Source organism: Dromaius novaehollandiae, chromosome 25 (assembly GCF_036370855.1).
Source record: "Dromaius novaehollandiae isolate bDroNov1 chromosome 25, bDroNov1.hap1, whole genome shotgun sequence".
Lineage (NCBI taxonomy): Eukaryota > Metazoa > Chordata > Aves > Casuariiformes > Dromaiidae > Dromaius > Dromaius novaehollandiae.
In genome coordinates, this window is record NC_088122.1 from 5,573,823 (window position 1) to 5,815,219 (window position 241,397).

The 241,397-nt window shown below is 52.8% G+C and overlaps 4 protein-coding genes across 5 annotated transcripts; 3 read left to right on the top strand and 1 right to left on the bottom strand.

The window, feature by feature from the left end:
• Positions 1-934: 934 nt before the first annotated feature.
• LINGO3 (leucine rich repeat and Ig domain containing 3) lies at positions 935-43,674 on the bottom strand. 2 transcript variants are annotated; one of them, XM_064497264.1, is made up of 3 exons: positions 43,424-43,673; positions 29,041-29,144; positions 935-6,152 (listed from the first exon to the last, which is right to left on the bottom strand). In XM_064497264.1, the coding sequence occupies exon 3, from the start codon at positions 6,116-6,118 to the stop codon at positions 4,301-4,303; it is 1,818 nt and encodes a 605-aa protein (XP_064353334.1). In that variant the 5' UTR covers positions 6,119-6,152; positions 29,041-29,144; positions 43,424-43,673; the 3' UTR covers positions 935-4,300. The 2 variants fall into 2 exon arrangements, with proteins under 2 accessions (XP_064353334.1, XP_064353335.1); XM_064497265.1 differs by lacking the exon at positions 29,041-29,144 and having other exon boundaries at positions 43,424-43,674.
• Positions 43,675-103,052: 59,378 nt separating this feature from the next.
• On the top strand, positions 103,053-161,520 carry LOC112978874 (mucin-19-like). The gene is made up of 5 exons (XM_064497214.1): positions 103,053-103,128; positions 115,939-116,388; positions 122,956-145,842; positions 147,570-148,095; positions 161,466-161,520. Exons 2-5 carry the CDS (start codon positions 116,109-116,111, stop codon positions 161,518-161,520), a joined length of 23,748 nt encoding a protein of 7,915 aa, XP_064353284.1. The 5' UTR covers positions 103,053-103,128; positions 115,939-116,108.
• An 11,927-nt stretch (positions 161,521-173,447) lies between these two features.
• On the top strand, positions 173,448-219,984 carry MUC16 (mucin 16, cell surface associated). The gene is made up of 133 exons (XM_064497259.1): positions 173,448-173,750; positions 174,742-174,884; positions 174,997-175,064; positions 175,456-175,628; positions 175,940-175,966; positions 176,129-176,265; positions 176,398-176,465; positions 176,553-176,725; positions 176,840-176,866; positions 177,082-177,224; positions 177,337-177,404; positions 177,796-177,968; positions 178,280-178,306; positions 178,469-178,605; positions 178,738-178,805; positions 178,893-179,065; positions 179,180-179,206; positions 179,422-179,564; positions 179,677-179,744; positions 180,136-180,308; positions 180,620-180,646; positions 180,809-180,945; positions 181,078-181,145; positions 181,233-181,405; positions 181,520-181,546; positions 181,762-181,904; positions 182,017-182,084; positions 182,476-182,648; positions 182,960-182,986; positions 183,149-183,285; positions 183,418-183,485; positions 183,573-183,745; positions 183,860-183,886; positions 184,102-184,244; positions 184,357-184,424; positions 184,816-184,988; positions 185,300-185,326; positions 185,491-185,627; positions 185,760-185,827; positions 185,915-186,087; positions 186,202-186,228; positions 186,444-186,586; positions 186,699-186,766; positions 187,158-187,330; positions 187,642-187,668; positions 187,831-187,967; positions 188,100-188,167; positions 188,255-188,427; positions 188,542-188,568; positions 188,784-188,926; positions 189,039-189,106; positions 189,498-189,670; positions 189,982-190,008; positions 190,171-190,307; positions 190,440-190,507; positions 190,595-190,767; positions 190,882-190,908; positions 191,124-191,266; positions 191,379-191,446; positions 191,838-192,010; positions 192,322-192,348; positions 192,511-192,647; positions 192,780-192,847; positions 192,935-193,107; positions 193,221-193,247; positions 193,463-193,605; positions 193,718-193,785; positions 194,177-194,349; positions 194,661-194,687; positions 194,850-194,986; positions 195,119-195,186; positions 195,274-195,446; positions 195,561-195,587; positions 195,803-195,945; positions 196,058-196,125; positions 196,517-196,689; positions 196,804-196,830; positions 197,046-197,188; positions 197,301-197,368; positions 197,760-197,932; positions 198,046-198,072; positions 198,288-198,430; positions 198,543-198,610; positions 199,002-199,174; positions 199,288-199,314; positions 199,530-199,672; positions 199,785-199,852; positions 200,244-200,416; positions 200,728-200,754; positions 200,917-201,053; positions 201,186-201,253; positions 201,341-201,513; positions 201,628-201,654; positions 201,870-202,012; positions 202,125-202,192; positions 202,583-202,755; positions 202,869-202,895; positions 203,111-203,253; positions 203,366-203,433; positions 203,825-203,997; positions 204,111-204,137; positions 204,353-204,495; positions 204,608-204,675; positions 205,072-205,244; positions 205,704-205,730; positions 205,984-206,126; positions 206,209-206,276; positions 206,662-206,834; positions 207,371-207,397; positions 208,187-208,326; positions 208,415-208,482; positions 208,975-209,147; positions 209,784-209,810; positions 210,056-210,201; positions 210,307-210,374; positions 210,575-210,747; positions 211,031-211,057; positions 211,330-211,478; positions 211,577-211,644; positions 211,952-212,124; positions 212,660-212,686; positions 212,865-213,007; positions 213,126-213,193; positions 213,556-213,728; positions 214,036-214,193; positions 214,783-214,850; positions 215,530-215,684; positions 216,246-216,409; positions 216,508-216,572; positions 217,222-217,397; positions 217,492-217,530; positions 218,316-218,395; positions 219,322-219,984. The coding sequence occupies exons 1-133, from the start codon at positions 173,477-173,479 to the stop codon at positions 219,418-219,420; spliced, it is 13,938 nt and encodes a 4,645-aa protein (XP_064353329.1). The 5' UTR covers positions 173,448-173,476; the 3' UTR covers positions 219,421-219,984.
• A 5,251-nt stretch (positions 219,985-225,235) lies between these two features.
• Positions 225,236-226,447, top strand: ACTL9 (actin like 9). Its single transcript, XM_026110850.2, has one exon. It carries the CDS (start codon positions 225,236-225,238, stop codon positions 226,445-226,447), a length of 1,212 nt encoding a protein of 403 aa, XP_025966635.2.
• The last annotated feature ends 14,950 nt before the right edge of the window (positions 226,448-241,397 follow it).

Below are 241,397 nucleotides of genomic sequence, written 5' to 3' on the forward strand. Positions count from 1 at the left end.
GCACACCCACACGAGTGGGTTAATCCTGCTTGACCTCCCTCTTCTTCCTCCGCCAGCAGGAAGGTGCAGATTAAGGGCATAAACACTCCCTTAATAATTAATAATACATTAAGAGTGGGGGCATTTTGGTAACACATGCGCATTAATCATTTATTCATGATTCATACGCATTTCTGCGCCCTCTGCAAGTTGTTTTAGCAGCGCTTACGCAGTGTTTTACAGGGCTGGCAGTGGCGTTTGCTGGGCAATCGATGGCAAAGCCAAAGCCACCTAGTAACACTCCCTCCGGGGCCGTAATCCTGCCCTTTAGCTCTTCTCCAGGTCTCCCACCGATGTAAAAACCTGAATGTGGGATGTTATAGTTACCCACTGCTTCTTATTAGTTCTCATTAGTTGCCAGCCATCACTGCTATGTAGTCAGGAGATTTATTTACGGTTTGTTTGTCCATGGACATTTGGCTAAATCAAGCTCATTAATTTTTAATTAAGGCGGCTGCTTAGACGTCATGAAACCCCTATTTTCCATCGTGTAGATGCTCTTTGCTTCCCGCAGCTAAAATCCCGTCCAGATTCGCTGCCTCCCCAGAGCGGTGCAGCCCCCCAACCCTGCGAGCTGCTCCCGTCTCCGGCCCCGTGCACGGTGCTGTACATAAATAGGTAAAAATCCCCGGGGGACCCGGCTGCTCTGCACCCGGCTGCAGCAAGGCCAGATCCTGTGCGCGGAGCAAGGGGGACCTGGCAGCCTGGTTTGCACGGGGCAGCGGAGGGATGGAGCTGGCCTGGGACCGGCTTTTCTGGCTCCTTCCCGGCTTCGTGGCCAGGCACGTGCAGCATCGCCGTCACTCCTCTCTGCAGCCTTTCTCCATCGATCCTGGCTTTTCTTATCCCGCGCATGCGAGGAAGAAGAAGGAAATAAAACAACAACCCATGAGAGTCCTGTTTTTTTTCTTTTTTTTTCCCGCAAATATATTTCACATGCTCGTTACATAGAAAACTGTGCAAGTTCTGTACTGCCGAAACCCTTCCTCTGCCAGGAGCAGGCGTCTCCCCGCCGCCAGCTTTCCCTGCCCGGACCCCCTCCCCACGCCCCCCACCCCGGTTAAAAAAACCAAAACGAAACCCAGACACCGAACGAGGACGCGGGAACTGTACGGGTGACACCAGGGGACTCCGGCCACGACACGGCATGCACGGCTCGGGGACCGGGGTGTGGGGGGGTAGGGGGTGCCTGGCATGCGAGGGGACTGCGGGCTGATGGCAGCGGAGGATGGATAGGGAAAGACATGGGAAATCGCCTCGGCGGCTCCCGGAGCCACGGCAGCCCGAGCTGAAATCGCGGGAGCGGGACAGGAGCAGCCTCCCTAGCAAAACAGGTCAAAAGATGAGGTTTGAACACTGAGCCCAGGGCGCTGGTGGCTCCCGTGGGCTCCTTCGTCCCGCTCCTGCCAGGGGTCAAGTCCAGTTTGGGGCTCAAACCCAGCGTTGTGCCCATGGGGCTTATGTCAGGGGCTGGGACGGGAGCAGGACAGGGTGCAGCAAGATATGGGGTGCAACGTGAGCAGCCGCCGTGGCTCATGTCCCTCCTGAGATGCTCGTGTCCCGTCCAGCAAAGTTGACGGGCGAATCCCTGCCTGGCCATTCGGTGCCACCATGGTCTGTGCCAGCCACCGTGGAGGGTGCAGGAGGGGCAAACGGGTGCCAGTGCCCCGGGCTGCCAGCCCACAGGCAAGCACAGCACCAGGCCTGGCCTGTCGGGCTGCTCGGGCAGCGACGGGCTTCCCGTCCCACCAAATGCCCATCTAGGCTCTTGGCTTCCAGCATGGGCAGCTCTGCACCTTCTCCCAACCATAAAAATTTGCCCCTGTGCTGCAGGCAGGGATAAATGACCCACCGGGGTGAAGGACCACTGCGGATGCCTGGACCTTGCGCGCACAGTCGCATCCTGGCTCTCCTTTCCCCAAAGCACAGGCAAAGCGGAGCACCCTGAGCACCACGAGGTCGCCCTCAGCAGCCGGGCCACCCCGGGGTGCGCGGGGGAGCCTCAGCACCCCTTCCCGGGAGCCACCCTCCTTCCCCCCCAGCGCTCTGCAAGCGCCAGACCTCGGCTTAGCCTCGCCACCCCCTCTCCAAAGCCAGGCGGGCCGCCCAGGCGCTGGATAGCTTCAGCGCCGAGGAAATAAAAATAAGCAGGGATTTGCACACCGGAGCAAAAGGAGGCCCAGAAAGGGGCCGCGAAGCCCCCGAGCCGGCCCTGCAGCGTGACCTGGCTCCTCTCCTCAAGCCCTAGCTCAGGGGCTGCAGCCTGGCTGGGGACAGTCCCCACGGCAGGAGCCACTGGACGCGGGCACTTTCACCGTGCCCCGGAGTGGAGGGCAACAAAAAAAGGGCCGAGAGGCAGAAGTGGCCCATGCCGGAGCGACGGGACCTGCCAGCGGCAGCGTTTTGCAAAAATGCCACCCCGAGGTGGCCGAGACCAGGCAAAGAGGCCCCCTGGGCCGGGCCCAGCTGGAGGGCTGCCGGCTGCCCACCGCCCTTGGGTGCCCCCCAAAGAAAAGCCCTCTCCCAAACGGGGGGGTTTGGTCTGACATGGGCAGGGGCCCCCCTGAAATTCAAGCCAGCAGCTGCTTCATCTGAGTGCAGGGGAGCGCTGCGCTACTGCAGCATGGGTGAGGGCGAGCACGGTGCACGCACATGCACGCTGTGCACACACACACGCACACACACACACACACACGCACACACGCACACACGCACACACGCACGGCAGCAGCGCCAGCATTGCGGATGCAGACAGCGGTCACCGGCACAGCAAGCGCTGTCCAGGGAGCCTCCTCCTGCCTTTGCTCCATGGCTGCGTTGCTTTTGCCACCGGTTCCAGAGCTGTTTATTGCAACCCCTTTTTTCCCCCTCTTCTTTCTTGCATTGCACTGCCTCCCCCGCCAACCGTGAGATGACCCAGGGCGCTCTCTCCCACCGCCGACGACCTTGCAAAGTGAAGAAAACGGCCTGCCTAGCCCCAAAGCTGCCCCTGCCTTTCGCACCCGGCTCAGCACTCACACGCGCTCACCTAATTTGCCCACGCAGCTGCCTTAGGGACAGATGCCAACAGCATAACCTGGGACCGCAGAGCTGAAACGCAGCTGCAGCCCCCTAAATGGGATGCCTGGGAATCCCAGGCCCCAATTTCAGGAACTGTGGACAGAGCAGCAGGAACGACCCCAGACCAGCTCACTCGCAGTGCCACCGTCCCCCTCGTGAGGTTCCTGGGGAGATGCTGCTCTCCAGGCTGGGCTTGGGGTGCTGGCTCAGCCCCCACCATCCCGCACCGCCATGGGCCAAGCTTTCCGGGAGCTGCCCTTGCTCCCCACTGGCCATCCCAGGTGGGTCACACCTGGAGAACAGCTGTGCAGACGCAACGATGGGACCTTCTATGGGGCTGCTCCTCCTAACGGTGGTGGCCACAACTGATGCCTCGTTTTCCCTTTATTTTTTTTTTGCCCAGTGTTGGCACAGCCTAGGTGAGACTGCTGGGATGGGTTATTATTGCTTTTGCAGGAGCATCCCTGGGCACCCAGGTTTGCAGATGCCACTTATTAAATCTGCCAAGAAGCTTTCAAGGCCTTGGGGGGGTCCGGCTTTGCTGAGGGGGGGTCGGGAGAGCTGAGGTACCTGTGTTGGAGCAGCCTCCCCCAACGACCCAGTCCTGCATTGCACCGGAAGACTTTTCTCTTGGAAATTCATTATAAAAATTTTTGGAGGAGGAAAGAAAAAAAGAATCATAAACAACCATCATGAAATTTTCTGGAGTCTCTCTCTCTCAAAAAAAAAAGGAGGGAAAGAGGAAAAAAGGAAGCAGGTTTTTTCCAGGCCCAAACGCTCTTCACCTCATCGCTTAAGAAATGCATAGTTGATACGCAAGAACGTTAGCTACATTGGGGCCCCCTCCCCCTGCAAGCCCTTGAGCTGTGACCACCTCCAAGCTATTTTTGCCCTGTGGGAGGGCAGCCCGGGGTTTTGGCAGGGCGTCCCTGACCCCGAGGTATGTGCAGTGCAGTTCTTGCTCGGTCCCGTCTGTGAGGAGCCTTCGACACGTCTCCCAGCTGCTGCAGGGCCCTTGTGGTGAGCCTCAGCGAACATCCCAGCAGAGCTAGGGCCTGCTGAGAGCCCGCCGGCGGGGACAAGGATGTCACTGGAAAACAAAGAATGGATGCTCCAAAGCCAATCCTGCCCACCCCAGCCCCGGCCCGCGTTGGGCACGTTTGGGGACAGGCAGCAGAGAATGGTTCTCCTTGGGAAAGGCTCAGATCATCTTCATGTTGAACTTCCTGGCTCCTCCTTGGCCCGTGGTGGTGGTGGGGCCATCCACCTTACGGAAGGAGTACTCCACGGAGAAGTTGTTCTTGTGCTGCCCCCGGCCCCGGCTCCACACGAAGAGGAGCAGGAAGCAGAAGAGCACCACCCCGAGGAAGGTGATGCAGCCCATGGCTGTGGAGACCAAGATGGTCTTGAGGTCCAGTGTAAACTTCAAGAAGACTTGTGTGTCGTTGTGGTAGGTGTCGTTGAACTCGCTGAGGTATAAAGTCCGGTTTGCATACAGGGCGCCGTCGGCCGGGTGCCCTTTGACCGTCAGGGTGGCAAAGTAGGTGTCGTTGCCCCCTGCGTTGCTGGCGATGCAAATGTACGTGCCGCTGTCTTGGACCTGGGCGAATCGGATCTCCAGCGTGCCCCCCGGCAGCACGATCGCCCGCCCTGTGCTTCTGGTGGTGATCATGCGGTGCTGGGGGGAGACCCACACGATGGAGGGGTCCGGCTCCCCGTCCGCCCGGCAGAGGAAGGAGACGGACTGTCCTTCCCGGGCCGTGATGTGTTGCAGCTTCCGGTCCCTTATTTTGGGCTTTTGGCATGTGAAGTACTCAAAGAGTATGGAGTCCGGGAAGTCGCGCAGGGCATTGCCCTGTATCTCGGGGGGCGAGGAGCACATGGGCTGCTGCCCGTCGAAGTTGAGGGTCTTCCGTCGCTGCAGGATCCAGAGGAGGCGGCAGTCACAAGCCAGGGGGTTCTTGTCCACGCGCAGCGTCTCCAGTGTGTTGACGGAGTGGAAGGTGCTCTCCTCCAGCGTGGAGAGGAAGTTGCTGGAGAGGTTGAGGAGCCGAATTTGTCTCAGGCCGGAGAAAGCCTGTGGCTCCACGGAGACCAAGAGAGCACCCACAATGTGGAGCTCCTGCAGCCGGATTAGGTCTTTAAAGGAGCCCTTCAACACAGTGCTAATGGGATTGTAGGACAAGTTCAGGTACCTGAGGTACACCAGGTTCCTCAAGGCAGCTGTGGGCACGGCTGTGATATTGGTGTAGGTGATGGAGAGCGAGGTGAGGTTCAGACCCTGGAAGCTGGTGGGAGGGACGTCTTCCAGCAGTGGCCAGTTGTCGATCTCCAGCTGCAGGAGGTTGTAGAGCTTCTTGAAGTTCTGGTCCTCCAGCGCGGAGATGCTGAGGTGCCGGAGCCGGAGCACCTCCAGGTTCTGGAGGTAGGACAGTGACTCTGCCGAGATGGAGGTCAGGTTGCATTTCTCGATGGTCAGCTGCTCCAGGCCGAGCAGCCCGGAGAAGGCCCGCTGGGAGATGTACACCAAGTCGTTATCGCCGACCTCCAGGCTCTTCAGGTTTCGCAGGTCCTGGAACATGTAGTCCAGCAGGATGACAATTTTGTTCTCGCTAATGTCCAGGAGGGTGAGGTTGGTCAGCTTGGTGAAGACCCCTGGGGGGATCAGCTTGAGCTGGTTCCCTCGCAGCCTCAGGGTCTGCAGGTTGAACAGGTTGCTGAAGGCGCCCGGCTCCACATTGGTGATGATGTTCTCGCTGAAATCAAGCTCCTCCAGCAAGGGGTATGGGGAGAGGTCACCTGGGTTCAGGCAGCGGATACGGTTCTTGTTGAGCTCCAAGATCTTGGTCTCGGTGGGGATGCCCTCGGGGATGGAGGTGAGCCGCTTGCGATGGCACACCACGGACTTGATCTGAGGAGCGCACTCACAGCGGGCTGGGCAGGCTGCGACCGAGGCAGTTCTCAGGAGGATCAGGTGAAGGACCAGGACTGGGAGCCAACATGTCATTGTGTAGTGCATGGTCTTATGGGCTCACGAACATTCTCCCGTGCACCTGGAAGGGAGAGAGATGCGGTGTTAGCAAATGGGCTAAAGAAGCCTCACAACCAGCACGTACCACTTTGAAAACAGGGAAACTGAGGCAGAAGCAAGGGCAGAGATTTGGAAGCAGATACAAGGCTGGAGACCCACATCTCAGCCTCTGCCCCCCAACTCACAGCAGCTCTGCCGCCACTGATGGTGCCAATTCCTCCAGGAAAGTGCTGTTCTCACAGAGCTAAACCAGGCCCGTACTCAGCTAAGCAGCGCGATCTGTGCGCTAGCTGATGAGGCGTCTCCAGAGCTTGTGGATGGAGGTGGCTGCATCTGTGACATTTGTGGTGGGTGGAAGGCAGAGTTTGCACATACGCATGTGGAAGCATAGGAGACCACGAGCATGAAGGGGTGCATGTTCATGAGAGCATCCTGGGATAACAGGGGACCCAAACTGCCTCATATTGCTGCACAAGCAAAAATGGTATTAGCATCTCCCCCCGCCTCCCCGAGACCTGAGGGCAGCTTAGGAGCAAAGAGAAGCAGCCTGAGACCCTGCAAACTTGTGATACAGCCTAGACACCACATCCTCCTTTGCACCCTGTGGTGGCCACAAGGGCGTCTCGGCTGGTGGCACAAATCCCTCCCTGCTGTGGTCCTATGGCCTTTCCTCCAGGCACAGTCTGTCCTCCTGACACAGTGTCCTGCAGGACGAGGGACGCTCCCAGCCGCACGTACGGGGTGGTCCTCCCAGCCCCAGCAGCTTGGAGCCACCCTTGGCAGAGCGGAGATTAAGAAGCCTGCAGACTGCAGACACAATCTTCGTAGATTACGGATTAATACCGACCTTCTGAATCATAACGCACCATCCTCATGGCTCAGCAACTGCTGCCCTCATTTTGGAGGGATTAGCACTTTCCCACCGGTTTCCCTTTCCTCTGCTTTCCCCTTCCCCACTCTCTTTTCCCTTCTTCCCCCAACCTGCCCAGCACCCCAAAGCCCTGTTGGGAGCCGTGGTGCGCTGCCTTCCCCTGCAAACCCTCTGACCGTAACTCAGTGCGTCCGACGGTGGCCAGGCAGAGCCGAGCTTCTCTGGAGTGTGCTGGGCAATGGTGGTCCTGCCGTGAGAGCCTCTCTCCTGCCCATCTCCCTGCCACCAGGGACATGCCACATGTGGTCAAGGCTGGCAGGTCTGGCACTGCCCAAGGGCTAGTGTTTCCCTTATTTTGCAAGAGGGGAAACTGAGGCACAAAGAGGGAGGTAGCTGTCTTCACCTCTGCAGGGTGATGGTGTGTCTGGGGCTGGTGAGGTTTTGCTGCTACCTGGGGGTTACTGAGAGCAGAGCCAGACCCGCAGCTGGCCTTAACTATGTATTTTGGATATGGAACAAGCTTGGCAGGTCTCAGCCCAGCTCTGAGAGGTGAAAGAACCATACAGAAAATACCCCAAAACACCTGAATGAATGAGCGCCCTCCGTCCCTTTTCCAAGAATGGCCTAGGCACAGATTTGAAGAGGTATTTAGGGAACCCAGATGCTTCTGGGGAACCACTCCTTACTTGCCTTTTTCTACAGGTCTGGCACTGTGAAACCTTTGAGCTCTCAGCCCGTCTCCCACTAGTCCCACGCGTCCACCTGCCCTGGACAAAGCAATCCTGGCCACGTCTGTGCCCATTCCCGAGACTCCTGGTTCCAGCTGTCCGGAAGCTGGGAGATGACGCCGCGGGAGCAGGACTTGGGGTCAGGAAGCCTCATTTTTTTTCACGCCGCTCACTAATGCCATCGGTTTAGGCTGGGGTCGAGCTTTCATATAATCCTAAGAGCTTCAGCAGCTCTTGCTTTGGCCCCCGACAGAAACATAGCTCCTCATTGCCTTTCTCGCAGTGTTTTCATCCCAGGGCTGCACCTCTGGGCAGAGCTGTTTCTCCACGGTTTTCCTTCCCCTCCTGCCATTCCCGCAGGGGAGAGCCAGCATGGGCCCCTCCAGCCCCCTCCTTCCCGCAGCAACATGGATTTTAACAAGAAGAGAAAATGGCAGGGCATGAATCAATGATTATATGAATCAGAGGATGGTAATGAGAACCGAAAATGCCATGCCGGGAGTGGGATTTGCTGACCCTGCGGAGAATGTCCCAAGGACTGCAAACGGCAGGAGCACCCGCTCCGGACCCCAAGGACAGCGCTGCGGGAGCAGAGGTTGGGGCAGCCCTGAAATGACCCCGAGGCCATAGGAAGATGGGGATGCTCCTGCGGCCACGTACGGGGGACAGACGGTGCAAAGGGCTCGGGTCTGGGTATGGTCCTCACCCCCTTCACTGACGTGGCCGGGGCGCGATGCTGCCGTTCCCACTGCCTCATCCAGTGCTGGAAAAGGGTCTCCATCCATCACTGGACCAACCTAACCCACCACGGAGTCACCGCCTCCTCCCTGTCACTGGGATTTACCCGCTTTGCACCTCCTCGCTAATGTGTCTCTTTGTCTATGATGTGCCTTATCGGCGTGAGGCTACAGCTCGCTTCCTATCCACCGCCTATCTGCAATATTTATCTACGGGCCTCTCTGCTCCTCCTGCTCTCGCTGCACCAGTGCTGCCTCTCGCAGCAGAGCCCGTCTGTCTCCCGGACATCTCCATTCCCACAGCCTTGGACCTCGGCCCGGGGCACCTCGGAGCGGCAGCAGCCAAAGGACAGCAGCTCCTCGGCTCGGCATGAGCTACCAGGGATTTAACCTCTTCCCTGCTGCCTTTAATCGCATCAAGCGGCTCTCGGGCGGATCGTGAGCGATGCTGGAGCCCGGCCGCCCCCGGAGAGGTCGGCGGGACGCAGCTAGCTGGCTCCGGCTTCCAGTCCTGGTGAAAGCTGGTATCTCGGGTGATTGCAGGTGATATTTTTAGAATGAAAGGGAGGTTGGAAAAAAAAACCCTGCTTGTTGCCTTTTCTACCGGTGTAGATTTTTTTTAAGGCAATTTAAAGCAGTTTTATAGACAGCTTTATCAAAAGTGACATGAAACTAGCTGCTGACACCTTCCATTTACTAACTCTTTCCCTCTGCCTGCCTTCTCTATTATTCACATTTTCAATAACCAGTCCAACACTGGTGCCGTTCTTTCCTATTAAAAGCTGCTGCAGAATCCAGCGGGGGAGAAAAGAGAGGCCAGACTCACTCAGCACAACGGGAGGGACAATTTCTGATTTCTCGTGCAGTTGCTACAAAAACCCCCTCTCTGCCTGGCTCTCCTTGGGTGGGTGGAGTTGGTGCTCCTGCGCCCGGCATTGCTGCCCAGAGCAAAGGCTTGAACGGGGAGAGCAGCAACCACCTCCCGCGAGGCAGTGGGGAGCCCAGCACGCAGGTGGGGAAGCTGGTCCCATCGCCCACAGCACTGGGAAGAACTGGTGTGCAATACTGGTGAGAGAGCTGAGCTCGCGCCAGCCCTTGTGAAATCCGAATTGTGTCCCCGGGGCAGTTTTGCCTCTCAGTTCAGGAATTTTTTGGCCAAGCCTGTGTGTGAAGAGCCCTCCAGCGTGGTCTCCCAAGTGTCCTCTGCCCCTTCTTCTCCCTCTGGGCTTGTGCAGCTCCCGAAACGCAGTCGTGTCCAAGCCCAACATGACGCGGGGCATCAATCACCTGCCAGGCAGGCAGCACGGATGGAGCCAGGATGTCACGACGTCCGTGGGCACCGTAACTCATGCCAGGATTGCCTGGGTTTCTCGTGTTTGAGCCCACCACGGTGCCGCCACGTGTTTTTGCTCCCCACGCTGCATGTTACCCTCCCTCTGACCCCATCCAAGTGCAGAGGCAATCTCCGAAAGCTTAAAAGGCAGCATTTAAAGAGGCTTTGCACACAGAGGGAGAGAGAAGGAGCTGCTGCTCCTCAGATCTCTTCACTACCAGGTGCTATACGAGAGAGACTGCAGCTTTCGGCGGGGAGCTGTCGGGGACCGGTGCCGTCTCCCAGCCCTGGGTCCCCTCCCGGGCAGGCAGCACGCTCCCATCCTGCCCCTTCGCTAGCGAAGACGCGGAGAACGGCTGCATGGGGAGTGGAGGGCCAGTGCCTCTCCCAAACCCTGAGCTGGCTTTCTTCGCTCGGCACTTCTTGGCGCTCCCCGCGCTCCCCTGGCCAAGCTCCAGAGAAGGTAATTACATCCCGCTCCTGGAGTCATCCTGCGCCATTTGGCCGGCGAGCTCCCCGGACGCCTGGCGAAGGCCCTGGCTCTTCATCCCCTCTGCTGAAACGCTGCAGAGCAGCTCCAGGAGCGACTGTGCTCCTCCCAGGCAGAGCATCTCTAAAACCCCTCGCACGTCTGCCTCCTCCCTGCGGGCTCCTCGCTTGGACGTGCTCATCTGCCACACGGTCGGCAGACATGTGACAGACGCTTGGCGAACGCTCGGGCAATGCCGTCTCCTGCTTAGGGGCGAGCCAGCTCGCACAGCCACCCAGCGCTCCCAGCCCTTCCTATTCCCCGGGCACTCAGCAGCCATTACACTAATTACCTTCATTAAGCCAAGCACAGACTCCTGCTCCTGCCTCCTCCTGCTAAGCGGCATTGTGAGGCTCCCAGGGAGCGTCAGGATGAGTGATGGAGACCCCAAAACCCTCCAGGCTGATGAGCCCAGAGCCACCTTCCAGGCCCTCGCTGTGCCTCCAGATGCGAGTGGCCAGGAGGGAGGGAGTAAGGGTGCTGGGCACCCTTGGGTGGGCATAACCATGGCCAGACAGGCAGCAGTGATCTTCCAAACTGCTCTGTGCCCAGTAGCTTCCCAATAGCTCTGAACTGGCCCCCAGCGCCGGGGCACGTGGCAGAGCTGCTCTGGGTGGTGACACCACGCAGCTCGCGGGAGCCCAAGGAGAGCTGCGCAGGAGCATCTGTCACAGTCCAGGGCCCTGGAGAGCCCAAAATGAGTGACAGAGCAGTGAGTCCAGCAGAGCACATGTCGGTGGCTGGCTCTGTCCTTGGCAGGCAGCACGCCAGCTTTATCTGGGCCCTTTCCTGAACTCCTGAGCCTTGGAGAAACATCTCCAGCAGATGCGTGGACAACAGTGTTCATTAGGGATACAAAAGCCCCGTTACCTTCCTTCTCCCACTGCACTTGGATCCAGGAGGCAGGACACCCTACGACATCCAAGCCGAGACTCAGCAGCACCCGGCTCTGCTGCGGCAGGCAGTGCAGGCTAGGAGGGCTCTGCACGTGCTCCCCTGCCTTTCTAGAGCAACCTTTCTACAGCTGGGGAAACTGAGTCCACGGTGCGCACACTCACACCTCCACTCATGGGACGCGATGCCTCGGACAAACCCCCGAGCTCCAGCACCTCTGAGCCAGCACCCAGCACTCAGCACCCAGCACCCAGCACCCACCCCGCCGGTTCCCCGGTGCTCAGACGCCTACCGGCACCTCAGTCAGGACGTTACACTCTCTCCTCCCAACGGGGCTGGCTGATAAAGGGAATGTCCTCAGTGGGGTGCAGGTGCGGGGACATGTACAGCCCTCTTTGTGCATGCGTTGCAGGGAAGGATGCAGTCTTGGTGGTTAACTTCCAGCCCCGATCCTATTATCCAAGCTGAGCAATTCTCTGGCAATAAACCCACTGCTCAGTGCAATTTAGGAGCCACAGGAGATTATCTTTTAAAGACTTTTTTTTTGTGTCTTAATTCTGCCACATTTCCCTTTCTCTTTAAATGAATCAAACAGAGGAGGGAAAGCATCATGATTTTTCACACAGCTGCAGGCAGCAAGGAAAGGATTAGTAGTGAGGCTGGATGTTGAAGCAGGTTTCCCTGCCAGGGGCCCATCGGCTGGGATTGGAGAACCCATTGCTGCTGCTACGATGCACCGCTGGTAGGTGACATTTTTGCAGCAGCAGGTTCCCGGGTCTTTCTGATGCCACAGTGGGACACCCAGTTGGGACCGGAGCAATGGAAACAGCCTCGTGTAGCTCTTCCTCTCTGCTCTCCGACCGTACAACCGCTGCGCATGCGGCACTCCAACACCGCTGGCGTAGGACTGCTCAGGATGACTCACTGCACCCGACGGGATGCTTTGCTGCATGTCCGATGACACGTGCTGCCCCGTGGGCCCCACACGGTGCCCAGGCACCGGAGAGGGGACGGGGCCGTGGATGACTCGGGTCTGGAGCTGCTTTTCCTAGATGCTGTCTCACGGGAGCCTGCTCTCAACCATGTCAAGAGCCATTTTAAGATTGGCTTTGCCTCACTGCCAGCCTTAGGAACTCGAGACAGCTTTACAGCTATGCACTTCCAACTTAAATTCATCTACTCAGTTTAAAAGGCTCTTCTCCTTTCCTAATAGTCACCAATGCGCTTATAAATGAGCTCTTTCCGCCTTCACTGAGCTGCACGGGAAGGATGCATGCAGACACCGAGATAAGAACCAGCAATCCTAGAAACAGCCTGTGCTTAAATGCGGGGGCCAGACACTGCTGCCCACCCCAGGCTGGTGATCTGGGGGCAACCCTGGTCTGCAAAGCCTGGACGTGCCCTGCACCCACTGGACCCGACCCTGGATGGGGCAGCGATTAGCGTGCCGGCTATATGTTGATTCCTCTGTCGCGTTCATAATGAATGAGCCCTCCGTAACCGTACTCCACTTTTGGTTACTACTTTGGCCACCTGATCCTCTAAACAAAGGTATGAACGTGCCTGGGTTATTTTACCCGGTCAAAGGCAGCAGGGCGAGTGAGAGCTGAAGCTCCTGCACTGTCGTTCCCCCTTCAAAAACCGGAGCAGAGGACCTAGCCAGGCACTGCAGCCCGTGCTGCCCTGAAGCCCTGTCCCACGAGTGCCTGGGAGAGCAGGGCACTGCCCCGATGGTCTCACCAAAGCCCATGGCAGGTGATTACTGCCTGGGCACCCATCTTGCCTGTTCAGACGAGGACATCCAGAAGCGGCATGGTAACATCTGGGCTATTTCCCCAGGGCTATTTCCAGCTGCAGAGACGCCAGGTCCCTTAACCCTGAAGTGGCGACTTGGGGCTCTAAGCAGATACCATCTGGCACGAGCAGATCCAAGTGGAGGAGAGCAGCGTGATTTATTTATAGCTCATTACTCTGATATTATGGCATTCTCCAGGGCTTGCCTGGTCTCTGGGGAGCAATGCCAATTAAGACTCTACTTGAAGGCCTAGATAGAGGCTCTTCTTTGCATTTAATTTATTTTTAAAAATAACATGCCCGCTGCACACAGGGATGAGGAATCGAGCCAGGAAACTCCAAGGCTCAGGGTTTCTAGCACAGCGCAGACATGGCCCCACTGCACACTGGAGGCCACAGGGAAGGGCAGGGACCTGCATTTGGCCATTTAACTTCTGCACCCTAAGGACACCTGAAGGTCCACCTCGGAGAGCAGTCCCACTCCCTTTCAAGCCATGACACGTTGCCATTAACTCCATTTTGTCCCAGCCACCAACAGCACGATATTTCCTGAGACGCACAGGTTAGCATGCAGGAGAAACCGTTGCTCTCATATTTCCTGACTCCCAAATGCTCAGTTACCTTAACAGCCAGCCAGCCAGTTCTGCAGGTGGGTTTTTGCTCCCTCACACCACCACTTTAAATAAAAAAGGGTGGCAAGGTTTCCCCCACTTTAAATGACTGATACTTCAGTGGCAAACACTCAGCACTCCCAGCTCCTCCAAGAGCTGCTCCTCCTCAACTTTGATTTCTCTCCTTTTCTGAATACAGGGCAGAAAATAAGCCAAGTTTGACATTTCTAGGTTCTCCTTTTTTGACATTATGCAAGTACAAACACTTCAGTCAAAGCAATGTCTCGTTTTATTCTTCCATCTACTTGGAGAATTCAAAACAGTCCTGCTTAGACTTTCTTTAAAAAACCCACACCTCTTTGGTTTAAAACAAAGCACATGTTATTTCTCCTTCTCAGGAATCTGCTTCAGGAAGTTAGGAGCACCCAAAGAGGAGGTTATGTGCTCTAAACCAAGGCAGGTGATACAGCAAGCTGCTAAAGCTTTCCCAGGGATACCATGTTTAGCAGCACCCATAATGGGCGATAGGTCCTTGTGTAACGGAGGGACCCCAGAGGAGGACTGAGAAATCCTCATGTAGGAAGGGAGCAAACAGGGGGCCAGAAAGCAACGCTTAGACCACCAGGTGCTTTGGAAAGGCTCATCTCCGAAACACTGACGCTACAGAGGAGAATAACGGGGTGACAATATAAACACCCCGATGAACAGATGATACGGAGGTGGCAGTGCCATCTTGGCAGTGACAACACTTTCCAAACTTAGCAAGGGACAGGAAAAGGCACTTACAGGGTTCACGTGAACGCCCACCTCAACCGAGAGCCAAACACTCCTGAAAACACCCTGTACACCCTCCCCAGGCAGGTGATGAGACGCCCATTTACGGCTGTCAGGCTCAGAGTCCTCAGCAAGCCCCTCTCCTGGTTGAGAGACATCCCAGCTGCCTCACCACAGCTGCCCTCGCTTTGTGGTTGCTATTCCCAGCCTGTGCCAGTTTTCTATGCCAGCTCATTTACAGATAAGCCAGCAATATAAATGCCGCGCTGCCACCCCAGCAGCAGCTGTACAGATGGCAGCCTCTTCCGTGCACGTCCTGGGGTTGTGATGAACACCCTGGTACAATACTATCACCCCAAACAAGAATTCGCAATCATCCTCAGTGCTGTGTTTTTGGCTGGGTTTCTGAGACGGATGGAGAGGCCGAGTAAAATGAGTCATTCCCTGCCTAAGTGACGAGGGGAAGGATATTTCCCCTGGCTGTGGCCTGTTTATAGCTTGCCGAGAATGTTAATGGGAGAGTGCCGGACTCATCTGTCAGCACAAGCTCTACACGTTCCCCAGTCCCAGAGTATCAACTAGACGAGATCTTGATTAACAAGAATGTGAATATGGTTGCATTAAGCAGGCTTGATGGCTCATCTGGGACTCAAACCATTCACAGCTGTTGGCACAGGCTTTGAGTGGAGGATGGGTGTGCTGAACACAAACGCCAAGAATACCCGCATCCACGTGCCAGGCTGAGACCTGACTCCGACCTCTGCTTCCCAGGTTGGGCACTGCACACCAAACTTTGCCCAGGTCTCCGAGCAAGCCCTTAGCCAAACCTCCAAGGGACAGAGCAGCTTGGTACCAGAAAGTCAGCCAAGATCACCAGCCCTGTGCCAAAGCTCCAGTCCAGAATTTGGCTCCTTTCTGCTTCTCCTCCCAACCCACAAGGACAGATGCTACAAAAAGAGCATCTTGGATCTGAGGTCATCAATCAACGGGGGGTCCGAACACTTAAGGACTGATGGTTGCTGCTTGTTTTAGACAGCAGAAAGCAAAGGCTGGTGTCTCGCGTGGCGTGCTGTCTGCAGCGCTTCCCATAGCTCAGCTGTAATATGCTCGGGGCTGGGATGTGCCCTGAATGTCTACTTTCCGCACGCACAGAAGCACACTGGGGCTTGCTTGGAAACTCTCCTACCCGGCCTTCATTGCCTCATTTGCCTCAGCTAATCCCTCTGTTTGCCCCCAGGCTGGAGGGGACCAGAGGGGCCCTTCATGTTCCCATTTCCATCTGTTGTGGTAAAGGCTTCGGTAGAGGCACAATCTGTATGTAAATACGGCCTTTTTGGGGACCTGCTGTGGGCTGGAACATGCTCAGGCTGCACATCGCCAAAAAGCTCCACTTCAAAGGTTTCCATCCCAAAGCCAAAAGGTTTCTTCAGCCAGTTCATCTGGTCCCATTTCCCCAAGGACAGCAATTTGCTGGGATGCCTGCGGGGGAATCGCATGGGTTGTTCTGGTGCTGCTGTAACCGTTTGCTCTGCACACGGGCTGAGATGGGATCTGGCCATGTGAAGAGGTGATGATTAGGTTGTGCGCTGGGATCTCTGCATGTAGGGACTGGTAGCACTGAGTTTTTAAAAGCCGACCAGCCTCTCCCTTTGGTAGGGTAACATTACCTCTCTTCATCTCTCCCAAATACATTGGCCAAGCCCTTATCTCCCCTTCCCTGCCCAATTTTGCTTTACTCCCTTCTCTGTAGAAGAAGAGAGTTTTGCCTTAGCTGCTATGGAGTGAGGAGGGATTATTCATAATTTAGTTGGTGTTTATGCCCTTTCGGACCTTGCAAGGATGGGACCTAGCAGCTTCGAAAGCCCACAGCAAGCAGGTCCTTCCCTAGCATCCTGGCGGCGTTGCTAGCTGAGGAAAGCACGAGGCATCGTGCTCCTGAAGGTCTCCGGAGGCCTGCGGGAAGCCTCCTTTGGCCCTCAGTTCTCTGTTTTGAGAGATCAGGAATGGTCTTGGCTGCTCCTGCAGACATGGAGACGCCTGCGGTCTCTGCCATCGCTCCGCACTTCCCTGAATCCCTCTGCGCTTCGTCCCCTCACCTGCCCCTGCTCCTTCTGTGTTTCTCATCGTGTTCACGTTGCAAGTTGTCCGGGGCAGGTGGCCTCGCTTGGAAAGAAAGTCATAAACTTGGTGTGAGATGCACCATGAACAACTGCTCAATAATTCACAACGCGACAAAGCACAGGAGCAAAGTACAACCCGCACAACGTAACCCCAGCGCCGCTGGGCAGCCCCATGGCCCCAGCCACGTCCTTCCCTCCCTGCAAAAACCCCCCGCGCCCTCAACGAAGCCAAGCAACGAGGAGCAAGACCAAAAGACCCCGAATATAATTTTGGGGATGCAAAGGGAGAAAAGCTGGCGTCTCTGGGAAGTCTCCCCCTTGCTCAGCTCTTGCTACCGCTGGCAGGGGCCGGCAGGATTAAACCCCCCAGCACCGGCAGGTGCCCCTGGGCCCGTGGGGGGCTTCAGGCCATTTTTCTGAGCTGAACAAGCAAATTTCCGAGCCCAAACGTGAAGCCGGGGATTTGAATTGTTTTTTTTCCCCCAGCTGATGCCACAAATGGTTTTGTTTGCTGCCTCTCGTCCCTTCGGAGTCGCGGCGGAGCATTAATTATCACAGAGATTGCCCAGTGCCAACGGCTTTGCTGGGAATATTAAAGCGAGGACCGAAGGTGACCTGTGCCATTTGGCGGCTCAGGGCTTTCTCCTGCCACCACCCAGAAATAAACCGGTGGCTCCTGATGCTGTATTTAAGCCTGTTGGCTCGACTCCAAGAAAAACAAGGGGTTTGGGGCCATACTGAGCTCGGAAAAGCCCCACGAGCGAGGTGGGTGGTGGGGGCACCATGGGGCCGCAGAGCCCCCATCGCCCCCAGACGCCACCGAGCTCTGCCCAAGCAAAATGCCTCCTTTCTCACGCACGTTTCTCCCTGAAGACAGGGAAAAGGGGAGCAGGGGGAGGCGAAGGGAAGGCGAGAGGCGCCGTGCGGAAATGGCAGACCGGGCCGGGCCATGGCCGAGCTGCCGCGTTGCCTAGAGGCCGGTGGGGCCGGGGGCTGCAGGCCAGACCTGTGGGGCGGCAGGGACCGGCTGTGGGGACAGGCCTGTGGGGGCCGTGGGGCCAAGCCTGGGCGGCTGGGGCTGTGGGGCCTGGTGTTGTGGGACTGCAGGGGCCAGGGCTGTGGGGCCATGGGGCCAGGCCTGCAGGGCTGTGGGGCTGCAGGGGCCAGGGCTGTGGGGCCATGGGGCCTGGGGTTGTGGGGCCAAGGGAGCCAGGACAACGGGGTTGTGGCTGGGGGACTGCAGGGGCCAGGGCTGTGGGGCTGCAGGGGCCAGGGCTGTGGGGCCATGGGGCCAGGCCTGCAGGGCTGTGGGGCTGCAGGGGCCAGGGCTGTGGGGCCATGGGGCCAGGCCTGCAGTGCTGTGGGGCTGCAGGGGCCAGGGCTGTGGGGCCATGGGGCCAGGCCTGCAGTGCTGTGGGGCTGCACGGGCCAGGGCTGTGGGGCCATGGGGCCTGGGGTTGTGGGGCCAAGGGAGCCAGGACAACGGGGTTGTGGCTGTGGGGCTGCAGGGGCCAGGGCTGTGGGGCCATGGGGCCAGGGCTGTGGGGCCGTGGGGCCAGGCCTGCAGGGCTGTGGGGCTGCAGGGGCCAGGGCTGTGGGGCCATGGGGCCTGGGGTTGTGGGGCCACGGGAGCCAGGACAACAGGGTTGTGGCTGGGGGACTGCAGGGGCCAGGGCTGTGGGGCTGCAGGGGCCAGGGCTGTGGGGCCATGGGGCCTGGGGTTGTGGGGCCAAGGGAGCCAGGACAACGGGGTTGTGGCTGGGGGACTGCAGGGGCCAGGGCTGTGGGGCCATGGGGCCAGGCCTGCAGGGCTGTGGGGCTGCAGGGGCCAGTGCTGTGGGGCCATGGGGCCTGGGGTTGTGGGGCCACGGGAGCCAGGACAACGGGGTTGTGGCTGTGGGGCTGCAGGGGCCAGGGCTGTGGGGCCAGGGCTGCGGGGCTGTGGGGCTGCAGGGGCCAGGCCTGCTGGGTTTTGGGGGCTGTAGGGCCCGTCCACGTCCTTAGCCACCCGGCTCTGCCCTTGGCCGTGCGGAGACACGGCAGCGCTGCACACTACGGGGAGCCCCCGGGCTCCAGGCCCACCTGCAACCAGCCCAGAGGCTCTTCTTCGGAAGGGGCTCAGATAAAACACTGCAAACTGCAACATGCTGGGAGTTCTCCCCCGGCGACGTGTTTCTGTCCTGCGGTTTGAAGTCTTCGCTGCAGGTTCCCTTTAGAGGGGTGAATGGCGAAGGCTAAAGCGTGCCCGCAGGCTCTGATAAAGCAGATGTTAGGCAGGAGGCTTCACCACACCAAGGTATTAGCGTGAATGCGACCGATTCCAGGTCAGGGGAGCACCTCCGCTTCCGCGAAGTGAATGGGATTAGCAAATCCAGGGAGGGAAGCACGTGGGAGATGCCGGGGACTGGAGCAGGACTGATGCAGCCCTGCCCAGATGGACAGCGGGGACGGATGCGTCCCCAGGCACCCGCACACCGCGGGCCCAACCGCAGCGGAGCGCAGCTGAGCTGCCGGCAGTGTAGGGCAGCTCCCGACAGCTCACCACGATCGTGAGACCAACTGAACCGCACAGCCCTGGGGAAGCCTGATCGTGGGGGGCATCCTGGCTCCAATAATCAGCACAATCGCTAACGAGGGAGAGGGCAACTAATGCCCAGTACTCGGCACAGCGGCAGAGGTAAAGGGATCCTTGAGATGTGCAGGCTTACAAGGCGGCTGATGATATTGGGTGTCTTTTTTCCAGACCACCTCACAGGGAAAGGACTCACCTAAAGGCCTGTTTCTACCTGGGCCCTGTGCCGAATTGCTCCTCTCGTCTCACAGCAAGCTCAAGGGGGAAGAGAGCATGCAGAGAGCAATTTAAGAGCCTGCCAGCATCCCCCAGATCTCCATTAATAAGGCAGCAGAGACAAGCCAGAAGGAGCCAAGGCAAAACAACCTCCAGTACATTTATCTCCTGCCCCCAAACTCCCCCTTTATTCAAGGGCATCAGAGGAGCAGCCTGCCTGCCAGAGAAATACTTGTACGCGACAAGCATACGACTTCCCAAGAGCCCAGGGTTAAACTGGTGGGGGAAAAAGCACTGGGGTAGATGAACAGCTCAGCTCTGAGGTGGGGCGCTGAAGGGGGCAACGACATGAGCCTCCCCCAGCTCCACAAGTGCCACCGGGAAGCCCAGAGGCAATATATGCATGCCACGTTGCACCTCTTTCCGCTCCATACCTGGCCAGGCATGACTTCTTCTCTGCTCCTGGCCAGGGCTGAGCGTGGAGCAGAGCCACACGTTCAAAGAGGCGCTGGCATGAGTCCACAGCTCTGTACCCAAGGGGAAGACGCACGTGGGGAAGGATTAACGAGGCACCTCATGTTCCTACTGAAGTTCTCTGTGCCCAGATTAAACCTGCTGCGAGAGAGGAACACGGCACGCTTTGATAGAGGGATTAGACGGTTTTGCTGCTGCTCCTGGGAGCGCCTCTTCTGAGCCGCTTTGTTGTGTGGTGCCGAGGCTCCGGCGCGAAAGGCAGCGGGTAACCCTACACCTCCTGCAAACCTCTGCTCCCTTTCTCTGCTACCACAAAGAGCTCTGCTCTCTGCTTTCTGGGTTGCCAGCTCCTTGCTGTGGAAGGGTTTAAACTCAGACTGGACTTTGGTGTAGGCGCAGGGGAGCAGGATGCTGGGGAAACGTCCTGCTTCCCCCCACCCACTCCTGTAGTCTCCCCATTCCTATTAGATTCCCAAGTCCAGCTCCTTCTTCCTTCCTCACCACCGCAGCAGAGGGGGCCCTGCTTTGCACATAGCCATTAGCACCCCGAAAACAGGCCTCAGCTTTGCAGGGACGCTAAAGTTTGCAACTGCCTCATGCACCGCACTGCACGGCATGTCAGTCCGCAACCTGCTGCAGCGTCCCAAGGAAGCCCTGGATCTGGCCCAAGGTCTCAGCCTGCCTTCAAGCCTCTGCTCCAAACCCCTCACAGCCTTTCCCACCCTATGGAGAAGGAGTTTCGTCTTCCCAAGGACCCCGCAAATACCTCTCCACCAACTGTAATACTACCTTCACGGCCAGAAACCAAACCAGTCCCAAACTTGACCCCATCCCACACAACAGCTCCCTGTGGGGAGGAAAGGCAGAGATGGTACCAGCACCGCTCTGAAGTATGTTAGCAACACCATCTCACTGCACGCGTGTAGCACAAGATCCTCGAGCACGGTGTGTACGGACTGCACCAGATAAACTCCAGCCATAGCTTTCCAGCAGTCAGCGGCACCTTACTCGCTTCTAAAGGGAGCCTCTGCTTCTCTCCCCTGTTTTACCCTATGTCCTATCTAACGCCAGCGTAACACTGATAATTCACACCAACATCCACCCCCCCCCCCACAGCACAGATAGCCTAACACAAATTCACAGAACTTTTTTTTTTAATAAGACACTGTATCGTAGCACTAGAAAAAATGTTAATTTTCCATGCACTTTCTACATGTCTTCATGCACTGTCTACAGTTAAGTGCTCGAGGAAGCCATGTGCAGCCTCCTAACACTGATGACAGACCGAGGTAGGAGACAACATGCCCAGCTATGGACAATAACCTATGCTGAGTGTTAAACTGAGCCTCCCAGCCCTCCTGCAGCCTCTAGCTTTGGGCATGGTGTTTGCAGATGTTCGCTGCTGCCCTGTCTAAATGCACCTCATTCTCACCACATACACGAGGCCACCTCTCCTGCTCCGACTACCTGACATCTTCCCTTTCTTCGCTATGTGACTGGCAGAGCTCCGAGTAGGAACAGATTTCTCCACCTGATTAGGGCAGCAGAAACAATACACTTTATGCTGGGGAGTGGAGGAGATTAAATCAGAGCTGAGACATAAACAAAGAGACAGAAAACTCAGAGGGTCAAAGGAGGCCAGTGATTTTCCCTGTGTGTCACTCCGACGAGACTATAGTGATCAGGCAATTAGCAAACCAAGCATGAGAATAATCCAGCTGAAGCAGAGAGAGGGAGAGGACAGGGGGTGGAAAGAAAGAAAATCAATCACCAAACCTAATGGAGAATTATCTAACAGAGAATTATTCCTAATCCCATCAGAGTCTGGCTGGGAAACAAATTCTCCTGTCTCTGCCACTCTCTGTGCATCCAGAAATTGTTTTTTCTAGGTCATTTCATTTGCAGGCTGTGTTTGCCTGCACAATGAAAAGAGAGCTTGGGCAGGTGGGATGCTGAAGGGAAAGGCTGAAAGAGCAAAAGGGGAAAACCAAAGCAGAGAGGCACAAATGGCCACGACGGGCTAAAGGGGTAGCCTCAAGGGCTGCGTGCCCCTGCCTTCCTCGTCAGGGAGGCCATGGCTGCTGCTCGACAGACGGCCTTGCACGTGCTGACAGCCGTGTGCCCAAACGTGAGAGGCCCCGGGGAGGAGGGAGCATGCTGGAGCAGAAGAGGCAGCCTGTGGGCTGGAGGAGCCCTTCTGGCCAGGCCCCGGAGTCCTTCCCATCCGTGTCTCTTGATGTGCATCAGTCACGTGGCACCTACACGTCCACGTGTTTTGAGTGCCTGCAAAAAACGGCTCTGCCCCAGCACTGCTGCCGTACGCAACTTGGTGACCCAGAGCTGACTTGTAGAGGGGAGACCTGAGATGTGCACCCTTTCGAGGGGCTCTTTCAGATCTTTCTTCACGCAGGGATTTGCCCACCTGTGCTGCATGTGAAGAGAGCCAGAGGCTCCTGCCTTGAGCTCCTGGATTCTCCTCTGGACTTGCCCAGTGGAGGCACCACCTCGGTTTCTGCAGAAGCCAAACAGAGCTAACATCACTGCCTACCTTCACAAGGAAATTTCTGCTAACATATCCGATAAGAGCATATGAAGACTTTCATGATTCTTGGAGGAAAATCATTACATAGGTGTACAGCATCTGAGGACAACGCGACTGCTGTGGCAGTAGGGTCAGATGGCTTCATACCTCCTTCAGCTACACTGTACCTACAGCTCCTGTCTTCCCTGACACTTCTTCCTTCTCCTTTCTCACTTCTCTCTGCCATCTCATCTGGCTGGGAGATTCATTTGGGCAAAAGCTCCCATAAGATTTAAAAGAGCTGCTGACCTCATCTGACTACCTTCCCTCTCCTGCTTTCCTTCACCCTCCCAGGCCAGGACCACCTGGCAGCCCTTACAGCAAACTCCAAAGCATTTCTTAATCCCTCCTCAGTGGCAGTCATCAAAGGTCTCAGACAAGCTCTGTATTACAGGTTCTCCTAAACACCTGCTGCACATCATCAGCAAGTGCTCCAACAATTCGGTTCACACATGCACCAGCCTGTTCCTAAAAGGCTGCAGATCAGCTGAAGGGCCTGGTGAATGCCCCCAAAATGGAGTTGTGGCTGGAGTTTACCAGGACACCTGGCAGGTGAACACCCCAGCCGTGATTACATGCTTCTTCTCAACATGAGAAACAGCTCAGCAGCACATCGGTGGCTGGCAGAGAACTTATGTTCTGGATACCCTCACTTAACATGTGAGACTTGCCTGTCCCAAACTAACGGGATCACAACCCACTTAAAACTGCTCAAATGAGGCACATTTTATTGACAACTTAAAGAAACAGGGAGAGAAAGCATGAAATCAGAGATGATTGTATGAGGAGACATGCTCCTCCTGGGTCACTGCAAAAAATGCCCTTAAGCATGACTTAAAGAGACTCTTTAAAAAACATGAAAACCTTATATAGTAGTGAGTTATTTTGGTGACTGACAGCTGCAGCATCTTATGACTCTCTCTCTGGTCAACAGCCCGAGGTCAAGGGGCCAGCCAAGACGATGCTAGAGCAGCAAGATTGCACAAGCCTTCAACGGCGCCAGGTTTCACACTTTCTGCCTAGCAAAATCCATGACCGATGTCCTCAACAGCCACGACCACACAGGACACTCCACTTCCCTTTCACGTGGACACTCCCAGCCCTCACAACTCCTGAGAAAACCCAGAAATGAGGATTCCCTAGTAAGCTAAGACACCAGGAGGCAACTCAAAAGAAATCACTGCTTATTTTTAGAGACAACCTCATGATTCTTGAGCACGGGGACGAGGCAATACTGCGCAGGCAGCCACAGATTGGCTGCAGTCTGCTTTTCTTCTTGATAGACATTATGTCTGAATCTCTATCTCCACAAGATGCTCCCATGAGAGAAGACATTTAGATACGACCACAACTTACAACATTTCAAAAAGGTCAACACATGTACTAAAGAATGAAGCACAGAACCTATCGATGGCCAACAGGGACTTTGGGGAGGTGGTTAATATTCCGTGAGCATCTTTATTTCTTTACGAAGGTGAATAACTCCTCTAAAATGACTGCTGGGGAACGGGGAGCAGAAAAGGTGGGGTGCTATACTTGGATTTCAACTCAGGCAGTTAGACTAAACCACCTTTTTCTCCAGCCAGAACTGAATCTGAACTATTATTGTGAAATGTTTGCTGAGAACAAACCTGACCTGAATCTGAACAATTTCAGTAACTGCTGGACCACACTGGAACTATGGTATTGCTGACTTTGACTCCCTGCCTTCAACCGGGCCCAAAAAGGTCTTGTTGCAAGCAAGCTATTCTGCTAGCATGTATCAGAAAACATTCAAGTTGAATTTGATTTTAGGCAGTAGAAGTTTTAATTGCACAATCAGGGTTCAAAATTTTCTTTTTGCAAATACACAGAAGATTAAAAGATGCAGCTGGATCCCACAGCCAAAGCCAACCAAAATGATGCCCACACTGGCCTTGGCAGAGCAGAAAGCAAAGGCACTCACCTTGAGATAGTCTCCCAGATGCACAGCCAAAGCTTAGTTTTTGGGGAGTCCCAGCAACGCTCTGCAGTACAGTGAGAACTTTTAATTCCTGAAGGCACATTACCATCTCAGGCTGGAGATTGTATGATGGGGCTCTTCCTGGATAGTTTGCCAAAAAATTATACCCCTTAGCTTTCTCTCACAGGTACTGTCTGCTGGCCATGCCCCCCCTTGTCATTGTGGTATCCTTGTCCATGAGCACCTATTAAGTTGGAAGAAGAAACCAAATGCTGTGAAGATCCAGGAATGAGTTCAGAGGGCAGCCAGAGTCTAGGAGACTCCATCTGTAAAACTTCCACCTTCCTTCTCTTCCACCAATTTGCAAATTACAGCCTCAATAGCTCTGCGATTCTCCCAGCTGTACCTCCTGCTGCCCCATCTGCACTGAATTAGGGCCCCATGGTTTGGCCATGCTCAGATTTCTCCCCTCCTCACACTGCCGCAGCCCTACTGCCCTTATATAGCGCAATCCGGCCGAGGACCAGGAGCGGGGACAGGGAATCCGACCCCCCCAGGAAACATCCTCCTGGCATCTGTCGTTTTTCACAGCCCCCCTCCACAACGTTGCTGAGAGATTTACAAAACACAAACCCATAACAGCCCTGGCAAGTGCAGACACGGCGGTCAGGCATGCACATATCCTGGCTACGAGCATCGCGTCTCGGAAAATAGGGATACGCTCCTGGCTCTAGCTCCTGCCCCCACAGAGACACAAATAAAGATCAGTAAATCAAAGAGGTGAAATATGCTCCTTCTGTAGCTGCTTCCCTTCCCTGTCTTCTTGAAAGTGAGGTCTCTTTACTCGCTTGTCACTTATCTCCCTCCCATCATCAGGTAGGGGTCAAAGATAGCTTTGATTGGAACTGATTCTCTTCTCCAAACGGCTCAGGCCTCCTCTTGCTCTCCCTCTCCATTTTGGGCCCACGCATTAGTATCTCAGCTCCGTTCAGCCTCCTAAGCAAGGCTCCTGCCAGCCACCCTAGGCCACTTCTGCGTGGAGGGAATTGCTCCCATGACGGGAAACTGCTGCAGATGGTCCCTGATGGGGCACCTACCAAAGCCGGGCACCTACCAAACACTGCTGCGCCCGGGGAGATGCCCCGGCTTTCCCCAGCGCGCCGTGCTTGGCCAGAGCCGCGTGGAATGGGATGGATGGAACACAGCAGACCCTGGCGAAGCAGGACATCCCCAGGCTGCCCCATCCCCGGCCGACCGCAGCCCGTGCTGGGACACCCCCCATGCTTGGAGCATCTATTTCCCACAGAAACATTGCCCGAAACAGCACCCAGCTTCAAATAGCAGGGTGAACATGCCACATTGTCACACACTTGCCTGGAGAGGGGTCTCTGCGCTTTCGCTCCTATCACCCGGGGAGCGCGCTGCAGGCAGCTTCATAATAAATGAAATACAGGAGCAGGATGATTAATAATCATAACAGAAAAGCATACGCTGTAATTATCCACCTTTCAGAAAGCTGATTAATGACACTAATCGGGGGCGTGCAGAGCACTCGGTCTAGCACACAAATTCACTCTCGCCTTCCTGGTCTGAAGCAGGCAGGCCCTGGGTTCATCCTGGCAGGAGAAACGAGAGCCAGGCCTGGGTCTGGCCAGCAGCATCCAGACAACTCCCTCCCTGTGACTTTGGCTGTGGATTTTTCAGCAGCCTGAGTAGAAGCTGCTTCCCCACAGGCTTTGCCCCAGCAAATGACCTCCTTTGTCCACCTGGTCCAGCATTTCACCCCTAGTTAGGTCAGGTCATCCTCCTTAGTTCATTAAACTCAGCATCTCAACGCGTTTGATGCCTCTAATCTAGCTGCCTGCACTGGATCCTTGATGGCAAAGTCTACTGCTAATTCCTTATCTGAAGCACCATGGCCCTGTGGTGCAAGGTGCTCTGCAAACTGAGGACAGCAAGGCAGTCCTTGCAGCGGATCTGGCCTCCCCAGAGGCTTAAATGACAGCAGCTTCCAAGCTTGACCCTAAGGAAGGACCCTGCTCTGCTTGGACCTCGGCTGCTGGAAGCGGAGGGTGCAAGGGCGAGGAGGGAGTGGGAGGTGAGAGGGAGGGGGACCCGCAGCGCTGGCAGAAGGTCAGCAAAAAGGCAGCCTCCTGCTTCTCGCACGCTGCTGACAGCCAGACACTGCTGAGGCACCTGGTCAGGAGGGAGACGCATCATCTGAAGGGTTTAATTTGACCAGACGGCTGGATTTGTGGGTAGGATGAACAGACTGACAGGCCAGACTGACAGACAGATGTCTGTTCTGAGGACAGCTCAAGAGAGGTAGCCGTGGATGGGAAACAGCCCTGTCCCAGCAGGACCGCTCTGCTTTCTGCAGGCTAACAAGCTTGCAGCTCTGAGACCAAACCTCTTGGAGAAGAGGGACGTAGAGGGGCGAATGCCAGAGGTCTGACACCTCCAGTCTCCTGGAAAAACCTGCCCCGAGCAGTAATCCCAGGTGAGGGGTGAGTGGAGTGACAGCCTTCCTGAGACGGCCTTCTCTACGCCTTTCAGCTCCACTCAGCATCAATCCAGGGTTGAATGCATTTTTAAGGCCTGTCTACAGCTGTTGCATCTAAAATTTTATTGCCATCCCAATTACGATCATGGGAGTAGCCAGCAAAGAAAGCGAAATGCCATTACAGGGTGAAATAGTGCTTGACATTGCATTATATGCCCTTGTCCTGCCAGGCAGGAGTGACACCAAACCACCTCTGCTTTAATGAGTCACTGAGAGGGGAGGGGGACGGGAGATGTCTGTGCAGCACTGAGTGCTACGGGGAGCAGATCCTCATCCAGGCAGCAAAACCTCGGCAAGGCACCTGCCAGCATCCCCAAACCTGCATCCATGTCTAAGGGAACTGAGAAGAAAGCAGTGGAAGATGTAAAATGGCAGGATCCGGAGCTGCATTCAGCCGTGCTCCGAGCGTGTCGGCTCCCCAGCCCATTCCCAGCGCACGGAAGCTGCTCAGGTTTCAGCCTCGCAGCCCCTGTGGGACCTCAGCTGCGCCAAACCGATGTTTCCTCAGGACTGGAAACTTCAGCGCGGAGTAATATTTGGAGCGAGACACGCTGGCATCAGGCACCAGATCTACGGCTTCGGGGCATCAGCTGCGGCTATGGGATCAGGAGAGCAACTCCCTTCCCATATGCTCACTTTTGGGGACGTGGCAACAGCAAGAGATTTCTCGGTCGTTAATGTGGAATAAACCTCGCGGTCCCAGACTTAGTAGTCCTGAGCACTTAAAGCTGCAAAGAGGGGAGCGGGGAGGGGGAGAGGAGGCTCCCACAAGGCAGAAATCTCCATGACGAGGAGTCAGAGCTGGATTTGGGAGGGGACGGAGGAAGGGTAGAGCCTGGGTGAGCCGGGATGCTCAGGGCTGCAGAACGAGCATGGTTGGTAGCCAGATTACGGCTCTCCAAGCCCGTTGCCTGTGTCTACAGCAGCGCCCAAGGCTGGGCAGGCTTGTTCGCCTCGTTCTGCAGCCGGGGCACTTGCATCCCAGACCCTTCGCAGAGTATCAGCTGCTGCCGGATGCAGCACCCGGGTGTAAACACTCAACACAAGGCTGCAGGTTGTCACCTTGCTCCCAGCGGCTGCGTGCCAGGAGCTGTGCTGAGCCGGGACCCTGTCCCTCGCTGGGCTCGGGCAGGGCTCTGCCCCGTGCAACTGTATCATTTAACTCCCTGGCCTGGCATCTTGACAGCACAGAAAGGGCAAAGCCTCCAGAGCCCTGCCTGCACTCCTGCCCTTTCCCGGGACTACGTGGGCTGAGCTGCCGGACTCCCAAATGCCCGTCCGCCTCTGCGAAACCTGTTCGCGCAGCTCAGCTCCAGCCGGAGTCTCGCCACTCTTCGGAGCGATCCCTCCTCTGAAGCTGCCTGCACGTCCTTTGGGGGTCATTAAAGCTGGGCTCCCTGAACCTGGCTGTGCAGCCACCTCAAAGCGATCACCAGAGCTGAACGTCTGTAACAACCCCGAGCTTAGCACCGAATTGTCCCTCCAGTTACTTCTTGCTCAATTTGGGGACGTGGAAACGGCAGGAGATTTCTCGGCCGTTATGTGGGATAAACCTCACGGCCCCAGACTTAGCGGTACTGAGCGCTTAAAGCTGCAAAGAGGAGGGCGGGGGGAGAGGAGGCAGCTAATGCCACAAAACAGAGATGGTAATGAGCTGGAAATGAGCTGGATTTCAAGCATCCCAGCATCAAAGGCTCCTGAGATGCCGGGTTTCACCCCAGCGGGTTAGAGGACCAAACGCAGAACTTGCACTGATCCTGAACCGAGAGGTTTTTCGCATATGGCTCTTTTTGACTTCCCTGCTTGAGGGGAGCTGGAGAGGTAGCTGCCTCCCTGCTTCTTGATCCCGGCCTGCCCTGAGTGCTGCCCTCCTCTCGGAGACGACCAGCGCGGCAGCCGAAGGGGCAGGTTTACCGCTGTGCCCGCAGACGCTCTCCCTTCTTCCTGCTCTGCAGGACAGGGCATGGACGCACAGGACTTCTTCTACCAAACGGTGCCCAAACTCTCCCCTGTGCTCATCCCCCGTGTCCCCTGCGCCCCTCCGCCGGGCTTCACCGCCAGCAAGGAGGCTTGGTTCACCCCCTCCGGCTCCTGCAAAGCCACCCGACGCGGGCAGGAGGAGGGCAAGCCCCTGCCTTGGCTCCTCGCTCCCAGCCCCGGCGAGCACTCACCGTTCTGCAGGACCGGCTCCGCGTTGGCATTTGGCTCTGCTGTGGCATTCAAGGCTGGGGAGGTTTAAATGGCAAAGCGTCCGGCACAGCCAGCCACGGCTCCTCTGGACAAAACAGCACAAGGAGAAGACTGTAAATTACCTTTACAGACCACAGGGTCCAGCACAGATCCTGAAAAAACGCCCCTGAGCCCAAGGTCACGGCGCACAGTCGCAGACAGGCGACCGCCCAGCGAGAGGAAGCGGCCTAAGCCTCGCTCCAGCCTGATGTGTGATCCGAACGCTGTGAGTCTCCTAATTATATAGCGCTTTGCACCCTGAAGGATCCTCTTACACAGAGGACAAGCGCCTGAGCCCAGCACCAAAGGCAGCTAGCCCTGGGGTGGAGCGAGGGAGCGTGCAGCAACGCTGGCCGGGAATCCCGTGCAGGGATTTCAGCAGGACATGGCACCTGCACGGCAGATGCCTCCTGACAGCTTCTCAGGAGCCCTCTCACTCGGGGGTTTGCCTCAGCCGGCGTTTGGATTCCATCTAGACTTTGCAAACAAAAATGCTGTTGGCTCAACTGCCCCCCCTCATCCCACATCCCTGCCAAAGGGACCCAGTAGGCATTTCTGGGGATTCGGGAGAAGCATTTCCAACCTGGATGGCAGACACAAAGGCTGCAGGACATGAATGTTCAAGCGAATGTGTTTGCTGCAGCTTTGCTAAAGCGTTTTGAACTCTGGATCAGACTAAAGCTTAATTTGCTTGCAACAAAGAGAGAGGGAATTTTAATTGCTCCTTTTTTTTTTGGCTGGGGAATCCAGCTCATGCTGGTGAATAGATCATAAATGGTCCCAGACCCTAAGGTCCTGTTTAGGCTACACCTGCACAGAGATATTACAGATCAGGAGCTGCTCTGACCGTTCATGTGGTGAACTGCAGCTGAGGAAGTTGCAACCTTGCTCCAATGTGCAGGGCTGGAGGCGCCTGCGCTTGGGTGCCGAACCATCTCTCTCCTCTGTATCTGCCCCATCCCATCTGCCACAGGCTGCCCAAGGGCAGGAGCAACCGGGAAGGTTAATTCCCTGCTAAGAGAAGGCTTGAGGAGCCTTAGCCAAAGAAGCTTTCCCCAGGGATTTGCAGAAGAATGACAGAGAAATGAAGACCCAGCTCCGGAGCGGCAGTCAGACCCAGGAGCACGTGGTTCAAACCCCGTTAGCACTACTGGGAGACATCCCCGCTGAGCGTGGGGAGCCAAGACCTGGACCCCAGTACGGCGGCATCTTCCTGCATAGGCAATGCGTCCTCCCGCAGCTGCCCTGGCCTCTCCCAGGAGCCCTGGCTCCATCAGGACACCACGTAAGGAAGGGCAAGAGGTCACCTTCAGGGGTCCATCCAGTCCCTGAAGAAACGACCGAGTCCTCAGTGCTCCAGCCAACCTAGCATCGCTCCAGAAGGTCATCACTACCCACAGAGCAAAAGACGGAGGGTTTCCTCTAAATTCAGGCTGGCTTACGCTCAGCACGAGCGCTAAGGCAGAAAGCGATGACCAGAGCCCAGCTGCAGGGACAGGAGTCCCTGGCTACGCCTTCCTGCGTGCTTACACCTCGCAAGGTCTCCCCTCTCCCAGTCACCCCTTTTCAGGGGCTTCACACACTTTTCCCTGCTGGGGCTTGTGCTCCCGCACGGGGATTTGCGACGTGGGAGCTCTTTAGGTCAAGGTCAGCGGATGCCAGCTCCTGCGGTGCCAGGAGCTCCTGCACAGCTGGGAGCTGGGTGAAGGCAACTGGTTTCCGCCCCCGGCGCAAGGTACCGCAGCACAGCCTGGTTGTTCCCACCGCCTGCCTCCGTGTCACAGCTCCGCTACCCACCTGAAAACTGTCTCTCGCACATCTCATTCAAGCGCTTTCTCCCGAAACAAAGAGCCGGAGGTGGCAGCCGGTCCGCACCCCCTAATCAGCGCTGCCGCAGGCTGCAATATTCTCTGGGAGTCGTGACACCCACCTGCTCCCCGCCGCGGGCTGGGGACCTGCTCCCTTGCCAAAACCACGCGGCCCGGGGCGGAAAATCACTGGGGCAGGGCAGGGAGTCCGAGGTGGCACTTCCCGACCACGGGCTAAAGGATGCTGGCAAGGCAAAGTGGCCACGCTGCTGTCTTAAACGATCCCCGCAGAGCTACCCAGGACAAACCTGGCTCAGACGGCGAGTGCCACAGGCTGAGATACCACTTGCAAATAATCCCAGCTCACTTCTTGCACCAGAAGACCTTCTTCTCGCATGCCTGACTGTTCCCTGGGAGGGCGAACACCCGTGTTTTCCAGCCGTCCCTCTGCTGTAACACCACAATATTGCCACTTACTCACTCAACAGCTTACTGCATCCCCCCCCAGGGTTAGCTTTTGGCAGTCAATGGCATGGACACACAGGAAAAAAATTAAGCTTGTGCTTTGCTGAATAGGGCCTTCTTCTCCCTAGCAGGCATACACTCTAACGGAGATGAGCTAGCAAAAAAAAAAAAAAAAGGAACAGCATTGAAATTTCCCCTTGTTCAGCAATAATGGCAAATAAAACCTTCTGCCATGGACTTGCCAAAGTTGGCTGTCCGAGGAGCAGGCGGTGGCACTAGGAATCAAGACCCTGAGTCCTCCTCCCCTGCGTGAGGAGTGCTCTGCTGCTCTCCAAGCAGTGCTGGGACAGCTGGGGCACTGGCAGCAATGGGAAATTAGAGGCAGGGAGCATTTCTGAGCCTCCACCGTGGCACGGGTAGAAACATTAAAAAAATCCAGTGTAGATCCCACCCAAAATCTCAGCTAACTTAGAGCGGTAAAACGTAAAGGGGCTTCAGCTCAGCAGCAGCCAAATGCAGAACGCTGCAGCACGGGAAGCTGACACATGAACATGCCTGCAAATGATTCATAACAGTAAATTCAAAAGAAGACCCAGTACTTAAAATAAAGGCACCAGCTATGTGAAGCAACCCCTGCTTGGAGGCAGATGACCCAGAAACACCCTGGCCTGCCCTCGCTGTGCGCTCAGCGCCTGTGTGTAGGAAATGGAGTTTGCAATGCTAATAGCAACTACAATATGATGCAATACAGCAAGGATTTTGCCTAGAGAATTAAGCCAGTGTATGTAATTCGCGGGATTATAGCCTTTACAGTGTTGATGCATAAATACCTGTTTCAGCTAAACACTGCTGGTCGCTGCAAAACAGGTGGAGCTTCGGTAATGCCTAAATAATGTGATAATTGGGAGGGAAGATGTCTTTGTTTTGCATTGTCGCAATGTGTGCGGTACATCTCACACTCCGGTGTCTTTGTGCTGTGTAGCAGGAAGGCAGAGGTGGGGGAGGCATCTGCCGAAAACCTTCAGAGGCATTTCCACGCGAAAGTTGAGTCCAACTGCGACAGAGCAGCTCAGCTTGCTCTCCGCAAAAGCCAGGGCTCAGTCTACTGGGGATGGATAATGCAAAACGTGATATGAATCCCAGCAAGCTGGATGTGCCCATATATTCATTATAGTCCTGCTGAGACCAAATTGCAGTAAACTCAACAATTATCAAAAGCTACTCTACTCCCTGCTCTTACCAGCCCTCTATGCTCTCCTTGCAGACTGTAAATTCTTCCATGCAATGACTTTGCCACCAGATCCGTCTGCAGCGAGCTGGCCATGCCGTTGCGGGGCTAGCATTGCATTTATGTTCACTTTACGGCGAACACCCGGTGCTGGCACATTAAACTTCTGCAATTGCTGTTTGAACCTATCATTCCCATACGTCTGAATGATTAGGGTCTCAACTGATGTTCTTGGCATTTATTTTTGGTAACTCTTACGTCACTTAGCAACCTCAATTTCAGGTTACTTAAGTTTTTTTGTCTGTGGAGGCACTGTAATTTCAACTACCTGCGCAATGGGACCTATGAGCATGCTAATAAAGTGGATTAAAAATGTCTTTTGGTTCCCATGTACCAAACTCTGAAATCTCTTCCTGACACTCCTTGTTTTTGTAATATCGGAGCACATTTCACTGCCTAGCCTTTATGCTCTTTAAACTTCCATTTTAACTCTTTTCTTAAGCAATTTGCCCAAGGCCATGCAGATCACTGGTGGAAGAACAGGGAATTGAATCTCCTCTCTCTGGCTAATGCTTGGATCAGCCTTTCTGTCGAGAAGGCTGATCTGCAAATTCTGAGCCTGGGATCATCTTAAAGAAGAAATTATGCAGCCTATCTCAAAGCCAAAGGACAAAAAGGACTCAGTTGTCTTTTGAAAACAACAGAGATATTTTTGCCTTTTGGAAGACCAGACCATGATGTCCCGGTCTACGATATTGCCTTGCAATTTCCTCCTATTGCTGGGTTGAGGTCTTCTTGGGAAGAAATATCTCTTGGGACATGCATACAGCATCAGCCAGAGCCTGGAGACAAGCAAGACAGCAAATCTGCAGCTAATGCCCCAAGGTAACAAGCCCACAGCTCTCTGGCACTCCAGGAGTCTCATCACACCATGCAGACGCTGCTGCTTGCACCTGGACGACAAACCAAATCGCTCCCAGCAGCAAAACCCCACTGCTAAAACACGAGGACCCACTAGTTGCCACCAGCGTGGCCCTGAGACCAACCTTTAACTGCTTTCATTGCATCGACTGTGCAGCAGCAGCACCGTGTCCCCACGATCTGGGATAAAGTAGCTTGCAGCAGTAAGCCAGAGACTTTTGCTCGTTAGTGTAATAACTGTCAACCTTTCTAGCTGGCCAGGCTTCTGACTGACCTTTTAGCTGTGGAAACATGAACAACCAAAATTACTCAATAACATGAAGGGGATGTTACGGGCTGTTCATCTGAGCAGCTTCAGCACGTTCACAGACCAATACACTGCAGATGTGCTGGAGGCATCAGCCACGGCCATCGAAGATAGGGAAAGATGTCCCGCGACACCCAGGACCATTGGCAGAGTTGGCCAATGACACATGTCAAAGAGCCACAACTTGTCCCTCAAGTGCACCAAAGTGTGGACAGGTCTGGCTGGCCCGTCTCCCAAAAAGCCATGGCAAGCAGCTGCCTACGAGCAAGCGAGCATCATTCGGTACCCGAGAGATGAGCTCCAAAATGTTTTGCTGCCACCCTCCCTTCCCACGCTGGGCAGAGTAGACATCTCACCAGGCTCCTAATCCCCCTCCTAGGCAAGGAATACCTCTTCTTCCTCGCGAGTAACTTCGCAGCAATGTATCTCTCTGCCTTGTTTAACATGTGCCCCCAAAATTATCTCATCTGATTAACACAACAGCCTGCCTGACATAAGGACCTGCACGGAGCACGCTGCCTTTCCCCAGAAGCAGGGATGAGACCAAAGGCTACATCTCAGTGTCAGTCGTGTGCACGAGTACACGGATTAATGAAAGCAGAATTTTTTTCCCCTCCATTTGTCACACTTAGTTAATACTCTGGCTTATGGAAAAAGGTCACAATTTAGATCTCGTTTATGTCACTTCATCTTCGGCTTGCAATTGCAGGGTCCTGCTCATTTTCCACCCCTAATTAGGGCTCAATTACAGTGGCCCTACTCCACCCCTCACTGCTGCTCCTCACCGGGGTTTGTAGGTTATGGGCCAAAGTTGCCTCCTGGAGAAAAACTCGGTGCCAAAGTTGGGTGATTTCGGCAGCTCCAAATCCTGAGCCTGCTATGAGGACACTCCTTCAAGCTGAACCCCTAGGGAAATGAGCATGTGTCCTCCATCACTCCAGAGCAGATCTGCAGAGCTGGGAAAGGATAAGAGTTGGAGGTACTGGGAGTGCAACCTCGCCTTGGTCTCCATCTTGGAGATGCGCCTTAGACAGCTGACCTGAGATGAGCCTGTTTCCTCTGGCAGCACGAAGGGAGCCAGATGGACTTTCCTTCAAATGAGATTTAAATGGAAAAATACAAAATAGCTCATTCTGGCTCTATCGGAGAGTTGGTGCCCAGCTGCCCAGAGCCCTGGGAAAAATCAAGACTTGGTGACCCTTTGGTAGAAGAGGACATAACAGCCAAACATGCTCGCAGCTTGCTCCTCTTGTCGCACCACGGCACCAATGCAAAGCTGGGCTTGCGCGTGCTGGCGTGGGCAATGTGGAGGCAACACATCCCCGAGGTTTCACACGGGGGAGCATCGCTCAGCACGCTGGTCTGGGTGCTCATCACGGTGGTCCGGGTGCAGAGCCAGGATCCAGGACCGGCTTTCCCGTCCCTGGCTCCAGCACGCGCACAAGGTAACGGCTCTGGGCAGGGAATTCAATACCGCTCACTTCCCTCCTGCTCCCATTCTCCCACCAAGGGGAAACAAAAACACTCACCTAATTTGAGCTATTACTGTATATACAAAATAGAGTCACCGCGGAGGCTCAGCTGATTGAGCTGGTGATTGGGTTTCTGGGCCAGAGCTGTTTTAATTATTCTGCTCACCCTATCGCTGTAGGCCTTTACTCCACAAATGTCTGTTATTTACTGACCCTGCGAGGGGCATCGTGAGGATTAAGCCAAACGTTCATAAAGCCTTTTGAAGATGGAAAGTGCAGGATAAAGGCTGGAGGGCTGGCAGACGGCAGGAAAGGGAAGCAAGAAACTGAAGTCATTAAGGATTATATTCTGTGCTTGAATAATCAGGCTCAGAGGTGGTCAAAAAGCTCTGGAAACACAAGCCCAGGACACTTTGATGCATGGGACTCCTTCCCTGCTCCCCAAATCCGTGCCCCCGGCAGAGCCGACACTGGGCACCCACTTGTCCTGTTCCCTGCGGGGTCCCGGACCCGGCGGCAGCACTCGCCGGTGCTTCCCTGGCCCCGACCCGGCTCCTCTCGCCGGGCACCGCTGCCTGCTCCTGCCACCGCATCCATGCCCAGCCTGCGCCTCGCACGCTGCTCCCAATCCAGTTGGACCCCATATGATTTAGCGCCCTGGGCTGATTCTCCATCTCGCGGCAGGAAAGCCTTTTTTTCAGTGTAGTTCATTTTACAATAATCCTGGGCTGCCCTTGGGCTCCGTTTTACAGCCAAGCAGCCTCTTTTTACAGGCTTCCACAGGCTAAGATTAGTTGGCCTAGCAGTTTGCAGACTATCAATCTCCTCTCTAAATTATTTTAGCCCACAAATTTACTCTCGTATCTGCCCAGCTGTATTTTATGCTGTCAGGCAGGTCTCGCTCTGCCCAGATGCGGAGGGCGTTTTGGCTTTTGAACTCTACGGGCTGCAAAGATGACTATAAACCATCTGCGGCCGCAGCAGTGGAAGCGCAGCTTCCCGTGAGCCCTGGCGGCGTGAGCACCAGATGCCACCGACACGGGGTGAGAAGATGCACAGCCCTACAGCCGAACGGCAGCAACGCTACCAAAACAGCATCAAAAAACCCAATGGGGAATGAAAGCGAGACTTTTTTCATCATCATCATCAAAAAAAGGAACTTTTCTGGCGACGCTGAGGACTGAAGACAAGTTGGAGGTCACGTCCATCCCTGCAAGGTCCCTGGGACAGCAGGGTCCTGGCGCTGCACCCAGCAGGGTCGCCGATACCTGCCTTCCGCATTGCCGTGCCTTCACTGAAACACCCCGGTAAATACAGCGTCCCTCTCTACTTTCTGTCCTGGGCTTGGGGCTGTTGAACGGCACCTGCGTCTCGGTGCCTGGAGCAGTGCTTGGGCTCAAACTCGCCCGCCGTACCTGGACAGAGCCAGGACGAGAGGGACGATATTTGTTTCTGATGTTCTTACATTAAGAACATGCCCTTGCTATGACTTAAATATTTTCCCTCCTCCTTTCCAAGAACCTCCTTTATTTCTACCCGTCTCCCTCTAGGAACCGGATCTGGGAGAAACAATGAATTTTTAATAGAAGTGGGGATGGGAAGAAGACGACCCTCAGGCAAAGATGGAAAGCAGTGGTCTATTAAAAAAATCCATTGCCGTGAAAGCACATATTAGGGAAAAACAAACCTCCAAGATCTGACTCGCAGGCCTGGTGCTGCCAGTGCGGTGGGAATGAAGCACCTGCCCGTGCCCAGCACTGTCAGGACGAGCACGAGGGACCACGCAAAAGCCGGGCAGGGAAAGTGAAGATGCCACAGATGACACAGTAGTAACCAAGGGCAAAGAAAAAAGGAGAGCCCATAAAGCAGCGATATTGCCCCAAGGTGGCCCTCTGGGAGATGCCTCCTCCGGAGCTCAGCAAACAGGGAACCCCGGGAGCCCCGGGCTCGTGTCCCTCCCGAGCCCCTGCCCCACGGAGAGGGACGCGGGGGGACACCGGGGACAAGGACGTCACCTCCTCTGCACGCCCAGCCCTTCTGGCCCCGGCCTCCAGATCACATGGCTGAACCTAAATATAGTCGCCGGTCTCCTTTCCTTGTAGACGCAACCGGTGCTCCGGGTGAAAGTCCTTTCCCATGAACTCACTGTTGCTTAATAAAGCGTAAACCCTCCGAGACCTTGATACGGGGCTCTGTCATTTGAATTCTCGGCAACACTTGTCCCTCTCCGCTACGGTACGCAGCCGCTGCTATTTTGGCTGACGCAGCGGGATCCGAACGAGGAGCTTCGGTGCTGCGAGTCTGAGCCGTTAAGATCAACCTAAGCTAAAGAGCCAGGATGCGACCGCAAAAACGCCTGGGTTGGGAAGGGTCCCTTGGCGGCTGCAGCGGGGCATGAAAAATTCAGAGGGAGAGACGGATAAAAGAAATTAAAGAACCAGACAGTGCGGCAAAGGAGCAAAGGGATGAAAACCCAGCCTCCCCTGCAGTCTGGCAGATCCTAAGCGGTGAGAAACCCTTTGAACCCAAACAGCAAGGCAGCGCCCCGGCCTCGGCTGACGAGGGAGGCCAGGACGGCCGAAGCGGGGAGGCGGGCGCCTCGACCGAGCTGGGTGCAAGCTTGGTGCTGCACAGACGTGACGGCAGCACCGTCGCGCTGAAGGACGCAGCTAAGACCCTGTGTATTTACTTTTAATTCATCCGGGGGGAAGCTGTTTCTCTCGGGCTGCCCTGGAGCCAGGATAAAGCCAAGTTCTCCCCAGCGCATGTTTATCTGCAGCTGGAGGCTCGGCTGCGGCGCGGGCAGCCCGTTCTCGGCAGTGTGCGCAGGCACCGGTGGCCGCCGGGCAGCTCGGGGCCCCGGGTGACCCCGGCCCCATGCCAGCATCACCCAAGGGAGAGCGTCCCAGCCGGGAGATGGGTCAGGCCGGCTCACAGGCCTGTGCCAGGAGGCGGCCCGGCTGCCGGAGGTCACGGACGTTAGCAGGCTGAGCGTTTTCTGCACTGCAAGTGTATCCTATTTGAAGGCATTGGGGTGAGTTAGTTGCTTTTTCCTCAGTTTTGCCATTTTCTGATAAGGCCAGGGAGGAACAGCCACTCGCGGAGTGCTCTGCTCCCCGGCGAGAGATGCCATTTCCCAGCTCATGCACAGAAACCTGCTCTGACACCGAAATCGCCCCAAGCCCCACGGTCTGCTCTGCACTGCCAAAATCCTGCAGCTCGCGCTGGCACTGGGATGCCCCGGGGCCAGCACAGGGGTCCGACTAGCGTCCCAGAGGGTCGTGGCTTAAAGCTAAGTGATCAAATAAAGGGGAAAGCAGTGCACGCCGTTGCTGTTGGTATCAGTGACCACTGCCAACAGCCCAGAACAGACAGAGCGATGCTTCGGTCCAGCCTCCATCTCTCCTGCACCCCCGGTCCCCCGTCCCGCATCCACACCTTGCAGAACAGCCCGCAACCAAACAGGTCGCATGCATAAGACAAGCACCTTCCCCCTAAACACCCCGATGCCATTCACCACCCCGGAGCTGGACGCCAAAGCACCTCTCCTGCACCGTGGCCACCGTGAATCCCTCGTGCGTCTGCTGGGTGCTCACTTGGAGACGCCATCGCGGCCTCCGCCACGAGCTGGGACACCTTGCCAGCTGGCCAGGAGCGCGCCCGACGCATTGCAATCTGCATGGGGCCGTTGCGGGCGCGCTGGCAGCCCCAGGAGCCAATCGTCGCCGAAGCATTTGCTTTGTCTTTCAAGGTAAACCCGACATAAACACTCCCGAAATAGCCTCTCGTAAAAGTCAACCGATAACTCCCGAAGTCAAATCAATGTTCCTACCGTGGCTGGCGAGCCAGAGCGGCTCTCGTCATCTTTTCCAAATGCTCTCGTGGGTTTTAGTGCTTTACTTCATCTCTTCTCAAATCTCTGCTCTGAACATTTCTGCCCTCGCCTGTTCGTCTTGGTGTTTTTCCAGGACTCACACAACAGCCCTTCAGACTCAGGCAGCACCTCTGTACCGGGGCTGGCTGCGACACGCCGTGCTTTGACAACACCTTCATCCCGGCGCCTCCGAGCACGCCGCGCTACAGCCCCAGCGTGGGCACGGCAAAGGTGTCGCATGCCCCCTGCTCCCTTTTAAGAAATCCGATCCTCACTTTAGTCGGAGAGAAAGCTGAAAACTAGAAATGCAGCAAGACTGTAGCTGTCTGCAAGAGCGTGTGGATCTAGCGAGTGAAGTCTTCAGAGTATATCCATTTCAGAGAGGGAAACTGAGGCACGGTATGCACATTGCTTTTTTTTATAGTCACCCAGTGAGTCAATGCACAGCAGGGGACAAACTCGAGGATGGCCTCGCTTGAGCCCCTCTGCCCCTTAACTCAGAAGTGACGCGGGATTTGGCACGCTGCGGGTTGCTGCCGGCAACCACTGCCACGGGTGGGCTACCCCCGTGAGTCCTCGAGCACCACGGCGAGCTGCCGCACAGAAAACCATGCTGAAAGATTCACAGTTCAAGGCGTCTGGGCTGGTAGGCAAAGTCCTCCAAAACACGGGCCCCCAGCTAAGCCAGACTTAACGTTTCACTTACACCCACGACCTCCCGCAGCAGCTTCAGTCCCCCAGAGCGACACAACTGTGAACAATTTGGGGAACGCAGGAGGAAAACCAGCAGCTTTCACCCGCTCTTCCCCACCGCTGGGCTGCAACTGCCCCAGCGCGGCAGCGTCGCCGGCAGCAAAACTTGCTCAGCTTCCCGCGACTCGGGCATCCGGCGGTCCGACCTCGTGCCGCGTTGAGCGTGTGACGTTGCAAAGCACTGAAGAGTTGTGACACGTGGGAATTGCAGCTGCCTGTGCAAAGCGCAACCCACGCACATGCTCCGTGTTTCAGGAATACAACCCCAGCCCTCGCTCCCTGCCCCAGGGACGCAAAGGCAGCAGCGACACGGAAGGGCCCGGCAAACACAGCTCCTCCGCGATGGTCTGCTCGTTCTGCCCAGCATCTGCCTACTCCAAGCTTCGGTTTCCCGTGACATGAGCCTTTGCCGAACGCGCCAGGCCAGCGCGGAGAACAGGCCACCGGCTCCTTGGCCTCATGGAGGAAGCTCCGGGCAAAACACAGCAAAATGCACAAGTTGGAAAGGCTGCATCGATTCCAGTGGCATCAACTTCAAGCCTTTAAATGACAAGCGCAAATACCTCCAGGCGCCCCTGCCCTTCCGTACAATCAGCCTCCAAATTAAACGTGCGATTCAGGCCCGTAACGTTGCTCGGAGGGGAAACTGCTGTGATTAGTTTAGGGCCTCAGAGCAACAGATACATATCTTAGAGTGCAAGATTAACATAGCTGATACAAGCAGACATTGCTGAGCGGAGTTCGAGGTGTAAGAGAAGAGAAAAGCCCAGGGCCCTGCTAGTTTCAGCCAGGGAGCGGCACAAGCGCTTCACCCGGCAAGGGCTGCTCACGCTCAGCAGCCGCCTCGGCTCGCCTGACCGCGCCGGGTCTGAGCCCCTTTCTCTCCCTGTTCTCAACAGGGCAGGAAAAAAGCAAAACCAGCTGATGTTTGAACCAAGGAATAGCTCTTGCTTGAAGCTGCTTTGCCTCCTGCTTCCCTCAGCCAGCAGGGAAGATGTTTGCTCCCGACTCTCAAGTTGTTTCGCGTGTTTTGCAGGCTAGGCGCTTCTGTTTGGGCGAGCGTGCCTTCCCCCGAGCTCAGCTCAGCCGAGGACAGGAGGCTTCGGGAAAGGCTGCACACATACAAACGGGATTTTTGCAAGCCCCTGAAAACCATGAAAAATGCTGGTGGCTCCGGAGCCACCTCTGCCCACTGCATCTGGAGCCCAAACTCACGCGTCTCCTCCCGTGGCAAGAGGCAGCACCTCTCCTCCCTCCCCTCGCAGTTTAACGAGCGCCACAGAAATGCCAATGCTAAACAGATTAGCTCAAATGAGACCAGATCGATCACTAGCTGGCAAACTGGCAGCTCCCCATAGGATCTTTTTCGAGTCACATTTAAAGGACATACTCCGCGTTTCTCACGCGGGTGCAATTCTTCCGGGGGGCTGGATGCAGGCGGTCGATCCCTAGTTTCCAGCCCGCAGCGCAAGGGATGATGATGAAGCAGAGGCGAAGGGCAGAGCGTCGGGGTGCAGAGCCCCGAGCCACCGCCTTGCCCCCAGGGCAGGCAGAGCACAGCCGCCCCTCGGCATCTCTCCCCGGGGGGTTACAGGGCTTTGAGCAGGGAAAAGGGCTCAGCCCACACCCAGATGGGGCAGGGAGCAAAGGTTTTTGTGCACATTATGCATTTTTCAGGCCCGCAACAGATTCTGGTCCCTGGCTTTGAAGACGCACATGAAAACATTGCACCGAGCAGCCACTCGGCTTGCTGGGAGCCGCTGTACAATTCCTTTTATTTTCCCCCCTTTTTTTTTAAATTCCTTGTGATTTTTTGGAGGGAGATGTCCATATGAGCTTTCTCTTTCTGCATACGGCTCTTTGCAACGCTTTCTCCCCTGCGGTGGGACCGGAGCTGGGTAAGCCAGCGGCTGCTCTGGCGGATGGCTCCAAGCGGGACGGTCTCTCCTGCCAGCCCGGCGGCCCGTCCCCAGCGCAGGAGCGACCAGGATGCCGGAGGCAGGGACAGAAAAACGCCACGTTCGCAGCTGAGACCGAGCCACGAAAATAAACAGCAAGTGGGACCTCTGAAAGGCCGGAGCTGCCGAGCTGCAGCTTGCCGGGGGCAATCCAGCTCCCCCCACCCGCTGTCCCACATCCAACCTCTCCGGTGGCCACAGGCAGCGGAGGGGCTGCTCTTCACCTCCAAGACAAGAGCTTGTGCTTTGGGCACTGCCGGTTTGAGGGTCCAAACTCCACCGCGTACAAGCACTTGCCAGCATCTACCAATGAGCCTTTCTCCCTCTCTGCTCCCTGCCACACACCATTTGGCTGTCAATACATTTTGCATGTGCTTCTGTTATCCTCTCTCTTCCTGTTTGCTCTTTTTTCCTTCCCCCAAACCATCTCGGAATAAAACAGGGCATGAACGTAAAGAGCAGCTGCTCTTCTGCAATAGCTCCCTTGCGTGAACGCTCGGGGAATTAGAGCACCTTTTGTCAGGTTTTAGCTCAATCCACTCTGCAAGTGGATTAAGAAACTGGCACAAAAGTACGCTGAATCTGGAGTAGGAAGAGGCAGGCTGCTATTCTGGAACTGTGATAGGAGTCGCGTATGCTGCGATTGCTGCCTGCTCCATTTCCCCGTGAAGCTCAACCCCAGTAACACTTGCATTTAAATCAACCCCAGGATTTTTGACAGAAGAATCCACCTAGCCTTAAAATCAGTGTGTGTGTGTGGGGGGGGGGCAGGCAGGGCCCTGGGGCAGCAAAGAGCGAGACCCTCCAGGACCCGGGGGAAAAAGCAGGACCGATATAAGATGTGGAAGACCCTTCCCCACACCTGGAGGTGCTCAGACCCGCTCAGGTCTGCCGGGGGGAGGCTACGCGGGGCTGCAAGAGCCATCAGCCAGCTCTCACGACGGGGGGAGACTGCAGGTACCAGACACTCCCGAACGGCGTGGACGAGGGCAGAGGCAAGCAGCGGAAGATGGAGCAAGGCACATCCAGCCCCAAGGCGCCCAATCGTACCAACGTGCGCAGCTCACGGTACATTTGAACCGAGAGCATTTAAGCCATCCCTCCGATAGCACGGAGCGCAGCAGAGCTGCCCGCGGCTGCCCGAGCCCCCAGCCCGGCCTGAGCCGCTCTCCCCGGGGCTGCGGGTGGCGGAGGGGCCTTGCAGCCGCCGCAGGTGGGCACCGGGCGGGCAGAGCCCCGGGGAGCCGGCGGGGACCCGCAGGGGCAGGCGGCGGGGGTCGGGCCGGGCTCCGCGAGGGGAGGCGCAGGACGCCCCGAGGGGCGGTGAGGGGCTCCGGGCTCCGCGGCGGCCCCCGGCCACGTGTGCGCGCCCCGGGCGCCCCGCCGGGCTCTGCCGCTGCCGCTGCCGGCGCGGCTCGGTCGGAGCCGGTGCAGCGCGGCTCGGCTCGGCGCGGCACAGCCCGGCCCGGCCCGGCCCGGCCCGCTCGGGCGCGGCTCCCCGGCCCCCCGCGGCTCCCTTCCCCGGGACCCCGCACTCACCGCTCCGCTCCGGCTCCGCGGCTCCCCATGGCGGCGGCGGCGGCGGCTCCGGCTCCGGCCGGACCCCGGCGCGTCCCCGGGGGCGGCGCGGCGGCGGCGCTCAGCGCCTCTCCCCGCTGCCCGCCGCCGCTCGCCCTGCGCCAGCGGAGCGGCGGATGGGAGCCGCCCCCCGCGCCATCCCCGCGGCCCCCGCCGGGCCACGGGGGAGGGAAGGGGAAGGGGAAGGGGAAGGTCTGCGGGAGCCCCGGGCTGGGCTGCTGGCGGAGAGGGGACGGAGCCCGCAGCGAAATGCAGGCAGAGGGCGGGGGGTCCCCTCCTCTCCCCCTCCTCTCCCCTCCCCTCGGGGCACGGCAAAGCGGGGTGCAGGGGGAGCGGCGTGTTTGGGGGAGAGGAACCTGGTGCGAGCAGGGTGAGGTGCCCCCCACCCCATGCCACCCTTCCTGGGCTCCTCGAACCCCATGGCAGCCTGCCTGGATGCCCCCCAAATTTCAGCTTGCCTGGGCCCCCCACCGCACCAATCCGCCTGGGTGCCCAGGGCCAGGGTCCCGGCGCCCACCCAGCTGGGAGCTGCCCTGGGCCCCCCCTGCATCAGATGCTTCCTTTGCCGAGGTGATCAAGCACCAACTGTTCCCCCCCCCCAGTCCAAGAGGGAACCGGGGGCCAGCGGCGGCGTGGCAGAAAGGGCATCGCAGCAGGAGCATCTGCCCTCTGTGAGGAACGAGTGCAGCCCCCGGTGCAGCCAGGCCTGGTGGCCACGTCCCCGCAGTGGACTGTGCCGTCCCTCTGCAGAGGTGCCAAGCTCTGGAGCCGGCGTAGCTTGGCCAGGAAGATGCCCACCTCCCAGGCTAATAACGCCCGTACTGGGGGTGGGGGACCAGGGATGCAGGAATGATGGAGGCTGGACCAAAACCTCACCATGGCCTGCATCACACGTGGGAATGGTGCTCACCAGTTGGCCATTGGGAGCTTCCCCTAGCCCCTGTCCCCTAAGCCTCCCACAAATGGGGATTATTTGGTTAATTAGGCTTTGAGGGTGAGAGACACCAACTCTCTCATCAGGGCTGATCTCCTTCCCCCACAGGACTGTTTGTTGCTCCTCTGTATTCACTGGTGCTTTGGGCCAGGCTGGCTTTAGCCTTGCCGGCTCCCAGGCTTCCCTCCGGAGCTCGCTGGGAGAACATGGGCTGCCAGAGCAAAGCGTCCTTTACTGTTGATCTGCTGCGTTACAGCTGATGATAATCACCTGAGTGCTTAAATCACATTTTCTGGATCTTCCAGGGGTTTCAAGCTGAGTCTGGCAGCACATCCTCTATTTTTCAGGTGGGGAAACTGAGGGATAGGCAGCAATCCTCCAGCAGCAATATGGAGTGGGCACAGCCCTCAATCCCAGGCTTATTTAGTGTCATGGGCTCTCTTATTACATATTCTTGCTTGAATTTGCTCTTTTTGTGCAGGATCCTGCCAGGAGAAATGCCAAACTATTCTCCCATCTCAGATGCCTTATTATTTCTAGTTGCAACTTCCATCCTTCTTCCCTTGCTGCAGCCCAGCGCTTTTGCTGATGGAGATTTCTGTCTGCCTCCTACTGTTCATTTGCTCTGGGACGTGGATTTATATATCCATTGCAGACACAAGCATCACAGACTTTTCCTATCCCCAGCCTCATCCCCGGATCTGCAGTGAAAAATCAGGAGATTTACGTGTGGGTGAAGGAATTTTATTGTTATTCTAAACAATAACAATATATATGCTTAATAAAAGAGGAGAAATCAGCATGAGAAATGTAACTGTTTTATTTGGAGTTGTGTTTTTAAGAGGCCTGCACAGGCTGGGGGGAAGGGAACCCCAGAGCGCATTTCATTTCAAATCCCCAGGATGAAAAGGTGATTCTGGCTAATTTGAACCTAGTCATTAAGCCACCATTTCAAAAACAGAGTCAATTAAGCAGCATCCCCCCCCACCCTCACTCCGCAGGCCTGGACTGTTATTAATCAAGGGACAGGGGGAATTGCTTCAGCTATATGGTTTGCACTCGCATTGCTGGGAGCCAAGTGCTGATCTGATTTTGTCTGATGGAAGAGGCTTTTATGCCTCCTGGATTGGGCAAGAGACGCAAGTCCTGGACTTGCTGCTTAGTCCCAGGGGCCTCCTGGTGCCCCTTCCCTGCCCCCTCACCACCCCAAGCACACCGGAGATATCAGCCTCTTGCCAGGAGAGCAAGTTATATGTATCTCACCACATCCCCTTAATGCTGCTACTCTTACTTTACTTTTGGGGAAACTGAGGCACAGCAACACCATTTGCCCAGGATGAGGGAAAAGGCAGTTTGTGCCTAGAGCCCACGGTTTGGATCCATGGCTCTCAACCTGGGTACATCCTGGGTGAAGGCACCCAGCCTCCCATTTGCTTTGATGCTCCTTTAGCCTTGCTTTGGTCCTTAATAAAGGGACAGGACCAATATTCAAGGAAAAACAAGCCAGGCTGGGGTTTGCAGCGAACAACCAGCTCTGGTTTGCAGAGCCTGGATCCCCCCAGCATGGGTGATGGGAACAGCATAGCTGCTTCACCCTCAACATCAGAGAAGCACGTGATGCAGGGTCCCCAAGTCTTGCTCTCCAGTTAGTTCAAACTGGCTTGGATAGGAGCACTGCTCAAGGGACCTTAAATACAGATTAAATAGAGCTGTGGCACAGGGACACTGTGGGGGCAGCTCTGCCAGTCACTCCGGGCAGGGGAGACCAAGCCAGGAAACAGGCAGCAGACGCAGCTAATACTGCTGAGGAGGGTGAACTTGAAGCCCCAATGGATGGGTGGGGAGCTCAGAAACAGTCGCCATAAAAAACTGCAAGAGATGGAGAAAAAGCAAAAGGGGACATAAATCTGTGGTTGGTGAGAGGCAAGAGCAGCCAGGAAGCCAGCAAGGTGGCCGAGGACGGTAAATCGATGCAGGCAGGAGCTGGCAATGTGAAATGGCAGCAGCTTTGGCCCGAGCACTTAGGGGCATAGTGCCAGGAGATTGCGGGGGGAGGACAGGCCCTGCCAAAGGTCCCCATGTCGTCTTGCACCCGCTGCTTGCCCAGCTTTGGAACCAGGACTGCAGCAGGGCCACCTAGGTCCCAGCCTGTCCTGTTGGCACATCTGCCCTGCAAAGCCACCTGGCAAGGACTCGTGGTCTTGGTGGGCCCTTGCTCTGGTCATTGCTCCAGTCTCTGCCCCCCCCAAACCTTCTCATAGCATACCAGAGGGACCATTTCCCTCAGAGGGCCATGCAGCATGGTCCCAGCTCGTGCCTGTAGGAAAGACCACAGGGAAAAAGCCCTGCAGCCGCAGGAGTCAAAGGGCATGCGGGGCTGTTTGCACACATTGGTTTGGGGCACAAGGGATGGTCTCTCCATTTTGGAGGTGCTGCTCCCAAGCGAGCTATTGCTGGGAGCATCTTGACAACTTTTACTGCTTTTCTGGGTCATTTTTGCACAGACTCAGCAAAATAATAAAATAAAAATCACAGCTGCTCTGGCACACACTCAAAATTCTGAAATCCTGAAGAGCTTTTGGCTGAAACACACCAAGGAAAAAAAAAAAAAAAAAAAGCAGTAATGAGAGCAGCAACTTCCCCTTTGCCCCCACTTCATCCTCCCATTGAAGAGCAGAGGAGCTTTCCACCACGAGGCTGGGGTACCTCCTCCCACAGCAGAGCACCAGGAGCAAAGGCCTTTCCCTGCTGCCGATAACCCCCTGCCAGCTCAGATGCAGCAGGGTCTGATGAGAGGTAGCGATTCCTGCCCCCCCCCCCAAGTAAGGATGCAGCAGTGGGAGCCATGTGATGACTACAGACGCTCGGTCATTAATTTTGACTAATGAAAAGCTGAAATAACTTGTAGAAGCTGCCAACCGAATGGTTCCTGATCCACAAGACAAATGCAAAAGGAGCCAGTATTTGCCAGCCTGCAGAAATTGGGCAATTTTGAGAGCCTGTTGCACGCCCTTTGGGTGCTGGGAAAAGGAAGGCTGGAGATGCTGTAAGGGCTCCGGGGATGCAAGAGAACCCGTTCTTGCTTGGTGGGACACCATCCCCCAGGCACAGCTGGAGAGCAGCCCAGATGCCCCCAGTACCGGCCCCAAACCAACACAGAGCACAGCCAGTCCAATCACAGGCCACCAGCCACAGAGACTTGGTTATAGGGACATCCCCAGGACTCGTCCCCCTTGGGATAGACACGGCCCGAGCCAAGTCCTGCCCTGGGACAGGCCACAGTGCCTCCCCCCTGGGCACCCAAATGCTTGGGGGGGGGGGGGGAAGGGAATGGAAAGGGGGTTATTCCCCCACCTCATATTTCTGCTGCTTGGGAGTGTTTTGCAGGGACCCAAATTTGAGTGGAGAGTGACACCGCATGGCCAGAGGCAGCAAGGCCCTGGGTGCCCAGGGGACTCCAGGGCATGGTTGTCTTCTCCGGCTGGAAGCGCAGGTTGTCTTCTCTTCCAGCTCCATCAGCAGGGTCTCCACCGAGAGCGATGGCTGCCTCTCCCCACACAATCGGTTGGTCTGGGGGAGGGAGAGGGGCAGGCAGGAGAAACATAGGCAAGAAATAGAGGCCCTCCAGCCCTGGTGGGGCAGAGGGTCCAGGCTGGCAAGGTGAGCAGGGGACCAGAGGCTGCTGCCCATGGATCCAGAGCAGAAGCGACAGAGGACAACAGCACAAGAGGAAGAGCAGGGTTTTGGGAGAAGCATTGCCTGACGTGACACCAGCTTCGGCCAAGTCTCAATTGCTCTTACATTAGGCTATTATTTAACTTGCCTCGGCCAGGCCTTGGAGAAAGAGGCTCCTGGGTGTCACGAGGATTTGGCCACTGTTAACGTGCACCCCACATGTGCACCCTGCGCAGGACCCTGCAGCAGGTTCAGACCAAGACGGTTTTGGAGAGGCAGCAGATTCACATGCCTGCGGCAGGGGCAGGAGCTGGAGGATCTCACCACACCTGGGGATTTGGGGAGCACAGGACAGGAACAACCCCGTTTCTACAAAATTGCAAGCAGCATGCGTGACCTTCTCCACAGGGAGCCAGAGTTGTTCCCCCACTTCAAAGCCTGTTTCCTCCAGCTCCCTCTGCCCTGATCCTGTTGTTTCTGTATCTGTGTTTTTGATCTGCTGCAGAACATGAACCCCAGAGAGAAGACCTCTCACCCTTGTGTTTACCTACAAAGCACCGGACATATGTACCTGCTATGCAAACACAGCCTGAGCCGATGACTAATCCCTAGTTACTTTTAATAAATATTTGGTAACTAAAATAAAAGTTTCTGCAGCCAAGCACCTGCTGTTCTGAGCTGTCTCCATCAGAAACACAAGTCAGGCCAAAGGAAACCATCCACGACTGTCAGGGCTTTGAGGGACAGCAAAGAGGAGATGGCAAAGCCCAGTGCCTGGTTGTCCATTGCCCCTCGCAAACCCCAAATGAGCCCTTTTGCTGACAGGAGAACTTGGACACAGATCCCAGTGTCTCCTTGTGCTCCTAAAGATGATTCCAGCTGGTTGGGAAAATGCACCTGCTCCAGTCCTTCCCCCAGCTCTGTGTAACCCCATCCCCTCTCCTGAGCACTGGTCCTGGTGGTAGTCTCCTGCTCTGAGCAGCTTTAAGGTAGCCAAAGAGATGTCCAAAATAACCCCACACTGCTGCTGTGTTTATGGCCGAGGGCTGCACAGAGCCACCAGCATCCTACTCCCACCTTCGTGTGTGCTCAGCTGCCACTTCCTGGCTTAATTCAGGTGATTAACCACAGCCCCACAGGCCAGAGGCTCCAGGACCAGACCATCCCCAGCCTGGGCAGGGACAGCACCGCTGAAACCAGCACAACTGCTTCCATGGAGCACCCTGCTCCCTGCCCAGGGAGGGTGGCCTCGCTCACCAGCACCCTCAGCACACGCACCTCAGTTGGAGGGGAAGGGACCTCTCCCCAAGCCAGCAGTTGCCAGTCCTCCCCTAGGACCTGTAACCAGCTCCCAGGCCATAATCCTCCCACTCTCCCCATCCTTCCTTGCCTTACCAGGACTTTCTTTGCATGTAAATAAATCTCACCCACTGCAGTACCTCAAGTTAGGGTGGATTTTTCCAGCTCTTACCCCAACATAGCACCAGAAGAGGACAAGCAGATGCCTAAGCCTAGAAGCCCCAGCACATCCCCTGCAGCATATCTCCCTGCTCCAGGGAGCCCTGGACCCATTGGAGACCTTCACCCCCCAGACCTTGTCCTCCCAGCTGCCCTGCAGCCTCTTGGCTGCAGCTTTCAGCCCCCAGACCCACACACCCAGCTTTGCAGCCCCTCACCCTCTGCTACATCCCCCTGCACTCACCTCCTGGAGCTGCCTGCTGCCCTCCTGCCCCTTTGCCAGCTGCAGCCCTTGGGCCCCTGATTTATACAGCTCTGCAGCTGGGGCCGGCACTGGCCAGCTCCTTCCGGGCCCATTTTCACATTCACAGCTGAGGGTTTCTGTTTGTGACACTAATATTTTCCTGGAAAGTGCTCCAGGTACCAGTATAAATTAGTAGGGAAAAAATCACTGCAAAGGGATGTTCCCCTGTCTCTCCTTCTCACTATGATCCTCAGCTCCAAAGAGAGTTTTCCCTGCTGCCAAGCCTGGCCCAGCTATGTGGGATTTGCAGAACTGCCCCACATCAACGAGTGTCCCCAGACCGTCAACAGGGCTTGGAGCAGCCTGGCAGAGCTGGGGTGGTGTGGTGAAACAGAGAGGTCCACAAGGTTGGGCCCCTGGAGCTCGTGTGGCCAGGAAGCCCTGGAAGTGTCCCTGCTGCAGGGGACCCGCAGGCAGGGCATCCTTCCCGGCTTGCTGGAGCGGGGCTCTGCCCCACGCCGAGGCGCTGGGAGCCACGTGCCCGCCTGCTCTTCTCCCCTCTCCGGGCGCCCCTCCAAGCCAGCGTTTGCATTTCATTTCCTCTCTTTTCTAAACAGCGCTGCTCCCAGAAAGCGCGTGAGTGCATGAGGGGTAATCCACCGAAACGGCAAAGCTGGAGAGATGCGGGGCTGAGCCAGGCACCACTGGCCGCTTACAGGGCGCTGCTGAGAGATCGGGGTGTACGGCGAGACAGCCGTGCTGCCTCGGCGGAGGATGCCACGCGCAGAGCGAGGGCAGCAAGCCAGACGCAGCCGCCTCCAATGCTTCCCCCATGCCGGCCTGACTCTGCCAACAACCCCAAATCCCCCATTTCTATAGCAGCTATGTGCTCGGAGGCTTCCCAAGGGCTGGGCACTCGCCGAAGTCACCGCGGGGCAGACTGCGGTCACCCTCGGGCAGTATGCGGCTGCGGAGAGCTGGAGCCTGCAGACCCCGGGCACCGCTGCATCCTCTGCAGGGACCAAGCTTCAAGCTCAGCTTGGCAGTGCTGGCCTGGATTTTGGGGGGCTCCCCAGACCCTTGGCAGGGGTCTGTCGAACTGGTTCCTTACTTCACACCCAGAGTGAAAAAACAGTGCAAGTCCCTTCCCCAGGCGTTGGCCTTGGCTTTTTAACCACAGCCCCAACAACACCTCCCACATCACAGTGCCTGTTAGCAGCACACACAAGCCCCAGGTCTCACTGCCATCATTTTGTGGCCAGAGAAACTGAGGCAAGCAGAGGAGCAGTAGTTCATCTGGGACTTGCGAAAGGATTAAGAGATAGAAATCTCTTTTTTTGCCCTACCCACTAGGCAATCCTGCCTCCATGATGCTCTATCCGCCAGGCCAGGCAGCCCAGCCGGCTCCGCTTGAGCTGGCCGGTGATGCAATGGGAGCTGGCAGAGCCAGCTCGTGCACCGGGGGCCTCCGCACCGTGCAGGCAGCCAGGCACGCAGACGTGTGGGTTCTCCCATCGGAGCTGACAGATGCTGCGTTTGCTAAAGGAGCAAAGTCGTCAGTTGCCCACACAGCTATTTTCTTCCTCTTCCTCATCCTGGGTCAGTGCCCTGCGCGATGCCGCGATGACGCGGTGCCTTCCCAGCCCTCGGGACGTTGCACACCGGCGTGCAGCCTCCCGCTGCTGTCTGCCCCGGAGAGGACTGCCCAGACCCTGGGGCAGGAGCAGAAGCAGCACCGTAGGGCTGAGAGCATCCGACCACACACTGCCAGTATTAGCACGCTAGCCCTGCTTGTCCACTGTGACTCCCAGGATTGACCAAGCACTGTTATCTTCGCTCAGGGCTGGGGAAACTGAGGCACAGAGCATTCAGTGCAGGGTACAACCCTGGGAGAGGGACACACGCAATAATCAAGTGCTCATAAGGAACCTGATTTGAGTCACTGCCCCCACAAGCAGCCCTGAGGGTGCCGGATGCTGAGGTGAGCATGGTCCAGCCTAGCTCTGTGCCAGAAGCTAATGAGATGTGGGGGAGCTTATGGTCCTTGGTGCTGGCCAAATGGCTTAGGACGGGCTCAGTGAGGAGTTTTTCTTTCCGGCCTCTTTGGATCCATCTATCCTTCCGTGTCCATGCAGGGGTCACACCTGCTGAAGGCCCTAACCCCATGGGGTGTGCATGGCCTCCACTTTGGTCCATGCTGTCACTCCAGGTTGGTGTGAATCAGCCTGGTCTCTGCTCATGAGAAAGTGCAGGCGTGGGCTGCAGCAGCCGGGAACCAACCCCAATGTGAATCCTGGCAGCACAGGTGTCACCACAAAACTAGCAAAACTGGACTACACATGGGTTGGGATGTGCTGGGGCACCATTTTGTGCAGTGTGGCCATCTTGATGCAGAGATGGGCAGGAGGAAGGACGATCAAGCAAGGCCTGTACAGCAAAATTTTACACGGTGCCGACTGTTTCATCCTCCTGTGTTCTTTGCATGGCAGAGGCACCTGTAGCCGGATCTTAGCACCTGAACAGGAAAGACCCAAGGTCACCTATCCATTACCCAAAGGAGTGCAGGCAGTTTCACGCTGGAGCAGCGCCCAGCTGGATCCAAATCCTCCCTTGCAATCAGAGAGCTGGGGGCGGCTGCTCTGCTGCCTGGTAGCTCTCTCCCCATTAGGAAATTGCTCCTGATGAAATTCAGCCCACATTTCCCTTCACTCAGCTGCGTCAGGCTCCTGCGAAATGTGCTCCCCGCCCCCGGCTCACTCGCTCTCCCTCCACGCACGAGTCCTGCCTGCGTTTATCTGAGCATGGCATCAAATCCCCCCCAGCAGCTCCAAGCTCATTTTCATATATCATCAATGCTTTGCAGGCGATTGCGACTGCAGTCACCGAAGTGCCGCGGACGGCAAATGTGCCGTTTGCACCTGCTAGTCAGAAATCCGCCCAGGTGCCTTCTCTGCTGCATGCCCCAGGGACACTAGTGGCTGTCTTCACACTTAATGCAAATAAACTGTGTTCTCACCTCTGTAAGGCTTTTGCAGAAGCTCTCTGGCAGATAGAGCAGCTGTGACATTCGACCTTGATTGGGCTTAAAGGCGAAAGGCCTGTTGGGGCTCCAAGTGCATCAGAGCAAACTGTCTTGAGCTGGAGAGGGAGAGCTTGGCTCCCCAAGAGCCTCGGGGAGGGTGATGGGATGGGGTGCAGCTGTGTGGGTGGCTTTTGGGAGCTAGCAGCAAAGGGGGCAGTCGTGGCCATGGATGGAGGATGATCTCTGAGGAGGTGGATCCAATGGCCAATGAGTGTTTTATGTCCTAATATAGAATATGAGTGAGTTATAATGCCAGATGAACAGCCTCAGCTCATCAACTCAAGCCGTAGCCATGCCTGCTCCCAGCTCTGGGAGTTGCTGATTCCCCATTACGGAGAAGACATATCCTGGGGCCAGAGGCAGGTCTGCTGCACACAAGTCACGGCAATCTCATCCCCAGGCAGTCTACACAGAAGTGCATGGGTGCATCATATAACGCTGTGGCAATAAGAGCCCAGAGCTGTGTCCATCTCCTCTACATGGGATGGCCCTGGCCCCATTCTCATACAAGAATGCTGAATGTATTCTTAACCAGTTCCTGCGTCTGCTGAACCCACCTAGCAATGGGGTGCTGTCAACAACTGCAGGTACAAGGGATCTCCCCTCCCAGGCCCTGGGAGGAAGATGTCTGCGAATGCCACAAGTGAGGAGATGTGCTCCTCCTGCATTTCTGATGACTCCCTATCAATTATGCAGCATTTCTGATACATCTCCCAATCTCTTGGGATAAAAGTTGTACTTTGAGGTAAATCACTTAGGAACACATCCCCAGCCACTGCTATATATACATATTTTTACTTTATTTGAAAGGAACCAGCTTAAAGTATCAAAATCCATGGAGGAAATATTACTCCTGAGCTTGCGAAGAGACTTGCACAGAGTGCTGGAGGCAGCCGCAGTGCGAGGGGAGGAGGAGGGCCTGCAGCTGCTAACATCTCACATGGCTGGGAGCACGTGTGTTGCAGCAAGCAGTGTTGGGGGCTACAGCCCCCTTTCCACTCCCCATACCGTGCTGCACTGAATACAAGCTAATGCACAGAGCCTGAAGGACCAGCATGGCCAAACAGCTCCTGGGGCTTTGCTAAGACTCAATATGGGACTTGGCTGCTCTTCTGGGACTGCCTGGCCTTGGATAAAGTTCAAGCAGAGCACCACACATTGGCCACAGCAGGCTGAGACCCCTGTCTTGGATTTGGTGACCTCTTAATTTCCATTTTGGCAGCTACCAAAGGGCTCTCAGCTGCCTCTGTGTCTCTGCTAGTCCGACAATAGCCAGCAGATGACAATGGTGTATAACACACTTCTTTGATCCTTTTCTTATCGGAGGCTTTCAAGGTTTTATTCATTTTGTAGCTGCCCTGTCTCTACTCGTTCAGGCTACCCATTGGAAAGTGCCCTTTTAAGTAAAGTTTAATGGTTCAAGGCTACACAGAGGAAAGGTGCCAATGCCTGACAATTTTCTTCATCTTCCCTGTCCCCATGGATACCGCGTCCAGAGTACAAAATCAAATGGCAAGGGAAGAAACTCCCCAAATCCTGTCTCTTACTGCCCCATTAATTTCAGCACATAGGATCCTGCATTCTTTGGCTGTCTAACTCCTTTCATTCCACATCCTCAGAGTGGGATGGGAGCTGTTATGACAAAAGACAAGACAAATTATGCTCACATGCAATGATGGTAGATCTGATTCACAAGCCAGGTGGGTCTATGTGCTCTAATTTGGGATGAAACATAACTGACAACTTCTTTAGTAATGACGAAGATTTAGAAAACTTCAACTTTTCTTTAAAAATGCATTATTTCTTATCAGTTTAGTGCATTTGTCATGCCCACCTAGGGGCTTCACTTCATCTGCAGGAAGAAAGAGCTTTCATGGTTAGGAAATAGATTTTAAACATGAAATGGTTTAACAAGAAGGGGTTTTAAATTTGCCAGAAAGGTCATCCACATGTCTGTGCGTTGGTTTCCGGGAGTGTCAGCCAATGCCGGTTGGAAGATGGCATATGAGACGCCAGCCTCCCTGCTGGGGAGCCCAGCTGTTTCGAGTCTCTTCTGGCCCGTGTGCGAAATTTTGCTCTTTCTCTGTCTCCCATCTCCAGAGGCCCTGGAGCATGGGTGGGCGCAGAGGGCTTTGGCAGTGAGTGACTTTCTGACATAACCACCAGATGAAGCAGAGGTGAGAGCGAGCAAAGCACAGCCAAGCTCGGGCCATCTCCGCAGTGCTCTCCATGCTGTCCAGACCCCCCAGGGAGGTTTCAGACAGGTTTTCTGCAGATGGCAGACATCAGGGCAGGCCTGAACTTTATTTTTTGTTCCCAACTGTCCCTGCTTGTCCAGAGCTCAGAAGGAGCTAATGTTCTCCCGAATGTGCAGGAAAGAGGAGTCCTTCCTCCCAGTACTCCCTGGATCTTGCAACACCAGAAAGATTCATCGAATGGGCCATGGAGGGTGGGAGCCCGGACACAGAGAGGAGCCCTGGGGTGAAAACTGGCTCCAAGGTTTGAAGCTACTTTTCAAGCTTGATACTGAGGGAACTGGCTTTGCTGCTTAAGGGTTGTCTGCAGCCAGACAGGTAATTACAGCTTAGCTGTCAGCCTTACTGAGACGCAAATGCCTTGGAGGCTGGAGGAGAAAGGCTTTCCTTTTGCTTTCGATAACTCAGCTGTGGGCTTCGCACAATCCCGGCCTGGTGTCCTGGACCGCAGGGGGCTCCAAGGAGAGCAAAGAGGAGCCCTGGGACGGTGGCTAGGACCCCAGGCCCGGAGAGCAGGGGGTAGGCTGCAGGCTGGGCTGGGGGAGCCTCTGAGGAGCATCAGCACTGAAGGTGAGATCTCAAGCTGTGCCGCAACACGGTGCCTGGCGCCGGGCCAGCATTATTAGTCTCTCACTTTCGTAGGCAACAAATCCACCCACGTACTGAATCGAAGGAAAAACTGTTTGAAAACAAGGCCTCTACCTGGCAAACGGATCCAGATAAATTCATTACCCAGCGCCTCCCTATCAAATGCGTCTCTCTGCAAGGCGCCCATCTCCAGGCTGCACAGGCTACAACTGCACAACTGAATGCACAGCCCAGCTCTCGCCCGTACACCTCACCCCACTCCCCACCGCAAAACTGGGTGTCCACATCCAGCCTGCCCTTTGGGGACGGTCCCAGGCCCTTCCCCAGGACCTGCCTGCGCAGTGCTAGTCGGTGTGAGCCAAAGCTATGCTGGGAGCATGCTGCTGATTTAATGATTGAAGGCCTGGCTTAATTACCAGCACAGAAATGGGCGAGAAGGCAGCTCCTCCTAGTGAGGGCTGGGAAAAATCCCAGCCCAGAGTGCGGCAGAGCCAGGGGCTCAGAGCTCACCATCCACGGAGGAGGCTGTGGAGGTACCAGGCCCCCCCGAAAGGTGGGTCTCAGCTCTGCCCGCTGCAATTCTGGCAAAGAGCATCCTCACCCCCACCTTCATCTCCTCCCCACGGGAAACTGGGGCCAGTCCTGCAGCCTTCACACTGGGAGCCCTTCTCCAGCCTGGCCTAAGGGCATCTCCCCATGCACTGTCACCAGAGCGGAGCGTCGGGAGGAGCTGAGGCAGCTGGGTCCTGCTGTGCCCAAAGGAACACAGGTCCACCAGGGCCGTTCCCACCATCCTTCCCTGCCCCTCATTCCAACGACAGCCCTCTGCACCTCGCACCAGCACACTTAATATGCGAGAGGGAGTCAAGATCACTGTGCCCTGCCTAACGCAATGAATTATTAATCCAACATTGTACAGGTTGGACTGTTAAATCTTCTTCAGGCCCTGATGGAGGAACCAGCCCAAGACAGAGTGATCTGGGTTGAGAGTCATCCAACCTGTCTGGGAGTGCTGCGTCCTTCCTCTGCTCTGCCACTGAGTCATGGGGAATTTAAGGTTGCTTTCAGGTTCCCTGTGCAGCAGGGTAAAGCATGTACCTGTTTGGGGACGTGTGGTCAGGATTCGCCTCCCAGTGACTGCGTGGTGATTGCGCATCTCAGGGCAGCAGACTCCACTGAAGATCCTGGTATCCGCAGACCCACACTCAGGATATCTGTCTGCTGGAGCCAGCTGTGTGGCAAGGTTTTGTGGTACATAGCAGCGACATCATCAAATGCCAAACCTTGAGGTCTTCCAGGCATGCGCTGTGGCTCCTGGGAAGAGCAGCCATGGTCAGGTGGTGGTGCTGGGCCAGATGGTGCCTGCTCCCCGTTGTAGAGCCTGTCCCATCATCCGGGTTCTGCTCAGCCCCATCTCTTCAGCTCCCCTTTTCGACACTGCCTTGCTCAGCTTGGCCAGGTGTCTCTGGCACACCCGAAAGACACAAACACTGTGCAGTAAGTACCACTGCAGGGAAGAGAAGGTGCTTTGCAGGGAACATACTGGCACCTGGGAGCTCGGGAACTGCAGCATCCGGGTGCCCCTGCATGGAGCTGACGGCACGTGGGCACAGCTCCCAGCTCCCAGCCTGGGAGCCGTATGGGGCAGACAGAACAAGTTCTGGTACAAACACCGGGTTGCATAGAGTCATTCAGAAAGGCAGAGTTTGGCTCCTTCCTAGCAATGCTCTCCTCTCCGCAAAGCCCCAAAGGCAACTCCCCTGGGGCAGACAGTGCCTCAGTCTAGTACCCAGCCTTGGGTGCACCTTGAGCGCATTTTCCAACACTATGTGATCAAATATCCTGCAAAGGAAGGGAGGAGGACCAGGTAGCTCGAGGCAGCGGTCTCCTGTGCTGTAGTGGAGGCCTCAAGCTCAGCGTGGCTCTGTCCACCTCTCCGTTTGAGTGACAGCTCTGGCCACCTCTCCACCCCCAGCTCAGCTCTCGCTCTACCGTCACTCCGTGTTCGTGTCCCCAGCAGCACGAGGCTGTTTGCAGGCAACCTCTGTCAACTGACAGCCGCCCCAATTCCATGGCCAAGCCAGCCTCGTTTACAGAGGGATAATTAGGGCTCCAGGCAAAGGGAAACTATTGCCGACTTTTGCATTTTCCTGAGCCATCATCTCTGTTAGTGTTTTCTAAGTAGGTTAGCTAAATGTGGCAGGATCTTTAGCAGGGCAGCTGATGCCCAGCTCACCAGGCTGCTAGGAGGCAATAAGGGAGGCGGTGGAGTTTTACTAGGCTATGGGAATTGGATGGGTCAAAACATCCGCTCAGAAAGTCCCAGGCATAGATTCGCTGATGCTGGAGCTGCGTGACTCAGTGGTCAGGAGATGGCTGGAGGCACCCACAGGTTCCTCCTGGCCCTGGCAATGGGATGAGATGCAGCAGTGCCTGCGGGACTGGGCACCGTGCCCACTCTGGGGGCTCTGTGAAGGGACCTACTTCATGGAGAACAGCATCTCCCTGCATGGAGGAACTGAACAACAGTGAGACAAGGGCTGAAGGCTCAATCCAGGCACTATCTGAGCAATTTGCCAGTGGTCCACATGCAACTGAAGGACCTGTAAGTTTTTCCAGTTAAAGCAGAATTTCAGAATGACCGAATCAAATAGGAAATTCATCAAATAAACAATTTTGGCTGAAAAATACTGGGGGGGGGGTAAAAACATTGAAAAGTTGGCATTTGCTACAGAAATGCTCCTTTTGGACCACATTTTTCCCTTGTTTTAATTCTGCCATTAATCAGAAACTCGCTGCTTCCTCAGATTCATCCATGAGTTGATCCTCTTAACAGTTTTTATTCTAATCGGGTTTCGGAAACCTCAAGACCCCTCCTGAATTTCATGAGTCTCGGGGACAAATCCACCTTGCCATTGGTGGTGCTGGGCCAGATGGTGCCTGCTCCCCTTTGCAGAGCTTGTCCCATCATCTGGGCCCTGCTCAGCCCCATCTCTTCAGCTCCCCTTTTCGACACTGCCTTGCTCATCTTGACCAGAAGTCTCTGGCACACCTTTGTGCCTGCTGTCTTCCCATAATGAGTTTTACACAAACTTCATCCAGCCAAGCCCCTACACTTGCTGAAAGCCCCCAAACATATTTTGTCAGTGAGAAGGAGAGGAAGAGGGTGGGAAGAATCAAAAGAAGAGGTGCTTTGTAGTTGTTAAAGCAAACACATGAGGAGCATTGTCTGATTGCTTTCCTCATCTGACAAAAACTACTAAAGCTTTATTAAATTTCAGGAATAACAATAATGCATCAAAGTGCTGCCATTATTAATCCTTGGTAATTGTTTCTATAATTAAAATACCCATTGTATCTTGTCTCTCTATATGATTTATCAGATAGGGAGCACCCTTGCATGAATGATGCATGGCTGTTGGGAAGACATCTGCCTCATGCCCGTTGATGCATGGCATTGAGAAGCGCGTGGAGGCTGCCTTCAGTGCCAGCCTTTCCTCCACCAGCCACATCCCCTGTGCACACCTCATGGTGTTCACCCTGGGATGAAATTCCCCTTTCAAAGACCCCCCCCCCCCCCCTTCGCTGCCTGGACACCTAAGGAATGTCAAAGACAACCAGGAACCAGACTATTTTGATGCTCTGTGCAAAGCTCTTGGCTTCTGATCCACATGTGAGCTACAGCCAAGGACAAAACTAATTCATGAGCAAGAACAGCAAGAAAGAAGCCACATAGAAGCCACATGCTTCTCTGAACATGTAAGAAGGCTGGGTTTAATCTCAGAAGATTGAGCTCCTGCCTCAGATGCTACCTGCTTTAAAACCTTAAAACAGGACTAGATATGACCCAAGGCAGGAACAACTATTCTTTGCTGACCAATGGAGATAAACTAGCTGGTCTTTAAATTCCCTTTCCATGCTACAGACCACAGGAGATGATGCGGGAATCAGCTGGAACATGCAGTAGAAGAAGCAATACAAGTTCGTTCTGTGCGGCATAGAGCTATATGTGTTCTGGACAAAGTTTTGGTTGCTGTAGGCTGTTTGGTGATAGACCTGGGCAGCTGCTATGAAGACTGAAAGAGCTATCAAGGAGATCTGAGCAGACTGCCCATCTCTGTATTCTGCAAGAACAGCAGCCTCAAGTGGGCAACAGGAGCCCTTGGAAATGCCGAGCACAGCCTGCAGGGAACAGCAAGTCAGCTGTGACAGGATGATCAGAGCAGAAAGTCCATTGGGGGGCAAATCAGTGACCTGCAACCCTGCCTGTGCTTTCAGATTGCAGATTTTTAGGCACCATGCCCAGATCTCTCCTCCTGGCAGGTTGAGAGGTGGGGATGCGTCAGGAGGAAGAGTCACTCACTAACAGCATAGAGGGAGAGAGCTCTGCGCAGAGGGTCACCCACAACTACAACAAATAAGGTCTATGGGGGAGAAGGGGAAATGTCAGAGCAGGGGCCACATGGGTGAAGAGCTCCAGCCCTGTTACTTGCCTGAACCTGTTCTCCTGCATCTCATGTCTCAGCTGCCTCTTTCCATGCAGGAGATGAATCTGGGGCAATTTGGCCAAGGAATCCAGAGCAATCATCACCCCGTGTCCAGCTCCTCTGCACTTGCGTAGCTGGAGCTAGTTCCAGAGCACAGATCTAGCAGATTGTGGTTTGGAGCTGGCTCCTCAGTTCGCCAAGGAGGACCTGATCCTTCCTTACCTCCAGAGGGTTGGGATGGGAGTTGTCCTTGGTTTCCCTCCAGCATTCTCAGTCTGCATGTCACCTCCCATTTTTTTAAGCTAGTATCTTGCAGCATCTTTAATGAAATGTGAATAAATACAGCGTGTTTCAGAGAGAGCATGGATGAAGCTAATCGGACGTGAAAATTACTCTCCTTTATTGTGTGAGTCACACGTAATATATGTGCATATTAATGTCTGCAGCACGCTCTCTTTCCCATCTTTATTTTCTAGAGGTTTCACTAGGGGTTTGGCTAGAAAGAGACACACCACAGAGTCCCCGAATAACAGAGATGTAGCTCATTTCCCAACTCAGCTGAAGTAGCCTTGGGAGTCCGAATGGCTGGATCTCACAACATTTCAATCATTTTGCTCACTGTGTGGTGTGGAACAAGTCTGGGCCTCAGCTCTCCACCTCCCAGCTGGACATTAGCCCAGCCAGACCAGCATCCAGCATAGCACTGGTCTTTCCATGCCTCCCAGCTGTGACCAACAACCTGGCTCCAGTTCAAGGGACTAGAACAAGAACAGCAGTGCTAATATTGGCTCAATGCTTTTGGAAAACTTAGACATTCAGAGCACGAATGATCCATGAAGATCTGGACTGGAAACTGTGTACCTCCTAGGTGAGAGCTTCATTTCTAAAGGCATCCTTCATGGCCAGGAGCTCTTTGTCACTGAAATATTATTTTGCTCTTGTGGTGTGGACATGCAGGAATGGACTGCACATGAAGAGTTCAATTTGGGTGCTCTGGTGCAGCAAGAGATCAGATCAATTACACACTTGGATGCACCTCTTTGCAGCAAAGTATGCCCAGCTCCGGTGCCAACACTATGCCTTTTAGCTTGTCAAAGGCATCCTTGGATTCTTGGATCCAGGTAAACCTCTTGTTTAAGCGGGAGTGGTGGTTAGCCCTAATAAAATCCCCTGCTGACACAGTGAAAACTGTGACCACTGCCTCCATTTAGCCTGACTTGGTGTCACTGACCAGTCACCTGAACAAAACAGAGTCCATCCACCAGCGCTGCTTTCACATTGCTGCACAAGACTACTCGGTGTCTGCATGCAGCACTACAGCTGGGGAAAGACCTGGCCTGGGGGAGAGGAGCTTTCTCCACCCAGCCAGGCTGCGGCTTATGCCAAGCTCAACAACAGCCCGAAGCTCAGCACCCCTCCTGCCATCCCTGGCAGCAGACGGACCCCTCGAAGGACTCACTCCAACAGCCGGCCAAGCAGATGGAGACGGGCGAGAACTGCAGCACATCCCCAGGCCAGCGTGCGCTGAACCCAGTCCTTGCTCAGACATATCCCCACCCCGCAGAAGGGTGAATCACTCCTGGGCTAATGCAGGAGACAGAGCTGGACTAGAAAAGGCCAGGGATTTATTTCAGATGTTGCTCAAACTGCTATAATGGTGTGAATAATGGATTGGAGGGTGGGAGGGAAAACAAGCAGGCTGAACAGAAAAAGAAAAGCTCAGAGAGAAGAGAGACTTTGGTTCTCTGCTCATCCAAATGGAGAAGGGGAGGGGAAAAAGTTTTTAGTTGACAGAAATTATGACCCTATAAGTGATTTTGCTGGAAATGAAGGTTTTGAGTCACCAACTGTTGTACACATGTGATAGGTAGGGGTGTTTCCTAGTACTTTAAAAATTACAAACATTTAACCTCATTATTTCAAAGCCTTTTTTTTTTTGTTTCATTTCCATTCAGAAATTTTCCATTGCAAATTCAGGTCAGACTGAAGTGGTTTTGTGCTCCCTAAACCGCTTTTTGTCTGACAGCTCCTTAACTTCTGTCTGCACTGCTCCAAACCCACCAGCTAGGGCAGAGACTGCAACAGAAGATATTCCCACCTGCAGCCTCCCAGCACATGAGGAACACCATGGCTGGCGGTAAGGGACAGCATGAAAGATGGGGCAACAGCGCAAGAGAGGGGCAGCTGCAGCTCATGAGATGCTCTAGAGAGCTCTGCTTCTTGGGGAAAGAGCAAAACACTTGAGTCCAGCACTGGAGCAACCCTGGAAGAGGGTTTTGACCCCACTCTTGATTGGAGGCTTTAAACCATGATGGCATTTGTTATAAAGCTTCATAACACAGGGAGAAAGTTCGATTCACCCATTATTCCCTGTTCAGAGCCCAGCTGCCAACAATTCACCTTGCTGAGTACAGCCCCCTAAATCCATTTCTCCATCCTAATTAGGGGCAGAGCCAGCAGGCCCTGCCTGCCCCAAGGAAACGAGGCCACTAATGATAGTGGGCCCCAGGGGAGCACACTCCACTTCACAGCCCCATTTCCCAGCATTTCTAGGCTGTGGGGCTGCTCCTGCGCTACCCCTGCTGCACGTGCTCCCAATGACAGGACCAAGGTAACTCGCCAGTGGCTCCTAATTGGATTTGCTCATGCTAATTGCTATTATTTTTGCCTCAGTTAAGCCATTTGTTTCCCACACAACTCCTGCATCACAGCTCTAGCAAGGAGCCCTTTGCAGGCCTGTTGGCCCATGTATCCCCAACTGTGCAGTCTCCTCACAGCTTCAGCAGCAGTGCTCTTGGGACCCTGGCCCTACAGGCAAAAGCCACCTTCATTCACCCCTTCAGGCTCCCCTCAAATGCCACTTTTTCTCTCCTCATGTTCCCACCACTGACCCAACTTCTTAATTTCACTCCCTTTCTCCTGTTCCCCTTCCTGCCCTCCTTTGTCCAGGATACCTTTCTTCTCAGAGCACCCATATTGCTCTAGGCAGTAAGCTGGAGGACAGCTTTTTGTCCAGGAGATAGGAACAGGTAGGTGGGACTGGCCCTGGAGTCAGAGTCCAAGTGGACCCAGGAGCAAAGATGCATTTGATTTATTTCAAATGACAGCATGTTCAAAGGGGCTGCTGAACATGCAGACCGAGGCCATGGTTTGCAGCCCTTGGTGTTCCCACAGTCCCAGTCCTTCTGGCTTGTGGAAGGAGGCACAGGAAGACACAGCGATTAGAGACTTTCAGGGAGCACTCCAGAAGGCCAGGGAGGGTGGAAGGAGGAGGGCAGCTGGTCCTCAGCACAACTCCTCACCCTCCTTCCACAGCCTCACTTGGCACCACCAGCCACCTCCTCTGCTCAGCTCTTGGCACCTGGATGAAGGACGAGTGGAGCCTACATAAAAGCTAGGCTCGGGCAATACCCATTCCCCGCGCCAAGCTACTGTCCAAGCAGAGCAGACACACAGCTAGACACAGCCCATATCCCCTCTCAGGCCTTTCCCCAGGAAGCACTAAAAGGGCACTGAACAGCTCCACCCAACCAGAGCTCAATAACCTGTGAAGTCGGGCTGCTCCTCACATGCCCCCCAGACCCAACGTGGGCTTCCAGCTTGGCTGCAGCCTCCCTGTACAGCCTGAGGAGCATCTCTGTGCTTCATCTTCCCATCCAAGGGGGAGAGTAAGCCATGGACAAAGAACCAGACACTGAGACATGGAGGAGCAATGGCGAGAGAGAAGATGCTCAACAGCACTTAGCAAAGACTCGTGGCTTTTGGCAGACGGACAGATCTTCCCTTCACCCCTGTGCTCTGCTCTCAGTTGCCCCCTCCACCCAGATGCAGCTTAAAGAGGGGTCAAATCCTCAAAAAAAGATACATCAGGTCCTGTGACATCCTGGTGAGCAGGCCTGTTGCAGCACCACTGAACCACCCTGAAGAGCCTTTTAGCAATGAATTTGTATTTCTGTGATGTACAAGCCTTATCCTATCACAACTAAATGAAACCCAAGCTCAAGCGTGTATTTAGGGCAGTTCATTCACAACCATGCAGAATTCCTGGCCCAAGGGAGCCTTGTTTCTCTGTTGCTTCCCTCCCTCCACTGGCAGGGCCAGGCAGTAGCTGCAACAACTGCCATTCCTTGCCAGCCCATGCAGACCATGACCAGCTGCCACTGGAAAACCTGGATTTGGGCATGCCCCTCATTGCAGACAGGTGTGCACAGGATTGATTCGCAGGTGAGCTCCAAGAGCCAGACCCAGTACTAGTTGCTTCCTTGCTACATTTTAAGGCATAACCACTCCGCAGCCTGGCACCCAGACAATGAACAAAGCCTCCTCTTTAATAACACTGGATTTTGAGATAAAGCTCAGGAGCAAGCATGAAAATCCTGCACAGATTTCAGAGAAAGCCCTTACCTAGCTATATGCCACTAAAGAACATTTTATTAATCTCTGCTTTGAAAACACTGGCTGCAGAGAACAGGAGAGCTATCAAACAAATGAAGAGCAATTGAATTACTGCAGAACCCAATATAATATCCATGAGTTGCAATATCAGCTCCTTTATCAACCTCAAGAAAAATCTTGCTATTATTCAGCAGTAATGAAATCAGTGTTATTACAGCAGCAGATAAGGCAAGGTAAGAGGCATACTTATATTTAAAGAGACACCACCATGGAGAAGGATATTGAATGGCTCTAACTATCCAAGTTTCATGACTCAAGACTGTTTGGCACACTAATGGTGTCCAAATATACTGGTCTAACCTGTATGAAGACAGCTCTGTGCGGTCCAAGGCACAGCCCTTTCCTGCCCTACTGAAGCAGATGTATGAGGAGCAGTATCAGTGCCAGGTGCCTGGCAAGCATCCGGCCAAAGCTGTATGGGGAAAACCTGCTTTAGAGCCCCAGAGAGGGTTTTAAGGGTTGCAGCCCAGGGAGAGATATCCTGACCCAGCCACTAGTTTCAAATGAAAGGATTCCTTCCTTTAAAAGGTTCATTGCTGGCTAGAGCAGCCCTTTGCAAGATTGCTTTAGTTCATCAGGAGTAGCTGCACAGACCACAACACGCCCCAAAGCTACCTTTGACAGATAAAAAAAGTCTTTAATTAGAAAAACATTAGCACATGATTGCCTTTGCTTCAGCTAAGGCCCAGCAGGGTTTGGGAGCAGGGACACCTCCAACCTCATTACAGCCCTGCCTTTGAACTCTGTCAGATTTTTAACTCCTGCTCTTTATTACAGCCCATATGCAATGGAAAACATGAGAACAAAACCTTGGGGCATTTCAATACACCCTGCTCCCTTCACTGCTAGGGAGAATTTACACTTCTTCAGATGTTTTATCCCTGACAGAGGTCAAGCACAGACATTGCTATGCTAGCAAGGCAGAACTAGCTATCTTATTCCCATGCTAGGCCTGTCCTGTCCAGCAGCACTTGCACTGCATGAAGTTAAGCCTGCTGGAGAGCTCAGCTCATTCAACAGAACATTTCTGCTGCAGGATGCCAGTTTTAATAGTTGGAGCACTGTTAGCCCAAGGGGCAGTTTATTCACATGCAAATAGGGCTCAAGGCAGTTGCACAGGGGACCAGACAGGGCCTGCAGGCAGACCTCAAACAGAGCCACTGCCAGTCTCCTTGAGCCTTCTCCATTGCTTAGCTCACATTTGGAAAATTGATTCTCTTTCCAGTTTCAGCTACTGTGATTTGGTCCAGATAATGCATTGGCCATTTTCAAGTCATTCCATAGCTGCGGGTTGTGTTCATGCATCTCCTGAACCAAACCTGCCTTTCTAGACCCTGAATCAACCTTCACTCTTCCGCTGAGTCAGAGTCCTCTGTAGATCCATTTGGAGGGAGAAGAACCCATGCAGAAATACACAGACCCAAAGGAGCCAGAAAGCAGAAAAAAAGATCCTTAAGCACTCAGTGAGCAGCACTGTGGGCTCCACATGAAGTTACTTGGTTTATCCCAAGGGCAGAGATTTGCTACCTTTCTTATTGTTGGTGTCACATTTGTGGAGCTTCTGGGTCTGTAAAAAGCTTCCCCACAGGACAATCAAAGTGGAAGGTCCCACTGGCATCCCAGTTCCCACTTGAGCTCCATGACAGGGAGCAGCTCAGTCCCATACCCTGGGCTAGGAGCAGCCGTATGACCATGCCATCTGGTATGCACACAGAGCCTGCCAGCTCCAGGTACTGAGAGCCAATTGCCTCTTGATTCACATGAAAAAATAGGATAATTTTATTATAAAGTTCCAAAATATTAACATGGCATTCAATTGGACAGCTTACTCACACGGCACAGTGGCCATAGAGAACCAGGCACTTCACAGCCACAGCAGAGAGATCTGGGCCTGTGACTCAGAACTCCGGCTTATCCTAGGAAACAAGAGATTTCACCCTGAGCACCGTTGCCAGCTAACCTCAGCACTGGGGCATTTTCAGCAGCTGAGCAAAGCATTGCTGCATGAACCAACATACCCAGCACCTCCCTGTCTGTTTTGTTGTGAACTGGGCTGCTTAGCACCAGGATGGTTAGGAACTGAAAGGCTATCAGTCAGTGCTTTGGGAACAGATGGGTCCAGAGCAGTGAAGGAGCCTATGCAATGTCACTAGTGATGACTCCCACAGATTCTTTCCATTTTAAAATGCAAGATCTTTGGGCCAGTAAATCATCAAGGACTAATGGTGACCTGCTGGTGTGGACTCTGGTTCAGAGGTGGCTGCACTGGGTACCAGCACAAGGTGCTCAACAGGCATCTGGCAGTCCTGTCACACAGGGGATGAAGATACCCAGTGCACTGAGCACACCCAGCATCATCTCAATAGCATACTTGTGACTGAGGATGTCGTCTTCTCCAGTGAGGATACCTACAGCCCCCACATCCCTTGCCTTGCCCACATGACAGTGATGAGGAGGGAGAACTATGGCTCAAAGGCTCAGGGACACCTGCTTCCCAAGCAGAAATGCCTCTGAGCACAGACAGCTTGTCACGCATCTCCCACTCTACAAAGGGAGGGTGGGAAGAGTTATTACTCAGCACAGAAAAGTCCTCACCTCATTCTGCAACAAACTGCTGCTCCCACCATGATCTGCATCAGCTCCCTGCTCCTGGGAACTGCCATCACCATTGCTTTCATCAGCTTGTGGCTTCTGGGCATCCTCATCACCACTGCTAGTGACATCTGGAGCATCCTCCCCACTGCTGGACACTGCTGGAACCTCTGAGTCCCCCTCTGTGCTCACAGCCTGGAGCTCCAGGGTGTTGCTACCTGCAGCAGGTTGTGCATTCTCCACCTGTAGAATCATGGGCATGTTCAGACTGAAGCTCTTTGCAAGGACAGCACAGGGAACTCATGAATCATCTTACAAAGTTCAGAACACTTTGAATAAGCCCAGACAGCTCTAAGGTGACAGGGGAAGACCTGGAGTCCTGCAGCAGCAACCATGCCAATATGGGTTGTGGGGTAAGGACACAGGTCTCATGTCTCATCACCTTCTTTATAAGGGCTTCAACAACATAGTCAACCACAGAAGGTCAAGAAGATCAGAGCCCTGGACTGCATACCTTTCCTTCTGTAGCCAAGGAGGCAATGACTGAAGGATGTTTTTCTATGCCAGTACTTGCAAATCTACCCAGGAACAAGTCTGCAGCCAGCACAGGACAGGCCTACTCACCTGGAGATTTGATGATTCCCAAGTGTCATTTGGGGATGTGTACTCCTCGCTATCTGTTTCCACTTCTGATGGCTATGGGAGAAAAGAGTCTCTGAGGAGGAATGCACAGACCTCACTCCCAGCTGTGCTGGGAGACAAAGCCCAACAGCAAAGAATGGCTGAGATGCTCTTTGCAGGGATGCTGACCAAAAGGAAGCATCATTGTTATGGAGCAAGTGGGGCACCCACACTTTCAGACACTGAAGATGTGATGTTCAAGTGCTTTTTGGATAGCCTACAGTCCCTGAAGGGTGTATGATAGAGGAGGCCTCCTTACAGCTCTCTGCACAGCAGCTCAGCACAAGCTCCTCTGCAGGCCTACGCAGTGACACTCCCGGTCTACCAGGCAGACAAAAGCCAAACACAATTATTTCCCAAGTGCTCAGGCCCTGAGGAACTGATCTACTCAGCAGCCAGAACTTCATACCTCATATGTGACATCTTCAGAGTCATCTTCTGGCAGGTCCTTCTCCAGGGCCACCACCCAGGACTCCTGTTCTTCCAGAGCTACATCATCCCTCTTCCTCTTATTTGCTTTGTTAGATGGATTGATCAGAGTTTCTCGGATCTCTGCAAAGATTCATAGAGGCATGATCACAATTCATATGGAACAAACACATGCATTTTTCTGTTTCACCACTTTCCACTCAGCACATGAGCTCTGGACCTAATATGTTTTGATATCATGCTTAGTGCAGGGTTTGCATCCCAGAAGCAAGTGCCCCAGGAGGCCCCTGTTTCCTACCCTTGGGCATGTTGCTCTGGCCCCAGTCTGCTGGCAGATAGCCCAGGATGTTCTGGAACCTGGTGGGGATGATGGAGAAGAGGAGGCGTGCTAGTCTCCCTCGGCGTTTCTTGGCAAGCCGTCCAGGCCTGTTGGGAGACTGTGTGGGGTAGAATTTGCTGACAATATTCTCCACAGGGACCACAAATCCAACCCAGACTGATACTTTTTGAAGGATCTTCAGCTGCAAACAAGGGAGAGAATTACATTAGGTAATGTGAGACCTTCCAGCTAGTTAAAGTACTTAATGAAAACCTTAAACCCTGCTCCCTTAGTGTGCTGCTGAGATTGGGATCAACTTTAGCCATGTAAAACAGGAACTATCAGACTCTACCTGGTCCCCAAAGATCTCCCATCCCATCTGGCCCAGATGCTGAGAAAAAAAGTGAGTGCTGCAACAAAATTCCAAAGCGTGTTGATCTCAGCTTTCCTATATACAAGAGGAAATTTCACCCAAGTGCCCTTCAGAGGGGGCACGCTGGACCTGTGTGCTTGGGTTCCCCACCAGCACCTGATGCTCCCACCTTGGGACTGCTCAGCTGCCAGACCCAGACATGAAGAAAACTCCCAGTAATCCCAGGCTAGGGGAGTAGCTAGGCAGGTTCTTAGGCTCTGATCCAGCAGGAGAGAAGCAGTCTAACTGTGAGAACAAATGCTCTTTCATTCTCTACAGTTTATTTGATGGACAGGAAAGCAGCAAGAGACATCACACACACCTATTGCTCAGGGCACATAGCAGGCCACCATTAGCAGAAGGGGAGCAAGACAAGAAGCAGCCAGGCAGAGGGCAAAAGCTGGAGTGGGGAGAAAAACAGAGAATGCACAACACTAGCTGCAGAGCAGGGTAAAGCAGGGTAAAGCAGGGCAGAAGGAAGAGACTGAAAGAGCAAAGAGGATGATATTCCACAGAGAAGCAAAAGGAACTACCAGCCTCAGCATTTTACCCCTCTTTCCCCTTGGCCTCAAACTTCCAGCAGCAATGTCACCTACCAGGTACTTGACAAAACTCAGCTGAACAACATGGCATAAGAACCTGCTGGAGAGGGAGGAGGGTTCATTATGGATAACTTGCCTTCCCTAGACACAAAGAAAGAAAGGTCAGACATCCTCTACAGCAACTTTAACATTGCCCACAGCAGAAACCACCCCTTTAGCACCTGGAGAAGCTCTGCCCTCTCTGGGCTGGCACGCAGCATAACAGGCTTTGCTTGCTGCTCCATGAACACACTGAGCTGGAAAGGAACCTGGCTTAGCCCAGCTTGGGGCCCTCATGGTACATGTAGGCTCTGGCCCAGCTGCTCCCCATTGCACTGATGACCTGCAGGCCCCACTAATCAGTGGTGCAGCCTAGTGTCCTCCCATGAAGAGTTCCTCTAGCAAGGGCACTGGTCTTGGCACCTTGTTTGAGGGGGTGATGCACCTGAATCAGGGGTTTATTTTCTCTGAATTTGGGATGTCTGTCTCCTGCTGGGAGTTGTAGGCTGCACTGCCAAGACTCTGATTCAGGACGCCTTCCCCCTACTCTGTGCTGATGCAAATAACTGCAAGGCAGAGGGTCATGAGATGCCAGCAGCAGCTTTTCAGATATGCAGCAGTGTCTTGTGTATCTAGATGCTGGTATGGTTTGAAAAATGTGGTACTTGATCTCCCACTGCTGCAGTTGTGAAGACAAAGGGCAATTCACAATTCCCCTTTCAGCTAGACCCTCAAGCACCACTTCCACCAGCTCCATGTCCCCAAAAAAGGGGTCTGAGCTGCAAGCTCCTTACTCTGCATGTCACAGACACTGTGACTGATGCTTGTGGTGCTTCTCTCCTGTGCCTGAAGCCCTGGGGGCTGCAATGACAGAGCTGGGCAGGCAACCTGCCCCTCTGAGCCCCCCAGTGATGGGAGAAGCTGGACTCCAGGTGAGGGCAGGCCCCTCAGCATCCATCCTTAGCATGTCTATGCCCTCCTCTTGCTCCCAGGCTTGGAGGAAGCTGGGGCTAGGATTCATTTTAGTCAATAAAGATGAAAGGAAGAGAGTAAACCTGGTCCTTTGAAACCTCAGCCTGATTCAATTAGCCAGGTCTTATGCGTGCATACAAATGCACACACACACACACACACACACACACACACACACACACACTCTCCCCGTCACAAAAATGGATGCATCTGAGTCCCCAGCAGCATATTCCAGAAACTGCTCTGCAGCAGAGCCTTTCAGCCTTCACTTGGTGGAATTGCTGAGGTTTTAACACTGTGCAGGCTGTGCCCTCTCTCTGCTGCACACCCGAAGGCCCCACGCAGCATCCTCCTCCTCAGCCCTGTCTCATGCAGATGGCTGGCCCTTCTGACCCACCGCATGCAGCAGAGTAGCTAGCTTCTCTCCTGCTTTGCATTTGGCCAAACTGGCCACTGATATGTGCAGACACCCCTGGGCTAGGATCACAGCTCTGACTGACTCACGTCTCACATCTGTTAAGAGGGATTTTCAGCTGATGTTATCTCTACTGAGCAGATAGTTTGGGACCAGGGAAGGGCACTTTATGTTTGGGTGTTACTTTATCCTCTTCCACTTCCTCTCCGCTGCAACCACCAGCAAGACATGGGGAGCAGGCATGGCCCCTGGGGTGAAGGGCATAGAGTCAGGATAACAGGGCGCGTATCTCCTTGCTTCATCCAGTTGAGCACGGCAGTGTGGGAGAGGTAACCTTCTGGAGTCGAGACCAGCACCCCAACATCTGACACTCTGCAGAGCCTGCTCGTAGCCCTGCCACCAAAATCGGTGCAACCAGCTCTGGGGTGGCTGCAACCCAGGCTGGAGGCACACCATTTGGGGTCCCCTCTCAGCTGTCCCCATAGAAATCAGGATGTGAGTGTTTACGATGCTCTAAGAGAGTCTCCTGGGCTTGCTCACACTCTTAACCTCCATTTGTGCCCCAAAAAGCCTGCTCTTGCTCCTGCTCCTATTGAAACCCATGGCAAAACCCTCTTCAGTTCAAGGGAAGCAGAAGCCGGGGCAGGAAATGCAGGGAAGGGGATGCACGGGACAAGACGAAACTGTGGCACGTTACAACAGGCCAATGCGCATCACTGCAGGGTCAGCTAGATGGGGCTTGGAGTCAGACAAGGCGTTGCACAGAAACTGAGCTGCTTTTTATCTCTGCATTGTTTCCAGGGCAGGAACAGTTGTGAAGCAGCCTTTATCCACCTGTTAATAGAGGAGACTTCATCAGCAAGCACTGCTCATCTGGGACTGTGGCAGGGTAATCCAGCTCTGTGGCTTTGCTGCTGCCCAGCTGTGAGAGAAGAAAAGACAAAGCACTCTTTGATCCAAGCACAGCTAAGAGAGCAAGTTTCACGTTCCCTGCCTGGAGGAAGCTCCATCGCTGTGGAGCTGCTGCTCTGCGGTTGCGGCCACGCACAGAGGCCTCCCTGGGGAAGGCTGCCTGGGGCAGACCCAGGGATGCCTGCGACTATTCCTGACCTGCAGTCTGAGAACCTCCCCCAGCAGAGACAGAAATACAAAGAGACCGTGAGAAACAAGAAAGAGCAAAGCCCTAGCACCAGCATAGATAGGAAGAGGATTTGGGGGCTAAAGCTGTTGAAATTGCTGATTTATCTCAGTAACAGTGGTGATTTTCCTGATGGGAGATTTACTAGATGAAGAGAAGAGAAGAGAAGAGAGGAGAGGACAGCAGAGGAGAGGAGCTGCACAGTGATTTTATCTTGCTCTCTGCTTTCTTGCTCTGCTCTACCTGATACCCACAGATGGATGACTCATCTCAGGAAAGGCCAGTGCTGTCATTTGTTCTTCTCCCCTCCGTGAGCTGCTCCCTCTCTGCCCCAAGCTCTGCAGCCACAGGGTCAGGCAGCTCTTTCAGTTCTTTGCATCTTCAAAGTGTCCCCTCTTCCCACCTCCATGCTTTTATCTCACGGGTGACAGGAGCCTGTGGGCACCAGTGGCCCTGCATGTGAGAAGGAGGGCAGGAGCAGAGGTCGGGGACAAGTGTCTCCTCTTGTATCCCTCTTCAGCTGCCTCTTCTTTGTCTGGTGGGTGATGAATAGCCTCCGATTCAGACAGAGCAGGTGCAGTGAGCTGGCAGCAGTCGTCACGGAGCATCACTGGGCAGAGAGCAATCAGGGCTGAGTGGAGAGCATAAATACGAGGAGCTGCTCCAAGGAGCCCTAGAGGAGCCGCACGCCTGGCTGGCACCACGCGCTGGGGCAGGGGCGCAGCCGGCACCCGTCGGTCCAGAGATGTCACTTTGTAAAGTGATGTCCTGTTCCCGCTCGCTCCAGGACAAGAGCTCCAGAGATGTCTTCCATTACGTGGTGACCCCTGACAGCATCCCACAGTTTATTATCCCCTCTCTGAAGAGCCACAAAAAGCACAGGCACTTCAGCAAGGAGAAGGGGCAGCCTGCGGGGAGAGCCCAGAGGAGCAGCTCAGACCCCGTCATGGAGAGAGCGCTCAGCCAGCCCGGCTCCGTCCTGTCCTGCTCTAACGCTGAGCTCGCTGCCACAGTGGAGGCGACCCCAGACTCCGTTGCCTGGGCAGCCCTGTCCCTGCCTCATCTCCCCAAGATCACCACCCCATATGGTTTCGTCAGCCTGGGGGAGAGCCCTCAGGTCACCAGTGAAGAGGCCTTGTTTTTTCACTTGGACTCAGGTTACCCTCTGTGTCCTGCTGCCAGGATATATCCTGCCTCCCAGGAGAAACCTGAAAGCTGCAGACATCCTGGGTTTCCTGTTGCTGGTGGGGATGGTTGCTTCCAGATGGGTGGATTCCTGAGAGACTGCAAGCAGCTGAGTCCCCATACCACCATTTACCAGGACAGCAAAGGAAGCCAGGAGCCAACAGGGCTGCCCTTGCCCAGGAGACCTGCTAGCCCGCTAAGAGATATCCAGATAATAGATGTGCTGGAAAGCAAAGAGGCAGAGAAGACTGAGAGGAAGCAGAAGACTCTGTTCCTGGAGGTGGGCTGTCAGAGGAGCAGCTCCAGCCTGGAGCTCCCTGCTGGGAAACCCAGGAAGAACTTGCTGCAGAGGATCCTCCAGAGGCACTTCACCCACCTTCAGCAGCTCAAGCCTATGCATTTCACTTTCCATTGATCTTACAAAGCAGCCCTCAGAAACAGAGGTTACCTGAGGACTTGGGGAAAGAGGGACTTTTGCCAAATGCCTCGGACTGCCAGGCAGCCAGACTCAAGCACAGGGGTATCAGATGTGTCACCTTAGCCAAAGGAAAAAACATTGAAATGGTGCTGCCATTTGCTAGAACATAAAAATTGCTCTGTGGCAAGAGATGCGACAGGGCTGACCACTGACATCTGCTTTGCCAGCTGCAGCAGGAGAGACAGGGTCTGGGCTCTGTGCAGCCCAGCAACACTCCTGAAGCTGTGTGTGGCAGGCTGGGGGAGCAGAAGGCTTGCAGGTTTGTAACTGTATGGTGTCTGAATAAAAGTGACAACATTTCCACTGACAAATGCACCTCTCCTTTTTTCTTGCCTATCCCAGCAGTCATGTGTCAAAAGACCATTCTGATGACGGCCAAAACACTCCTGAGTCATACACATCCCTTTGCCCCAACACTCGCTTTGATCACACCCCCAATCTCAGCATGTCCTGTTATTTATCTTGTGGCTGTCTCAGATCTCCAATTGAGAGAAGGTTCTCGATGGGCTGAAACTGCTGAAACAGAGCAAGAGACCCCAAGACACAAACTGCAGCAGGGTGCAAGAGAAGAGTGATTATCTCATCCACTCTACAGCTGGTTTCCAGCTTTGGGGCTGTACAGTGGGACATTTGCAGGTGTTGGGATCCCTATCCCAGCCTGTTCATTCCAGGTGGAACCCCTGCCTTCAGGAGACAGCAGCTTTCCTAAAATAGTTACTCAGCAGCCAACCCACAGGGTACAATCAGCAGCCGCTCTTAAACAGCTGCAGTAAAGTGCATTTCACATTACTGGATGTGGTCTCATAAATTACTTTTTGTTTTTATTGAGAAGCAGAACTTGCAATGCCAGAATTAAAGCATTAGTGGCAAGCAATGTTTTGGGGCTAATGGAGCGCAGTGGCCTGGGTCAGCAGCACTGGACTGGTGCCACATTCACTTCAGGGCTTTTAATTCTCTATAAGGATCCCTTGAGAGCTGGAATTTGGAAAGCTGGTCCTGATCCAGGTATGCAGCTGGAGTGTGGCCAGTTTGCTTGTACTGAAAATCATACAGGTAGACTCAGAGGGAGTTAGCAGAGATCCCTGCAACAAGATCTCAAGGAGCAGGGAGCAATCGGGTTCTGTAACAGGGTCATTAAACTGGGAGTTAATAAATGGTTTGATTCCCGTCTCCGCCAGGCTGGCCGTGTGACCTGGGCCATGTCCTGTCCTAACCTGGTGGCTCAGTTACCCCCATCTCTTCAGTCTAGTTAGGCGATAAGCTCTTTGCAGGAACTGCCACTTAGCAAGGATCTTTGCACTGTGTGTCTGAGTCCTGCCCTGCAACAAGGACCAGCAGGAAGCAAGATCTAAGACGCAGAGAGTCTCTACTCTTTTCTAGACTATGCTGTATGAAAGCGCTGGTACCCACAAGACTTTACAGACTTGCACTGATATGAAATGGCTCTGGACCTTAGACAAATATCCAGAGCAATAGTCATGACAGAGACACGTGATGAAGCAGGTTCAGAGTTTCCAGGCTGAGCCATGCCTGAGTGAAAGAGGGGAAGCTTTCCAGAGTGCAAATCTCACCTTCTTCCAGCCTTATGTGTGCCCTTCTATAGTGCCCACAGCATGGCTATTAAAAATTCTTCCTCCAGCACAGAAGAATGTAGCAGCAAGGGCTGCTAGGGAGGGAACCAACATCTGCCATGTGATAGAAAATCTGCTAACCCTTTATTGTAAGGAGCCCAGGCACTATGGGGCAAGTCAGGACCTAAAACTCCTGAAAATTTAAATTGATTGAGTTACCAGCAATTAATAAATGAGCGGTTGTCAGTTAGCTGAGTTGTGATATCTAAACATGTGCATGCTCCAAGCTGACTGACAAACATGAAGTAAGCCATGCTACCTTAAACCTCTTTCCTTTTTCTTTAGATGCATAAGCTACTACACAGTAGCTGGTCTACCTAACTGCCTCCACAATCTTCCAAGGAAAGCATGGGAAAAAATTCCCAGTGACAGCTCATTGAGCTTGTGGGCCTGCTGTATTTAGGAATTATACCTGGAGATTGGGGGCCAGGACTCCTGGGTTTGGTTCCCTGTTCTCCTGCTTTGTGACCTTCTGCAGCTCCCGGGAACATTTTTGAACCTTTTATCTTGTCTGCAAACCAGGAAGAAATCTGCTCTGCTTCACAGGTGGATTGCAGGGCTTCACTCGTCCTTGTTCATAAGGCATTTCTGGTGCCCTTGGCAGGCTTTCCAAAGGCAAGAAAAATTATGATATGTTATTACTGCCTGCTATGGTACTCGTTTACTCTGGATATGCCAGTGTGGGGATTATCAGCCTGGACAAAATCACAGATTAAAGGTTGGTATAAAATGGTTGTGGTGGGGATTACTATTAGGCAGGCACACTGCTTGGGCTAAGCAAGGAAGGAAACATTCATTTCCCGCAACGCAGCACAGCAGAGGTCCTCTGCGGTGAAACTATGCCTCTCTGCTGTATTTCTGCTAGCTGCCAGGTTACAGCTCAAGGCATCTCTCCAGGCTGTGAAGTAAGAATAAGAATATCGCCTATGTGAGCAATGTGCCTCTGAGACTTACAGGACAACCTGCCTCTGCTAACCCCGCTCCAGGCGGTGAGAACATTACAGTGGAAGATATCACTGGCGTGGTGAGATAAACAGTCATTACCAGCGACTGATTATTCTTCCTGGGCCTCGTACATTTTCTAAATGTTTTTGTCTGACTCAGAATTTTGTTCTAGCCTCCTGCAGGTACAGACAGAAGAAAAACTCAGGGCTAATTATCCACGCATAATCCCACGCACCGTGGTTCTAGCCACACGAACCACGCTTGGCTGTAAGTAGGTGGAATTTGAAAAGTAACCAATTAAAGCCTCCCAGGCACATAAGGCCAGAGTTGAGGACAGCTCTGTAAATGCTCTGCAGCTGGGTTCTCACCCTCGCAGGGTTTTCTCTCTCGCTCTGGCTGTGAGAGCCCAGCGGTGCAGCCTCGCCGTGCCGTGCTCTTCTCCTTGAGCACAGTCCCCAAGCAGGCAGCTTGTCTAGCGACGCTTAGATCCTCTTTCCCCCCGGCACTGACGTCACACGCTGACCTCTGTGGAAGTCCAGACACTGCAGTTTATTTGAAAGAAAAGAAACCAAAATGCACAGAGTTCCCAATGCTTCCTTCCTACTGACTGCAAAGTATCCGTACCAAGAAAGAACCAACATCCAGTGACTACAAACCTTCCCTTCTAGTCTCAGCTGCTCTAGGATAGCTCTCGAGGTCTCTGATATCATCATCTTGCCTGTTCTCCGGCCTTTCCACTTCAACAGAAAATGAGATATATCCTTTTTCTTTCCAAACAACCCTGCTCCCCACACTGCCAGGCTCCTAAAATCACCGGTCACATCGGCAGTGCAGCCTGGCATCCTCCCGTTTGGCTCGCTGGGGCAGAGCAGAGCCCCTCGAGGGGATGTTGATCTCTCCATGTCGACTATGTCAGGGTGCAATGAATTTCACCCACTGCTTCAACCACACCCTTGGCCACACTGGGCCAGGAGAAGGGTCAGTCTCGTGGGACACTGGGCCCTAATCGGCAGTGGGAGCCAAAAGGGAGCAGAGATCATTTTTCCATGTGATTTTTTTCATGCGACTGAACACCTGGCCTTCCCAAAAATCAATACAGAGCTTCTGTCTTTGCCAAGCACTTCACAGCCAGCGTCCGTGCCTTCCGGGTGAGATAAGCCCCTTTGTGCACTCATTAGTTACACGGCTCCTCTTCCAGCTAATTAGTGCTGGAAAGGTCATGTTCTGGCTGGGAGACAAGAGTTTCCTGCACTGTCAGGAGTCACCGCTCAGGAAGCAGAGGGGCACGCGGTGGTTGAGACTGGGATATCCAGAGTTGCCCTTGACTACGCTGTTTTTTCATTGACTCCAGCAGAAGCGGGGAGGCAGCTTCTTGCTGGGGTAGCGAGTGTGGGAAACGTGTCAGTGTGTGCTCTTGCCACCCTTGCTCTGGGCTGCGGGTGCCTGCTTAGTCTGTGGCCTTAATTAGTGCCTAGGTGCTACAAGGGTAACAGTTTCTCCAGTGGATGAGATTTCACCTCCTCAGCTGGCAGGCTGTTTGCAACCAGGTAGCGATTGTCTTGGATTTAGCTCTTGTTCTCATTTATTCAGTGAATAGGCTTGCTTGCTTGCTTCCATTACTAGCAACATCTGGCAGCCAAGCTGTGCTCTTCAGCCATGTGCAGTGCAGGGCAAAGGCACAGCGCTCCTTTTGGGAGGAGTCTCTGTGAGGCACATGGCAGCAGCTGCTCTCTTGCACAGCTGGACTTTCATGGAAAAACCACTTTTTCCGACTCCAGCAGCAAGGTCTCTTTCCGCAGCTGTAGTCTGCAGAGGCACAGGCATGTGTGCGCAGCATCCTTGGACTTGCTTTTCAGAGCTCAGGTTCAGATGCTCCCAGAGAACCAAGGCTGGTGAGATCTTCCCACTGCCGGGAAGGAGGAATTCTAGCTGCCTTCTCCTCTTCAGGGTTTTCTTTAAGCCCCAGCATGATCATTTGTTGCTCTTCACGGAGAGTTGAGCGAGAGTCATGTTTGATTGCTTTTCTAGCAGCTCCTCTTGTTTTGAATATGTTCAAAGATCTCTGGAGATGTGGTTTATAGCGTGTAGGTGGAAGGGATGGTGCAGCTGGTGCATAGGGGAACGCGATGTTATCTCTGGACATCTCTGCTCAATTGGTGGAGCCAGGCTTGATGGAAAAGCAAAAGCAAAGCAGGTTCTGTGAAAACAAGGAGCAAACTTCCTGACTGAGCTCAGCCCAAGGCAGCAGCTGAGATGTGGTGATCTGAAAGCAGGAGCTGCTGGGGCAGAAGAAGAGCTCGCAGTGGTTAGCAATCAAACTGTGGAGGGCAATGGGGAGAGTCAGATAGCTGGAAGAATGAACTTGCCCAGACAGGACGATAATGGTAGCATCTCCTGGGGAGCAAGGCAGGTAAGTGCCCAGCCGCAGGTCTCCACACCTTCTACCTGCGGGAAGTTTGCAGGTGTGATCATGAGTGCATAGAGCTCAGGAATGGGTTGGAGAATTTGCCCTATGGAGTGCTGCTACCCCAGGAATCTCCACCTGTGGCAAGTGTAATTCGTCCCCCAGCTTTCCTGAAGAACCAGGCAGGCTGCTCCCTAGGTGTGCTGGCCTCGGCAAGGTGGGGAGGGATGGGGCTAGGCACACGGCTTGGTTTCTTGCCTCCCCCCTGATGCAAGGGATTGTTCCCCAGAGGAGCAAGCTATTCACATCATCCTTGAAAGCAAAGAGCACAGGGTAAGAGCAATGCCACAGTCCTACCACCAGCCCACAGGTCTCCTCCAGTACCTCTCCAATCCTCTGCCAGTCCAGTGCAGGGGACACAGTCTCAGGATGGCTGGAGCAGGGCTGCCTAATGCCTAGCGCAGTGTGACCCTGTGTTTGGAGCTGTGGATCATCTCCGGCAAGCCCAGAAGGCTGGGGGTGGGTTGTGCTGTGCCTCCAACATCCTCCTTCCCCATCATTTTGGTGCCTCTCCCATCTTGCGCTAATGGCATTTCCCCTGCCGGAGCAGATATAATTGTGCTGAGACAGAGCAACAGAGACAGCGCATTACCTGCTATCAGGGATGCCACAGCTGTGATGCTGTTGTGACAAGACAGTGGCAGGTGGCTGAGATGCGCTCGGCTGTTTTAGCTGAACCCCATCCTGGGGAGAGGCGACGGGGGGGGGGGGGATCACATACACAAGCTTTGCAGTAGACCTTGAGTCTGCATTTTCTATTTTTTTGTACAACGAGATGCCAACTTTCCTGAGTCAGTGACTTTTTCTTAATGCGGTTGCAGCCCCGGGCACAGAAGGGTGGCTGGGAGCGCTGCCGTAGAAAAACTGGCCAGCAGTAAAGCCAAGTGCTTATTCAAAAGCAGTTGCTCATTACTTTTTCCAGGCAAGTCCCCACCTGCAGTTTGTCTGACCAGAGCTTGTTTGAACTTGCTCCTGGATAATGTGACCCACCCATGGCTTAGCGTTGCTTTGAGGCCACAGTTCCTCACTGCTGATGCTTGGCTCAGCCTCCTCTTCAGGAACACAGTAGACAAGGTGGCAGTGTGGTCACAAGCTCAGAAAGAGGTAGACATGCTGGTTAAGTGAGATCCTAAATGACTGTCTCCTTTAGCAGCCTTCCAAAGCTGTGGACGAAGTGTTTGAATTGTGCCAGGACGGTGTCCTTGCTCCACTGCTGGAAAGCAGCAAGACTTGGAGGATGAATCCAGACAGAATTTCTCACCGGTGCCTCCTGGAAACAGCAGCCCTGCGGTGCTGCACGTCTCAGTCAGGGCTTCCCAAGGACGCTGCAGAGGGTCTCCTACTGTGAGAAATGGCCTGAAGGACACAACACAGCGGGACAGTGTCTCTGCTACAGCATGGTTCTCTGGGAAGAGGCTCTGGTTGAAACACTCCAGGCAGAACTTGCCTCAAAGTTGGTTTTTTTTGACTGCTTTGTGTTCTCCTCAAGTTCTCCTTGCTGTACTGTCTTCATTACACCAGCAGAGAGGAGACCATGGTTGGTAGTGACTCCCTTCTCTGGGGCTGCTGGGAGAGCATGGGAAGACACTGATTCTCCCACCCCAGCGAAGCCTGCATTGCTGGTTCCCGTCCTTGCACACTGGCACCAGCTGATGGGGACTCTGCTCTCGTTTGAGCTGTAATGTATCTGCTCCCTCTGCTGAGGGCTGGAGCCAGCCCAACTGAGATTGCCAGCTCAATTAGAGGAAACACATGGAAGGCATCTACAGGGATAGTTCCAATTTTGGGTAAAGGGTAAAGCTGGGAAGCTGTATTTTTTGTCTTGTTTCTACTAATTATCCACATAGATTAAACAAGCTGTTAAGACCGGAATCCAAAATAATTTTCTTCTGTATGTCGGCCTTTACACCTCTCTGGATTTGACCCTACAGAACAGCAGAGACCTGGTTTGTTTTTTTGTGGGTATTTTACTTCCTCCTGGCACCTCTTCCATGATCTTATCTAGACATAGACGATGCTCTGCCCACTGTCAGGAAGCAGCATTTGCATGAAGTAGTTTTCCTGTGCTTGGGAAGGTGTTTTCCCTTTCTTCTGCAGCATGGAAACCTATCTAGATTCAGGCCAGATTCAGTCAGGCCAGAAAAGCCTCTTCTTGTGGAAGGCCAGCTGAGCCTCGCAGGGCTGCAAAGCCCTGGGAAGCTGCATGTCATGCTGCCAACGCTGGTTTTGCAGTCCAGAGGCCTGGGGACCTGAGGTCTCGCCAGCATTAGCTTTGCACCACAACAGCTGGCTGAATGCAGATGAAGCGAACGGAGCAGAAGTGCATTACTCAATGTCAGCTGCTGTTTTCCTTGTGTCCAACGGATCAATAAAATGTAGCTGAAAATAAAATCAGTGTTTGCCTTGCCTCCCTTCATGTTCATCCTCAGCCAAGAAGCTTTAAATGCCAAAGGAAGTGAAGGCTGATCGCTTCAGACAGGCCGACGGCTGAGGCGGGCTGATTTGCAGAAACCGCTGAGACGAGGTAACGCGGTGGGAATCCCGGGCTGGCCGCGCCAGCAGAAATCAGCTGGAGTGTGACAGGGCTGGTGACCCCATCTCTGCCGTGTCATGGAGCACAGCGAGAACGGCTACAGTAAACCACTGATTTCTTGGTGCAGAGAAAAGCCTACAGTCAATGCAGAGTGGATGTTTGTGCTGCTAATGCAGACAGCAGAGCTGTGATTGTTACTACGGGGAGGTTCTAGTCTCTGTGTCAGGTGCTGTACAAATATGCAGAGGCAGCCAGAACAGAGGTGGAATCAGGCTTGCAGCTTGTCCCAGCCTCTGTCCAGGTCCCTCAGTAATGAGACCATTCGACTCCCTACACCCTGCACAGCACGACCAGGGAGAGGGCTGGAGGAAGGAGAAGAAAGAAAGAAGGAGGCCTTGCAATCTTATTGTCTACCCCAGTTTGTAGGCTGAAAAATTATAGGCAGCTGGTTTGCAGATCTGGGGCCTCTCTCTGAGCTATATCCAAACTCCTCCAGCTTCAATGGTCCTCAGCTGATGCTCTCCACAGCTGCTGTTTCTATGCCTCTCTGCATGAACCTGTGTGTCACAGTGCCACCCTTTAGCCTCTGCTCTCGTTAGCATTTTACACCCTCCGCACGTGTTCATGTGACGGCAGCCAGCAAGTAAACTTAGACGACCAGCAAGCATATCCACTGCAGATCCCTGCACCAGAAAAACTGAATAATGCTCCCCCAGACCCCAAGTTCTCATCTTCTGTCTCAGCTCCTTCTTCACATGTGCAACTGCATGTGAAAGTGCTGCTAGAGGCTTTTAAACCAATATTACTTTCCACATTGAAAGCCCTGAGTCATGTTATTTTTAAAGCTACAAGGTTCACCTTTGTATCTGCTTCGAGCTAATTGCTTTAAAAAAAAAAAAAAAAAGAAGCAGGATTCATTATGTTACTTTAATTGCCCTTACGGCTGGGTGTATTGTGAAGGCGAATTTAATTTAGCTAGGAGATGATTTTCATTAGGGGATAAAGGAGAAGAGAGAAAACGTGCTGTGTGCTATTTTATTCTTTAACAAAACAATTCTTTGCAAAAGCTTTTGAGAGTAAGGGGCCAGGCTGCTGGCAGGGCTGCACTTGGTAGGTACCAGGAAAAACGAATCCACTTGCGTAGTTCCTTTGTTCATTCACCCAACCTCTCTGCTGTGTTGCTAGTGCAAACACAGCAGTGAGTATCTGCTCCTCCTGGGGGCTGGAAAATCCTTTGCCAGATGTACAGGAATGGATGGCACAAAGTGCGAAATGCCTTTGTGCTCATGGGCTTTATTCGGGTGTCACGTGCCCTTGAAGCAAGTCCTGCAAGGGAGCACAGTGCTCCTCTTCTACCAGCACAAGTCTGCAGCTGCACAGCTCTTTGGCAAGCCAGGGAGAGCTCAACCAGGACACGAGCCTACGCTGGAGGCATTCGATATTTCAGAGAAACTGAGGCACAAAAAGTTTTCTGGCTCACCCAAACCAGCACAACAGAGCTAGGGTTTGAGTCCTGCCTTGTCACTAAATGCACCAGGAGGTTTCCTCCCTTGTTGACTGATTTCCTAACTTGCACTAGGCTATACGCCTCTGTAAGCCTGACTTTGCTTGGAAGAAAAGCCTGCCCTTGGAGCTTCACTTTGCGTACTCTGATTCATCTCTGAATCGCCCATTCCCGCCGCGAAGCAGCCATTCTTGCCCTGAGCCAGCTGCCCAGATGGACCCACATGTGCAGGAACAAGAAAATGACATTAAATTCTGTTCCTAACCAGTGCTTATCGGAGTGTGTCCAGCTGGGCTTGTTGCCTGCTAGAACAATGGGAAGGTTTTGTAGCCACCAAAGGATCTTACCTGGCTTTCAGACAGAAAAGAAGGAATTTTGAAATGAGGAGCCTAATTACAAGATAAAAGCCTAGGTGTGAAAAGCACTGGGTGTGCGCTGCTTTGTGAAATTCCAGGCTGAAGCGAGATTTTTCTCTTCTCGCCTTGTCTCCTCTCTGTCACTGCTCAAGTCTCTGATGGAAACTCATCATTCTCCTTCTCTTCGCGTCTTCGCTTCTCTCCCCCTATCGCTTTCACGGCAGCAATTTGGGGGCCATCTGTATGGCAGACTGTGTCGCACTTTTGCATTGTGCTGTTGTACTGCACTTTCAAAGCAGGAGTCTCAGATTTCCTGATAAGATTCTATTCTGGGAAATACATTTCAGCGAGACCAACTGGGCTGATGGAGATTTAATCACTCTGTACCTCAGAAAAAGTCATGATAAGGTAATAAAATCTGGGTATTTATGGCCCTCCTATTGTTCTGTCCTGAAAGGCGCGGATCGGTGAGAGGAGAAATGTGCAACGTGTACAGAGGGATATTTTTTCTGCTTCTGAAAAGTGGAACAAAGGAAGACTGAGGATGGGCTGAGCTGCGCAGAAGTGCCCAGACATGCAGCCCTCCAAGTAAAATGGCGAAAGATATGAATACGATGAGTGGGAATTCTTGGCAAAAACTTGTGAAAACAGAGTTGCACAAGTGCAAGTGTCAGAAGTACTCATGGTTTTGAGGGCTTGAGAAAGAGGAACCCAAGGAGGAGAAAGTATACGATGTGACTTATGTGACCAACGCAAGAGAAGAAAACGTCAAAAGCAGTAGTTGTCATCGACCCATGACTGGAATCAACTTCTGAGCCAGATGTAGATCTGTCAGTGGAGAAAGCCCATGTTGTCTAGGGGGTTCGTGGTGGTAACTATGGAGCTATGGAAACAGCTAGCTGATTAAATCTGTCTTCCCCAATCTCCCTAGCAGCTAGTTTGTGACATGACTAGTGAAATTGGATGTGCTGATGCGAGACCTCTGCAAACTAATAAAATGCTGGTTTGTTTTGGAAAGATAAATCTGCATTGTGCTTTTATTTCTAGCTGCATGTGGTCCCTTCGAGAGTAAGCCCACTTAACTGAGCTGAGTCACGCAGACATGCAGAGAGTGCTGCTTTAACCCGTGGCTCGGCTGAAGCAATCCTGTGATTCAGAAGTACAAAGATGCTGTACTGGAGTATCCAGGAGGGTGATGGAAACGTTGGGGTCCTGAGCAAAACCCCTAAATCCATGAAAGCCTCTGCAGCAGGAATCTAGGTGCAACCCAGGACAGCTCTCCCGCAGCAAACCCCCACAGCCTGTTTATGCACGTGAACTCTGGGCATGAGCCTACAACAACTCTGGGCATGAGTCTACAAGAACAGCAGGGGCAAACAACCCAGACGTGACCCTCCACCGAACATGTGCTTGTGTATCTGTAACCATTTGGAGCCACCCTACAGTAACAAAGCATCATATCTGTTTCTTGCTGGCCCATTCCTTGCTTGTGGCAAAAACCAGTGACTTAGCTCATTTCCTAGTTTAAAAACAGTTTCTGCTCTGTCCAGAGACGTCAGCTGCCATCACTACTGAGTGGTTTTTGGTGTCCATATGAAGGCTTTTCAGTCTGTCCTCCCCGCTGTATGTCCCCCATCTCCGTGCACGTGCCTGGCACATGTCCCAGATCCACTGATGCTTTATTTCCTCTTGGTGACTATATCACCATCTGGGCTGCGAAAGGGCGGATGGCTGCAGAGGCCCCTTCGGGCATTGCCTGTCGTGCAGCTCTGTGCTGCGATCCGCAGCCTCTCATACACCCGGTTGCCCCCCGAGGAGGAGGAAGGGGTCTGTCTCCATATTGCTCTTTAGGGGACTGGATCAGGGAAGCAAACCCATAATCAGCCCCAGGGACATGCTTTACACATCTGTTTCCAGTAGGAGCAAGGAGCTGTGCTCCTTTTAACCCCCACTTCCATCTTTGCTTCAAAAGCAAATCTTCTAATGATAAAGCTGTCAGGCAGCTCTCCTTTTTCCCCTCCTCCTCTTTCTCCTCTCCTTTCCTTTTTTTGCTCTGTCACCTTACAGCTCTGTTCCACTGCATGTAACCTTTTCGGAGAGGCAATTTCCTGCAGTCCCGGAGGAGTCTCTAAACCTGACAGCGCAGCAAGAAACTGCTGGAGGCAACTAAACTCATCATATTTCTTTGAGGATTATGCTCCACCAGAAGAGCTCCTCTTGCTCTCCTGTTCTGTGGGAATTCATAGTCTGCCTTGCAGCCTCTTGTCAGTAAGTGAGACACATGGAAAAAAGATTATTTTAGTCAAATTTGCTTATACTTCTGGGGTTGACATATTATTTAGGAATGGTTTAATCCAAGCTTTTGTTATAGAAGCATAGTGATGAGGATACAGCTGTAGATACTATATCTACATAAATAATGTCCCATTGATTTTAATGGGGTGATTCATTGGCTTGATTCATTGGCTTCAGATGAAACACCTGCTTATTTCATCTTCAGGATTACAGCCAGAGAATGCAGCATAATGCAGGATCTGGCCCTTAAATACCACAGCTAGCTACAGTCAGTGCAGGCGAATCCAGCCCTTTTAGTAGCAATGGTTTTGAGATTATGTTGAGGATTTTATTACTATTATTCTAGGCAAGGTGCCCAACAGGGAAGAGGCTGATTAATATTTAGGGAATAAATCCAGAGGTAATGGTCCCCATGAGCCTGGGGGATGGGGATGCGGACAGCCCTGGAAAGCCAGGTGGAACTGCCAATTTCCAAGCTGCAGTTTGCATACGGCACCAGCAACTTTTCGTGGTGGACTGGTGGCCCTAGGAGTAAAACCCGACTGTCCACACAGCTCATCCGCTCCGCTGCAAGGGGCTGTTTGTCCTGTTTCTAAAGCGTGAGTGCCATCTCTGGGGTTCTGCCTGCAGCAGGTGGGCAGTTGTGGTCTCCGCGGATTGCACCCACCCTGCACCCCAGGGTGCAAAACCACCTCGTGCCCGTGCACTTGGAGCATAAACCTGCATTCAACTGTGCTTATAAAAGCATAGCAATCTGCAGCCGAGCACCAGGTCCATCCTCCTTGCCGCACAGATGTGCGCAGCCAGGTAGGAGAGCTCACCTTCTCCCAGCCTGGGCACCCCGGCACAGAGAGACCGCAAGGGCAAATGCTTCCCTCCAAGCAACACTACCGTGACCCAGGGATGGGTGCAAGCTAACGGTGCTGTGCTCTCTCTGCCTCCAAACCCCTACAATCTTGCCTCCCTGGGCTGTTGGGGGATGTGACACTGCAGCCCCCAAGTGCCTTGCTCGGCTTTGGTTGCAGCTTTGCAGCATTTGGTGCCCTCCTCTGGCTCTCCGCTGCACTGTCTGCCTTCAGTGCCAATTTGCTGCAGAAGCTGTCCAGTGCTCACAGGTTTTCAGCACAGGCAAGTGAGGAAAGTTGATCCCTGCCCTACATTTTAAATATTTGTGGGTTTTTCAGTCTTGGTGAACAGCTCATGATCTTTGAGGCCGTTTCTCTAGGTTACTTTTTTCTCCTCTAACCTTTCTTTCTTAGTATCTATGTATTTTTCTGTTATCAGTCATTTACCTTTCCTCTCCCCAGCCTCATTTAGCTAAGGCTAAGATCAGGGGGTTTTTTTGAGGAAAAAAACCTCATAACGCTTCTCCTACAGGTGCTGCCTAGGAGCAGTCGCGAGTCCCACTTCTCCCCATCAGGCTCTCTCCCACAAATAATGTCTCCTTTGCAGATCAGTGCAGAGGATCATGAGCTATTCCTGAGTGACAGGGGGATCCAGTCCGCCCAGTGCTCAGCACCAGTCCTGGTCCTGGTGCTTGAGGAAGCTGAGTACTGTATTCAGCACTTGCACTGACTTCAAAACAGGCGATGAATGTGAGTTTGCATTCAGCTCTATCAGCATTTCTGGCACCAGGGAGATGACTGTAAGAAACCTCACACTTCTTCAGAGCTGGAATGTTCCACCTTCCCAACAAGATCAATTTTTAATTAATATAGTTGAGGAAGAAAATCCCCAGAGTGCAGGTTTTCCTATAATTGCCCATGATGGGATTTTCTGTTGCATCTACTGTAGCCATTTGTTATCATCCTTCACAAGAGGCGAGATACGGATTTAGTGGGAATTGTTTGTTTCTAATTTGGCCATTCCTAACATGTTTCTAAATGTGCTTGTAGTTTCGGCTGGTTTTTGATTTGATTTGGATTTTGGCTTCATTGTGAGGATGCAGGGAACAAGAACAGACAGTCCTTTTAATACAGTCATCAAATACTTCATGTTCCCATGCTGAGGCCATGAAACAAGCACCATAAGAAAACAGTGTGTTGTTCCCCAGTACTTTGTCAATATTTAGTTGCTGACCCACATAAAAGGAACCAGGCAGAAATGCTGGGCTCTGAACAGGAACCGATTTTTGGCTGTCAAATATGCAGACCCTGCCTTTGAAGGTGTACTTCACTTTGTTAGATTAAGCAATGATCTTCCATGTTTCAGCTGAATCTGCTACACAAAATCCTGGCCTGTGCTCCTCCTGGGATTCGTAAAAGCTTTTCGTCGCGATGTAAAAGGACAACTTCCACTCTTAGCTAGACAGTTCCCCACACAGTCAGTTCCCATGGGAATAGAATTGATCCTTCATATACAGGAATTTAGAAAACGAGAGAAAAGTTCTGCAATTTTCTTTGAGGGTAGTATGACAATGTGGTCTTACATTATTCATTGGATACTCCGGACAGTATGTTCCACATAGGAGATTAATCTATACTATGTTTTAAAATCTGAGTCTGCCTGTGCAAGGAGAATAATAATTGGACTACTGCAAATGTTAAAAAAGAAATGTCCTAACACTAATTAAACCTATTTATCTTTCACAGTTAGAGCGGTTAATGTCCCAGTAAAAGGTATCATAGGATAATGGTACGTTTGTTTTTCAAATGATTTTCCTGAATTTAAGGACCTCTCCTTTCCAAACTGCATGAGGGAAGAGGAGGTGGTATATGAAGGTGGAAAAAAGCCTGAATATTGCACTGTACGTGCTCTCAGAAGTGAGGCAGCTCACGCTGAGCAGTTCACACTAATTTAAATGAAGTCCTAGTGTCATTATTAATATTTAAAGGCACAGCAAGACTTCATCAGGGCCCAGGACTCATTTGGGCTGCATACTACACCAAGTGCAGCGTAAGGACAATCTATTCCAGTAGGAAACTGCAGTACTTCAGGCTGGAGGATACTGCCCTTCCAGACAGAGGTCTTCTATTCAGCAGCAAGCTGAACACCAACAACCTTGTGCCATCTGGTGACTGTGAAGTGAACCAAAGCCCTTCACTAATAGGATGGCTGTGGTCAACACCCTTTGCAGTGACTTCTGTGACCACACAAATTGTAAGTCAATGACAAATGGGGCTCTACATCTACCTGGTTCTGTTGCTCAGATAACCCATGCTGACTAGTGTTGAGCAGTAAGGCAAGGTTGGGTCCCTTGTGAGGTCTCTGCAGGACAGCCAGCCCCACACTAGCTGGAGAGTCAAGCAATGATGAAAAGGCAAGGACACTCGAGCAGCAGCTGCGCGCGTCATGGATAGGTGCTGCTGTGCTGGGTCACCACCGCAACAAGCATGCTGCTGTAGCAGGGTGAAATGAGCTTGCCCCATGTGCAGAGATGTCTAAAGCCAGGGGACCTGTCACTGGAACAACTGAGGAGGTCCAACAGCAACTGCTACAACCCAGCCAGGCTCTGGAAGACAGTGTGAAGAGGTTAAGTGCCCATGTCCCAGGCACATAAGGCTCAGTGCCTCATGAATACAGAAAAGCTTTCCAGCAGACCCTCTTTCTAGCCCATCAACAGCCTCAGAGTCTAGAGCATCCACAGCTTCTAGTCTGATTAAGACAGGTTAGAAGGACATAGAGCCAACAACATCTGACTTCAAGAGCCTGAGCAAAGGTGACCTCCACAGATAAAAGTGCTGACTGATGCAGGACCATGACTGCAAGCTGCCCGCATTGTCACCTTTTTTGTTCTGCATCCCTAACCTAAAGCTCACAGAGCGCAGGGGAAGGCCAGGCAAGAGGCGAGTCAGCAAATGAAATGGGGCTGCTCTGTTCCCTTTGTGCCAAGTTCTCTACTCAGCCTTTTTTTTTTTTTAAGGACAAAAGTCTTTGAGAGATTAAAAGTGTTGCATCTGTGGTGACTTTTAAAACACAGATGTGGCCTGGACTCGACCGGAGGCTTGCTGCTATGTTCCTGAGGAAGGGGATAGGAGAGTGGGTCTGGAGAGAAAAAGAGGAGGAAAAATATAGAGAACAGAAGTAGGAAAGACATGCAGAGTTACTGGAGGAATGAACAGAGGTGTCAAAAGAACTGAGAGAGGGGGAGTCATGCGGCTAGAGGAGAACCAGATGTTAAGAAAGAGCCTGAAAACTGGTGTCAGAAGTAGTAGATTGGATAGGAGGATGAGGATAGGAGAGGCTTGACATGAAAAAGGTGTTAGAAGCTTTAGTCTTGGTGAAATAATAAGTAGAAGGTAGTCTGGAGGGACCCTGAGGGTTGATAAAGGAGAGAAACTCAGGCAGTGACTGTAGTTGCAGTAGCTGACAGGTGATTGGCTTTTTTTTTTTTTTTCTTTTTTTTTTAAGGTAAAAGGAGTTAGGAGAGTGTCTGCTCATCAGTGGACTGGGACCATGCTTATGAAACTCTGGGCACACTAGGAATCCAGTTCTGACTGAAGACTCTCAGAAGATGAAACTCAACAACCAAATCTGCATTTACACCTGTCTCGTGTCCCTCAGTGCACAAAATGCACCTGCTTGTTAAACGGCACCTTGTGAGAGGTGGGAATGAATCTGTTCTGGATGTGAACGGAGAGATTTGGCTCATTTTCCTGGCCCAGTGTGTGATAGGAGATCACACTGAGACTATCCCACTAGATACACAGAGATGCCCTTTCAGTCATCTGCGCTCTTGTACTAGTCAGTCTGCCAAAACCTGAACTGGCTTGTAAAGACGCAGCATCCTGCATGGGCATGAAAGCAAGGGACTGTAAAACAAGGAACATACAACTTTCACAGAGCTTAAATTTATCTGCTTTTATTTATTCAGGGTGTTGATCCTCTAGTCTCAACACTAACACTCTTTTCTTATCATCAAGCTCCTAATCATTATGGAGTGCCTGGGAACAACATGTCTTTACTAGTGCAAAACCACAGTATGATTTTAACAGAAATTTTATCCAAGTTTTGTGATTTCTATTACACAAGCTGATAAGGTTCATCTTTCCTGTCCAGGCTTTTTTTCCAAAAGAAATCACTTCATCTGCCTGGGGGTGTCACCTTTTGAAGATGGGTTTTGTCATTTGTTATGCCGTTAAACTGCACGCTGATCAAGTATCAAATTCCTGTCTTGAGATTATAACCATGACAAGATGTAACAGCTATGAAGGAGGCTGTCAAAATCCATCTGGACGTTTTGGGTTTAAATTCGTTCAAGTCTTTCAAATACGAACTTTGTTCCTAAAGAGAAAACTTCTTGTCTCTGTATTGTAGGAATATATTGGTAAATGCATCCTGTATCTATTACATTGTCAGCATAAATAAGAGATAGGGACATTTAAAAAATTCCAGATGAATCTCATGCTTCAAAGGAAGCACAGCTCTTTTTAGGTGCAGATGAGTATTATCACCCCTAGATGCACCACTGTATTGTCAAAGGATATAACAGATATTTTCATGAACCCTGAAGTCCTGGTCCTTGTCTTTGCTGGTTCTAGCTGTGAGACTTCAGGGTGCTGGAACTGTGAAAGCAGCACTGCTGATAAGGAGGGAAAGGGTTGGTAGGCAGTGAAATGTTCACAGTGTTTGCTTTGATAATGGGAATTTTTACATTCTGGCCAGGCTGCAGTTTGGCTTAGTTTGCAGCAGAGAAATGTGCAGTTACAGTGAGAACAGGGCAAAGGAAAAAGGCTTACGTGCAATACTAGGCAATAGTAACAACAGAAGCAGCAGCAGCTGCTCTTCTTTTCCCACCACTAAAGCTGCATATGGTTTGCAGTATCTACCAGCAGAGATTTGGGCAGCCAAGAGGGACACTATTTGTCAGGATGGAGGAACAGCGTAAAAGGTGGAGGAGAAGTCTCTAAGCCTGCTCTTACACAAGCCAGGCTCCCATGGCTGTAAATCACCTACTTTCAAAAGTGCTTGAAGTCATCACGTTAACCCAAACACAAACCTGTGTTACTGCAGAATTTCTCAAGCCCTGGGCTCTGTGCTATGATACTCCACGCTAAACAAACTTCCTGTCTGCTGCAATCATTGCGACATTTTCAGTTCTACCTTGGGACGAAGTTCAAGCAGAAAGCAGCTGAACCTGGCAACTTGTCCTTTCTACTGACCAAACCATTCACATTGCTGAAATAAGCTCATTTTTTTACGTACTCCTTCTGTCAGCTGGCCTTGGTCTTGCCTCTGCTCTAACCTGTGCTCAAGATCACATGAAAAGGTCTCAAAAGCAAGAGAAAAGGGATCCTTCTACACAGGGCAGATGTTGAGCTGACAATACACATGGTCTTAGGAACTCAGCCCTCAGGATACTAGAAACTAGCTCAGGTCCCATAAAGGCCAGAGGCAGCTTCCCTCTATTAGTTGTTCAAAATCCTCAGGAAATGAATTGATAAATAATATATCAACAGCAAAGTTACTTAGAAATCTGTCAGGACCAGGTTCTGAGCAAGTTCCCAGTAACAGAGAAACTGAGAAGAAGCGGTGGTAATTGATCTAAATTTTCCTTGCTGACCTCATGTTATGATTAAATTCATTACAAAAATCACATATAAAGTACGCAATGTTGTCTATATCTGTACCTTCATCTGCTTGGCTCAGTACAAATATAAAATTCATCAGCTGTGCTGAGAAAAGCTTTTAGAAATACACGTAATTCAATTAGACCATCAAAAAGATGATCTAATCATGTCAGTTCAATTATTCAGACTAGGGCAAGCTAAAATCTTTAATGTTACCTAAACTGAAAGCCTTCTGCTGTGCCAATCCTCTGACAGTAATACTCAGAGAGGAGGAGATTCATTTAGACTTTATTATTGCTTTTCAATTTAACAGTAGGTCTTTTTGGATAAAAAAAACTCTTAGTCTGATATTAATCAGAAAAAAAAAAAAAGCATCTCAGACACTACAGAGCATTTTGCAAAATAAGAACAAGTGCAATGTGAACTGGCGCTCCTATAGGTAGGATATGCACAGTTTCGTTTAACATTGGACCTGGATGCAGAACCTGTAAATTCTGCCTGGCTCCTGTGGAGGTATATTTTGGCAAAAGCCTTTTTGTCCACTTTGGTTTGGCATCATAAGAATTACATAATTCAAATTATGATGCCTGTGCAACTCCCTTTTCCTGCTGTTATTGCTCATTTTCAGCTTCTCCATCCTCACTGCATTCTTCCTTCTTTTGTTGCCCATTCTTCCTGTCTTTTTACATTTCTCTAAAAAACCCAAACCAAAGATGACAGTGTTCTCACCATTTGCTTGTCTGACAGAACTTTTACTAGAGTCATTGAGAAATCAGCTGTTTGCATAAAGGCACATTGTATTCTAACTTTTCCTCAGTTCTATGAAAGGACACAAGATCTGACCTTCAGCAAAACCTTTTTTTCCAGCCCTGCTATATCTCATTCCTGACTCAGCCTACACCCATATCCTCGGTCTCCTGTCAATCATGTACAGTATACTGTTTTTAGTGGTTAAGGAACTATGCTAACAACCTGACTCTTATCAGATGCTTGGTTTCTAGAGACGAAATACTTCTACACTGAACAATGTGTCACTACCGTTCCTTTAGCGGCTGCCACGCAGTCAATACATCCTCCCTGTAAACAAAAATATTGGAACAGATACATAATGGGTACACAGATGAGCTTTTCAACGTCAAGCCTCACCCCTGAAGCCACCCCAAAGATACAGAGAGTTTAGCCGTGATTAAACAACGCTATGAGAACACTTCTGTCAGGCAAGTCCCAACTAGATGCAGTGACGGCCAGATCCGAGGAGGAGGGAGCAGAGTCAAAGTGCCAGCTGGCTCTCGCACTATTTATTCTTCTGTTTGCTCACTTGATCTTGGACAGTTCCAAAAGTCTTTCACTCCAGCAAAATAAATAAATCGCAAACTACTAAAGGAGGCCTGAAGGACACAGCACATGGTAACGACAGTTTGAGTGCTTTGTATAAGGATATAAACAGGCTCTATATGCGTGGATTCATCACACAACATGGGCATTTTTGCTACCCTTGTTTTAATCCAGGGATCACTGACAAGGAAATGAAGACTGCTGAGATACGGACGATATGTTCAGGTCAAAGTTGTGTGGTTAAATAGCTCTGCAGTGAAAAGTTCGCTCATTGATTAAAAATTTTTCAAGAGATGAAAAGCAAAATGCAGGAATAAGTGGTAAATTTTCAGCATGGAAAGAGATTAACAGCTTTATATCCTAACAATTTGTGTAAGAGCCAGGATTACTGCATATATTCAGTGATGATCTGTATAAGATGGTGAACGGTGGATGTCATAAAATTATGGCTTACAAAAAGTTATTTAGACATGAGAGGATTTTAAACAGTCCTAGATAAGAGAGGATTTTGAGGAACTTTGGAAGGATGGAACAAACAATCAGCTGGGCAGTAGGATGGCAGATGAAAGTCATTGCAGTATGATGCATTTGAGATGAAACAGTTTGAACTATTCCTAGTCTTTATGTATTGTAAATCAACTAAAAGGCCTTGATGTCACAGTTAAGAGTTCATTAAGATGCATCTGCTCAGTGAAGTGTTCTGACCGGAAAAGTAGTAAGACATTAAGATATTTAAATGTGAATTGTATGTAATGATGAAAATATTATAGTGCCATATATTACATAAGTGATGATACCTGCTCATCTTAAACAGTGTATTCATTCAGTTCTGTTCCCCTCGTTTGGAAAGTATAAACCAGAAACAGAGGTTCAAAGAATGCAAGAAAAAAAGGCTAGAGACTTGGATGATTTCCATATGAAAAGACACTGATTGGACTATTCCAGCCTTAGATAAGAGATTAGTAATAGAAAAACCCAAAATTCATTCACTAATGAGTGCGGCTGGAAAGTAAAACTGATCTTCCAATATACTCTGTGCTTTACTGCTAAGAGAATAGAAAGAAGGCACTGATATATATTCAAATAACCTTTTCATATGGCACCATTTTTATGTGTCATCATTAAAATGCAAACTTTTGATCTGAAAACTCATTAACTGAACATGGTAATTTGTGTCCAAGAATTTAGTGAGATTCCAGAAAGTTATACTTCTGTGTCAGCTGAATTATATGCAACTGCACTAGCTAGACTAAAAACGTGCAAGAGAGAGTAGTTTGCCCACCTTAGACCAGAAGCCAACTCCTTTCTTTCTGCAAAGGAGGCAAGAAAGAGCCTACAGCATTGCTGCTTTTGCAGCAGCAACACTGGAAGTGGCCAGGCAGAAGGGCTTTGGGGGTTATTCAAATGTCTACTTCCGACAGGGAGAGTCTAGTCCATTTAGTGGGGAATGCAAAACATCTAAGTGAGTCTCCTATTCTGAATCACTATCAAGAACGAGTTTGTACTGAGCGCATAGGAGGAACATGTTCCCAACACGGGCACCTAGATACCTAAATTAGACAGTATGACAATATCAGCTGTATGCTACTGTTTTGGCTACTGACACCTACCTCTCTTGCTACTGCAGTTATAAGCCAAACTTGGGCACCAATCCAAGAGTTGCCTCCTCTTCTAACAGATAGTTGCAGACAGACAATGCCAATTCTTACATTTGGAAATTAAAAAAAAAAAAATCTCTTTAAAGTCTCATTTATCTGGGAGACTCCCAGAGTATTTGTTGGGATAGAGCTCACACTTCTAATATACCACTGAAACTAGGATCCTGAACAACTCATTTGCCAACACATTTTCTCCGGGAAACATCCAGAAATGCTTCTGTAATATTGAACCTCGTAAATCTAGGCTGCCGTTATCCACCTGTCAGTTTAGCTACCAACATAACAAGTAAGCTGTGTGAAAATCATTTCACATGAGCATCCTTATTTCAAGCAATTTCAGGTAATTCCCTAACTTCCACCCTCCATTTTTAAAACCTTGAAGAAAAAACAACATACTTCAACTCCAGGTGCAACCTTGCATCTGAGAGTAGAAAGAGTCACATATTTGGGAACATTCAAAAGCACTCTGTGGGAAGTCCAGTGGCCACTGTGGGATCTGCAGAGGACATCAGTGCTGCATGGCAAGTGGCCTCGAGGTCAGTTGCAAGATGAAATTCACCTACAAGTCCAGATGTTGATCCCCAGGAGTGAGTTCAGGGCCAGGCTGAGAAGCAAAGGAGTACCCTTGAGAGCTACCTCAAACATGCCCTGCATTTAATAGGTGCTTCAGCTAATAATGGCTGCACGGGGAGCCAGCTTGGCCACCCCACACATGACCCAGCTCCATGTTCTTGCAGTGATAGCATGAGTGATGCTGGTCAGATGAGATGGCCCCTAGTCTTCTCTAGAAATTTTCATTCATCACCTGCTTTGAAGGTAGAAGAAATCTGCAAGTGGCTGAAGTTCAGTCTCCTCTACACAGCAACGTGGACTGGACCTAGATACCAGGAGAGCCCCGAGGCTCAGGTGACCCCCCAAACCAGCCAGTTCAGGTAGAGACAGAAACACAAAGTCCTAAACTCTCCTTACAAGTGATATTGCTACAGACCTTCCAAGCTATAGGCTAAAAGATGGTGATGGAGACATAGCATTCTGCCACACATGCTACTTTGGGATAGTTTCATTAAATCTCTTCACCAGCTCCCTTAGTGACTTGCATAAACAACAGTATTTTAAAATATCCGCTTTGAAGGAAATATTTAATTTATGTAGGAATGACAAATATTACAAGTGTTACAGATAACATCATAATGCAGTTTTGCATCATAAAATAAAACTTAAAAAACCCCATCAGTTTGCCTTCAGTGAGAATCTATAAGCTTAACAGTGCGAAATAATACAAAACACTTTGTTTGGGGAATGAAGTGTCCGATTAAACACAAATTCAGCACAGTTGTAGGCCTTTCCAGAGAAAACCAGGTCTTTATAAGTCCCTCTGCTTTTATATGGTTTTCCATGAGGAAACACCGTATTTGCCAGGAGCAAACTGCCCTTTTGAGTGTCATCTGGTTCAAATGAGAGGTCCAAGAACATGACAGCAGAGGAAAGCTGGGCTGCTGTGGTGGGACAAAGGTATGCATTTCAGCACAGGTGTTTTTAGGAACTGACTGTAATTTCAGTGCCTGGTTTGAATGAATCAGTGTAAAAAGGTCCCAGCACATGCAGTGCTGTGATATATATCACTCAGGAGCTGTGCTTGTCCCACCCAGGTTCTGCAGAGGGTTTATGCAAGGAAAACCAAATGAAACCAAACTTGCCCTGTGCTGAAGACATATCCCATGTATCTCAGTGGGGATTACACAAGATAGTCTTAAGTGTCATGATATGGACCAAAGCTCGTAAGCCCTTAAGAGAAACTCCTTTTTCTGCAAATATCACCATGTTCTTAGATAATCCCTAAGTATTAATACTAAAGATTTTAATCCTCAGAGAGATAATCCACACCTCAGGACCACAAAGCTACACTGACAACGTGTTTCAAACATTAAACTAAACTTTCCTCCCCCACAGCTTACTGACTACAAAAAACACACTCCATCAATAAGACTACTCTCAAGCCCTTCTGATGAGTAAAGTGGGTCTTTTTGTTTTTTGCTTTATTTTTCCTGTTTGCAGGCTATATGTTCATTTTCAAGTCACAGAATGCCCAGCTTTAAAAATACAATGCTGGACTCAGTATTTTAATTTAGAGCAATAAAGTAATGTAGATCATCTCAGAAAAGCTCACCGCATGATGTCCTGAGCTCCTGCAAGCGGCTGGCACAAGGGCTTCTTGCTGACCTTGCAACATGGTTGCGGTGCAGAAATCTCACATCACATCCACCCAGATGAACTGTTCCTAGAGCAGGTAAAACAACCTGAGGAGCAATTAGAAAAAGTACTGACTTTTCATGCCGCAGTATTTTAAGTGGACACAATTTTGATGTATTTATAAAATTTTTACACATGTAGAGAAGACACCATCATCTTCTGTTACCACTTAATTTTGCAAGAGAAAAGTGTAAATTCAAAAATGGTCTCTGTAGGCGAGCCTGCAGAGGCAACACTGGAGGTGGGTATCGGAGGAGAGCGGTTAAAGAGGAGCTCTGGACTGAAGTCCCTTTGGGCAGGTGAATGGCTTCATGCTGGATAATCAACAGCATGGAGCCTTAGTCCTCTCTCTAACTGGCTGTTACAAGGAAGCCAGGAGGCTTATTTCCACAAAGGCGAATAATGCTTATCTGTAATAATGAAAGGTAGAGATTAATTCCACAAAGGAATGGAGATAAATTTTAGTTGTCTATCACAGAAGAATGAAATTGTGTAAGGATGTCAAAGCAAATACAGTGCTGTCCATATCTCATCCTTCTTCAGAAAAGACCGGGTAGTGCTGGAAACCAGGCTGGCATAAAAGCCATTCACTCTGCCTTTTGCTAAAGCATCCATCTTTTACAGATGAAATCATGTATTTAAATCTTATTTGAGGTTAAATATTTTGAACCAGGGGACCAGAATGTCAAAGGTTCATTCCTTGGTGGGATCAAGGTTTCCTGGCAGATCTGCAGGGAGCAAAGGAAGGAGAACCGGCGACTGGAAATGAGGAACATTGGTGGGGACTTCTGCTAGGGACTTGAAACACTTCAGACACCAAAATGCATGCCTCTTTTTCATGCATAAAGTTTTCAAAGTTTTAAAAGCCACACTGATGAAATCCTGTATTTAATGTGTTATTAATGAACTTTATTCATTAGATTTTACAGATTTCAGAAACAGTACTTCTGAATACCTGCCATTACCCAATAAAAGGCTGGGATTTGTAATGTTTAATGGATTAAGGCTACACCTACGTGGAAACTGAAATGTCTGTTTCCTTGGAAATTCTGTGATTTCAAACACAATTTTCATTCCAGTGTGGACTGAAATGTCATATTTAGAAATTCAGCACAAAATGAAATGTTAAAAAAGTTTTTAAAAGTTGCTTGGAACATTCTGTTGTCATTTTGACAGGCTTCTTTTACATTATTATTGTAATTTATTGCATCAAGTGATAATTTTCATAGCAAAAATTATTGTGAAAGGAAAAATGGAGATGTTGAGTTCTTGTCATTTTTAAATGGAACACTTCAACCTTATTTGCATGTTTGACTTTGCATTCAGAACATAATGGGTAAAACACAACACATGCCTGGTAAAAGCTTAGATTTCAATGAAACGTCATTTTCTGAGAGGAAAAATGTCCTGTGAGAATGATGCCCAGCTGCACTGCATCTCAGTACTGAGCTCTTCCTAGCCTACCCCGACTTGGTCACTCCTGCAATGCTTTGCCTTAGCTCAGATGTCGCCTCAGCGAAGGTGCCAGGGTGACAAGCGCTCCTTGGCATTAGGTAGGGCATGTTCATATTGCATCTCACATATGCTTAATAGCCACCAACCAGGCTCACTAGGCCTTAGCACCCTCAGCAAAGCTCTGAGCTGGATAGACCTGGAGAGTGAGCCCTTTCTTGTGCTTAGCTGCATAGTTTGAGATCCTCTGGGGAGGTTAGAGATGCTCGCATTGGGGGTGGCTTGCACTTGTATGAATCCTTGCTGGATGAAAACCACACAAGACCACTTTAATACCACATTTTCTCCTACCACTATTGCTTTTTTATATGTGTCACAGATGTGCTAGAAAGCTGTTTCTTCAAGCTTGCTGTGGCCCAGACTTTCTTTTTAAGAGCAACAATCCATGCTATCTTAATTTAACAAGTGGCAAATACATGTACATACTGAGACGGTTCTTAGAATTACTGACATTTTAATCTTATTTCAGTTAATCAAAAGCACCCTCACTGTTTCTGCTTTACAGCTTCATTGGCCCATACTGTGCGAGACTTACATGTGTTTATGTTATGGTGACAAATCATCCCCACAGCTCAGTTATACATGAACTGCATATCTATATTTTGCAGGCTCTGAATCTGGCACAAGTTTGCTAAAACCTTTTGAGAACTTCATTCCCATGAATAACTGCCAGCAGTAAAACCCAAAAGCCTGTCTTCTATTATTGCTGCACCTTTGCTAAACAAGCAGGCCTAAAAGAAAGGAAAATGATTTGATCCCCACAAAAATCAAATCTCCCAGCACGGAAGCATCTATCAGCAATCTCAGAACTATTGCTCCTTTGTTCCCTGCTCCTCAGGTGATGCTGCAGTGGAAAGAAGTCATGGCCCTGGTGATAAGTTCGTCAAAGGGGAAGGTAATCAATTTGCCAGTGACCTTTTTAATCAGGGAAAGAAAAAGTAAACAGCAGATGCCGTAAGTGAGGTCAGGGAGTGCAGAGTTTCTTCCTCTCCACAGGGCAGTTGTGTGACCCAAGGAGCTGCATCATCCTCCCATGCTTCACCTTCACTTTTTATCCCTAAGCATCTGGCAAAATAAAAAGTTAACTGTTCAGTGCACTTTATAATGATTAATTCCTTTAAGTTGCTGAAGGAGATTTTAGAAAGGATGAATATTATGAGACTTTGAATCACTAATAATGATATTGTTCCCAAATGCGTACAAGGAAATGCACACACTGTCTCTCATGACTCACACTTGGATGAACCCTGTCATTATTGCTTCTCCCTGGGTATTTACAATGATCTGTCACTCCTAAGAAAGTTGGTCTGTCATTCTTCATCTTTTACCCCATGCCAAGAGTGACCTGGCTCAGGCAATGGCTGTGTGTGTGGATGGTGCACCAGGGTTACTGATCTTCATCCTTCCTCATGCTTGCCAGGTGTAACACAGCTCAGGCATGCTGCAAATTTGACTGTACCCCCCAAGCTCTTGCACCTGATGGGTCCCAATAGCCCTATGCTACCCCTACCCCCAGGCAGTCAAATGCAGGGAGCCCAGAGGCACTGGCAAGGCTCTCTGCCTGGAGCAGTTTAACCTGCATCTTCAGCTTGCCCCATAATGCGCTGAACTGGGAAAAGAATGAGAGAAGCACTGAGTTAGCATGGCTACAGCCCCTCCAAGAGCCAAACTGCCTATCCGAGGCTCAGCACAGCACCATGCCACAGGGCCAAAGCCATTCGACACTTCACGCTCTCTTGCTTGGCCTAAAAAAGAGCTTGGGCTGAAAATGGTTAATATTAATATAGCATCACATGCAGGGTCATTGGGGCAGGAATTTCTACGTCTGCTGGGAAGACAGAGGTGGGAGATCGCACACCGCAGTAACCAGACTGCTCCACAGAGTCTGCAGGGAGGTTGTAACAGCTTAAAAAACAGGCTACAAACTGCACAGGCCATAAACCCTTAGGGCAGTTACACCGTTTCAGCGATACTATTACTCTTGCCTCCCCACTTCTTGGACCGGCGAAAACTGGAACTGCTCCTGCTGATGGAGAGCAACAGAGATGACACAGATTCTCCTCTCCCTTCAGGGAACATCCCCTGCCGTAGCAGGTAAGAGCCAGTGCAGGAGGAGGAATCTGCTCTGACTTTTTTTAAGCTGAGCCGGTATGGCTGCACCTGCCTTTCACACACAGCTGCGGTCGCCCCAGGTGCTTTCCTGGTGAATGAGCAAGGCACCTGCAAATACTTTACAGATCAGCAGAGCCTGCTAGTGCCTTTATACCGTAGCTAAAGACATGTTAATGGATCCCTGTACTTCTTTAAAGGAGCTGGCAACGAGGGAATCCCTCAGGCTCCTTTAATGATAAGAAAGCAAACCTACTTGGCTGCAGAAAAACCTGAATCAGGATACATTTGTCACCAAAAAGAAAAGCCCTTCTAAAGAATGCAATGCTAGAAATGCAGGTATACAGGATCCACACACCTCCCAGGGCCTGAAACACTTGACCTGCGCATTAATGCTTCTCGCCACACCCCAAATATAGGGGCATCCAGTATAACTTCATGCCTCAGGTGCTATTCTTTCCTCTGTACAATGAACTGGAAATGCCTCTCTGTCTGCTCTTTCATTGTACTGGCATTTGCCTTTCCAACCATCTGGGCTCCCTTCTTTAATTCCCCTGTTAACCATTTGATTGCTGAAGAGAGTAAAACACAACCTTCAAATCCAAATCAGGCCTTGGATTTGAATATTCAGAGGTATCAAGGTTTTGGTATGATCCAGTAGAAGAGGAGGGAATACCTGCAAAACTAGGAGACTTAATTGTGGTTTTGAACAACAGTTTTCAGCAAAAGGTCAGGGTCTGACTTCAAGACGTGCACTACTGTGTTGTGCTCATGTTTCAGCCAGAAAGGGCACTGTGCAGTTTGCCTGGGGTAAGACTAGCCTTTTCTGCAAAGAAAATTTTTAGATGCACCTGTAAAAGAGTTAAGCTCATCCATGGGATTGTGTTTCAACAGAATTCCAGCCATTTGTACTATTTTAAGAAAAGTTCTTCAGGCTTTTAATCAGACACAGGATTTATTCCTATTTACAAACTGAAAAGAGGAAAAAGAACAACCAAGCAGGTCTTTTGTGAGACAATACAGAGCCCTTCCTTGTGTTCACTGCATTGCATCAGCTTTAACCTTTCCAGAATCTCCTATTGCAGAGATGTCACCTAGAAATACCTGGCTTTGACAGTCAATGACTCAGAAGCTGAACAAAGCAAATTGATATGCTTTATGAAATGGTTCTTGGTGTTTCTGCAAAGTTTACACATAATTACTTGTGCAGGAAAGCTGAGCGTGAATGATGGCAACGCATTGCTCCTCAGATCAAGTGACCTCTCTGCCAACCTGTTGCCAGTCAGTGTAGAAGCAACCCCATGACTGGTGATGCTGAGTGCATCCCTGCTGCCACATACCTCACCTCCATGTGGTCCCTGATCTCCTCAGCCCACATTACCCCATGGTATTTCGCCCAGTGAGGGCCCTCCAAGAAGACCCAGGTGCACACAGGATGTCACACCTGCACTGCTGCAAGGGTCCTGGTGTGGGTCAGACCCAGCGTGGATGTGGCCAGGCTACTCCAAAGCAGGAAACAGCAACAACGGCCAAGGAAGGATGGGAGCAAGAGGGCAGCTGGAGCCATGTCTTGCAGAGCTGCTGTGCAGGTTAGGAGAGGCCGTAGTGAGCCTGCTGAGAACGGAAAGCACAGAAGGGAGTTCTCTCTCTCTTACAGAGCCATATGCTGAGATATGGAAGAGATATGAGAGGAAAACACCTACATCTGCCCAAATCATATGCTTACCAATATATATCTTACAACCAAAAATTGTTACATGTATGAATATTCTAGTAAATTAGACTCTTGTCAACATCCTAATATTTCATCTTCAAAGGATCAATTGAGGATAAAATATTTATTCTCTCTCCTAGATATTAATGTCCCCCAATATACAAAACATATCTGGAAGAACTTCTAGATTAAAAACATGACAAATTTAGCCTTCCAAGATTGCAATGGGATGAATTCCCCTGGATTAGCTTTGCTCTGCAAATGTAAATTTGATATCCTTTTGTGTTGCACAAGGGCAGGTGCTGTTGAACCAAGCCTACCAGATATTTTTGTGATCTGTCCTGTTCAGAGCAATCATTATTACCAGCAGTGGTATCATTACCACCCTGTGAATGGCCTGGAGAAAACAAGACCTCAGGAGCCATTTATGGCCACTGGTGCTGCTAATACTAATCAACATTCAAACAGCAGGTAAGAAATGGATTTCTCTCAATAATTATCTTGAATCCCTTAAGTAGCCACACAGGCAATTTACAAGAAAGTTATTTTTCTTTTGCCTAAACATTCCTGTATAAACATTTTCTTAATGAATTTGCCCACATGCATTTTTTTTCAACAAAATGGCCAAAAAAATTCATTTTTAAATAGATATTACTTGCAAATGATCCCCACAGTGCTGAAAGCTAATGTAGCTTTGCACGTAGTTTCCCTGTAGCTTCTTTTATGATAGATGAGTTTAAAATAATTGCAAAATTAGTGTTTGAAAAATGCATCAACAAATCCCACTGTTTGGCAGCTACTGAGCTGTCAGAAAATAATACCATTGCATACAACACTGTGGGAAAGACTTCAATGTTTTGTGATGGGCTGATCTATGTATGAATAAATGTTTACAGTTTCCTCCCAGAAGGAACAATCAAGGAACAATTTATTTCTAAAACCTTTCAGCCTTGAACAATATTCTCTTCTGTAATTTCTTGTAAGAACCTGGTAGTAAACTTTCAAAAGTTTGGTATTTGAATGTTATTTTTGCATAGATACAGAAGGGCAGGATTAAATATTTAAATTTTCCTCAGGCATATTATTTAAAAAGTTTTACCGAAATATCTAGAAGCAGATTTTCAAAATACTGTTTGAAGTCAGTGCTGCTAAAGGAAATTTAAGGTTGCCACCAGCATCTTGCAGAATACACAGATTATGAAAATCAGTATTGCTGTAATGTAATTAAATCTGAAAGAAAAGCTAAAAAGCCTGTTAAAGAAAATATATTCTACATGTTGGAGCTCTGGTAATGCATCTATGCACAACATTACAACAGCCTCACTACTGTAAGAATATTGTCTCACTATTGTCTTACTATTCTTTATCTGTAAAAATAAACTTCTTTTCTCAGAAAGGAAAATAATAAACTTTTCCATGTTAAATCTCCAGCCCTTACAGTGCATCATCTATGTAAATGGAAATATGCTCTTAGGAAGTTTTAGGGGTTTTTTTCAGAGATGTTTGGAAGATATGAGAGTCGTAATAATAGAGTTATTTCATTACTGTTTGTGTCAAAATGACCCTCTGTGAAAAAAATAACATCCTTAATAACCATTACTTTCTGATGAGAACAACATAGAAAACTGAGCCAGTCTAAGCCTACAGGTCTCACTACAGCCTCTGCAATCCAAGATATCCCACTGAAAGGACTTAAACAACCTGTAGACAAATTAGTCCCACAACCATTGTGCTTCTCAGAGCTAAGCTACTCAGATGAAGGATATTTAGCCATGTTTTTAAACTGACTTTTGCAATGAGTTTGGCGATCTCCTCTTGGAGATGTAGCTGCACAGAGGCTGGCTAGGGACAGTAAAGAATTTTTACCTAATTTTCACTGGGCTTCTAAGGAATAACACAGATGCAGATCCAGAGAGATCCCTAGAGCTACCCTGATAGGAAGTCCTTGACAGAATTTCTAGGAGTTAGAGACGAACCAAAGGAGCCAGCAAGGTCCAGTAAACACATTGCCAAGAAAGTCCCTCTGACATACCCTCACTCCTTGAGTGCTGACAGAAGTATCTTCCAGATGCCAAGTCTGGTGGCTTCATGGAGTTGTGCTGTCAAATTCATGGTGCACAGGGGAGCCATAAATTGGAGTTAGGGATGTTTTCTCCCCCAAAGGCTAACAGAGGGGGAACAGTGATAGGCTAGTTAAAGATATTAGACTAAAAAGGAAAACAAATGGATTTGTAAATTCTTTTTCAAATTAGTCTAACTCTCCAGGTAAAGGAAGTCACCCTCTGACAAGGAGGAAAAACAATTCCCAGGCAGCACAAGCCTGCTAACACTCTGACTTGCTTTTTCCAGAGTTGTTCCACCCTAAAATGAGTTCACCTGAGCCCAGAATCAGCCTCAGGACTGGGGCTGAATAAGGAAGTCAGATAACAAAAGATTCCTAATCCTTTTATTGCTTCCTTTGCTATTAAATCTCTTAGTGATTGGTCAGTGAACTGGCTACATATCTCCCCTCACCTCAGGATGGGCACTGGAGTGTTAAGGTAAATAAAACTTGTTTTTGGACTGTGCAAAATCCTCCATGCCTTAGAGGGGCAAAGGCAGCACTTCTCAGGGGCTGCACTTCAAACCCTACTCTGTCCCCAGTAAAGGCATGAAAACTGAATTTTCACAGAATTTAGATGCAAAAATCCAAGTCTGTGCTCCTGACAACCACTGCTCTGCTGCTGCCTCCATGCTGCATGGCATCTTATGTGCAGAAAGATGCCGATGCAGTCAGAGCTCAGGGCCTTGCTTCCACCTCAGCCCAGGGAGCAGGAGACCAGCCCAGCTAGCCATCCACCCAAGTTTCCTGCAGTCTCCTAAAGTGCTCTTGGAGCGTGTCCAGCAGGTGCTCAGTCTCCTCACAGGATTCAATGCAATTCACTGCTTTGAAAAATACCTGGAACAAATGCTGCCTTCATTCCTCCCCCTCTGTTTCTTTTTTTATAAAGCAACAGCCCAATGTTCAGAGCACCCAGAAACTAAGAGATGTTCATTCATTTACATGTCTGGGAAGAGTTGAAGCTCTTTTGTACTCCCAAGTGTCTCTAATCCCAGAAGAGAGCTAGGACCTGTCTCCCAAGAAAAAGGAAAAGTAGCAAATTTATTACTTGCATCTGCACTACTGCTCAAATATCATTCACATTAGCTACATTTGCAATAATTCTACATTTATGTAAGAATTTCATCCAGTAGTGTGTTTTTAAATACTTCTTTTTACTGCAGAGTAGATAACAGCATGAAACGTCCTGGGAAAGGGAAATGAGTATAATCGAAAGCACGTACACTAGGAAGTATATCTAGTTGTGCAAGACAAGGCCCAAAAAGGAGTTCAAGGAACTGTCTTTGCCTCTAGGTAAATTGGCTCTTACTGGTCTGAGCACTCTCTGGCAAAATATCATTAATTATCCACATTGCTTAGCTGGTGACACCAACAAAATTCATTGCAACTTGGGATTCTTTCCCTGCTGAGCTTGAAGACATTAAGTGGTTGGAAAGGTCTGTGCTCCTCTTTCCCTTACACCTGAAGCATATGACACAGCTGTCAGGTGTCCACTGAGCTGGCCCTCAGGTGAAGGAAGAAGAGTCTCAGGCAATTTGTAAATGACAGCACAGAGGACAGGCTATTTCTGATCTATTTTAAAATGTGTATTTTCTTCTTTCATGATTTACTTTTGTAACAGTGCACTCAAATTTTCAATCAAGAAATTAGCTTTCCTTTGTTAGAATAAAAGCTTCTTTCATTTCATGTCTAGGTTTTTAAAGTAAAACTTAAGTAACTGAAAAAAAACACTAAAAGCCTGATTCTAGCTTTTTGAATGGGAAAAACCTGTTTTGTGATACAACACTGTCCTACATTTTCACACACCATTGTATCATGCTAGTAACTCAGGCATATGCATTGCACTTCTCCTTTATCTTCAAAACAGTGGGAAACTGGGCTTTGTCACACATCCCATAATCATACAGAAAATCAGTGATGCTTTCCATAGTCAGCCACTTTTCTGGCTATGCCCTTTTGATTAAACAATCCTGGCAGATTTATTTGCAGATGCTCTTCTGGTTTTCCATAAGTATGTTCATTTAAACACTCTTTGTTCATAAAGGACTTGGTTAGAAACTCTGCTTCATTGTACGTCTGTCAGGGAAACCATTTACTAAACAAGAGCAGCGTTTCTTAAGGATCTTCCTTCTACGCTCTTCTAAAATTCACTGAGAGACCTATTGCAAGTGTAAATGAAAGCTTTGTTTTGAGAGACAGATGCAAAAATCTTACCAGCCTCTACAGACCACTGGAGAGTCTGCAGAGCTCTGTTCCTGATCTAGGTTGTTAGAAATGAATATAATTGATCAGCCATGAATCTGCATTAAATCAACAATAATCTCCTAGAGACACAGGGACCCTGAATAGGGAGTTGTTAAAAGTGAGGGAGCTGGTTACATCTACCTCAGACTTTCCCATCTTTAAAAGCAATAACTCTGTCTCTGGTCATATTTGCCTTCTAATATTTTTTAAGATTAAATTAATATACGATAGGTGTTTATTTGGCAGATGCACAGAAGCAGGCAACAAAAAGTCCCCTAATATATTATTGAGGGACAGAGAAATGTATTCTGTGACTCTGGTAAAAGAGATTTGCTTTGATTATTTTCTATTGCTATGAACAGAAGAGTAAGAGTAATGTGATACAAGCCAGGTCCCCATTCATCCAGAGAGGAACAAACATCCTCTGAAACTCCTTTAATCCTCTAAGTAAATAATGATAAGAAACTGCAGAGAAACCTTCAATATGTTTCCTGCTTCTTTTTTGAACCATTCTGACATTAGGGACACTCTTGTTGTATGAATTAAATTTATATTGCATTTAATGAGGTAAAAATAAACTTTAAAAAATTGAAACTTTAAAATAGGAGACGTGTATTATAAGAACTTAAAGAGACAAGAATTAAGTCCACTTATTAATTCCATAAAAAGTGATAGTTAACAGGATTTCTTTGATACCATCTGAGCAGAACTTTTATATTTGGAGAATGCACTTTTTTTTTTCCCTTTACTTTTTCTCAGACTTGCTCTAAATGCACTGTATGCATGACCCATGTTCAAGGCAAGCCTTAGAATGGCATAAAGAGGACACAAAGCAAAAGATATAAATCTGGCACAGATTTCAGAATCTGATATAAATAAGGACTGCCTGAAGCACTACTCTACCAGGATTTTGCTGCTTTCATTCTCCAAGATATTTAAATCTCCAAAATCTCTATGCAACATTGCAATCTGCGGTGTAGACACACTTTCTCTGAGTCTTAATTGCAAATCACCAACTCCATTATGAACTGATGGCATCTCTGATACTCCAGCCTGCCTCTCACTTCATTGCAACAGCTTCATTAAATCCACTTAGAGCTGAACAGTAGGATACTCGTTGAAGGAGGTCTAGTTTTAGCCTACTCAGAGTTAAAAATAGGCTCAGGAACTAGGAATGGATGCAGAGCTGAAGCCAAACCACAACATGAAACTTCTGTGCAGTGTGAATGTGTGCATACGTCCCGTCCATCAACACACAGACAGCAGAGCCCTGCGTGGTGTGGAGGTGCGAGTGTGGGCACAGGAGAACCACGAGCAGGTCGGCTGTTTGAGTTACGGTTCCTCCAGGGAGGAAAGAAGACTTAGGGGAAGAAGGGTGCAGGGAAGTGGAGTTAATAGGAGTTAATTCAAACTATTTGAATTACAAGACTAATGACACTTAGATTACAAAAAATCTCACTTCTTTCTTCAGATGAAAGAGGTAAAGGAAAGAGGTAGAGTTCACAACCAGTCTTAGTGAAGAGTATCTGTTTTCTAAAATAATGCAGAGTACCAGTTTTAAGCTTCTCAGAGAAATATAATTTTTTGAATTAACAAATAGGATAAATGTATAAAATAGGACAAAATCAAGACAGCCAGGAATCAAGGCACAGAAAATACATACACATCTCAGTAAATGCTACTGGCATGGGAAAGCTAGCAAATACTCTAGTTAAGAGATATCATCAGACATCATAAGGATGAAGGGAAATACATACACTTAAAAGTGCAGGGATGTGAAACAAAGGAGGCACAACACAGAAGGACTCTCTCTCATTGAGCAGTGAGACAGCTCCCTTTGCAATTAAACTCTTAGAAACCCTTGGTTAACGATCATGATGGAGAGCAGCTATTCCCTTTCCAAACACAGCAGCTGATGAGCTGAGCACAATCAAGGTGCCAGTAGCCAGGACACACAATTCCTGGTGTCATGGCAAGATGACTAGATGGTGCTGAGTATTCCTGTCCCCTTTTGAGAGACAGGCTAGCCCTGCTGGGGGAATGACTCTGGAAACAGCACATTTATTATCCACTACGCAGTGAGAACTGGACTTCATGGAAGGAGACAAAAATAAATTGATGTTACAATAAATTATTCTTAGAAGTTGGACACTTCCCCAGGTGTCCTGAAAAAGATATTTAATAATTCAATTCTGCTAAACATCAGTATAGAAGGAAGTTAAGACAGGCAACTCTTGCTTCAGTAGCCAAAAAGCAGGCTAATTCTCTCTTTGGAGAGAATTATTCTTTAGATGCTATTTAGAAATCATGCTGTTACCATTTTGGGGGAATGTCCATTACTTCCTTTACAAAAGCTGTACAAAACATGAAATATATAGAAATCAAAATTTTACTCAGTCTAAGCATATGTGTACAGAAAAACATACAAGAAATCACCTCCAGAAATTCCCTAAAAGGTAGGCTAAAAGCCCAACTCGGAGGAGATTGAGCTATGCTTGGATCCTTGCCTAATGACAATACTGCTGTATGAAGAAGACAGCTCTCTGATTCCCCCATCAACTTACAGCATATCTCAATGCTCATTTAAATCGTATTACAGAACAGAACTGAATTTTCTATTGTGTCCCTGTCAGGTATAGAATAATCCTAGAACTGGTGTTGCATAAGCTTTTACAACCTTGTATTTTATATTTCATTGCCACAGACTGGAAAGATCCAGTTTGCTAATACAGACAATGATGCCACAAACAAAAGACTGTCTTTTGAACTCTGCTGTTATAACTCATTAGACAGAACGATCTTACATTAATTATTCCACATGATGGCAAAAAAATTCATTGAATATTCCATACAGAAAATGTCAAGGTTAATGACTCAACCAGCAGGAAAAACTGCTAGCAGAAAAAATCCGAATATCGACAAAAGTTACGATATTAGACGAATAAAAAGAATTAAAGATTATGTTGGACGTATAATTTCAGTGAACATGCCACCTATAAAAACCCAGCAAATCCCACTTGTACAATTATAAAGCTACATTTTATATTGACATTTTTCAAGTAAACACACCATACCAGCTTTTCTCTTGCACATTATATTTTCTCCAAACAACTTCAAGCAAGACCTACATTTATACCACAAAATGCTCGAAAAAACCTTCAAACATGAAGCTTATTCCAGGAGGTGGTGTGAAAATCAGTCTGTTCAACTTCAGCATGTGTGTCACCCAATCTGTACGTTGGCACTCTGCCTTTAGGCACTGTGTGCAAGAGCCAGGCGCAGGTTGGTATTTAAAGCTATAATTCACCCCGTCATCACAGTACTATTGGACTCATATCTTACAGTATAATGAAGACATTTTTTTTCTATCAAATCTGACCGTCTGTTTTGCCTTGAGCAAAGGAATCACACCACGTTAAATATATTTAAGAGGGACCCCCACCCCCCCCATGAATGCTCTTCTATGTCTAAGTGTATCTCTTTTTTTACATAAGCCTGTTAATTATAACCTAGCTATTAGGATTGCAATTTAATAGTTATGCCTTTATTAGAGCTCTCCCAAGATGTTTAGGCCCTAAATCTGCTAAGCACATCCCTAAAGCTAGGTAGGTATTGAAGCCTCATTGAAGTAAAATGCTAACATGCTCAAGACCAGGCTTTGGCACGACGACAAGCACAGTGCTTTGCCTAATGTTTAGCCTATCTGCAATTGCCATTACGCTGCCACAGCGCTGCCTGCCATAGCACCGATTGCCAGCTGTTCAGAAGCTTTACTGAAAATGAGAACCTGGCTCTTTTCCTTCAAAAGGAAACATGGGGTTTGCAAGGTCCTACATATTGTTAGTTATGCCTGTACAAACTGGATGTAAAATGCTACCAAAAGACCTCGTTATAAAGCCCAACTCAGGAGACTGAGTTTAGGTTGCTTGTAGCTTTTCCCTCATTTGTCCCTTTCATTCAGAACTGCTCCAACAAATACTTTGTGTTTTATTGCTGTGTGGTGACAAGGGCTGACCTCTCCCTCCACTCCTAACACAAAGGCTTTTATGTTTTACATGTTGCTAGGAGGGAAGACCTGGAAGGACTGTACGATGTTAGCTTTCTTTTTGCCTCCTTCACGCCCCAGACTGTTCTCTGTGACCTTAGTCTTTACTCTTCACTAGTCTCTGCAGGAAGGAATGGATTCAATATAGGATTTAATCTGCAGTTAAACAGAAAGACAGAATGGCTCGGTCAGACAGCAGAGGTTTTAAATACTCTGCTATGAGACAACAGCAGCAGTAGCTGTAACTGAAAGACCGCTGAATTTGTGCTATTGAACTGGAGTACAGTCTTGTGCAGTGCAGCACCCTTGCTCCCACACTGATCCGTAGCAAATACTTCAGAAAAAAACACACCAAACTCCTAGCGGTACGTGCAAAGGAAAACCTCTTCAGAAATAAGTGACTTTCCTACCCACTGCCCCCTCCATACAAGTTAGCATGTATTTTTAGAACATGAAAATTTCCATTGCTTTTACATCAAATAAACCCACATATCTAACTATTAATGTTCTCATTAGCTGAATAAAGGCTACTATATTGTAATGAAAGTGAGATTTTGAAAAGGGAAACTTCCCTAATTCTGTTGAACTTGGTTGCATCGTGCAGGCCCATGAACATATGGAGACACCAGTGGAATGAAAAACCTATCACACAAAGATTGAGAGGGGTTGTGATTGCTCTCTGTGTATGTACATTTGGAGGGAAACTCTAGGGAAGGAGAAGAGCTTTCAAGCTAAAAGCTGGGGGGTCTTTTGGCACAAAGACGTGCAGGCTATGAATTGCCTGTGAATATATTTAGTTTGGAAATTAGAAACAGATTTTTAACCCTCAGACAGGTAAATTTTTAACCCTCAGACAGGGAACAGCTTTTCAATATCAGTGTTAGGGAAAAAAACTGAAGTAATGCTAAGATGGAACTAGACACATTTTTAAGCAGAGTTATATGATAATGTGATGACACAAGGAAGGTTGAGTCCTACATTCCTGTTTTTTTACTCTAGGTGCAGGAAATTTTCTGTGCATTATTTGACATTGGCTTAAGCAGATAGTCAATACAAGTTATCAGCTTTTCTTCCACTCTATTCTCATCCCTTGCCTCAGAATTTTATTGTCACACAAAGCTGATCCTCCAGAAACTCCTTTGAAGAAAAGGTTGGACTAGATGACCTCTAGAGGTCCCTCCCAACCTAAATTTCTCTTTAATTCTCTGAAACCCCATGGGCCTATAGATTACTTAATAATCAAACACTTTTGGTATACGCAAGGAAGTTCTGAAGAAAGAATAATCTGCGCATTAGCCACTTGGGTTGCCTTAAAAATATCTAGTTTTTAATTAATCTTTTACATTCCTTGCTATTGTCCTTCATTCACATGTGCTACACTACTTTATTTAATGAGGTATAGGATGGCCTCTAGTGGCCCAGATGATGCACAAGTAGAAACTCTGTTTTGTTTCACTTGTCAAGGTATACCCACAGTGAGGTTATACAGACAAACACGCCTTGCACAGAAAGTGGGCTGGGCTGACATTAAGCAATCTCCATACATCTCCTTTTCCATTTCAACAGCACCTGTGATAGTAACATGCATTTTTCATTTCAGGAAACAGACGCACATTATTTTCTAGATTATAATTTTTATAATCTGCCCTCTTCTAGGGTTATAGGATTAGCACATTTCCAGATGAAGGCTAGGCAATGTTTGAGGTTGATGTGCTTAGCAGGGATGGCAGGGATGCCAAACTGACACTAAACCAGATGGGAGTGACTTTTTTTTTTAATTAGCTACTTCCTTTAAATCAATATTTGAGCAAAAGATGGTGTGGGCAGTTGCTCCTGCAAACCCAAATCCTCTCTACTCTCCCTGTGAGAGAAGCGAAGAGGGCTGGGAAGTAAGGGACACCTGAATAACCTACTGTTTCTCTCCTACCCCACCTCCTCTTCTGTGGTCTAGGCAGTTATGTGCCATCAATACATTTTCTGATGTTCCATCATGATAACATTGCTTATGGAGACCTTTCCTGTTCCCAACTTGAAAAGTAAACTTCAGCCCAAGAAACCCATTTTATAACTCTTTTTTTTTTTGTTAGCAAATCCAAATGCTCTTTCACTAATGTTGTCACAAAGGTTCTTTGACGTACAATGGCTTAGCAGGGTGGTACTGGTCCTCAGGAAAGCTTTGAATGGATGCATAAATGTAACTGCATTTTTTTAACCATAAATCAACATTTCAGGCCCACAGGTTTCTCGCCCTCTTCTTAAACTAGGCAGGACTTTAAGGTGTGTCAACTGCTCAGCTAACAGAGCAACGTGCTTGCATTACCTGAGTTACTTCCATAACATTTGGAATTTGCTTTCAGAGGTAGCAGAGTTACAAGGCACCTGAAGCAAAGCTCACTTGGACAAATAGTCTCAAAGCAACAAAATGAATTGGAAACATCGCTCTATGCAGTATTTTGTACAGCATATATTCATAGTCTTGGCATTTTTTTGCAACATATGTGCAACAGGTAGGAATTACCTTGCTTTTATTATTTCATAGAATACTGCAGGGAAATGGTAACTTTTTATAATGAAGGGGGGATTTTTTTTAAAGGAAATTGCATATGTATATCTATATGTCTATGTGTCTACGTCTAACTATATGTAGGCTAGGACCAATAGTAGCAGAGTGTTTTGAGAATTTTCCCTCAGAATATTTATTTGTACATACATGTGCATACAACGCAGGACATGAATTCAGGCAGAACATAGCTGAGATCCTTTCTAGTAATTGTATATTATTCTGGGAAAGAAGAGGGGGGAGAGAGAGAGAGAGAGAGGAAGTCCCAGAGAGTTAAAACTTGATCAGTCTATGGCAAGTACCTTGTAAAGAGAGGTAACCACATAATTAAGGAGTGACATAATTTAATAAGGCTAGGTTTGCTTATTTCAAAATGAAAAATGTTTCAGTTTGTGCATTTTAGGAGGATCTTTGCAAAGATGAACATACTGTATTCTTGTAGCTCCTCACCAGTGGTACAGATGTATCTGTTGTTCATATATAAAGAGCCAGTCTCACTAATTTTAAGGATCATATTGTGTATTTTTGTATAATCCCCATGCTGTAGGTGACATGAAAGAAAGAGATGCTTTCTCTTGCAAATTTTGACTCCTCCAGTCATGGAAATAAAATATTGTGCATAGCGTTTCATTGCGAAAGCTCAGACAAGTAAATAAGCAAATTGCTTTTTCTTCAGCATCCTACATAGGACAGGTTACGGATTTCTCCTCCCAAATGCCGTCACAAACCCATTGCACACAGTTATACGTGACAAGATTAGAACATAGTCTGTGCAAGGGGCCCTGGGGCAAATCACAATTCAGAGGTGTTGGCAGAACTGTGCAGAACATGCAAGATTGGCAGGTGAAGGTTGGAGCTGAGCTTTGTCAGAGCTAGAATTCAAGCCTGACTTAAGTAGTCCATATGTATGAATCATGGGCAGAACTGGCTGGAAAATCTAGCACTATAAATAATTAAGGTCTTTACTAATCAAAACTGGAGGATAATAGTACACCCACTGCAGAAAATTTAGCGAAGGAACAGCAAGGAGGGCACTGGCAATACTGTGATGATGATGTAGTGGGGCAGAGCTGCGTGGATGGGGATTTTCATAGAGGTGTTCTTTGTCGTGAGAAAGAGACAAATATTTGCTGCATATCGTTAACTAGCTGTTAGGTAGGTGACAGTAACTGAGAAGGAGTTTGAATAAATGGTTACTGATATAATCACATGGGCACTTGATCAAACTGCAACATTCACAACTAAAAATTGCTCTTCCTATTTTTCGCCCTGGATTCCAAAAGGAAAAAAGGATCTTGGTTCAGGGAGCAGTAAGATCCAACTTCTAGTAATAAGTCAGTGAGTGATTTGTAACATTTGCTGAGGTGTTTGGAGATCCAATTTTCTCAGAATTGTGCCCAAATCCCGTTGTTGGGGTGGACAGAGAAAAGTGAGGTCCAGCACCTTCCGTGATTTTGCCCTCAGACAGCAAATCTCCTATACCTGGAAATTCAGCACATCATAGAGGAAAAAACCTGTCTGCAATTTCTGTACACATAATCTGCCCCAATCCAATTTAGCACAGTGCAAACACTAGAAGTTAAAATTGCAGTCAAGTCTAAGAATACAAATCTAACTTGTGGTATAATGAGAAACTTCCAGAAATAAGGGATTTAAAATCCATCACACGGGACTCTTACCTGGGGCGGTAAACCTGGTCTGGCAGTCCAGAGCCAGTTATTACAACTGATACATACCCATCGACCACAGAAGGAAAAACATCAAAAAAAAAGCTCACCAATAAATCCACTCAATGAAATACTCTACCAATATCTGACATTTTAAATTGCGAGGATTAGTTAGCAACCAGAAGGAAAGCAATATTCACAATGTGGAAATTCAGATGAGGAAAAGATACTCTCCTTAAATGAATCCTAAAGAGGTCAAATTTAAAAAAAGCGGAATTACTGCATGAAAAAACGCTGCCTCCTGGGGGCTGTAGGAGAAATCCCTTCTCTTTTGAAGGCCACAAACATGAAGACAGCTGTGCTCTCTAATTCACTTCTTGGAGGATTTCTTGTACAAAGAGATATTTCAGGTACCTGGTTGCAGTAGTCTCAGCTCACCCATGCCGAAGTGGCTCCCTTCGGTGCAGGTAGACCAGGAATCCAAAGAGGCTAAGAGAGAAAAGATATAAAAAGGATGCGAAGTAAGCTAAAAAGTCCCAGGAAAAGAAAAGGGGGAAGAAATACAGAAAATGAAAGAAATATTATTGTTATAGTGCAGATATTAACCTAAGAAAAAGGCATTTCATAATTTTTATGACATATCGACATCTGTTTCTTTCATCAGCAGAAGCGAAAAGCACCTTAAGTGGTACAAAGGAACCGACAGTGACAGGGGGCACAGCGAAGGAGGAAAACAGCGTGACGCTAGGCCTGACAGAGGCGACAGGGGAGAGCGGCAGTCGCAACCCGAGTGAAAGGGGAAAACAAGAAAACTCGGGCTCCGCCGCCGCTGGCATGGGCGGCACGCGGGGCCCCTCCATGTCGACACGCGACGCCACCTCGGCACCCGCAGGCCTCGCCATGGCAGGCCTGGCCTTGCCCACAGGCCCCTCCGCCACCCCGCAGCGCTCTGGCCCCTCCGCCACCGCCTCCAGCCCCGCCGCCGCCGCCTCCAGTCCCTCTGCCGCCGCCCCCTCGGGCCCTGGCAGCCTCCTCGCCAGCGCCGTGCCGCAGGCTGCCGCAGTCTCCCCACACGCCGCTCCGGCCCTGGCCTCGCAGGCCACCTCCACCACAGGTAAGAGTTTTTATGCGCTCAGTGCATCTGAATTTTCATTTTTTCCTCAGTTGTTAGCTTGAAGTAGTTGCTTTCAGATTAGGTTTTCTTTTACTTGCAGAGATGCTTCTTTTCCCAAGCATCATTTGAAATGCACTAATTTTCCCTGCGATAGGTAGATTTTTTGCTTTTTTTTCTTTAATTTGGCAAACCTTCCATGACCACGTGTGTCTGTTTACTCTTTAAAAACTCTTTTTGTGCTATGGAATTCTTCTTTTATTTATTTTTTTTACCTTTGCCTATACAGTATTCTTTTCCCTAGAGAATATCCAGAAATCCTCTTGGTTACTCAGGACTTTGGTGTCCCGGTTTGGGTCACGGCTGCAGAGTTAGTGACTTGGTTGCGCATTTCTCTCCTTTGGCCGCAGGCACATTTTGGTTCCATCGCTCTCTCACAGAAAGCTCTAGGGAGTTTTGTCCAAATTTTTAAATGCCTTTCACCCTCACTCCTTAATAATTCATTCCAGGAGGTAAGGACTTAATTAATGTCCTAATTCAGGAATAAATGAAAATAAAGTAGCGTGGAACTAGAGGAAATCACTTCATCCTGTCTATGTCCAAGTGCAATTCTGTGTTAACACCAGCAGAAGGAAGCATTCAGTTGCAAATAGACAACTAAACCCTGATAAATCAGTTGGAGTCTATCTGAGTATTCATGTCAAAGGAATGGCATTTATTATGAATAGCTTTTCACATTATTTAGAAAAGTAGTCATTATTTCCATGGAAGATTTTCTTTTCAATGCCAGCAGAAATGCAGGAATTATTTCGGTTTCAGGACTGAAGTTCACTTAAGGTAGTTCACTCCTCGTTAAATGGTGGATTTTTTTGGAAGCAAAATTAGTGGCAACCTTTCTAAAGAGCTCCACATGCTTTCAGAACTAGCCTTGACTTCATTTTCAATTACACCTCCGAAACCGTAAGTACACACAACCCTGAGTTTCTATGAGGCAGATACAAGCGCAGGGGTGCTCCTTAAAAAGGACAGATGGAGGCTTGTGCAAATGTTAATAGAGAGGCATCATGCATATAACACCCCTTTTCTTCTTTTCTCCCCCCCCCCCTTTTTTTGAGGGATCTCACATCATCAGATGTACTAAGCATTGCCTTTAGATCACAAAGAAAGCTGCTGTGATAGGACCTATTTCTATGAACAGATTTTGCTGGCAAATTCTTTTACTTGTGATAATATCAGGCCCACCTCCTGGCTTATGACACTATGTAGCTCCCCCATCCACGATTTTGATACCTGGTGGACTGCAAAAATAAGCAGACTACTTTTGTACTCAGAAGCTTGACATAAAATCATGTCTTTTATGTCCTTTTTTATACACCTTTCAACTTGTCAAAATTAGTCCCAAAGCTTGTTTTTGTTTCAATTTTATTTATCTCTGATTGTTTTTTTATACTGCATTCCTCCTTCTCACCTAATGACGCTCTAGAATGCTGGGAGGGGTTTCTTCCTCCAATTCTTTAACCATTTTACGCAGAAAGAATAGAGTAACAGAAAGAGCGTGTTAAAGACAAGTGGCTAACCAAGCAGAAGGGAACTGTGAATCACAAATTGTTTTTCCCTTACTCACACCTGAGGAGAGGTCAAGGATGTGCGTTCAACTTACCTAACTGCTTGCACAGCCAGGCAAGAACTCAATACCTGTCAGTCCCTTAGACCATGACATTTGTGCTCACTCTAATTTCAGAAGGTTTTGGGGAGAACTTTTAATCTTCAGAAGTTATCCAAGTAGTAACCGAGCAGCTAAGGGAGTCTTTGTATCACATAAACAAATGGAAATTGGATTTTAAAGAGAAATAATATTTAATTTGTGTGAGCAAGTCAAAACTTCTAAGAACTATTTAGTCACTCAACTAGGAAAGCTAAATTTACTTTAGTTTTGTCATAAATATATTAGCCAATCAGTTTACCAGTTGGAGGTCTGTGAAAAGGACATTTTTTAATGTAAAAGTAATGTCTTTTCAACTTGAAATCTTGCATATTGAAAGCAGAACTATACCCAGCAAGTTGTACAGCACAGCAAATATAATTTATCTATCCAATCAAACTAAACATTTCACTAACACTGGTAAACTAGGTGATTTAATTCCAACTGTCTGCTAGCAACTAGTGATCCTTCCAGGTTGTACAGCCAATATCTGCTGTTCTGGGAGCATTATTAGTTAGTGCTTGAAAATTGACCCTCTAAACCTAGTACTGAGTTGGTAATGAAGGTTCTCCATCTGGAAGCAGGCTTGAAAAGGTGTTGGCCCTAAAACACATGGTTTAGTGAGAGTCATTAACTAGAATCTAATAGAAAATGCAGATAATGATCTTTTTTTTCTGGGTCTGTTGTGGACAAGAAATGTCAACTTTGGAAGGAGTGTAAGAGAAAAGGGAAACACGATTCTGGAAAGCCAGCAGGGAGAGAACTTCAGGGATGAGGGAACCCAGTGCCAAACCCAGTCTGCGGTATAATTTACTCTGGTAGATTTTCATACTCTCTGTAGATTAATCATGATAAAGAATTCAAGAGCCACAAAAATTGCGTCAGACTCATAAACTATTGGCGGTGGTCCAAAAGCGTTGAAAAGTTGTTTAGTTATCTTCTCAATTCACTGATTATGGTAGTCCTTCTTACGTAAACAGCACTGTCCAGTTATCTAATAATATCAACACATGAATTTGCTTAGTGTTGGAGGCACAAGGTGTTCTTCTGAATCCCTTTGTCCATTCTCTCATTCAGCCATACTGGAAGATATTCCAGGGACCACTGCGGCTAAGCAAAGAATCTGCTTGCAGTTACAGCAGTGAGATAATCTTGGCCTCAAAAAAAATTGTACCATTCAGCCAAGTAGGATGAGAGGCCAAAGAGGCTTTTCTTAACAAACAGTCTGGCCCTTTATTAGTTATAGAGTAATTTGCAAAACAGCATCACAAAGTATTTTCTCTGTATCCATAGAATGGTTGCACTACTGAAACATAAAACTCTCAACAAATATACTGATTGAAAGTCAGCCTGTTGTGTGTGCACCCTGAACTTGAATATCTAAGAGATGAATGCGTAATTGTGGCCTTCTTAAGGGTGTAGACTAGTCTCCATTCTTGATCATTTAATGCTCAGATCAATGCACACTGACCTTTTCAAGCTGCAAGTTTCTTATTTAGCTTACCTAGAGGGAAAGTACCATATTCTAATTTTAAAATCCTTGCGCTGTAAGGTACAGGCAGGTGTGTCACTTGCCAAACCCTCAATAAAGTGCTGGCATTATGCAAGGTACTTTAGTTTAAGAGCATTTCACTTTGACCGTCACACTCTTCTTCTTCCTTTCTTTGTGAGAGTTATTTCTGTGTTACCAAGAGCACAGAAGATACTGAAGGGAATTTTGAACTCAGCTGGTAAAATTATTGTCTTGTAAGGAAAAAGATGGATTGGACAACGAATTTATCTTGGTATAAACAATTTATATACATTACCCTGGCATTATACTGCTTTTCAGGTAAGTTTAATTTATTTACTACTTTGACAAGAGAGGCTTTGTTGGTATGTGTTTTTAAGCTTTACATATTTTTAAAGTGAAATACTACTACTAAAAACTATAACTAAAGATAACACATTGTGCTCATATCTGTGTAAGTGCTTTAACAATCCTATTGACTTAATTCAATCAGAACTTACCTTATGGTGCAAGTGAAAAACCCTTAGCCATAAAATTTTCCTAGTGCAAGTCTTATCCTCCTCAGCATCCTATCATTTTATAGTACTCACATTTAGTCAAGTTTTCATTGGTTAGAAAGAGAAAGTAATGGAGAGGAAAACATATGATTTCTAGTCCAACTTTAGTGAAGAATATAAATAGGAGAGTTTTAATACTAAAAAGCTGAAATGATCTGATTTTCACTTAGAAAAATCCAGAATATGACTATATATTGAACTGCACGTAAACGGCTGTTTGCTTTTAGCAATTAAAGTTCCATCTTACGTTTTATTTAAGAATAAGTGAAATTTTAATGTTTACTTGATAAACCACTTATGTAAAATCCTAAGTTAAGTTTTTAATTCAGAAAAAGAGAAAAAAAGAAAGAAATAGAGCATAGCATAAATGTTTCTAGAAAAAACTTTACAACTCTTTCAAAGTGCACACTTTTTACCCTTGCAAAAGTGGTATCCAAAAATCAAGAATGACATTTTTAAAGTGAACAGAATAATGTAAGGCTCTGAGGCTCTACAATGCCCAAGTCGCTGAAACAATATTTATTAGAAAGTGAGAGTTGGCTTTGTAAGTACTTCTGGGCCAAATATAGAAGGTAACCACCTGAAAATTCAAGAATATTTTTTGAATTCAAGTTCAAATTATATACATTCTGCATAGAAATTTTGTGTTAGTGGCTACTCAAAGGATATAAATCTTATTTTCTAAAATAGCTAAGACATTTAGCAGTTTAAGTCTCAATGATTTACAGACCTATCCAAACAAAGATATTCTGGAAAAAGGAACCAAATTAATGAAAAGAGGAAATTCCAAGTGCCTTGGTAAAAAAAGTATATAAAATCCTTTTGTTCACACAACCAGTGGCTTAATTGATGTGAGTTACTGTTAAAATAGATGCAGTTCATGCTGTTTTCATTCTAAATGAGAATGGAAAAGCAGGAGTTATATGTAGCTTTAAATGATACAGGCTCCAGAACACTCTTGTGATACAAAAATTGTGTTCATTTAGATCTTTCCCAGTAAGCGTTCTTGGCGCTGTTTTTATCTTAGCTGGTATATAAAAATCTGCTCAGGTCAGGAGATTTGCAGAAGGGCTTTCAGCCTAGAATCAGATTTCAAATGGGTACTTTTTTGCCAGTTGACATGAAAATATTTTCCTCTTGCAACTGCATAGCAAGAAAACCCACAAAAAGGAAAAAAATCCCCAGCTTTAATTTACAGGAGGAAAACTATTTTCCTAGTACCCTACGAATTTCTGACTAAGACCAGAAATTCCAAGACACATTCTAGAATATATACTGTGATGAAACTTTGATAATTTTGTGAATTCCTTGTGAATGCTGCTCCATTGGAAGGACTGGAATCAATCACACCCCTAGTTCTACAGTTTGCTATTCGGTCTCTGGACTTCAGTATATGCAAAGTTACAGCTTGCATATTAAGACAGCCAGCTTCTGTTAGTCCAACATGTTGTGCTTCTAGTCTGCTGGTTGAAGGACTACTCTGAGATAGACGAAGCCACTTGCATGGCCTGAGAGCAAGTCATATAACCTTTGTTGTTAACCCCGTTGTACACATGGCAAATATTGTTCCACATTACAGGAATATTGTGAGGATAAAGATACCAAAGATGGCGAGATATAGATATACTAACAGCTACAACAAATGAAGATACAAGACATGAAACGAGCTCGTTGTGTTTGGTCTCCTCCTTTGGTGTTCTGAAAAAAACGTAGCAGAGCTGTTAAACTTTCTCAGGAATGGATAAAACCCCCAAAATAGCAAAGGACAAAGGCAGAATTTTGTCTCTGCTGTACCATGGGGATTCTAGTGTCCCACATTTCAGCACAAAATGTTTGTTCTGATGTTTGTACAGGTCTGCACCCAGTCTTCCAATAATGGAGTGTACTTTTATTGAGTCTTCTATCTGAACTTTGAAGGCTTTATCTTGTCGTAACCCATTATTGTTACCATGTTTGTTATTTTTAATATTCTACAGCATACCAAGGCCTCACATCTGCAAAAGGCTAGAGCCTCACTTCAACGAATTTGCAATCTAAAAGGACAATATAAAAATAAAGGAATGGGGCAAAAGGCAGGGCACTATTTCTGCATATAGAGGACAGAGCTGCACTTTACCTGGATCTTAGTTAACAAGTCATGCTAAGAAAGAGCATACATTAGTTTGCTTTGCACATCATGTTAATGTGTTGCCTCTAGGCTGGAGACGGCTGACAGCCAAGTAGCTCAGGGTGTGGGCCTGGCAAGCTCAGGTCTTCTTGCATTGTGAGCAGAACAAATATCTGCATGCAAAAGACCACAAAAATTCTTTTCTTCAGTTCCCCATCTATGGTACCATGAGAACAAAGAAATTGCTTGCGAGGATGCTGGCATGTGATAGTGATTCCTTATATTTTAAGTATCTTGGATTGAGTACCTCTTCCTTTCCCCAGTTCCTCCTTGCTAACAGCACTAACTGAGGCAGAACGTCAGGCCTATCTTTCAGTTTCCTGGTGGGTGTCAAACCAAGTGTTACCTAACCAGACTGGTATGCCTCACAAGAAGAGAAACTTCTGAAGTGACACAACAAACCTGACTGGGGAGAGACTGGAAAGGCATGGGGTATGATTCTTGTAAAGGACTATTAATAGAATGAGCCCCTCCTTAGAAACATATAATCTAGATGTTTTTGAATATTTGCATAACTAATTCTTTTAGGCTGACAAGCACATGTATTGTGTTGTCATTCCATGAGTTACATATGGATGAATAACAGGTTTTTCAGTTGCAGACAAATCAGAAAATCTCCCAACTACTATTGCAGGCCTGCAAACTACTCCAGGAATCGCTCCCACCCAGGCAGAGGCATTGACAACGTCCACTCCAACAACACCCGTGCCAACTAGCATGTCCACTGAGGGGCCAAAAAGCAGAGCTGTTGAGACAAGCACTCCCGTCAGCAAGTCTGCGGCAATCACCCCTGCTTCCCAAAAGACAACTGCTGCCTCCCCAGCTCCCCATTCTTCCTCTACTGCACCAACAGCTCCGCAGGGGACGAGCACTGGTCCCTCGACTATTACCACAGTCCCAGCAACTAGTGGAGGAATCGCTTCCACCCAGGCAGAGGCATCGACAACGTCCATTCTGACAACACCTGTGCTAACTAGCATGTCGACTGAGGGACCAACAAGCCAAGCTGTTGAGACAAGCACTCCCATCACAAAGTCCATGGCTATCACCCCTGCTTCCGAAAAGACTACTGCTGCCTCCCCAGCTCCCCATTCTTCCACAACTGCACCAACAGTTCCACAAGGGACGAGCACTGGTCCCTTGACTACTACTGCAGTCCCACCAACTAGTGGAGGAATCACTTACACCCAGGCAGAGGCATTTACAACGTCCACTCCGACAACACCCATGCCAACTAGCATGTCTATAGAGGGGTCGACAAACCGAGCTGTTGAGACAAGCACTCCCATCAGCAAGTCTGCGGCTATTACCACTGCTTCCCAAACGAGCACAGCATCTCCCACAGCTCTCAGTCCTTCCTCTGATGCAACAAGAGCTCTGCGGGGGAAGAGCACAGGTCCCCTGACTCCTATCGCAGTCCGAACAATTAGTGCAAGAATCGCCTCCACCCAGGCAGAGGCATTGACAACATCAAGTCCGACAACACCCGTGCCAACTAGCCTGTCAACTGAGGGACCAACAACCCAAGCTGCTGAGACAACCGCTGCCATCACTAAGTCCCCGGCTATAACCACTGCTTCCCGAAAGACTACTGCTGCCTCCCCAGCTCCCCATTCTTCCTCTGCTGCAACAAGAGCTCTGCAGGGGACAAGCATTGGTCCCTCGACTCCTGCCGCAGTCCCACCAACTATTGGAGGAATCGCTTCCACCCAGGCAGAAGCATCGACAATGTCCACTCTGATAACACCCGTGCCAACTAGCCTGTCCACTGAGGGGACAACAAGCCAAGCTGTTGAGACAACCGCTCCCATCACTAAGTCCCCGGCTATCACCACTGCTTACCGAAAGACTACTGCTGCCTCCCCAGCTCCCCATTCTTCCTCTGCTGCAACAGGAGCTCCGCAGGGGACCAGTGATGGTCACCTGACTACTACCGCAGTCCCACCAACTAGTGGAGGAATCACTTCCACCCATGCAGAGGCATCGACAACGTCCACTCCGACAACACCCGTGCCAACTAGCATGTCCACTGAGGGGTCAAGTAGCAACGCTGTTGAGACAACCGCTCCCATCACAAAGTCCATGACTATCACCCCTGCTTCCCGAAAGACTACTGCAGCCTCCCCAGCTCCCCATTCTTCCACAACTGCACCAACAGTTCCACAAGGGACGAGCGCTGGTCCCTTGACTCCTGCCACAGTCCCACCAACTAGTGGAGGAATCGCTTCCACCCAGGCAGAGGCATCGACAACATCCACTCCGACAACACCCATGCCAACTAGCATGTCCACTGAGGGGTCAAGTAGCCAAGCTGTTGAGACAAGCACTCCCATCACTAAGTCCCCGGCTATCACCCCTGCTTCCCGAAAGACTACTGCTGCCTCCCCAGCTCCCCATTCTTCCTCTGCTGCAACAGGAGTTCCGCAGGGGACGAGCACTGGTCCCCCGACTACTACCGCAGTCCCACCAACTAGTCCAGGAATCACTTCCACCCAGGCAGAGGCATCGACAACGTCCACTCCGACAACACCCGTGCCAACTAGCATGTCGACTGATGGGCCCAGAAGCCCAGCTGTTGAGACAAGCACTCCCATCACACAGTCCATGGCTATCACCCCTGCTTCCCAAAAGACTACTGCTGCCTCCCCAGCTCCCCATTCTTCCTCTACTGCACCAACAGTTCCACAAGGGACGAGCGCTGGTCCCTCGACTCCTATCGCAGTGCCACCAACTAGTGCAAGAATCGCTTCCACCCAGGCAGAGGCATCGACAGCATCCATTCCGCCAACACCCGTGCCAACTAGCATGTCTACAGAGGGGTCAAGAAGCCAAGCTGTTGAGACAACCGCTCCCATCAGCAAGTCTGCGGCTATTACCACTGCTTCCCGAAAGACGACTGCTGCCTCCCCAGCACCCCATTCTTCCTCTGCTGCACCAACAGCTCCACAGGGGATGAGTACTGGTCCCTCGGCTATTACCACAGTCCCATCAACTAGTGGAGGAATCGCTTCCACCCAGGCAGAGGCATCGACAACGTCCACTCCGACAACACCCATGCCAACTAGCATGTCCACTGAGGGGTCAAGTAGCCAAGCTGTTGAGACAACCGCTGCCATAACCAAATCCACAGCTATCACCACTGCTTCCCAAACGAGGACAGCATCTCCCACAGCTGTCAGTCCTTCCTCTACGGCAACAAGAGCTCCCCAAGGGACGAGCGCTGGTCCCTCGACTCCTATCGCAGTGCCACCAACTAGTGCAAGAATCGCTTCCACCCAGGCAGAGGCATCGACAACGTCCACTCCGACAACACCCGTGCCAACTAGCATGTCCACTGAGGGGTCAAGTAGCAACGCTGTTGAGACAAGCACTCCCATAACCAAATCCACAGCTATCACCACTGCTTCCCAAACGAGGACAGCATCTCCCACAGCTCTCAGTCCTTCCTCTACGGCAACAAGAGCTCCCCAAGGGACGAGCGCTGGTCCCTCGACTCCTATCGCAGTGCCACCAACTAGTGCAAGAATCGCTTCCACCCAGACAGAGGCATCGACAACGTCCACTCCGACAACACCCGTGCCAACTAGCATGTCCACTGAGGGACCAACAAGCCAAGCTGTTGAGACAAGCACTCCCATCACAAAGTCCATGGCTATCACCCCTGCTTCCCAAAAGACTACTGCTGCCTCCCCAGCTCCCCATTCTTCCTCTACTGCACCAACAGTTCCACAAGGGACGAGCACTGGTCCCTCGACTCCTGCCGCAGTCCCACCAACTAGTGGAGGAATCGCTTCCACCCAGACAGAGGCGTCGACAACGTCCACTCTGACAACACCTGTGCCAACTAGCATATCTACAGAGGGGTCAAGAAGCCAAGCTGTGGAGACAAGCACTCCCATCAGCAAGTCTGCGGCTATCACCCCTGCTTCCCGAAAGATGACTGCTGCCTCCCCAGCTCCCCATTCTTCCTCTGCTGCAACAGGAGCTCTGCAGGGCACCAGTGCTGGTCCCCCGACTACTAGCGCAGTCCAACCAACTAGTGGAGGAATCGCTTCCACCCAGGCAGAGGCATCGACAACGTCCACTCCGACAACACCCATGCCAACTAGCATGTCCACTGAGGGTGCAAGAAGCCAAGCTGTTGAGACAAGCACTCCCATAACCAAATCCACGGCTATCACTGCTTCCCAAATGAGGACAGCATCTCCCACAGCTCTCAGTCCTTCCTCTACGGCAACAAGAGCTCCCCAAGGGACGAGCACTGGTCCCTCGACTCCTAGCGCAGTCCCACCAACTAGTGGAGGAATCGCTTCCACCCAGACAGAGGCGTCGACAACGTCCACTCCGACAACACCCGTGCCAACTAGCATGTCCACTGAGGGACCAACAAGCCGAGCTGTTGAGACAAGCACTCCCATCAGCAAGTCTGCGGCTATTACCATTGCTTCCCGAAAGACTACTGCTGCCTCCCCAGCTCCCCATTCTTCCTCTGCTGCAACAGGAGCTCCGCAGGGGACGAGCACTGGTCCCTTGACTACTACTGCAGTCCCACCAACTAGTGGAGGAATCGCTTCCACCCAGACAGAGGCGTCGACAACGTCCACTCCGCCAACACCCGTGCCAACTAGCATGTCTACAGAGGGGTCAAGAAGCCAAGCTGTTGAGACAACCGCTCCCATTATCAAATCCACGGCTATCACCACTGCTTACCGAACCATTACAGCATCTCCCACCGCTCCCCATTCTTCCATAACTGCACCAACAGCTCCGCAGGGAACGAGCACTGGTCCCTCGACTATTACCACAGTGCCACCAACTAGTGGAGGAATCGCTCCCACCCATGCAGAGGCATCGACAACGTCCACTCCGCCAACACCCGTGCCAACTAGCATGTCCACTGAGGGGTCAAGTAGCCAAGCTGTTGAGACAACCGCTGCCATCACTAAGTCCCCGGCTATCACCCCTGCTTCCCGAAAGACGACTGCTGCCTCCCCAGCTCCCCATTCTTCCTCTGCTGCAACAGGAGCTCTGCAGGGGACCAGTGCGGGTCCCCCGACTCCTAGCGCAGTCCCACCAACTAGTGGAGGAATCACTTCCACCCAGGCAGAGGCATCGACAAGGTCCACTCCGACAACACCCATGCCAACTAGCATGTCCACTGAGGGCGCAAGAAGCCAAGCTGTTGAGACAAGCACTCCCATAACCAAATCCACGGCTATCACTGCTTCCCAAATGAAGACAGCATCTCCCACAGCTCTCAGTCTTTCCTCTACCGCAACAAGAGCTGCCCAAGGGACGAGCACTGGTCCCTCGACTATTACCACAGTGCCACCAACTAGTGGAGGAATCGCTCCCACCCATGCAGAGGCATCGACAACGTCCACTCCGCCAACACCCGTGCCAACTAGCATGTCCACTGAGGGGTCAAGTAGCCAAGCTGTTGAGACAACCGCTGCCATCACTAAGTCCCCGGCTATCACCCCTGCTTCCCGAAAGACGACTGCTGCCTCCCCAGCTCCCCATTCTTCCTCTGCTGCAACAGGAGCTCTGCAGGGGACCAGTGCGGGTCCCCCGACTCCTAGCGCAGCCCCACCAACTAGTGGAGGAATCGCTTCCACCCAGGCAGAGGCATCAACAGCGTCCACTCCGACAACACCCGTGCCAACTAGCATGTCCACTGAGGGGTCAAGTAGCCAAGCTGTTGAGACAACCGCTCCCATCAGCAAGTCTGCGGCTATTACCACTGCTTCCCGAAAGACGACTGCTGCCTCCCCAGCTCCCCATTCTTCCACAACTGCACCAACAGCTCCGCAGGGGACGAGCACTGGTCCCTCGACTATTACTGCAGTCCCATCAACTAGTGGAGGAATCGCTTCCACCCATGCAGAGGCATCGACAACGTCCACTCCGCCAGCACCCGTGCCAACTAGCATGTCCACTGAGGGGTCAAGTAGCAACGCTGTTGAGACAAGCACTCCCATAACCAAATCCACAGCTATCACCACTGCTTCCCAAACGAGGACAGCATCTCCCACAGCTCTCAGTCCTTCCTCTATGGCAACAAGAGCTCCCCAAGGGACGAGCACTGGTCCCTCGACTCCTGCCTCAGTCCCACCAACTAGTGGAGGAATCGCTTCCACCCAGACAGAGGCGTCGACAACGTCCACTCTGACAACACCCGTGCCAACTAGCATGTCTACAGAGGGGTCAAGAAGCCAAGCTGTTGAGAGAACCGCTCCCATCAGCAAGTCTGCGGCTATCACCCCTGCTTCCCGAAAGACGACTGCTGCCTCCCCAGCTCCCCATTCTTCCTCTGCTGCAACAGGAGCTCTGCAGGGCATCAGTGCTGGTCCCCCGACTACTAGCGCAGTCCAACCAACTAGTGGAGGAATCGCTTCCACCCAGGCAGAGGCATCGACAACGTCCACTCCGACAACACCCATGCCAACTAGCATGTCCACTGAGGGTGCAAGAAGCCAAGCTGTTGAGACAAACACTCCCATAACCAAATCCACGGCTATCACTGCTTCCCAAATGAGGACAGCGTCTCCCACAGCTCTCAGTCCTTCCTCTACGGCAACAAGAGCTCCCCAAGGGACGAGCACTGGTCCCTCGACTCCTGCCGCAGTCCCACCAACTAGTGGAGGAATCGCTTCCACCCAGACAGAGGCGTCGACAACGTCCACTCCGCCAACACCCGTGCCAACTAGCATGTCCACTGAGGGCCCAACAAGCCGAGCTGTTGAGACAAGCGCTCCCATCAGCAAGTCTGCGGCTATTACCACTGCTTCCCGAAAGACGACTGCTGCCTCCCAAGCTCCCCATTCTTCCACAACTGCACCAACAGTTCCACAAGGGACGAGCACTGGTCCCTCGACTCCTGCCGCAGTCCCACCAACTAGTGGAGGAATCGCTTCCACCCATGCAGAGGCATCAACAGCGTCCACTCCGACAACACCCGTGCCAACTAGCATGTCCACTGAGGGGTCAAGTAGCCAAGCTGTTGAGACAACCGCTCCCATCAGCAAGTCTGCGGCTATTACCACTGCTTCCCGAAAGACGACTGCTGCCTCCCCAGCTCCCCATTCTTCCACAACTGCACCAACAGCTCCGCAGGGGACGAGCACTGGTCCCTCGACTATTACCACAGTGGCACCAACTAGTGGAGGAATCGCTTCCACCCAGGCAGAGGCGTCGACAACGTCCACTCCGCCAACACCCGTGCCAACTAGCATGTCTACAGAGGGGTCAAGAAGCCAAGCTGTTGAGACAACCACTCCCATCAGCAAGTCCCCGGCTATCACCCCTGCTTCCCGAAAGACGACTGCTGCCTCCCCAGCTCCCCATTCTTCCTCTGCTGCAACAGGAGCTCTGCAGGGGACCAGTGCGGGTCCCCCGACTACTAGCGCAGTCCCACCAACTAGTGGAGGAATCGCTTCCACCCAGACAGAGGCATCGACAACGTCCACTCCGACAACACCCATGCCAATTAGCATGTCCACTGAGGGTGCAAGAAGCCAAGCTGTTGAGACAAGCACTCCCATAACCAAATCCATGGCTATCACTGCTTCCAAAATGAGGACAGCATCTCCCACAGCTCTCAGTCCTTCCTCTACGGCAACAAGAGCTCCCCAAGGGATGAGCACTGGTCCCTCGACTCCTGCCGCAGTCCCACCAACTAGTGGAGGAATCGCCTCCACCCATGCAGAGGCATCAACAGCGTCCACTCCGACAACACCCGTGCCAACTAGCATGTCTACAGAGGGGTCAAGAAGCCAAGCTGTTGAGACAACCGCTCCCATTATCAAATCCACAGCTATCACCACTGCTTACCGAACCATTACAGCATCTCCCACCGCTCCCCTTTCTTCCATAAGTGCACCAACAGCTCCGCAGGGGACGAGCACTGGTCCCTCGACTATTACCACAGTGCCACCAACTAGTGGAGGAATCGCTCCCACCCATGCAGAGGCATCGACAACGTCCACTCCGCCAACACCCGTGCCAACTAGCATGTCCACTGAGGGACCAACAAGCCAAGCTGTTGAGACAACCGCTGCCATCACTAAGTCCCCGGCTATCACCCCTGCTTCCCGAAAGACGACTGCTGCCTCCCCAGCTCCCCATTCTTCCTCTGCTGCAACAGGAGCTCTGCAGGGGACCAGTGCGGGTCCCCCGACTACTAGCGCAGTCCCACCAACTAGTGGAGGAATCGCTTCCACCCAGGCAGAGGCATCGACAACATCCACTCCGACAACACCCGTGCCAACTAGCATGTCCACTGAGGGCGCAAGAAGCCAAGCTGTTGAGACAAGCACTCCCATAACCAAATCCACGGCTATCACTGCTTCCCAAACGAGCACAGCATCTCCCACAGCTCTCAGTCTTTCCTCTACCGCAACAAGAGCTGCCCAAGGGACGAGCACTGGTCCCTCGACTCCTAGCGCAGTCCCACCAACTAGTGGAGGAATCGCTTCCACCCAGGCAGAGGCATCAACAGCGTCCACTCCGCCAACACCCGTGCCAACTAGCATGTCTACAGAGGGGTCAAGAAGCCAAGCTGTTGAGACAACCGCTCCCATCAGCAAGTCTGCGGCTATTACCACTGCTTCCCGAAAGACGACTGCTGCCTCCCAAGCTCCCCATTCTTCCACAACTGCACCAACAGCTCCGCAGGGGACGAGCACTGGTCCCTCGACTATTACCACAGTGGCACCAACTAGTGGAGGAATTGCTTCCACCCATGCAGAGGTATCGACAACGTCCACTCCGACAACACCCATGCCAACTAGCATGTCCACTGAGGGGTCAAGTAGCCAAGCTGTTGAGACAACCGCTGCCATCACTAAGTCCCCGGCTATCACCCCTGCTTCCCAAAAGACTACTGCTGCCTCCCCAGCTCCCCATTCTTCCTCTGCTGCAACAGGAGCTCCGCAGGGGACGAGCGCTGGTCCCCCGACTACTAGCGCAGTCCCACCAACTAGTGGAGGAATCACTTCCACCCAGGCAGAGGCATCGACAACGTCCACTCCGCCAACACCCGTGCCAACTAGCATGTCCACTGAGGGGTCAAGTAGCCAAGCTGTTGAGACAACCGCTGCCATCACTAAGTCCCCGGCTATCACCCCTGCTTCCCGAAAGACGACTGCTGCCTCCCCAGCTCCCCATTCTTCCTCTGCTGCAACAGGAGCTCTGCAGGGGACCAGTGCGGGTCCCCCGACTACTAGCGCAGTCCCACCAACTAGTGGAGGAATCGCTTCCACCCAGACAGAGGCATCGACAACGTCCACTCCGCCAACACCCATGCCAACTAGCATGTCCACTGAGGGTGCAAGAAGCCAAGCTGTTGAGACAAGCACTCCCATAACCAAATCCATGGCTATCACTGCTTCCAAAATGAGGACAGCATCTCCCACAGCTCTCAGTCCTTCCTCTACGGCAACAAGAGCTCCCCAAGGGATGAGCACTGGTCCCTCGACTCCTGCCGCAGTCCCACCAACTAGTGGAGGAATCGCCTCCACCCATGCAGAGGCATCAACAGCGTCCACTCCGACAACACCCGTGCCAACTAGCATGTCTACAGAGGGGTCAAGAAGCCAAGCTGTTGAGACAACCGCTCCCATTATCAAATCCACAGCTATCACCACTGCTTACCGAACCATTACAGCATCTCCCACCGCTCCCCTTTCTTCCATAAGTGCACCAACAGCTCCGCAGGGGACGAGCACTGGTCCCTCGACTATTACCACAGTGCCACCAACTAGTGGAGGAATCGCTCCCACCCATGCAGAGGCATCGACAACGTCCACTCCGCCAACACCCGTGCCAACTAGCATGTCCACTGAGGGACCAACAAGCCAAGCTATTGAGACAACCGCTGCCATCACTAAGTCCCCGGCTATCACCCCTGCTTCCCGAAAGACGACTGCTGCCTCCCCAGCTCCCCATTCTTCCTCTGCTGCAACAGGAGCTCTGCAGGGGACCAGTGCGGGTCCCCCGACTACTAGCGCAGTCCCACCAACTAGTGGAGGAATCGCTTCCACCCAGGCAGAGGCATCGACAACATCCACTCCGACAACACCCGTGCCAACTAGCATGTCCACTGAGGGCGCAAGAAGCCAAGCTGTTGAGACAAGCACTCCCATAACCAAATCCACGGCTATCACTGCTTCCCAAACGAGCACAGCATCTCCCACAGCTCTCAGTCTTTCCTCTACCGCAACAAGAGCTGCCCAAGGGACGAGCACTGGTCCCTCGACTCCTAGCGCAGTCCCACCAACTAGTGGAGGAATCGCTTCCACCCAGGCAGAGGCATCAACAGCGTCCACTCCGCCAACACCCGTGCCAACTAGCATGTCTACAGAGGGGTCAAGAAGCCAAGCTGTTGAGACAACCGCTCCCATCAGCAAGTCTGCGGCTATTACCACTGCTTCCCGAAAGACGACTGCTGCCTCCCAAGCTCCCCATTCTTCCACAACTGCACCAACAGCTCCGCAGGGGACGAGCACTGGTCCCTCGACTATTACCACAGTGGCACCAACTAGTGGAGGAATTGCTTCCACCCATGCAGAAGTATCGACAACGTCCACTCCGACAACACCCGTGCCAACTAGCATGTCCACTGAGGGGTCAAGTAGCCAAGCTGTTGAGACAACCGCTGCCATCACTAAGTCCCCGGCTATCACCCCTGCTTCCCAAAAGACTACTGCTGCCTCCCCAGCTCCCCATTCTTCCTCTGCTGCAACAGGAGCTCCGCAGGGGACGAGCGCTGGTCCCCCGACTACTAGCGCAGTCCCACCAACTAGTGGAGGAATCACTTCCACCCAGGCAGAGGCATCGACAACGTCCACTCCGCCAACACCCGTGCCAACTAGCATGTCCACTGAGGGGTCAAGTAGCCAAGCTGTTGAGACAACCGCTGCCATCACTAAGTCCCCGGCTATCACCCCTGCTTCCCGAAAGACGACTGCTGCCTCCCCAGCTCCCCATTCTTCCTCTGCTGCAACAGGAGCTCTGCAGGGGACCAGTGCGGGTCCCCCGACTACTAGCGCAGTCCCACCAACTAGTGGAGGAATCACTTCCACCCCGGCAGAGGCATCGACAAGGTCCACTCCGACAACACCCGTGCCAACTAGCATGTCCACTGAGGGCGCAAGAAGCCAAGCTGTTGAGACAAGCACTCCCATAACCAAATCCACGGCTATCACTGCTTCCCAAATGAAGACAGCATCTCCCACAGCTCTCAGTCTTTCCTCTACGGCAACAAGAGCTGCCCAAGGGACGAGCACTGGTCCCTCGACTCCTAGCGCAGTCCCACCAACTAGTGGAGGAATCGCTTCCACCCATGCAGAGGCATCAACAGCGTCCACTCCGACAACACCCGTGCCAACTAGCATGTCCACTGAGGGGTCAAGTAGCCAAGCTGTTGAGACAACCGCTCCCATCAGCAAGTCTGCGGCTATTACCACTGCTTCCCGAAAGACGACTGCTGCCTCCCCAGCTCCCCATTCTTCCACAACTGCACCAACAGCTCCGCAGGGGACGAGCACTGGTCCCTCGACTATTACCACAGTGGCACCAACTAGTGGAGGAATTGCTTCCACCCATGCAGAGGCATCGACAACGTCCACTCCGACAACACCCGTGCCAACTAGCATGTCCACTGAGGGGTCCAGTAGCAACGCTGTTGAGACAAGCACTCCCATAACCAAATCCACAGCTATCACCACTGCTGCCCAAACGAGGACAGCATCTCCCACAGCTCTCAGTCCTTCCTCTACGGCAACAAGAGCTCCCCAAGGGACGAGCGCTGGTCCCTCGACTCCTATCGCAGTGCCACCAACTAGTGCAAGAATCGTTTCCACCCAGACAGAGGCATTGACAATGTCCACTCCGACAACACCCGTGCCAACTAGCATGTCCACTGAGGGACCAACAAGCCAAGCTGTTGAGACAAGCACTCCCATCACAAAGTCGATCGCTATCACCCCTGCTTCCCAAAAGACTACTGCTGCCTCCCCAGCTCCCCATTCTTCCACAACTGCACCAACAGTTCCACAGGGGACGAGCACTGGTCCCTCGACTCCTGCCGCAGTCCCACCAACTAGTGGAGGAATCGCTTCCACCCAGGCAGAGGCATCAACAGCGTCCACTCCGCCAACACCCATGCCAACTAGCATGTCTACAGAGGGGTCAAGAAGCCAAGCTGTTGAGACAACCGCTCCCATCAGCAAGTCTGCGGCTATCACCCCTGCTTCCCGAAAGACGACTGCTGCCTCCCCAGCTCCCCATTCTTCCTCTGCTGCAACAGGAGCTCTGCAGGGGACCAGTGCTGGTCCCCCGACTACTACTGCAGTCCCACCAAATAGTGGAGGAATCACTTCCACCCAGGCAGAGGCATCGACAACGTCCACTCCGACAACACCCGTGCCAACTAGCATGTCCACTCTGGGTGCAAGAAGCCAAGCTGTTGAGACAACCGCTCCCATAACCAAATCCACGGCTATCACTGCTTCCCAAATGAGGACAGCGTCTCCCACAGCTCTCAGTCCTTCCTCTACGGCAACAAGAGCTCCCCAAGAGATGAGCACTGGTCCCTCGACTCCTATCGCAGTACCACCAACTAGTGGAGGAATCGCCTCCACCCATGCAGAGGCATCAACAAGGTCCACTCCGACAACACCCGTGCCAACTAGCATGTCTACAGAGGGGTCAAGAAGCCAAGATGTTGAGACAAGCGCTCCCATTATCAAATCCACGGCTATCACCACTGCTTACCGAACCATTACAGCATCTCCCACCGCTCCCCATTCTTCCACAACTGCACCAGCAGCTCCGCAGGGGACGAGCAGAGGTCTCCCGACTACTACTGCAGTCCCAGCAACTAGTGGAGGAATCGCTTCCACCCAGACAGAGGCATCGACAACGTCCACTCCGCCAACACCTGTTCCAACTAGCATGTCCACTGAGGGACCAACAAGCCAAGCTGTTGAGACAAGCACTCCCATCACAAAGTCCATGGCTATTACCATTGCTTCCCGAAAGACTACTGCTGCCTCCCCAGCTCCCCATTCTTCCACAACTGCACCAACAGTTCCACAGGGGACGAGCACTGGTCCCTCGACTATTACCACAGTGCCACCAACTAGTGGAGGAATTGCCTCCACCCAGGCAGAGGCATCGACAACGTCCACTCCGCCAACACCCGTGCCAACTAGCATGTCCACTGAGGGCCCAACAAGCCGAGCTGTTGAGACAAGCGCTCCCATCAGCAAGTCTGCGGCTATTACCACTACTTCCCGAAAGATGACTGCTGCCTCCCCAGCTTCCCATTCTTCCACAACTGCACCAACAGCTCCGCAGGGGACGAGCACTGGTCCCTCGACTATTACCACAGTGGCACCAACTAGTGGAGGAATTGCTTCCACCCATGCAGAGGCATCGACAACGTCCACTCCGCCAACACCCGTGCCAACTAGCATGTCTACAGAGGGGTCAAGAAGCCAAGCTGTTGAGACAACCACTCCCATAACCAAATCCACGGCTATCACCACTGCTTACCGAACCATTACAGCATCTTCCACAGCGCCCCATTCTTCCACAACTGCACCAACAGCTCCGCAGGGGACGAGCGCTGGTCACCCGACTCCTGCCGCAGTCCCAGCAACTAGTGGAGGAATCGCTCCCACGCAGGCAGAAGCATCGACAACGTCCACTCTGACAACACCTGTGCCAACTAGCATGTCTACAGAGGGGTCAAGAAGCCAAGCTGTTGAGACAACCGCTCCCATCAGCAAGTCTGTGGCTATTACCACTGCTTCCCGAAAGACGACTGCTGCCTCCCCAGCTCCCCATTCTTCCACAACTACACCAACAGTTCCACAGGGGACGAGCACTGGTCCCTCGACTATTACCACAGTCGCATCAACTAGTGGAGGAATCGCTCCCACCCAGGCAGAGGCATCGACAATGTCCACTCCGACAACACCCATGCCAACTAGCATGTCCACTGAGGGGTCAAGTAGCCAAGCTGTTGAGTCAACCGCTCCCATCACTAAGTCCCCGGCTATCACCCCTGCTTCCCGAAAGACTACTGCTGCCTCCCCAGCTCCCCATTCTTCCTCTGCTGCACCAACAGTTCCACAAGGGACGAGCGCTGGTCCCCCGACTACTACCACAGTCCCACCAAGTAGTCCAGGAATCACTTCCACCCAGGCAGAAGCGTCGACAACGGCCACTCCGCCAACACCCGTGCCAACTAGCATGTCTACAGAGGGGTCAAGTAGCCAAGCTGTTGAGAGAACCGCTCCCATCACTAAGTCCCCGGCTATCACCCCTGCTTCCCGAAAGACTACTGCTGCCTCCCCAGCTCCCCATTCTTCCACAACTGCACCAACAGCTCCGCAGGGGACAAGCACTGGTCCCTCGACTATTACCACAGTGCCACCAACTAGTGGAGGAATCGCTTCCACCCATGCAGAGGCATCGACAACGTCCACTCCGACAACACCCGTGCCAACTAGCATGTCCACTGAGGGGTCAAGTAGCCAAGCTGTTGAGACAACCGCTGCCATCACTAAGTCCCCGGCTATCACCCCTGCTTCCCGAAAGACTACTGCTGCCTCCCCAGCTCCCCATTCTTCCTCTGCTGCAACAGGAGGTCTGCAGGGGACCAGTGCTGGTCCCCCGACTACTAGCGCAGTCCCACCAACTAGTGGAGGAATCACTTCCACCCAGGCAGAGGCATCGACAACGTCCACTCCGACAACACCCGTGCCAACTAGCATGTCCACTGAGGGACCAACAAGCCAAGCTGTTGAGACAAGCACTCCCATCACAAAGTCCATGACTATCACCCCTGCTTCCCGAAAGACTACTGCAGCCTCCCCAGCTCCCCATTCTTCCACAACTGCACCAACAGTTCCACAAGGGACGAGCGCTGGTCCCTTGACTCCTGCCACAGTCCCACCAACTAGTGCAAGAATCACTTCCACCCAGGCAGAGGCATCGACAAGGTCCACTCCGCCAACACCCGTGCCAACTAGCATGTCTACAGAGGGGTCAAGAAGCCCAGCTGTTGAGACAACCGCTCCTATTATCGAGTCCACGGCTATCACCACTGCTTACCGAACCATTACAGCATCTTCCACAGCGCCCCATTCTTCCACAACTGCACCAACAGCTCCGCAGGGGACGAGCAGAGGTCTCCCGAGTACTACTGCAGTCCCAGCAACTAGTGGAGGAATCGCTTCCACCCAGGCAGAGGCGTCGACAACGTCCACTCCGACAACACCCATGCCAACTAGCATGTCCACTGAGGGACCAACAAGCCGAGATGTTGAGACAAGCACTCCCATCACAAAGTCCATGGCTATCACCCCTGCTTCCCGAAAGACTACTGCTGCCTCCCCAGCTCTGCATTCTTCCACAACTGCACCAACAGTTCCACAAGGGACGAGCACTGGTCCCTCGACTCCTGCCGCAGTCCCACCAACTAGTGGAGGAATCGCTTCCACCCATGCAGAGGCATCGACAACGTCCACTCCGACAACACCCGTGCCAACTAGCATGTCTGCAGAGGGGTCAAGAAGCCAAGCTGTTGAGACAACCGCTCCCATCAGCAAGTCTGCGGCTATTACCACTGCTTCCCGAAAGACGACTGCTGCCTCCCCAGCTCCCCATTCTTCCACAGCTGCACCAACAGTTCCACAGGGGACGAGCACTGGTCCCTCGACTATTACCACAGTGCCACCAACTAGTGGAGGAATCGCTTCCACCCAGGCAGAGGCATCGACAACGTCCACACTGATAACACCCGTGCCTACTAGCCTGTCCACTCAGGGCCCAAAAATCCGAGCTGTTGAGACAACCGCTGCCATCACTAAGTCCCCGGCTATCACCCCTGCTTCCCAAAAGACTACTGCAGCCTCCCCAGCTCCCCATTCTTCCTCTGCTGCAACAGGAGCTCTGCAGGGGACCAGTGCTGGTTCCTCGACTACTACCGCAGTCCCACCAACTACTCCAGGAATCACTTCCACCCAGGCAGAGGCATTGACAAGGTCCACTCCGACAACACCCGTGGCAACTAGCATGTCGACTGAGGGGCCCAGAAGCCGAGCTGTTGAGACAAGCACTCCCATCACACAGTCCATGGCTATCACCCCTGCTTCCCGAAAGACTACTGCTGCGTCCCCAGCTCCCCATTCTTCCACAACTGCACGAACAGTTCCACAAGGGACGAGTGCTGGTCCCTCGACTCCTGCCACAGTCCCACCAACTAGTGGAGGAATCACTTCCACCCAGGCAGAGGCATCGACAACGTCCACTCCGCCAACACCCGTGCCAACTAGCATGTCCACTGAGGGGTCAAGTAGCCAAGCTGTTGAGACAAGCACTCCCATAACCAAATCCACAGCTCTCACCACTGCTTCCCAAACGAGGACAGCATCTCCCACAGCTGTCAGTCCTTCCTCTACGGCAACAAGAGATCCCCAAGGGACGAGCACTGGTCCCTCGACTCCTGCCGCAGTCCCACCAACTAGTGCAAGAATTGCTTCCACCCAGACAGAGGCATCCACAACGTCCACTCTGACAACACCCGTGCCAACTAGCATGTCCACTGAGGGGTCAAGTAGCCAAGCTGTTGAGACAACCGCTGCCATCACTAAGTCCCCGGATATCACCCCTGCTTCCCAAAAGACTACTGCTGCCTCCCCAGCTCCCCATTCTTCCTCTGCTGCAACAGGAGCTCCGCAGGGGACGAGCGCTGGTCCCCCGACTACTAGCGCAGTCCCACCAACTAGTGGAGGAATCACTTCCACCCAGGCAGAGGCATCGACAACGTCCACTCCGCCAACACTCGTGCCAACTAGCATGTCCACTGAGGGGTCAAGTAGCCAAGCTGTTGAGACAACCGCTGCCCTCACTAAGTCCCCGGCTATCACCCCTGCTTCCCGAAAGACGACTGCTGCCTCCCCAGCTCCCCATTCTTCCTCTGCTGCAACAGGAGGTCTGCAGGGGACGAGTGCTGGTCCCCCGACTACTAGCGCAGTCCCACCAACTAGTGGAGGAATCACTTCCACCCAGGCAGAGGCATCGACAACGTCCACTCCGACAACACCCATGCCAACTAGCATGTCCACTGAGGGACCAACAAGCCAAGCTGTTGAGACAAGCACTCGCATCACAAAGTCCATGACTATCACCCCTGCTTCCCGAAAGACTACTGCAGCCTCCCCAGCTCCCCATTCTTCCACAACTGCACCAACAGTTCCACAAGGGACGAGCGCTGGTCCCTTGACTCCTGCCACAGTCCCACCAACTAGTGCAAGAATCACTTCCACCCAGGCAGAGGCATCGACAAGGTCCACTCCGACAACACCCGTGCCAACTAGCATGTCTACAGAGGGGTCAAGAAGCCCAGCTGTTGAGACAACCGCTCCTATTATCAAGTCCACGGCTATCACCACTGCTTACCGAACCATTACAGCATCTTCCACAGCGCCCCATTCTTCCACAACTGCACCAACAGCTCCGCAGGGGACGAGCAGAGGTCTCCCGACTACTACTGCAGTCCCAGCAACTAGTGGAGGAATCGCTTCCACACAGGCAGAGGCGTCGACAACGTCCACTCCGACAACACCCATGCCAACTAGCATGTCCACTGAGGGACCAACAAGCCAAGCTGTTGAGACAACCGCTCCCATCACTAAGTCCCCGGCTATCACCCCTGCTTCCCAAACGAGGACAGCATCTCTCACAGCTGTCAGTCCTTCCTCTACGGCAACAAGAGATCCCCAAGGGATGAGCACTGGTCCCTCGACTCCTATCGCAGTCCCACCAACTAGTGCAAGAATTGCTTCCACCCAGACAGAGGCATCCACAACGTCCACTCTGACAACACCCGTGCCAACTAGCATGTCGACTGAGGGACCAACAAGCCAAGCTGTTGAGACAAGCACTCCCATCACAAAGTCCATGGCTATTACCATTGCTTCCCGAAAGACTACTGCTGCCTCCCCAGCTCCCCATTCTTCCACAACTGCACCAACAGTTCCACAGGGGACGAGCACTGGTCCCTCGACTATTGCCACAGTCCCACCAACTAGTGCAAGAATCGCTTCCACCCAGGCAGAGGCATCGACAACGTCCACTCCGACAACACCCATGCCAACTAGCATGTCCACTGAGGGACCAACAAGCCAAGCTGTTGAGACAAGCACTCCCATCACAAAGTCCATGGCTATCACCCCTGCTTCCAAAAGGACTACTGCTGCCTCCCTAGCTCCCCATTCTTCCTCTGCTGCAACAGGAGCTCTGCAGGGGACCAGTGCTGGTCCCCCGACTACTAGCGCAGTCCCACCAACTAGTGGAGGAATCACTTCCACCCAGGCAGAGGCGTCGACAACGTCCACTCCGGCCGCACCCATGCCAACTAGCATGTCCACTGAGGGGTCAAGAAGCCAAGCTGTTGAGACAACCGCTCCCATTATCAAATCCACGGCTATCACCACTGCTTACCGAACCATTACAGCATCTTCCACAGCTCCCCATTCTTCCACAACTGCACCAACAGCTCCGCAGGGGACGAGCACTGGTCACCCGACTACTACTGCAGTCCCACCAACTAGTGGAGGAATCGTTTCCACCCAGGCAGAGGCATCGACAACGTCCACTCTGACAACACCCATGCCAACTAGCATGTCCACTGAGGGACCAGCAAGCCAAGCTGTTGAGACAAACACTCCCATCACAAAGTCCATGGCTATCACCCCTGCTTCCCGAAAGACGACTGCTGCCTCCCCAGCTCCCCATTCTTCCACAACTGCACCAACAGTTCCACAGGGGACGAGCACTGGTCCCTCGACTATTACCACAGTCCCATCAACTAGTGGCGGAATCGCTTCCACCCAGGCAGAGGCGTCGACAACATCCACTCCAACAACACCCATGGCAACTAGCATGTCCACTGAGGGACCAACAAGCCGAGCTGTTGAGACAACCGCTCCCATCAGCAAGCTTGTGGCTATTACCAATGTTTCCCGAAAGACGACTGCTGCCTCCCCAGCTCCCCATTCTTCCACAGCTGCACCAACAGGTCCACAGGGGATGAGCTTTGGTCCCTCGACTCCTGCCGCAAGCCCACCAACTAGTGGAGGAATCGCTCCCACCCAGGCAGAGGCATCGACAACGTCCACTCCGACAACACCCATGCCAACTAGCATGTCCACTGAGGGACCAACAAGCCAAGCTGTTGAGACAAGCACTCCCACGGCAATGTCCATGCCTATCACCCCTGCTTCCCAGAAGACTACTGCTGCCTCCCCAGCTCTGCATTCTTCCACAACTGCACCAACAGTTCCACAAGGGACGAGCACTGGTCCCTCGACTACCACCACAGTCCCACCAACTAGTGGCGGAATCGCTTCCACCCAGGCAGAGGCATCGACAACGTCCACTCCGACAACATCCAAGGCAACTAGCATGTCGACTGAGGGACCAACAAGCCAAGCTGTTGAGACAAGCGCTCCCATCAGCAAGTCTGCGGCTATTACCACTGCTTCCCGAAACACGACTGCTGCCTCCCCAGCTCCCCATTCTTCCACAACTGCACCAGCAGCTCCGCAGGGGACAAGTGCTGGTCCCCCGACTACTACCGCAGTGCCACCAACTAGTGGAGGAATCGCCTCTACGCAGGCAGAGGCATCGACAACGTCCACTCCGAGAAAACCCGTGCCAACTAGCATGTCCACTGAGGGGTCAAGTAGCCAAGCTGTTGAGACAACCGCTGCCATCGCAAAGTCCCCGGCTATCACCCCTGCTTCCCAAAAGACTACTGCTGCGTCCCCAGCTCCCCATTCTTCCACAACTGCACCAACAGTTCCACAAGGGACGAGCACTGGTCCCTCGACTATTACCACAGTGCCACCAACTAGTGGAGGAATCGCTTCCACCCATGCAGAGGCATCGACAACGTCCACTCCGCCAACACCCGTGCCAACTAGCATGTCTACAGAGGGGTCAAGAAGCCAAGCTGTTGAGACAACCGCTCCCATTATCAAATCCCCGGCTATCACCACCGCTTACCGAACCATTACAGCATCTCCCACAGCTCCCCATTCTTCCACAACTGCACCAACAGCTCCCCATGGGTCCAGCAGAGGTCTCCCGACTACTACTGCAGTCCCACCAACTAGTGGAGGAATCGCTTCCACCCAGGCAGAGGCATCGACAACGTCCACTCCGCCAACACCCGTGCCAACTAGCATGTCGACTGAGGGACCAACAAGCCAAGCTGTTGAGACAACCGCTCCCATCACTAAGTCCCCGGCTATCACCACTGCTTACCGAAAGACTACTGCTGCCTCCCCAGCTCCCCATTCTTCCTCTGCTGCAACAGGAGCTCCGCAGGGGACCAGTGATGGTCACCTGACTACTACTGCAGTGCCACCAACTAGTGGAGGAATCGCTTCCACCCAGACAGAGGCATCGACAACGTCCACTCCAACAACACCCGTGCCAACTAGCATGTCCACTGAGGGGTCAAGTAGCCAAGCTGTTGAGACAAGCACTCCCATAACCAAATCCACGGCTATCACTGCTTCCCAAACGAGCACAGCATCTCCCACAGCTCTTAGTCCTTCCTCTTCCGCAACAAGATCTCCCCAAGGGAAGAGCATTGGTCCCTCGACTACTACCGCAGTGCCACCAACTAGTGGAGGAATCGCTTCCACCCAGGCAGAGGCATCGACAACGTCCACTCCGACAACACCCATGGCAACTAGCATGTCCACTGAGGGACCAACAAGCCAAGCTGTTGAGACAAGCGCTCCCATCACAAAGTCCATGACTATCACCCCTGCTTCCCGAAAGACTACTGCAGCCTCCCCAGCTCCCCATTCTTCCACAACTGCACCAACAGTTCCACAAGGGACGAGCACTGGTCCCTCGACTACTACCGCAGTGCCACCAACTAGTGCAAGAATCGCTTCCACCCATGCAGAGGCATCGACAACGTCCACTCTGACAACACCCATGCCAACTAGCATGTCTACAGAGGGGTCAAGTAGTCAAGCTGTTGAGACAACTGCTCCCATCACAAAGTCGATCGCTGTCACTACTGCTTCCCGAAAGACTACTGCTGCCTCCCCAGCTCCCCATTCTTCCTCTGCTGCAACAGGAGCTCCGCAGGGGACTAGTGCTGGTCACCCGACTACTACTGCAGTCCCACCAACTAGTGGCGGAATCGCTTCCACCCAGGCAGAGGCATCGACAACGTCCACTCCAACACCCATGCCAACTAGCATGTCCACTGAGGGGTCAAGAAGCCAAGCTGTTGACATGACCGCTCCCATAACCAAATCCACGGCTATCACCACTGCTTCCCAAACCATTACAGCATCTCCCACAGCTCTCAGTCCTTTCTCTACTGCCCCAACAGCTCTCCAGGGGACGAGCCGAGGTCTCCCTACTACTACTGCAGTCCCACTAAGTAGTACAGGAATCGCTTCCACCCAGGCAGAGGCATCGACAACGTCCACTCTGACAACACCCATGCCAACTAGCATGTCCACTGAGGGACCAGCAAGCCAAGCTGTTGAGACATCTGCTCCCATCAGCAAGTCCACGACTATCACCACTGCTTCCCAAATGATGACAGCATCTCCCACAGTTCTCAGTCCTTCCTCTGCTGCAACAAGAGCTCTGCAGGGGACAAGCACTGGTCCCCTGACTACTAGCGCAGTCCCACCAACTAGAGGAGGAATCACTTCCACCCAGGCAGAGGCATCGACAAGGTCCGCTCCGACAACACCCGTGCCAACTAGCATGTCCACTGAGGGGCCAACAAGCCGAGCTGTTGAGACAACCGCTCCCATCAGCAAGTCTGCGGCTATTACCACTGCTTCCCGAAAGACTACTGCTGCCTCCCCAGCTCCGCACTCTTCCACAACTGCAACAACAGGTCCCCAAGGGACAAGCACTGGTCCCTTGACTACTACTGCAGTCCCACCAAGTAGTGCAAGAATCGCTTCCACACAGGCAGAGGCATCAACAACGTCCACTCCGAGAAAACCCGTGGCAATTAGCATGTCGACTGAGGGACCAACAAGCCAAGCTGTTGAGACAAGCACTCCCATCAGCAAGTCTGCAGTTATTAGCACTGCTTCCCGAAAGACTACTGCTGCCTCCCCAGCTCTGCATTCTTCCACAACTGCACCAACAGTTGCACAAGGGACAAGCTCTGGTCCCTCAACTCCTACCGCAGTCCCACCAACTAGTGGAGGAATCGCTTCCACCCAGGCAGAGGCGTCGACAACGTCCACTCCGACAACACCTGTGCCAACTAGCATGTCGACTGAAGGACCAACAAGCCAAGCTGTTGAGACAACCGCTCCCATCACTAAGTCCCCGGCTATCACCCCTGCTTCCCAAAAGACGACTGCTGCCTCCCCAGCTCCCCATTCTTCCTCTGCTGCAACAGGAGCTCCGCAGGGGACGAGCACTGGTCACCCGACTACTACTGCAGTCCCACCAACTAGTGGAGGAATCGCTTCCACCCAGGCAGAGGCATCGACAACGTCCACTCCGCCAACACCCGTGCCAACTAGCATGTCCACTGAGGGACCAACAAGCCAAGCTGTTGAGACAAGCGCTCCCATCAGCAAGTCCACGACTATCTCCTCTGCTTCCCAAATGATGACAGCATCTCCCACACCTCTCAGTTCTTCCTCTGCTGCAACAAGAGCTCTTCAGGGGATGAGCATAGGTTCCTCGGCTCCTACCGCAGTCCCACTAACTAGTCCAAGAATTCCTTCCACCCAGTCAGAGGCATTGAGAATGTCAACTCTGACAACACCCGTGCGAACAAGCATGTCCACTGATGTGTCAAGAAGCCAAGCTGCAGGAACCACTGCTCCCATCAGCAAGTCTGCGGTTATTACCACTGCTTCCCGAAAGACGACTGCTGCCTCCCCAGCTCCCCATTCTTCCTCTATTGCACCAACATTTCCCCAAGGTACAAGCACTGGTAGCCCGACTACTACCGCAGTGCCACCAAGTAGTGGAGGAACTGCCTCCACCCAGGCAGAGCAATCAACAGTGTCCACTCCGACACCTTCCATGGCAACTAGCATGTCTACAGAGGGGTCAACAAGCCGAGCTGTTGAGACAACTGCTCCCATCAGCAAGTCCACAGCTATTACCACTGCTTCCCGAAGAATGACTGCTGCATTCCGATCTCCCAGTTCTTACTCCACTCCCACAACAGCTCCCCAGAGGATTAGCACAGTTCCCCTGATTCCTACTGCAGTGCCGGCAACTAGTAGAGGAATAGCCTCCACACAGTCAGAGATGTTGACAAGAACCACTCCAACAAGACCCGCACCAGCTAGTGTGTCCACTGAGGGATCAAGAAGCCAAGCTGTTGAGACCACCGCTCCCATCACAAAGTCCATGGCTCTTACCACTGCTTCCCATACCACAACCGCTTCCTCCCCAGCTCCAAGTTTAGCTCCTTCTAAAGGTATGGAAATAATTGTTCTTTTCTCTTTTATCCCTTGTTTAGAATCATAGAATTATTCTTCCTGACACTTTTATTGAGCTGCTGGGTAGCTATTACTCTTTTCAAGCCTGAAAATAGCGTCACTTAAGAATATGACCATGAGGAAGAGCTGTTCAAAATGTTGGATCACCTGCGAGTTCTCAGGCAGGTATCTTAAGCAATTTGTGAACAGTCAGTCTGTGATCCTCTTCAATTGCTCCTAGAAAACTGGGGAGGTCAAAAGGTCTGGAGACAGGTAGCAATATGATTTTTCTTTGGAGAGGAATAATTTAGGTGGGGGAGGAATTTTCAGCTAACTAGCTTGGCTGCAGTATGCAGAACAACAGTAGAACTCGTTACTAAACAATTAACAATAGCGAAGAGTTAAAAAGAACCAAAAGGAATGGTGTCCATTCAATCTCATTTCATTTTCTGACAAGCAAAGGGAAATCCCGTAGTTATATCAAGAATTTAATCAGGTGTTCACCGCTGATCTACAGTACAGATGAAATCCCCAGGGATGGCTGTTCAACTGGTTGCAAAAGCCCAGTAAAAAACAGCCCTTAATGCTTAGCAGTCAACTGACTTGGTGTTTCAAATGTAACCATTTGCTGGTGTCTGCTTTGTCTGGTTTTTTCATGACTGTTTTGAATGATGGAGTGTAGAATCACAAAAGCTAACAAAATGGAAAATTTTGCAAGTATTTTGGAGGACAAGATTAACATTGAAATGTTTCTGATGAACTGTATTAAAGTTCCAAGTTCCAGAAGATGAAATTCACCCTCCTAGCAAGTTGAAATGTGCATATTGACCTGTTAGAGATATTCCAGTATGTTTGACTCTTCTTCTGTGAAGGCCTCTTTAGAGCACCTTCAGTCCTACATTTCTAGGAGTATGAGAATGAATGAGTTTATCGTGAAGAATATTTTTATTGCTTGTTTGCTATTGCTTGAGAGAGAAGTGAGGTTCATTTTTATAAGGACTAACTAAATAAAAAAAGTCGTCATCAAAGGAGAAAAGAAATAGAAAAATATAGGAGCACCTTAATTATCAAAATCAGGAATCAAAACTTTCCTAAAAGAACAAAAAAGTATTCTGGATACACTTTCCTTAATGCAGTCATAAAAGAGGGAGGCCTCCTTGGATGACTCTGAAATTAGTGCCATCATTTAATTCTGCTTTAATATACTCATTTTTTTGATGTTGAGCAACTAGCTCAAGTAGTGAATAGCACTGTGATTTAAGATATGATAACTACACTGGCTTCTTTATAGCATTATTGTTTGTGAGGCAGAGGTGCAGTGATTTGTTACTGTAAGGTAGTTTCTGACCTCTGGCTCCTTCCCCCTATATCTTTTATTATTGATAAAATAGCCTTTAGGTATTGGGATGTCTTTCCTGGAGAATCGGAAGAATTTTACAAACTTTGCTTTGTCAGACTGAAAAAAATAATGGCAAAGGGTTGCCTTTATCAATGAGTTATTATTCAGATATAGCACCATATAGGTTGAAATTCAGGATGTGAGTATTTTAAATTACTTTCACTGTTTTGAAACCTGTTCCAAAACACACAAAGGAAGAAGAGAAGGAGAGTTCTTATTCATCCTTTAGTCAGAAATCACCAAAATACATTAGACTTAAGATAAGTAAAATAAAAAAAATGATACACAGCAATAAAATTAAAATATATATGATGCATTTTGATTTAGTTTACACAGAAATAATGCAACAAAGAACAGTTAATAACCTGGGAAAACAACGTAAGGAAAATGCCACGTCACCCTCTACTCTTCAGATTGGCAGGACCACAACCATCAGTCCAAAAGTCACAACCACTGCAGAGGAAGCATTTCCCCCTATCACTGACAGAGAGAAAGCGACAGTCCCCTACCTAACGAAAACTGAAAAAAACTTGGTTGCCCTAAAGAGCACTTCTGGAATGAAAACAAAAATGGCATATACCTCAGCTTTACATGAAAAATTGACTATGCCTCTCAAGACAAATACAGCAGGGAGAACAACACTAGCGATCTCTTCCAAGCTACAGACAAACTCTAAATCAACTGACAGCAACTCCCCTCTTGCGGCAGCCACACCAGGTACAGCCACCGTCACAGGCACTTCACCCCTTGAGACAACTACCGCCATCACGTCTACAGCTGCAGAAACAGCCAGCACTGCTCCCCAGTCCACTTCTCCTCCCAAGACTACAGCTTCCCCCACTTCTGCTCTGGCACAAACTTCTGCTAGTGAGACAGCTGCTGCAGTCCTCTCCACCCGGGCAGAAACGCCTCGTCCAGCTCTTGCGATGACCACGGCAGCCACTTCTGGCCTGGCTGAAACATCCGCGCCTGCCCTTGCCACAAGCACAGCTCCAGAAATATCAGCTGCCCCAACAATGGTCCTCGCAGAAACATCCACCTCCGCACGCGGGACAACGCCACGTCCTGCAAGCACCTCGGCCGCTAGCTCCACCGCAGCTCTGGCGACCACTTCCCCAACCGAGACGACGCCTGCGGCCACCCCTGCTCTTGTAACGACGTCCACTAGCAGCGTCACAGGCACTTCACCCCTTGAGACAACTACCGCCATCACGTCTACAGCTGCAGAAACGGCCAGCACTGCTCCCCAGTCCACTTCTCCTCCCAAGACTACAGCTTCCCCCACTTCTGCTCTGGCACAAACTTCTGCTAGTGAGACAGCTGCTGCAGTCCTCTCCACCCGGGCAGAAACGCCTCGTCCAGCTCTTGCGATGACCACGGCAGCCACTTCTGGCCTGGCTGAAACATCCGCGCCTGCCCTTGCCACAAGCACAGCTCCAGAAATATCAGCTGCCCCAACGACGGTCCTCGCAGAAACATCCACCTCCGCACGCGGGACAACGCCACGTCCTGCAAGCACCTCGGCCGCTAGCTCCACCGCAGCTCTGGCGACCACTTCCCCAACCGAGACGACGCCTGCGGCCACCCCTGCTCTTGTAACGACGTCCACTAGCAGCGTCACAGGCACTTCACCCCTTGAGACAACTACCGCCATCACGTCTACAGCTGCAGAAACAGCCAGCACTGCTCCCCAGTCCACTTCTCCTCCCAAGACTACAGCTTCCCCCACTTCTGCTCTGGCACAAACTTCTGCTAGTGAGACAGCTGCTGCAGTCCTCTCCACCCGGGCAGAAACGCCTCGTCCAGCTCTTGCGATGACCACGGCAGCCACTTCTGGCCTGGCTGAAACATCCGCGCCTGCCCTTGCCACAAGCACAGCTCCAGAAATATCAGCTGCCCCAACGACGGTCCTCGCAGAAACATCCACCTCCGCACGCGGGACAACGCCACGTCCTGCAAGCACCTCGGCCGCTAGCTCCACCGCAGCTCTGGCGACCACTTCCCCAACCGAGACGACGCCTGCGGCCACCCCTGCTCTTGTAACGACGTCCACTAGCAGCGTCACAGGCACTTCACCCCTTGAGACAACTACCGCCATCACGTCTACAGCTGCAGAAACGGCCAGCACTGCTCCCCAGTCCACTTCTCCTCCCAAGACTACAGCTTCCCCCACTTCTGCTCTGGCACAAACTTCTGCTAGTGAGACAGCTGCTGCAGTCCTCTCCACCCGGGCAGAAACGCCTCGTCCAGCTCTTGCGATGACCACGGCAGCCACTTCTGGCCTGGCTGAAACATCCGCGCCTGCCCTTGCCACAAGCACAGCTCCAGAAATATCAGCTGCCCCAACGACGGTCCTCGCAGAAACATCCACCTCCGCACGCGGGACAACGCCACGTCCTGCAAGCACCTCGGCCGCTAGCTCCACCGCAGCTCTGGCGACCACTTCCCCAACCGAGACGACGCCTGCGGCCACCCCTGCTCTTGTAACGACATCCACTAGCAGCGTCACAGGCACTTCACCCCTTGAGACAACTACCGCCATCACGTCTACAGCTGCAGAAACGGCCAGCACTGCTCCCCAGTCCACTTCTCCTCCCAAGACTACAGCTTCCCCCACTTCTGCTCTGGCACAAACTTCTGCTAGTGAGACAGCTGCTGCAGTCCTCTCCACCCGGGCAGAAACGCCTCGTCCAGCTCTTGCGATGACCACGGCAGCCACTTCTGGCCTGGCTGAAACATCCGCGCCTGCCCTTGCCACAAGCACAGCTCCAGAAATATCAGCTGCCCCAACGACGGTCCTCGCAGAAACATCCACCTCCGCACGCGGGACAACGCCACGTCCTGCAAGCACCTCGGCCGCTAGCTCCACCGCAGCTCTGGCGACCACTTCCCCAACCGAGACGACGCCTGCGGCCACCCCTGCTCTTGTAACGACGTCCACTAGCAGCGTCACAGGCACTTCACCCCTTGAGACAACTACCGCCGTCACGTCTACAGCTGCAGAAACGGCCAGCACTGCTCCCCAGTCCACTTCTCCTCCCAAGACTACAGCTTCCCCCACTTCTGCTCTGGCACAAACTTCTGCTAGTGAGACAGCTGCTGCAGTCCTCTCCACCCGGGCAGAAACGCCTCGTCCAGCTCTTGCGATGACCACGGCAGCCACTTCTGGCCTGGCTGAAACATCCGCGCCTGCCCTTGCCACAAGCACAGTTCCAGAAATATCAGCTGCCCCAACGACGGTCCTCGCAGAAACATCCACCTCCGCACGCGGGACAACGCCACGTCCTGCAAGCACCTCGGCCGCTAGCTCCACCGCAGCTCTGGCGACCACTTCCCCAACCGAGACGACGCGTGCGGCCACCCCTGCTCTTGTAACGACGTCCACTAGCAGCGTCACAGGCACTTCACCCCTTGAGACAACTACCGCCATCACGTCTACAGCTGCAGAAACGGCCAGCACTGCTCCCCAGTCCACTTCTCCTCCCAAGACTACAGCTTCCCCCACTTCTGCTCTGGCACAAACTTCTGCTAGTGAGACAGCTGCTGCAGTCCTCTCCACCCGGGCAGAAACGCCTCGTCCAGCTCTTGCGATGACCACGGCAGCCACTTCTGGCCTGGCTGAAACATCCGCGCCTGCCCTTGCCACAAGCACAGCTCCAGAAATATCAGCTGCCCCAACGACGGTCCTCGCAGAAACATCCACCTCCGCACGCGGGACAACGCCACGTCCTGCAAGCACCTCGGCCGCTAGCTCCACCGCAGCTCTGGCGACCACTTCCCCAACCGAGACGACGCCTGCGGCCACCCCTGCTCTTGTAACGACGTCCACTAGCAGCGTCACAGGCACTTCACCCCTTGAGACAACTACCGCCATCACGTCTACAGCTGCAGAAACGGCCAGCACTGCTCCCCAGTCCACTTCTCCTCCCAAGACTACAGCTTCCCCCACTTCTGCTCTGGCACAAACTTCTGCTAGTGAGACAGCTGCTGCAGTCCTCTCCACCCGGGCAGAAACGCCTCGTCCAGCTCTTGCGATGACCACGGCAGCCACTTCTGGCCTGGCTGAAACATCCGCGCCTGCCCTTGCCACAAGCACAGCTCCAGAAGTATCAGCTGCCCCAACGACGGTCCTCGCAGAAACATCCACCTCCGCACGCGGGACAACGCCACGTCCTGCAAGCACCTCGGCCGCTAGCTCCACCGCAGCTCTGGCGACCACTTCCCCAACCGAGACGACGCCTGCGGCCACCCCTGCTCTTGTAACGACGTCCACTAGCAGCGTCACAGGCACTTCACCCCTTGAGACAACTACCGCCGTCACGTCTACAGCTGCAGAAACGGCCAGCACTGCTCCCCAGTCCACTTCTCCTCCCAAGACTACAGCTTCCCCCACTTCTGCTCTGGCACAAACTTCTGCTAGTGAGACAGCTGCTGCAGTCCTCTCCACCCGGGCAGAAACGCCTCGTCCAGCTCTTGCGATGACCACGGCAGCCACTTCTGGCCTGGCTGAAACATCCGCGCCTGCCCTTGCCACAAGCACAGCTCCAGAAATATCAGCTGCCCCAACGACGGTCCTCGCAGAAACATCCACCTCCGCACGCGGGACAACGCCACGTCCTGCAAGCACCTCGGCCGCTAGCTCCACCGCAGCTCTGGCGACCACTTCCCCAACCGAGACGACGCCTGCGGCCACCCCTGCTCTTGTAACGACGTCCACTAGCAGCGTCACAGGCACTTCACCCCTTGAGACAGCTACCGCCATCACGTCTACAGCTGCAGAAACGGCCAGCACTGCTCCCCAGTCCACTTCTCCTCCCAAGACTACAGCTTCCCCCACTTCTGCTCTGGCACAAACTTCTGCTAGTGAGACAGCTGCTGCAGTCCTCTCCACCCGGGCAGAAACGCCTCATCCAGCTCTTGCGATGACCACGGCAGCCACTTCTGGCCTGGCTGAAACATCCGCGCCTGCCCTTGCCACAAGCACAGCTCCAGAAATATCAGCTGCCCCAACGACGGTCCTCGCAGAAACATCCACCTCCGCACGCGGGACAACGCCACGTCCTGCAAGCACCTCGGCCGCTAGCTCCACCGCAGCTCTGGCGACCACTTCCCCAACCGAGACGATGCCTGCGGCCACCCCTGCTCTTGTAACGACGTCCACTAGCAGCGTCACAGGCACTTCACCCCTTGAGACAGCTACCGCCATCACGTCTACAGCTGCAGAAACGGCCAGCACTGCTCCCCAGTCCACTTCTCCTCCCAAGACTACAGCTTCCCCCACTTCTGCTCTGGCACAAACTTCTGCTAGTGAGACAGCTGCTGCAGTCCTCTCCACCCGGGCAGAAACGCCTCGTCCAGCTCTTGCGATGACCACGGCAGCCACTTCTGGCCTGGCTGAAACATCCGCGCCTGCCCTTGCCACAAGCACAGCTCCAGAAATATCAGCTGCCCCAACGACGGTCCTCGCAGAAACATCCACCTCCGCACGCGGGACAACGCCACGTCCTGCAAGCACCTCGGCCGCTAGCTCCACCGCAGCTCTGGCGACCACTTCCCCAACCGAGACGACGCCTGCGGCCACCCCTGCTCTTGTAACGACGTCCACTAGCAGCGTCACAGGCACTTCACCCCTTGAGACAACTACCGCCATCACGTCTACAGCTGCAGAAACGGCCAGCACTGCTCCCCAGTCCACTTCTCCTCCCAAGACTACAGCTTCCCCCACTTCTGCTCTGGCACAAACTTCTGCTAGTGAGACAGCTGCTGCAGTCCTCTCCACCCGGGCAGAAACGCCTCGTCCAGCTCTTGCGATGACCACGGCAGCCACTTCTGGCCTGGCTGAAACATCCGCGCCTGCCCTTGCCTCAACCACAGCTCCAGAAATATCAGCTGCCCCAACGACGGTCCTCGCAGAAACATCCACCTCCGCACGCGGGACAACGCCACGTCCTGCAAGCACCTCGGCCGCTAGCTCCACCGCAGCTCTGGCGACCACTTCCCCAACCGAGACGACGCCTGCGGCCACCCCTGCTCTTGTAACGACGTCCACTAGCAGCGTCACAGGCACTTCACCCCTTGAGACAACTACCGCCATCACGTCTACAGCTGCAGAAACGGCCAGCACTGCTCCCCAGTCCACTTCTCCTCCCAAGACTACAGCTTCCCCCACTTCTGCTCTGGCACAAACTTCTGCTAGTGAGACAGCTGCTGCAGTCCTCTCCACCCGGGCAGAAACGCCTCGTCCAGCTCTTGCGATGACCACGGCAGCCACTTCTGGCCTGGCTGAAACATCCGCGCCTGCCCTTGCCACAAGCACAGCTCCAGAAATATCAGCTGCCCCAACGACGGTCCTCGCAGAAACATCCACCTCCGCACGCGGGACAACGCCACGTCCTGCAAGCACCTCGGCCGCTAGCTCCACCGCAGCTCTGGCGACCACTTCCCCAACCGAGACGACGCCTGCGGCCACCCCTGCTCTTGTAACGACGTCCACTAGCAGCGTCACAGGCACTTCACCCCTTGAGACAACTACCGCCATCACGTCTACAGCTGCAGAAACGGCCAGCACTGCTCCCCAGTCCACTTCTCCTCCCAAGACTACAGCTTCCCCCACTTCTGCTCTGGCACAAACTTCTGCTAGTGAGACAGCTGCTGCAGTCCTCTCCACCCGGGCAGAAACGCCTCGTCCAGCTCTTGCGATGACCACGGCAGCCACTTCTGGCCTGGCTGAAACATCCGCGCCTGCCCTTGCCACAAGCACAGCTCCAGAAATATCAGCTGCCCCAACGACGGTCCTCGCAGAAACATCCACCTCCGCACGCGGGACAACGCCACGTCCTGCAAGCACCTCAGCCGCTAGCTCCACCGCAGCTCTGGCGACCACTTCCCCAACCGAGACGACGCCTGCGGCCACCCCTGCTCTTGTAACGACGTCCACTAGCAGCGTCACAGGCACTTCACCCCTTGAGACAACTACCGCCATCACGTCTACAGCTGCAGAAACGGCCAGCACTGCTCCCCAGTCCACTTCTCCTCCCAAGACTACAGCTTCCCCCACTTCTGCTCTGGCACAAACTTCTGCTAGTGAGACAGCTGCTGCAGTCCTCTCCACCCGGGCAGAAACGCCTCGTCCAGCTCTTGCGATGACCACGGCAGCCACTTCTGGCCTGGCTGAAACATCCGCGCCTGCCCTTGCCACAAGCACAGCTCCAGAAATATCAGCTGCCCCAACGACGGTCCTCGCAGAAACATCCACCTCCGCACGCGGGACAACGCCACGTCCTGCAAGCACCTCGGCCGCTAGCTCCACCGCAGCTCTGGCGACCACTTCCCCAACCGAGACGACGCCTGCGGCCACCCCTGCTCTTGTAACGACGTCCACTAGCAGCGTCACAGGCACTTCACCCCTTGAGACAGCTACCGCCATCACGTCTACAGCTGCAGAAACGGCCAGCACTGCTCCCCAGTCCACTTCTCCTCCCAAGACTACAGCTTCCCCCACTTCTGCTCTGGCACAAACTTCTGCTAGTGAGACAGCTGCTGCAGTCCTCTCCACCCGGGCAGAAACGCCTCGTCCAGCTCTTGCGATGACCACGGCAGCCACTTCTGGCCTGGCTGAAACATCCGCGCCTGCCCTTGCCACAAGCACAGCTCCAGAAATATCAGCTGCCCCAACGACGGTCCTCGCAGAAACATCCACCTCCGCACGCGGGACAACGCCACGTCCTGCAAGCACCTCGGCCGCTAGCTCCACCGCAGCTCTGGCGACCACTTCCCCAACCGAGACGACGCCTGCGGCCACCCCTGCTCTTGTAACGACGTCCACTAGCAGCGTCACAGGCACTTCACCCCTTGAGACAGCTACCGCCATCACGTCTACAGCTGCAGAAACGGCCAGCACTGCTCCCCAGTCCACTTCTCCTCCCAAGACTACAGCTTCCCCCACTTCTGCTCTGGCACAAACTTCTGCTAGTGAGACAGCTGCTGCAGTCCTCTCCACCCGGGCAGAAACGCCTCGTCCAGCTCTTGCGATGACCACGGCAGCCACTTCTGGCCTGGCTGAAACATCCGCGCCTGCCCTTGCCACAAGCACAGCTCCAGAAATATCAGCTGCCCCAACGACGGTCCTCGCAGAAACATCCACCTCCGCACGCGGGACAACGCCACGTCCTGCAAGCACCTCGGCCGCTAGCTCCACCGCAGCTCTGGCGACCACTTCCCCAACCGAGACGACGCCTGCGGCCACCCCTGCTCTTGTAACGACGTCCACTAGCAGCGTCACAGGCACTTCACCCCTTGAGACAACTACCGCCATCACGTCTACAGCTGCAGAAACGGCCAGCACTGCTCCCCAGTCCACTTCTCCTCCCAAGACTACAGCTTCCCCCACTTCTGCTCTGGCACAAACTTCTGCTAGTGAGACAGCTGCTGCAGTCCTCTCCACCCGGGCAGAAACGCCTCGTCCAGCTCTTGCGATGACCACGGCAGCCACTTCTGGCCTGGCTGAAACATCCGCGCCTGCCCTTGCCACAAGCGCAGCTCCAGAAATATCAGCTGCCCCAACGACGGTCCTCGCAGAAACATCCACCTCCGCACGCGGGACAACGCCACGTCCTGCAAGCACCTCGGCCGCTAGCTCCACCGCAGCTCTGGCGACCACTTCCCCAACCGAGACGACGCCTGCGGCCACCCCTGCTCTTGTAACGACGTCCACTAGCAGCGTCACAGGCACTTCACCCCTTGAGACAACTACCGCCATCACGTCTACAGCTGCAGAAACGGCCAGCACTGCTCCCCAGTCCACTTCTCCTCCCAAGACTACAGCTTCCCCCACTTCTGCTCTGGCACAAACTTCTGCTAGTGAGACAGCTGCTGCAGTCCTCTCCACCCGGGCAGAAACGCCTCGTCCAGCTCTTGCGATGACCACGGCAGCCACTTCTGGCCTGGCTGAAACATCCGCGCCTGCCCTTGCCACAAGCACAGCTCCAGAAATATCAGCTGCCCCAACGACGGTCCTCGCAGAAACATCCACCTCCGCACGCGGGACAACGCCACGTCCTGCAAGCACCTCGGCCGCTAGCTCCACCGCAGCTCTGGCGACCACTTCCCCAACCGAGACGACGCCTGCGGCCACCCCTGCTCTTGTAACGACGTCCACTAGCAGCGTCACAGGCACTTCACCCCTTGAGACAGCTACCGCCATCACGTCTACAGCTGCAGAAACGGCCAGCACTGCTCCCCAGTCCACTTCTCCTCCCAAGACTACAGCTTCCCCCACTTCTGCTCTGGCACAAACTTCTGCTAGTGAGACAGCTGCTGCAGTCCTCTCCACCCAGGCAGAAACGCCTCGTCCAGCTCTTGCGATGACCACGGCAGCCACTTCTGGCCTGGCTGAAACATCCGCGCCTGCCCTTGCCACAAGCACAGCTCCAGAAATATCAGCTGCCCCAACGACGGTCCTCGCAGAAACATCCACCTCCGCACGCGGGACAACGCCACGTCCTGCAAGCACCTCGGCCGCTAGCTCCACCGCAGCTCTGGCGACCACTTCCCCAACCGAGACGACGCCTGCGGCCACCCCTGCTCTTGTAACGACGTCCACTAGCAGCGTCACAGGCACTTCACCCCTTGAGACAACTACCGCCATCACGTCTACAGCTGCAGAAACGGCCAGCACTGCTCCCCAGTCCACTTCTCCTCCCAAGACTACAGCTTCCCCCACTTCTGCTCTGGCACAAACTTCTGCTAGTGAGACAGCTGCTGCAGTCCTCTCCACCCGGGCAGAAACGCCTCGTCCAGCTCTTGCGATGACCACGGCAGCCACTTCTGGCCTGGCTGAAACATCCGCGCCTGCCCTTGCCACAAGCACAGCTCCAGAAATATCAGCTGCCCCAACGACGGTCCTCGCAGAAACATCCACCTCCGCACGCGGGACAACGCGACGTCCTGCAAGCACCTCGGCCGCTAGCTCCACCGCAGCTCTGGCGACCACTTCCCCAACCGAGACGACGCCTGCGGCCACCCCTGCTCTTGTAACGACGTCCACTAGCAGCGTCACAGGCACTTCACCCCTTGAGACAACTACCGCCATCACGTCTACAGCTGCAGAAACGGCCAGCACTGCTCCCCAGTCCACTTCTCCTCCCAAGACTACAGCTTCCCCCACTTCTGCTCTGGCACAAACTTCTGCTAGTGAGACAGCTGCTGCAGTCCTCTCCACCCGGGCAGAAACGCCTCGTCCAGCTCTTGCGATGACCACGGCAGCCACTTCTGGCCTGGCTGAAACATCCGCGCCTGCCCTTGCCACAAGCGCAGCTCCAGAAATATCAGCTGCCCCAACGACGGTCCTCGCAGAAACATCCACCTCCGCACGCGGGACAACGCCACGTCCTGCAAGCACCTCGGCCGCTAGCTCCACCGCAGCTCTGGCGACCACTTCCCCAACCGAGACGACGCCTGCGGCCACCCCTGCTCTTGTAACGACGTCCACTAGCAGCGTCACAGGCACTTCACCCCTTGAGACAACTACCGCCATCACGTCTACAGCTGCAGAAACGGCCAGCACTGCTCCCCAGTCCACTTCTCCTCCCAAGACTACAGCTTCCCCCACTTCTGCTCTGGCACAAACTTCTGCTAGTGAGACAGCTGCTGCAGTCCTCTCCACCCGGGCAGAAACGCCTCGTCCAGCTCTTGCGATGACCACGGCAGCCACTTCTGGCCTGGCTGAAACATCCGCGCCTGCCCTTGCCACAAGCACAGCTCCAGAAATATCAGCTGCCCCAACGACGGTCCTCGCAGAAACATCCACCTCCGCACGCGGGACAACGCCACGTCCTGCAAGCACCTCGGCCGCTAGCTCCACCGCAGCTCTGGCGACCACTTCCCCAACCGAGACGACGCCTGCGGCCACCCCTGCTCTTGTAACGACGTCCACTAGCAGCGTCACAGGCACTTCACCCCTTGAGACAGCTACCGCCATCACGTCTACAGCTGCAGAAACGGCCAGCACTGCTCCCCAGTCCACTTCTCCTCCCAAGACTACAGCTTCCCCCACTTCTGCTCTGGCACAAACTTCTGCTAGTGAGACAGCTGCTGCAGTCCTCTCCACCCAGGCAGAAACGCCTCGTCCAGCTCTTGCGATGACCACGGCAGCCACTTCTGGCCTGGCTGAAACATCCGCGCCTGCCCTTGCCACAAGCACAGCTCCAGAAATATCAGCTGCCCCAACGACGGTCCTCGCAGAAACATCCACCTCCGCACGCGGGACAACGCCACGTCCTGCAAGCACCTCGGCCGCTAGCTCCACCGCAGCTCTGGCGACCACTTCCCCAACCGAGACGACGCCTGCGGCCACCCCTGCTCTTGTAACGACGTCCACTAGCAGCGTCACAGGCACTTCACCCCTTGAGACAACTACCGCCATCACGTCTACAGCTGCAGAAACGGCCAGCACTGCTCCCCAGTCCACTTCTCCTCCCAAGACTACAGCTTCCCCCACTTCTGCTCTGGCACAAACTTCTGCTAGTGAGACAGCTGCTGCAGTCCTCTCCACCCGGGCAGAAACGCCTCGTCCAGCTCTTGCGATGACCACGGCAGCCACTTCTGGCCTGGCTGAAACATCCGCGCCTGCCCTTGCCACAAGCACAGCTCCAGAAATATCAGCTGCCCCAACGACGGTCCTCGCAGAAACATCCACCTCCGCACGCGGGACAACGCCACGTCCTGCAAGCACCTCGGCCGCTAGCTCCACCGCAGCTCTGGCGACCACTTCCCCAACCGAGACGACGCCTGCGGCCACCCCTGCTCTTGTAACGACGTCCACTAGCAGCGTCACAGGCACTTCACCCCTTGAGACAACTACCGCCATCACGTCTACAGCTGCAGAAACGGCCAGCACTGCTCCCCAGTCCACTTCTCCTCCCAAGACTACAGCTTCCCCCACTTCTGCTCTGGCACAAACTTCTGCTAGTGAGACAGCTGCTGCAGTCCTCTCCACCCGGGCAGAAACGCCTCGTCCAGCTCTTGCGATGACCACGGCAGCCACTTCTGGCCTGGCTGAAACATCCGCGCCTGCCCTTGCCACAAGCACAGCTCCAGAAATATCAGCTGCCCCAACGACGGTCCTCGCAGAAACATCCACCTCCGCACGCGGGACAACGCCACGTCCTGCAAGCACCTCGGCCGCTAGCTCCACCGCAGCTCTGGCGACCACTTCCCCAACCGAGACGACGCCTGCGGCCACCCCTGCTCTTGTAACGACGTCCACTAGCAGCGTCACAGGCACTTCACCCCTTGAGACAACTACCGCCATCACGTCTACAGCTGCAGAAACGGCCAGCACTGCTCCCCAGTCCACTTCTCCTCCCAAGACTACAGCTTCCCCCACTTCTGCTCTGGCACAAACTTCTGCTAGTGAGACAGCTGCTGCAGTCCTCTCCACCCGGGCAGAAACGCCTCGTCCAGCTCTTGCGATGACCACGGCAGCCACTTCTGGCCTGGCTGAAACATCCGCGCCTGCCCTTGCCACAAGCACAGCTCCAGAAATATCAGCTGCCCCAACGACGGTCCTCGCAGAAACATCCACCTCCGCACGCGGGACAACGCCACGTCCTGCAAGCACCTCGGCCGCTAGCTCCACCGCAGCTCTGGCGACCACTTCCCCAACCGAGACGACGCCTGCGGCCACCCCTGCTCTTGTAACGACGTCCACTAGCAGCGTCACAGGCACTTCACCCCTTGAGACAACTACCGCCATCACGTCTACAGCTGCAGAAACGGCCAGCACTGCTCCCCAGTCCACTTCTCCTCCCAAGACTACAGCTTCCCCCACTTCTGCTCTGGCACAAACTTCTGCTAGTGAGACAGCTGCTGCAGTCCTCTCCACCCGGGCAGAAACGCCTCGTCCAGCTCTTGCGATGACCACGGCAGCCACTTCTGGCCTGGCTGAAACATCCGCGCCTGCCCTTGCCACAAGCACAGCTCCAGAAATATCAGCTGCCCCAACGACGGTCCTCGCAGAAACATCCACCTCCGCACGCGGGACAACGCCACGTCCTGCAAGCACCTCGGCCGCTAGCTCCACCGCAGCTCTGGCGACCACTTCCCCAACCGAGACGACGCCTGCGGCCACCCCTGCTCTTGTAACGACGTCCACTAGCAGCGTCACAGGCACTTCACCCCTTGAGACAACTACCGCCATCACGTCTACAGCTGCAGAAACGGCCAGCACTGCTCCCCAGTCCACTTCTCCTCCCAAGACTACAGCTTCCCCCACTTCTGCTCTGGCACAAACTTCTGCTAGTGAGACAGCTGCTGCAGTCCTCTCCACCCGGGCAGAAACGCCTCGTCCAGCTCTTGCGATGACCACGGCAGCCACTTCTGGCCTGGCTGAAACATCCGCGCCTGCCCTTGCCACAAGCACAGCTCCAGAAGTATCAGCTGCCCCAACGACGGTCCTCGCAGAAACATCCACCTCCGCACGCGGGACAACGCCACGTCCTGCAAGCACCTCGGCCGCTAGCTCCACCGCAGCTCTGGCGACCACTTCCCCAACCGAGACGACGCCTGCGGCCACCCCTGCTCTTGTAACGACGTCCACTAGCAGCGTCACAGGCACTTCACCCCTTGAGACAGCTACCGCCATCACGTCTACAGCTGCAGAAACGGCCAGCACTGCTCCCCAGTCCACTTCTCCTCCCAAGACTACAGCTTCCCCCACTTCTGCTCTGGCACAAACTTCTGCTAGTGAGACAGCTGCTGCAGTCCTCTCCACCCGGGCAGAAACGCCTCGTCCAGCTCTTGCGATGACCACGGCAGCCACTTCTGGCCTGGCTGAAACATCCGCGCCTGCCCTTGCCACAAGCACAGCTCCAGAAATATCAGCTGCCCCAACGACGGTCCTCGCAGAAACATCCACCTCCGCACGCGGGACAACGCCACGTCCTGCAAGCACCTCGGCCGCTAGCTCCACCGCAGCTCTGGCGACCACTTCCCCAACCGAGACGACGCCTGCGGCCACCCCTGCTCTTGTAACGACGTCCACTAGCAGCGTCACAGGCACTTCACCCCTTGAGACAGCTACCGCCATCACGTCTACAGCTGCAGAAACGGCCAGCACTGCTCCCCAGTCCACTTCTCCTCCCAAGACTACAGCTTCCCCCACTTCTGCTCTGGCACAAACTTCTGCTAGTGAGACAGCTGCTGCAGTCCTCTCCACCCGGGCAGAAACGCCTCATCCAGGTCTTGCGATGACCACGGCAGCCACTTCTGGCCTGGCTGAAACATCCGCGCCTGCCCTTGCCACAAGCACAGCTCCAGAAATATCAGCTGCCCCAACGACGGTCCTCGCAGAAACATCCACCTCCGCACGCGGGACAACGCCACGTCCTGCAAGCACCTCGGCCGCTAGCTCCACCGCAGCTCTGGCGACCACTTCCCCAACCGAGACGACGCCTGCGGCCACCCCTGCTCTTGTAACGACGTCCACTAGCAGCGTCACAGGCACTTCACCCCTTGAGACAACTACCGCCATCACGTCTACAGCTGCAGAAACGGCCAGCACTGCTCCCCAGTCCACTTCTCCTCCCAAGACTACAGCTTCCCCCACTTCTGCTCTGGCACAAACTTCTGCTAGTGAGACAGCTGCTGCAGTCCTCTCCACCCGGGCAGAAACGCCTCGTCCAGCTCTTGCGATGACCACGGCAGCCACTTCTGGCCTGGCTGAAACATCCGCGCCTGCCCTTGCCACAAGCACAGCTCCAGAAATATCAGCTGCCCCAACGACGGTCCTCGCAGAAACATCCACCTCCGCACGCGGGACAACGCCACGTCCTGCAAGCACCTCGGCCGCTAGCTCCACCGCAGCTCTGGCGACCACTTCCCCAACCGAGACGACGCCTGCGGCCACCCCTGCTCTTGTAACGACGTCCACTAGCAGCGTCACAGGCACTTCACCCCTTGAGACAACTACCGCCATCACGTCTACAGCTGCAGAAACGGCCAGCACTGCTCCCCAGTCCACTTCTCCTCCCAAGACTACAGCTTCCCCCACTTCTGCTCTGGCACAAACTTCTGCTAGTGAGACAGCTGCTGCAGTCCTCTCCACCCGGGCAGAAACGCCTCGTCCAGCTCTTGCGATGACCACGGCAGCCACTTCTGGCCTGGCTGAAACATCCGCGCCTGCCCTTGCCACAAGCACAGCTCCAGAAATATCAGCTGCCCCAACGACGGTCCTCGCAGAAACATCCACCTCCGCACGCGGGACAACGCCACGTCCTGCAAGCACCTCGGCCGCTAGCTCCACCGCAGCTCTGGCGACCACTTCCCCAACCGAGACGACGCCTGCGGCCACCCCTGCTCTTGTAACGACGTCCACTAGCAGCGTCACAGGCACTTCACCCCTTGAGACAGCTACCGCCATCACGTCTACAGCTGCAGAAACGGCCAGCACTGCTCCCCAGTCCACTTCTCCTCCCAAGACTACAGCTTCCCCCACTTCTGCTCTGGCACAAACTTCTGCTAGTGAGACAGCTGCTGCAGTCCTCTCCACCCGGGCAGAAACGCCTCGTCCAGCTCTTGCGATGACCACGGCAGCCACTTCTGGCCTGGCTGAAACATCCGCGCCTGCCCTTGCCACAAGCACAGCTCCAGAAATATCAGCTGCCCCAACGACGGTCCTCGCAGAAACATCCACCTCCGCACGCGGGACAACGCGACGTCCTGCAAGCACCTCGGCCGCTAGCTCCACCGCAGCTCTGGCGACCACTTCCCCAACCGAGACGACGCCTGCGGCCACCCCTGCTCTTGTAACGACGTCCACTAGCAGCGTCACAGGCACTTCACCCCTTGAGACAACTACCGCCATCACGTCTACAGCTGCAGAAACGGCCAGCACTGCTCCCCAGTCCACTTCTCCTCCCAAGACTACAGCTTCCCCCACTTCTGCTCTGGCACAAACTTCTGCTAGTGAGACAGCTGCTGCAGTCCTCTCCACCCGGGCAGAAACGCCTCGTCCAGCTCTTGCGATGACCACGGCAGCCACTTCTGGCCTGGCTGAAACATCCGCGCCTGCCCTTGCCTCAACCACAGCTCCAGAAATATCAGCTGCCCCAACGACGGTCCTCGCAGAAACATCCACCTCCGCACGCGGGACAACGCCACGTCCTGCAAGCACCTCGGCCGCTAGCTCCACCGCAGCTCTGGCGACCACTTCCCCAACCGAGACGACGCCTGCGGCCACCCCTGCTCTTGTAACGACGTCCACTAGCAGCGTCACAGGCACTTCACCCCTTGAGACAACTACCGCCATCACGTCTACAGCTGCAGAAACGGCCAGCACTGCTCCCCAGTCCACTTCTCCTCCCAAGACTACAGCTTCCCCCACTTCTGCTCTGGCACAAACTTCTGCTAGTGAGACAGCTGCTGCAGTCCTCTCCACCCGGGCAGAAACGCCTCGTCCAGCTCTTGCGATGACCACGGCAGCCACTTCTGGCCTGGCTGAAACATCCGCGCCTGCCCTTGCCACAAGCACAGCTCCAGAAATATCAGCTGCCCCAACGACGGTCCTCGCAGAAACATCCACCTCCGCACGCGGGACAACGCCACGTCCTGCAAGCACCTCGGCCGCTAGCTCCACCGCAGCTCTGGCGACCACTTCCCCAACCGAGACGACGCCTGCGGCCACCCCTGCTCTTGTAACGACGTCCACTAGCAGCGTCACAGGCACTTCACCCCTTGAGACAACTACCGCCATCACGTCTACAGCTGCAGAAACGGCCAGCACTGCTCCCCAGTCCACTTCTCCTCCCAAGACTACAGCTTCCCCCACTTCTGCTCTGGCACAAACTTCTGCTAGTGAGACAGCTGCTGCAGTCCTCTCCACCCGGGCAGAAACGCCTCGTCCAGCTCTTGCGATGACCACGGCAGCCACTTCTGGCCTGGCTGAAACATCCGCGCCTGCCCTTGCCTCAACCACAGCTCCAGAAATATCAGCTGCCCCAACGACGGTCCTCGCAGAAACATCCACCTCCGCACGCGGGACAACGCCACGTCCTGCAAGCACCTCGGCCGCTAGCTCCACCGCAGCTCTGGCGACCACTTCCCCAACCGAGACGACGCCTGCGGCCACCCCTGCTCTTGTAACGACGTCCACTAGCAGCGTCACAGGCACTTCACCCCTTGAGACAACTACCGCCATCACGTCTACAGCTGCAGAAACGGCCAGCACTGCTCCCCAGTCCACTTCTCCTCCCAAGACTACAGCTTCCCCCACTTCTGCTCTGGCACAAACTTCTGCTAGTGAGACAGCTGCTGCAGTCCTCTCCACCCGGGCAGAAACGCCTCGTCCAGCTCTTGCGATGACCACGGCAGCCACTTCTGGCCTGGCTGAAACATCCGCGCCTGCCCTTGCCACAAGCACAGCTCCAGAAATATCAGCTGCCCCAACGACGGTCCTCGCAGAAACATCCACCTCCGCACGCGGGACAACGCCACATCCTGCAAGCACCTCGGCCGCTAGCTCCACCGCAGCTCTGGCGACCACTTCCCCAACCGAGACGACGCCTGCGGCCACCCCTGCTCTTGTAACGACGTCCACTAGCAGCGTCACAGGCACTTCACCCCTTGAGACAGCTACCGCCATCACGTCTACAGCTGCAGAAACGGCCAGCACTGCTCCCCAGTCCACTTCTCCTCCCAAGACTACAGCTTCCCCCACTTCTGCTCTGGCACAAACTTCTGCTAGTGAGACAGCTGCTGCAGTCCTCTCCACCCGGGCAGAAACGCCTCGTCCAGCTCTTGCGATGACCACGGCAGCCACTTCTGGCCTGGCTGAAACATCCGCGCCTGCCCTTGCCACAAGCACAGCTCCAGAAATATCAGCTGCCCCAACGACGGTCCTCGCAGAAACATCCACCTCCGCACGCGGGACAACGCCACGTCCTGCAAGCACCTCGGCCGCTAGCTCCACCGCAGCTCTGGCGACCACTTCCCCAACCGAGACGACGCGTGCGGCCACCCCTGCTCTTGTAACGACGTCCACTAGCAGCGTCACAGGCACTTCACCCCTTGAGACAACTACCGCCATCACGTCTACAGCTGCAGAAACGGCCAGCACTGCTCCCCAGTCCACTTCTCCTCCCAAGACTACAGCTTCCCCCACTTCTGCTCTGGCACAAACTTCTGCTAGTGAGACAGCTGCTGCAGTCCTCTCCACCCGGGCAGAAACGCCTCGTCCAGCTCTTGCGATGACCACGGCAGCCACTTCTGGCCTGGCTGAAACATCCGCGCCTGCCCTTGCCTCAACCACAGCTCCAGAAATATCAGCTGCCCCAACGACGGTCCTCGCAGAAACATCCACCTCCGCACGCGGGACAACGCCACGTCCTGCAAGCACCTCGGCCGCTAGCTCCACCGCAGCTCTGGCGACCACTTCCCCAACCGAGACGACGCCTGCGGCCACCCCTGCTCTTGTAACGACGTCCACTAGCAGCGTCACAGGCACTTCACCCCTTGAGACAACTACCGCCATCACGTCTACAGCTGCAGAAACGGCCAGCACTGCTCCCCAGTCCACTTCTCCTGCCAAGACTACAGCTTCCCCCACTTCTGCTCTGGCACAAACTTCTGTTAGTGAGACAGCTGCTGCAGTCCTCTCCACCCGGGCAGAAACGCCTCGTCCAGCTCTTGCGATGACCACGGCAGCCACTTCTGGCCTGGCTGAAACATCCGCGCCTGCCCTTGCCACAAGCACAGCTCCAGAAATATCAGCTGCCCCAACGACGGTCCTCGCAGAAACATCCACCTCCGCACGCGGGACAACGCCACGTCCTGCAAGCACCTCGGCCGCTAGCTCCACCGCAGCTCTGGCGACCACTTCCCCAACCGAGACGACGCCTGCGGCCACCCCTGCTCTTGTAACGACGTCCACTAGCAGCGTCACAGGCACTTCACCCCTTGAGACAACTACCGCCGTCACGTCTACAGCTGCAGAAACGGCCAGCACTGCTCCCCAGTCCACTTCTCCTCCCAAGACTACAGCTTCCCCCACTTCTGCTCTGGCACAAACTTCTGCTAGTGAGACAGCTGCTGCAGTCCTCTCCACCCGGGCAGAAACGCCTCGTCCAGCTCTTGCGATGACCACGGCAGCCACTTCTGGCCTGGCTGAAACATCCGCGCCTGCCCTTGCCACAAGCACAGCTCCAGAAATATCAGCTGCCCCAACGACGGTCCTCGCAGAAACATCCACCTCCGCACGCGGGACAACGCCACGTCCTGCAAGCACCTCGGCCGCTAGCTCCACCGCAGCTCTGGCGACCACTTCCCCAACCGAGACGACGCCTGCGGCCACCCCTGCTCTTGTAACGACGTCCACTAGCAGCGTCACAGGCACTTCACCCCTTGAGACAACTACCGCCATCACGTCTACAGCTGCAGAAACGGCCAGCACTGCTCCCCAGTCCACTTCTCCTCCCAAGACTACAGCTTCCCCCACTTCTGCTCTGGCACAAACTTCTGCTAGTGAGACAGCTGCTGCAGTCCTCTCCACCCGGGCAGAAACGCCTCGTCCAGCTCTTGCGATGACCACGGCAGCCACTTCTGGCCTGGCTGAAACATCCGCGCCTGCCCTTGCCACAAGCACAGCTCCAGAAATATCAGCTGCCCCAACGACGGTCCTCGCAGAAACATCCACCTCCGCACGCGGGACAACGCCACGTCCTGCAAGCACCTCGGCCGCTAGCTCCACCGCAGCTCTGGCGACCACTTCCCCAACCGAGACGACGCCTGCGGCCACCCCTGCTCTTGTAACGACGTCCACTAGCAGCGTCACAGGCACTTCACCCCTTGAGACAACTACCGCCGTCACGTCTACAGCTGCAGAAACGGCCAGCACTGCTCCCCAGTCCACTTCTCCTCCCAAGACTACAGCTTCCCCCACTTCTGCTCTGGCACAAACTTCTGCCAGTGAGACAGCTGCTGCAGTCCTCTCCACCCGGGCAGAAACGCCTCGTCCAGCTCTTGCGATGACCACGGCAGCCACTTCTGGCCTGGCTGAAACATCCGCGCCTGCCCTTGCCACAAGCACAGCTCCAGAAATATCAGCTGCCCCAACGACGGTCCTCGCAGAAACATCCACCTCCGCACGCGGGACAACGCCACGTCCTGCAAGCACCTCGGCCGCTAGCTCCACCGCAGCTCTGGCGACCACTTCCCCAACCGAGACGACGCGTGCGGCCACCCCTGCTCTTGTAACGACGTCCACTAGCAGCGTCACAGGCACTTCACCCCTTGAGACAACTACCGCCATCACGTCTACAGCTGCAGAAACGGCCAGCACTGCTCCCCAGTCCACTTCTCCTCCCAAGACTACAGCTTCCCCCACTTCTGCTCTGGCACAAACTTCTGCTAGTGAGACAGCTGCTGCAGTCCTCTCCACCCGGGCAGAAACGCCTCGTCCAGCTCTTGCGATGACCACGGCAGCCACTTCTGGCCTGGCTGAAACATCCGCGCCTGCCCTTGCCTCAACCACAGCTCCAGAAATATCAGCTGCCCCAACGACGGTCCTCGCAGAAACATCCACCTCCGCACGCGGGACAACGCCACGTCCTGCAAGCACCTCGGCCGCTAGCTCCACCGCAGCTCTGGCGACCACTTCCCCAACCGAGACGACGCCTGCGGCCACCCCTGCTCTTGTAACGACGTCCACTAGCAGCGTCACAGGCACTTCACCCCTTGAGACAACTACCGCCATCACGTCTACAGCTGCAGAAACGGCCAGCACTGCTCCCCAGTCCACTTCTCCTGCCAAGACTACAGCTTCCCCCACTTCTGCTCTGGCACAAACTTCTGCTAGTGAGACAGCTGCTGCAGTCCTCTCCACCCGGGCAGAAACGCCTCGTCCAGCTCTTGCGATGACCACGGCAGCCACTTCTGGCCTGGCTGAAACATCCGCGCCTGCCCTTGCCACAAGCACAGCTCCAGAAATATCAGCTGCCCCAACGACGGTCCTCGCAGAAACATCCACCTCCGCACGCGGGACAACGCCACGTCCTGCAAGCACCTCGGCCGCTAGCTCCACCGCAGCTCTGGCGACCACTTCCCCAACCGAGACGACGCCTGCGGCCACCCCTGCTCTTGTAACGACGTCCACTAGCAGCGTCACAGGCACTTCACCCCTTGAGACAACTACCGCCGTCACGTCTACAGCTGCAGAAACGGCCAGCACTGCTCCCCAGTCCACTTCTCCTCCCAAGACTACAGCTTCCCCCACTTCTGCTCTGGCACAAACTTCTGCTAGTGAGACAGCTGCTGCAGTCCTCTCCACCCGGGCAGAAACGCCTCGTCCAGCTCTTGCGATGACCACGGCAGCCACTTCTGGCCTGGCTGAAACATCCGCGCCTGCCCTTGCCACAAGCACAGCTCCAGAAATATCAGCTGCCCCAACGACGGTCCTCGCAGAAACATCCACCTCCGCACGCGGGACAACGCCACGTCCTGCAAGCACCTCGGCCGCTAGCTCCACCGCAGCTCTGGCGACCACTTCCCCAACCGAGACGACGCCTGCGGCCACCCCTGCTCTTGTAACGACGTCCACTAGCAGCGTCACAGGCACTTCACCCCTTGAGACAACTACCGCCATCACGTCTACAGCTGCAGAAACGGCCAGCACTGCTCCCCAGTCCACTTCTCCTCCCAAGACTACAGCTTCCCCCACTTCTGCTCTGGCACAAACTTCTGCTAGTGAGACAGCTGCTGCAGTCCTCTCCACCCGGGCAGAAACGCCTCGTCCAGCTCTTGCGATGACCACGGCAGCCACTTCTGGCCTGGCTGAAACATCCGCGCCTGCCCTTGCCACAAGCACAGCTCCAGAAATATCAGCTGCCCCAACGACGGTCCTCGCAGAAACATCCACCTCCGCACGCGGGACAACGCCACGTCCTGCAAGCACCTCGGCCGCTAGCTCCACCGCAGCTCTGGCGACCACTTCCCCAACCGAGACGACGCCTGCGGCCACCCCTGCTCTTGTAACGACGTCCACTAGCAGCGTCACAGGCACTTCACCCCTTGAGACAACTACCGCCGTCACGTCTACAGCTGCAGAAACGGCCAGCACTGCTCCCCAGTCCACTTCTCCTCCCAAGACTACAGCTTCCCCCACTTCTGCTCTGGCACAAACTTCTGCCAGTGAGACAGCTGCTGCAGTCCTCTCCACCCGGGCAGAAACGCCTCGTCCAGCTCTTGCGATGACCACGGCAGCCACTTCTGGCCTGGCTGAAACATCCGCGCCTGCCCTTGCCACAAGCACAGCTCCAGAAATATCAGCTGCCCCAACGACGGTCCTCGCAGAAACATCCACCTCCGCACGCGGGACAACGCCACGTCCTGCAAGCACCTCGGCCGCTAGCTCCACCGCAGCTCTGGCGACCACTTCCCCAACCGAGACGACGCCTGCGGCCACCCCTGCTCTTGTAACGACGTCCACTAGCAGCGTCACAGGCACTTCACCCCTTGAGACAACTACCGCCATCACGTCTACAGCTGCAGAAACGGCCAGCACTGCTCCCCAGTCCACTTCTCCTCCCAAGACTACAGCTTCCCCCACTTCTGCTCTGGCACAAACTTCTGCTAGTGAGACAGCTGCTGCAGTCCTCTCCACCCGGGCAGAAACGCCTCGTCCAGCTCTTGCGATGACCACGGCAGCCACTTCTGGCCTGGCTGAAACATCCGCGCCTGCCCTTGCCACAAGCACAGCTCCAGAAATATCAGCTGCCCCAACGACGGTCCTCGCAGAAACATCCACCTCCGCACGCGGGACAACGCCACGTCCTGCAAGCACCTCGGCCGCTAGCTCCACCGCAGCTCTGGCGACCACTTCCCCAACCGAGACGACGCCTGCGGCCACCCCTGCTCTTGTAACGACGTCCACTAGCAGCGTCACAGGCACTTCACCCCTTGAGACAACTACCGCCATCACGTCTACAGCTGCAGAAACGGCCAGCACTGCTCCCCAGTCCACTTCTCCTCCCAAGACTACAGCTTCCCCCACTTCTGCTCTGGCACAAACTTCTGCTAGTGAGACAGCTGCTGCAGTCCTCTCCACCCGGGCAGAAACGCCTCGTCCAGCTCTTGCGATGACCACGGCAGCCACTTCTGGCCTGGCTGAAACATCCGCGCCTGCCCTTGCCACAAGCACAGCTCCAGAAATATCAGCTGCCCCAACGACGGTCCTCGCAGAAACATCCACCTCCGCACGCGGGACAACGCCACGTCCTGCAAGCACCTCGGCCGCTAGCTCCACCGCAGCTCTGGCGACCACTTCCCCAACCGAGACGACGCCTGCGGCCACCCCTGCTCTTGTAACGACGTCCACTAGCAGCGTCACAGGCACTTCACCCCTTGAGACAACTACCGCCATCACGTCTACAGCTGCAGAAACGGCCAGCACTGCTCCCCAGTCCACTTCTCCTCCCAAGACTACAGCTTCCCCCACTTCTGTTCTGGCACAAACTTCTGCTAGTGAGACAGCTGCTGCAGTCCTCTCCACCCGGGCAGAAACGCCTCGTCCAGCTCTTGCGATGACCACGGCAGCCACTTCTGGCCTGGCTGAAACATCCGCGCCTGCCCTTGCCACAAGCACAGCTCCAGAAATATCAGCTGCCCCAACGACGGTCCTCGCAGAAACATCCACCTCTGCACGCGGGACAACGCCACGTCCTGCAAGCACCTCGGCCGCTAGCTCCACCGCAGCTCTGGCGACCACTTCCCCAACCGAGACGACGCCTGCGGCCACCCCTGCTCTTGTAACGACGTCCACTAGCAGCGTCACAGGCACTTCACCCCTTGAGACAACTACCGCCATCACGTCTACAGCTGCAGAAACGGCCAGCACTGCTCCCCAGTCCACTTCTCCTCCCAAGACTACAGCTTCCCCCACTTCTGCTCTGGCACAAACTTCTGCTAGTGAGACAGCTGCTGCAGTCCTCTCCACCCGGGCAGAAACGCCTCGTCCAGCTCTTGCGATGACCACGGCAGCCACTTCTGGCCTGGCTGAAACATCCGCGCCTGCCCTTGCCACAAGCACAGCTCCAGAAATATCAGCTGCCCCAACGACGGTCCTCGCAGAAACATCCACCTCCGCACGCGGGACAACGCCACGTCCTGCAAGCACCTCGGCCGCTAGCTCCACCGCAGCTCTGGCGACCACTTCCCCAACCGAGACGACGCCTGCGGCCACCCCTGCTCTTGTAACGACGTCCACTAGCAGCGTCACAGGCTCTTCACCCCTTGAGACAACTACCGCCATCACGTCTACAGCTGCAGAAACGGCCAGCACTGCTCCCCAGTCCACTTCTCCTCCCAAGACTACAGCTTCCCCCACTTCTGCTCTGGCACAAACTTCTGCTAGTGAGACAGCTGCTGCAGTCCTCTCCACCCGGGCAGAAACGCCTCGTCCAGCTCTTGCGATGACCACGGCAGCCACTTCTGGCCTGGCTGAAACATCCGCGCCTGCCCTTGCCACAAGCACAGCTCCAGAAATATCAGCTGCCCCAACGACGGTCCTCGCAGAAACATCCACCTCCGCACGCGGGACAACGCCACGTCCTGCAAGCACCTCGGCCGCTAGCTCCACCGCAGCTCTGGCGACCACTTCCCCAACCGAGACGACGCCTGCGGCCACCCCTGCTCTTGTAACGACGTCCACTAGCAGCGTCACAGGCACTTCACCCCTTGAGACAACTACCGCCATCACGTCTACAGCTGCAGAAACGGCCAGCACTGCTCCCCAGTCCACTTCTCCTCCCAAGACTACAGCTTCCCCCACTTCTGCTCTGGCACAAACTTCTGCTAGTGAGACAGCTGCTGCAGTCCTCTCCACCCGGGCAGAAACGCCTCGTCCAGCTCTTGCGATGACCACGGCAGCCACTTCTGGCCTGGCTGAAACATCCGCGCCTGCCCTTGCCACAAGCACAGCTCCAGAAATATCAGCTGCCCCAACGACGGTCCTCGCAGAAACATCCACCTCCGCACGCGGGACAACGCCACGTCCTGCAAGCACCTCGGCCGCTAGCTCCACCGCAGCTCTGGCGACCACTTCCCCAACCGAGACGACGCCTGCGGCCACCCCTGCTCTTGTAACGACGTCCACTAGCAGCGTCACAGGCACTTCACCCCTTGAGACAACTACCGCCATCACGTCTACAGCTGCAGAAACGGCCAGCACTGCTCCCCAGTCCACTTCTCCTCCCAAGACTACAGCTTCCCCCACTTCTGCTCTGGCACAAACTTCTGCTAGTGAGACAGCTGCTGCAGTCCTCTCCACCCGGGCAGAAACGCCTCGTCCAGCTCTTGCGATGACCACGGCAGCCACTTCTGGCCTGGCTGAAACATCCGCGCCTGCCCTTGCCACAAGCACAGCTCCAGAAATATCAGCTGCCCCAACGACGGTCCTCGCAGAAACATCCACCTCCGCACGCGGGACAACGCCACGTCCTGCAAGCACCTCGGCCGCTAGCTCCACCGCAGCTCTGGCGACCACTTCCCCAACCGAGACGACGCCTGCGGCCACCCCTGCTCTTGTAACGACGTCCACTAGCAGCGTCACAGGCACTTCACCCCTTGAGACAACTACCGCCATCACGTCTACAGCTGCAGAAACGGCCAGCACTGCTCCCCAGTCCACTTCTCCTCCCAAGACTACAGCTTCCCCCACTTCTGCTCTGGCACAAACTTCTGCTAGTGAGACAGCTGCTGCAGTCCTCTCCACCCGGGCAGAAACGCCTCGTCCAGCTCTTGCGATGACCACGGCAGCCACTTCTGGCCTGGCTGAAACATCCGCGCCTGCCCTTGCCACAAGCACAGCTCCAGAAATATCAGCTGCCCCAACGACGGTCCTCGCAGAAACATCCACCTCCGCACGCGGGACAACGCCACGTCCTGCAAGCACCTCGGCCGCTAGCTCCACCGCAGCTCTGGCGACCACTTCCCCAACCGAGACGACGCCTGCGGCCACCCCTGCTCTTGTAACGACGTCCACTAGCAGCGTCACAGGCACTTCACCCCTTGAGACAACTACCGCCATCACGTCTACAGCTGCAGAAACGGCCAGCACTGCTCCCCAGTCCACTTCTCCTCCCAAGACTACAGCTTCCCCCACTTCTGCTCTGGCACAAACTTCTGCTAGTGAGACAGCTGCTGCAGTCCTCTCCACCCGGGCAGAAACGCCTCGTCCAGCTCTTGCGATGACCACGGCAGCCACTTCTGGCCTGGCTGAAACATCCACGCCTGCCCTTGCCACAACCGTTCTTCCTGTGGTAACTGCAGTAGGTGCATCTACTGGTTCAGAAACGTCTGCTGCTCTTTTTGTCAATCCTCTATTTCCCGGAACAACTGCATTTGTTACCAGTTCTTCTAAAGGTATTTCCCAAAGTACAATCATTCCTTTGTCCAGTGTCAGAAGCACAGCCTCTGCCGAAAGGACATCAATTCTTACTGTTGCTGGCACTCCAGAAACATGTAAGTTCCTTATTTTCGTTTTATTTTATGATTTTTGTGAGGAGATTATAGATTTTAATTCTAAAAGTTCTAACAGGTTTTTTTATAGCAGCTTTGATAGGAACATTATTATGGCCAGATTTTTTCATGTGATTGCCTCATAAAACTGTATTCCTGGAAAAAGTATTAAGCTTTTATTTAAGGAAAGGTATTTTTACCCTTTGTGGGTACTGCACTGTCCTGAAAATAATATTATTGCAATAGTATTATATTGTGATAATGATACTGTTGTTACTCGCGAATGCAGAGAAACCCTAAAGAACATAGTCTTCTTATAAAGCCACAGAATAAATCAGTCCCTTTGTAGTAAGAGTATCATTTAAATTAAATAACTTAACTAAAACTGAAGGTTAGTTCAGAGATGTTTCTTTATGGCCAGGGAGCAGGTCACTGACTAAAATAATTTCCAGGAACATCAGTGACGAATTCTTCCTTTCTAAAAAAAAGATTCCATCCTCTGTGTTTTTTCCTAAAGATATACTAGTGTATATTGCGCATGCAAAGTGACCTCTAAAAGGAATGCCCTAGGAAGACTAAAGTGAGTCTGTGCACAGTCTCTGAAATTAAAATGTTTTCTACAGGCTTAATTAAATGGCCACACTGGAGACATGTGAAAAACCTTTGTATTCCAACAATATCTCAAACACAAGGATAACCATGCTGAGTATTCTAATTGTTCTCTCAGATTAAATATAACCTACTGAGGAGCACCTCGTTTAAATACTATTGATATTAGCAATGTGAAACGAGGGAGTTATTCTAAAAACTGATGTGCAGGCTTTCTAAAGACCATTCTAGACACATGAAAATGTGATAATTACCAGCTGGGGTCCACAACAGATGAACCCAGGGACAGACCGAGAAGAGAGAGGAGGAATGGCTAGCTGGAGACATCTCCGTGTCTCAACTCAAATCTTTCGACCTTTTCATTGCCCATCTGTGCTCCTTGCAGCTGCCATCCCCACACGGACACCAGCTCCCGCCCTTGAGCGTTTCACCATCAACTTCACCATCACCAATCTCCCCTACAATTCCGACCTGGCAATTCCTCACTCGGCAAAGCGCAACACTACCCAGAGAGTCATGAGCACCCTGGTAAGCAGCCCACCACCGCTCTGCCACGGCCATGAGGCCTGCTGGCCTCGTGGGCTGGCAGGTGTGCGGGAGTAGGGCAATGGGTTAATTTGGAATCACCTCCCCTTGGCAGCTCAACCAGCTTCTGAAGGAAGCCAGCATCGGCCCTGCTTTCCTCGGATGCGAACCGACAGCTTTCAGGTGAGGGGCCAGGCCCAGCAGATTCCCTTGGCGGGTCCCAGGCTCAGGCAGCCTGGCACGCTCCGGCTCTGTCCACCCCCTGGGGCTACGGAGGCAGGACCTTGTCCCTGTTGTCCTCCCATCTCCGGGCTTGCCCCTGCTGCTCGCCCTCCCACCCGTGGAGGGTCTGGCCCGGCCCCGGGACGACTCCGGCACCTTGCGTGGCCTGAGGCGATGGGAACGACCGCAGGGTCAGAGTGCAGCCAGGAGAGCAGTGGCAAGCGTCCACGTGCGGGCAGGGAATGCCGTGCATGCGTTCCCATGAGGAGACGGCTGTGGAAGCCCTAACGCCTGCCCTTGCAACGAGCGGGTGCACAGAAGACGTGCTCAGGCATCGCCTTGTGTTCTTCAGGCCCGTGAGGCAAGGGGACAACACGCAGGTGGACGCCGTCTGCAGCTACAGGAACGACTCCTCCGCCCCGGCGTTGGACAGGGTGGGCCTTTACCACGAAGTGAGCAACAAGACCAAAGGCATCACGCAGCTGGGCCCCTACAGCCTGGACGAGGCCAGCCTCTACGTCAATGGTAAGCACCTGTTCTCCGGCAAGCCTTTTTGCCCCGTGCCCTGCGTGCGTCCGCCGTGCCTGGATAGGAGTCATGCAGAGTGTCGGACAGCCCGTACTGCAACATGCTGGACTCTCTTCCCTGCAGGCTGATTTAGGCACGGCTGGCAGTGTCATCAGCCCAGCGCGACTTACTCATTTCCCAGCATGGCCACGGGGCTCACAGACATGTCCCCCAGGCTCTCGCTTTCCCCGCTTGCCTTCCCCAAAATTGTCAGAGTGCCCCTTGACCACCTCCTGCTGCCCAGCTAACGCATTTCTCTCTCCTTGCAGAGTACAACGAGCCGCCGCTGCTGCCAAGTGAGTATCTGCAGGAGCTGGCTGTAGTGGGAGAAGGGGCAATGGCCGGGGCCCCTTGGGGCAGAGTTTCCTGCCCACAGGCTCTCGCCTGCTCCGCGGGGCCTGCCTGCAGGCGGGCAGGTCTAGCGATGGCCCGCTCTGATGCTGCTCTCCTTTCCGTAGCAGCCAGGCCCACTACAGCCCCCACCCTGCTACGGTTCACCCTCAACTTGACCCTCACCAGTCTCGCCCACACCCAAGAGCTGGCAACTCCCCACTCCAGGGAATTCAACGAGACGCAAAAAGCCTTAACCTCCTTGGTAAGCGCCGGCCTGTCTGCCCTCGCTCCCTCCTTCACAGCCACCTCGCGTTCCACTGGGCATGGGCTGCTCTTGAGGAATGCCAGCTCTTTGGGGCACGATCATGAGCTCCCCCACCCCTCTCTTTGGCAGCTCGACCCCATCTTTGGCAAGAGCAGCCTGGGCCCCGCTTACGTGGGATGCACGGTGACAGCGTTCAGGTAGGTGCGCCGGAGACGCCGCCGAGGCTCCAGGCCCTCTGCCTTGGCACCGCGCAGCCCAAACTAACCCCACGTTTCCTGTGCCAGGGCTGAAGCGCGTGGCAGCGGCACCGTGGCAGACGCCGTCTGCAGCTACAGGAACGACTCCTCCGCCGCGGCGTTGGACAGGGTGGGCCTTTACCACGAAGTGAGCAACAAGACCAAAGGCATCACGCAGCTGGGCCCCTACAGCCTGGACGAGGCCAGCCTCTACGTCAACGGTAGGCACCAAGGCCTCCCCACCTCTCTGCCCTCCTGCAGCAGCCTTTTGTTCTCAGCAGCCTTCCCCCGTGCCCGTTCCCAGCTCCAGCTCGTGACTGGCTCTCTCTTTGCAGGTTACAACGAACAGCCCGAGCTGCCACGTGAGTAGCTTTCAGGGGAGGGTTGGCGTCCAAAGACGCCGGTCTCCGCTGCCTGGCTGAGGCAGTCGGGGGGAGTGTGGAGCACGCTGACCTTCCGCCGCGAGACGCGGGCCAGGAAGGAGGGGTGGCTGTCGGGAGACCTTTGCCTTTCTCCACGCAAAGCCTTGACGGCCTGGCTCTTGCACCTTTTCATTGCCCATCTGTGCTCCTTGCAGCTGCCATCCCCACACGGACACCAGCTCCCGCCCTTGAGCGTTTCACCATCAACTTCACCATCACCAATCTCCCCTACAATTCCGACCTGGCAATTCCTCACTCGGCAAAGCGCAACACTACCCAGAGAGTCATGAGCGCCCTGGTAAGCAGCCCACCACCGCTCTGCCACGGCCATGAGGCCTGCTGGCCTCGTGGGCTGGCAGGCGTGCGGGAGTAGGGCAATGGGTTAATTTGGAATCACCTCCCCTTGGCAGCTCAACCAGCTTCTGAAGGAAGCCAGCATCGGCCCTGCTTTCCTCGGATGCGAACCGACAGCTTTCAGGTGAGGGGCCAGGCCCAGCAGATTCCCTTGGCGGGTCCCAGGCTCAGGCAGCCTGGCACGCTCCGGCTCTGTCCACCCCCTGGGGCTACGGAGGCCGGACCTTGTCCCTGTTGTCCTCCCATCTCCGGGCTTGCCCCTGCTGCTCGCCCTCCCACCCGTGGAGGGTCTGGCCCGGCCCCGGGACGACTCCGGCACCTTGCGTGGCCTGAGGCGATGGGAACGACCGCAGGGTCAGAGTGCAGCCAGGAGAGCAGTGGCAAGCGTCCACGTGTGGGTGGGGAATGCTGCGCATGCGTTCCCATGAGGAGACGGCTGTGGAAGCCCTAACGCCTGCCCTTGCAACGAGTGGGTGCAGAGAAGACGTGCTCAGGCATCGCCTTGTGTTCTTCAGGCCCGTGAGGCAAGGGGACAACACGCAGGTGGACGCCGTCTGCAGCTACAGGAACGACTCCTCCGCCCCGGCGTTGGACAGGGTGGGCCTTTACCACGAAGTGAGCAACAAGACCAAAGGCATCACGCAGCTGGGCCCCTACAGCCTGGACGAGGCCAGCCTCTACGTCAATGGTAAGCACCTGTTCTCCGGCAAGCCTTTTTGCCCCGTGCCCTGCGTGCGTCCGCCGTGCCTGGATAGGAGTCATGCAGAGTGTCGGACAGCCCGTACTGCAACATGCTGGACTCTCTTCCCTGCAGGCTGATTTAGGCACGGCTGGCAGTGTCATCCGCCCAGCGCGACTTACTCATTTCCCAGCATGGCCACGGGGCTCACAGACGTGTCCCCCAGGCTCTCGCTTTCCCCGCTTGCCTTCCCCAAAATTGTCAGAGTGCCCCTTGACCACCTCCTGCTGCCCAGCTAACGCATTTCTCTCTCCTTGCAGAGTACAACGAGCCGCCGCTGCTGCCAAGTGAGTATCTGCAGGAGCTGGCTGTAGTGGGAGAAGGGGCAATGGCCGGGGCCCCTTGCGGCAGAGTTTCCTGCCCACAGGCTCTCGCCTGCTCCGCGGGGCCTGCCTGCAGGCGGGCAGGTCTAGCGATGGCCCGCTCTGACGCTGCTCTCCTTTCCGTAGCAGCCAGGCCCACTACAGCCCCCACCCTGCTACGGTTCACCCTCAACTTGACCCTCACCAGTCTCGCCCACACCCAAGAGCTGGCAACTCCCCACTCCAGGGAATTCAACGAGACGCAAAAAGCCTTAACCTCCTTGGTAAGCGCCGGCCTGTCTGCCCTCGCTCCCTCCTTCACAGCCACCTCGCGTTCCACTGGGCATGGGCTGCTCTTGAGGAATGCCAGCTCTTTGGGGCACGATCATGAGCTCCCCCACCCCTCTCTTTGGCAGCTCGACCCCATCTTTGGCAAGAGCAGCCTGGGCCCCGCTTACGTGGGATGCGCGGTGACAGCGTTCAGGTAGGTGCGCCGGAGACGCCGCCGAGGCTCCAGGCCCTCTGCCTTGGCACCGCGCAGCCCAAACTAACCCCACGTTTCCTGTGCCAGGGCTGAAGCGCGTGGCAGCGGCACCGTGGCAGACGCCGTCTGCAGCTACAGGAACGACTCCTCCGCCGCGGCGTTGGACAGGGTGGGCCTTTACCACGAAGTGAGCAACAAGACCAAAGGCATCACGCAGCTGGGCCCCTACAGCCTGGACGAGGCCAGCCTCTACGTCAACGGTAGGCACCAAGGCCTCCCCACCTCTCTGCCCTCCTGCAGCAGCCTTTTGTTCTCAGCAGCCTTCCCCCGTGCCCGTTCCCAGCTCCAGCTCATGACTGGCTCTCTCTTTGCAGGTTACAACGAACAGCCCGAGCTGCCACGTGAGTAGCTTTCAGGGGAGGGTTGGCGTCCAAAGACGCGGGTCTCTGCTGCCTGGCTGAGGCAGTCGGGGGGAGTGTGGAGCACGCTGACCTTCCGCCACGAGACGCGGGCCAGGAAGGAGGGGTGGCTGTCGGGAGACCTTTGCCTTTCTCCACGCAAAGCCTTGACGGCCTGGCTCTTGCACCTTTTCATTGCCCATCTGTGCTCCTTGCAGCTGCCATCCCCACACGGACACCAGCTCCCGCCCTTGAGCATTTCACCATCAACTTCACCATCACCAATCTCCCCTACAATTCCGACCTGGCAATTCCTCACTCGGCAAAGCGCAACACTACCCAGAGAGTCATGAGCACCCTGGTAAGCAGCCCACCACCGCTCTGCCACGGCCATGAGGCCTGCTGGCCTCGTGGGCTGGCAGGTGTGCGGGAGTAGGGCAATGGGTTAATTTGGAATCACCTCCCCTTGGCAGCTCAACCAGCTTCTGAAGGAAGCCAGCATCGGCCCTGCTTTCCTCGGATGCGAACCGACAGCTTTCAGGTGAGGGGCCAGGCCCAGCAGATTCCCTTGGCGGGTCCCAGGCTCAGGCAGCCTGGCACGCTCCGGCTCTGTCCACCCCCTGGGGCTACGGAGGCCGGACCTTGTCCCTGTTGTCCTCCCATCTCCGGGCTTGCCCCTGCTGCTCGCCCTCCCACCCGTGGAGGGTCTGGCCCGGCCCCGGGACGACTCCGGCACCTTGCGTGGCCTGAGGCGATGGGAACGACCGCAGGGTCAGAGTGCAGCCAGGAGAGCAGTGGCAAGCGTCCACGTGCGGGCAGGGAATGCCGTGCATGCGTTCCCATGAGGAGACGGCTGTGGAAGCCCTAACGCCTGCCCTTGCAACGAGCGGGTGCACAGAAGACGTGCTCAGGCATCGCCTTGTGTTCTTCAGGCCCGTGAGGCAAGGGGACAACACGCAGGTGGACGCCGTCTGCAGCTACAGGAACGACTCCTCCGCCCCGGCGTTGGACAGGGTGGGCCTTTACCACGAAGTGAGCAACAAGACCAAAGGCATCACGCAGCTGGGCCCCTACAGCCTGGACGAGGCCAGCCTCTACGTCAATGGTAAGCACCTGTTCTCCGGCAAGCCTTTTTGCCCCGTGCCCTGCGTGCGTCCGCCGTGCCTGGATAGGAGTCATGCAGAGTGTCGGACAGCCCGTACTGCAACATGCTGGACTCTCTTCCCTGCAGGCTGATTTAGGCACGGCTGGCAGTGTCATCCGCCCAGCGCGACTTACTCATTTCCCAGCATGGCCACGGGGCTCACAGACATGTCCCCCAGGCTCTCGCTTTCCCCGCTTGCCTTCCCCAAAATTGTCAGAGTGCCCCTTGACCACCTCCTGCTGCCCAGCTAACGCATTTCTCTCTCCTTGCAGAGTACAACGAGCCGCCGCTGCTGCCAAGTGAGTATCTGCAGGAGCTGGCTGTAGTGGGAGAAGGGGCAATGGCCGGGGCCCCTTGCGGCAGAGTTTCCTGCCCACAGGCTCTCGCCTGCTCCGCGGGGCCTGCCTGCAGGTGGGCAGGTCTAGCGATGGCCCGCTCTGACGCTGCTCTCCTTTCCGTAGCAGCCAGGCCCACTACAGCCCCCACCCTGCTACGGTTCACCCTCAACTTGACCCTCACCAGTCTCGCCCACACCCAAGAGCTGGCAACTCCCCACTCCAGGGAATTCAACGAGACGCAAAAAGCCTTAACCTCCTTGGTAAGCGCCGGCCTGTCTGCCCTCGCTCCCTCCTTCACAGCCACCTCGCGTTCCACTGGGCATGGGCTGCTCTTGAGGAATGCCAGCTCTTTGGGGCACGATCATGAGCTCCCCCACCCCTCTCTTTGGCAGCTCGACCCCATCTTTGGCAAGAGCAGCCTGGGCCCCGCTTACGTGGGATGCGCGGTGACAGCGTTCAGGTAGGTGCGCCGGAGACGCCGCCGAGGCTCCAGGCCCTCTGCCTTGGCACCGCGCAGCCCAAACTAACCCCACGTTTCCTGTGCCAGGGCTGAAGCGCGTGGCAGCGGCACCGTGGCAGACGCCGTCTGCAGCTACAGGAACGACTCCTCCGCCGCGGCGTTGGACAGGGTGGGCCTTTACCACGAAGTGAGCAACAAGACCAAAGGCATCACGCAGCTGGGCCCCTACAGCCTGGACGAGGCCAGCCTCTACGTCAACGGTAGGCACCAAGGCCTCCCCACCTCTCTGCCCTCCTGCAGCAGCCTTTTGTTCTCAGCAGCCTTCCCCCGTGCCCGTTCCCAGCTCCAGCTCATGACTGGCTCTCTCTTTGCAGGTTACAACGAACAGCCCGAGCTGCCACGTGAGTAGCTTTCAGGGGAGGGTTGGCGTCCAAAGACGCGGGTCTCTGCTGCCTGGCTGAGGCAGTCGGGGGGAGTGTGGAGCACGCTGACCTTCCGCCGCGAGACGCGGGCCAGGAAGGAGGGGTGGCTGTCGGGAGACCTTTGCCTTTCTCCACGCAAAGCCTTGACGGCCTGGCTCTTGCACCTTTTCATTGCCCATCTGTGCTCCTTGCAGCTGCCATCCCCACACGGACACCAGCTCCCGCCCTTGAGCATTTCACCATCAACTTCACCATCACCAATCTCCCCTACAATTCCGACCTGGCAATTCCTCACTCGGCAAAGCGCAACACTACCCAGAGAGTCATGAGCACCCTGGTAAGCAGCCCACCACCGCTCTGCCACGGCCATGAGGCCTGCTGGCCTCGTGGGCTGGCAGGTGTGCGGGAGTAGGGCAATGGGTTAATTTGGAATCACCTCCCCTTGGCAGCTCAACCAGCTTCTGAAGGAAGCCAGCATCGGCCCTGCTTTCCTCGGATGCGAACCGACAGCTTTCAGGTGAGGGGCCAGGCCCAGCAGATTCCCTTGGCGGGTCCCAGGCTCAGGCAGCCTGGCACGCTCCGGCTCTGTCCACCCCCTGGGGCTACGGAGGCAGGACCTTGTCCCTGTTGTCCTCCCATCTCCGGGCTTGCCCCTGCTGCTCGCCCTCCCACCCGTGGAGGGTCTGGCCCGGCCCCGGGACGACTCCGGCACCTTGCGTGGCCTGACGCGATGGGAACGACCGCAGGGTCAGAGTGCAGCCAGGAGAGCAGTGGCAAGCGTCCACGTGTGGGTGGGGAATGCTGCGCATGCGTTCCCACAGGAACGTGCTTGAGGAAGCCCTAACGCCTGCCCTTGCAATGAGAGGGTGCACAGAAGACGTGCTCAGGCATCGCCTTGTGTTCTTCAGGCCCGTGAGGCAAGGGGACAACACGCAGGTGGACGCCGTCTGCAGCTACAGGAACGACTCCTCCGCCCCGCCGTTGGACAGGGTGGGCCTTTACCACGAAGTGAGCAACAAGACCAAAGGCATCACGCAGCTGGGCCCCTACAGCCTGGACGAGGCCAGCCTCTACATCAATGGTAAGCACCTGTTCTCCGGCAAGCCTTTTTGCCCTGTGCCCTGCGTGCGTCCGCCGTGCCTGGATAGGAGTCATGCAGAGTGTCGGACAGCCCGTACTGCAACATGCTGGACTCTCTTCCCTGCAGGCTGATTTAGGCACGGCTGGCAGTGTCATCCGCCCAGCGCGACTTACTCATTTCCCAGCATGGCCACGGGGCTCACAGACGTGTCCCCCAGGCTCTCGCTTTCCCCGCTTGCCTTCCTCAAAATTGTCAGAGTGCCCCTTGACCACCTCCTGCTGCCCAGCTAACGCATTTCTCTCTCCTTGCAGAGTACAACGAGCCGCCGCTGCTGCCAAGTGAGTATCTGCAGGAGCTGGCTGTAGTGGGAGAAGGGGCAATGGCCGGGGCCCCTTGCGGCAGAGTTTCCTGCCCACAGGCTCTCGCCTGCTCCGCGGGGCCTGCCTGCAGGCGGGCAGGTCTAGCGATGGCCTGCTCTGACGCTGCTCTCCTTTCCGTAGCAGCCAGGCCCACTACAGCCCCCACCCTGCTACGGTTCACCCTCAACTTGACCCTCACCAGTCTCGCCCACACCCAAGAGCTGGCAACTCCCCACTCCAGGGAATTCAACGAGACGCAAAAAGCCTTAACCTCCTTGGTAAGCGCCGGCCTGTCTGCCCTCGCTCCCTCCTTCACAGCCACCTCGCGTTCCACTGGGCATGGGCTGCTCTTGAGGAATGCCAGCTCTTTGGGGCACGATCATGAGCTCCCCCACCCCTCTCTTTGGCAGCTCGACCCCATCTTTGGCAAGAGCAGCCTGGGCCCCGCTTACGTGGGATGTGCGGTGACAGCGTTCAGGTAGGTGCGCCGGAGACGCCGCCGAGGCTCCAGGCCCTCTGCCTTGGCACCGCGCAGCCCAAGCTAACCCCACGTTTCCTGTGCCAGGGCTGAAGCGCGTGGCAGCGGCACCGTGGCAGACGCCGTCTGCAGCTACAGGAACGACTCCTCCGCCGCGGCGTTGGACAGGGTGGGCCTTTACCACGAAGTGAGCAACAAGACCAAAGGCATCACGCAGCTGGGCCCCTACAGCCTGGACGAGGCCAGCCTCTACGTCAACGGTAGGCACCAAGGCCTCCCCACCTCTCTGCCCTCCTGCAGCAGCCTTTTGTTCTCAGCAGCCTTCCCCCGTGCCCGTTCCCAGCTCCAGCTCATGACTGGCTCTCTCTTTGCAGGTTACAACGAACAGCCCGAGCTGCCACGTGAGTAGCTTTCAGGGGAGGGTTGGCGTCCAAAGACGCGGGTCTCTGCTGCCTGGCTGAGGCAGTCGGGGGGAGTGTGGAGCACGCTGACCTTCCGCCACGAGACGCGGGCCAGGAAGGAGGGGTGGCTGTCGGGAGACCTTTGCCTTTCTCCACGCAAAGCCTTGACGGCCTGGCTCTTGCACCTTTTCATTGCCCATCTGTGCTCCTTGCAGCTGCCATCCCCACACGGACACCAGCTCCCGCCCTTGAGCGTTTCACCATCAACTTCACCATCACCAATCTCCCCTACAATTCCGACCTGGCAATTCCTCACTCGGCAAAGCGCAACACTACCCAGAGAGTCATGAGCACCCTGGTAAGCAGCCCACCACCGCTCTGCCACGGCCATGAGGCCTGCTGGCCTCGTGGGCTGGCAGGTGTGCGGGAGTAGGGCAATGGGTTAATTTGGAATCACCTCCCCTTGGCAGCTCAACCAGCTTCTGAAGGAAGCCAGCATCGGCCCTGCTTTCCTCGGATGCGAACCGACAGCTTTCAGGTGAGGGGCCAGGCCCAGCAGATTCCCTTGGCGGGTCCCAGGCTCAGGCAGCCTGGCACGCTCCGGCTCTGTCCACCCCCTGGGGCTACGGAGGCAGGACCTTGTCCCTGTTGTCCTCCCATCTCCGGGCTTGCCCCTGCTGCTCGCCCTCCCACCCGTGGAGGGTCTGGCCCGGCCCCGGGACGACTCCGGCACCTTGCGTGGCCTGAGGCGATGGGAACGACCGCAGGGTCAGAGTGCAGCCAGGAGAGCAGTGGCAAGCGTCCACGTGTGGGCGGGGAATGCCGTGCATGCGTTCCCATGAGGAGACGGCTGTGGAAGCCCTAACGCCTGCCCTTGCAACGAGTGGGTGCAGAGAAGACGTGCTCAGGCATCGCCTTGTGTTCTTCAGGCCCGTGAGGCAAGGGGACAACACGCAGGTGGACGCCGTCTGCAGCTACAGGAACGACTCCTCCGCCCCGGCGTTGGACAGGGTGGGCCTTTACCACGAAGTGAGCAACAAGACCAAAGGCATCACGCAGCTGGGCCCCTACAGCCTGGACGAGGCCAGCCTCTACGTCAATGGTAAGCACCTGTTCTCCGGCAAGCCTTTTTGCCCCGTGCCCTGCGTGCGTCTGCCGTGCCTGGATAGGAGTCATGCAGAGTGTCGGACAGCCCGTACTGCAACATGCTGGACTCTCTTCCCTGCAGGCTGATTTAGGCACGGCTGGCAGTGTCATCCGCCCAGCGCGACTTACTCATTTCCCAGCATGGCCACGGGGCTCACAGACGTGTCCCCCAGGCTCTCGCTTTCCCCGCTTGCCTTCCCCAAAATTGTCAGAGTGCCCCTTGACCACCTCCTGCTGCCCAGCTAACGCATTTCTCTCTCCTTGCAGAGTACAACGAGCCGCCGCTGCTGCCAAGTGAGTATCTGCAGGAGCTGGCTGTAGTGGGAGAAGGGGCAATGGCCGGGGCCCCTTGGGGCAGAGTTTCCTGCCCACAGGCTCTCTCGCCTGCTCCGCGGGGCCTGCCTGCAGGCGGGCAGGTCTAGCGATGGCCCGCTCTGACGCTGCTCTCCTTTCCGTAGCAGCCAGGCCCACTACAGCCCCCACCCTGCTACGGTTCACCCTCAACTTGACCCTCACCAGTCTCGCCCACACCCAAGAGCTGGCAACTCCCCACTCCAGGGAATTCAACGAGACGCAAAAAGCCTTAACCTCCTTGGTAAGCGCCGGCCTGTCTGCCCTCGCTCCCTCCTTCACAGCCACCTCGCGTTCCACTGGGCATGGGCTGCTCTTGAGGAATGCCAGCTCTTTGGGGCACGATCATGAGCTCCCCCACCCCTCTCTTTGGCAGCTCGACCCCATCTTTGGCAAGAGCAGCCTGGGCCCCGCTTACGTGGGATGTGCGGTGACAGCGTTCAGGTAGGTGCGCCGGAGACGCCGCCGAGGCTCCAGGCCCTCTGCCTTGGCACCGCGCAGCCCAAACTAACCCCACGTTTCCTGTGCCAGGGCTGAAGCGCGTGGCAGCGGCACCGTGGCAGACGCCGTCTGCAGCTACAGGAACGACTCCTCCGCCGCGGCGTTGGACAGGGTGGGCCTTTACCACGAAGTGAGCAACAAGACCAAAGGCATCACGCAGCTGGGCCCCTACAGCCTGGACGAGGCCAGCCTCTACGTCAACGGTAGGCACCAAGGCCTCCCCACCTCTCTGCCCTCCTGCAGCAGCCTTTTGTTCTCAGCAGCCTTCCCCCGTGCCCGTTCCCAGCTCCAGCTCATGACTGGCTCTCTCTTTGCAGGTTACAACGAACAGCCCGAGCTGCCACGTGAGTAGCTTTCAGGGGAGGGTTGGCGTCCAAAGACGCGGGTCTCTGCTGCCTGGCTGAGGCAGTCGGGGGGAGTGTGGAGCACGCTGACCTTCCGCCGCGAGACGCGGGCCAGGAAGGAGGGGTGGCTGTCGGGAGACCTTTGCCTTTCTCCACCCAAAGCCTTGACGGCCTGGCTCTTGCACCTTTTCATTGCCCATCTGTGCTCCTTGCAGCTGCCATCCCCACACGGACACCAGCTCCCGCCCTTGAGCATTTCACCATCAACTTCACCATCACCAATCTCCCCTACAATTCCGACCTGGCAATTCCTCACTCGGCAAAGCGCAACACTACCCAGAGAGTCATGAGCACCCTGGTAAGCAGCCCACCACCGCTCTGCCACGGCCATGAGGCCTGCTGGCCTCGTGGGCTGGCAGGTGTGCGGGAGTAGGGCAATGGGTTAATTTGGAATCACCTCCCCTTGGCAGCTCAACCAGCTTCTGAAGGAAGCCAGCATCGGCCCTGCTTTCCTCGGATGCGAACCGACAGCTTTCAGGTGAGGGGCCAGGCCCAGCAGATTCCCTTGGCGGGTCCCAGGCTCAGGCAGCCTGGCACGCTCCGGCTCTGTCCACCCCCTGGGGCTACGGAGGCAGGACCTTGTCCCTGTTGTCCTCCCATCTCTGGGCTTGCCCCTGCTGCTCGCCCTCCCACCCGTGGAGGGTCTGGCCCGGCCCCGGGACGACTCCGGCACCTTGCGTGGCCTGACGCGATGGGAACGACCGCAGGGTCAGAGTGCAGCCAGGAGAGCAGTGGCAAGCGTCCACGTGTGGGTGGGGAATGCTGCGCATGCGTTCCCACAAGAACGTGCTTGAGGAAGCCCTAACGCCTGCCCTTGCAATGAGAGGGTGCACAGAAGACGTGCTCAGGCATCGCCTTGTGTTCTTCAGGCCCGTGAGGCAAGGGGACAACACGCAGGTGGACGCCGTCTGCAGCTACAGGAACGACTCCTCCGCCCCGCCGTTGGACAGGGTGGGCCTTTACCACGAAGTGAGCAACAAGACCAAAGGCATCACGCAGCTGGGCCCCTACAGCCTGGACGAGGCCAGCCTCTACATCAATGGTAAGCACCTGTTCTCCGGCACGCCTTTTTGCCCTGTGCCCTGCGTGCGTCCGCCGTGCCTGGATAGGAGTCATGCAGAGTGTCGGACAGCCCGTACTGCAACATGCTGGACTCTCTTCCCTGCAGGCTGATTTAGGCACGGCTGGCAGTGTCATCCGCCCAGCGCGACTTACTCATTTCCCAGCATGGCCACGGGGCTCACAGACGTGTCCCCCAGGCTCTCGCTTTCCCCGCTTGCCTTCCTCAAAATTGTCAGAGTGCCCCTTGACCACCTCCTGCTGCCCAGCTAACGCATTTCTCTCTCCTTGCAGAGTACAACGAGCCGCCGCTGCTGCCAAGTGAGTATCTGCAGGAGCTGGCTGTAGTGGGAGAAGGGGCAATGGCCGGGGCCCCTTGCGGCAGAGTTTCCTGCCCACAGGCTCTCGCCTGCTCCGCGGGGCCTGCCTGCAGGCGGGCAGGTCTAGCGATGGCCTGCTCTGACGCTGCTCTCCTTTCCGTAGCAGCCAGGCCCACTACAGCCCCCACCCTGCTACGGTTCACCCTCAACTTGACCCTCACCAGTCTCGCCCACACCCAAGAGCTGGCAACTCCCCACTCCAGGGAATTCAACGAGACGCAAAAAGCCTTAACCTCCTTGGTAAGCGCCGGCCTGTCTGCCCTCGCTCCCTCCTTCACAGCCACCTCGCGTTCCACTGGGCATGGGCTGCTCTTGAGGAATGCCAGCTCTTTGGGGCACGATCATGAGCTCCCCCACCCCTCTCTTTGGCAGCTCGACCCCATCTTTGGCAAGAGCAGCCTGGGCCCCGCTTACGTGGGATGTGCGGTGACAGCGTTCAGGTAGGTGCGCCGGAGACGCCGCCGAGGCTCCAGGCCCTCTGCCTTGGCACCGCGCAGCCCAAGCTAACCCCACGTTTCCTGTGCCAGGGCTGAAGCACATGGCAGCGGCACCGTGGCAGACGCCGTCTGCAGCTACAGGAACGACTCCTCCGCCGCGGCGTTGGACAGGGTGGGCCTTTACCACGAAGTGAGCAACAAGACCAAAGGCATCACGCAGCTGGGCCCCTACAGCCTGGACGAGGCCAGCCTCTACGTCAACGGTAGGCACCAAGGCCTCCCCACCTCTCTGCCCTCCTGCAGCAGCCTTTTGTTCTCAGCAGCCTTCCCCCGTGCCCGTTCCCAGCTCCAGCTCATGACTGGCTCTCTCTTTGCAGGTTACAACGAACAGCCCGAGCTGCCACGTGAGTAGCTTTCAGGGGAGGGTTGGCGTCCAAAGACGCGGGTCTCTGCTGCCTGGCTGAGGCAGTCGGGGGGAGTGTGGAGCACGCTGACCTTCCGCCACGAGACGCGGGCCAGGAAGGAGGGGTGGCTGTCGGGAGACCTTTGCCTTTCTCCACGCAAAGCCTTGACGGCCTGGCTCTTGCACCTTTTCATTGCCCATCTGTGCTCCTTGCAGCTGCCATCCCCACACGGACACCAGCTCCCGCCCTTGAGCGTTTCACCATCAACTTCACCATCACCAATCTCCCCTACAATTCCGACCTGGCAATTCCTCACTCGGCAAAGCGCAACACTACCCAGAGAGTCATGAGCACCCTGGTAAGCAGCCCACCACCGCTCTGCCACGGCCATGAGGCCTGCTGGCCTCGTGGGCTGGCAGGTGTGCGGGAGTAGGGCAATGGGTTAATTTGGAATCACCTCCCCTTGGCAGCTCAACCAGCTTCTGAAGGAAGCCAGCATCGGCCCTGCTTTCCTCGGATGCGAACCGACAGCTTTCAGGTGAGGGGCCAGGCCCAGCAGATTCCCTTGGCGGGTCCCAGGCTCAGGCAGCCTGGCACGCTCCGGCTCTGTCCACCCCCTGGGGCTACGGAGGCAGGACCTTGTCCCTGTTGTCCTCCCATCTCCGGGCTTGCCCCTGCTGCTCGCCCTCCCACCCGTGGAGGGTCTGGCCCGGCCCCGGGACGACTCCGGCACCTTGCGTGGCCTGAGGCGATGGGAACGACCGCAGGGTCAGAGTGCAGCCAGGAGAGCAGTGGCAAGTGTCCACGTGTGGGTGGGGAATGCTGCGCATGCGTTCCCACAAGAACGTGCTTGAGGAAGCCCTAACGCCTGCCCTTGCAACGAGCGGGTGCACAGAAGACGTGCTCAGGCATCGCCTTGTGTTCTTCAGGCCCGTGAGGCAAGGGGACAACACGCAGGTGGACGCCGTCTGCAGCTACAGGAACGACTCCTCCGCCCCGGCGTTGGACAGGGTGGGCCTTTACCACGAAGTGAGCAACAAGACCAAAGGCATCACGCAGCTGGGCCCCTACAGCCTGGACGAGGCCAGCCTCTACGTCAATGGTAAGCACCTGTTCTCCAGCAAGCCTTCTTGCCCCGTGCCCTGCGTGCGTCCGCCGTGCCTGGATAGGAGTCATGCAGAGTGTCGGACAGCCCGTACTGCAACATGCTGGACTCTCTTCCCTGCAGGCTGATTTAGGCACGGCTGGCAGTGTCATCCGCCCAGCGCGACTTACTCATTTCCCAGCATGGCCACGGGGCTCACAGACGTGTCCCCCAGGCTCTCGCTTTCCCCGCTTGCCTTCCCCAAAATTGTCAGAGTGCCCCTTGACCACCTCCTGCTGCCCAGCTAACGCATTTCTCTCTCCTTGCAGAGTACAACGAGCCGCCGCTGCTGCCAAGTGAGTATCTGCAGGAGCTGGCTGTAGTGGGAGAAGGGGCAATGGCCGGGGCCCCTTGCGGCAGAGTTTCCTGCCCACGGGCTCTCGCCTGCTCCGCGGGGCCTGCCTGCAGGCGGGCAGGTCTAGCGATGGCCCGCTCTGACGCTGCTCTCCTTTCCGTAGCAGCCAGGCCCACTACAGCCCCCACCCTGCTACGGTTCACCCTCAACTTGACCCTCACCAGTCTCGCCCACACCCAAGAGCTGGCAACTCCCCACTCCAGGGAATTCAACGAGACGCAAAAAGCCTTAACCTCCTTGGTAAGCGCCGGCCTGTCTGCCCTCGCTCCCTCCTTCACAGCCACCTCGCGTTCCACTGGGCATGGGCTGCTCTTGAGGAATGCCAGCTCTTTGGGGCACGATCATGAGCTCCCCCACCCCTCTCTTTGGCAGCTCGACCCCATCTTTGGCAAGAGCAGCCTGGGCCCCGCTTACGTGGGATGCGCGGTGACAGCGTTCAGGTAGGTGCGCCGGAGACGCCGCCGAGGCTCCAGGCCCTCTGCCTTGGCACCGCGCAGCCCAAACTAACCCCACGTTTCCTGTGCCAGGGCTGAAGCGCGTGGCAGCGGCACCGTGGCAGACGCCGTCTGCAGCTACAGGAACGACTCCTCCGCCGCGGCGTTGGACAGGGTGGGCCTTTACCACGAAGTGAGCAACAAGACCAAAGGCATCACGCAGCTGGGCCCCTACAGCCTGGACGAGGCCAGCCTCTACGTCAACGGTAGGCACCAAGGCCTCCCCACCTCTCTGCCCTCCTGCAGCAGCCTTTTGTTCTCAGCAGCCTTCCCCCGTGCCCATTCCCAGCTCCAGCTCATGACTGGCTCTCTCTTTGCAGGTTACAACGAACAGCCCGAGCTGCCACGTGAGTAGCTTTCAGGGGAGGGTTGGCGTCCAAAGACGCCGGTCTCCGCTGCCTGGCTGAGGCAGTCGGGGGGAGTGTGGAGCACGCTGACCTTCCGCCGCGAGACGCGGGCCAGGAAGGAGGGGTGGCTGTCGGGAGACCTTTGCCTTTCTCCACGCAAAGCCTTGACGGCCTGGCTCTTGCACCTTTTCATTGCCCATCTGTGCTCCTTGCAGCTGCCATCCCCACACGGACACCAGCTCCCGCCCTTGAGCGTTTCACCATCAACTTCACCATCACCAATCTCCCCTACAATTCCGACCTGGCAATTCCTCACTCGGCAAAGCGCAACACTACCCAGAGAGTCATGAGCACCCTGGTAAGCAGCCCACCACCGCTCTGCCACGGCCATGAGGCCTGCTGGCCTCGTGGGCTGGCAGGTGTGCGGGAGTAGGGCAATGGGTTAATTTGGAATCACCTCCCCTTGGCAGCTCAACCAGCTTCTGAAGGAAGCCAGCATCGGCCCTGCTTTCCTCGGATGCGAACCGACAGCTTTCAGGTGAGGGGCCAGGCCCAGCAGATTCCCTTGGCGGGTCCCAGGCTCAGGCAGCCTGGCACGCTCCGGCTCTGTCCACCCCCTGGGGCTACGGAGGCAGGACCTTGTCCCTGTTGTCCTCCCATCTCCGGGCTTGCCCCTGCTGCTCGCCCTCCCACCCGTGGAGGGTCTGGCCCGGCCCCGGGACGACTCCGGCACCTTGCGTGGCCTGAGGCGATGGGAACGACCGCAGGGTCAGAGTGCAGCCAGGAGAGCAGTGGCAAGTGTCCACGTGTGGGTGGGGAATGCTGCGCATGCGTTCCCATGAGGAGACGGCTGTGGAAGCCCTAACGCCTGCCCTTGCAACGAGCGGGTGCACAGAAGACGTGCTCAGGCATCGCCTTGTGTTCTTCAGGCCCGTGAGGCAAGGGGACAACACGCAGGTGGACGCCGTCTGCAGCTACAGGAACGACTCCTCCGCCCCGGCGTTGGACAGGGTGGGCCTTTACCACGAAGTGAGCAACAAGACCAAAGGCATCACGCAGCTGGGCCCCTACAGCCTGGACGAGGCCAGCCTCTACATCAATGGTAAGCACCTGTTCTCCAGCAAGCCTTCTTGCCCCGTGCCCTGCGTGCGTCCGCCGTGCCTGGATAGGAGTCATGCAGAGTGTCGGACAGCCCGTACTGCAACATGCTGGACTCTCTTCCCTGCAGGCTGATTTAGGCACGGCTGGCAGTGTCATCCGCCCAGCGCGACTTACTCATTTCCCAGCATGGCCACGGGGCTCACAGACGTGTCCCCCAGGCTCTCGCTTTCCCCGCTTGCCTTCCCCAAAATTGTCAGAGTGCCCCTTGACCACCTCCTGCTGCCCAGCTAACGCATTTCTCTCTCCTTGCAGAGTACAACGAGCCGCCGCTGCTGCCAAGTGAGTATCTGCAGGAGCTGGCTGTAGTGGGAGAAGGGGCAATGGCCGGGGCCCCTTGCGGCAGAGTTTCCTGCCCACAGGCTCTCGCCTGCTCCGCGGGGCCTGCCTGCAGGCGGGCAGGTCTAGCGATGGCCCGCTCTGACGCTGCTCTCCTTTCCGTAGCAGCCAGGCCCACTACAGCCCCCACCCTGCTACGGTTCACCCTCAACTTGACCCTCACCAGTCTCGCCCACACCCAAGAGCTGGCAACTCCCCACTCCAGGGAATTCAACGAGACGCAAAAAGCCTTAACCTCCTTGGTAAGCGCCGGCCTGTCTGCCCTCGATCCCTCCTTCACAGCCACCTCGCGTTCCACTGGGCATGGGCTGCTCTTGAGGAATGCCAGCTCTTTGGGGCACGATCATGAGCTCCCCCACCCCTCTCTTTGGCAGCTCGACCCCATCTTTGGCAAGAGCAGCCTGGGCCCCGCTTACGTGGGATGTGCGGTGACAGCGTTCAGGTAGGTGCGCCGGAGACGCCGCCGAGGCTCCAGGCCCTCTGCCTTGGCACCGCGCAGCCCAAACTAACCCCACGTTTCCTGTGCCAGGGCTGAAGCGCATGGCAGCGGCACCGTGGCAGACGCCGTCTGCAGCTACAGGAACGACTCCTCCGCCGCGGCGTTGGACAGGGTGGGCCTTTACCACGAAGTGAGCAACAAGACCAAAGGCATCACGCAGCTGGGCCCCTACAGCCTGGACGAGGCCAGCCTCTACGTCAACGGTAGGCACCAAGGCCTCCCCACCTCTCTGCCCTCCTGCAGCAGCCTTTTGTTCTCAGCAGCCTTCCCCCGTCCCGTTCCCAGCTCCAGCTCATGACTGGCTCTCTCTTTGCAGGTTACAACGAACAGCCCGAGCTGCCACGTGAGTAGCTTTCAGGGGAGGGTTGGCGTCCAAAGACGCGGGTCTCCGCTGCCTGGCTGAGGCAGTCGGGGGGAGTGTGGAGCACGCTGACCTTCCGCCGCGAGACGCGGGCCAGGAAGGAGGGGTGGCTGTCGGGAGACCTTTGCCTTTCTCCACGCAAAGCCTTGACGGCCTGGCTCTTGCACCTTTTCATTGCCCATCTGTGCTCCTTGCAGCTGCCATCCCCACACGGACACCAGCTCCCGCCCTTGAGCGTTTCACCATCAACTTCACCATCACCAATCTCCCCTACAATTCCGACCTGGCAATTCCTCACTCGGCAAAGCGCAACACTACCCAGAGAGTCATGAGCACCCTGGTAAGCAGCCCACCACCGCTCTGCCACGGCCATGAGGCCTGCTGGCCTCGTGGGCTGGCAGGTGTGCGGGAGTAGGGCAATGGGTTAATTTGGAATCACCTCCCCTTGGCAGCTCAACCAGCTTCTGAAGGAAGCCAGCATCGGCCCTGCTTTCCTCGGATGCGAACCGACAGCTTTCAGGTGAGGGGCCAGGCCCAGCAGATTCCCTTGGCGGGTCCCAGGCTCAGGCAGCCTGGCACGCTCCGGCTCTGTCCACCCCCTGGGGCTACGGAGGCAGGACCTTGTCCCTGTTGTCCTCCCATCTCCGGGCTTGCCCCTGCTGCTCGCCCTCCCACCCGTGGAGGGTCTGGCCCGGCCCCGGGACGACTCCGGCACCTTGCGTGGCCTGAGGCGATGGGAACGACCGCAGGGTCAGAGTGCAGCCAGGAGAGCAGTGGCAAGCGTCCACGTGCGGGTGGGGAATGCTGCGCATGCGTTCCCATGAGGAGACGGCTGTGGAAGCCCTAACGCCTGCCCTTGCAACGAGTGGGTGCACAGAAGACGTGCTCAGGCATCGCCTTGTGTTCTTCAGGCCCGTGAGGCAAGGGGACAACACGCAGGTGGACGCCGTCTGCAGCTACAGGAACGACTCCTCCGCCCCGGCGTTGGACAGGGTGGGCCTTTACCACGAAGTGAGCAACAAGACCAAAGGCATCACGCAGCTGGGCCCCTACAGCCTGGACGAGGCCAGCCTCTACATCAATGGTAAGCACCTGTTCTCCAGCAAGCCTTTTTGCCCCGTGCCCTGCGTGTGTCCACCGTGCCTGGATAGGAGTCATGCAGAGTGTCGGACAGCCCGTACTGCAACATGCTGGACTCTCTTCCCTGCAGGCTGATTTAGGCACGGCTGGCAGTGTCATCCGCCCAGCGCGACTTACTCATTTCCCAGCATGGCCACGGGGCTCACAGACGTGTCCCCCAGGCTCTCGCTTTCCCCGCTTGCCTTCCCCAAAATTGTCAGATTGCCCCTTGACCACCTCCTGCTGCCCAGCTAACGCATTTCTCTCTCCTTGCAGAGTACAACGAGCCGCCGCTGCTGCCAAGTGAGTATCTGCAGGAGCTGGCTGTAGTGGGAGAAGGGGCAATGGCCGGGGCCCCTTGCGGCAGAGTTTCCTGCCCACAGGCTCTCGCCTGCTCCGCGGGGCCTGCCTGCAGGCGGGCAGGTCTAGCGATGGCCCGCTCTGACGCTGCTCTCCTTTCCGTAGCAGCCAGGCCCACTACAGCCCCCACCCTGCTACGGTTCACCCTCAACTTGACCCTCACCAGTCTCGCCCACACCCAAGAGCTGGCAACTCCCCACTCCAGGGAATTCAACGAGACGCAAAAAGCCTTAACCTCCTTGGTAAGCGCCGGCCTGTCTGCCCTCGCTCCCTCCTTCACAGCCACCTCGCGTTCCACTGGGCATGGGCTGCTCTTGAGGAATGCCAGCTCTTTGGGGCACGATCATGAGCTCCCCCACCCCTCTCTTTGGCAGCTCGACCCCATCTTTGGCAAGAGCAGCCTGGGCCCCGCTTACGTGGGATGCGCGGTGACAGCGTTCAGGTAGGTGCGCCGGAGACGCCGCCGAGGCTCCAGGCCCTCTGCCTTGGCACCGCGCAGCCCAAACTAACCCCACGTTTCCTGTGCCAGGGCTGAAGCGCGTGGCAGCGGCACCGTGGCAGACGCCGTCTGCAGCTACAGGAACGACTCCTCCGCCGCGGCGTTGGACAGGGTGGGCCTTTACCACGAAGTGAGCAACAAGACCAAAGGCATCACGCAGCTGGGCCCCTACAGCCTGGACGAGGCCAGCCTCTACGTCAACGGTAGGCACCAAGGCCTCCCCACCTCTCTGCCCTCCTGCAGCAGCCTTTTGTTCTCAGCAGCCTTCCCCCGTGCCCGTTCCCAGCTCCAGCTCATGACTGGCTCTCTCTTTGCAGGTTACAACGAACAGCCCGAGCTGCCACGTGAGTAGCTTTCAGGGGAGGGTTGGCGTCCAAAGACGCCGGTCTCCGCTGCCTGGCTGAGGCAGTCGGGGGGAGTGTGGAGCACGCTGACCTTCCGCCGCGAGACGCGGGCCAGGAAGGAGGGGTGGCTGTCGGGAGACCTTTGCCTTTCTCCACGCAAAGCCTTGACGGCCTGGCTCTTGCACCTTTTCATTGCCCATCTGTGTTCCTTGCAGCTGCCATCCCCACACGGACACCAGCTCCCGCCCTTGAGCGTTTCACCATCAACTTCACCATCACCAATCTCCCCTACAATTCCGACCTGGCAATTCCTCACTCGGCAAAGCGCAACACTACCCAGAGAGTCATGAGCACCCTGGTAAGCAGCCCACCACCGCTCTGCCACGGCCATGAGGCCTGCTGGCCTCGTGGGCTGGCAGGCGTGCGGGAGTAGGGCAATGGGTTAATTTGGAATCACCTCCCCTTGGCAGCTCAACCAGCTTCTGAAGGAAGCCAGCATCGGCCCTGCTTTCCTCGGATGCGAACCAACAGCTTTCAGGTGAGGGGCCAGGCCCAGCAGATTCCCTTGGCGGGTCCCAGGCTCAGGCAGCCTGGCACGCTCCGGCTCTGTCCACCCCCTGGGGCTACGGAGGCAGGACCTTGTCCCTGTTGTCCTCCCATCTCCGGGCTTGCCCCTGCTGCTCGCCCTCCCACCCGTGGAGGGTCTGGCCCGGCCCCGGGACGACTCCGGCACCTTGCGTGGCCTGAGGCGATGGGAACGACCGCAGGGTCAGAGTGCAGCCAGGAGAGCAGTGGCAAGCGTCCACGTGCGGGTGGGGAATGCTGCGCATGCGTTCCCATGAGGAGACGGCTGTGGAAGCCCTAACGCCTGCCCTTGCAACGAGTGGGTGCACAGAAGACGTGCTCAGGCATCGCCTTGTGTTCTTCAGGCCCGTGAGGCAAGGGGACAACACGCAGGTGGACGCCGTCTGCAGCTACAGGAACGACTCCTCCGCCCCGGCGTTGGACAGGGTGGGCCTTTACCACGAAGTGAGCAACAAGACCAAAGGCATCACGCAGCTGGGCCCCTACAGCCTGGACGAGGCCAGCCTCTACGTCAACGGTAGGCACCAAGGCCTCCCCACCTCTCTGCCCTCCTGCAGCAGCCTTTTGTTCTCAGCAGCCTTCCCCTCTGCCCGTTCCCAGCTCCAGCTCGTGACTGGCTCTCTCTTTGCAGGTTACAACGAACAGCCCGAGCTGCCACGTGAGTAGCTTTCAGGGGAGGGTTGGCGTCCAAAGACGCGGGTCTCCGCTGCCTGGCTGAGGCAGTCGGAGGGAGTGTGGAGCACGCTGACCTTCCGCCGCGAGACGCGGGCCAGGAAGGAGGGGTGGCTGTCGGGAGACCTTTGCCTTTCTCCACCCAAAGCCTTGACGGCCTGGCTCTTGCACCTTTTCATTCCCCATCTGTGTTCCTTGCAGCTGCCATCCCCACACGGACACCAGCTCCCGCCCTTGAGCATTTCACCATCAACTTCACCATCACCAATCTCCCCTACAATTCCGACCTGGCAATTCCTCACTCGGCAAAGCGCAACACTACCCAGAGAGTCATGAGCACCCTGGTAAGCAGCCCACCACCACTCTGCCACGGCCATGAGGCCTGCTGGCCTCGTGGGCTGGCAGGTGTGCGGGAATAGGGCAATGGGTTAATTTGGAATCACCTCCCCTTGGCAGCTCAACCAGCTTCTGAAGGAAGCCAGCATCGGCCCTGCTTTCCTCGGATGCGAACCGACAGCTTTCAGGTGAGGGGCCAGGCCCAGCAGATTCCCTTGGCGGGTCCCAGGCTCAGGCAGCCTGGCACGCTCCGGCTCTGTCCACCCCCTGGGGCTACGGAGGCAGGACCTTGTCCCTGTTGTCCTCCCATCTCCGGGCTTGCCCCTGCTGCTCGCCCTCCCACCCGTGGAGGGTCTGGCCCGGCCCCGGGACGACTCCGGCACCTTGCGTGGCCTGACGCGATGGGAACGACCGCAGGGTCAGAGTGCAGCCAGGAGAGCAGTGGCAAGCGTCCACGTGCGGGCGGGGAATGCCGCCCATGCGTTCCCACGAGGACGTGCTTGAGGAAGCCCTAACGCCTGCCCTTGCAACGAGAGGGTGCACAGAAGACGTGCTCAGGCATCACCTTGTGTTCTTCAGGCCCGTGAGGCAAGGGGACAACACGCAGGTGGACGCCGTCTGCAGCTACAGGAACGACTCCTCCGCCCCGGCGTTGGACAGGGTGGGCCTTTACCACGAAGTGAGCAACAAGACCAAAGGCATCACGCAGCTGGGCCCCTACAGCCTGGACGAGGCCAGCCTCTACGTCAACGGTAGGCACCAAGGCCTCCCCACCTCTCTGCCCTCCTGCAGCAGCCTTTTGTTCTCAGCAGCCTTCCCCCGTCCCTTTCCCAGCTCCAGCTCGTGACTGGCTCTCTCTTTGCAGGTTACAACGAACAGCCCGAGCTGCCACGTGAGTAGCTTTCAGGGGAGGGTTGGCGTCCAAAGACGCGGGTCTCCGCTGCCTGGCTGAGGCAGTCGGGGGGAGTGTGGAGCACGCTGACCTTCCGCCGCGAGACGCGGGCCAGGAAGGAGGGGTGGCTGTCGGGAGACCTTTGCCTTTCTCCACGCAAAGCCTTGACGGCCTGGCTCTTGCACCTTTTCATTGCCCATCTGTGTTCCTTGCAGCTGCCATCCCCACACGGACACCAGCTCCCGCCCTTGAGCGTTTCACCATCAACTTCACCATCACCAATCTCCCCTACAATTCCGACCTGGCAATTCCTCACTCGGCAAAGCGCAACACTACCCAGAGAGTCATGAGCACCCTGGTAAGCAGCCCACCACCGCTCTGCCACGGCCATGAGGCCTGCTGGCCTCGTGGGCTGGCAGGTGTGCGGGAGTAGGGCAATGGGTTAATTTGGAATCACCTCCCCTTGGCAGCTCAACCAGCTTCTGAAGGAAGCCAGCATCGGCCCTGCTTTCCTCGGATGCGAACCGACAGCTTTCAGGTGAGGGGCCAGGCCCAGCAGATTCCCTTGGCGGGTCCCAGGCTCAGGCAGCCTGGCACGCTCCGGCTCTGTCCACCCCCTGGGGCTACGGAGGCAGGACCTTGTCCCTGTTGTCCTCCCATCTCCGGGCTTGCCCCTGCTGCTCGCCCTCCCACCCGTGGAGGGTCTGGCCCGGCCCCGGGACGACTCCGGCACCTTGCGTGGCCTGAGGCGATGGGAACGACCGCAGGGTCAGAGTGCAGCCAGGAGAGCAGTGGCAAGCGTCCACGTGTGGGCGGGGAATGCTGCCCATGCGTTCCCACGAGGACGTGCTTGAGGAAGCCCTAACGCCTGCCCTTGCAACGAGAGGGTGCACAGAAGACGTGCTCAGGCATCACCTTGTGTTCTTCAGGCCCGTGAGGCAAGGGGACAACACGCAGGTGGACGCCGTCTGCAGCTACAGGAACGACTCCTCCGCCCCGGCGTTGGACAGGGTGGGCCTTTACCACGAAGTGAGCAACAAGACCAAAGGCATCACGCAGCTGGGCCCCTACAGCCTGGACGAGGCCAGCCTCTACGTCAACGGTAGGCACCAAGGCCTCCCCACCTCTCTGCCCTCCTGCAGCAGCCTTTTGTTCTCAGCAGCCTTCCCCCGTCCCGTTCCCAGCTCCAGCTCGTGACTGGCTCTCTCTTTGCAGGTTACAACGAACAGCCCGAGCTGCCACGTGAGTAGCTTTCAGGGGAGGGTTGGCGTCCAAAGACGCGGGTCTCCGCTGCCTGGCTGAGGCAGTCGGGGGGAGTGTGGAGCACGCTGACCTTCCGCCGCGAGACGCGAGCCAGGAAGGAGGGGTGGCTGTCGGGAGACCTTTGCCTTTCTCCACGCAAAGCCTTGACGGCCTGGCTCTTGCACCTTTTCATTGCCCATCTGTGCTCCTTGCAGCTGCCATCCCCACACGGACACCAGCTCCCGCCCTTGAGCGTTTCACCATCAACTTCACCATCACCAATCTCCCCTACAATTCCGACCTGGCAATTCCTCACTCGGCAAAGCGCAACACTACCCAGAGAGTCATGAGCACCCTGGTAAGCAGCCCACCACCGCTCTGCCACGGCCATGAGGCCTGCTGGCCTCGTGGGCTGGCAGGTGTGCGGGAGTAGGGCAATGGGTTAATTTGGAATCACCTCCCCTTGGCAGCTCAACCAGCTTCTGAAGGAAGCCAGCATCGGCCCTGCTTTCCTCGGATGCGAACCGACAGCTTTCAGGTGAGGGGCCAGGCCCAGCAGATTCCCTTGGCGGGTCCCAGGCTCAGGCAGCCTGGCACGCTCCGGCTCTGTCCACCCCCTGGGGCTACGGAGGCCGGACCTTGTCCCTGTTGTCCTCCCATCTCCGGGCTTGCCCCTGCTGCTCGCCCTCCCACCCGTGGAGGGTCTGGCCCGGCCCCGGGACGACTCCGGCACCTTGCGTGGCCTGACGCGATGGGAACGACCGCAGGGTCAGAGTGCAGCCAGGAGAGCAGTGGCAAGCGTCCACGTGTGGGTGGGGAATGCTGCGCATGCGTTCCCACAAGAACGTGCTTGAGGAAGCCCTAACGCCTACCCTTGCAATGAGAGGGTGCAGAGAAGACGTGCTCAGGCATCGCCTTGTGTTCTTCAGGCCCGTGAGGCAAGGGGACAACACGCAGGTGGACGCCGTCTGCAGCTACAGGAACGACTCCTCCGCCCCGGCGTTGGACAGGGTGGGCCTTTACCACGAAGTGAGCAACAAGACCAAAGGCATCACGCAGCTGGGCCCCTACAGCCTGGACGAGGCCAGCCTCTATGTCAATGGTAAGCACCTGTTCTCCAGCAAGCCTTCTTGCCCCGTGCCCTGCGTGTGTCCGCCGTGCCTGGATAGGAGTCATGCAGAGTGTCGGACAGCCCGTACTGCAACATGCTGGACTCTCTTCCCTGCAGGCTGATTTAGGCACGGCTGGCAGTGTCATCCGCCCAGCGCGACTTACTCATTTCCCAGCATGGCCACGGGGCTCACAGACGTGTCCCCCAGGCTCTCGCTTTCCCCGCTTGCCTTCCCCAAAATTGTCAGAGTGCCCCTTGACCACCTCCTGCTGCCCAGCTAACGCATTTCTCTCTCCTTGCAGAGTACAACGAGCCGCCGCTGCTGCCAAGTGAGTATCTGCAGGAGCTGGCTGTAGTGGGAGAAGGGGCAATGGCCGGGGCCCCTTGCGGCAGAGTTTCCTGCCCACAGGCTCTCGCCTGCTCCGCGGGGCCTGCCTGCAGGTGGGCAGGTCTAGCGATGGCCCGCTCTGACGCTGCTCTCCTTTCCGTAGCAGCCAGGCCCACTACAGCCCCCACCCTGCTACGGTTCACCCTCAACTTGACCCTCACCAGTCTCGCCCACACCCAAGAGCTGGCAACTCCCCACTCCAGGGAATTCAACGAGACGCAAAAAGCCTTAACCTCCTTGGTAAGCGCCGGCCTGTCTGCCCTCGCTCCCTCCTTCACAGCCACCTCGCGTTCCACTGGGCATGGGCTGCTCTTGAGGAATGCCAGCTCTTTGGGGCACGATCATGAGCTCCCCCACCCCTCTCTTTGGCAGCTCGACCCCATCTTTGGCAAGAGCAGCCTGGGCCCCGCTTACGTGGGATGCGCGGTGACAGCGTTCAGGTAGGTGCGCCGGAGACGCCGCCGAGGCTCCAGGCCCTCTGCCTTGGCACCGCGCAGCCCAAACTAACCCCACGTTTCCTGTGCCAGGGCTGAAGCGCATGGCAGCGGCACCGTGGCAGACGCCGTCTGCAGCTACAGGAACGACTCCTCCGCCCCGGCGTTGGACAGGGTGGGCCTTTACCACGAAGTGAGCAACAAGACCAAAGGCATCACGCAGCTGGGCCCCTACAGCCTGGACGAGGCCAGCCTCTACGTCAACGGTAGGCACCAAGGCCTCCCCACCTCTCTGCCCTCCTGCAGCAGCCTTTTGTTCTCAGCAGCCTTCCCCCGTGCCCGTTCCCAGCTCCAGCTCATGACTGGCTCTCTCTTTGCAGGTTACAACGAACAGCCCGAGCTGCCACGTGAGTAGCTTTCAGGGGAGGGTTGGCGTCCAAAGACGCGGGTCTCCGCTGCCTGGCTGAGGCAGTCGGGGGGAGTGTGGAGCACGCTGACCTTCCGCCGCGAGACGCGAGCCAGGAAGGAGGGGTGGCTGTCGGGAGACCTTTGCCTTTCTCCACGCAAAGCCTTGACGGCCTGGCTCTTGCACCTTTTCATTGCCCATCTGTGCTCCTTGCAGCTGCCATCCCCACACGGACACCAGCTCCCGCCCTTGAGCGTTTCACCATCAACTTCACCATCACCAATCTCCCCTACAATTCCGACCTGGCAATTCCTCACTCGGCAAAGCGCAACACTACCCAGAGAGTCATGAGCACCCTGGTAAGCAGCCCACCACCGCTCTGCCACGGCCATGAGGCCTGCTGGCCTCGTGGGCTGGCAGGCGTGCGGGAGTAGGGCAATGGGTTAATTTGGAATCACCTCCCCTTGGCAGCTCAACCAGCTTCTGAAGGAAGCCAGCATCGGCCCTGCTTTCCTCGGATGCGAACCGACAGCTTTCAGGTGAGGGCCAGGCCCAGCAGATTCCCTTGGCGGGTCCCAGGCTCAGGCAGCCTGGCACGCTCCGGCTCTGTCCACCCCCTGGGGCTACGGAGGCAGGACCTTGTCCCTGTTGTCCTCCCATCTCCGGGCTTGCCCCTGCTGCTCGCCCTCCCACCCGTGGAGGGTCTGGCCCGGCCCCGGGACGACTCCGGCACCTTGCGTGGCCTGAGGCGATGGGAACGACCGCAGGGTCAGAGTGCAGCCAGGAGAGCAGTGGCAAGCGTCCACGTGTGGGTGGGGAATGCTGCGCATGCGTTCCCACAAGAACGTGCTTGAGGAAGCCCTAACGCCTGCCCTTGCAATGAGAGGGTGCACAGAAGACGTGCTCAGGCATCGCCTTGTGTTCTTCAGGCCCGTGAGGCAAGGGGACAACACGCAGGTGGACGCCGTCTGCAGCTACAGGAACGACTCCTCCGCCCCGGCGTTGGACAGGGTGGGCCTTTACCACGAAGTGAGCAACAAGACCAAAGGCATCACGCAGCTGGGCCCCTACAGCCTGGACGAGGCCAGCCTCTACGTCAACGGTAGGCACCAAGGCCTCCCCACCTCTCTGCCCTCCTGCAGCAGCCTTTTGTTCTCAGCAGCCTTCCCCCGTCCCGTTCCCAGCTCCAGCTCGTGACTGGCTCTCTCTTTGCAGGTTACAACGAACAGCCCGAGCTGCCACGTGAGTAGCTTTCAGGGGAGGGTTGGTGTCCAAAGACGCCGGTCTCCGCTGCCTGGCTGAGGCAGTCGGGGGGAGTGTGGAGCACGCTGACCTTCCGCCGCGAGACGCGGGCCAGGAAGGAGGGGTGGCTGTCGGGAGACCTTTGCCTTTCTCCACGCAAAGCCTTGACGGCCTGGCTCTTGCACCTTTTCATTGCCCATCTGTGCTCCTTGCAGCTGCCATCCCCACACGGACACCAGCTCCCGCCCTTGAGCATTTCACCATCAACTTCACCATCACCAATCTCCCCTACAATTCCGACCTGGCAATTCCTCACTCGGCAAAGCGCAACACTACCCAGAGAGTCATGAGCACCCTGGTAAGCAGCCCACCACCGCTCTGCCACGGCCATGAGGCCTGCTGGCCTCGTGGGCTGGCAGGTGTGCGGGAGTAGGGCAATGGGTTAATTTGGAATCACCTCCCCTTGGCAGCTCAACCAGCTTCTGAAGGAAGCCAGCATCGGCCCTGCTTTCCTCGGATGCGAACCGACAGCTTTCAGGTGAGGGGCCAGGCCCAGCAGATTCCCTTGGCGGGTCCCAGGCTCAGGCAGCCTGGCACGCTCCGGCTCTGTCCACCCCCTGGGGCTACGGAGGCAGGACCTTGTCCCTGTTGTCCTCCCATCTCCGGGCTTGCCCCTGCTGCTCGCCCTCCCACCCGTGGAGGGTCTGGCCCGGCCCCGGGACGACTCCGGCACCTTGCGTGGCCTGACGCGATGGGAACGACCGCAGGGTCAGAGTGCAGCCAGGAGAGCAGTGGCAAGCGTCCACGTGTGGGCGGGGAATGCCGCCCATGCGTTCCCACAAGAACGTGCTTGAGGAAGCCCTAACGCCTGCCCTTGCAACGAGCGGGTGCAGAGAAGACGTGCTCAGGCATCGCCTTGTGTTCTTCAGGCCCGTGAGGCAAGGGGACAACACGCAGGTGGACGCCGTCTGCAGCTACAGGAACGACTCCTCCGCCCCGGCGTTGGACAGGGTGGGCCTTTACCACGAAGTGAGCAACAAGACCAAAGGCATCACGCAGCTGGGCCCCTACAGCCTGGACGAGGCCAGCCTCTACGTCAACGGTAGGCACCAAGGCCTCCCCACCTCTCTGCCCTCCTGCAGCAGCCTTTTGTTCTCAGCAGCCTTCCCCCGTCCCGTTCCCAGCTCCAGCTCGTGACTGGCTCTCTCTTTGCAGGTTACAACGAACAGCCCGAGCTGCCACGTGAGTAGCTTTCAGGGGAGGGTTGGCGTCCAAAGACGCGGGTCTCCGCTGCCTGGCTGAGGCAGTCGGGGGGAGTGTGGAGCACGCTGACCTTCCGCCACGAGACGCGGGCCAGGAAGGAGGGGTGGCTGTCGGGAGACCTTTGCCTTTCTCCACGCAAAGCCTTGACGGCCTGGCTCTTGCACCTTTTCATTGCCCATCTGTGCTCCTTGCAGCTGCCATCCCCACACGGACACCAGCTCCCGCCCTTGAGCATTTCACCATCAACTTCACCATCACCAATCTCCCCTACAATTCCGACCTGGCAATTCCTCACTCGGCAAAGCGCAACACTACCCAGAGAGTCATGAGCACCCTGGTAAGCAGCCCACCACCGCTCTGCCACGGCCATGAGGCCTGCTGGCCTCGTGGGCTGGCAGGTGTGCGGGAGTAGGGCAATGGGTTAATTTGGAATCACCTCCCCTTGGCAGCTCAACCAGCTTCTGAAGGAAGCCAGCATCGGCCCTGCTTTCCTCGGATGCGAACCGACAGCTTTCAGGTGAGGGGCCAGGCCCAGCAGATTCCCTTGGCGGGTCCCAGGCTCAGGCAGCCTGGCACGCTCCGGCTCTGTCCACCCCCTGGGGCTACGGAGGCAGGACCTTGTCCCTGTTGTCCTCCCATCTCCGGGCTTGCCCCTGCTGCTCGCCCTCCCACCCGTGGAGGGTCTGGCCCGGCCCGGCCCCGGGACGACTCCGGCACCTTGCGTGGCCTGACGCGATGGGAACGACCGCAGGGTCAGAGTGCAGCCAGGAGAGCAGTGGCAAGCGTCCACGTGTGGGTGGGGAATGCTGCGCATGCGTTCCCATGAGGAGACGGCTGTGGAAGCCCTAACGCCTGCCCTTGCAACGAGTGGGTGCACAGAAGACGTGCTCAGGCATCGCCTTGTGTTCTTCAGGCCCGTGAGGCAAGGGGACAACACGCAGGTGGACGCCGTCTGCAGCTACAGGAACGACTCCTCCGCCCCGGTGTTGGACAGGGTGGGCCTTTACCACGAAGTGAGCAACAAGACCAAAGGCATCACGCAGCTGGGCCCCTACAGCCTGGACGAGGCCAGCCTCTACGTCAACGGTAGGCACCAAGGCCTCCCCACCTCTCTGCCCTCCTGCAGCAGCCTTTTGTTCTCAGCAGCCTTTCCCTGTGCCCGTTCCCAGCTCCAGCTCTTCCACATTTATTTTTAGTTATGCAATCATACATAATCATTGGAGAGGGGATTTCTTGTGTTCCAACATGGAACACTTGTGTATTCTCCGCAGTATACATGGGTTTTTTTCTTCCATTGATAGGATTTACAGGAGTCACATTTGCCTACACTTCACTGTTCTTCCATCCTTATTGGTACTCTTTAACTCGTTTTGGTATTATTGTCATGAATATTCCTGGGGTTGTATTTGATTATTTTATTCCTTTAGAGTATGGTGTCAGTCAACCTTTTCTCTATTTACTTTGTCCATCTATCTCTTTCTTTTTGCTTTCCGAGTTTTCTTTGCTCCTCTTTTGATCTTTAATGAATGTGTCTTTCAATTTCAGAGTACAATGAAGCATATCACATGCCAGGTAAGTGTTTTCAGATACTGTTGCATATTCTGATTAGAAACAGAATTTTAATCTCCAGAAAATTAACAGGAAAATCCTGTATATAACCTAATATACCTTAACTTGTGCAGTAGTGACTGTAAATAGTATTCTTCCCAGGAAAAGGATAATATAGCTATGGCAACAGAAATTTTGTATGATTACATTGTCAATTGACTATAGAATAAAATTATATTTTATTGATTTTGTCTTGTCCTTCCCATTTTTTCTGCAGGTTTGATTCCTGCTACAGGCGTTTCTCCTGGAACTGAGCAATTCACAGTGAATTTCACCATAACTAATCTCCCATACTCTTTTACTCTCATAAATCCCAATTCTGCCAAATTTAGTGCTACAGGAAGAGTTTTGAATGCTCTGGTAAGCTTGATGAATTCCTGGGGGTGTTTTTTTGGTATTATGCTTATCTAAACATAATTAACTTGTAATTTTTATTCTTCAGCTGGATCAACTGTTCAAAAAGACTAGTATTCACTCTATGTATACTGGATGCAAAATGATGGCTTTCAGGTAGGCATAATCATTTGGATTTAGAAAATACGTATTTTTATGCTATAGTATGATATACAAATGGATCTTAATCCCTTATTTCACTTCTGAATCATTTATCACCCAATTCACCTTTTTTAAATGAGGTTTCACATTGCTATGAGAAACCATTACTCTTCTTTTCAGATGGATCTTTATAATTATACTTTAATTCATCCTTGCATCTGAAAGGTTAAATGTATTTTTGGCATTTTGACAACACAGTTGAGTTAATCACCACAGGAGCAAAAATTTACTTTTTCTTTTCTACTTGGCAATCTGATTGTATTAAAGAAACGACACCCACCAATATATAGCATGAATATTGAATTCTGGAACAGAACAGGATGTATTCTATTTTATCTAGACCTGCACAAAAGAGTGAGGACACTGGAGTAGATGCTGTCTGTACCTACAAGAAAGATTCTGCTGCTCCCCAGTTTGATCGAGTGAGTCTTTACCATGAAGTGAGCAACAAGACAAATGGCATCACCAACTTAGGAATATACAGCCTGGACCAGGAAAGCCTGTATATCAATGGTAAAGTGTTGATTCCCATATGCTGTGGGGATATTCATATGGCTAAAATCCATAGTTGTCTAGTAATTAAAACACAGCAATGACTTCTGTGCAGATGAATAGTATCTTAAATGTGTATGTACTTGGGCTCAAAGCTATGCACTTGATAATTCACAAAGCTCCATCATCTACACAAGTTCGCCTCAAGCTCTGACACTGTTTATCTTCAGAGGTTTTTCACCATCAATTTCAGCCTCCAAAAAAAAAAAGAGAAAAAAAACCCAAAAAGACCACACCACACAGACAACCTGGAAAGCAGCGCTTAAATCTTCAGAGCAGTAAAGGCAACTAAGTTCAGCACCAGTTTGGAACCTTACCCCACCATTAACAAAGGAGCTGTCTTCAAAATAACAGTTCCCTGCACTATCATAAATAGCTTAAGTGACTGCTCAGAAATAGGAAATCTTTTGTTCTCCCATGGAATCTTTCATCTATCTCTGCATCAGCAAATATCTCTGAATCAGCAGCCTAACTCATTATTTCCTTTCTCTTTCCAGATTACCATGAAGCCCATCTCTTGCCTTGTAAGTACTTTATGTAATTAAAAAGGCATGATGCCTTAAGTGTCAGTACAAGAGATACACAGATGAATGCCTGATTGGAGATTTTCCCTTTCTTAGCTTTTTCATGGAACTAGAAGTAAAAATAACATGAAAATGCTGAACAGTGAAAGGAATCAGCTACCAAGCACAGTTGATAACTTACAAGCTTCTTTCAAATGTTTCATGAAACATTATTTCTTCCTGGAAAACAGACTTTAGTCCAATCAGAGCCTCTGCAGAGGAGTAACTGAATGAAATCCTATGCCCTGCATTACAGAGAAGGTCAGAGGAGATGGTATGAGGAGACCTGTTTGCAGAAATACATAGCTACATCCGTAGAAGGCTAGAGAGTAACTAGTGTTGACATGCAGTTCAATCTTTTCCAAAAGCAGCTTTACAAGTAGAAACGGTCAGAGGTTCAAAGACCTACATGGAGTATCAGGCTAGTGTGGTTAGAGGTTTTTTACCCAGCAAGATAAAAGGTGAGATGGAGTTAACTTTGACTGCTCATCTGAGATGGTCAGGTACCTGTTTACAGCCTGCTCAGCTAGGACTGGCCTTCTATATCAATCTGGCTGAGCTAGAGATCCCTCATCTGCTCAACAGCTACGTGCTCCACACTGCTGTTGGCATCATCATTCCCATTCCATACTGTGTTCAGTGTAGTATATATCCATTCCAGCAGAAAGGAACTGTTGAGTCTGCTAAAGACAGGGATTAAGAAAAGTGTTTGCTTTCTACTCACAACAAAATTTTGTGCTTTTTTTGCAGCCACATCTCCAGCTCTTCCTTTTGCAAGAATAGAACATTTCACAGTGAACTTCACAATAACCAATCTCCTTTACAGACCAGTGCTAGGAAACCCAAATTCTAAAAAATTCAATGCTACAAAAAACACTCTGACATATTTGGTGAGCATCAGTCAGGTTCTTCCTGTGGCTCTTTAGTTTGTTTTTATTATATTTTCACTGACTTAATTTTTTTTTTTTTTTTTGGCAGCTTGACCGTGTGCTCAAGAACAGCAGCATTAGCCCTGCTTACACTGGATGTCCAGTGGTGGCACTAAGGTAGGGGGCATGTCTTTGAAATTGTTTTTGTTACAGAAGACAATGGCAGTTCAAATTTTGGCTGACAATAGGATTATACAGAGATCTTTCCTTAGCATATAATTCCTTTCTGCTTCCACTTTCTCCTAACTTGGTAGATCCTGTTAAGTTCTTGAGAGTGCAGAGAAAAATTAGACCTCATTTATGGTCCCTCATGACAGGACAGAGGGTTAATACATAACTTCTGGGTTTTTTTACACCAATTTTGCACTAGATAAAAAAAAGTAATATGCCTAATTTTAAATGCAGTTCAGTTAGGTCATAAGAACACTGTTCTAATGGTATAAAATGGAATGAATATTACATTTCTAAAATTTGAGGGCATTATTTCATTAGTGTTGTTTTACAGTATTTTAACAAGAAATCCAATTCCATGGTAGTTACTGCACAAGCAAATTCGAACAGATGAATGTAAGTGTCATTCAGACTGTAGATAAGCATGTAACTTTTCAGATCTGTGAAGAACAGAGAGGACACTGGCATGGATGCGGTCTGCACATACAGAGCCAACACCACCACTACTAATTTTGACCGAGTCATGGTTTATCATGAGCTCAGCAGGATGACAGCCAGTTGCACTGAGCTAGGACCCTACAGGCTGGATTCAGCCAGCTTCTTTGTTAACGGTAAGTAGCCAAGCTGATGTCAGGAGGGAATCCTCTGACTGTTAATTTGATACTAGCTGGATGGAGAAACTGAATGAATATGTAACCACAGAAACAGTAGTACCTGTATGGAGTACCTGCATGAAAGCAAATGCCAGCCCAAACAGAGAAGCCACTGCCACTAAGGGTTTTCACACCTTGTTTTTCTTTTGAACTGAATAACTGGGCCAAATACAATATATCATGTGTCATATAACAATATATCATAGGGTGCTTAGCCTCCCAAGGTACAATGTATTCCTCTGGAGAGGAGCAGCACTAGAACTGGACACTACTTGACAAAAGGCGTACTTAAATTGTCAACACAGTGATTAAATTGGGTTTAGGCAATGGGAAGTTTCCTTTTGATTCCTCTGAGGAAGGGAGAATTCTGTGTACTGCTCCAAGAAAAGCAACAGTTTGCTAACAATATACCTCAATGCAGGTGTTTAATATGCATTCATGCCTAGACAGTCATCAGATCAGTCTTCTTCTCCAACAAATGTTTACACAAGGTATCTCAGGCAAAAGAGATTCGAATTATGAACTCCACAGTATACAAGAGCTTATGAACTCTAAGCCAGTTTCTCAGATACTGTCCCTTTTTTTCCCTCCCAGGTTATAATGAACCACGGCATGAACAATGTAAGTACCTTTAAATAACAACTGAAAGAGCAAGAGGATTTTGTTAGTTAGCAATAGCTTAAGACGAAGGTTGGATTAACCAACTAAAAGTACCACAACAGCTATAATACAGTGTTATGACAATTCAGGAGCCCTGCTAGATCCAGAGGACAACTAGAATACCTGAGAATTTTTCTTTTAGTGTTTCCTCTAGGGGTGGTGTTCATAATATCTTTTCAAGCAATAATTTACCTCAATCATTACAGCTGTTAATCAAAGCACACAACTTCTGTCACCATCAATAAGCAACTTCACACTGAACTTCACTATAACCAACCTCCAGTTCACTGCAGACCTGGTGATGCCAAATTCCAAAAAATTCAAGTCAACAGAAAAAGTCATGTGCTATTACGTAAGTCTGGAAGAATCACGCCCTGTCTGAGCACAGTTCTTTTATATCTCTGATCTCTTACCCTTGTTGTGACATTTTGCTTATATATTTTTGTTAAATTTCTAGGTTGACCGTCTACTCCAGAAAAGCAGCATTGGCCCTGCTTATATTGGCTGCAATGTGATTGCATTCAGGTAAGAGTCACGCCTGGGAAAAGTTTGAGTTACCTGCTTCTTAGAAAGGTTGTTTCCTGTTTCTCAGTTCTATACAATGATAATATTTAACACATTAATGCAGTGTTATTCTTTGATGAGCCTTTAGTCATATATTAAAAGTTAAGACAGACTTCTCAACAGCTGGCTAAAATATATTGAAACAATGGCCCATTTCTTAGGTCGGTGAAGAACAGAGATGACACGAGAGTAGATGCCATCTGCAGCTACAGAGATGAGCCTTCACATCCCACGTTCAACAGAGTGACTGTTTACCATGAGCTGAGTAACATGACAAATGGCATCACCAAGCTGGGACATTACAGCCTTAATAGCCAGACCCTCTACATTAATGGTAATGAGACCATTATTGGCCACTGGCCACACAAGGCATCATTCCTTGTGTTGCCACACACTATCTTGAAATGAGAACAAGGAGGATTAAATGCTCTCCAAAACTGGTAATAAAAAGCAGAGGGCAAATCACTAAATTAACACAGTCAAGAATCAAGTTATCCTTATCCTGAAGTCCTTAATGATAAAAAGCTTGAGCATGTTTATCCCTGCTGAACTTGATCAGCAGGAGAGAGAAAATATTCTTGGAACTTTTTCTTAATGATTGTCCCTTTGTTTTCCAGATTATAATGAACCATACACTCTCTCATGTAAGTATATTTAAGAACAGACATATGGTAAAGCTACTCAAAGGCATAAATTAGGGGTTTTTTTGAGATTTGGCAAAGCTACTCAAAGGCATAAATTAGGGGTTTTTTTCGAGATTTGGCAATGCCCATGAAAGTACAAAGAGATCTTGTGATGTCATTCATAAGCTTCAGTTTATCTGCTCCAGGTGTAAAGGAAAAAGTAGTAATAATGTTTGTATCTTACAAAGATTCTGTTCTTACTTTGTCTCTATAATTTTTATTCTTTTTTACAGTTATGAAGCCATCCACCACACAAAGCCCAGGACTAACAACAGAGCAATTTACACTAAACTTCACCGTAACCAACCTCAGGTTCACAACAGACCTAGGGACACCAAATTCTGCTAAATTCAATTCTACGAAGAAAATAATGCAAAGTTATGTAAGTCAAAGTCACATTGTTCTTCACCAAGGTCACCCAGTATTTTGGTTTTCCCTTTCTCATAAGGGAGTGTACTCACAAATGCCATTCTTTGTCAGATTGACCCCCTGCTTCAAAGGAGCAGCATTGGCCCTGATTTCACTGGCTGCAAAGTGATAGCATTCAGGTGAGAGCAGTATAGCTGGGAGATGAACTTAACTTTAGCAAATTAATTCACTTATGTTTGATTGACCAATAATAACACATAGTTCTTTTCCATTTTCAAGAAGCCAATATCATTATAAAAGGGGCATAGAAGCTTTATTGTATGGTCTTTATCTTATAAAGCCTTTTTCCTTACAACATTATCCTATCTCAGTAAATAACTTCTGCAGTTTACCTGTGAATGCTATGGACAGATTTTAATTAGGTTTTTTTTTGTACCACATATCAGAAAGCAACTAACAAAACCTTCATGATGTTTGATTCCTCAGGTTAGAGAGGAATAGGGAGAACACAGGAGTAGACACCATCTGCACCTATGGAAGTGGCTCTCAAGGGCCCAAATTTGACCGAGCTAAGGTTTACCAAGAGCTAAGGAACATGACAAGTGGCATCACCAAATTAGGAGTTTATAACCTGGACAACAACAGCCTCTATATCAATGGTAAATGCATGGTTTTCTTATTCCTCCAGTCACTGGAGGATGTTGGGACCTCCTTAGGCTGTAGATAATATTTAAAAATTAATAACGTAACCTTAAGGGAAAGGTGGCCTGAAACTGAAGTTTACCGACAACTTATGTGCATAAGATGAAGCATATACTTCTAAGTCTAAGTCTATTTTCACATAGACATTTTGAAGATTTTAATTTCTATCTTACATTTAAAAGTGACTTAATTTTAGTCTCGTCTCAGTCACTGAGTTGCATATGAACATTTCACCTGATTTCTGTCCCACCAGTATGTATACCTAAGAAATGGCACATACTTTCCTCATTGCAGTCTTCACTATTATAACACTTCCCTCTGCTTAAGCAGTAGGTCGTTTGTTTAATAGATTCACACCTACAGGGACTGGTTCTGGTGATTCATTCCCGAGTCATCCATTTCATTATCCTTCCCCCCCCCCCCCCCCCCGGCCTTTCATTCTCTAAATGTATCATTCTCTTATGTAATGATTCTCTTGCATTTCCTTTCCAGGTTACAATGAACCACTTGAGAGACTATGTAAGTGTTTTGTCACTCATTCCAGTGAAAGCTACCAAAGGAGTGGTGCACTCAGAAAATGAGAGGGGAACAGATTCTTTAGAGTGGCCTTGAAATTTGCTAGGATTGGGAATGTCTTTGAAAGTGAAGATGACTTTTTGTACAGTGAGATCATAATCCTTCTCCCCTTTGATTATAGCTCTGAGCTCAACTACGGCACCAAGCCCAACATCTAGGCATTTCACACTTAATTTCACCTTAACCAACCTCCCGTACACTGCAGAGCTGGACGTACCAAGTACCCGCAAGTTCATTTCCACAGAGAAAGTTATTAACCATTATGTAAGTCTGGCTCTGATTTTGTCCGTTTTGTGTGTTATGCTAATGACCTTACTCTGTCTGCATTAAATTCAGGACATGCTTTTAAATTCTCTCTTTTTTTTTTTCTTCCTCCTAACAGCTTGACCCTCTGTTTAAGAGAGGTAGCATAAGCCCTGTCTACACAGGATGCAGAGTGATGAGATTCAGGTAAGAATCCTGAAAGAAAGTTAACCATTCCCTTGTCTGCTTTTATACACCCTAAACTGGAAGTTACTGTAGTTGTTCTGAGGCCAAAAAACCTGAGGCTAGTAGCATGGCCTTGTCCATCTGCCTTGCCTTCTCTAAATACAATCAGCATTGTAGCTTAAAAAGGTTAAAATTTACCCTCTGCATGTGCCTAAAAATTTATGATTTCCTTGCTGGAAAAGTCATTTTTGCATGTAAATGCTGCTACCACAATTCTTGAATATCTGCACAAAGATGTAGGAGATTGATTGTGCGAATAGGTTTCAGGGCATTCTGTAAGCACCAGCAGTGTCCTTAACAATGTCCTTAACATTTTTGCATAGGTCTGTGAAAGACAGGGATGACACTGGCGTAGATGCTGTCTGCACCTACAAAAACAACATCAGCATGGCCAGCTTTGACAGAGAACAGGTTTATCACGAGCTGAGCACCATGACGAAGGGTGTCACCGAACTAGGGCACTACAGCTTGGAGAAGAACAGCCTGTATGTCAATGGTAAGCATCTGTAAGCAGCATCGAGATACGACTTTGGAGTCCCTTGGAGTGGAAAAATGAGGAGTGATCTTCATCAGGGTTTGAGTGCTAATGCATTTCTGCTTTCATTTACTGGGAGTCCACAGGTTTTGGCATTAAAACATAACCAAGCCGTTCTGGAAGGAATGTTGCCCCTTAAATCACACAAATTCCTGGATAATTTCATTTTTATATTCATATAAACTAAACAAGGATCTAGGCATATTGCTTTTGTGGTGTGTGTATAGAGCTGATGTAAAAAAGTTACAGTCAATCTTTTTTTATTTAGGTTTCCACCTCACAGCTATCACCAGAAAGCCTGTTTTAACTGAAGGTCCAGCCAAATTGGGCTATAAATTCAGCTTTAGAATAATTAATGAAAATCTAACTAATCCAGACTCCCAGTCTTCAGAATACAAAGCAGCAATGGAAAGCATCAGTAACAAGGTAAGGAGCTGCAGTTCAGAAATCACCATATCTACACCAGATGACCAGTGACTGCACACAAATCTCTTCCACCTCAGAGGTCAGCACAAATGTAATTCATTATAGATAGTCCAGTGCAGGACCTCTTCAGCACCAATCCACTAAAATAACAGTCTGCTAAAGCCCTAACTAGGCAGGTTTGGGGGGCGGGGGGGGGGGGGGGGGGGAAGAGTTTGTTTGTTTTTGTTTTTTCTTCTTCTTCTCTCAAGTAGAGCCATAATGAAGCCTTTTCCAGGTGAAACCATTTCATGGTTTGAGTTCTGAGTCTGTTTTGCCCATGGAATATGGATCAAGATGACAGCTACAGACAACAGACAGTGGCCTGTTAATAATAATAATAATAAGAACTCAGATAAGATAAGGGCTGCCAAACTGGAGGTCAGATTCCATCACTAGAAGGCATATTCTGAAATAAAAGCCATCTCCCATGAAAATCTGATTAGCAGAGAAAAATCTGTTGTTGTTCCAAAGTTAGAGGTCCTCCTGCTGCCCTGAAGCATCCACCATGAAGTGCAGAACTCTAATATTTAACATAACATTTTTATTTCAGATGAACCAACTGTACCGTCAGAGCCATCTGCATAATTACTTCAAGAACTGCACTGTCACAAAGCTAAGGTTTGTAGTATAATTTGATTTTGAGTTTTGTTTCCCATGCCCTACCCAAGCCATTCACAAGCTTCCTGGAGTTCATGAGTCCGAGTTTGTTCTAACTTGGTGGGGCCTGATCATCGTCAGTGCTGCTCAGCTGACATGGAATATGTTGGAGGATCTCAAATATGCTTTAGTAATAAAGCTTTTCTTGAGTTTCAGTCAGGATTTTTTTAAGGATTTGGGGGAATTTTGCCACTCTATCAGGCCTCTTTACCACAAGAATGAAGACTGAATGGTGACCATGCAAACTCTGTCCCCCATCCTCCTCCAGACTTGGACTCTGCTGGGTTTTAAAAGGACTTTGGGTAGATCTATAATGTCCTGCTCTAGATGGGAAGGGATTTGGACAAGGGACTCTTACGCAGGGCTAAAATTTTAGAACTGATCATTCATGCTATACATGCAGCATAATCATAACCTAAGTTTGCATGGAGAAGAGGTAGTGGTACTTCATTTGCCCTATGTGGTCTAAGGAAAAGCCCCAGAGCAGTCTATTCCACATCTCCCAGTAGCACCACATTAGATTAAAACACTCCCTAACACTAAGACTAGCAGAAGGCCCTAGGAAACTGTCCCACGTGAAGAGGCCTCCTGATCATCAGATAGCCCATTTATTTCAGAGCCTCTGTTTCTCTCTCCACAGGATTGGATCCATAGTGGTTGACTGCGAGTGCTTCTTCCAGCCAGAGCCCAGCATCAACAGGGCTGTGGTTGAAAGGGCTTTTCAGGATGGGACTTCACATGCAACTGGGCTGTGGCTGGGAAGCAGTTACCAACTGGAAGGATTCTCAGTAAACAGTATGTAAAGCTCATAGAAGATCGTGAATGCCTAGCTTCTACCCAGCTTAACCCACTTTGTCATAACATACTCAGAATTATCCACTTTCTAGTCAACTGGGAGGGGGAGGGGGAGGAGGAAGCACTGCGTTCCCCCAAACTGAATCACTGAACTTGAGCCAGAGTTGGGCCAGTTCTTTGCTGAATTCAGTCTGGCTCAGTCCAGCCCTTGAGTCCCCAGTGGCTTCAGAGGTTATTAAATGTTAAAAAAGGCAAGGAAGTCATAACTACTCATCATAATTTCTAAAACCCTGTTTATCTCTAAGAGTTTGCTTTTTTTTCCAGATGTACACGTTCCGAAAGAAAGCACTGGCCTGGTAAATTGCTGAAGGACTGGGCTTTCAAAGGGGTATATTGGGGATGTGGTGTCAAATCCGAGTGCAACCTGTATTCTGTTAATCTCTTAGGACTTCTTTGGATTTTTCCCAGCCATAAAGTTCACCAAGCAACACTGATCTGCATAAGAGCCTCTGTGTTTCTGTTTGCTAGAATTTATATTCCACTTTTCCCCTCTGTCTCCAGACTTAGAACTAGCAATTGAGGCAGCAACTCAGAAAGCACCCCTGCAATCTGGGAAAGGAAACTTCAGATTAAACTTCAGCATCACCAACCTTCACTACTCTCCAGAACTGCAGGACTCCAAATCACAGATGTCCCAAGTGAACAAGAAGAAGATTGAGAAGGAGGTAAAAACTAATAGCAATAGCTTAGACTGAGCTCTCTGTCCAATTTAAAGACATTAGAGTCACTCATTTTGCTTAACTGTTTTGTTTCTTCCCATCAGCTTGACATATTCAGAACTAGCAGCCTGAAGGACTACTTCGCTGGCTGTACTGTTGAGAGCTTTGGGTATGTTTTGCCTCATAGGCAGTTACTTCAGAACTGTTTTTCTTTAGTCCCAACAGAATATTTAGCAGAAATGGCACTCAGAGCTGCAGCATGGTGTTTATGCCTCAGTGACAACCTTTGTTCAGTGACACATAGGAGGCACCTTCACTCACTCTCAGTCAGTTTTGCCTTTACCACAGAACATTTCTGTCCAAATAGGAGGTGGGGTTTTTTTCCATGCTAGCAGAACTATTTTCAAGTATAAGCAATTCCAAACTAAAACAAATAATCTCATTATCTCACTTATTCAAACAAGCTAAGACTCAAACAAATTTGGAAAACAATCATAAGAACTGACCGGCTTGAGTACAAAACCTGCTTTTTTGTGTCTTCTTTGGCATCTCTTTGGAGGAGCAAGAAAAGCCAACTGACTTGTCTCTCAGAAATGCCATGCCCAGGATTAATTTAGTGGGTGGATTTCACAAATGCCACACGGCAGTTCCTTCCATCTAGTGTAAACTATAAAAACTGATCCTATGCTAATAAATCATCTGCATGCCTGAGCCCAGGGCTGGATCCCTCCCCCAGTGCTTCTCCATTTTAACTGCTCCTCAGTTCTGTGCTAGCTTTCTCTTGTCCCATAACAACAGCTCTGGTCTTCATCCTCCAGGCCTGTCCTTGGGAAAGCTTACACAAGTGTTGCCTCCCTCTGTAAATTCACACTGGACCCCTCCTCAAGGACTTTACAAAAGGAAGCTGTATATGAGGAGCTGAAACGCCTGACGCAAGGGTTCACCAAGCTGGGCCCCAGCTACCAGATGCAAGAGCATAGTTTGGTTGTTGATGGTGAGTACTGCTGAGATGACTTGAACTTTTGTTAGTTTTGCTTTAATCACAGCAGCTGCCCTGTTCCCCACCTGTCCCACCCTTTTTTTTCCAGGTTACTCTCCACTCAAAACAGTCGAGCAGGAAGGATCTGGTAAGAGCTTTCATGGAAGCATTCACCCTAAAGCTACTGAATACTTGTTGAGCTACACTAAATTAGCATAACATACCTTGAAAAGGTGACTGGACCAGTGGCAAGAGCAAAAAGGTTTGGGACTCCTGGGAGACAAGCAGCAAACAGCAGGGACCAGAGCCAGTGAGCCTGGGGAAACCCAAAGTGAAGGGCAGTCAAAAGCATGGGAACTTGGGAAGCTCTAGCACCAATAAGTTTCAATAGCATCAGTATTTACAAAAGCAAAGAAACAAAAGCAAAACAAAAAATGATACAAACAGCACCAAGTACAGCCACAACCCCAGAACAATATTCAACAAAAACAAACCACATGTACTCACAAGCATTGCTTTTCCATACACCTGGAACACCCTCACAAATAACTACAGCCTCTTTCCCAACACCCTTAGACCTGTCCCCTCCCTGAAATAGACCCAGCCAGGAGCTGAGAAAGAGCTTTGTACTCTCTGAACAGCCCCAAATCCATCCAAGGACCCTAACGCTAACCGCGGCGGTACTTAACATTGTGGATCCTTGCACCCTCACTCTATTCCAACAAAGCTTCTGCACATCCCTCCCATCTTCACACTGCTGGGGCCTATTTGCCTGCAGCCAGGGAAGGTCAGACTCTCTTTTCCAGCAATTTCACTTCACCTGTGTGCTGTATAGTGCTTTTGCACTTTGAGAGAGAGTTCTCACCCTGTCTGTGTCCCATGTGCAACAGCTACAAGTCAAAAGACTGATGTGCCTTGATTTTCTTTTTGCAGAGCTTCCATTCTGGGCAATTATCCTTATCTGCCTCTTCACACTGCTTGGCTTCCTCCTCCTCCTCCTGTTATGCTTCCTGGTAAGTGACCCCTTTGCTGTCACCCCTCTTACTTTTGACTACTGCAACGTCCAGCAATCCAAAGAGTTGCAGAAGGGGCATTCATAGACACATCCTACAAGGAATCCAGGTGGGAGCAGTATATTACATGCGTTGTAACATCAAACACTGTGCCAAATCCTCTTTCAGTTACTGCCACCCCTTTCAAGGGCTTGTGCACAGGGACACAGGGAATAGTATTTATCCCACTAAGTGGATTTCTAGGGGAGGAGGCAGTGGATCATGAGTGAGATACAGTCCTCTAGAGAGGGGAAAATATGAAACTGAGATAAGGCAAACCCCAAGAACATAAGCAGGTTAAATTAGGGGACATCCCCTCTTAAACCTTTTCCCTGCACTAATCTCTGCAGAATGAGGTTACAGATAACAGTTTAAAAGAAACATTTCCAATAACCTACAGGTGACAGGAATTGCATTGAGAATTTTGTGTTCAGTGCTGATAACATGCAGACTGTAGCAGTCCTGCAGGGCCAGACTCCAGCTGTATCCCTTTGGAGAGGGCAGAGCAGATCCTCTTCTGTCTGGTGCATATTTGATGGGGGTGGGAAGTATTTTATTAGCACTGTTTCAGCAGTAGTTTTATTTGCTTCACACCAGCTAGAACAGAATGGCTAAATCCATGGAGAACATGCATTATTGTCCTTGGAGGTTCAAGAGAAAAAATTACAGTTGATAAGATTTAGGAGGAAAAAAACCTCAAATTCAAAATCGGGGCTGTGCTATTGGCTGCCTATGCAGCCTTAGGCAAGTGCCTTCTTTACCACTGAGATATCCCATCTGTCAAATGGGGGGCATCTCTCCACCTGGTAATCTGTTTTGGGACCCTCTAATGAAAGAGAAAGGGCAGGCTTGGTGTTTTGCAATTAATACTGTTCATTTTCCACCAGATTGTCTTCTACCTAAGAAGAAAGTCAAACCTGTACCAGGTTCAACAGAGTATGTACGGGGTATATTTCCCACATCTGAACACAAGGAAAGTGCATTGACATAACAGGTGAAGCCTGCTTTCACAGACCAGTTCCATCCACAGATGAAGGAAAGATGTTTACAACTACTAGGAAAATGTTTCTTCTTCAATAAATTATGTTTAGCCTTTTCTCTTGTCTTGATGCAAGCCTGCACTATTACTAAAACTACTTTCATAGTATGGGAAACTGCCAACACAGATGTTGGGGAAAATATTTTTTAAAGCACTGCAGTATTTTATATAAATATTACACAACCAACAGAAAATGAAGACTGCCATGAGTTGCAGTTTGCAGGGCTGTTCAGTGTTAATGTTAGTTTTCTGAAAAGGGCTTAATTATGCTAGTTTACAGATTTGCAGGACTGACTACTGTAAATTAAAAATAAGACAGATCACTTAGACTTTACCCTATTTCCTGGTTTACCTAAAATATCTATTTTAAGCTGATGAAAACATTTTATATTTAATATGTCAAGAGATTATTTAAAGATATTGTTAACTATGAGTGTGATACAGCACCCTGCGGTCTTTTAAGATTGATCCTGATTTCAGTTGAATAAATGTCAGATTCATTGCAATACAACAGATTCATTTTATTTCTCTGTATCAACCCTTCACCCCAAATCAGGAAAGATTTCTGCCTTGCAAAGCTCTCCCATATTTCACCCCCTCAATGGTCTCATTGAGAGCTCCCCACCATAGCGCAGGGTCCGATATTCCTATGGAGATCGTGACCTTTCACTGTCCCTCGGAACCATGCCGCGCTGGGCAGATGTGCCCACAAACTCAGTGCCTGCAGCATGCCCCAATCTTCTGCAGAGCACACTGGGTGCTCATGCAGAAAATTCATGCTAGTGTCACAGGGAAACTGCTGGATCTTGAGCCTCTGTTGCCACATGTCCCTGGGAACAAAAGTCTTTGGGAAAGTCTGTCTCCAAATACAAGGCCAAAATTTTCCTGAGGAAAATACACAGTAAGGCTTACACCTACTCCCCCACTAAGAGCAGCTGGGGATCTTAATGCAGCATTTCATCACAGGAGATGGTGCTAATCTCTAGGTAATCATTTGATATCAACATTAGACAAACTCTCCACTCTGCTGACACAGAATGCACTAGTACTAATGAAACCATGATTAGTCATTAACCCTTCCACTGCAGGCCATGTTTCCATGCAAACTGCCTTGTTACTTTCAAAGCAAAACTGATCAATGGCAGGTTGGCCTCGTTCATCTCCCAGGTCAGGTTCTTAAGCACAGACTAGAACTTCTGATCCGGAGGATTAGAAACCTGTTTGCTTGATTAAACAAAGGTTTACAAGCACCCAGTATTATGTCAGCAATATCAGCTTAAAAAGCTTTCACAGCTGCTTGCAAAAGACCTTTGCAGGTTTCAATGCTGCTGAGCATGCCCTGGCTACGATGCTGATACTGGTACAGAAATGCTTTGAACAGAAAGGACTTCTTGGCTCAGCCTGTGAAGGGAGGCACTCAAAATCTCAATGACTGAGTAGGGGGAGGGTTCTAGTGGTTGGAGTGCGTCTCTAGCTCCATCTCAGGAGACCCCCAGGGCTTCCTGAGGTCTACCCCAAATCTTCAACTGACCATCCGCCTTGTGCCTCAGTTTCCTTCCTTCATCTCAAACTCCCCAAAGCCCGGCTCCCCTCTCACTACAGAGCCCCGTTTCACACCTCCCACAGCAGATGAGTGATGTTAACAGCACACCCCAGGGTGGCACAGGACATGGGGATGTGGCAGCTGGCATGTGCTGGGAGAGGAAGGTGCTATTTTGAGGAAATGTTTCCTAGAGGTTTTGATTTTTTTTTTTAAATGCTGTGCTCATGGTGAGAAGAGCTGCCTCCCAGTGCAGCATACCACACCACCCACTCCCCCTCTCTACTAAGCACTGAGGGGGCAGCCAGGCCCTGGGACACCAGGCTCTTCCCACAAGACTACTAGGAACCAGGAGAGGCCCAATACATGCTGCAGAGCACAGACTAGCAGCCCCTGCACTAGCACCACTGTCCTGTCCAGCCCCAGGGACAAAAGGGAGGGCAGAAAATCGACTGTTTTTGAGTGAAGCTCCCAGCAGCACCTCCAGAGCTCCAGGGCTTCTCTAAACCTGGCCAGGACATGCCACGTGCAACGGGCCACGCACACCTTGGCTGATAACCACTGCTGTGGCGACACAGGCAGCTTCGAAGGGCAGCCCTGCTTGCTCGTCTCCCCCATCCGACCCTGACAAAGTCATATTGCTGAAATACTAAGAAAATGGCACCAAAAAAGCTCATGGAGGGAGATTTAGGAGCTGAGAAAGCAGCACATGCAGACAAAAAAAAATTCACAAGCCAATAGGGCCAGACTGGGTCACACTGCAGAGATGCGTGGTATCTGCAGGCCTCCTTCCAGGGCTGCCTTCCAAGAGGAAGGAGCTGTCACATACCACTGCACCTCTCATCATCCCCTGCATTGTGTTGCAACATGCCTTGTGTTATGGTTGGACACAGGCCGGCGTTTGCTATGGTGCCGCTGTTGCCCAGCAAGCCCCCAGTGAGCTTGCTCAGGGGAGGGACAGAACCCGAGGGACAGCACAAGGCCAGCTCAGCAGTGACGCAGGTGCCTGAGCCACCAGATCGGTGACCTGGCCCCAGGCAGAGATTTAATCCAGCAGTTGCTGAAGCCAGATGGCTTCTCTTCCTCCAGAGATAGGGATTAGCACACCCAGGGAGGCAGATACTTGGCTGCAGTCAGAGCCAAGGGCAGCAGTGAGGGAAGGGCAGAGCAAGGGGGCAAAGAGGCAGAGCCGGATGGTGGCCCAGCTCAGCCTCACGGACCTTTCTTGGACACCCTTACAGCAATCCCAAACGGCAGCTCAGCCTTCCACCGTTTCTTTTCTCCCAGTGGGATCTTAGGCCTCCTGCTCTCTCTACTCTGTCCTTACATTGCAGATACACCAGGGCTATTCCTCTGCATTTGTCTTTCCTTATATTTGTCCTGGTGTGACTTGGCCCAGTCTCCCCACTGCTGCCAGCGGGCAAACCAACTTCTGATGGTCCTTGGGCTCTCTTCTCAGCATGGGGCCAGCTGGACCTCCCCAGCACTGTCCTGCTAGTTGCTGCCTGATAAGAGACACTTTATCAGCCTCCTTTACAGCTCTTAACATTTCATATTGACATCTGGAAACAAGCCCGAACTGCAGCGATAAAAGATACAGCTGCTTCTCATGATTCTTCCCAGCAATTCCTATTCGGTTTGGCTCTCTCGGATAGAAAAATGCTCCATCTGCCTAGGAAAGTCATCAAAAAGCCCTTCATTGGCATTGCATTTCTTCCCCTGTGCAGCGAGGGCACCATTCAGCACACACATCCAGGCTGTAACACGTAACCTGTTTTTAGCACTGACTCCAGCACTGTTTTGCAACCAACAGTTTCCATCCCAGTGAAGTTCTCTCCTTCAAGGGTGGAACAAGTAGAGCAGAATCCCAATGAAGCTGCGCAGGGGCCAGACACAGAAAGCCGCAGTGGCTGACTAGTGCTTGCTGAGCTTTATAGCTCCACAGCCGAGGGTAGATCAACCCATCCTTTCTGCTTATCCCTCTCACAGCTTTGTCACTAATTGTGCTTCATCAGCCTTTTTCTTGCTTCAGGGGAGAGATCTCAGCCTCATACAGCCTGCCAGCCAGGAGCCGTGCTGCACCTAACAAGGAATTTAATTTGAAAAATTGTTGCCTTATCCAGAGCAGAAGCTTTGCCTTTTTGGCACCACACTTACTGAAAGATGCTTCCCTGCCAGCCTGCAAGAAGGAAACCTGAACTTCCCCTAGAGCCACTGCTGGGGCCTTGCAGCTCCCCTTCCCCACCCTTCTGCTCTTCTCTGATAAAAGCACCAGCGTTAGGGACAGCAGGAGACAAAGTCTGACAGTTTGCGACATACTTTGTCCAATATACCAGCAAAGAAGGAACATTAAGCAGCTGCAGCTTCCCCCTCCCCCTATGTTCATAAAGAGACGTTTCTGTCAGCTCTTGTGTCCGCAGCACAGCCCAGCACCCGTCACATCGCTGCAGCCCGTTCTCCGGGCCCTGGTGTGAGCCAGGTCCACCCGGGGCCCTGGTTGGACTCTGCAAATAGCCAGACATCAGCTATGCAGCCTGAAGAGGCCTTACTGCACCCAGCCACCTGTAAGCCCTTCAAACAACCCTCTCAGGGAAACTTTCCTGCTTTCAGTCACTGCAGTTCAGTGACTCCCTTCCAAGGGCAGCAGTAAATAACCCCAAGCTAAGGGCACAGCCTGCATGGTGCCAGTTAGCCTTTCACAGGCAGCCAAAAGGCTGTTAGCAGACTTGTAGGTGACAATCCAGGCAGCTTCTGAAAGGCATTAGGCAGGATTTTACAAGAGTACTTCAGGAAATCAGGAGCTATAGTTTTCCTTGGGTGTGCACAAGCACAGCCCCAAAGCAGCTGCCCCAGCACCAGGTGAGGATTTCCCTCAGGTGCTGGCTTGCAGCCAAACAGCATTAGCACAGGCAAAAAACCCTAAAGCAGACCAAGAAACCCCCCAGGACGGGTAAGCTGGTATAAACTAAAGCTAGGTAACACTGTTCAGCTTTCCACCTCACTCCTGCCAAAAAAGCATTCGATACCATCAATTATTGTATTGTGGATTTATTAGACTTTTCACTGGGACACAAAGAGGCAGAAGATCACCTGTTGCAGGTGGGGGACAGGTCTCCCAGCCCACTCTCACTAACTCATCATCCTCCAGTTGCTCCAGCCCTGGACTCCAGCCCCAGCCAAGGGACCAGGAAAGTGTCCCTACATGGGCATTTTGGGGCAGCACCGAGAGCAGAGGCTAGCATGTCATGATGCAAATGCTGCCTGTCATTCCCTGATCCTCCCCAACATGCTCATGTCCACAGCAATGTTCCTGCGTCTATCACTGTAATCTGGTATTTAGACCGTGCCAGATTAAATAGCAAGGGCCACAAAGAACAAAGCCATGAGCAGGCTGGCAGGCGCATCCTCTGGGATGGGCGCTTTGCCTGGGTTTGGACTCTCCAAATGACCTTCTCTGACCTTGGGCAAGCCCATCCCTTCCTCCCCTGCTCTCAAGCATTTTTGGGAAGGCACCATCTTGCCCAGAGAATACACAGGCTCCTGAGGAGCACCCAACCACAGAGCCAGGAGGGTTTTACCGGACAGAGACAGTATCATCAGATCCTATTTATAAAGGCAAAGAGTGAGTTTGGATATTTGCTTTGGGTCTCCCCACAGCAATTCTCAATACCTGCATTAGGCACCTGAGCTGCCCCCACATCTCCAGCCTTCAGGAGCAATGCTAAAACACTGCTCCTTGGCCTTGAAACACTCCTCAAAACAAGGCACTGTGAAAGGTCCTCCAGAGAGGACTGTTAACTAGGTCCCTTTTGCTTTGAGGTAGGTTAATGCAAATTCTAGCTGCTCCCTCCCCCCATATGTTGTTTCAAATCCTAACAAAGCGCAAAGCTGGCTGCAATAGGAAAGAGCCAAAACAGCCCTTGAGATCAGAGATGAGAGATAGCACAAGCTCAAGAGAGCAACCACGGTAGCACAGGGGTGCTCTGTGACCAGCTCGTCCCTGGGTGATGTCACAGTTCCCTCCATGACAACACGAGCTGTCGAATACAGGGTCTGAACCTGCTCCTCAGAAAGCCACTGCCAATCTTACTGCTGCATTGCCACCTGTCCTTGCAGACAGCCCAAGGACATGGCTGCCTTGGCCAGAGCCCGGATGGGAACAGTGCTCCCAGACTTAGCAAGGCAGAGAGCAGGGGATCTAGGGGCAAGAAGTCATTCTCGAATGTCTGCACTGCACAGACTGCATGAGGACCTCCCAGATCCAGGATCTGCAAGAGACACATCCTTACCTAGTTCCTCATCAAGCGAGCACATCTTTCAGATGAGAACTGGAGCTGTTGTGATAGATATTGGCACAGGGAGCTGTAAAGCAGGGTTTGCTGGACAACAGAAACCCATATCTGAAATCAGCACCTTGGTTGCCTATTCTTCAGAGCAATCCCCAGGATCAGAAAAGGCCAGGCCTCACACCTTCTTCAGGGAGGAAGCCTTGCTTCATGCCGATATCGACATTATTGGACTTATGCAGAGCGGCACCATCATCAACTGGGAGGTGGCCGAAATCCTGTGGCAGCACATGTTCTGCAACGAACTCATGGTACCCCCTGAGGAGCACGCTTTACTCATCACAGATCCCCCCCTGAGCCCTGTCACCAACCGAGAAAAGATGGTGGAGCTGGCATTTGAGTCGCTGCACTCCCCTGGCATTTACATTGCCTCGCAGTCCGTCCTCTCAGTATACGCCCATGGTCGAACCAGTGGTTTGGTCGTGGATGCAGGCTATGCCGTCACCCACACCGTGCCTGTCCACGAGGGTCGCAGCTTACCACACGCGGTCGAGGTAATGGATATTGCCGGATCCCACATGACGCGTTACCTGATGCAGCTTCTCAGGGACTCTGGGTACATGCTCAGTGAAAGGATGACCCAAGTCATAGAAGACATCAAACACAAATGCTGTTATGTTGCTTCTGACTTTGAAAATGAGTGCTGCCTCCCTAAGGCCATCTACACAGTGGATTTCCCCTTGCCCGATGGTCAGACCATCACTCTTGGGAAGGAGAGGTTCCAGTGCCCAGAGTTGCTCTTCAACCCCCCTCAGGCACATGGGATTCCTTATGTGGGCATACACAAGATGGCCCAGAGAAGTCTAAACAAAGCACCAGAAGCAGTCAGGGAAAATATGTACAGAAACATTCTCCTGTGTGGAGGGTCCTCTCTCTTTGAGGGGCTGGAGAAGAGGTTTTCCAGTGAACTCCTCCAAGAAATGCCCTCTAATGCCAAAATCAGAGTATCTGCCATCCCCCTGAGGAGATACTCTGCCTGGATGGGGGGGTCTATCCTCGCCTCCCTGACAAACTTCCAGTCATGCTGGATCCGAAAGGAGGAGTACAGTGAACATGGACCATGCATTGTCCATCAGAAATGCTACTGAAGGAGACACCTCACAGCAGGCGTAAGGCCACCAAGAAAGCAAACAGGCTTCTCTGACTACCTGGGTGAGAAATTCATATGTATCGATGCACAATTTACTTGTGGCTACAGACTAGCCAGTAGAAAGCAATAATAAATGGTTTTGCTTTATTGAATGCTGTCCAGAGCTAAGGGTTATTTCAGTAGATGTCCCAAACATGAAACCAGCAGCAGGAGCCCATTTGCTCAGAAGAGTTTTATTTACGTGGAAAAAAACTACAGTCCAGGTTGAGCAGCTTGGTGGGGATCTCTCCCTGCACCATACCTGCTGGGAACGCCTTGTGCTGCCCTGCACAGCCTGGCCAGCCCAGAGGACAGTGCAGATCATGGTCCCCCCCACCTCCAGGGCCACCACAGTGGCATGAAGGTGACACTTTCACCTCCCTGAGGCCATTCGGGAGCTTGCTGAGACACAGAAACAGTCAGAGCTCGCAAACACCAGACCAACCTCCCTGCTCCAGCCTAGCTGAGCAACAGCCCAGCCAGGAGCTGAATTTCACAGCCCTGGTTTGCAGAGGAGCCTTTCCCTCAGGTACAGCCCAGGTACTCCAGAAACGGCTTATGCTGCCCAAGCAAGACCCTGCAGAGGCCTCCCACTGTGCATCCAGCTGTTGCAGCCACCTCTGAGCACACAAGACTTGGCCATAAATGCCCATATTCCTGTAAAAAACATGCACTCAGAGCAGCCTGCCAAGGCACAGATCAAACCGAGGAGGGGTGGGGGTGGGTGGAGAGAAGCAGAGCAAAACCCTCAAATCCATGATATCCCCCCAGCCACCTAAAGGATTTTCCTGCCTCACTGCCAGGAAAGGGTCTGACCTCCATCCACAGCAGCTGAGGAGATTCCCAGGTACAAAGGGTAGAGCTGGGTGCTGCTGGCTCCCCCATCTTCAGTACTTTCTCCAGAGGAAGATACATACCAGTCCTCTCAGTTTTGTAGGTCTGAGGGCTTATCAGCTTCAGGGGACACTTGGAAGCTCCTCAGGGCTCAGTTGCCCCCAGCTGCAGCCTAAGGGCCAGGACAGCTCTGTGACCACCCAGGCAGAGGCCATGCAGCCCCCACCAAGAGACCAGCATGCAGGCAGCTTGGTGCCGGCTGGCTCTCCTCCTGGCACAGCACATTCCCACATGGGGTTTCTTGGTCCAGCTGAGCCCAGTTTGGAGTCAGCTGAGAGGCAGGAGTTGCAAAGTTCTCCCCCAGCTGCACTTCATCACTGGGATTGCAGCAGGGGCTGAGGGCCCACGGGGACAGGCATGCCTCAGCTGCAGTTAGGTGAGTTGGACCTACACCCTCATCTCTTCCTCAAGCTGAGTCGTTTTATTTTCCACCACCCCTCACTTTTGCCTTCTTATCCTTTTTTTATTCCTCTGCTTTCTCTTTTCAGCCCCAAGAGCTCTTGGTCCTGTGAGGACCGGTTATTTAATGCACCCACTCAAATGGGCAGAGTTAAGGGTATCACGGCAGGTTTAATCCCATGGTTTGCTGAGGCTCTTGAACATCAACATGGCAGCTTTAATTTCACTTAAGCACAGCTTTTGTGTGAAAGGAAAACCAGGTCTACCTCACCTCTCTGGCACAGACTGCAGCCCTTGATCCCACCCCGTGGCTGGATCCCTGCAGACACCAACACACGCACACAAGCAATTTTCTCACCACACAGGGGAGGAAGAGCCATGGAAACTGCCTCAAATGGTGTCAAGCTCAGCACCAAACCCCTCCACGGAAAATCCCCAAGAGAAAAATCATGCCAAATTTACCAAACTGTTGTGAAACTCCCCTGACCTTTTGAAGCTGGTACAGGGTTTGGCAACAGCTTTTCATTTGGCAACACTTTTATTGCACCCCAGCCCCTGGGCTAGGCTCGTTGCAGTCTCTTCATTACCAGCTGCGTTTGGGGGCTGCTGAGGGCCTGTGGAGCCACCGGGGGAGGGGGGGGGGGGCAGAGTTTCAGGGATGCTGCAGGGAGCTTTCCCACGGCTCACTGATGAGCACAGAGCACTTGGCTCTCACATTGAGTCAAACTAGCCGCTTAATTTCCCCTGAAACTTTCCGGAGAAAACAAGCTCTTATCTTGCTAGAAACCCAGGCCACAGAGGTGGGCTGGGAGGAACAAGCAGCTCCTGGGAAAAGAGGGGACAGGGACAGGTTCGAGGGACAGGCGCAGTAGAGTGGCAGTGCAGGTGACCCAAATTTGTTCCCTGGGAGCAAAAAGGAAAAGCACTGGGATGACCTGGTGGCTTTATTCTGCACCCCCGGTGTCAGCCAAAACTTTCAGCCTCTGCCTTTTTTCTGTTCAGGCAAATTTAAAATAAAGGCTTAAGAGAGGGTTTGGACTTTAATTCTTAAGTACTGCCGTGGTCCACAAAACGGCCGTCACATTTGCAGCATTTTTAGCCCAGCAAATCTCCCCTCCTCCTCTTCCTGCTTGGCAAAAAGCCTGAACAGCAGCATTTCCCCTCCCGATCGCTGCCTGGGCCTGGACCCCCTCCCAGTGTGAGCTGGGGGAGCAGAAAGGCAGTGATGGGGCAAGAGAGGCTGATTTTATTCCCGTAGTTCCTTAGCACAGCAGAGAAAATGGGGAAAGTGGTGGGACAGGAAAGTGGTACTTAACTGCAACTGGGGTGGGGGTGGGGGTTGCACTGTGTCCGGCTGTGCACGGGGGAGCACCTGCGTGTGTGTGGCTCCGATCAAGCACGAGTGCTGGCAAGCCGTTCTCCAGAGGTTCGGCCTTGCCTCCACCAAGGCAGTGTTGCCCAGCAGCGTCGGGTGCAAACCAAATATTTGAACCCGTCCCCGCGTCCCGCATGCCCCCGACACCAGTGCAGTCCCGCGCCCAGCGAAAAGCGTTGCTGTGTTGCAGCCCTGGCAGCACCGCGAGGCCTCGGTCCCAGCGAGCTCCTGTTCCCGACAGCTTTGGGAGGCAGCCCCGAAACCTCCCTTCCAGAAGCATCGGCGTCTCCACCCCGCCCGCTCTGCCTCCTGCTCACTGGCACAGTGCGGGTCGCGGCCACCACATGGGGAGGAAATCGCTCAGTGGCTTGACGCCTCCGTTGCCCTTCCATCCACCCAAAAGGTACTTTCTGCTGCTCATCAGCCTTTCCCCGCGGAGGAGGATGGCTCCTTTTGTTGGCTCGGGCGTTGGGCAACGGCACCACGAGCTGATGTGTGAAGCTCCCCGGGAAGCTGGACGATGCCTGGAGGACTGGCACAGCCCAGCAGCTTCCCAAGAACCGATGCCCAGCACAAAGCTAGTGAGCAGCTGCTATCAGAAGCAGCAATTTTCCAAGCAAAACTGGATGCAGCTTCTTCATGCTGAGGAGAGCAGGGCCATTTAAGGCAGGGGCAGCCTCCAGATCTGCTGGTCACCTTCCAGCTCACTTTTGGTGAGATAAAATAAATATGCATTAAGCAAGACACTCTCCTGCACATCATGGCTCCAGGACCTAAAGGGAGTAGGGCAACCCTCCATGCTTGGTGTTAAAGCGCTGCATTTTCACTGTCCCAGCAAGGCATCAGCTCCTCTGCGTGCACGTATTTGTGTTGTGAAGAGAAACCCCTCGGTCATAAGTCTCAGAGAAATAAGGGACCAGGCAGAAAGGGCTGGTAGGATTTTGAGGTTAGTCAAAAATGCTGCGGTAACTTAGCGGAAAGTATTTTTCTGCCGTAATCTAGTTCTAATGCCAGGCCCAAGGGTTTTCATGCTGTACAGAAGAAGCGCGATGAGTGTGGGAGGTGTGAACTCTTGCTACCGCACGGGGAAGGTGGTGACGACCTGAGAGCTCAAAATGATGCTCGTCAGACTCCCTCCTTGATAGCGGCGTGAGCAAGTAAAGTGGAAAAAAAGGGAGACTGTCGGCCTTTGAAAAAAAAACAAAAAGCAAAAAACCCCCAAATCAAATAGCTGTGAGACGACTTTGTCAGCAAACGTTATTTAAAAGCAAAGACATTTGCTAGCATTGCTTTCTCTCTCCCGGGGGAAGGCTTAACCTTTAGACGCAGCCCTTTTGCTCCCTTCCCTTTCACTCAACGTTTGCCAGTTTGAAGAAGCCCTTGGCATTGCTCGGTAAAGATATTTTTGAGCAGCAAAATTGCTGCCGCCCGCATTGCAGCCCTGCCCCTCACTTTAATGCCACAAAATCCCCCCTTCGCCCTCAATCTGTGCTTCCCAGGGCTGCAAACCCGGAGGTGACAAAAGGAAAAGGAGGGCGCAGTTTGGAGGACGGGGACCCTGGCGCCCAGCCCCTCGTGGCCATCGCGGCCGAGGTGACACCTCCGCCCCGACGTGGTTTCGCAGGGGCGATGCTGTGGCGGCAGCGAGGAAACCGACTTGCTCTCCGGCCCCGGACACTCGGCCCCATTGCCGGACCGGTGCAAGATCCTGCTGCCGCCGCTGTCGCCGATTCATGACGGCCCGCAGAGGTGCCGAGGACGAGGAGGACCTCTGAGATGTGGAAGTGAGTTGTATAACTTCCCGTTCGTGAGCCACCAACGCTTCCTGGCAGGAAGAGCGGTGGGTGCAGAGGGGGCTGAGAGCACTCTGCATGAGCCTGCTCAGCCTCAGCCACACCGCCGTGATCGCAGGGTGTCTCTAAAATGACGCTCCCGGTCCCTCGTGATCGGAAACATCACAGTTCTGGCTGCCCGACTCAAAATTGAATTGCTATTAAAAAAAAAAAATTGGAGGCTTTTCTTATCAAATTTTGACTTCCGAGCTTGCCGCCCCTGTTTCTAACGTGTGAAGAACAGAAATAGCCTGTTTCAGATGCAAGCGAGGCTCAGACTCGTTCATGATTGCCGACTGCTTCTTTGAATGCCAAAAACTCGGAGAAAATAAACGTTGCCGCCACTGCTGGCAGCCGGAACGATTCGGCGTTTGTGCCTCCGCTCTCAGCCCAGCCCTGCGTCCCCGAGAGTCCCCAAAGGCATTGGTGTCCGGCCCACTGAAAGCGAGAACCCACATACCCACATCACCAAGGAGCGGCTCAAAAAGGTTTTTACCTAACTAAGCATTCATATTTTGACCCAAAATCCCAGCTCAGGTTCTTTAGCTTTCATAGCCATGGCTATAGTGAGGCTCAGTGGGCAGGACTTCAGCCTGGATTTCGCCTGACACCCTTTAAAACCAAGGGGCAGGTTTGGCTGTTTCATCTTCATTTGGTGGCCCAAACGGCCTGGCCATAAGCCCGGCCACCCTGCTCGTCCCCTTCTTGCATGCGGCACCAGCTCCATCTTCCCAGCCGCAAAATAAATGACAGCTTTTCAATTAAATCTCACAAATTCGGCTCAGCTTGGGAGGGAGTCTCTGCCGTTGTAGTTACAGGCTCGGGAGCTTTGAAGGCAGTGGATTTTTCCTGTGGTTTGCACTGCACATGTAATTAATCATCTTGTAACAGATATGCGGCCACTTGGGATTTTGTAGCCGCTTTTATATGCTGCTGTGCGGTCATTCAGAATTGCAGAGCAGCTGCGGAGCTGAAATTCAGGGCATCCTGCTTCGCGTTCACAGCTTGGTTGGATGCAACCCAGGCGCAGACGTTTGCTCGGGCAGATCGCACCGGAATTTCATGGTGGTGTTCACTGAAAAGCGTGTTCTCCTGCTTCTCTGAGGCTCTGGAAAGTGAAAATGCATGAGCATCTTTTATTTCCCTCTGAATTTTGTGTATTGATATTCCACTTTTTCTCAGTTTTATGCCTTTTTCCCCCCCACTCTCACTAGGGAAAACTCTCAAAGATTATATACTTTTTTTTCCCACAATCAATTCAAGAGGAATATCTACATTTATGTCAGTCGGAAAAATGTTGAAATAACGAGGAAGAAAACCTGGGCTCTATTGAAAATCTTATTTTGCCTAGGAGCTTGAGACTTCCTTTAGCGGGGGCTGGCTGAGCTGCACATGCTCCTTTTTCATCCTTTTTTGGATCCTTCTGATCACCTCAAGCTAATAACGATTTTTTCCACCTTCTTAATAAGTACTGCAGAAAAATGCCCAAGCCGAGGCCTTGTTGTGATAACATCACATTAATTCTTACTCATTTCTGCCCTGGAAGACATTAGAGGCTCTCTTGATGAAACTCGTTGCGATTTCACGGGGCAATATAATTCGATGGGCTGCATCGAATTAGCTCGATGTGCTAAGGGGGCTCCATCCCCGTGTGGGGAGCAAGAAACCACCTGAGTAATTTGGCTCTGGAGCTAGCGCTGCTCTGAGCTGCTCCCTGCTATCCTCTGTTTTCCAAGCCTGTTCCCAGAGGACCATCATTAACTCTAATAACTGCATTAACGCGATGAGGTTGGGTAGGGGAGAAGCCCTGGTACCCCCCAGTCTTGCCTCTGCACAGACACACGCTGGTTGAAGGGGAGATTAGCAAAGATGCAGATAGGTATTTTATTCCCCCTTGGAAACTAGGAAATAAATAAATTAAAAAAAATCATCCTAACCAGCTCCCGGTTGCCAAGATGTGGCTGGTGAAGCTCTTCCCGTCCAAAGTTGTTTTCTCCACAAAAAAAACACTCAAAATGTTTTTTGTCCAACTGAAATTACAGTAAAAGGATCTCTAACTTCTGTCTTGCCTCTTGCTAAAGAAACAAGAAGGAAAACCATATGACTTCACATCTGAACCTCTGACATTTCTTGAGGTGGGGGAGAAAAAAGATCGCAAGCCTTTCACACACAAGCGAGGAAAACAAAATAATTTTCTAGGCAGTTCTAGTGACTGATGAGCGGGAAAACTCTGCTCCGGAAGGATTGCACTGGTGAGCGAGGGGAAAAGGATCAGAAACAAGAAGTCAGGACTGGGGGCACTGATACAGCGGTACTCAGCCAGGTCTCGCGCTCCCTGGCTAAGTGCAGCAGCCGATAGCTGAGGTGTCGCTCAGAGACCCAAGTTTTCATGCAGGAAAACAGAGCTGGCGGGTCCATGTAGGGCTTCAGCAAGGGCGGACGGCCAGTGGATGAGTCCCTGGCAGTGTCCTTGCATGCTGGGACAGTGATGCTTGTCCCTAATGCTTGGCCATTCTTGGCTGGTGCGTTGGGGACCAGGGGGTGACCTGGGCAGGGGACGCAGCGTTGTCCTGCTTCATCCCAACCAGCTCGGCTCAAAAGAAGCACAGAAAGGTGCTAACGTGAGGATATATCTGGGACTCCTGTTTCTAACAGCTGAAGCCTTTTCTCACGTACCCGGCACCCTCCCAGTGGTGCAGCGATGTGATTAACATGGGAGCTTGCTCCCTTGCAGAGGGACATGCCGATCCCTTGGACACACAGCTGCAATGCTCCTCATGCCCCTTTCACTATGCAGCCAGTTTGCACCTGCAATGAAGAAAACCTCCTCCAGGCTTTGCCTCTGTGGCCTGGATGGCACTTTCGTCTCATCTGGCAGGCAAAAGGCAGCGCCGCAGACCCGCAAGCAAGCCAAAGGTATATTTTGAAGACTTGCCCATGCAATGTGATCCCACATACCTGATGTACACCAGATGCTCCTGCTGGTGTTACTCCCTCCAGACCCTGGGGCTGTACAAGTCCCCATGGCCACAAAGCTCTGGATCTGTGCAAAGAGCAGGGATAAAACACAGGGGCAGAGAAAGAGAGGAGATGATTTCTAGGTTTAGCTTAATCTGGTAGGACCCAAATTCTGCTTGGGGAATTTTTACCCAGCAAAATGGCATTTCAGTGGGTGCTGTGCAGGTGTGCTTCACCCTTGAGTTTGAGTTAATTTATGCAAATCTCACTAAGCCAAGTTTTCTGGCAGAGAGACAAGTGGAAATAAAGACAGTGTGACTCCACTTAAACGCCACTGCGGGAAAAAATCAGCCGAGCACGGGACTGGGAGGACGGGGTTAGTTCAGTGCAGGACAGACAGCTCGGTCCTTGCTCTGCCACAGCTTCCCTGCAGAGAATGTAGGAAGAAATCCTATAATCCCCCACGCTTGAGCCAGTAACACGGCTTTTCCTCACCGGGGTGCTGGGACGCTGCCAATAGCAGCAACTGAGCGATTTGGACGCCCTGGCGCTGAGCACACAGGAGCTGCATCAGGTGGAAGGAGAAATTGGAGGTGGAAGAGTCTGGTACGCTTAGAGGTTTGAGGACGGAGGTTGGGTTTGGGTGCAGGTTTTGGTTAGCTGCTGTTTTATCCAAACCCAGCCCTAACACTTCACAAATGAAAAGACAACTTTTAACATGCTAAAAAAATATCAGACGAGCTTTTATTCATCCTGGAGCGTTGCTGCCTGTTTGTTTGAGGTCTAGGAGTTGTCAAACCTCCCCAGTTCCCTCTGATGTTTTAGCACACTTATCAAGTATGAGTAAAGCTACGTGCGAGAAATGAAAGATTGTGGTCTTCAGAAGAACCGATATGAGAAAGCCAGCTTAAAGATGAATACCTTAGTGTAGTCACACTTCTTGTGCTGCTCTTACTGAATTTTACAGGCTATAAGGGGCTATACTTTCTTTTTCTCTTTTCTTTTTTCTACAGGGTTGAGCATCAATTTGAAAGACTGAGTATCTGATAAGAGCAAGATGCATGTTAGAAGGCAGCTACATAAATACAAACTCCCACGCACCCAAGATGCCTCTTCAATAACCACTTTATCTTAACACACTGGCAAGCATTACTGCACATCAGCCAGGGTATTTGGTAGCATTAGAAGCAGAGACAGCAACTCCCAAAACGTTTTGCATTAAAAGGGAGCTGGATCATATAACTTGCTTTAGCCCTCTGCAAGCCACAGAGCTAAGTTCTCTGGTACATGAGCCTACAGTCCTGGTGGGCATCTCCAAGCTGTGTCTCTAGTTATACTTTCAGCTTGTCTTTGCACTGAGGAAGGATGGGCCTCATGGATATTTTGAAGTTCATCCTGCCAGCACCCCACAGGACAGATGAGGCCGAGAGTCCCTGGACATGCAGCTCTCCACCATGGAAATGAGTTCCCTGGAAGCCAAAGCCTGCAGGCAATGAGCTTCAGTGCTGTCTAACTTGCTATGAACTAAATTGCATTGTCGAGGATCTGATCTTCAGTTTCTTCCTATTCCTATTAGAAAGATGACTGGATATGAGCACAAGGGCAAATTTAATCTGGGATATCTTTTTCAGCAGGAAACCAATAGGTATGCAATGCAGGCAGCTGGGAGCAGAGCTGAGGGATTAGTGTGAGGAGCAGCTCTCATGCGGCTGATAAGGAGGTTAGCGCAAGATAAGGGGCAGAAATGCTCTCAGTGCCTGTGGTTGATCAATCAAGCCCGAAGTGATCTCTCTGCGTAAGAAACAATAAAAACCGACTGTAACTCCAGCGTCCGGAACCTGCAACTCACCACAAGGGTAAAAGCAGAGATGCGCTGTTGCGACCCTGCACGTCCTCCTCCTCTGCTTGCCCCTCTTGCCTTGCCTTGCCCAGCTGGCCTCAGTTGGCCTCAATCCAAGCAGTCTTCAAGCAGCCTTCCCGTAGCAAGCAACCTCTTGAGCGCTGAAGTTTCACCGCCTGGCTTGCATTAATACTGCATTAATACTTGCATTAATACTTGCATTACTCCGTGCCCTCAGCTCTTGGGGGAATGGCAAATCCATGACATGAGGGCAACCTGGAGATGAAGGCACTGACACTGGCCAAGTCACCTGGGGTTTAGGTGGTGGAAATGCGAACCAGAATGGGTCGACTATTTTCTCTTTTCTCTTTCCATATAAAGACCCACCCTCATGTCTAGAAATAACCTCCCAGGACTGACACGGGATTAAATTAAAAGAATCCAATAGGGTGGGGGTGGGGAATTCAGTTCAAGTTTGAGGCTTAGCTGCCCATGTCTCCTGTCTGTATGGTGGTTTAGGATGGACATCTACACCACTGCACTGCAGGAGGTGGGAAAGGGCCCACAGCCTTCAGGATTTTGAGCCATTTTGTAGTGTGAAGTCTTGTAGCGGTGGGTGCTTACGTCCTTTAAAAGCCACAGTTTCTCCCAGAGCGGTGTGCATTGGCAAAACACAGTCCTTCTACAGCTAAGCTGCTGTGTCCCCTTTTAGTGGGGTCTGTGATGTAGGGACCAGTTCATTTTGCAAATGATTAATATCGATAGTTGTGTATGGTTTCGAATTTTCCCTTCTAATAATTTCATAGTAGTGGAAATATGGCCAAGATTAAATTTCAAAGAGATTTTTGAAATGGCATTGCCCTTAAGTGCACAGCAGAGTGCTATACAATAGGTCAAGCAGTGGGGTATTCTGAACGTAGTGCTTGTTTCCAGAAGACATTGCTAACTTTTCCTACCTCAGTAATGATTCAGTTTTGGTCCTTTGCATGAGCTAAAGGTCATCATTAACTCATCCTCTTAAGGGAAAACTCTGTAGTCATCTCTCCATCTAACACCATGAAGGTGTGAAAAACAGTGCTTGAAATATGAGAGGGTTTTTTTTGCCTTTTTAGAGAGTGCAGTCTTTGGCAGCAGAAAAATCCTCTTTCCGGAGGCACAAAGACAGATCTGACCAAAGCTGCATCCAGCCTAGAAGCTGTCTCCAAAACTGGTGGATGCTTAGGAAAAACTCTGTGAGAGCAAAGGGAGCTTCCCCTGCCTTCCCAGCTCCCACAGTCTGTGGTTTAGGGACTTCCTGAGCCGGAGAGTCTATCCACACCTCTGTGTTTAATTGCCCCTGACGGACTTATCCTCCCTGAACTTGTCTAATCACTTTTTGACCTCATTTATATTTCTGGCTTCCAAAACATCCTGTGGTAACAAGCTCTACAGTTTAACCGTGCGCTGCATGAAAAAATACTTCCTTCTGCCTTTCTATTTTAAAAAACTTCTGCCCACTTTCATTCAACGCCAGCTAATTCTACGTTATGGAAAACAGTGAGCAATTGCTCCCTGTTCAAATGTTATAGGTCTTGCATGATGCATATTTAGGTACCTGTAGCATGTCCCTCTCAATTACCTCTTTCCCACTTGAAATCCCGGCATCTTAGGCACCATCATTGCCCTCTCTTCACTGCATCTTTTTGAAGGCATGAGGACCCGAACGGCACACAACACTGAAAGCGTGAGCTCACTAGGACATCAGAATTGCTCTACAGAGTGCTGTTAATTTGAAGTTATCATATCTGACTTGTTAAGGTCATGGCTTTTTCCTATGTGCATTAATTTGTATTTTCAACATTAAATTCCCCTGCATTTTCTTCCACAGTCATTCAGGGTGGTGAGATCTTCTCCGACTCATCACAGTCATTTTTAGTTTTCACCAGATTGAATAATTTTTTGATACTAGAACCTTTCTTCATTTCACTATTTCCCTCTTATTCTCAACCACTTACTGCATGTGTTTACTACACAACAGATGCCACTGAGGTGCTACTCAAACTAACACCTAAACTGTATTTCCTGGAATTTGTGTGGGGCTTTTGAGCACTTTCCATTATGATCAGCAAAACTGTCACCTGGTATAGCAAAATGGTTATATTTTTTAAATTTAAGAAAAAAAAAATCTATTGATTATGAACGGAGGATATTTGCAGAGGGGAAAGCACTGCTTTGAAAATACGTATTAAAACAACATGGGAAGAGTGAGCTTCGCCTGTGATTGACTGGAGCATTAAGCTCATAAGGCAAAAGAGTTTCATGAAATGTTTAAATGCCACTGAATGCTTCACCTCTGCTGCAAGGAAGGCGAATACCACGGTCCTGGGCTCCCTCTCTTCTCGGTCTTTGTGGCCTTCGGCCCCCAAATTCCTGGCTGGTTCGAGCAGCCAGAGGACGGTGCCGGCTTTGCTGTAGCAGCCAGGCCAGGAGCTTCCCACGGGGTCTGGGAAGCCGTTTTGAATTCTTGCAGCCTGCAGAGGGAATTGAAGCGCAATCTTTCATTTCCTGGGGAAGTGCTGTAACCACGAGCTCATATGCAAAACAAAAGGCTGATATTTATACACCATTTCTTCCTCCGCTGGTTGTGCTTTCGAATGAAAGTGATCGCGGTGCAGCCCGGGCTGGCCACGTGTGCCAGCGCTCGCTCGCCGGAGGAGCGCCTCGGTGGGACCGCGGCCACGCTGCCACCCCGAACATCTGTGTGTGCATGCGTGTCTGTGATTCCTCCTGCTCAGGTGCCTGCAGGACAAGACACCGGCGATGCTGGGACCAAGGTGTCCCCTCTCGGGCTCATTCTCACTGATGGTAGCTAGTTTTTGCCTGCAAATCTCCTCACCCACTTTATTTCTTGATTTCACCTCTGTAAAGAACAAACATCACCAAGTGGTATTGATACACACAGGCCTGTATTTGCCAGTGCAAATTGTGTTGATGTTGAAACTGTGGCATTAGTTTATAGATGCTTAACTGTGGGTCAAATCAGCATTACAATCTTAAATACAAGTTGGTCCTGAATTAGAATGGTGTTTTTGATCCTTCCATTCTGGTAAAGAGATTTTAAAAGATCAGAATAGGTTTCCAAAGAGTTCATAGGGAGTAGATCTCTTAACCAAGGCTGACCAGTACTTATAATAAAACTTAAAATAGATACAAAATCTTTATTTGTGGAAAAATATAAAACACTTTCCACCTTCCTCCAATTACGCTTTTTTTTTTTAACGTAAAAGTGAGCAAAACAGTTCAAAGGTGCATAAACTTTTAGACACGCTTCTTTCATCTTTTTTTTTTTTGTTTTCTTCCCTCCCATGTGGGACCAAAATTGACTTTGATGCAAAATCTTCCCAAGAGATTTCCAGTTCAGATTTGCAACGCTACGTGATTTCAATGTTTGACTCAGCACCTGAAATCAAGGCTGCAGAGTCGAACAGGATGTGGAATGGATCCCCCCCGCCTCCAGGACTCCTGGGGCCAGTGAAGAATACAGCGACCAACCCACTCCCCCTACACCCACGTTCATCCATCCCTTCCTGCCCATTCCCCACAACCTCGCCATCATGTCTTTCCCCAGACACCACACTTTTCCATCACAAAAGCAAACAGGGCCCCCAGGCTCAGGAAACGCCAAGTATTTTATTCACCTCCCTCCTTCACACTCATGCACAATTGCTTTATTATATAACACTCCTCCCTGTAATTAATCAACTCAAAAACTACTTAAAACTGCTTTAGAACAAAAGTTAATGAATTAGCATTTAAGCTTGAGCAGAACCAGAAGGCAGGTCAGATGCCTCCCAGGCAAGCCCTCCAGCTTTCGTTACCTAAAGCAATTAGTTTAATAATCACCCTTATTTGAAGATATTACTAAATATCCAAATTGGGGCAGGGGTAGTCAAGAGAGAGGACTGGATTCCCCCCAGGCTACCAGTACAAAACTCTCTCAAGGACAAGGCAGTGCAAGCGGAGATAAAAGCGTGGAGGGAGCAGAAATACTCTCCCCGTCTACTTCTCCTCCCATGCGTCCTAGGCCAGGTGTGCAGCCCCAGGGGAAAGGAAAAGCTAAAGCTAAACCTAAACCTAGAAAAAGAGAGAGGGTTGCAAGAGGAGCACAAGGAGGTACGAGATAAAGCCAGGTGTGGTAACAGGGCTGGCTTATCTCACACCTTTTCATCCTCTCCTGCTTGCTCTTCCTGCTGCCGTCCCACCCTTCCTGACAGCTTACACCGCCATTAAGCCTGACTCCAGGTTTGGCCCCCAGCTTGTGCACCAGCAGGGAGAAAACAAACAGGAAGCGTTACTCATTTCTTACTACTCTTCAGAAGAAGCGTGTCTGCTCCCTGTGAAAAATCCCAGCTCTTGGCACCTGCACGGTTAAACTGCTTGGGGCCTGCTCTGCAAAGGACCATCTGCAGCGCAGGGCTGGGGCTACCTGCTCCTTGCTAGCACTGAACTCAGCCTACGCTGCAAGACCCATCCTAAATAGCAGGGTGAGCTAGCCTACACTAAGCTCTGTCACCAGGCTAGACTGCTGCTGGTACTCCAACTTGCTTGTTTACAGCGCGCTGCATCCTGAAATGCTTGCAACAGGCAGCAAGCCAGAGGAAGGTCGTGGAAGAGCCTTCCCAGCGATGCTTGGGAAAGGCAGTCATAGGCCAGAGGTGTTTTTTCTAGCAAAACAATTTCTAAACCTTCTTATTGCTATGGGCTGTCTCCACCTGTTTGGAGGGGAAGGGAGGACGGGGGGAATAGCACAGGAAATCGACACACTTGTGGTTTCTTTTAATCTGCAAGCATCACTGTGTCAAGTTTCACACCTGAAGAGTGGTTGCAGCGCTCTGGTTTCCCTTCATCCCCGTGAGTACAGTAGCGCTGCCCCCATCGTGCCGCAGCTTGGTGCGGGATGCTGTCTAATCCTTGCCCTTCTTCACAGCTCCCGGTGCTCCTTGTGAGCAGGCCTTATCTCCGGGGGATGTATTTATCACACTGGTCACATCTGAGAAGGAAAGCGTGGTACTGACACAATCCCAACAGGCCACTTTTGGAAATAGAGTTTTATTAGGCACAACATGTTGATACACCTTATAGCACAGTGCAAATTTCCCTCTGCACAATTCACATTAAGGGCATTCTTTTTCCACACTGAGCTAAGACGTGAGGATTATATCCCACATCAGGCAGTGCTGTTTGTCCTTTTACACTGTCTTATTATTGGTGCATTCATTTATTATCAGTAAAATCCTTTCTAGAAAAATATATCCCTGACAACTGTCCTTGTTCTGCAAAACCCAAAATTTTAACAAAAAGTGTAACACATAAAGGTACTAGGCAGTTCTGTGAGCAGCAGAACTAGTGAAGCTGAGATTCCTGGGAATGTGAGTTACAATGCTGAGCTCTCCCAATTTCTGGTAGGGCTGGGCAGGCCTCCTCTGCCCCAACCACCTATTTTCATGCAATCTGAAGTTACTTATTCTTTTTGCGATCTCTTCTCTTCTGTCAGATTGGATTGTATTTGTCCAACAAGTCAAAAACATGTTTAGAGCTGACAGACACAGAAACACAGAACTGCATTAGCCTC

Excerpts from the sequence above, each read along its gene's own strand:
- ACTL9 (XM_026110850.2), top strand. The coding sequence starts at position 225,236 with ATGTCTGCACTGCACAGACTGCATGAGGACCTCCCAGATCCAGGATCT.
- MUC16 (XM_064497259.1), top strand. The coding sequence starts at position 173,477 with ATGACCACGGCAGCCACTTCTGGCCTGGCTGAAACATCCACGCCTGCC. Across the intron at positions 192,349-192,510 it reads CGAGCCGCCGCTGCTGCCAA|CAGCCAGGCCCACTACAGCC; the intron begins GTGAGTATCTGC and ends TCCTTTCCGTAG. Across the intron at positions 196,690-196,803 it reads GGCCAGCCTCTACGTCAACG|GTTACAACGAACAGCCCGAG; the intron begins GTAGGCACCAAG and ends CTCTCTTTGCAG.
- LINGO3 (XM_064497265.1), bottom strand. The coding sequence starts at position 6,118 with ATGCACTACACAATGACATGTTGGCTCCCAGTCCTGGTCCTTCACCTG.
- LOC112978874 (XM_064497214.1), top strand. The coding sequence starts at position 116,109 with ATGGGCGGCACGCGGGGCCCCTCCATGTCGACACGCGACGCCACCTCG. Across the intron at positions 116,389-122,955 it reads GCAGGCCACCTCCACCACAG|GCCTGCAAACTACTCCAGGA; the intron begins GTAAGAGTTTTT and ends CTACTATTGCAG. Across the intron at positions 145,843-147,569 it reads AAGTTTAGCTCCTTCTAAAG|TTTACACAGAAATAATGCAA; the intron begins GTATGGAAATAA and ends ATTTTGATTTAG.